The following is a 252574-nucleotide window of genomic DNA, read 5'->3' as shown; positions in this document are numbered from 1 at the left end:
AGACAGATGTTTCCTTTGCTGAGTTTTGCAGGATTGGTGCTAACACTTGTCCGATTGATTGAAATTGTTTGTTGATCAGATCAGCAGGTTAATAATTTACTGTTTCCAGGATGTCACACACATGTCAGGGTGAGTATGCAAAGTTAAATGTCAGGATCATTCTCGGTGAGTCATTCAACCAAAGAAATGACCATTGTTTCACTGACCGTGGCGTCACAGTGATGAACATCACGGGTGCACCCTGCTCCCTTCCCAATCCATGTTATCAGCCACATGCACCCAAATCAATCTAGAAACATAGAATCTCTACATGCAGAAGGAGGCCATTCGGCCCATCGAGTCTGCACTGACTCTCCGACAGAGTATCTTACCCAGATCCAGTTCCCATAGCCCCACATATTTATTCTTCAAATCCCCCTGACATCTTTGGAGACTAAGGGGCAACTTAGCATGGTCAATGCACCTAACCTGTACATGTTTGGAGACTAATGGGCAATTTAACATGGCCATCCACCTAACCTGCGCATCTTTGGACTGTGGGAGGAAACCAGAGCACCCGGAGGAAACCCACGCAGACACGGGCGAAAACATGCAGATGCCACACAGATTGTAACTCAAGGCTGGAATTCGACCTGTGTCCGTGGCGCAATGAGGCAGCAGTGCTAAACACCGCGCCATGACGTTGACTCATCAGATGCACTCCCTGCTTCCTTCGTCTGCCCTCTCTTTTTCCAGGCAAATATTTTCCCTGCATTTCAATCAAGGAACCTTACAGCATGGCAGGAGCCCATTCAGCCCATTGTGCCTGCCCTGGCCCTTTGAGAGAGTTGCCCAGTTGGTTGTCACTGCCCTTCTCCCACAGCCTCGTCAAGCACTTCCCCTCCAAGTACGTATCCAACCCCTTTTTGAAAATTGCAAATGAATTTGTTTCCTTTGAAGGTAGCAAATTCTAGATTGCAACGACACACAATGTCAAAAAAAAAAATCTTCTCTGGGATGGGATTTTCTCATCCCATCTGTCCTGGAGCAGGAAAATCCCGCCCGTGTCTCCTGCTCTGCCCAAGACTGCAAGGAAATGCAAAAGGTTGTGGATGTCACCCAATCCATCACGCAAACCAGCCTCCCATCCATCGACTCTGTCCACACTGCCCACTGCCTCGGCAAAGCAGCCAGCATAATTAAAGAGCCCATGCACTCTAGACTCTTCCATCTCCTTCCTTCAGGGAAAAAGGTACACTAGATTCTGCACTCTCATTTCCTTCGCTATGAACGGTATGCTCCGTCTGTATAGCGTGCAAGAAACAATACTTTTCACTATATGTTAATACACGTGACAACAATAAATCAGATTAAATCAAATCTTCCGTCAGGCAAAAGATACAAAAGTCTGAGGTCACATACCAACTGACTCAAGAACAGCTTCTTCCCTGCTGTCATCAGACTTTTGAATGGACCTACCTCGCATTAAGTTGATTTTTCTCTACACCCTAGCTGTGACTGTGACACTACATTCTGCACTCTCTCCTCTATGAACGGTATGCTTTGTCTGTATAGCGCACAAGAAACAATATTTTTCACTGTATGTTAATACGTGTAACAATAATAAATCAAATCGAATCAAATCATCCCAGATTCTCCCCAGACGCTTGAAGTCTTTCTCAACATTTTTTTAAAAAATGGTTAATTTTGTTTGTTGGCTCTCTGCTGTGCCCCACGTATGAGTAACTCAACAGATAAGGCCATAAATTCTGTGGTTAAGCAGTTGACCCTCCCTGCAGCCCCTCCTACTGAGAGTTGGCTGTGAAGCAACACAGCTCTCCAAAGAGAAACTCTTTTTTGAACAAGGTTTCCATTTCACCTTCAGCGATACAACCTCGGCAAAGAGAATTGTTCATCGGCTTGGAGTCTCCCCCCCCCCCCCAACCTTGCACTTGCTTAAGTGCCTCAGTTGATGTGACAGGGGCTGGCCAAGGCTCCCCGTGTTAGCATGGTCGAGTCTAAAGCTTGTACCAAAACACTAACCCTTGCACATCGTACTGGCCTGATACATAGAAAAATATTGCACAAGGATGTTAAAAAGGAGTGAAGATAAATGGGGAGGGGCAGGGGGAGAATTCTTAGCTTAATCCGTGAACTTGACTGGTAAGAGTGTTCACGGAAATAAAAAGTAAAGTTTATTTATTAATGTCACAAGTAGGCTTACAGTAACACTATAATGAAGTTACTGTGAAAACCCCCGAGTCACCACACTCCGGCTTCTGTTTGGGAATAGAATCATGGAATCACTGCAGTGCAGATGGAGGCCATTCGACCCACTGAGTCTGCACCAACCACAACCCCACTCTATCCTCGTAGCCCCAAGTATTTATCCTATTAGTCCCCCTAAGTGACAATTTAGCATGGCCAATCAACCTAATCCGTACATCTTTGAACTGTGAGAAGAAACCGGAGAGCCTGGAGGAAACCCATTCAGACACAGGGAGTACGTGCAAACTCCACGCAGACAGTGACCCAAGCTGGGGATTGAGCCCGGGTCCCCGGCGCTATAAGGCAGCAGTGTTCACCACTGTGCCACCTCCCCAAAAGAAGTTACACAGAACATAGAACAATGCAACACAGGAACACGCCCTTTGGCCCACAATGTTCTGCTGAACATAATGCCAAATTAAACTAATCCCTTCTGACTGTCCTTGGTCCATTCCCTCCATTCCTCGCACATTCCTGTGCTTATCTAAAAGCCCCTCAAACGCCCTCTTGTATCTGCCTCCACTACTACTCCTGGCAGCGCATTCCAGACACCTTCACTCTTTATGTAAATACTTCCCCTCTCACCTTAAGTGCATGCCCCCAAGTATTAGACATTTCAACACTGGGAAAAAGATTCTGACTGTCAACCCTAGCTGCGCCTCTCATAATTTTAAAGACTTCTATCAGGTCTCCCCTCAGCCTCCAACACTCCAGAGAAAACAAACCTAGTTTGTCCAGCCTCTCCTTATAACTCATACCCTCTACCCAGGCATGTCCTGGTAAACCTCTTCTGCACCCTCTCCAAATCCCCCACCTCCTTCCTGTAATAAGGCAATCAGAATTGAACACAATACTCTTAGACACACATTTTGCCATTGATATGAATCCCATTCCTTTATTTTCCATTCTTCCTTCCTCACCAACACCATTCTGCTGCCACTTTTTTCTTTACTTTCCTAAGGAACCTGGATTTTGTTGACAAGATCATTATCATAAGAACATAAGAACATAAGAAATAGGAGCAGGAGTAGGCCATCTAGCCCTTCGAGCCTGCCCCGCCAGCTACCCATCCCTAATCGCCTTTGAACTGAGTGTCTCACTCGGCCATTTCAGAGGGGCAGTTGAGAGTCAACCACATTGCTGTGTCTCTGGAGTCACGTGTAAGTCAGACTGGTAAGGACGGCAGATTTCCCTCCCTAAGGGAGACATTAAGAGACATGGATAGTCAGAAGCTTTTTCCCAGGGTGGAAGAGTCAATCACTAAGGGGTGTAGGCTTAAGGTGCAGGGGGCAGGTTTAAAGGAGATGTTCAAGGCAAGTTTTTTACATAGAGGGTGGTGGGTACCTGCAACTTGCTGCCAGGTGAAGTAGTGGAAGCAGATACAATAGTAACTTTTAAGAGGCGCCTTGACAAATACATGAATAGGATGGGAATGGAGGGATACTGTCCCTGGAATCAGGGGGCTTTAGTTCAATTGGGCAGCGTGGTCAGTACAGGCCTGTTCCTGTGATTTTCTTTGTTCTTTGTTATTAGTGAACCAGATGGGTTTTTACAACAATCAATGATAGTTTCATGGCCATCATTACTGAGGCTAGTTTTCAATGTAGTTTTTTTTTATCAATTGAATTTAAATTCTACCAGCTGCCATGATGGGATCTGAACCCGTATCTCCAAAGGCCTTGTCCCTCTGGATTACAAGTCCAATGTTAGACCACCCTCTCCCATTATCAAGTCCCCCTCACTGCAACAAGGAGACTGGGTTAAGCCAGGATATTCTAGACTCCTGGCCATCCAGTTCAACTTAGCCAATCCTCTAGAGCAAAGCTCCATGGCTCTTTGAGTTTCCTTAAGGACTCCCAATCTTCATTAGCTTGATGTATTTTGATGCTAACAAAATGGTTTATTTTGCTTTTTACCGACATTTTTCTTAACATTGTAGATGTAAGTAACAGAGTACAGGAATGAGATAGAGAATCTGGTGAACTGGTCTGGCAACAATAATCTCTCCTTCAATGTCAACAAAATGAAGGAGATTGTCATCGACTTCAGGAAGCATAAAGGAGAACGTGTCCCTGTCTACATCAACGGGAACGAAGTAGAAATGGTCGAGAGCTTTTAGTTTTTAGGTGCCCAGATCAGCAACAACCTATTTTGGTTCCTCCTTCCCAACACTATAGTTAAGAAAGCCCATCAAAGCCCCTACTTTCTCAGAAGACTAAGGAAATTTGGCATCTCAGTTACAACTCTCACCAATGCTTACAGATGCACCATAGAAAGCATTCTTTCTGGTTGTATCACAGCTTGGTACGGCTCCTACTCTGCCCAAAACTGCAAGGGATTACAAAAGGTCATGAATGTAGCCCAATCCATCATGCAAACTGACCTCCCATCCATTGACTCTGTCTACATTTCCCACTACTTCAGCAAAGCAGCCAGCATAATTAAGGACCCCATGCACCCCAGACAGTCTCTCTTCCACCTTCTTCCTTCAGGAAAAAGATACACATCTGAGGTCACATACCAAATGACTCGAGAACAGCTTCTTCCCTGCTGCTGTCAGACTTTTCAATGGACCTACCTCGCATTAAGTTGATCTTTCTTTACACCCTAGCTATGACTGTAACCGGGTGTTCCAGTTTCCTCCCACAGTCTGAAAGATGTGCTGGTTAGATTGATTGAACATGCTAAATTGCCCCTTGGTGTTCAAAGATGTGCAGGTTAGGTGGATTGGCCATGCTAAATTGCCCCTTAGTGTCCATCTTTGGACAATAAGAGGCAATCTTTGAACATGCAAACTCCATACAGACAGTGACCTGAGGCCAGAACTGAACCTGGGTCCTTGGCGCTGTGAGGTAGCAGTGCTAACCACTGGGTCACCTCTGTCAACATTAAGGTCTAAAGGAGGTATTATAGTGCTGTAAGGGTAAGATCATAGAATGTGTTAATAGGAGAGTAAAGGTCACTGCTCAGTGGGAGCAAAATGAAAGAACAAGTGACAGATGGTCCGGTGGGAGAGGGGGCGGGGATGTGCATGTGAATCTTCAAATCTGTCCATTCCTGGAACTCAATCCTCTTGTGTTCCTTCAAGTAAAAGACTCCATCATGAATGTGGCGATATAACAGGCTGTTCAGAGGTCGCCCCTTTGGGACTTATGATTATGGTCCATCCAATATGCTTGGTTCACAGGGAATATCATAGAAATATAGAAGATAGGAGCAGGAGGAGACCATGTGGCCCTTCAAGCCTGCTTCTCCATTCATCATAATCATGGCTGATCGTCCAACTCAATAGCCTAATCCTACTTTCTCTCCATAACCTTTGGTCCCATTCGTCCCAAGTGCTATATCCAGTTGCCTCTTGAATACATCCAATGTTTTGGCATCAACTACTTCCTGTGATAATGAATTCCACGGGCTCACCACACTTTGGGTGAAGAAATATCTCCTCACCTCAGTCCTAAATGGTCTACCCTGAATCCTCAGACTGTGACCCCCTGGTTCTGGACTCCCTCACCATCGAGAACATCCTCCCTGCATCTCCCCTGTCTAGTCCTGTTAGAACTTTATTAGTTTCTATGAGATTCCCCCTCATTTGTCTGAACTCCAGTGAAAACAATCTGAACATAAATGTGGAGATGCCAGCATTGGACTGGGTGGGCACAGTAAGACGTCTGAAACACCAGGTTAAAGTCCAATAGGTTTATTTGGTAGCACCAGCTTTCAGAGCGCTGCTCCTTCATCAGGCAAGTGCAGGATTTGATTCACAAACAGGACATATATAGACACAAACTCAATTACAGGATAATGCGAGCCTTAACAGGTTCTCAGGAGAACAGCGACCACAACATCACACAACCCTGCCACAGCAGGCTCTGCAAAACATACCGGATCATCGATATGGATGCCATCATCTCATGTGAGAACACCATCCACCAGGTACACAGTACATACTCTTGCGACTCAGCCACTTTTCTCTACCTGATACGCTGCAGGAAAGGATGTCCCGAGGCATGGTACATTGGGGAGACCATGCAGACGCTATGACAACAGATGAATGAACACCGCTCAACAATCACCAGGCAGGAGTGTTCTCTTCCAGTCAGGGAACACTTCAGGGGTTACAGGCATTCAGCCTCTGATCTTCAGGTAAGCATTCTCCAAGGCGGCCTTCAAGACACACAACAATGCAGAGTTGCTGAGCAGAAATTGATAGCCAAGTTCCAAACGCAAGAGGACGGCTTCAACCAGGATATTGCATTCATGTCACACGATCTGTAATCCCCACGACTTGCCTGGGCTTGCAAAATCTCGCTAACTGTCCTGGCTGGAGACAATTCACATCTCTTTAACCTGTGATTAACCCTCTCTCCACTCACACTGTCTGTACCTGTAAAGACTTGATTATTTGTAAAGATTTGCATTCCGATCATTATCTTGTAATTGAGTTTGTGTCTTTATATGCCCTGTTTGTGAATCAAGTCCTTCACTCAACTGATGAAGGAGTCGCACTCCGAAACCTGTTGGACATTAATCTGATGTTGTCAGACTACTTACCAACCCTAACCTAGTCAATCTCTCCTCAAAAATCAGTCCCACCATCCCTGGAATCAGCCTGGTAAACCTTCGCTGCGCTCTCTTGAGAGCAAGAACAACTTTCCTCAGAAAAGGAGACCAAAAACGTATACAATACTCTAGGTGTAGCCTCACCAAGGCTCTGTATAATGGCAACAACACATTCCCGCTCCTGTACTCGAAACCTCTCGCAATGAAGGCCAACATGCCAGAGGGCCTTGTGTAAGTGGATTTACTTCTCAAGGGCTCTTGTTGCAGCGAACAGGGTAACATTGCCAGCAGCACAAGCTGGGTCAAGGCTGGAGGTGGGAGAGGAGTAGGGTGGTGGGGAGGCTAGACCTGGGAAGAATGGCCAAGGGAGGAAACCGGAGCACTCGGAGGAAACCCACGCTGACACGGGGAGGACATGCAAGCTCCACACAGAAAGTGACCTGAGCCGGGGATTGAGCCCAGGTCCCCAAGGCAGAAGTGCTAACCTCTGTGCCATTGTGCCACATTGCTGCAGGTCTGGAGTCACCAGACCAGGTAAAGTTGGCAGTTCTCCTTCCCTAAAGGGACGTTAGTGAAGCAGTTGGGCTTTTACAACAACCGATATTGGTTTCATGGTTACTGTTACTGAGACTGGCTTTGGATGGCAGACCCTTTAAGTAACACAGTTGCTCAATCTTGGGTTGGTGGCAACTAAATGCAGAGAGTAGAAATGTGAAGGCTAAGTATGCAAGCATGAAATCAACCAGATGAATGGTTTAATCTCACAATCTGACTAGTGGGAAGCATCCAGCAAATACGTGATACACAAAAATAGGTATCTCAGTTGGTGAACAGCATAACATGGGCTGCAGCAGACTGGCTAGAAATACTGCTCCCGATCAGAGAACTTTAGTGAAAGAGTAAAACTACCCCTACACTACCCCTATCAAACACTCCCAGGACAGGTACAGCACGTGGTTAGATACAGAGTAAGGCTCCCTATACACTGTCTCCCATCACACACTCCCAGGACAGGTACAGCACGGGGTTAGATACAGAGTAAAGTTCCCTCTTCTCTGTCCACATCAAACACTCCCAGGATAGGTACAGCATAGGGTTAGATACAGAGTAAAGCTCCCTCTACACTGTCCACATCAAACGCTCCCAGGACAGGTACAGCACGGGGTTAGATACAGAGTAAAGCTCCCTCTACACTGTCCCCATCAAACACTCCCAGGACAGGTACAGCACGGGGTTAGATACAGAGTAAAGTTCCCTCTTCTCTGTCCACATCAAACACTGTAAAAAGTCTGACAACACCAGGTTTTAGTCCAACCTATTTATTTGATAATATACTCGCAAGCTTGCGAGTATATTATCAAATAAATAGGTTGGACTAAAACCTGGTGTTGTCAGACTTTTTACTGTGTTTACGCCAGTCCAACGCCGGCATACCCACATCATGACATCAAACACTCCCAGGATAGGTACAGCATAGGGTTAGATACAGAGTAAAGCTCCCTCTACACTGTCCACATCAAACGCTCCCAGGACAGGTACAGCACCGGGGTTAGATACAGAGTAAAGCTCCGTCTACACTGTCCCCCCATCAAACACTCCCAGGACAGGTACAGCACAGGGTTAGATACAGAGTAAAGCTCCCTCTACACTGTCCACATCAAACGCTCCCAGGACAGGTACAGCACGGGGTTAGATACAGAGTAAAGCTCCCTCTACACTGTCCACATCAAACGCTCCCAGGACAGGTACAGCACCGGGGTTAGATACAGAGTAAAGCTCCGTCTACTACTCTTGTGTGGGTGAGGGTAAGAATTCTGAATGTGTTTGCTTTCTGGGAATTTTACACCTTTGTTATCTCTGAGCTTACATTAACACTGCAATGAAGTTACTGTGAAAATCCCCTAGTCGCCAATTTCAACGCCTGTTCGGATACACTGAGTGAGTATTTAGCACGGCCAATGCATGTAACCAGCACGTCTTTCGGACTGTGGGAGGAAATTGGAGCACCCAGAGGAAACCCATGCAGACACGGGGAGAATGTGCATCTCCACACAGACAGTGACCCAAGCCGGGAATCGAACCCAGGTCCCTGGCACTGTGAGGCAGCAGCACTAACCACCGTGCCGCCCACAACTGATCTTTGATCACTGCTGCTGGCAATTTCTTTCTCTCTAAATATTTGAACTCAGTTAATCCCCTCACTGATCAGGACCATCTCCTGATCCCAAGGGAACGCTCTGTTTATTTCCATTGAATATTCCCACTGGGAGTGTGAGTCCTTGCCTTGGTGACTGCCCTCAGCCTTCCTGTTGTGCCGGAGTCTGGAATTTGAGATGGGAAGGGGCGTGGGAGACAGGGGGCGGGGGGAGTGGGGAGGGTTGGTGTTTATCCACCTGGCAGCCAGATGTGGCGGCGGCCGGCAGCTGCAGACACCGGCGGGGCCACCGTCTGAGTAGGAAGGATGCTCCATGCCTTCTGTCCCTTTCCACGGAGCCTTGCAGACCTGGATTCAGTGCGGGAGGAGAGGCGGCGAGACCAGGAATCTGGCAGCCAGCAGGGACTGAATGCCGCCTGTGTGCGATCTCGACGCTAACATTCCTTCAGGAAGAAAGCTGCACTGTTTATCGCCAGCTTCCCAGATCAGCCCAGACTCTGTGCGGAATCTTAAACCCAAAAAAAGGCACGTGTTGTGGCTTCTAGAATGCCCTCTCTAATTCACCAGGAATTTGGTTTATTTCCTTCCTGCCTCCGGTCTGAGGGGTTAACTCACTGACGACCCTCTCCTGCATTGTTCCCAAGGCTGTAGGGGCATCAGGTGTGAGGTACGTCTTTTCTGGGGGCTGGAGAGAACAACCCCAAAAATAAAATACTGACTGACGCTCACTGGCTTGGGAATAGAATGAGATCATCGAATTGTAGAAAACCCTGCAGTGTACAAGAAGGCCATTCGGCACAATCCCACCCTATCCTCGTAACCCCACGTATTTACCCTAGTTAAACCCCCCCTCCAAAACTAGGGTCAATTTCGCACGTCCAATCAACCTAACCCGCACATCTTTGGGCTGTGGGAGGAAACCAGAGCACCCAGAGGAAACCCCCCACGCAGACATGGGGAGAACGTGCATGTGGGGCAGCGACCCAATCCGGGAATTGAACCTGGGTCCCCCGGCACTGTGAGGCAGCAGTGCTAACCACTATGCACCTCCCCCCCCCACCCCCCCGCCCCACCACCCCCAGCACCAACTGGTGCTTACTGGCTTGAGAAGGGACAGCATGGTGGCACTGTGGTAAGCATTACTGCCTCACAGCGCTAGGGACCCAGGTTCAATTCCCAGTTTGGGTCATAAGGAGTTTGCACATTCTCCCCATGTCTGTATGGGTTTTCTCTGGGTGCTCCGGTTTCCTCCCACAATCCAAAGATGTATGAGTCAGGTGGATTGGCCAAGCTAAATTGACCCTTAGTGTTAGAGGACAAGCTAGGATAAATGCTTGGGGTTATGGGGATAGGGCCGGGGTGGGATTGTGTTCGGTGCGGACATGATGGCTGAATTAGGAACAGGAATAGGCCACTCGGCCCTCGGAGCTGCTCCCCCATTCAATCAGCTCATGTTCTGACTGTGAATCCTATTCCATTTTTCAGACTGCTTCCCCATCCTCACACCATCCCCCATAACCCTTGCATTTAAGCAAGTGGAGATGCTGGCGTTGGACTGGGGTGGGCACAGTAAGAAGTCTCACAACACTGGGTTAGAATCCAACAGCTTTCCCTGGAATCATGAGCTTTCAGAGCTCCAAAATCTCCGAAGATTTGAAAGTTGGTGATACCAGATAAAGCTGTTGGACTTTAACCTGGTGTTGTGAGACTTCTTATCTTGCATTTCAGAAATATGTCTAACTCCACCTTAAATAAAGTAAAGCTTATTTATTCATCACTAGCAGGGCTTAAATTAACACTGCAATGAAGTTACTGTGAAACTCCCCTAGTCACCACACTCTGGTGCATGTTCGGGTAAATGTACGTAGCCAGCACATCTTTAAGTTTGTGGGAGAAAACCGGAGCACTCGGAGGAAACCCACGCAGATGCAAGGAGAACATGCAGACTCCACAGAGACAGACACTTCAGCCGGGAATCGAACCCAGGTCCCTGGCACTGTGAGGCTATGATGTGTAGATGCTGGTGTTGGACTGGGGTGGGCACAGTAAGAAGTCTCATAACACCAGGTTAAAATCCAACAGGTTTATTTGGCTTTCAAAGTCTCAGGCTCCTTCATCAAGTAAGTGAGGACTTATGTTCTCAAACAGGTCATTTTCAGACACAAACTCAATTTACAAGATAATGGTTGGAATGCGAGTCTTTACAGGTAATCAAGTCTTAAAGGTACAGACAATGTGAGTGGAGAGAGGGCCAAGCACAGGTTAAAGAGGTGAGTGTTGTCTCCAGCCAGGACAGTGAGAGAGATTTTGCAAGCCCAGGCAAGTCGTGGGGGTTACAGATAGAGTGACATGAACCCAAGATCCTGGTTGAGGCCGTCCTCATGTGTATGGGTTGAATTGAGTTTGCGTCTGTACATGACCTGTTTGTGAACACAAGTCTTCATTCACCTGATGAAGGAGCCTGGGACTCCGAAAGCTAGTGCTGCCAAATAAACCTGTTGGACTTTAACCTGGAGTTGTGAGACTTACTGTGCTGTGAGGCAGCAGCGCTAACCATTGGGCCATTGTGCTGCCCACATATATATCAGACTCACATATATATCAGAATATATCAGACTTTTGAATGGTCCTAGCACACATTAAGTTGATCTTTCACTGCACCCTGGCTATGGGGCACAGCCTCAAGATAAAGGGGGGGCGGTTCAGAACGGAGTTGAGGAGGAACTTCTTCACTCAAAGGGTGGTGAATCTCTGGAATTCTCTGCCCGTTGAAGTGGTGGAGGCTGCCTCGCTAAATATTTTTAAGAAGCGGGTTGATGGGTTTTTGATAAGAGAGGGGATTAAGGGTTATGGGGAGAGGGCGGGAAAGTGGAACTGAGCCACGACAGATCAGCCATGATCTTATTGAATGGCGGGGCAGGCTCGAAGGGCCAGATGGCCTACTCCTGCTCCTATTTCTTATGTTCTTATGTTCTTATGTTCTTATGATTGGGGTACACTACATTCTGCACTCTCTTCTTTCCTTCTCCCCTATGCACTCTATGAACAGTATGTTAAAGTTTATTTATTCATGTCACAAGTAGGCTTACATTATCACTGCAATGAAGTTACTGTGAAAATCCCCTAGTTGCCACATTCTGGTGCCTGTTCGGGTATGTCAGGGATCCTTGGGTACCAGGAATTTTAGACACACTTAGTGGACTCTTAATACAAACAGCACCGGAAAATCTCAGCCGTTCTGGCAGCATCTGTAAGGGGAGGAAGGAGCTGATGTTTTGAGTCCAGATGATCCTTTGGACTTGAAACGTCAGCTGTTTTCTCTCCTTACAGATACTGCCAGACCTGCTGAGATTTTCCAGCATTTTCTCTTTTGGTTTCACTGAACCAGTATGCCTTTTGGACTGTGGGAGGAAACTGGAGCACCCATGCAGACACGGGGAGAATGTGCAGACTCCACACAGCCAGTAACCCGAGCAGGGAATCGAACCTGGGTCCTTGGCACTGTGAGGCAGCAGTGCTAACCACTGTGCTACTGTACTGCCCTACAATGCTTTGTCTGTCTAGCGTGCAGGAAACAATATTTTTCACTGTATCCCAATAGATGAGACAATAATATATCAACTCAATTCAGTATTCAATGACCCATCTCCCATTGCTCTCTAAGGGTCAGCTTTCCACGGACCCTGAGAGGGAAGGAATTCCTCATCTCTGTCCTCAACTGAGTTTCAAAATCTCTGCCCCTGAGTTTAAGAATCACTTCATTGGCAAATGAGTTTGAGCTGAGGTAGAGTGTACATGGGGAGCAGTGGCCGTGGCTCAGTGCAGAGAACACCCTCCACTGATATCAGAAGGTTGTGAGTTCAAGGCCCAGCCAGGTCACCTGAGTGTGAGCTGAGGGCTTAAATAAATCTCCTCATGCTGCATTGAGGGAGCACTGCATTGTCAGAGGTGCTGTCTTTCAGAAGAGATACTAATTGAGGATTCCCCGCTGATTCCTTGGGTGGAAGAGGGGAGGCAAACTGGTTTGAAGCAGAAAAGTGGACTTCATGAAATCCTTACATTGCACAAGAAGGCCATTTGGCCTATCAAGCCTGCACCAACAACAATCCCACCCAGGCCCTGTGCCCATAACCCCACATATTTACCCTGCTAATCCCCCGTGACACTAAGGGTCAATTTAGCATGGCCAATCAACCTAACCCGCACATCTCTGGAGTGTGGGAGGAAACCCACGCAGACACAGGGAGAACGTGCGGACTTCACACAGCCAGTGACCCGAGGCTGGAATTGAACCCAGGTCCCTGGCACTGTGAAGCAGCAGTGCTAACCACTGTGCTACCATGCGACTTCTTCTTTCCAATATCTGGACCCATTCCTCAAACAGCGAACGGGGTTCTCCAATCTCATCTGTGGGTGGACCCATCATGAACGAGAATGGAAAATTTGGCATTCCAGTTAAAACTCCATTCAATGCCAGTGGCAGTGGAAAATCCCAGCCACGTGGGAGGGTGGAAGGGTCCAGGCAGCAGTTCTGAAGCAGATTATTGTCCAGTCATTGTGTCATGTTGCTGTTTGTGGGATCTTGCTGTGCACAAATTGGCTGTGTATTTGCCACATTACAACAGTGGCCACATTACTCCTGATCTCTCCCCCCACCCCCTGCAGGAGTGTGATGGAATACTCCCCATTGGATGGATGGGTGCAGCTCCAACAACACTCAAAAAGCTCGACACCATCCGGGACAAAGCAGCTTAATTGGCACCTCATCCACTCCCTCCATCACCAGCGTACACTGGCAGCAGTGTGTACCATCCACAAGATGCACTGCAACAATTCATTTTCTTTTTATTTATTAATTCTATGTGAAGTGGGCATTGCTGTCTGGACCAGCATTTATCGTGCATTTCAAAGGGCATTTGAGACTCAAGTACATTGGTGTGGGCCCGGAGTCACATGTAGGCCAGACCGGGTAAGGATAGCAGAACCACATGGGCCTGGATAGAGTGGACCGTGGAGAGGATGTTTCCACTAGTCAGAAAAACTAGAACCAGAGGACACAACCTCAGGCTCAAGGGACAGTCCTTTAAAACAGAGATGAGGAGGAATTTCTTCAGCGGTGAATTTGTGGAACTCTTTGCCACAGAAAGCTACAGAGGCCAGGTCATTGAGTGTCTTTAAGACAGAGATAGGTAGGTTCTTGACTAATAAGGGGATCAGGGGAAAAGGCAGGAGAATGGGGATGAGAAAAATATCAGCCATGATTGAATGGCAGAGCAGACTCAATGGGCCGAGTGGCCTCATTCTGTTCCTCTGTTTTATGGCCTTGTGATCTTTTACAACAATTGACAATGGTTTCAGCAACATTGGAGTTTAAATTGCACTTTTATATTGAATTCAAATTCCATGTGTTGTGGCGGGATTCGAACCCGGGTCCAATATGGTAACATTATGACAAAAGTAAAATACTGCAGAAGCTGGAATCTGAAACAAAAACAGAAAATGCTGGAAAATCTCAGCTGGCCTGACAGAGTCTGTGGGGAGAGAATAGAGCCAGTGTTTCGAGACTGGATGACCCTTCGTCACAGCACTGATCTGTTGCCTATCTCTGATTCACTTCACTATTGGCAATGACTTCAGTGGGGCAGACCCTTTCATAGAAGGAAATAATGCATTTCATACAATCCTTATAGTGCAGAAGGAGGCCATTCTGCCCATCATGTCTGCACTGACAACAACCTCACCCAAGTCCTGTTCCCTTAACCCCACATATTTACCCTGCTATTCCACCTGACACTCGGGTGAATTTAGCAATGGCTAATCAATCTAACCCACACATCTTTGGACTCACGGAATCCCTACAGTACAGAACGAGGCCATTCGGCACATCAGCCACAATCCCACCCAGGCCCTATTCTCGCAATCGCTCATATTTAACCAACAAATTCCCCTGACACTAGGGTCAATTTAGCATGTCATGGTGTGGATGTGCCGGCGTTGGACTGGGGTAAACACAGTAAAAAGTCTGACAACACCAGGTTTTAGTCCAACTGATTTATTTGATAGTAAACTCACAAGCTTTCGAGGTTTCCCTCTTCGTCAGGTGAATGGAGAGTTCTGGCCTCAGACAGAGCATATAAAGCACAGACATTGTCTACCTGATACGTTGCAAGAAAGGATGTCCCGAAGCATGGTACACTGGGGAGACCATGCAGACGCTACGACAACGGATGAATGAACATCGCTCGACAATCACCACGCAAGACTGTTCCCTTCCTGTTGGCGAACACTTCAGTGGTCACGGGCATTCAGCCTCTGACCTTCGGGTAAGCGTTCTCCAAGGCGGCCTTCACGACACACGACAGCGCAGAGTCGCTGAGCAGAGACTGATAGCCAAGTTCTACACACATGAAGACAGTCTCAACAGGGATCTTGGGTTCATGTCGCACTATCTGTAACCCCCATGACTTGCCTGGGTTTGCAAGACCTCACTCACTGTACTGTCTGGAGACAATACACATCTCTGTAACCTGTGATCAGTGCTCCTTCCACTCACATTGTCGGCCACTTTAGGACTTGAACAGCAGGTTAGGTGTAAAGATTCGCATTCTAATCAGTAATCCGTAAACTGTCTGTGCTTTATATGCTCTGTCCGAGGCCAGAACTCTCCATTCACCTGACGCAGACGGAAACCTCGAAAGCTTGTGAGTTTACTATCAAATAAATCGGTTGGACTAAAACCTGGTGTTGTCAGACTTTTTACCCAATTTAGCATGGCCAGGGTTCCTAACCTGCACATCTTTGGACTGTGGGAGGAAACAGGAGCACTCGGAGAAGACCCACGCAGACATGGGGAGAATGTGCAAACTCCACACAGACAGTGACCCGAGGCTAGAATTGAACCTGGTACCCTGATGCTGTGAGGCAGCAGTGCTAACCACTGTGCCACCGTGCAGCCCCTCTAGTGACTTTCAAGGATACCCCCGCTAAATCTCTCTGATTCTCTTTCCTCCTACAAGACCTCTTTGGCCAAATGCTGCGGGCAGTTGTCCTTGTGCCTTCTTACATTGGTTGGCATTCCTGTCGTGTGCTGGGACACTCAGGGTTGCCATTCCAAGGCAATTTAATTCATGGCAAGTTCGACACTCCAGGTCCAATCAGGGAGGCAGGGAGGTCAATGGTTCCCTGCAGCACTGTGGACCTGTCACAGGTATCTGGTTGTAGTGTCTACCAAGCAATGGCGATGGCATTCCAAGTGCCCATTCCCAACTCTGTCACCCTGACGAAGCTCCAACGAGGTTGGTAGATGCAAAGTGATCGGGGAAACTGGGGAGGAGGGTGGGGTGTGGAAATGGAAATTGCAGTGAAACAGAAGGTCTAGGTGGAACGCTGTTGGTGCAATGTGTAACCTCAGGCATTGAGAATGTCTGAAGGTAAACAGCAGGAGTCGGGAGGGTCCAGGGTAACCATATCCCTCTACGTGCTTCCCACAATCATCTCTTTCACTCGTTCATGGGTTCTGCTTATTTGTCCTCAAGTCTGAGTTACTGGTTTAAAAATAGCCCCTTTTGATTTGAATTCATAAAACGAGGATGTTTTTTTCTCTGCCACGCTTACACAGAAATCGTTTATCTCTTCTGCACAGTTTCCAAAAATAGGGCAGTTAGTGATTCCTGAGAGCAACCGGATGGGACCCAACGCAGGGCGACATTCCTTGGGGATAAGTTTTATGTCCCTTTTGATAAACAAATTTAAAAATACCTGTCTGTGCTTTTAGTTTCTATTCACTCATGGGATGTGGTCATTGTCGGCAAAGCCAGCATTCACTACACCCTTGGTAAAAGTAAAGTCTATTTATCTGTTACAAGTAAGGCTTACATTAACACTGCAATGAAGTTAGTGTGAAACTCCCCTAGTCGCCACATTCCTGCACCCTGTTTGGATCAATGCACCCTAACCAGCAAGTCTTTCAGACTGTGGGAGGAAACCGGAGCACCCGGAAGAAACCCATGCAGACACAGGGAGAACGTGCAGGCTCCGCGCAGACAGTGACCCAAGTTGGGAATTGAACCCGGATCCCTGTGAGCCAGCAGCGTTAACCACTGTGCCACCGTGCCACCCCAAGTGATGGTGAGCAGCTTTCAATAGTACGTCATAATCTGCACCCTCTCCTTTTCCTCTCCCCTGTGTACTCTATAAACGGGATGCTTTGTCTGTATAGTGTGCAAGAAATAATACTTTTCACTGTATCCCAATACACAGTGGATACATTCTCCCTATGTCTGCGTGGGTTTCCTCCGGGTGCTCCAGTTTTCTCCCAAAGTCCAAAAGATTTAGGGCTGTTTAGGACTGAGATGAGGAGAAATTTTTTCACTCAGAGGGTGGTGACCTTGTGGAATTCTCTTCTGCAGAAAGCTATGGGGGCCAAGGCACCAAATATGTTTTGATTTGGTTTATTATTGTCACATGTATTAGTATACAGTGAAAAGCATTGTTTCTTGCTGTACAGACAAAGCATGCCGTCATTGAGAAGGAAAGGAGAGGAAGCAGAATGTAGTGTTACAGCCATAGGTAGGGTGTAGAGAAAGATCAACTTAGTACAAGGTCAATTCAAAAGTCTGACGGCAGCAGGGAAGAATCTGTTCTTGAGTCAGTTGTTTTGTGACCTTAGACTTTTGGATCTTTTTCCTTATGGAAGAAGGCGAAAGAGAGTATGTCTGGGGTGCATGGGGTCCTTGATTATGCTGGATTAAGGACATAATTTTCCAAGGCAGTGGGAAGTGTAGTCGGAGTCAATGGATGGAAGGCTGGTTTGAGTGATGGACTGGGCTTCGTTCACGGCCCTTTGCAGTTTCTCGCGGTCTTGGGCAAAGCAGGAGCCATGTCAAGCTGTGATACAAATGGAAAGAATGCCTTCTCTGGTGCATCTGTAAATGTTGCTGAGAGCCACAGTGGGCATATCAAATTTCCTTAGTCTTCTGAGAAAGCAGAGGCGTTGGTGGACTTCCTTAACTACATGTCGGCATAGAGGCCATGATGTGAAGATGCCAACGTTGGACTGGGGTGGGCTCAGTAAGAAGTCTCACAAAAGCATGTTAAAGTCAACAGGTTTATTTGGTAGCACGAGCTTTTGTAGCGCTGCTGCTTCATCAGGTGAGTGTGTTGGCGTTGAGGGAACAGGACATATTGTTGGTGATCTGGACACTGAAAAAATTGAAGCTCCCGACCATTTGTAAATATATAGATAAATAGATATATACATGGACATATAGATAGATTTCTAGGCTCTAAAGGGATTAAGGGATATGGGAACAATGCTGGAGTATGGCGTTGGGACAGAGGGTTAGCCATGATCATGTTGAATAGTGGAGCAGGCTCAGTGGGCCGAATGGCCTACTCCTGCTCCTATTTCCTATGTTTCTGTGTTTGTAACTGCTCTACCCCTGAGCATCCACCATTGGTCATCCAACACATCCAATCACACGGGACACTATCTTCCTATGGCCAATTGGAAAAGCAACAGACTCATTATAAGCTGATTGGGCGATTGTTGACTGCCAATCAAACAGCCTTTTCTCCAAGTTCCAGGGCATTAAAAAGCAACATTGTTCGAAGAAGATAAAAACACGCACGTTTCTTTCAATAGTCCTTTGATTTGTCTCCATGTCTTGCTTGGGCAGTTGGTGACACAGTGGTTAGCGCTGCTGCCTCACAGTGCTAGGGACCCAGGTTCGATTCCTGGCTTGGGTCACTGTTTGTGTGGAGTTTGCATATTATCCTCGTGTCTGCGTGGGTTTCCTCTGGGTGCTCCAGTTTCCTCCCACAATTTGCAAGACTTGCTGATTAGGGTGCATTGGCCATGCTAAATTCTCCCTTGGTGTACCCGAACAGGCGCTGGACTGTGGCGACTAGGGGATTTTCACAGAAACTTCATTGCAGTGTTAATGTAAGCCAACTTGTCAGAACTAATAAATAAACTTTAAACTTCAAAAGGAAGATGGTTGTGGTGGTTGGAGATCTAGCATCTCAGCTCCAGAACATCGCTCCAGAAGTTCCTCAGAGGAATGTCTTGGTGACACTAATAAATAAACTTAAACTTTAAACAAAATGGTTAACCTTTCAGCCCTGGGGACTCCAGGGCAGTCCTGGAGGAGTTGGTAATACCAGATCCTGTCGCTATGCCTAGCTCAGAGACACAGTGATGAAATGTTGCCTTCATCTCATGGGTTAGACACATCCAACACTGTGTGTTTTAGTTTCCTGTCACCGTCCAACGATGTGCTGGTTAGGTGGATTGGCCATGCTAAATGGCTCCTTAGTGTCCAAAGATGTGTAGGGTAGGTGGATTGGCCATGCTAAATTGCCCCTTAGTGTCCAAAGATGTGCAGGTTAGGTGGATTGGCCATGCTAAATTGCCCCTTAGTATCCAAAGATGTGCAGGTTAGGGGGATTGGTCATGATTTGCATACAAGATGATCAAAGGATTGGATAAGGTGGACAGTGAGAGCCTTTTACCTCGGATGGTGATGGCTAACATGAGGGGACATAGCTTTAAATTAAGGGGTGGCAATTATAGGACGGATGTCAGAGGTAGGTTCTTTACTCAGAGGGTAGTAAGATCGTGGAATGCCCTGCCTGCAGCAGTTGTGGACTCGCCAACTTTAAGGGCGTTCAAATGGTCAGTGGATAGGCATATGGATAACATTGGAATAGTTTAGGATAGAGGGTCATTAGATTGGTTCCACTGGTCGGCGCAACATCGAGGGCCGAAGGGCCTGTACTGCGCTGTAATGTTCTATGTTCTATGATAAATTGCCCCTTAATGTCCAAAGGTGCGCATGTTATGTGGATTGGCCATGCTAAATGCCCCTTAGTGTCCAAAGATGTGCAGGTTAGGTGGATTGGCCTTGCTAAATTGCCCCTTAGTGTCCAAAGATGTGTGGGTTAGGTGTCAGAGGGAATTAGTGGGGTAAATATGTGCGGTTACAGAGATAGGGCCTAAGTGGGATCATTGTCCGTGCATGCTCGATGGGCCGAATGGCCTCCTTCTGCACTCTAGGAGTTCTATGAGAGAAAGGATTGGCCATGCTAAATTGCTCCTTAGTGTCCAAAGATGTGCAGGTTGGATAGATTGGCCATACTTAATTGCCCCTTACTGCCCAAAGATGTATAGGTTAGGTGGATTAGCCATTCTAAATTGCCTGTTAGTATTAGGGAGATAAATAGTTGGGGTTACGCAGGTAGGGCCTGGGTGGGATTGTTGCTGGCACAGGCTTGATGGGCCGAATGACCTCCTTCTCAATAAAATGGCTGCAGCACCTTCAAAGAGTTGGCCGTCCATTTGGTCATCCAGCCCTTAAGAATGGCAGGTTCTTTTGCTGGAAGCCGCTGAGGGGGTACAAGCCCCAGTGAGGGTAAACACTGAGTGTCACTGCCACTACCTCTCCCCCACCCTCACACTGCACTATCTCAGCAGGGTCAAAGGTTCAAACCACTGTTTGTTATCTCCATCTACCTTGTCCATGAATACTAGCTTCAGGTATTCTGGAATTTCAGCACTGGACAATGAGACACACCTTCCTTCCGGTGAGAGAGGGAGAGGCTGGCGTGAAATGTATTTAGTTCTTTCCAACAGGAAATGTTCCAGAGAAATGAGCTGGCAACAGTTTGCAAATTAAATATTCATCAGCACTGACAGAATGAGCAGATAATGAAGAAATCATACACTGGAATTTTACTGCCCCGCCCTCCATGGGAATCAGAGTGGGTGAGGGGCGGACAATTGGAAAGTCTGTTGACCTCAGGCGGGATTTTATGGGTGTGGGACAAGTGAGGCCGTAAAGATGCTCCCAGGGAGTTTTACAACACAGAAAGAGGCCTTTCGGCCCATCTTTTCTGGACTGGCCATCAAGCAACTGTCTATTCTAATCCCATTTCCCAACATTTCGTCCGTGGTCGTGTGTGCTATGGCATTTCAAGTGCTCATTTGAATGCTTCTTAAATGTTTAGAAGGGTAGGGTTTCTATGTTTCACTGTAGGGTTTTTATGATTTCTATGATTTGAAGTCTCACAATACCAGGTTAAAGTCCAACAGGTTTATTTAGAATCGCAAGCTTTCGGAGCGCTGCTTCTTCATCATGTGAGTGGAGGTAGCTTCACAAACACGGCTTATGTAGGCAAAGACACAATTGCAAGATCATTACAGATTGGAATGTAAAGAACATGCAATTATCTTGCAATTGTGTTTTCATCTATATATATGTACATATATATATATAATAGCGTGTTTGCGAACCTATCTCTCCACTCACCTGATGAAAGGGCAATGCTCCGGAAGTTCGTTATTCCAAATGAACCTGTTGGTCTTTAACTTGGTGTTGTGAGATCTTTAACTGTGTCCACCCCAGTCCAACACCAGTATCTCCACATTCTTAAATGTTATGAGGGTTCCATCTCCACCAGCCTTTCAGGCAGTGAGTTTCAAACACCCACCCACCCTCTGCGTGAAAAATGGTTTTCCTCAAATCCCTCTAAATCTCCTGCCCTTTAGCTTAAATCTATGCTCTCTGGTTACTGACCCCTCTACAAGGGGGAGAAGTTTTTTCCTATTTACCCTATCCTTGTCAATCATTCAGGTCCCCCTTCTTGGCCTTCTCTGCTCTCAGGAGACAATCCCAGCCTAACCAGCCTCTCACCATAGCTGCAGCCAAGGCCAGTGGAGGACTAGAGGATGGCTGATATGGTTCCACTTTTCAAGAAAAAGTCAAGTTTATTTATTAGTCATAAGGTTTACATTAACACTGCAATGAAGTTACAATTCCCCTAGTCACCACACTCCAGCGTCTGTTCAGGTCAATGCACCCTAACTAGCATGTCTTTTGGACTGTGGGAGGAAATCCAGAGTAGCCGGAGGAAACCCATGCAGACACAGGGAGAATGTGCAGACTGCTCACAGCTGGGAATCGAACCAGGTCCCTGGCACTGTGAGGGAGCAGTGCTAACTACTGTGCCATTTACCACCGATGTACCGAGAAGGGTGGTGGAGTGAGTCTCATATCAGTGATAGCAAAATTCTGAAGAAGAGGATTAATATCCACTTGGAAAGTCATGGATTAATTGGGGATTGTTGTATGAGGAACAGTTGAGGACTCTGGGTCTATACTCGTTGGAGTTTAGAAGGATGAGGGGGAGATCTTATTGAAACTTACAGGATACTGCAAGGTCTGGATAGAGCGGATGCAGAGAGGATGTTTCTACTGTAGGAAAAGCTAGAATCAGAGGGCACAACCTCAGGCTAAAGGGACAATCCTTTAAAACAGAGATGAGGAGAAATTTCTTCAGCCAAAGAGTGGTGAATTTGTGGAACTCATTGCCGCAGAAGGCTGTGGAGGCCAGGTCATTGAGTGTCTTTAAGGCAGAGACAGATAGGTTCTTGATTAATGAGGGGATCAGGGGTTATGGGGACCCAGTCTCAGGTCACTGCCTGTGTGGAGTTTGCACGTTCTCCCAGTGTCTGCGTGGGTTTCCTCCGGGTGCTCCCACAGTCCAAAGGTGTGTGGGTTAGGTAAATTAGCCATGCTAAAATGTCCCTTAGTGTCGAAAGATGTGCGGGTTGGGTGGATTGGCCATACAAAATTGCCCCTTAGTGTCCAAAGATATGTGGATTAGGTGGATTGGCCATGCTAAATTGCCCTTAGTGTCGGGAGGACTAGCTAGGGTAAATGCATGGCATTATGGGGATAGGGCCTGGGTGGGATTGTGATTGGTGCAGGCTCGATGGGCTGAATGGATTCTATGATTCTATCCTAACAGCCTTGTGGTCATTTTCATTGATACCAAGCTTCAGGCTTCAGAGGGTTTTTTTTGAAAGGTTGAATTCGGCCGAGACTTGAACTCGCATTCTTTGCGCAAGTCAACGAACATCAACTTCCACTACATTGTTAGATACAGGGGTAAGGGGCAGGGTGGGACACCATAAATCTTGTTGAGTGAAACTAGGCATTTAGGATGAAAGAATAAATAAGGAGAAAAGTTTGAGAAGTTGGGCACGTTTAGGCATTGTTCCTTTGAGTGATTTCATCAGCCTTGCTGTGTGTGGATGTGTCACATAGTGAGAGGGCATGAGGTTTTATTCGCCAGGCTAGGTTGGCAAGCTGCCAATCACTGAAGTATGAGTCACTTCACAGAGATCTCATGAAACAATGGGTCACTTCAAAAGCACCCTGCCCCAAAGCAATGACATGGTACTTGACATGATGTCAAACAAGGAGAGATAGTCAGCGTAACTCGATCATTCTCCCTATTCTTCACCCTTCCCCGCGCTCCCGTCATCTCCAGCTCGCCAACTTACTCACTACAATAAAAGCAACATACTTCTGGCAGCTGAAACAAAAACAGAAAACGCTGGAAATATCTCAGCAGGTCTGACAGCATCTGTGGGGAGAGAATAGCTCCAACATTTCGAGTCTGCATGACTCTTCGTCAGAACTCCACATTATACTTCACTGTGATCTTAATCCTGCTCCAGATCGGGAGTACATTCCATCAGAGTAACCTATTCCCCTCTGGATTTAATTTGACAATAGTTATAATGGAATAACAGAATCTCTACAGTGCAGAAGAAAGCCATTCAGCCCATCAAATCGATACTGACTCTCCGACAGAGCATCTTATCCAGGCCCAACCCCGCTCTATCCACATAGCCCCACATATTTACCCCACTAATCCCACTAACCTACATACTAAGTACACACTGGGGTAGCACAGTGGTTACAACTGCTGCCTCACAGCATCAGGAACTAGGGTTCGATTCCTGGCTTGGGTCACTGTCTGTGTGGAGGTTGCACGTTCTCCCCGTGTCTGCGTGGGTTTCCTCTAGTTTCCTCCCATAGTCCATAGATGTGCAGGTTAGGTGGATTGGCCATGTTGAATTGTCCCTCAGTGCCAGGAGGATTAGCTAGGGTAAATGCATGGGTTACGGGGATAGGGTCTGAGTGAGATTGTTGTCGGTGCAGGCTCGATGGACCAAATGGCCTCCTTCTGCACTGTAGGGATTCTATAATTCTATGACTAAGGGGCAATTTAGTTTGGCCGGTCCATCTAACCTACACCTCTTTCGACACAATGGGGCAATTTAGCATGGCCAATCACCTAACCTGCACATCTTTGGACACTGATGGGCAATTTAGCATGGCCAATCCACCTAACCTGCACATCTTTGGACACTGATGGGCAATTTAGCATGGCCAATCCACCTAACGGACATAAAAGCAAATTACTGCAGATGCTGGAATCTGAAACCAAAAGAGAAAATGCTGGAAATTTTCAGCAGATCTAGCAGTATCTGTAAGGGGAGAAAAGAGCTGATGTTTCGAGTCCACATGACCCTTTGTCAAAGCTCGCCTAACCTGCACATCTTTGGACTGTGGGAGAAAACTGAAGCACCGGGAGGAAACCCATGCAGACACAGGGAGAACATGCAGTCTCCACACAGAGGGTGACCCGAGGTCAGAATTGAAACCAGGTCTCTGGCGCTGTGAGACGGCAGCGTTAACTCTGCCACCGTGACGAAAAATATTTGTTGGAGCCTATCCTACGCGAGTTCCTTTTGTTCCGCAGCTGCCCTGCATTTACCCTCTTCTCAGTTGCATCCTGTTCAAATCTATAATGTTTCTGGTTCCAACGGCTATGGCTTATCTTTTCACATCAGAGGTTTCACTGGAATGGTATGGTGGCACAGTGGTTGGCACCGCTGCCTCATAGCGCCAGGGACCCGGTTCAATTCCCGGCTTGGGTCTGTGTGGAGTCTGCGCTTTCTCCCCATGTCTGCGTGGGTTTCCTTCGCATGTTCCGGTTTCCACCCACAGTCTGAAAGACATGCTGGTTAGGCGCATTGGCAATGATAAATTCTCCCTCAGTGTCCCCAAACAGGTGCCGGACTGTGACGACTAGGGGAATTTCACAGTAACCTCATTGTAGTGTCAATGTCAGTGACACTAATAAATCAATAAATATAGATGTATTTCTCAGTTGTGTTCGAGACTAGATTCTGTACATAGATTGGACACAAAACCTTCAGAAGGTCATGCCGTGGACGGGAACCACTGGGTGGATTTTACAACCCCTCCCACCCAACCTTATTTTCCAGTCCTGCCGAAGGCAATGGATGTTTGAACGGCTCACCTCATTTTGCCCCCATTGTTTTCAGTCCCTACCCCAAATCCCATTCCCTAGTTACAGATGCAATCCCTCTCCCTGGCATCAGCCTGAGATTAAATCCCCAAAGAAGGTCCCATTTTTTTGTGCCATAGCTGAGCATCTCCCCCCACACACAATATCTCCTCCGCAACGTTGTGACGATGATGGCCATTTCTTGGCTCATCTGCTGTTGACAACCTCATTCGTGCCTTCAATACGCTCATTTGACTGTAACTCTTGGTTCCTCTTCCACATTCTGTCGCCCACAAATTTGAGGTCATTCAAAACTCTACTTCCATTCCCCCCATGTCTCAACCCCCCACTCCCCACTCCCCTATCGCCCTGTGCTCGCTGTCTGACAATCACCCCCCCAACCCCAATTCAACTAATTTATTGATCTTTAAGTTCTCACCCTTGCTTTTAAATCCTTTCACGCAGCACTGCCCCTCCCTATCTCCACAACCCTCCAAGATATCAGCGCTCCTCTAGTTCCGGCCTCTGCCCTGCCCAAGACCGCAAGGAACTACAAAAGGTCGTTAATGTGGCCCAATCCATCACACAAACCAGTCTCCCATCCACTGACTGTGTCTACACTTCCTGCTGCCTTGGCAAAGCAACCAGCATAATTAAGGACCCCACGCACCCCGGACATTCTCTCTTCTACGTTCTTCTGTCGGGAAAAAGATACAAAAGTCTGAGGACATGTACCAACCGACTCAAGAACAGCTTCTTCCTTGCTGCTGTCAGACTTTTGAATGGATTTACCTCGCATTAAGTTGATCCTTCTCTACACCCTAGCTATGACTGTAACATTACATTCTGCACCCTCTCCTTTCCTTCTCTATGAACGGTATGTATTGTCTGTATGGTGCGCAAGAGACAATACTTTTCACTGTACACTAATACATGTGACAATAATAAATCAAATCAAATCTTGGAAGCATAGAATCCCCGCAGTACAGAAGGGGGCCATTTGGGATTTTACCAGTACACACATCCCTATCCCGGGGGCGGGTGAGGCTTTGTCAACAGCATTCTCCGATGTTCCTCGGGCAGGATTGCCCGAATCTCGGGCGGACATGCCGGTAAAATTCTTCCCATTCAGTCTGCACCGGCCACAACCCCACCCAGGCCCTATCTCCATAACCCCACTTATTTATCCTAGCTAGTCCCCCTCGAAGGAGAATTCAGCATGGCCAATCAACTTAACCTGCACATCTTGTGGGAGGAAACTGGAGCACCCAGAGGAAACCCACACAGCCACAAGGAGAATGTGCAAACTCTGCACAGAGAGTGACGCAAGCCAGAATCGAACCTGGGTCCCTGGTGCTGTAAGGCAGCAGTGCTAACCACTGTACCACCATGCCACTCTTGAACACTCCTGATTTTAATCATTCCAGCATTGGTGGCCATGCCTTCAGCTGCCTGGGCCCCAAGCTCTAGAATTCTTGTCTCTCTATCTCACTTTCCTCCTTAAGATGGTCTTTAAAACCTCCATTTTATTAGCGTTTCACCACTTTGCCTGAGATCTTCTTATGTGGCTTGGTGTTGTACTTTGATTTATAGCAGTTCTGTTATAAAGAAGAAGTGTTATACTTCTTGGAAGAGTTTTTTTATTTCATAGGTGCTTTATAAGACAATAAGACCATGAAACATAGGAGCAGGATTAGGCCATTCAGCCCATCGAGTCTGCTCCGCCACTCGACCACGGCAGATATTTTTCTCATCCCTATTTTTCTGCCTTTTTCCCATAACACCTGATCCCCTTATTAATCAAGAACCTATCTATCTCTGTCTTAAAGACACTCAATGACCTGGCCTCCACAGCCTTCTGAGGAGTTCCACAGATTTACCATTCTCTGGCTGAAGAAATTCCCTCTCATCTCTGTTTTAAAGGAATGTCCCTTTAGCCTGAGGATATGCCCTCTGATTCTAGTTTTTCCTACTAGTGGAGACATCGTCTCCATGTCAGCTCTATCCAGGCCTAGCAGTATCCTGTAAGTTTCAATAAGATCCCCCCCATCCTTCTAAACTTCAATGGGTACAGATCCAGAGTCCTCACCATTCCTCATATGACAACCTCTTCATTCTGGGGATCATTCCTGTGAACCTTTTCTGGTCTCCCTTCAAGGCCAGCACATCCTTCCTTAGATACGGGGCCCAAAACTGCTTACAGTACTCCAGATGGGGTCTGACCACAGCACTATACTGCCTCAGAAGTTCGTTCCTGCTCCCTTAAATATAATTTGATTTGATTTATTATTGTCACATTAGTATACAGTGAAAAGTGTACTGTGTTTCTTGCGCACTGCACAGACAAACATACCGTTCATAGAGAAGGAACCGAGAGAGTGCAGAATGTGATGTTCGTCATAGCTTGGGTGTACAAAAAGATGCAAGGTAAGTCCATTCAAAAATCTGATGGCAGCAGTGAAGAAGCTGTTCTTGAGTCAATTAGTACATGACCTCAGACTTTTGTATCTTTTTCCCGAAGAAAGAAGGTGGAAGGCAGAATGTCCAGGGTGCGTGGGGTCCTTAATTATGCTGGCTGCTTTGCCGCGATAGTGGGAAGTGTAGGCAGCGTCAATGGATGGGAGGCTGGTTTGCGTGATGGATTTGGCTACATTCACGACCTTTTGTAGTTTTTCGCGGTCTTGGGCAGAGCAGGAGCCGTACCAAGCTGTGATACAAGCCGAAAGAATGCTTTCTTTGGAAATTTGAGGTCATTCAAAACTCTACTTCCATCCCTCCTCGTATCTCAACTCACAGCAAGCCCCACTCTCCTATCACCCTGTGCTCGCTGACCGACAATCGCCACCCCCCCAACCCCAAGTCAAGTAATTTATTGATCTTTAAGTTCTCACCCTTGCTTTGAAATCCCTTCATGCAGTCTTGGCCCTCCCTATCTCCTCAACCCTCCAAGATATCAGCGCTCCTCTAATTCTGGTCTCTGCTCTGCCCAAGACCGCAAGGAACTACAAAAGGTCATGAATGTGGCCCAATCCATCACGCAAATCAACCTTTCACCCACTGACTCTGTCTGCACTTCCCGCTGCCGCGGGTCATACCAAGCTGTGATACAAAAAGAATCTTTCTATGGTGCATCTGTAAAAGTTATGTCGTAGCTGACATAAGTTGCTGTTGTTGCTGAATGTGCAATGTTCTATCTTTGTTTTGGGCATCAATGGGGAGAGAAAGAATTTGTTACTAACTGTTCATTGCTCCTATGTTACTCCGACGAAGTAGAAAGGGTTGAGAGTCTAGGGCGGTGGATAGAGGAGAGTCGGTGGATGTGGTCTTTCTAGATTTTCAGAAGGCGTTTGACAAAGTACCTCACAAGAGGTTATTGCAGAAGGTCGAGGGACGTGGAGTTGGGGGTAGGGTGTTAGCGTGGTTAGAGGATTGGTTGTCAAATAGGAGGCAGAGAGTGGGGGTCAACGGGTGCTATTCGGATTGGCGGATGGTGACTAGTGGAGTGCCCCAGGGGTCGGTGCTGGGGCCTCAGCTTTTTACCATTTATATAGATGATCTGGAGGAGGGAGCCGAGTGTAGGGTGTCGAAATTTGCTGATGACACCAAGATTGGGGGAACGGCAAATTGTGCGGAGGGTGTGGAGAGTCTGCAGAAGGATCTAGATAGGCTGGGCGAATGGGCCAGGAAATGGCAAATGGAATTTAATGTTGGCAAGTGTGAGGTGGTCCACTTTGGTAGGAAGAATGGTAGGAAGGACTATTACTTACGGGGCGAAAAACTGCAGCAGGCGACGGTGCAGAGGGACCTCGGGGTCCTTGTGCATGAGTCGCAAAAACCCAGCTTGCAGGTGCAGCAGGTGGTCAGGAAGGCGAATGGGATGCTGGCCTTCATAGCGAGGGGGATTGAATATAAAAGTAGGGAGGTCTTGCTGCAGCTGTATAGGGCATTGGTGAGGCCGCAACTGGAGTACTGTGTGCAGTTTTGGGCGCCGCACCTGCACAAAGATATTTTGGCCTTGGAGGATGTGCAGAGGAGGTTTACTAGGCTGATACCGGAGTTGAGGGGGTTGAGCTATGAGGAGAGGCTGAATAAACTGGGCTTGTACTCGTTAGAGTTTAGAAGAATGAGGGGAGATCTCATTGAGACGTATAAGATGATGAATGGGATGGATAGGATAGAGGTGGAGAGACTCTTCCCGCTCAAAAAAGACAGTAGGACTAGGGGGCACAGCCTCAAGATAAAAGGGGGGCGGTTTAGAACGGAGTTGAGGAGGAACTTCTTCACTCAAAGGGTGGTGAATCTCTGGAATTCTCTGCCCGTTGAAGTGGTGGAGGCTGCCTCGCTAAATATTTTTAAGACGCGGGTTGATGGGTTTTTGATAAGAGAGGGGATTAAGGGTTATGGGGAGAAAGCGGGAAAGTGGAACTGAGACACGACAGATCAGCCATGATCTTATTGAATGGCGGGGCAGGCTCGAAGGGCTAGATGGCCTACTTCTGCTCCTATTTCTTGTGTTCTTATGAGCTTCAAATTTTTAGGTGTCCAGATCACCAACAACCTGTCCTGGTCCCCCCATGCTGACACTATAATTAAGAAAGCCTACCAATGCCTCTACTTTCTCAGAAGACTACGGAAATTTGGCATGTCAGCTGCAACTCTCACCAACTTTTACAGATGCACCATAGAAAGCATTCTTCCTGGTTGTATCACAGCTTGATATGGTTCCTGCTCTGCCGAAGACCGCAAGGATCTGTAAAAGGTCGTGAATGTAGCCCAATCCATCATCCAAACCAGCCTCCCATTCATTGACTCTGTCTACACTTCCCGCTGCCTCAGCAAAGCAGCCGGCACAATTAAGGACCCCACACACCCCGGACATTCTCTCTTCCATCTTTTTCCGTTGGGAAAAAAGATGCAAAAGTCTGAGGACACATACCAACTGACTCAAGAACAGCTTCCTCTCTGCTGCTGTCAGACTTTTGAATGGACCTACCTTGCAATAAGTCTCCACACCCTAGCTATAACTGTAACACTACATTCTGCACTCTCTCCTTTCCTTCTCTATGAATGGCATGCTTTGTTTCTATAGCATGCAAGAAACAATACTAATAATACTAATATACTAATACATGTGACAATAATGAATCAAAATCAAATCAAATCAAAAAAGTATTAGCATCTACTTGGCTCTTTTTGAATGGACACACTGTGCAGTGTGCGACAGGGCCCGAACCTGCCAACTTTTTCCACTTATATCTCTGCCTTGTGAATGCGTATCATTGTGAGCTCTCCCTGAGGAACTGCAGAGGTTTCATCAGCCACGCGTTGTGTGGCAAAACCCTCTTTCCCGTTAATTCCAACCTCGTTCTCCTCACCCGGATGGGAAGCTATTTATCCCTTCGACATGCATATTCAGTAGGGCTTCCTTATTAACCATTGACATTCTCCCGGGTGGTCGGGCCCCAGCTGAGTGTGTGGGGGGGTGGGGGGAGTTCCAAAACTTCAGGCCATGAATGTAAGATCGTGACAAGTAAATCCAGCAAAGAATTCAGGAGAAACTTCTTTCCCCAGAAGTTGAATGTTGGCCATCAAATGGCGCAACTCACTATCATAGAGGGCAGTGGCATAAAGGGCTTAAGTGGAAGCTAGATATGCATCATGTGGGTGTTCAGGGCTGAAGGGGTTACATAGAAACATAGAAGATAGGAGCAGGACAAGGCCATTCAGCTCTTCGAACCTGCTCCGCCATTCATCATGATCGTGGCTGATTGTCCAACTCAATAGCCTAATCCTACATTTTCCTAATCCTACAATAAAAGGAGTAGGGGGTGTGAGTAAGGTTGGTGGCATTCTGGCAAATAGGGTACAGGTGAAGGCTGGGATGAAGGCACTTTATCTGAATGCACGAAGCATTCGGAATAAAGTGAATGAGCTGGTGGCGCAGATCAGCACAAATGGATATGATCTGGTGGCCATTACAGAGACGTGGCTGCAAGGTGACAGGGACTGGGAGCTGAATGTCCAGGGGTATCAAGTGTTTAGGAAGGATAGGCAGGAGGAAAAAGGGGGGGCGCGTAGATCTGCTGATTAAGGATAGCATCAGGGTGGTACCAAGGGATGGTATAGGAGCCAAAGAGCAGAAAGTGGAATCGTTGTGGGTGGAGATTAGGAACAGCAAAGGGAGGAAGACGCTGGTGGGTGTCGTCTATAGGCCCCCAAATAATGATCTGGAGGTGGGGTGGGCTGTTAACACGCAAATAAATGCAGCGTGCAGGAATGGAACGGCGATAATTATGGGGGATTTCAATCCACATATTGATTGGTCGACCCATGTTGGACGCGGTGGGCTTGAGGAAGAGTTCTTGGAATGCTGCCGGGATAGTTTCCTTGAACAGTGTGTGTTGGAGCCGACGAGGGAGCGAGCTATCTTGGATCTGGTGTTATGTAATGAGGCGGGTAGAATTAGGGACCTTGTGGTGAAGGATCCTCTTGGGAAGAGTGATCATTGTATGGTGGAGTTTCTGATGCAGATGGAGGAGGAGAAAGTGGGTTCCCGGACACGCGTCCTTTGTTTGAACAGAGGGGAGTACGATAGGATGAGAGAAGAATTGACGAATGTTGATTGGGGGAGCGCGTTGGAAGGTAGGTCTGCTGAGGAACAGTGGAGGATCTTTAAGGAGATCTTTCTTGGTGCTCAGCAGAAATTTATTCCGATGGTTAAAAAGGATCATAGGAGGAGAGATAATCAGCCGTGGATAACGAAGGAGGTAAAGGAAAGTGTTAAATTAAAAGCGGATGCGTTTAGAGTAGCTAAGAGTAGTGGGCGAGAAGAGGATTGGGAGGGGTTTAAATATCAACAAAGAATGACAAAGAAGTTGATAAAGAAGGGTAGGATAAACTATGAAGCTGGGCTAGCGCTTAATATAAAAAAGGATAGCAAGAGTTTTCATAAATATATAAAAAGGAAGAGGCTGACGAGGGTGAACGTTGGACACTTAGAGGATGAGAGGGAGGACTTAGTGGTAGGGGATGGGGAAATGGCTGAGGCCTTGAATAACTTTTTTGTTTCGGTCTTCACAGAGGAGGACGTGAATAATTTGCCGGGTGTTAGTGATGGAAAGATGGTAGGAGTGGAGGGTCTCAATGATATTATTGTTACTAGAGAGGCAGTGCTCGACAGACTGGAGGGACTGATTGTGGACAAGTCCCCAGGACCGGATGGAATGCATCCAAGGGTTCTGAAAGAAATGGCGGAGGCGATAGTGGATGCCTTGGTGATTATTTTCCAAACATCGCTGGATTCCGGGGAAGTGCCGGAAGATTGGAAAACGGCTAATGTTACGCCGTTGTTTAAGAAGGGTGGCAGGCAAAAGGCAGGGAATTATAGGCCGGTTAGTTTAACATCTGTTGTAGGTAAAATGTTAGAATCCGTGATCAAGGAGAAAATGGCGAGGCATCTTGAGGAGAATTGTTTGATAGAGCAGACGCAGCACAGTTTCGTTAAGGGGAAGTCGTGTCTGACAAATTTATTGGAGTTCTATGAGGATGTGTCTAGGGCGGTGGATAGAGGAGAGCCGGTAGATGTGGTGTTTCTTGATTTTCAGAAGGCGTTTGACAAGGTGCCTCACAAGAGGTTATTACAGAAGGTCAGGGGGCATGGAGTTGGGGGTAGGGTGTTAGCGTGGATAGAGGATTGGCTGTCAAATAGGAGGCAGAGAGTGGGGGTCAATGGGTGCTATTCGGATTGGCGGTTGGTGACTAGTGGAGTGTCCCAGGGGTCGGTGCTGCGGCCTCAGCTATTTACCATTTATATAGATGACCTGGAGGAGGGAACCGAGTGTATGGTGTCAAAATTTGCTGATGACACCAAGATTGGTGGAACGGCAAATTGTGCAGAGGGTGTGGAGAGTCTGCAGAAGGATCTAGATAGGCTGGGCGAATGGGCCAGGAACTGGCAAATGGAATTTAATGTTGGCAAATGTGAGGTTGTCCATTTTGGTAGGAATAATGGTAGGAAGGACTATTACTTACGTGGCGAAAAACTGCAGCATGCGACGGTGCAGAGGGACCTCGGGGTCCTTGTGCATGAGTCGCAAAAACCCAGCCTACAGGTGCAGCAGGTGGTCAGGAAGGCGAATGGGATGCTAGCCTTCATAGCGAGGGGGATTGAATATAAAAGTAGGGAGGTCTTGCTGCAGCTGTATAGGGCACTGGTGAGGCCGCAGCTGGAGTACTGTGTGCAGTTTTGGTCGCCACACTTACGCAAGGATACTTTGGCCTTGGAGGGAGTGCAGAGGAGGTTTACTAGGCTGATATCGGAGTTGAGGGGGTTGAACTATGAGGAGAGGCTGAATAAACTAGGCTTGTACTCATTAGAGTTTAGAAGAATGAGGGGAGATGTCATTGAGACATATAAGGTGATGAATGGGATGGATAGGATAGAGGTGGAGAGGCTCTTCCCGCTCAGAAAGGACAGTAGGACTAGAGGGCACAGCCTCAAGATAAAGAGGGGGCGGTTTAGAACGGAGTTGAGGAGGAACTTCTTCACTCAAAGGGTGGTGAATCTCTGGAATTCTCTGCCTGTTGAAGTGGTGGAGGCTGCCTCACTAAATATTTTTAAGACGCGTGTTGATAGGTTTTTGATAGGCAAGGGGATTAAGGGTTATGGGGAGAGGGCAGGAATGTGGAACTGAGACACGACAGATCAACCATGATCTTATTGAATGGCGGGGCAGGCTCGAGGGGCTAGATGGCCTACTCCTGCTCCTATTTCTTATGTTCTTATGTTCCCCGTAAACTTTGATCCCATTTGCCCCAAGTGCTATATCCAGCCACCTCTTGAATGCATTCAAAGTTTTGCCATCAACTACTTCCTGTGGTAATGAATTCCACAGGCTCACCACTCTTGGGTGAAGAAATGTCTCCTCAAATCCATCCTAAATGGTCTGCCCTGAATTCTCAGACTGTGACCCCTGGTTCTGGACTCCCCCACCATTGGGAACATTCTCCCTGCATCTACCCTGTCTAGTCCTGTTAGAATTTTATAAGTCTTTGTAAGATACCCACCTCATTCAACTGAACTCCAGAGAAAACAATCCTAACTCAGTAAATCTCTCCTCATACATCAGTCCTGCCATCCCTGGAATCAGCCTGGTAAACCCTCGCTGCACTCCCTCAATAGCAAGACCATCCTTCCTCAGAAAAGGAGACCAAAACTGCACGCAATACTCTAGGTGTGGCCTCACCAAGGCCCTGTATAGTTGCAACAACACATCCCTGCCTCTGTACTCGAAACCTCTCGCAATGGAGGCCAACATGCCATTTGCCTTCTTTACCGCCTGCTGTACCTGCTTGCTTACCATCAATGACTGTTTTAGCTGACATAAATTACTGTTGTTGCTGGATGTGCATTGTTCTAGCTTTCTTTTGGGCATCAATGGGGGGAGGAAGAATTTGTTACTAACTCTTCATTGCTCCTAAGTTGCTCCAACAAAGTGAAAAGGGTCGAGAGCTTCAAGTTTTTAGGTAACCTTCAAGGACACCCAGATCCCACTGCACACTCCCCTCTCCCAATTTACAGCCATTCAGGTATTAATCTGTCTTCTTGTTTTTGAATAACCTCACATTTATCCAAATTATATTGTATCTGCCACTGATTTGCCCACTCACCTGACCTGTCCAGATCATGCTAAAGGAAATCTGCATCCTCATCACAGTTCACCCTCCCACCCAACTTGGTATCATCTGCAAACTTTGAGATGTTACATTTTGTTCCCTCATCCAAATCATTAATATATGTGGATAGTTGGGGTCCCAGTACTGATCCCTATGGCACCCCACTAGTTACTGCCTGCCAGTTTGAAAAGCACCCATTAATTCTTACTTTTTGTTTCCTCTTTGCCAATCAGTTTCCACCCATGTCAATACACTTCCCCAATCCCATGCTCTTTAATCTTGCACGATAATCTCTTATGCGGGACTTTGTCAAACACTTTCTGAAAGTCCAAATTTACCATATTGACTGGCTCCCCCTTGTCAGCTCTACTAGTTACATCTTCAAAGAATTCCAACAGATTTATCAAGCATTATTTTCCCCTTCATAAATCCATGCTGACTCTGTCTGATCCTGCCATTGCTTTCTAAATGTTCTGCTATAAAATCCTTGATAATGGATTTGAGAATTTTCCCCTCTACCAAAGTTTAGCTTACTGGTTCTATAATTCCCTGTTTTCTCTCTACCTCCCTTTCTGAATATTGGAGTGACTTGCGCTACCCTCCAATCTGCAGGGACCGTTCCAGAGTCTATAGAATCCTGGAAGGTAACCACCAATGCATCCAATATTTCTAGAGCCACTTCCTTAAGTACTTTGGGATGTAAGTTCAGGCTCTGGGGATTTATCAAACTTCAATCCCATCAATTTTCCCAGCACCATTTCTCTACTAATATTGATCTCCTTCAGTTCTTCCCACTCACTAAATCTTGCATTCTCCAACATTTGGTTTCTGTCCTCTTTTGTGAAGACAGGACCAAAGTATGTATTCAGTTGCTTGGCCATTTCTTTATCTGCTACCTTGAATGCAGTTCTGGAGTATGTGTTAATGTATGGGATTGCAGAAACAGTACACCTACATGATAATAAATGAAAGAGTCAAGTGAATACAAAGTTAGAAGCAGCAAGCCCATGGCTCAGATAAATACCTTTACTCCTGGATATCATAGAATCAGTAAGAAGTCTCACAGGTTAAAGTCCAACAGGTTTATCTGGTAGCAAAATCCACTAGCTTTCAGAGTGTCGCTCTTTCGTCAGGTAAGTGGGAGTTCTGTTCACAAACAGGGCATATGAAGACACAAACTCAATTTACAAAATAATGGTTGGAATGCGAGTCTTTACAGGTAATCAAGTTTTAAAGGTACAGACAATGTGAGTGGAGAGAGCGTTTAGCACAGGTTAAAGAGATGTGTATTGCCTCCAGACAGGACAGTTAATGAGATTTTGCAAGTCCAGGCAGGTTGTGGGGATTACAGATAATGTGACATGAACCAAGATCCCAGTTGAGGCCATTCTCATGTGTGTGGAAGTTGGCTATCAGTGAACAGAACTCCCACTTACCTGACAAAGGAGTAGTGCTCTGAAAGCTAGTGGATTTTGCTACCAAATAAATCTGTTGGACTTTAACCTGGTATTGTGAGACTTCTTACTGTGTTTACCCCAGTCCAACGCCTGCATCTCCACATCATATCATAGAATCATACAGTGCAGATGAGGCCCTGTGGCCCATTGAGTCTGCACCAACATATGAGAATCACCTGAACTCCCACATACCAATTTACCAGCACTTGGCCCATAGCCCTGAATGTTATTTTGTGCCAAGTACTCATCCAGGTAATTTTTAAAGGATGCGAGGCCTCCCAGGCAGTGCATTCCAGACCCTCACCACCCTCTGAGTACAAATGTTTTCCTCACATCTCCCCCAAACCTCCTGCCCCTCACCTTGAACCTATGGTCAAGGGCAAAGTCAAAGTTTATTAAAGCTTATTTATTTGTCACAAGTTGGCTGACATTAACACTGCAATGAAGTTACTGTAAAAATCCCCTAGCGCCACATTCCAGTGCCTGTTTGGGTACACTGAGGGAGAATTTATCATGGCCAATGCATCTAATTTGCACATGGGAGGAAACTGGACCATCCAATTCAATCAGTGGTCATCACCCTACCAGAAGGATGTGGAGGCTTTGGAAAGGGTACAGAAAAGATTTACCAGGATGTTGCCTGGTATGGAGGGCATTAGCTATAAGGAGAAGATGGAGAAACTTGGTTTGTTCTCACTGGAGTGACAGGGGTTGAGGGGAGACCTAATAAAAGTCTACAAGATTTTGAGATGCATGGACAGAGTGGATAGTCCTTCCAGGGTAGAAGAGTCAGTTACTAATGGGGACAGGTTTAAGGTGTGAGGGGCAAGGTTTAAAGGAGATGTACGAGGCAGATTTTTTACACAGAGAGTAATGGGTGCCTGGAACTTGTTGCCGGGGGAGGTAGTGGAAGCGGATACAGTAGTGACTTTCAAGGGGTGTCTTGACAAATACATGAATGGGATGGGGATGGAGGGATATGGTAGGGGGTTTTAGTTAAGTCAGGCAGCATGGGCAGTTCAGGCTTGGAGGGCCGAAGGGTCTGTTCCTGTGCGAAATTTTCTTTGTTCAATGAATTTTTATTGAATGGTGGGGCAAGTTCAAGGGGTTACTCTGCCTATTTCTTTTGCTGTTATTGCACAGGAGGAGGGGTGAAACAACAACAGGTAGTATAAGGGGTATCAGAGTTCGTTCCATCTCTGGAGCCTCCAGTCTGACACAGCCTGCCATCACGTTACTGCTGCCCCTTCGAATAAAGGAATGACCCTTTAATCCAGTGGCCATCTTACATCTTGTCGACGCTGTTTACCTTTGTGGCTGTGCCAGTAATAATCACCTGACTCAATGATTCAGCACCAACGTGCCCTTCCCTCTTCCTGTCTGACTATCAGCTCCAAAAATAACAAATGTTCACTAGCAGCATGTGTTCTATTTTTACAAGATGCTATCGACAGTAACCACAAGCTGACCTACTCTTTCCGAACACCGAGTGCCTGTGTGTGTGACTTTCTATCACGTATCTTTCCTAACTGCAACTTAAGGACGAGGGTCATCCTATATGTCTGACTGTCTACATTTCGCAAAAGCATCACGCGACTGAGCTCTTTTTTCATTCATCCGTGGGACATGGGCGTCACTGGCTGGGCCAGCATTTATTGCCCATCCCTAGTTGCCATTGGAGGGCAGTTGAGAGTCAACCACATTGCTTCTGGCTCTGGAGTCACACGTAGGCCAGACTGGGTAAGGGCGGCAGATTTCCTTCCCTAAAGGGACATCAGTGAACCAGATGGGTTTTTCCAACAATCGACAATGGTTTCAGACGGGATTTTATGGTTTCGGAACAAGCGAGGATGTAAAATTCCGTCCTTAGAGTCATAGAGCAATACAGCATTGAAATGGGTCATTCGGCCCAACCAGTCCACGCCAACCATGGAGCCCTCCCAGCTAGTCCCAATTGCCCATGTTTGGCCCATATCCCTCTAATCCTTTCCTACCCATGAACTTATTCAAATGTTTTTTAACTGTTGCCATTGTACCCGCCTTTGCCACTTTCTCTGGCAGCTCATTCCATATCCTCACCACTCTCTGATGAAGACGTTGCCCCTCAGGTCCCTTTTAAATCTTACCCCCTCTCATCTGTAACCAATGTCCTTTAGTTTTCAACTTCCCTACCCTGGGAAAAAGACTATGCGTGTTCATCCTATCTTTGCCCCTTGTGATTTTGTATGCCTCAATAATGTCGCCCCTCATGATTTTATGCGCCTCAATAAGGTCGTCCTCTTTCAGGATGTGGGAATTGCCATGAGCTCTGTCCCCTCCTGGTCACTCAGGTGCTAATCCAGGGCCCAGTGACAACCTAGAGGCCACCTATTGTTTCTCAGGTTAGTGATGCATTGTCCAGCCGCCAACCTTTCACCTCTTGAAGGCAGGGGCAATGGAGTTTTTTTACTTGCCTCCTGTCAGCTCAAGCCTGTATATTGTCCATGTTTTGTTGCTGTTATGGAGGGGGTTCCAGGATTTTGATCCAGTGACAGTGAAGGAATGATCAGTATGTTCCCAAATCAGGATTGAGTAGCTTGGAGGGGGAGCATCCAAGCGTTCCTACGTGTCTGCTGCCCTTGTCCTTGTAGATGGTAGAGTTGTGGGTTTGGAAGGTGCTGTCGAAGGAGCCTTGGTGAGTTGCTGCAGTGTATCTGCTTCTTCGTGGTGTAACGTAGGTGCAATTCAGGGTGCGGAAACTATCCCCGTTTTGTGTAACCCATTGAAAGATGTGGGTTCCATGAGGTCAGTTTGTTCATTAAATAAATCAGGATGAGATTTCCACAGGGATCTCCCATTGACTGCAGTCACATGGCACCAAATTCACCAGGATTTCTTCCATTTTCTGCTGAGGTTACGACAGGAAAATCCTGCAGAAATCCCTCGTGATCAGGTGATTCCCTCAGCAGAGTACACTTCCTGTCAAGCCTTGGCACTTCATGCATGGAAAGTCTACATCTCTGACAAGGCCCAGGTGAAGTGAGTGTTGGGGAATAATGTTCTTTCTAGACTTTGAGAACTTTTGATTTGATTCGTTTGAAGGTGTTAAGATAGGGGAACTGTTGATGGCGCAGAGGCACAGTAGTTAGCACTGCTGCCTCACAATGCCAGGGACCTGGATTCGATTCTGGCTTTGGGGTGACTGCGTGGAGTTTGCGAGTTCTGCCCGTCTCTGCGTGGGTTTCCTCCAGGAGCTCCAATTTCCTTCCCAGTCCGGAGATGTATAGGTTAGGTGGATTGGCCATGCTAAATCTCCCCTTAATGTCAAAAGATGTGTAGGTTAGGGGGTTTGGCCATGTTAAATTGTCCCTTAATGTCCAAAGATGTGCAGGTTAGGTGGATTGGCCATGCTAAATTGTCCCTTAATGTCCATAGATGTGCGGGTTAGGTGGCTTGGCCATGCTAAATTGCCCCTTAGTGTCCAAGAATGTGCAGGTTAGGTGGACTAACAGTGGTAAATGCATGGGGTTACAAGGATAGGGTGGGGGTGTGGGCGTGGGTAAAAAGCTCTTTTTGCGAGTTGGTGCAGACTCAATAGGCCAAATGACCTCCTTATGCACAGTAGGGGTTCTATGGATTGTCTAAAAGTTAGAGTCAGATGTTTCAGAATTCTACAGAATAAAGTTATGCCGAAAGTTGACCGGAAACACTGCGGATTCAGCCTGACCTGATTGTTTCCAGCCTTCCTTTCAGGAGTTAAGTTCTGAAAACAGCTACACACCAATGTTAGGAAGCTCGTTGCCTCAAACGGCAATCAATGCTGGGTCAATTATTAATTTTGAACCCAAGGTTGATAGGCTTCTGTTGACCAAACAGATTAAAGAATATGTGGAGCAAAGGTGTGGACATGGAGTTAGATCACAGAGCAGCCATTGAATGGGCAGGTCAGTCTCAGGGGGCTGAATGGCCTCTTTCGCTTCTGATGTTCCTGTGGAAATAACGGCAAATAAAAGGATGTGATGCAGGTTCATGAGGATTTAATTGGAGCAACCAAAGGAACTGTGATGGGTTTTGAAGGGGACAGAATTGAAAAACAAGGAGGTTATGCTTCTTGCACTCTTTCAGGCAGTGAGCTCCAGATTAGGGTTGCCAACTGTGATGCAATGTATTCCTGGAGGCAATCATCACATAACTTGACCCCCACCCTCCAACCATTAGTCAGGCAACACATCCTTGTGATGTACGGCCTTCCTACACCAATTCAGAAAGCACGGTGGTACAGTGGTTAGCACTGCTGCCTCACAGCCCCAGGGATCCGGGTTCAGTTCCGGTCTCGGGTCACTGGCTGTGTGGAGTTTGCATGTTCTCCCTGTGTCTGCTTGGGTCCCCTCTGGGTACTCCGGTTTCCTCCCACACTCTAAAAATGTGCAGGTTAAGTTGATTGGCCATGCTAAATCATAGAATCCTACAGCGCAGAAGGAGGCCATTCAGTCCATCAAGTCTGCACCAACAACAATCCCACCCAGGCCCTATCCCCATAATCCCTTGCATTCACCCTAGCTAGTCCCCCTGATACTAAGGGGTAATTTAGCATGGCCAATCCATCTAACCTGCACATCTTTGGACTGTGAGAGGAACCCGGAGCACCCAGAGGAAATCCACGCAGCCATGGATGGGGAGAACGTGCAAACTCCACACAGACAATGACCCAAGCCAGGAATCAAACTTATGTCCTTGGCACTGTGAGGCAGCAGTGCTAACCACTGTGCCGCTATGCCACCCAGAAAATTGATTCTAGTGTCAGGGGAATTAGCTGGGCTAAATATGTGGGGCTATGGGAATAGGGCCTGGGTAGAATTGTGGTCAATGCTGACTCAATGGGCTGAGTGGCCTCCTTCTGTACTCAAGGGATTCTATGAAATACTTATTACCCAATTGTTTGACTGTTAGCCAATCAGTCATTTCCCCCATTTTCAATATTTTTATGTCCGGCAAAGAGAAATATTCAGAGGAAACTAAAACAAAAAATTATCTAATTTTAAAGTTCCGATGATTTTTCTCCAGAGCAGCATGCAGCAGAGTCCCAGAGATTAATCTTCGATTTCTGGAGACAAGCAGGGGTTAGGGAGAGGCTGATATGCAGCATAAGCGCTAGCACAGATCTCGTTGGGGCCAAATGGCCTCTTTCTGTGCTGCTTTGGTGGGTGGCACAGTGGGCAATACAAATTTTGCCTTTGATCTTGACGTTGATCGTGGCTGAAGTTGAGTAAGGGACGGCACGGTGGCACAGTGGTTAGCACTGCTGCCTCAACAGTGCCGATGACCCGGGTTCCATTCCTAGCTTGGGTCACTGTCTGTGTGGAGTTTGCACATTTTCCTGTGTCTACGTGGGTTTTCTCCAGGTGCTCCAGTTTCCTCCCACACTCCGATAGACATGTAGGTTATGTGGATTGTAATTTGATCCTTATTGTCAAGGGGGTTAGCAGGTTAAATACATGAGGTTACAGGGATAGGACCTGGGTGGGATTGTTGTCAGTGCAGACTTGATGAGCTGAATGGTCTCCTTCTGCACTGTAGGGATTCCTTGACTCAATGAGTATAGAATCCCTACAGTGCAGAAGGAGGCCATTCAGCCCATCAAGTCTGCACCGACCAATATCCCATGCAGACTCTATTCCTGCAACCTCACATATTTACCCTAGCTAGCTGCCTGACACTAGGGTCAATTTAGCATGGCCAGTCCACCTAACCTGTACATCTTTGGACTGTGGGAGGAAACCAGAAGCAACAAGGGAAGAATGTGCAGACTCCACATAGACTGTGACCCAAGCCAGGAATCAAACCTGGGTCCCTGGCGCTGTGAGGCAACAGTGCTAACCACTGCGCCATCATGAATATTTTGTGAATTAAGAACCACCCAAGTGCCATGTTGTCTACTTCGAAATCAGTAGTGGGATTGGGGGAGAGTGATCCAGATCTGATACGAAGCTTAATGTTTATTTAACAGTCACAAATAAGGCTTACGTTAACACTGCAATGAAGTTGCTGTGAAATTCCCCTAGTCGCCACAGTCTGGCACCTGTTTGGGTCAATGCACCCTAACCAGCACGTCTTTCGGACTGTAGGAGGAAACCGAAGCACCTGGACAAAACCCATACAGACACAGGGAGAATGTGCAGACTCCACACAGACAGTGACCCAAGCCAGGAATCGAACCCGGGTCCCTGGTGCTGTGAGGTAGCAGTGCTAACCCACTGTGTCACCGTGCCACCCCAATATTGTGTCAATAGAGAGGACTTGCAGGCACTTGCAGAGCCTCCAACCCTTGGTAACACTGTACTGTACAGGTAAATGGGATTAGGCTCACGAGAGTGAGTAACCTTGATTTCACAAGGATAGGATCAGTCCTGCAAAGGGTTAAGGCTAGGGACCCCAAGCATTTGCAACGCTGGGATTTCCTTCAAGCTTTCTTCCTCAAAACATCCGCTATGTGAATGAATTAGCCGGTTTGTGCAGTGTGGCTTCCTTGCTGCTAAAGTAAGCATTGGAAGTTTTCTGCCCCCGAGCCACCCCAGCTTCTGGATTGAGGTGGGAAACACACTGCCCTTTGTGCAGGAGGAGCACAGGGAAGTGTCAGCACTGGCCGCAGCGAAGCTTCCCCTTCCTTCAGAATAAAGATGGTTCTGTCTCCCCAGCCTGACTCCACTTCCCGCAACAGACACAGTTGGCAAATCACTTCAGGGAGGGGGGAGGAGAGAGGGGGGTGGCGGCGGTGGGTAAATAGGGAGCCTACATGGGAACCAGGGAAGTCACGGTGCCGATGTGGTCAGGAGGCCAAGGATCGGTTCCGTCAGAAAGGTGCAAACTCCAGACAGAAGCAAAATACTGCGCGGATGCTGGGAACCTGCAATAAAAACAGACAATGCTGGATAAACGCAGCAAGTCTGGCTGTGTCTGTGAAGAAACAGACTTAATGTTTCAGATCTGTATGACCTTTTTTCCAGAACAGAATCACAGAATCTCTACAGAAGGAGGCCATTCAGCCTGAGTCTGCACCAACTCTCCAAAAGGGCATTATACCTCAGCTCTCCACTCTGCCCTATCCCCGTAACCCTGTGCATTTACCATGGCCAATCCACCTAACCTACATCTCTTTGGACAGTGGGAGGAAACCAGAGCACATGCACACACGCACGCACACTTACACACACACAAACACTGGCAGACACACACACTATCACAAACACACTCACAAACACACACGCATGTACAGTTGCAGACACATACATAATCACAAACACACATTTACACACACACACTCACAAACACACATTCACACACATGTACACTTGCAGACACACACACACTCACAAACACATATACAAACAAACGCACACACATACACACACTCACAAACACACACACACATACACAGAAACAAACACATAAACACACACTCATACACAGACTCAAACGCACACACACACATACACATAAATACACACACACATACACTTGCAGACACATACACTATCACAAACATACTCACAAATACACACACACGTACACTTGCAGACACATACACTATCACAAACACATTCACAAACACACACACACATGTACACTTGCAGACACATACATAATCATAAACACACACACACACACGACACACACACGCGTACAGGCTCACACACACAGGCACATACAAATGCACACATACACTCAAACACATGCAACTACACACATACACACACAGACACAAATACACACACACAAATACACACATATACACTCAGAAACACATGCAAATATACACACACATAAACACATTCACACAAATACATAGACACAAACACACACACACATGCGCACGCACGCACACTTACACACAAACACTCACAGACACACGCACTATCACAAACACACTCACAAACACACACACACATACACTTGCAGACATATACATAATCACAAACACACATTTACACACACACTCATAAACACACATTCACACACATGTACACTTGCAGACACACACACACATATACAAACAAACACTCACACACATACACATGCTCACAAACACACTCACAAACACACACACATTCACACCCACACATACACATAAATACACCCACACATACACTCGCAGACACATATACTATCACAAACACACTCACAAACACACACACGTACACTTGCAGACACATACATAATCATAAACACACACTCACACACACAACACACACACACACACATACAGGCTCACACACACAGGCACATACAAATGCACACATACACTCAAAAACACATGCAACTACACATACACACACAGACACAAATACACACATAAACACTCAGAAACACATGCAAATATACACACACACACACAAACACATTCACACAAATACACAAACACACACACACACACACACACACACACACACGTGCGGTAATGTTTTCTCAGGGAGTGCTCCTTCGCACACTATCCAACTGCAAAATGAGAAGGGTCAGTGAGAATTCACAACTCCTCCACAGTAACTCCTTAATGAACTCATCCTGCTCCATCCTCCCCAAACCTGGACAGGAACCCGGAAAAGCTCTCAGAAGAACTGCAGTGCAGGTGCCAGTTTTAACAGCCCTGCCCTGAATTCCAGAGAGCTGCTTTTGTCATAATTCTTTGCAAGCGTGGTCACTTTACCACACGGACATACAGATTAGGAGCAGGAGTCAGCCACTTGGCACTCCATGTCTGCCCCTTCCATTCAATAAGATCACGGCTGAAGTAAATTTCACTGCAACTTCACATTCCCAGCGATCCCCAGTAACCTTTCCCCGCTTTGCTTATCAAGAATCCATGCTGAATCTGCCTCAGTCACCCTTTGAGCGAGAGAATTCCAAAATCTCAAATCCTCTGGGAGGGAGAAATGTTTCCATCCTAAATGGGTGATCTCTTCCTTCTGAACTGTGACCTTTAGTACTAGGTTCTCCCACAACAGGAAAACCTCCACTCCACATCCACCCTGTCAGGACCCCCAGGCCTACCTACCCTGGATCTTAGAATGATAGAATCCCTACAGTGTAGAAGAAGGCCATTCGGCCCATTAAGTCTGCACCAACCACAATCCCACACAGGCCCCTTTCCCGTAACCCCACATATTTACCCTGCTAGTCCCCCTGACACTAGGGTCAATTTAGCATGGCCGATCAACCTACCTGCACATATTTGGACAATGGGAGGAAACCACAGCACCCTGGGGAAACCCACGCAGACACGGGGAGAACGTGCATATTCCACACACACAGTGACCTGAGGCCGGAATTGAACCCGGGTCCCTGGTGCTGTGAGGCAGCAGTGCTAACCCACTATGCCACCAGATCTTATATGTTTCAATCAAGCAACATAGGGGCAGCACGTGATGTAGTGGTTAGCACTGCTGTCTCACAGCGCCAGGATGCCAGGTTCGAATCCAAGCTTGGGTCACTACCTGTGTAGAGTCTGCACATTCTCCCTGTGTCTGTGTGGGTTTCCTCCGGGTGCTCCGGTTTCCTCCCACATTCCAAAGATGAGCGGGTTAGGTGGATTGGCCGTGCTAATTTGCCCCTTTGTGTCGGGGGGGGGGCTAACTAAGGTAAATGCATGGGGTTAGGGGGATAGGGCTTGGGTGGGATTGCGGTTGCTGCAGACTCAATGGGCCGAATGGCCTCCTTCTGCACTGTAGAAATTCTATGAGTTGTCTCTTATTCCTGTAAACTCCAGCAGAAAGCAGCCAAACTTGTTCAACATTTCCTCAGAAGACAACCCACCCATTCCAGGTATTAATCAAGTAAACCTTCTCTGAACTGCATCCAATAGATTTAATCCTTAAATAAGGAGATCAGTATTCTACACAGAACTCCAGATATGGTCTCACCAAGGCACTGTGTAATTAACATAAAGGCTCCCAGATAAAAGTAAAATGCTGCGAATGCTGGAATCTGAATGAAAAACAGAAAAAAACCTGGAAAACGGCAGCAGGAGGATGTAAAGATACTTCAGTGCGACTTAGAGAATCATAGAATCCCTACAGTGCAGAAGGAGACCATTCGGCCCATCGAGTCTGCACCAACAACAATCCCATCCAGTTCCTACCCCACAACCCAACATATTTACCCTCCTAATCCCCCTGACAATAAGGGGCAATTTAACATGGTCAATTCACTAACCCGCACATCTTTGGACTGTGGGAGGAAACTGGAGCACCCGGAGGAAACCCACACAGACACGGGGGGGATGTGCAAACTCCATACAGGCTGGAGTTGAACCCTGGTCCTTGGCGCCGTGAGACAGTAGCGCTAACCACTGAGCCACCGTGTCGCCCAGGAAGCTGAGTGAATGGTAAATGCATGACTGATGCATTTGCCATTAAGATCCAGTGGCACAATGATAATTGTGAGGTTATCCACATTGGCAGCTAACGCAGGAAGGCAGATTATAATATGAATGGCTATAAATTGAAAAAGGGGAATGTAGAATGAGACCTGGCTGTCCTGGGAAGCATGGTGGCACAGTAGTTATCACTTCTGCCTCACAGCGCCAGGGACCCGGGTTTGAGGCCCAGCTTGGTTCACTGTCTGTGTGGAATCTGCACATTCTCCCCGAGTCTGCGTGGGTTTCCTCTGGGTGCTCCAGTTTCCTCCCACAGTCTGAAAGACGTGCTGGTTAGGGTGCATCGACCTGAACAGGTGCTGGAGTGTGGCAACTCAGGGAATTTCACAGTAACTTCATTGCAGCGTTAATGTAAGCCTTACTTGTGACTAATAAATCAACTTTAACTCATACACCAATCACTGAAGATAAACACACAGGTGCAACAGGCAATGAAAAATGGAAATGGTATGTTGGCCTTCATTGCGAAAGGTTTTGAGTACAGGAGCAAGGATGTGTTGTTGCAATTATACAGGGCCTTGGTGAGGCCACTCCTAGAGTATTGTGTGTAGTTATGATCTCCTTATCTGAGGAAGGATGTTCTTGTTCTAGAGAAACTGCAGCGAAGGTATATCAGACTGATGGCTGGGATGGTGAGACTGACCTATGAGGAGAGATTGAGTTGGTTAGGATTATATTCACTGGAGTTCAGAATGAGAGGGGATCTCATAGAAAGCTAGAAAATTCTAATAGGGATAGACAGGGTAGAAGCAGGAATGATGTTCCAGTGGTGGAGGAGTCCAGAAGTAGGGGTCACAGTTCAAAAAAACGGTATAAACCTTTTAAGACAGAGATTAGGAGGAATTTCTTCACTCAGAGAATGGTAAACCTGTGGAATTCACTATTACAGGAAACAATTGAGGCCAAAGCATTGCATTTTTCAAAAAGGAGGAGCAAGAAGGAGGTGTAGACGAGATTCACTAGGTTGATTCCAAAGTTGAGAGGGTTGGCTTATAAGGAGAGACCAAGTAGACTAGGACTATACTCATTGGAATTCAGAAGAATGAGGGGAGATCTAATAGAAACATGGAAGATTATGAAGGGAATAGAAGATAGAAGGAGGGAAGTTGTTTCCACTGGGCAAGTGAAACTAGAACTAGGGAGCATGGCTCAAAATAAGAGGGAGCAGATTTAGGACTGGATTGAGGAGGAACTTTTTCACCCAAATCTATGGAATTCTCTGCCCAGTGAAGCAGTTGAGGCTGTCTCATTGAATGCTTTTAAGGCAAAGATAATAGATTTTTGAACAGTAAAGGAATTAAGGGTTATGGTGAGTGGGTGGGTAAGTGGAGCTGAGTCCACGAAAAGATCAGCCATGATCTTATTGAATGGCAGAGCAAGCTCAAGGGGCTAAATGGCCGACTCCTGCTCCTAGTTCTAATTGAGGAGTTCGATAGAGTTCTTGGAGCAAAGATGGTCAAAATGTAAGGCAGAATTAGTTTTTTGAGTTGGATGATCAGCCAGGATCATAATGAAAGGTGAAGCAGGCTAGAAAGGCTGAATGTCCCACTCCTGCTCTCTATGTTCCTAAGACAGAAATGATAGGATAGTGACCTTTTGTGGCTTTGACCTGACAGCAATGTGTTTCCAGTGTAGCAACTCATTCTGATCCACGAAGCGAAAGGAAGGCAAACATAAGTCAGAGCAAAACCCTGGACTCTCGCTGTGCATCACAGAATAAGCAGAATAGGAGATCTATGGAAAGCTTTAATGTAAATCCGAGTGCAGACGGTGACTTAAATACCTGCTCGGCAGAGTATAAATGATACCTTTTAATATGTTATTCAGTCACTAGCACCAGTTTATTGAAATGAGTGCGGTACTTTTGGCAGGGGGTTTGAGGTTAATGATTAAGTGGTAGGTGAGACAGTCTTTCGGCTCGTATTGATTATTCATTTCCTGGATGGGTTCATAGGTCTGGCCGCACGCGAGGGTTCAACTGCGTTTGGAGCGCCACAAGACCTGCCCAAGGCCTGCTCCACCCTGAACCAGGCTGGGACAACCGTTCTCTTTATTCATACACAACAGTGCCATTGTTGGCAAGGCCAGCATATACTGTCCTTGGTAAAAAGAGGAGGGTGGCTTGTTAGGTCATGTCAGAGTCAGCCACGTTGCTGTGGGTCTGGAGTCTCAAGTAGGCCAGACCGGGTAAGGATGGAAAATTTCCTTCCCTCAAGAACATGAGTGAAGCAGACCATTTATTCCAAAAAGTTTCACTTCGCTTTTTAATTCCACATTTATTTACTTTTTTGAATTTCCATTCCTCAGTTGCCACGGTGAGATTTGAACTCACATCTCCCGATAATGAGTCTAGGTTCCTGCATTACTACAAAGACCCAGGTTCATGCTCTGGGAGATACAGGTTCAAATCCCCCCAAGATAGTTTTTTAAAAATATATTCATTCATGGGATATGGGCGTCACTGTCTGGCCAGTATTTATTGCCCATCAGTGGCACACTCGCAGTGCTAGGGACCAGGGTTCGATTCCTGGCTTGGGTCACTGTCTGTGTGGAGTTTGCACATTTTCCCCATGTCTGCATGGGTTTCCACCAAGTGCTCTGGTTTCCTGCCACAGTCCAAAGATGTGCAGGTTAGGTGGATTGGCCATACTAAATTGTCCCTTAGTGTTAGAGGGACTAGCTAGGATAAATGCATGGGGTTTTGAGGATGGGGCCTGGGTGGGGTTGTGATTGGTGCAGACTCGATGGGCCAAACTATTCCTAGTTGCCTGAGGGCAGTTGAGAGTCAACCACATTGCTGTGGCTCTGGAGTCACATGTAGGCCAGACAGGGTTAGGACGGCAGGTTTCCTTCCCTAAAGGGCACTAGTGAACCAGATGGGTTTTTCCGACAATGGTTTCATGGTCATCAGTAGTTTCTTAATTCCAGATTTTTAAAAAAAATTCAATTCAAATTCTACCACCTGCTGTGGTGGAATTCAAACACAGATCCACTGGAACATTAGCTGAGGATCTAATCTAGCAATAATACCACTAAGCCATGGCCTCCCCTGAAGTTGGCGGAATTTAAATTCAATTAATAACAACTCGAATTGGAAACTAGTCTGAATAATGGCGACTCTGAAACTAACATCGCTTGTTGTAAGATCCCACTGATTCACTAGGGGTGGCAATGGCCTAGCGATTTTATCACAAGACTATAATACAGAAGTTCAGCTGATATTCTGGGGGACCCGGGTTCAAATCCCACCACTTCATATGGTGGAATTTGAATTCAATAAAAAGAAAATCTGGCATTAAGAATCTATTGCTGAAAATTATTAGAAAAGTTTGTGCAGGTTTTAGGTGGATTAGCCATGCTAAATTGCCCGTAAGTATCCAAAGATATGTAAAAAGTTGTTATTTATTAGTCACAAGTAAGGCTTACATTAACACTGCAATGAAGTTACTGTGAAATTCCCCTATTCGCCACACTCTGGCGCCTGTTCGGGTCAATGCACCCTAACCAGATGTCTTTTGGGAGGAAACCGGAGCACCTGGAGGAAACGCATGCAGACATGGGGAGAACGTACAAACTTCACGCAGACAGTGACCCAAGGTGGGAATCAAACCCGGGTCCCTGACACTGTGAGGCAGCAGTGCTAAGCACCATGCCGCCAATGAATTAGATGGATTAGCCACGATAAATGTACGGGGTTAGGACGGGAGTGTGGCTCTGGTTGGGATGCTCCTTTGGAGAGTCAGTGCAGACTTGATGGGCTGAATGGCCCCCTTTTGCACTGGCTATAAAGAGCTTTGCGATATCCTACATAAATTCAGGTAGTGCAAGAGGAACCTACTGAATGGATGGGGGGTGCTCAAAGAGATTTTATCGAGTTGACAGTAGATTCAGGGCTAACTATGCCCAGTCACTGTAGGGAACAATTGAAACAGAGTCAAATGCCATTCTGACCATCATTAGGATATGTTTGAAGCTAGCATGGTGAAGCTGTTCACCAGTCTTCTGACTAGGCAGCACTCTGATCCTTGTGCCCATTCAACCATGCAGAAAAGTGTAGTGTAAGGTTCTGGCACGTAAAGAGTTAACATGGAACTGAGTGCTGAACAGACCACAAAGTGATGTAAGAGAACACATGGTCTACACCTAGTGTACTGTTGGACAGAGACGTGTGTAGAAGCAAGCATGGAGACAACTCCAGTTCCACTGACATATCCAAGGAGGCATCTGAAAGAATGGAACTGAGGCCATACATCCGGAAGATAAAGGCCCTGCACCAGCCTCCTCCCGCTGTGCAACAAGCCACTCTCTCTCCCTCCATCAGACAATGTGGTCATTTCTCAGAACTTGGGAGCCTCCACTTAGCAAAGGCAGGCATTGACGATGAAATGGGACATTGTCCCCAGTTAGCGCAACCTTCAAGCCAGAGCAAAGCTGACAAAATCTCAAAGCTGGCACCAAGCTCACGGTCCACAGGGTTGCAGTAACACCTGCCTTCCTGTGTACATCAGAGACATAGACAACGTACAGCAAACACTGTATATCCCTGCACAAATATCACCATCAAAATCCTGCAAATTCAGTGGCAGAGTAGGCACTCCAATATCTGTATCCCCCCCTCAGGCCATCATAATGTTTAAAGTTTATTCATTGGTGTCACAAGTTGGCTTACATTAACACCGTCACAGCTAGGGTGCAAAGAAAGATCAGCTTAATATATAAAGTTTATTTATTATTTATTAGTCACAAGTAGGCTTACATTAACACTGCAATGAAGTTATTGTGAAAATGCCCGAGTTGCCACACTCTGGTGCCTGTTCAGGTACTGTTGGGAGCAGCACGGTAGCACAGTGGTTAGCACTGTGGCCTCATAGCGCCAGGGACCTGTGTTCGATTCCCTGCTTGGGTCATCGACTGTGTGCACGTTCTCCCCGTGCATTGACCCAAACAGGCGCTGGAGAGTTGCGACTAGGGGAATTTCACAGTAACTTCACTGCGGTGTTAATATAAGCCTTATTTGTGACTAATAAATGAACTTTAACTGAGGGAGGATTTAGCACGGCCAATGCACCGAATCAGCACGTCTTTCAGATTGCGGGAGGAAACTGGAGCACCTGGAGGAAACCCACGCAGGCACAGGGAGAACGTGCAGAATCCACACAGACAGTGACCCAAGCCAGGCATCGAACCCAGATCCCTGGTGTTGTGAGGAAGCAGTGCTAACCACTGTGCCACCGTACCACCCATATTCCCATTATTGAGTTAACCAGCTATGTTGGATGGGCCACATTGACCACATGCCCAAATCAAGAGCCCCAAAGCAACCTCTCTACTTCAGGCTTTGTCACGGCGAGTGGTTACCAAGAGGACCGAGGAAGCGATGCAGTGACGCCCCGAAAGCCCCCTCCTGAAAAAAACTGATTGGTGGGAATCTCTTGGTCGAGCGCCCCTCCCCCCAAACTGGAGGAGAAACATCCCAAAGTCTCCGAAGGGTCGGGTGCAGTTCAAGTGAGATCAGAGGAAAGGGTGAACCAAAATCGGAGTGTCCCACGCACCTGCCTCATCAAACATTACCTGCCCCACCTGTGGCAGAGTGCGCAAATCTGGCTTTGGACTTCTTAGTTACCTCAGGACCCAAAGCCCCAAGTCACCCTTTGTTCCAGTGGACTGTCTAAGAAGAAGTAAATATTTCTGATGGTTAATAATTACTTCCTGTTGAATGAAGTCGGTATACAGGTGCAGCACGCAACAAAAAAGACAAATGCGATTTATTGCAAAAGGGCTGGAGTACGGAAGTAGAGAAGTGCTGTTGACATTGTGTAGGGTGTTGGTGAGACCACCACCAGAATTTTACCACCTCGTCCACCCGTAAGATCCCATCTGAGGCAAAAGGAGAATGCTGTTCTACAAGCCCTGCCCACCCCGCGTGGCTGATAAAATTCCCACCTACATCTGGAGTATTGTGTCCAGTTTTCATCCCTTTATTTGAGGATGGATGTGGTGGCATTGGAGGCAGTTCAGAGGAAGTTCACTAGATTGATTCCGGGGATGAAAGGGTTGACGTATGAGGAGAGATTAAACAGTTTGGGTTATATTCGCTGGAGTTTAGAAGGACGAGAGGGACTCTGACCGAGGTAGGTAAAATTCTAAAAGGGATTGATATAGTCAGTGTAGACCAAATGCTTACTCTTGTGGAGCAATCTTGAACATGAGGTCGCAGGTATAGGTCGAGAGGCGGTAGATTTAAAACTGAGATGAGGAGAGACTACTTCTCGCAGAGGGTGGTGAGTTTGTGGAACTCGCTGCCCTATAGAGCGCTGGAGTCTGAATCATTGAATGGAAGGAAGGAATCAAGAAGGAAATAGATATATTTCTAATTAAAAAAAAGGGATAAGGGAATATGGGGGACAGGTGGGGAGGTGGATTTGAGACCAGGGAGAGATCAGCCATGATCTGATTGAATGGTGGAGCAGGCTCAAAGGGCTGAATTTGCCTACTTCATGTTCCTAACTACCTCAGCGTACGAACACACTAATAGTAAACTATCCTTGACACCTTATAATGAAAAGGGCCACATGACTAATCTGCAATCCGCACAGACTGAGGTACAAGAGGAGATTAATCTCCTGCCTGCTGCAACACTAGCGGATGCCTAGAGGAGCCATCTTCCCCTTGGCTGTACCAATGATCATTGCCCAGGCTTGACACTAGTTAAGTTGGGCAGCATTACAGATCAGTGACTGTGACAGGCCCGGGGGCTGAGATCAGTGTAGACAATGCCAAAGAACAATCAGGAACTTTTTGCTTTAAATATTTCACTCCAGTTTCCTGTTCGACCAGCTCAGTTATATGTTGACTTCTCAGTCATGTTCATTGCAGAGACAGCTGAATTTTGGTTACACAAGGGATCCATTGCACCAAAGATGTGCACGTGTCCCAGTGGACCATGAATGAGCGGGTGTCCCACTAAACCAGAAATGTATATTTCTCCTTGGGCAGCACAGTGGCACAGCGGTTAGCACTGCTGCCTCATAGCGCCAGGCACCCGGGTTCGATCCAAGCCTCATGTCACTGTGTGGAGTCTGCACCTTCTCCCTGTGTCTGCATGGGTTTCCCCCAGGTGCTCCCGTTTCCTCCCAGAGACTGAAGGACGTGCTGGTTAGGTGATAAATTCTCCCTCAGTGTACATGAACAGGCGCCAGAGTGTGGCGATTTTCACAGTAACTTCATTGCAGTGTTAATGTAAGCCTACTTGTGATACGAATAAATAAACTTTAAAAACTTTTGTACCAGGGATGCAACAGATGCATGGGCACCTCTGTATACAAGTAATGCAGGGGTGCCCCATTACACCATGAATGCACAGCTGCCTCAGTATAGCAGGGAGACACTGGTGAACCTTATTGCCCAGGGTTGCTGGGCTCAAACTATCTCACTTGACCCATTTGTTGCATGCATGTGGGTGGACATCATTGCAAGGACTGATGGCCTGGCTGACCTTTCACACAGTGACCCACACTCAGAATGACCCCCAGGGCTGGGCTGGGGCAATAAGGAAAAGGCATAACAGCACTTGAACTTTCAAGGGCTAGTTGGATACTATGATGACGGTGGATGGCAGGGACAGGGCAGCGGGGCATCAAGCAGCTGGCAAAGGACAAAGCAGATGTGTCTGATATGTCCTCCTCCCACCTGACCATACCTTTGCGATTTTGATTGCAAAGGTAACATTATATCCATTTTGCTAGGGCACGATCTTGCAAACTATTCACGGCACACTACTGCTACAGTGAGGTTGGAGAATTTGGCACCCATCCAAATTTCCATTCATAGAATCCCTACAGTACAGAAGGAGGCCATTCAGCCCATCAAGTCTGCACTGACCACAATCCCACGCTCTTTTACCGTCACCCCATATATACCCTGTTAATCCCCTTGACACTTGGGTCAATGCAGTACAGCCAATCTGTTAAAGCGTAACCAGTGACAATTTTGTGTTGGATGTAATGTGACCAATGGGATCAAGATGTAAGGATCAGCTGACCCACTAAACCACAGAACCAATTACAGAGGGATGTAATAGTCAGCTGACTAGATGATACACTATAAATAAAGAACTATGTAGAATTGTGGGGAGCTTGGATTGGTACAGGGTGAGGCCCCAAATTTGGAATAATGAAGTTTCTTAATTAAACCCTTTCTTTGATTTATAAGTTGGAATTGGTATTGTTGTATTTTCATTAGCTGCATTTTGAAGAGTTCCTTCTGAAAAAACACTATCTACCTAACCTGCACATCTTTGGAGAATGGGAGGAAACTGGAGGAAACCCACACAGACATGGGGAGAACGTACAGACTCCACACAGACAGTGATCCAAAGCCTGGAATCGAACCCAAGGTCCCTGTTGCTGTGAGGCAGCCACTAAGCCATCATGCCACCCCTATCCCGCTGGCATGAACGGTGGTCACATTCCGGCCAAAGGAAGGGATTTTCCACCCAACCCTGTAACCCGTGGCATGCTTTGCAGTGACGGAAGCAGCCCCGTCATTGGATCTTCCAGTCCTGCTGCTGTCAACAGGTTTTCCCGTTTCCTTCATAACATCTTTCGCCAGGAAAAAGGGGGAGGGGGTGTTTGCCATTGGAGGAACTGGAAGATCCTACCAGCAGGAATGGTCAGAAAATTTCGGCTTAAATAGCAATCACATTTTAGGAGGAAAATGGGGCCCAATTTGGCCAAACATTTACATTCTATAGACCATATTTAGAGTATGTTACTAAGGAATGGTGGCCTCTTTGCTGCTTGAAGGAAGTCCATCATTGATGCTCTCTCACCGTAGCCTACCAGGTGGTAAAGAATGTGATTGTTCTGCTGTAGTGAAGTACGCACCACTGACTGTTGTGTTCGAGGCCACTGGCCTTATTTCAAAGCTAGCTCTGAACTGACAGGTGGCCATTGTACCTCCATGTTGGGAATTGTTTTATTTGGTCCTCTCTCGGCCATATTTCAGTCCGGTGCCCCCTGTGGTGACAGCTGGCCATTGTTTCCCCAGTGCCAAGGATTGCGATGCAGTCAGTGGACAGACTGCATGGATTCTGTCCACTGCTCTAAGCCTTCAGAAGGTGTTTCAATCGCCTTCTGTGTCGAAAGCTATTTGTAAAGGATAGTCATGAGGAATGACAAAAGACTTTACTGCACATTTGACCCCTTGCCAGTGTTAATGCCCCGCCACCCATCTCCTTCCACCCATTGTCATCGAACCCCATCAACACATCTCCTCTTGCTTTCTCCCTGATGCATTCGCGTAGCTCCCCTTTTAAAATGTCCACCTCAACCATTCGTGGAATCATAGAGGGCAAAGGAGGCCATTTGGTCCATTAAGTCTGCACTGACCACAATCCCACCCTGGCCCTATTCCTATAACCCCATGCATTTACCCTAGCTCGTCCCCCTGACACAAAGGGGCAATTTAACTTGGCCAATCAACCTAACCTCTCCATCTTTGGAGAGTGGGAGGAAAGTGGAGCACCCAGAGGAAACCCACGCAGATATGGGGAGAATATTCCAAAGATGTGCGGTGGATTGGCCATACTAAATTAAGCCAAGAGTCAGAGGGATTAGCAGGCTATATATGAGGGGACCCGGGAATAGGGCCTGAGTGGTATTATGATTGATGCATAGTTTTGTAGGTGCAGAGGAGATGTCAGGAGTAAGTTTTTCACTCAGGGGATGGTGAGTGAATGGAATCAGTGGTGGTAGAGGTGAACTCGCTGGGGTCTTTTAAGAGACTTCTGGATGAGTACATGGGATTTAATAGGATTGAGACTTATAGATAGGCCTGGTAGGTATGGATATGATCGGCGCAACTTGTGGGCCGAAGGGCCTGTTTGTGCTGTAGTATTCTATGTTTTATTCATTTGTGGCACATGGGCGTCACTGGTTGGCCAGCATTTACTGCCCATCCCTAGTTGCCCTTGGAGGGCAATTAAGAATTAACCACATCGCTGTGGCTCTGGACTCGCATGTAGGCCAGACCGGGTAAGGATGGCAGATTTCCTTCCCTAAAGGGATGTTAGTGAACCAGATGGGTTTTTCTGACAATCAACAATGGCTTCACAGTCATCAGTAGATTCTTAATTCCAGATTTTTTAAAAATTGAATTCAAATTGCACCATCTGCAGGATTCAAACCCAGGTCCCCAAAACATTAGCTGAGTTTCTGGATTAATAGTCTAGTGATAATACCTTAAGGCCAAGGCCTCCCCATAATACTTGATGGGCCAAATGGCCTTCTTCTGTATTGGAGGGATTCTATGATTCTGTGAATGTGCAGACTCCACACAGACAGTGACCCGAGGCCAGAAGCAAACCCGAGTCCCTGGCACTGAGAGGCAGCAGTGCTTGCCACTGTGCCACCCATTGAAGTTCTACATTCCTGGCAGGAACGCATGGAATTCTCGGTAATCAGAAACAGCGGGAGGAGAAGCAGTGTAAGATTCTTTGCGTTGCTTATTGACTTGATAACAAGATCAAGGCACAGCACCTTGCATACAGCACAGAGAATTGGAAATGGAATGCCTTACCACATGACCCTATTGAGGAAGGAACTGTCGTCATGTGGTTTAAGAGGGATTTAGATAAGGATCTGAGGAATGTAAACAATTACATAGAAAAGGACAGGCAGTTCCAGTTGAACAGCTAGAGGCAACTCGGGTTCGATGCGCTCATTGGCCCCTCTCTACACTTTCCTTCCTACTATCCCATCAGTCTTCCCAAGCAATACAAGTCAATTGGGAGGTTTCCCCTTGACTGCCATAGGCAATGGAATAAGATGTATTGCAGTTTGGTATGGCCCCTGATCTGACCAAGGCTGCAAGGAATTACAAAGGGTTGTGAACACAATCCAGCCCAACATGCAAACCTGTCTCCCATCCACTGACTCCGTCTACGCTTCCCGCTGCCTTGGAAAAGCAGCCAGCATAATCAAGGATCCCATGCACCCTGAATATACTCTCTTCCACCTTCTCCCATTGGGAAAAAGATACAAAAATCTGAGATCACGTACCAGCCAACTCAAGAACAGCTTCTTCCCTGCTGCCATCAGACATGAACCTACCATATGTTAAGTTGATCTTTCTCTACATCCTACGTGTGACTGTAACACTACATTCTACACCCTCTCCTTTCCTTCTCTACGAACAGTATGCTTTGTCTGTATAGTACACAAGAAACAACACTTTTCACTGTACACTAATACATGTGACAAATAATACATCAAATCAGAAGATGCAGGAATGCGGCCTCAAACCCTTCCTCTTCCAGTGGACTGTGACAATCCTCAGACTATTCAACTGGAGTAGTCAGCACATATCTAATATGGCTTCAGTTTTCCCAACTAGATATTGGCCTAACATCATTTACTGATTGCTAAGGGGTGACAGTGGCATAGAGGTATTGTCAACAGACTCATAATCGAGAGTTCCAGGGTAAAGTCCTGAGGACCTGGGTTCATAATCTCACCATGGGAGATAGTGAGATTTGACTTCAATGGAAATCCAGAATTAAAAGGCTAATGATCCCAACTGTGGTAAACCCCTAACACCCTTTAGGGAGAGAAAATCTGTCTTCCTAGGCTGGTCTAGCTCACATGTGGTTGCCTCTTAAATAGGGAAGGGCAGTAAATCCTGGTCCAGTTACTGACATGAATGAATTAAAAATATATAGCATTAGGTTGACAATCCACCCCTATATGACTGTGCCACCCTGTTACTGGGCTAGTAATCCAAAACTCAGGCGAGGTGGCAGGGCAGGGTGGTACGGTGGTTATCACTGCTGCCTCACAGCGCCAATTGCCAGTTGGGGTCACTGTCTGTGCACTCTCCCCTTGTCTGCGTGGGTTTCCTCCAGGTGCTCCAGTTTCCTCCCACAGTCCGAAAGACGTGCTGGTTCGGTGCATTGGCCGTGCTAAATTCTCCCTCAGTGTACCCAAACAGGCGCTGGAGTGTGGAGACTGGGGGATTGTCACAGTAATTGCATTGCAGTGATAATGTAAGCCTACTTCTGACTAATAAATTAACTTTAAAACTTTAAAACCCAGGAGCCACAGGTTCAAATCCCACCACTGGTGGAATTTAAGTTCAATTAATAAGATGTGGAATTGATCAAACTACCATCGATTGTTGTAAAACCTCTTCTAATGTTTGAAGGAAATCGGCCATCCTTATCAGGTCTGGCCTACATGTTATGCCTCAGCAATATAGCTGATTCCTAAATGCCCTCTGAAATTCAATTGCAATTGTGTCTTTGCTTATATATGGAGTGATTCTGAAACCAACCTTCTCCACTCACCTCATGAAGGAGCAGTGCTCCGAAAGCTCGTGATTCCAAACAAACCTGTTGGAACTGGTGTTTTGAGCCTTCTTACCATGCCCATCCCAGTTGGCATCTCCACATCATGCCCCTTGGAATTGCCCTGGCGAGCTGCTCAGTTCAAGGGGCAGTTAGGGATAGGAGTCAATGTTGGTCTCACCAGCAACGCCCACATGCCATGAAAGAATAAAAGAACAAATAGCACCATGTACACCGGGAGTGGCCGCCCTGTCATGGAGAAGAGGATTAGTGGCAAACAGCGGAAACCATGGCAACGCAATAGAAGGCAGCAGGAAGGCCTAGCCATGCCTTGCTGTCCAATGACTGAAGGACCCAGCAGTCTGCAAACAAACAACATGGTGAATATGAATGCCCCATCAATCGCCCCCTGCAGTGACTGACAAGTTGTTGTTTGCAGTGTCTGTTTGACTTGCCTGCAGGGTTGGCCTTCAGTGAAGGTACTATTATTGGGTCTACTATTGGGAAAGGGTTTGAGTGATTGTACTTAAATCCCTACAGTGCAGAAGGGGACCATTCAGCCCATCAAGTCTGTATCGATCACAATCCCACCCAGGCCCCTATTTCTGTGACATTTACCCTGCTGATCCCCGACACTGGAGTTTATTTCTATTTATTGTTCATTAAATGCACCTTCTCAATCAGAACTCCCCGAAGGCAACAAATTGGCCGGTTGATTGCATTCTGTTTCCCCCTGACTTATCTAGAATAGAATCATAGAATTCCTATAGAGCAGAAGGAGGCCATTTCCGCGATGCCGGCAAGAAAACAGATCAGCTCAGAACACATGGCAGCGTGAAGGTTGTCAGGATTCACCTGAACAATACCCTGGCACTGCCTCCAGAGTTCAGGATGGAGGGTTCCCGCAATCCCATACTCTGGAACACCACAGCAGTGGGTTGGAGGAACATCTGCAGGGGGATAGGGAAGTGCGGAGTTTCCAGATTGGGTGCCTTGGTCTATAATAATCTTACTGAGGCCAGTCTTCCATCACCATCACACTCAAGCTGCTCAGTGGCTATAGAGCGCTGGTCAGCCCTAATATATGTGGTCTGAGTGGAGCCAGCTAGTTTTAAACTCTTCCTCCTCCACCACTGCTCCCTCCTATTGGGCAAACCTCCACTCACCTAAGGGGGGGAACTCAAAATTTAAGAGGCCCCAAGAGGAGATCCACTCCTCCCCATAGTCATCATAATAAGGTCCATCTTCCAGCCTCGGAGTGCTACCAGGGAATCCACCTCCACCTACTTCCTTCAACAGTGGGTCACCCATTTCAATATGGCACCTGGTTTGCATGGCAGATGTACCACATCAGTCCTGCCCCATCACAGAATATAGCGCAAAGCACCCGGGTGCTGATTTAATGAGGTCAGTGCCAGAAGATTTGGCGGAGTTTTCCAGGAGGCCTCCGCAGCGGGAAACACTCCTCAATCTTTTTCCTCGTTCGTGGGATATGGGTGTCGCTGGCCAGGCCAGCATTTATTGCCCATCCCTAGTTGCCCTTGGAGGGCAGTTGAGAGTCAATCACTTTGTGGCTCTGGAGTCAAACGGAGGCCAAACCAGGTGAGGACGGCAGATTTCCTTCCCTAAATGAACCAGATGGGTTTTTCTGACAATCGACAATGGTTTCATGGCCAGCAGTAGATTCTTAATGCCAAATATTTTTTATTGAATTCAAATTGCACCAGCTGCCGTGGTGGGATTCGAACCCGGGGTCTCCAGAACATTAGCTGACATTCTGGATTAATAGTCTACCGATAATCCCACTGAGCCATTGCTTCATCTTGCCCCCCCCACTATGGGACTTTTAGTGCCAAAATGGGAGAATTATGCCTTCATTCCTTCTCACGCCACCATCGGGGAACCCATGATGGGATGGTGGGAAGGGGATGATTGGGAGAGGGGTTAACTTTGGGGGACTAGAAGATTCCGCCAGCGAGAAGGTCAGGAGAATTCAGCCCTGTGAGTTATTTCAAAAGGAGGTCTATTGTTTGTAAAGGAGGAATATAAAAGGGTGCAAAGGAGTGCAGCGACTGGGTGGGAGATTAAAGTGCGGGGAGTGAGCAGGAGAGAGGGATTAGACTGGGTGGGCGATTAAAGTTACCTGCGCTTATATCATGTTCTAGATCCTAACCCTTGCTGACAGAGGGTTGTAAACCCAAAGATGTGCAGGATCAATGGATTGGCCATGCTAAATTGAGCCTTAGCACCAGGAAGGTTAGTAGGATAAATACATGAGTTTATGGGAATAGGGCCTGGTTGGGATTGTTGTCGGTGCAGTTTTGATGGGCCAAATGGCCTCTTTCTGTTCTGTTGGTATTCTATGATTCTGTGAATCTAGGTTCTCAATCCTTGTCTAGACCACAACCCACACTAAAATCTGGTGCTAAATTCTAATCCACGCACTGTCTTGGAGTTCTGGATTCTAACCCTAACCAATGTAGACCTGAACTCATAGGGGAGTTTAAAATTAGAGGGTGTCATTTAAGGTGAGAGGGAAGAGGTACAAAAGAGTCCAGAGGGGCAATTATTTCAAACAGAGGACGATGACTGTCTGGAATAAACTGCCTGAGGTAGTAACGGAGGCAGATACAATTTTGTCTTTTAAAAAGCATTTAGACAGCTACATGGGTAAGATGGGTATCGAGGGATTTGAGCCAAATTCGGGCAATTGGGACTAGCTTAGGGACTAGCTTAAAAAGAGGAGAGGCATGGACAAGTTGGGCCAAAGGGCCTGTTTCCTGTTGCAAATCTCTATGACTCATAATAAAATTGCGTTGCAGATCCTAAATGACACTAAAGTAGGGTGATTGGCAAGAACTCACCTTTCAGAGCTCTAACCCAAAGATAAAGTCAAAATACTGTGGACGCTGTTTGCCACTAATTCTATTCTCCATGTTCAGAGGGTCACGGCCTATGTACATAGTGTTATCTGTTCTTTATTCTTTCATGGCGTGTGAGCATCGCTGGCAAGGCCAGCACTGACTCCCATCCCTAACTGCCCCTTGAACTGAGTGGTCTCTCCAGGGCAATTTCAGAGAGCACGATGCAGAGGTGTCGGCATTGGACTGAGGTGGGTTGTAATTGATAGGAATGGCAGACAAAAAGAGAAAGGGGGTGAGAAAGTCTGAAAATGGTGCTAAGAGCATCCATTAAGAGATCCTTAAGAGCGCTAACCCATTCTAGTTTCGATTCCCTGCACTGCTGTTTCCCACACAGGTGCGTGCGTTTTTGAGTACTTGGTATCTTTCTACAATTGTTTGCTAATGTTGTGGCTTGTGCTTGCGTGTCACCTACATCCTGGAGGCGTATATATCTGACTGCTGTGTGTGCATTGTCCTTGCCTGCAGCTTTTTCAGAAGGTGCTTTCTGTTATAAACTCATAAAATAGATTCACATTCAACAGTTTATTCTGCACTGGTGATCAATGATTAACCTCTTTGTAGTGTATTCCATTTTTAAATGTTGTTTTAATCAGGGAAAATTAAAATGTTCATACTGAATAGTCCAGCTAGATAAGCTGTTAGCTGGCAAGTCCACGGTTGGCAAGTGGGAGGCTTTTAAGGGCAAACTGAAAATGTTGCAGGAAAGGCATGTTCCGGTTAAGTGGAAGGATGGGAAAGGTAGGATTAGAGAGCCGTGGATTACAGGGGGAATCGAAGACTTGGTAAGGAAGAAGAGGGAGGCGTATGTTAGGTCGAAACAACTGGGTACGGAGAGTGCGCTGGAGGAATATAGAGAGAGTAGGAGGGAGCTAAAAAGGGGAGTTAGAAGGGCGAAGAGAGGGCATGAAATGGCTTTGGCTGATAGGATTAAGGAAAATCCAAAGGCATTTTATTCCTATATTAGGAGCAAGAGAGTAGTTAGAGGGAAAATTGGTCCTCTTAGGGACAAAAGTGGGGAGTTATGTATTGAGTCAGAGGGAATGGGGGAGATCCTGAATGAATACTTTGCGTCGGTATTCACGAAGGAGAGGGGTTCGGTGTCGTGCAGTGTCTTGGAGGGAGCTGTGGATCAGTGGCAGGAAATATCTATTACGAGGGAGGAAGTGCTAGGGCTTTTAGGTAGCGTAAGGACGGATAAAGCTCCAGGGCCTGATGATATTTATCCCACGCTGCTTAGGGAGGTGAAAGATGAAATTGCTGGGCCTCTGGCGCAAATCTTTGTCTCTTCTTTGGACACAGGTGAGGTCCCAGAAGACTGGAGGGTAGCAAATGTGGTACCGCTGTTTCAAAAAGGTAGTAGGGATAACCCTGGAAATTATAGACCGGTGAGTTTGACATCGGTGGTAGGGAAATTAATGGAAAAAATACTTAGGGGTAGGATGTATGAGCATTTGGAGCGTTGCGATCTGATTAGAGATACGTAACATGGCTTTGTTAGAGGGAGGTCTTGCCTTACGAATCTGGTAGAATTCTTTGAGGAGGTGACAAAAACGGTTGACGATGGGAGAGCCGTTGATGTCATCTATATGGATTTCAGTAAGGCGTTTGACAAAGTCCCTCATGGTAGGCTGGTAGAAAAGGTTAAGGCGCATGGGATACAAGGACAGGTAGCTAGGTGGATTGAGAACTGGCTGGGCAATAGGAGACAGAGGGTAGTTGTTGAGGGGACCTTTTTGGGCTGGAGGCCAGAGACCAGTGGTGTGCCGCAGGGCTCAGTACTGGGACCTCTCCTCTTTGTAGTATACATAAACGACTTGGAAGAGAGCGTACGTGGTGTGATCAGCAAGTTTGCGGATGACACCAAGATGGCAGGGTTGGCGGATACTGAGGTGGAATGTCAGGTGATACAGCAGGATATAGATAGGTTGGTACATTGGGCAGATAGGTGGCAGATGGAATTTAATCCTGACAAATGCGAGGTGATGCATTTTGGAAGGAATAATGCAGAGAGGAGCTACGTGATAAAAGGTAGACCGATTAGGAGTATAGAAATACAGAGGGACCTGGGAGTGCAGGTTCACAAGCCTATGAAGGTTGCGACACAAGTGGAGAAGGTTGTGAGGAAAGCTTATGGAATGCTAGCCTTTATAGGAAGGGGTATAGAGTATAGGAGCTGCCATCTAATGCTTCAGTTGTACAGAACGTTGGTTAGACCGCATTTGGAGTACTGCGTCCAGTTCTGGTCACCTTACTACCGGAAGGACGTGGAGACTCTGGAGAGGGTGCAGAGGAGGTTTACCAGGATGTTGTCTGGCATGGAAGGACTGAGTTACAAGGAAAGGTTGGAGAAACTGGGACTTTTCTCCTTGGAAAGACGGAGATTGAGGGGAGACATGATAGAGGTATATAAGATACTGAAGGGAATAGATAGAGTCAATAGTGAGAGGCTGCTCCCTAGACTGGGTACAATTACGAGAGGTCATGATCTAAGGGTGAGGGGGGAGAAGTATAATTTGGATGTGAGAGGAAGGTTCTTCACGCAGAGGGTCGTGGTGGTATGGAACGCGCTACCAAGTAGGGTGGTGGAGGCAGGAACGTTGGACTTGTTTAAGGTTTACTTAGATAGACACATGAGCGAAACAAGGATGGAGGGTTATAGTAGAGGGTATTAAATAGGGTCAGAGCCTAGGGAGACACTGGAAATGCAGACTTATATGTTAATGTTTTTGTCTTTTTATTCCGCAGGTGGAGGTCCACCTTGTTGTCAAATAAGGGGCATGCACACGGTGGGTCGTGCGTGGGCTGCTCTTGGAGGTTCCGGGAGTGGCCTAGTACTTTGTGTCGGTGTGTGTGCTTGATCCTGGACCGATAGACGGGCGCCGCAACAGCTCAGTGACTATCACTGCTAGCTGTGCAGATACATGGATTTGGGCCTGTGTCTGTGGGAGTTTGCGCATTCTCCCCGTGGTTGCGTAGGTTTCCTCCGGGCGCTCCAGTTTCCTCCCACACCCCAAAGATGTGCTCTTAGGCTGATTGGTTTACTAAATTGACACTATTCTCCCCTGAATCTGGCTAAGTTAGGGGTTCCACTCGCAGACACGCAGGGCAGGGTAGGTGTAGGAGGATGCGGCGGCGCGGGCTCGTTGGGCCGAAGGGCCTGTTTCCCGTGCTGGGTTGTTCTTTGTTTGTTTGTTTGTTTATAAATCATAAATCTGTTGTGAGGCCATTCAGCCCCTCTAATATTCAGATTGGTTAGAGTTGACTGGCATTTCAACTCCATTTAGCTGCCTTTGCTTCATACCCATGGTGGCATAATAGCAACTTGATAATGTCACTACTAGACTAGTGGTCCAGAGATTCAATGCTCTGGGCTCACATTCCCCTCCCAACACGTCTCCACCCACACCTCAAACCAGATGGAAAAATTCATATTCAAATTATATATCTGGAATTTAAAGCCTGTCTCACAGTGAAAACAATCATCGATTGTTGGAAAAACCCATCTGGTTTCACTCATGCTCCTTTTGGGGAAGGAAATCTGCCGTCCTTACCCGGTCTGGCCTACATGTGACTCCGGACCCATAGCGAAGTGGCTGACTCTTAACTCCCCCTCTGAAATGGCCAAGCGGCTTCAAGGGTTGGGCAACAAATGCCCACATACATTCTCACCTTCTCACCTGACAAAAAAAAATCCCATCTGCCTTGTAGACACCAATTGTTCCAGAATTCAGGGCTTTTGGGAGGCCACCCCCGACACAATGCTTCATCCTGGAAACAATTGAAGGACGAATTGAGTTTATAAACAGAAGAAAAACTGGGAGGTGGATAGAATGAGACATGGACTGAATGAGGATTGAAGACAGAGAAAAAGCACAATGATGTCAATGGCCCCACTAAGACCACAAGACACAGGAGCAGAATTAGGCCACTTGGCCCATCGAGTCTGCTCCATCATTCAATCGTGGCTGATATTTTTGTCATCCCTATTCTCCTGCCTTTTCCCCATAACCCCTGATCCCCTTATTAATCAAGAACCTATTTATCTTTGTCTTAAAGACACTCAATGACCTGGCCCTCACAGCCTTCTGCAGCAAAGAGTTCCACAGGTTCACCACTCTCTGGCTGAAGAAATTCCTCCTCATCTCTGTTTTAATGGATTGTCCCTTCAGCCTGAGGTGCTGTCCTCTGGTTCTAGTTTCTCCTACTAGTGGAAACATCCTCTTCACGTCCAATCTATTCAGACCTCGCTGTATCCTGTAAATTTCAATAAGATCCCCCCTCATCCTTCTAAACTCCAATGAGTAGAACTGTACACAGTATTCAAGTGTGGTAAGGCCACACTTGGAATATTGTGTACAGTTCTGGTCACCCTATTATAGAAAGAATATTACTGAACTAGAAAGAGTGCAGAAAAGATTTACTAGGATGCTATCGGGACTTGATTGTTTGAGTTATAAGGAGAGGCTGGATAGACTGAGACTTTTTTCTCTGCAGTTTAGGAGGCTGAAGGGCGATCTTATAGGGTTTTTAAAATAATGAGGGGTATAGATCAGCTATATATCAATATCTTTTCCCAAAGCAAGGAGAGTCTAAAATGAAAGGGCATAGGTTTAAGATGAGAGGAGAGAGATACAAAAGGGTCCAGGGGGCAATTTTTTCACACAGAGGGTGGTGACTGTCTGGAACAAGCTGCCAGAGGTAGTAGTAGAGGCAGGTACAATTTTGTCTTTTAAAAAGCATTTAGATAGTTACTAAGGGTAAGGTGAGTACAGAGGGATATGGGAAATTTGCGGGCAAATGGGACTAGTTTAGAGGTAAAAAAAAAGGGCAACATGGACAAGTTGGGCCAAAGGGCCTGTTTCCATGCTGTAAACCTCTATGACTCTTTGAGTACAGACCCAGAGTCCTCAACCAAACCTCATACACCAGCTCTTCATTCCAATTTGTTGTCACTACAGTCTTCACTACGGCTGGAGTGACAATGAACGAACCACCTATCTTCTCTTAGCGAATCCATTTAACATATTAAACAGCTCGATTAGATCCTACCCTCTCCCGACCTTGAGTAGAAACTGCAGAATTTAACAGCACAGAGATCTGAGAGAGTTCTTCACTCAGTCCTATTCCCCTGCTCTTTACTGAATACACAATCCACTTCCCTGTTAAACCTCTCCTGGAGTCCGTGACTCATTCCTCACACTATTTTTAAAGGGCATTCTATATCCTGCATGAGAAAAATATCTTGCTTCTCCTATTAGTTACAGGACATTTGGCCCATCGAGTTTGCTCTGCCACTCAATGAGATCATGGCTGATCTGAAACAATAATCCTTAACTCCACTTTCCTGCCTTATCCCCGATTCCCTTATTGATTAAAAATCTGTCTCAGCCTCGAATCTTGCTGAGTCCCTTCAGAATCTTGTCCATTCCAATCAGATTGCCTCTCATTCTCCCAGTTTGTTCTGGTTCACATCGAGGTCAGAACAGCGGATTTCCACCATCAAAGTACATCAGTGAGTCAAAGGGGTTTCTACCATCATCCAGCCCCCTTTGTTTTCATTCTATTTTATCTAAATTTTTATTGTTCTCTACCTTTTGTTTCTTTATTGTCTCTCTTCATTTCCCCCATCACTCTTTCCCCTTACTTCATCCCCCTTCCCTTACCTTTTCTTCCCCCGCTTCCCCTTTTCTACATTCTATCTCTGTCCCATTTCCAGCCCCCCCCCCACCAAATATCCTCATCCATCACAGTTTACAGTTTCTCTGCCGTTTGGCCATTCACACCTTTTATTCTCTCTGTGGGCTGCCATTAGCAGTGTTTCCCTGGCTTCTGTGGCTATGACTCCTCTTTCATTCCCTCACTCTACAGTATAAATACCTCCCACTTTCTATATCTTTTAGCTTTGACAGAGGGTCATCTGACTCCAAATGTCAGCTCTTTTCTCTCTTTACAGATGCTGCCAAACCTGTTGAGATTTTCCAGCATCCGCAAAAATGTGCTTTTATCATCCAGCTGTGATGGGATTTGAACTCACACTCGCCAGCACTCTAATCCCTAACCTCCAGGTCACTAACATAACCATTAACCTATCCAGGTTGAGTAGGTTCCCGCAGAGGCATCAGGGAAGGGGCTGACATAGGGGTATGATGGAACACTCCCCACTGGCTTTGATGAATGTAACAACACTCAAGAAGCTCGACATCATCTAGGACAAAGCAGCCCCATTTGATTTGCACCCCATCCATAAACATCCACTTCATCCATCAGCAGCAGCAGTGTGTACCATCTACAAAATGCACTGCAGCAATTCACCAAAGATCCTTCAACAGCACTTACCATCTAGAAGGACAAGGGCAGCAAATGCATCGGAACGCCACTCCGAGCGACTTGCCAATGACTTGGAAATATGTTGGCCCTTCCTTCACTGTCGCTGGGTCAAAATCCTGGAATTCCCTCCCAGATGGAATTGTGGGTCAACCCACAACACGTGGACTACAATGATTCAAGAAGGCAGCTCACCACCACCTTCTCAAGGGCAACTAGGGATGGGCAATAAATGTTGGCCCAGCCAGCGACGCCCATGTCCCACAATTGAATAAAAAGGTTACAAATTCCATCCTTGATCTTGACATGCTGCACTGAATACATTCTGAAGGGTTGGCTCATTGTACAGCTTTAGATGATAAGAATGCACTAGTGTCCAGAGAAAAATAAGTGTTTTACCTGCCTCTCCTGAAATGAGAGGATTGGCACTGAGTGTTGATCCTAGAGTGAGAGCGTTGGCACTGAGTGTCGATCTGGAGTGAGAGGCTTGGCACTGAGTGCTGATCCCGGAGTGAGAGGGTTCACACTGAGTGCTGATCCCGGAGTGACAGGGTTGGCACTGATGAGTCTGTGTAATGTCGTGGATGGGTCTGCGCACTTCAGTAAATGGGTTAACAAATTGATCTGTGTGCTTTATTGAATGGGTACTCATACTTCAGTAAAAGGGTCTGTGTAATTTAGCAGATTAGTTTGAGTACTGGAATAATTGGGTCTGCGTGCTTCAGTAAATAAGTCTGGGTACATTATTAAATGGGTCGGCATACTTTAGTGAATGGGTCTGCGTATTTTAATGAATAGGTCTCTGTACTTTAGTGAATAGGTCTGCGTATTTTAGTGATTGGGTTTGTGTACTTTAGTGAATCGGTGCATGTATTAATGGATTGGTCCATGCATCTAATGAATGGGTCTGTATATTAGTGAATGGGTTCTTGTGTCCAAGCGATTCTTGTTTACTCTCACTCTCCCAACAGGAAGTTTCAGTTAATGATTGATGGACTGCGAGGTGCAGTAACAGGTGTGGGACAAGGGCACACAGTGATACTGAGATAAGGCTCAGTGAGGCATTTACACAAAAATTCATTCTGTGATAGCCAATAGCCATGAGACAGACTGTGTCTTGCTACCTGCTGCCTCTCCCAGCAAGCACATGGACAGATATATCATCGCTAGCAGAGAAACCACAGCAACCCTATAGTGCAGAAGGGGCCATTTGGCCCATCGAGACTGCACCGACCATAATCCCACCTAGGCCCTATCCCCATGACTCCACATATTCACCCCGCTAATCCCTCTAACCTACTCATCCCAGGACACTAAGGGGCAATTTAGCACGGCCAATGCACCCTAGCCAGCATATCTTTGGACCGTGGGAGAAAACCGGAGCACCCAGAGGAAACCCACACAGACACAGGGAGAATGTGCAAAGTCCACACAGACCCAAGCTGAGAATCGAACCCGGGTCCCTGGCACTGTGAGGCAGCAGTGCTAATCACTGTTCTGCCGTGCCACAGGGAGTCAGGAGCCCAAACCGTCCCACAAATAGCTTGGCTCGGCTCCCGCACTGCAGGATGAATGCAGAGAGAAAGACTGCAGAAAGGATAAGAGACAGAGAGACAGCAGGAGGCTAATGCACTGGGAGAAACTGCAGGGAAACAAGCCAGGAGAGGAAGTTCCTTTCTCTGACTGGCCTCTCAAAGTCACACAATGGGAAGGGTACTTCAATGCAATCTTCTTATTGTTCGAGGACTTGGTTATTTCTAAAACTTTGCATAGATCTCAAATATCCGGTACTAAATCCTGGAGCTGTCTAAAATAAACAATCAGAATAGAAGGCTTCGTGGAAATGTGGGCTGGCCTCATGAAGGAGTGGTGAGGTGTGTCAGACAGGAATGAATCACTCAACAGCACACTACAATGGGTTACGTTCAGTACAAGGGTTCAGGCATATCCAGAAACTACAGAGGAAAATATTAGTGTGGGCAGAAATTCCACAGGCCGACTGAGGGTCAGGTGTGCCTACACATGACCACAAAAAACGCCACTGTGCACACACACTCACTGTGCACACACACCGCCTCACACACACACTGTCTCACACACACTCATTGTGCACACACACCGTCTCTCACACACACTCACTGTGCATATACAGTCTCACAAATATGCACTGTGCACACAGACTGCCACACACGCAAACACACACACAGACACACACACACTCATTGCATACACACTGTCTCACACACACACACACACATTCACTGCATGCGCACACACTGTCTCTCACACACACACTGTCACACACACATGCTGTGCACACACACTGTCACACACACACTCATTGTGCACACACACACACACACTCACTGTGCGCATACACTGTCTCACATACACGCAATGTGCACAGACTGCCACACACACGCACACAGACACACACTCATTGCACACACTGTCACACACACACTGTCACACACACACACACTCACTTTGCACACACAGTCACACAAACTCAATGTGCACACACACACTCACTGTGTGCACACTGCCACACACACTGCCCCCCCGACATACACGCACACTGTGCGCACACACTGTCTCACATACACACACACACTCACTGTGCACATTCAGTCTCACAAATACGCACTGTGCATACAGACTGCCACACACACAAACACACACACAGACAGACACACACTCATTGCACACACACACATTCACAGCACGCACACAGCTTGTCTCTCACTCACACTGTCACACACTGCCACACACACTCACTGTGCACATACACTGTCTCACATACACGCACTGTGCAGACTGCCACACACACTCATTGCACACACTGTCACACACATACACCACGTGCACACACTGTCACACACACACACACACTCACTTTGCACACACACTCACACAAACTCAATGTGCACACACTGTCACACACACACACTCACTGTGTGCACGCTGCCACACACACTGCCCCCCCCACACATACACACTCACTGTGCGCACACAGTCTCACATACACACACACACTCACTGTGCACATACACTGTCGCACATACACTCACTGTGCACACACACTGTTTCACACACACACGTACAAACACACTGCCCCACACACACACACGGACACTGGATTTTTTCCAGGCATTTCAGACTCAGCTGTGGACGTGTGTTTAACAGAGCCACGAGCAGATGTGTGGTGCCTTGCCTCTGAACAGACAGAGGCTGTGTGAATGAGTAGGTGCATCTGTCCCGGCTGTGTGTGTGTACGTGTGTGTGTCTTGCCCAGAATCCGAGACAGCTCGCTAGAATGTCCAAACAGAGATGTGCAGAAATAGTCTGAGCCTGTGTGTGTGCGGAATGGGGCAGGTTCTGAAGGAAAAACAAGAGAAAATGTTACATTACAGTGACTAAATTCATCTTGGGCCAGTCAGACTTCCTCTTGCACCTAAATAATCACACACAGCACTGTGCACCTCAACCCTGCCCACAGGCTCTGGTCAATGCACCCATTCATCAGGCTTCCTGTAGCAGTCCCAGCCACCCAGCCCCGGTGAGTACACTCTGTGCAAAAACTATCTACAGCAACACTTGCTTATTTATTTTATCAAAGTTCCTGTGGACCGGTCACCAGAATGAACCTCATTTCTAATTACAGACCAACGGAAAGCGGAGCGAGTGCAGGGCAGGTCGTCTCAAAGGGAAGGGAGAAAGCAGGTTAATAGTTCAGGTGGCGGGAGCCTTTCCCCGGAGCACAGCTCCAACCCGCAGAGCTAGGGGAATGATGGTGGCAACATAGAATTAGAATATCTACAGTGCAGGAGGAAGGAGTCCATTTCGCCCATCGAGTCGGCACTCACTCAGCATCTGACTCTAGATCATATCTTCCCGCCCGTCTGATTTCTGTAACCCCTACTCCCGCTGAGCTGCGCATCTTTGGATACTAAGGGGCAATTTAGCATGGCCAATCCACCCAACCTACATATCTTTGGATACTCAGGGACAATTTAGCATGGCCAATTCAACTAACCTACACACCTTTGGACACTAAGGGCAATTTAGCATGGCCAATCCACCTAATCTACATATCTTTGGGCACTAAGGAGCAATTTAGCATGGCCAATCCCCCTAACCTACACATCTTTAGACTGTGGGAGGAAACAGGAGCATCTGGAGGAAACCCACGCAGACAAGGGGAGAACATGCAGATCCCACACAGACAGTGATCTGAGGCCGGAATTGAACCCATGTCCTTGGCGCTGTGAGGCAGCAGTACTAACCACTGTGTCACCGTCACTGGAGTTAATGATGAAACTAATATCAGAGGGACAGGGTACGAGTCCCACCAGAACTATTTAATAAATGAATAAAAATCTGAATGGTGCTGCGATTCTGTGAAAGGAACTTGGACCTGTATTCCTTCTGATGTCATTTCGAAACAAAATGTGTCAGGGTCGCTAATATCCCTACAGGGAAGGAAATCTGCCGCCCTTACACAGGCTGGCCTACTCCAGAGCCACAGCAATGGGGTTGACTCTGAAACGGCTGGACAAGCCACTCCACTCAAAGGCAGTTCCATACCAGCTCAGCACGGCCCACACAGCCTGGGAAAGAACCCAGGGCAAAACCTGTGGAAACTTCTCTTTCCGCTATACCCCCTTGGGGGCCTGGCAAGATGAGTGAGACCACGGGCAAAGATATCAGGGCCACCTCCCCACCCCTGGGATATTACAGTCCCATTCAACAGAGAGGTAAATGGCCCACCAGGAATGCTGGGGGGGTGGGGGGGGGGGAGCGGTGGGAGAGTGGGGGAGGTGGAGTGGACTGGATCTTTCCCTGGTCCAGCTGTTAGTCAGGTGATTGAGGGTTAGAGCAGAAAGAGGATTGTTACACAGAGAGTCTCACAGGGACTGTCACACACAGACCAACACAGAGAGAGTGTTACACAGAGACATGGGGACTGTCACACACTGACCAACACAGAGTGTTTCACAGAGTCACAGGGTGCACCACACACAGATCAACGCAGAGTGTTACACAGAGAGACTCACAGGGTCTGTCACACACTAACCAACATAGAGAGTGTGTTACACAGAGAGAGTCACAAAGTACGTCTCACACACAGACCAACACAGACAGGGCATTACAGAGAGAGAGTGTTACACAGAGAGAGTTACAGGGACCGTCACACACTGACCAACACAGAGAGACAGTGTTACACAGAGAGAGTCACAGGATCTGTCACACACTAACAGGACATGGGAACATTATTGCACCATGTTACACAGTGATGATCAGGGTAAAGTGTGTTACACAGTGAGTGTGCCACTGGGAGTGCATAACCAGATCCATCACACAGACAGATCCCTAAAGGTCCAGATCCCTTCTGTGAGGAAGTGGGGCCTGTTACACACTGACCAGGAATGCAGGGAGTGTTTAACACCAGGCTGGAATGCCTGGGTGGGGATCTAGGTCACCTCTGGGGTAATGCAGGGAGTGTTGGAACACCGGGTGGGAACATAAGCTGCTCCCCCAGATATTTCCCTTCCTGTCTCAAGGCCCTCTTGGGTGATTGCAGGATAAAGATTTAAAGAGAGCGTGTCCTATTCTAACTGCTGGCTGATGTTAAAAATCAAAGTAAAGTTTATTTGTTTGTCACAAGTAAGGGTACATTAACACTTCAATGAAGTTATATTGAAATTTCCCTAGTCACCACATTCTGGCATCTGTTTGGTTCAATGCACCCTAACCAGCAGTGTGGAAGGAAACCGGAGGAAACCCACGCAGACACGGGGAGAGCATGCAGACTCCACACACAGTGACCCAAGCTAGGAATTGAACCCAGTTCCCTGGTGCTGTGAGACAGCAGTGCTAATCACTGTGTGACCGTGCTGCCCTAATTAGCCACGCAATTGAGTTGTGGAGCTCCTGAAACAATTCCCAAAGCAGCAGATGCCCTATCGGTGTCTGAGGGGACATGTCCAGTTAATTCCTGTGCACACAATGTGATCTCTCACAGACAGTATGGGATCCTGCATATGGGATCCTCTTTGTGCTTTGTGGTGTGACTCTGCCACCTACTGGTGTAACAGCAGCAGCAGCCGTCACATCTCTACTCTCAAGCAATGATAGACTGCCCTCTGCTGTCACAGTCTGGAATTTGACTGAGGCAAATGCTGCAACTGCAAGGCTAATTTCCACGTTGCTGCGTTCAGTGTAAATAAAAGTTGGGAGAGATGGAAAGTGAGCTATCACACCCGGGTCAAAATTACCCCCAATAAATATTACTAAAAACCCTCATTCCTTCCGACTCCAGTCCCAAGTTTTTGATTTGATTTATTATTGTCACATGTATTAGTATAAAGTGAAAAATATTGTTTCTTGCACGCTAAACAGACAGATCACACCATTCATAGAAAAGGAAACAAGAGAGTGCAGCATAGAATCATCATAAAATTCCTGTAGTGCAGAAGAAGGCCATTCAGCCCATCAAGAATGCACCAACCACAATCCCACCCAGGCCCTATCCCCATGCATTTACCCTAGTCCCTCCTGACACTAAGGAGCAATTTAGCATGGCCAATCCACCTAGCCCGCACATCTTTGGGCTCTGATAGGAAACTGGAGCATCCACAGGAATCCCACACAGACTTGGGGGGAATGTGCAGATACCACACAGAGACCCAAGCCAGGAATCGAACCTAGGTCTCCAGCTCAGTGAGGCAGCAGTGCTAACCACTATGCCACCCCATACTGCACATAGCATTACAATCATAACTAGGGTGTAGAGAAAGATTTAAATGCAAGGTGGATCCTCTCAAAAGTCTGATGGCAGCAGGGAAGAAGCTGTTCTTATGTCTAATGTTCTTATGTTCTTGAGTCGGTTGATACATGACCTCAGACTTTTGTATTTTGTGTTTTAGATTCTGCAGCCAGGGGAAGCAATCTCTCAGTATCTAGCCGATCAAGCTGCTTCTGAAAGGGGCATATTTCAATGAAATCACAGAATAATAGAATCCTGACACTGCAGAAGGGGGTTTTAGTTCAGTTGGGCAGCATGGTCGGTGCAGGCTTGGAGGGCCGAAGAGCCTGTTCCTGTGCTGCAATTTTCTTTGTTCAGAAGGAAGGCATTCGGTCCATTGAGCCTGCACCGACAACAATCCCAACCAGGCCCTATCTCCATAACCCCACATATTTGCCCCACTAATCCCTCTAACCTATGCTCCTGGGACACTAAGTCCAAACTTAGCATGGCTAATCAACCAGAGCACCCGGAGGAAACCCATGCAGACACAGGAAGAATATGCAAACTCCACATAGACAGTGACCCAAGACCAGAATTGAACCCAGGTCCCTGTCACTGTGAGACAGCAGTGCTAACCACTGTGCCACCATGCCGCCCATTCTTGTAAACGCTGGGACATATTAGCCCAGTTTACTCAGCCTCTCATTGCAGGACAGCCCTTTGATGCCAGAGACAAATCCAGTGAACCTTCACATTGTGAAGCCTGCCTCTCCCCTCACCTGATGAAGGAGCAGCGCTCCAAAAGCTCGTGATTTCAAATAAACCTGTTGGACTTTAATCTGGTGTTATGAGACTTCTTACTGAGCCCACCTCAGTCCAACGCCAGCATCTCCACATAATGGTCCCTTAAGAAGGTGGTGGTGAGCTGCTTTCTTGAACCGCTGCAGTTCCTGTGGTGTAGGTACACCCACAGTGCTGTTAGGGAGTGAATCCCAGGATTTTGACGCTGTGACAGTGAAGGAATGGTAGTGAGTGGCTCAGAGGAAAATTCGAAGATGGTGGTGTTCCTGTGACTACTGCCCCTTGTCCTTCTAATTGGTAGTGGTTCTGTGCTTCCATCCTGCCTTCATACTCAGTGCTTTCTCCCGCATACTCCACTCATTGTCTTTCTTGCCTGTGCACTCCACTCCCTCATACTCAATACTCTCTCCCTCCCCCACCTGCTATAGTTAAGAAAGCCCACCAATGCCTCTACTTTCTCAGGAGGCTAGCGAAAATTGGCATGTCCGCTACAACTCTCACCAATTTTTACAGATGCACCATAGAAAGCATTCTTTTCAGATGTATCACAGGTTGGTATGGCTCCTGCTCTGGCCAAGACTGCAAGAAACTAGAGTGTTGTGAACAAAGCCCAGTCCATCATGCAAACCAGCCTCCCATCCACTGATTCTGTCTATACTTCCCACTGCCTTGGGAGAGCAGCTGGCATAATTAAGACCGCACACACCCCGGATATTCCCTCTTCCATCTTCTTTCCAGAGGAAAAAGATACAAAAGTCTGAGGTCACATGCCAACTGACTCAAGAACAGCTTCTTCCCTGCTGCCATCAGACTTTTGAATGAACCTACCATATATTACGGGGTGGCACAGTAGAACAGTGATTAGCACTGCTGCCTCACAGCTCCAGGGACCTGGACTTGATTCTCGCTTGGATCACTATCTGTACAGAGTTTGCACGTTCTCCCCGTGTCTGCATGGGTTTCCACCAGAGCTTTCCTCTGAAAGACATGCTGATTAGGCGCATTGGCTATGCTGAATTCTCCCTCAGTGTACCCGAACAGGTGTCGGCATGTGGTAACTAGGGGATTTTCACAGTAACTCAATTGCAGAGTTAATGTAAGCCTTACTTGTGACTAATAAATAAACTTTATATATTAAGCCGATCTTTCTTTGCACCCTAGTTATGTTGGTAGCACTATATTTTCTGCCCTCTCCTTTCCTTCCCTTCTCCCCTATGTGCTCTATGAACGGTATGCTTTGTCTGTATACCTTTCACTGTATGCCACAACACGGTGGCACCATGATTGGCACTGCTGCTTCATGGTGCAAGGGACCTGGGTTTGATTTCTGTCTTGGGTCACTGTCTGTGTGGAGTCTGCATGCTTAACCTGTGTCTGCATGGCTTTCCTCCAGGTGCTCCAGTTTCCTCCCACAGTCCAAAGATGTGCAGGTTAAGTTGACTGGCCATGCTAAATTGTTCTTTGGTGTCCAAAGATGTGCGGGTTAGGTAGATTGGCCATGCTAAATTGTCCCTTAGTGTCAGGGTGACTAGCTAGTAAAAATGTATGCAGTTACGGGGATAGGGCCTGGGTGGGATTGTGGTCAATGCAGACCCAATGGGCTGAATGGTCCCTTTCTGCATTGTAGGATTTTATGATTCTATGTGACAATAATAAATCAATCACAATGCTCTCTCACTCAATGCTCTCTTCCTCGCCTGTGCACAATGCTCTCTCACACTCAGTGCTCTCTCCCTCACACTGTGCCCCCTCTCTCTTGCCTGTGCACAATGCTCTCTCACACTCAAAGCTCTCTCGCTCACACTCCGCCCCTTCTCTCTCTCTCTCTCTCGCCTGTGCACAACGCTCCCTCACACTCAATCCCCCCCCTTTCTCTCTCTCTCCCTCTCTCATCAGCCCCCACTGCTCCCTCACACTCTGCACTCTTGCTGCCACCTACTCGTTTCACCTTGTTGCTTCTCTGGTGCTTGTCCGTTCACTGGTCTGGGTTTTGGGGTTCGAGTAGAGCCACAGCCTGTGCATGAGCAAAAGCAAAATGCCCACAGTTGTTGGAAATGTGAGATAGCTACAGAAAAAAGCAGCAAATATTCAGCAGCGCCGAGGAGTGTCTGTGGAGAGAGAAACAGAGTAAATGCTTCAGACCAATGACCTCTCATTTGTTAATGCTTGGATTTTTCACAAGAAAAAAACATCTTTATTATCATCTACATATCTATATTAAAAGCATATACAGATTTAGCTTGGTTTTGAATTTGGGCAGAAGAGCAAACAGCTAGTATCACACCTCTATATAGAACAACAAATTCAAATATTGGTCTGGGCGAATTCCGCTTGAGTTAGTTATCGTCCTCTTCCTCCTCCTCTTCCTCCTCCTCCTCTTCTTCTGCCTCCTCCGCTGCTGCCAGTCGCTCCTCCATTGCGGCCCGCAGTGCCTGCTCCTCCTCCACTGTTGGGTCATCCACCTCGGTGGTGTCCGGACCGCTGGTAAACTCCGACTGCACTGGTGGGGCTGCGGGGGGGCTGTAGTTCTCGGGGCTGTATTTGTGGCCCCAGCCAATATAAATATTCTCAAATTTCCTGTCGAACAGAGAAACAATTCAGTCGAAGGCCAGTTCCCGCCCGGCGGAGTTCTAGCCCAAGTGATCGGGTGGGCCAGCCTAGTTCATTTGTATAATCTGTAGCATGTCACCTTTCTCAGCCCTGCCACTGTGGGGAGATGCCAATGAAAATAGCAGTCATTTCCTTCAACAAGGAAGAACTGTCTCTAACCAGTACCAATCCACCCCTGGCTAAAGAGGAATGTAAATATCTGACCTTCATGCTGCTATTAACACCTGCCTTAGTCTTTAGCACTACCATTAACACTCCTCTTGTTTTGTGACATCTGTCCAGTCTCTCCTTGACTCTCACCTATTCCTGACTTTCTATTTTGCTCCACCCTCCTTAAACAATACAAAATCCATCACATTTCTATCTCTCTTCAGCTCTGAAGAAGAGTCATGCAGGCTCAAAATCACAGAATACTACCATGCAAAAGAGGTCCTTTGGCCCACTGAATCTGTACCGATGCATGAAATGCCCTGATCTACCCACCTAATTTCACTTGCCAGCATTTGGCCCATAGCCCTGAATGTTATGATGTGCCAAGTGCTCATCCAGGTACTTTTGAAAGGACGTGAGACATCCCGCCTCCACTACCCTCCTAGGCAGCGCATTCCAGACCCTCAGCAACCTCTGAGTAAAAAGGTTTTCCTCAAATCCCCCTCTAAACCTCGCACGCCTCACTTATGTCCCCTCGTAACTGACCCTTCTTATCCATCCTGTCCTTGCCCCTCACAATCTGGAACACCTCAATCAGGTCGTCCCTCAGTCCTCTTTGCTCCAGCAAAAGTAACCCAACCTATCCAACTTAAATGTTTCATCCCAGGCAGCGTCTTGATGAATCTCCTCTGCACCCCCTCCAATGTGTTCACGTCTTTTCTATATTGGCGACCAGAACTGCACACAGTACTCCAGCAAAGTTCTATACAGCTCCATCGTGACCTCACTGCTTTTGTAATCTAGACCCTGATCAATGAAGGCGAGTGCGCTATATGCCTTTTCACCACCCTATTAACTGGCCTTCCAGCCATCAGAGATTTACAGACAAACGCGCCAAGGTCCCTTTATTAACTCTGCTTCTCTCTCCACAAATGCTGCCAGACCTGCTGGGTTTCTCCAGCACTTTCTGTGTTTTTTATTTCAGATTCCCAGCATTGGCAGTGTTTTGCTTTTAAATGCTGAGTGGTCAGGTCAACACATTCAATACCAGAAATCCTCACCTGCTAAAATAGTGGGATACTCACTTTCCAATTGCAAAGGTGTATGCCCCTGGCCAGAGGTTGGACCGGATCATAGCGATGGCATACTGGGGGATCATGATTGTCGAAGACTTGGCTGACCAGGGGGGGATATTGTTGACCTCTGAAACAATGAGAAATATTTTGGTTACTGACCCTCCATTGCGCAGGAAGGAACACAATGGAAATGTTCTTCCTGCTTCTCTCTTAGAATCATAGACTCCCTACAGTGCAGAAGGAGGCCGACTGACCCATTGAGTTTGAACCAAGTAACCGCCAAGTAACTCTTACCTAGGCCCACCTCATCCTCATAACCCCACATTTACACCATGAACACTCCTAACCTACACAGCTTGAGAAATTTAAGGGGCAATTTAGCTTGGCCAATCCACCTAACCTGCACATCTTTGGACACTAAGGGGCAATTTAGCATGGCCTATCCACCTAACCTGGAAATTTTGGGACTGTGGGAGGGAACTGGAACACCCGGAGGAAACCTACACAGACACGGGGAGAAGGTGCAGACTCCACACAAGACAATCATGCAAGGCTGGAACTGAACCCGGCTCTCTGGCGCAGTGAGGCAGCAGTGCTAACCACTGTGCCGCCAACCATGCTTTTTGGCATTGGCTCCATGTGAGGGTGGGATTCAATGAGAGATATCCCCACGATGACAGGGCTATCCCTTGAGGAAAGGCTGAGCCTGTGTCCACTGGACATGTGGAAGGTGATCTTATTGGAATATATAAGATCCTGAGGAGACTTGACAGGATTGACGTTGGAGGGGTATTTACTGGTTTGGGAAAGCCTAGAGCCAGGGCATACAGTTTAAAAATAAGGGGGCTCCCATTTATGACGGAGACGAGGTGAAATTCTCTCTCTTGGAAGGTTGTGTGCCTTTGGTACTTTCTTGCCTGGAGAGCAGTGGAGACAGGGCCGATAAATACATTGCAGCCCAGTTATAACGCGATGGTTGGGGTCCATAAAATGTTATCATGAAAAAAGCGGGGTCACGCTAAATTGGGGTGCTATAGTTACGTTACAGACAATCTCGGCATCTGTCAGAGCTCTGTTTGTTTATACAATCACTACATTAACTTTTACAAACCTTTTGATTGGCAGGTCCAGGCTAGTTTAAAACAGGCAGTGGGGATGTTCATTTACACAAACACTTTCATAGTCCATTAACTCCGAAGTACTTCCTCTTTTCAACAGCTGTCTAATGTAGTTGTTTTCTAAGTGAGAACCCCTTTTATCTGAACTGGGCAAGGGGGGAAGCAAGTGTTTTCTGTCCACAATTTCTTTCCAAGACAGATTATTTTCACTTTAGAAACAGTTTGCAGTAACCAAAAACTTTTTAGTTGAAGAGCAAAAAAAAGGGTCCAATGACTCACCACGTTATTGGCACTAATTCGGGCCATGTAAAATCAGGGTTTCACTGTATCTTTAAGGCAAATAGGTAAGATTATTGGTTAACAAAATTTTCTAAGGTTATTGGGGGTGGGGGTTGGGGAGAATGGGTGGAAGCAGGAATGTGGAGTTGAGACCACAATCATTTCAGCCATGATCTTATTGAATGGTGGAGCAGGCTTGAGGGTTTGAGTGGCATTTTTGATTTGATTTATTATTGAAAAGTATTGTTTCTTGAGCGCTATACAGAGCACACCATTCAGAGAGAAGAAATGAGAGAGTGCAGAATGTGGTGTTACAATCATAGCTAGGGTGTAGAGAAAGATCAACTTAATGCGAGATAGGTCCATTCAAAAGTCTACCAGCAGCAGGGAAGAAGCTGTTCTTGAGTCAGTCAGTGCGTGACCTCAGACTTTTGTATCTTTTTCCCGACGGGAGAAGGTGGAAGAGAGAATGTCCGGGGTGCGCTGGGTCCTTAATTATGCCGGTTGCTTTGCCAAGGCAGCGGGCAGTGTAGACAGAGTCAATGGCTGGAATTATGGAGGCATACTCTTGCTCCTAATTTGTATGTGTGTGTAGTGGCTGTGTCAGGCAGGTAAGGGTGAGGAACGTGGAGAGAGAATGGGTAAGTGGGGTTAGGCGTTCTGGTGAAAAGGTGGGTTTGAGGGATCTGGTGAGAAGGTGGGTAAGGTGCGATTGATGGTTATGTGGAACAGGTAAGTGGGATTTTTTAAAAGTTCATTCACGGAATGTGGGCATCACTGGCTAGGATGGTCAAAGACTTGGCTGCCCAGAGGGGGGGATATGGTTGACCTCTAAAACAATGAGAAAGATTTTGGTTACCCAACATTTATTGCCCATTCCTAATTTCCCTTGAGAAGGTAGTAATGAGCTGCCTTCTTGAACCACTGCAGTCTGCATGATGTAGGTACACCCACAATGCTGCTTGGAGGAAATACCAGGATTTTGACCCAGCAGAAGTGCAGGAACAACGATATATTTCCAAGTCAGGATGGTGAGTAGCTTGCAGGGGAATTACAGTTGCTGGTGTTCCCATGATCTGCTGTCCTTGTCCTTCTAGATGGTACTAATCATGGGTTTGGAAGGATCTGGCAACACGGTGGCACAGTGGTTAGCACAGCTACCTCACAGCACTAGAGACCCGGGTTCGATTCCTAGCTTGGGTCACTGTGCGGAGTCTGCATGTTCTCCCTGTGTCTGTGTGGGTTTCCTCCGGGTGCTCTGGTTTCCTCCTACAGTCTGAAAGACATGCTGGTTAGGCGCACTGACCTGAACAGGCGCTGGAGTGTTGGGACTATGGGATTTTCACAGTAACTTCATTGCAATGTTAATATGAGCCTTACTTGTGACTAATAAATAAACTTTACTTTTAAAACTCTTTGTCTGAGGAGCCTTGGTGAGTTCCTGAAGTGCATCTTGTAGATGATACACACTGCTGCTACTGTAAGTCGGTGGTGGAGGGAATGGATGTTTGTGGATGTGGTGCCAATCAAGCGGGGCTGCTTTGTCCTGGATGGTGTCGAGCTTCTTGAGTGTTGTTGGAGCTGCACCCATCCAGCCAAGTGGGGAGTATTCCATCACACTCCTGACTTGTGCCTTATAGACGGTGAACAGGCTTTGGGGAGTCAGGAGGTGAGTTAGTGGCCGCAGGATTCTCAATATCTGACCTACTCTTGCAACCATGTTATTTATAGGAATGGTCCCAGTTCAGTTCCTGGTCAACAGTAACCCTCAGGATTGAGGGATATGGTGAGAAGTTGGAAGATGGTGTCAAAAGACATGGGGAGCAGGTAGGTAGGTGGGATTGAAGTAGATGGGGAGAAGGTGTTAGATGAGTTGAGGGAGATGGGGAGAAGGTGTTAGATGAGTTGAGGGATATGGGGAGGTGTTAGATGGGTTGAGGGATATGGGGAGAAGGTGTTAGATGAGTTGAGGGATATGGGGAGGTGTTAGATGAGTTGAGGGATATGGGGAGAAGGTGTTAGATGAGTTGAGGGATATGGGGAGAAGGTGTTAGATGGGTTGAGAGATATGGGGAGAAGGTATTAGATGAGTTGAGGGATATGGGGAGGTGTTAGATGAGTTGAGGGATATGGGGAGAAGGTGTTAGATGAGTTGAGGGATATGGGGAGAAGGTGTTAGATGGGTTGAGGGATATGGGGAGGTGTTGTTAGATGAGTTGAGGGACATGGGGAAAAGGTGTTATATGGGTTGAGGGACATGGGGAGAAGGTGGTTAATGGTCAAACAGTTATGTGGTGTACACAATAAATGGGGATATACTAAAAGGGGTAGATGAAGTGAGAGATCCTGGCGTACAAATACACAGGTCCCTAAAGGCAGCAGTTCAAGTAGACAAGGTTATAAAGAAGGCATGTATAATATTCTCCTTCATTGGTAGAGATATAGGTGACAAAAGTGAGGGTATAATGTTGGAATTGTATGTAACACTGGTGAGGCCACAAGTGGAGTTTTGTGTGCAGTTCTGGTCAAATTTCAGGAAGGGAGTAATTGCTCTGGAGAGAGTACAGAAGAGGTTTACAAGAATGTTACCAGGGCTAGAAAAGTGTAGCTACGAGGAGAGATTGGATAGGTTGGGATTATTTTCCTTGGAACAAAAAAAAAGAAATAGCTGTACAGAGGTGTATAAATGATGAGGGGAAGAGATAGAGCAGACAGAATAAAATTGTTTCCCTTGATGGAGAATTCGAGAACCAGGGGACATAGATTCGAGATGTGGCAGTCGGTGTAGAGGGGACTTGGGAAAGACCTTTTTTATGCAGAAGGTGGTGGGTGTCTGGAATTCGCTGCCTGAGTTGGTGGAAGAAGAAGAGACCCTAAACTCTCTTAATAAGTACCAGAATCTGCACCTTATGTGCTTTAAAGCTACAGGGCTATCTATGGGCTGGGTGCAGGAAGGTGAGATTCGAAAGAGCACCTGGGTGTCTTTGGGCTGGCATGGACAAGATGACCTCCTTCTGTGCTGTAACTTTTCTATGGTTCTATGGGTTGAGGAATATGGAGAGGAGGTGTTTTATTTTATTTATTAGTCACAAATAAGCTTGCACTAACACTGCAAGTTACTGAAAATCCCCTAGTTGCCACACTCCAGCTCCTGTTCGGGTACATTGAGGGAAAATTTAGCATGACCAACGCACTTAAACAGCATGTCTTTCGGACTGTGGGAGGAAACCGGAGGACCCGGGAGGAAATCCAAGTGGGGAGAACATGCAAACTCCACACAGACAGTGGCCCAAGCCAGGAATCAAACCCAGGTCCTTGGTGCTGTGAGGCAGCATGTGAACCACTGAGGGATATGGGCACAAGATGGATAGATGGATTCGGAGAGGAGATGGATAGATGGGGTTGAGGGAAATGAGGAAAAGGTAGATAGATGGGATTGAGGGATATGGGGGGAGGGTGGGTAATTGGATTAAGGGATATAGGGAGGGGATGAATAAATGGGATGAGGGATATGGGGAGGAGGTGGATAGATGGGTTGAGGGATATGAGGAGGGGTGGATAGGTGGGTTGAGGGATATGGGGGGGTGGATAGATGTGTTGAGGAAGAAGGAGAGGGACTGGGGAGATGTGTTGAGGGATATGGGGAGGAGGTGGATAGGTGGGTTGAGATGAGGAGAGGAGATGAGATTAAGGTACAATTAGAAAAAGGACAAGGACTGGATCTATGGAAATAGAATTAGTTTAATGTGGCTTCTTTCTAAAGTTTCTGAGTCATTTGGGCCTTCAGAGAGAGTGAATGTACATGTTAGGGAATATGGGGTTATGGGGAGCAGGTGGGTAAGTGGAACTGAACCACTTTCAGATCAGCCTTGCTCTTATTGAATGGCGGGGTAGGCTCGAGGGGCTAGATGGCCTACTCCTGCTCCTATTTGTTATGTTCTCATGTTCTTATGTTACAACAAGAAACAAAAGGAACATTGCACAAAAACTGAGATACTCTTTGTGGTGTGTGGAGCAGGGGGCTTATTCCAAAGATGTGTGTACTACCTGCATCCTCCGACAGGGGAGTGAGGAGGGGCGGTCCCACCTCTGGTTCAGGTTCATCTGGTGCCTGCTGCTCCTCTTCCTCCTCCTCCTCCTCATAATCCTCTTCCTTTTTCTGAACAGGATTAAACCAGGTAGAGCGGCCCTGCATCAGACCAAAAACATTTCACTGTAGAAGCCAAACCTCTGGAACAGGGTTCAACCAGCTTTGACTCACATAAAGGCTGTCAGCACCCAACAAAACTTGACATCGAGCCACATAAGTAGATATTCGGAAAGATGGCCATAATCCTGGTCAAAGAAGTGGGTTTGAGAAAGTACATTAGGGGAAACCATAGAATCCTACAGTGCAGAAGGAGGCCATTCAGTCCATTGAGTCTGCACCAACTACAATCACATCCAGAGACCCCACCCCCACAACCTCACGGGTTCAACCTTGCTAGTTCCCTGACACTAAAGGGCAATTTATCATAGCCAATCCACCTAACCTGCACATCTTTAGACTGTGGGAGGAAATCGGATCACCCGGAGGAAACCCAAGCAGACACAGGGAGAACGTGCAGACTCTGCATAGACAGTGACCCAAGGCAGGAATCGAACCTGAGTCCCTGGCGCTGTGAGGCAGTGATGCTAACCACTGTACCACTATGTCACTCATGGAGGATGGAGCCAAAGATTTCGGGAGGGAATTCCAGAGTCTAGAGCCTAAGACTGTGAAAGATGTGGAATTGGAAATCAGGAATGCCGAAGAGGCTAGAATATTTTAAAAATTAATTCTGAGACGTGGGTGTCACTGGCTTGCCAGCATTTGTTGCCTATCCCCAGTTGCTCTTGAACTGAGTGGCTTGCTGGGCCATTTCAGAGGCGCAGTTGAGAGTCAATCACTTTGTGGCTTTGGAGTCACATGTAGGCCAGACCGGGTAAGGATGGCAGATTTCCTTCCCTAAAGGACATTATTGAACCAGATGGGTTTTTCTGACAATCGACAATGGTTTCATGGTCATCAGTAGATTCTTGATTCCAGATATTTTGAGTGAATTCAAATTCCACCATCTGTCGTGGCGGGTTTCGAACCCAGGTCCCCAGAACGTTAGCTAAATTTCTGGATTAATAGTCTAGTGATAATACCACTAGGCCATCGCCTCCTCTAGGAGGAACACATAGATCCCAGAAGGTTGTCGGGCTTAAGCAGCTTGCAGAACCGGGATGGGGGGCGGTGGTGGTAAGGCAATGCAGAATGGTGTCATCAGCCAAGCATTCAATGGTTCGCCATGTCATCAAGGATCTAAGTGGCTGACATATGAAAATATTGGCAGGGCATTTTCAATATAGCAATGAATCCCCACAGCGTCTCACTAACTCTGTTACTTGCTCGAACTTTTAGAGTCATAGTCATAGAGGTTTACAGCATGGAAACAGGTCCTTCAGCCCAACTTATCCATGCCACCCAGTTTTTACCATTAAGCTAGTCCCAATTACTCGTATTTGGCCCATATCCCTCTCAACCCATCTTACCATGTGACTGTCTAAATGTTTTTTAAAAGACAAAGTTGTACCCGTCTCTATTACTATCTCTGGCAACTTGTTCCAAGCACTCATCACCATCTGAGTGAAAAAAATTGCCCCTCTGGACACTTTTGCATCTCTCCCCTCTCACCTTAAATCTATGCCCTCTAATTTTAAACTCCCCTACCTTTGGGAAAAGATTTGACTATTTACCTTATCTCTGCCCCTCATTATTTCATAGACCTCTATAAGATCAACCCTAATGCTCCTACGCTCCAGGGAAAAAGTGCCAGTCTATCCAGCCTCTCCTTATAACGCAAACCGTCAAGTCCGGGGGCATCTTGGTAAGTCTTTTCTGCACTATTTCTAGTTTAATAACATTCTTTCTATAATAGGGTGACCAGAATTGTACACAGCATTCCAAGTTGGCCCTACCACTGTCCTGTAAACTTCAACAAGACATCCCAATTCCTGTGTTCGAGGTTATGAGGGGCGTGGCCAGAGTGGATAGTCTGAAGTTTTTCCCCAAGGTGGAAGAGCCAATTCCTAGGAGGCATAGGTTTAAGGTGCAAGGGGCAAGGTTTAAAGGAGATGTATGAGGCAAGTTTTTTTCACAAAGAGGGTGGTGGGTGCCTGGAACTTGCTGCCGGGGTAGGTAGTGGAAGCAAATATGATAGTGACTTTAAAGGAGTGTCTTGGTAAATATATGACTAGGATGGGATTAGATGGGTATGATCCCCGAAAGGGTAGGGGTTTTAGTTCAGACGGGCAGCATGGTCGGTGCAGGCTTGGAAGGCCGAAGGGCCTGTTCCTGTGCTGTAATTTTCTTTGTTCTTTGTTTTAAGTATTAATATTGGACAGGGTTATTGAAGGGCAAAATTAATGGCCCTTAATTTTGAGTTCCTGGTGACTTCAGCCTACAATCCTTTTGATCATCACTGAATCTGTCAGATTGTGGGCCTCCACCACTAAGCCTAATCCACCGCAGGGTCCCACTTTGGACATTATCAATAACTCAGAATATTTTGCCATCACATTCAAGTCAATGCCCACCCTCTCATGTGCGGAGATGTTGGCACAGTGGCAGATCACTGGAGCAGATATCCCCAGAGACACAGGTTCAAATCCCACTATGGCACCTGGTGGAAATTAAATTCAATTAACGAAAATCTGAAGGGTATAATGTTAATGATGACCTTGGCAACTACCAATGTCAAAAACTCAGCTGGTCCACTACTTTTAGGGAAGGAAATCTTCCATCCTTACCTAGTCTGGCCTACATGTGACTTTTAGAGTCAAAGAGGCTTACAGTATGGAAACAGGCCCTTTGGCCCAACTTGTCCACTGCCCTCTGAAATGGCTGAGCAAGATACTCAGTTCAAGGGACAACTAAGGATGGGTGACAACTGCTGGCCTTGCTACTGATGCCCATATCCCATGAAACAATAAGTTTTAAAGGTGGGAGAGTTTTCCAGACCACTTCATATTGTCCCCTTTCAAATACATATTTAAATCTTTTACTGTGCTTTCACCATCTTTTTCAGCAGTGCGTTCCATCTGCTCTCTCTTTTGACGATTATCTTAATACTGTATCCTCTGGGTTATTGACCCTACTGCCAGTGGGAACAGGTCCTTCTCATTCACTCTGCCAAAAGCACACTTAAAACGACTGAGAATGATTTGCAAAAGAAGCAAATGTGATGTGAGAAGTAGCTTTTTCACACAGCCAGCAGTTGGGGTCTGGGACACACTGCCTGGACATGTGATGGGGGCAGGTTCAATCGAGGCACTCAAGAGGGCGATAGATGATTATCGGAATAGAAACAATGTGCAGGGGTAGCTGCTGGATCAAAATAAGAAGGTCAACTCTGGAGGTGCAAAAGGCACACTTACCTGTGGGAGGATATGTTGTGTGTGATGGACCCAATTGGCCATGCTGTCCAGCAGCTCTGATGTGGCAATTCCTTCAAATTCAGTATTCTCCTCGTAGTTCTCCCTCACTGACCCTTCCTCCTCTTCCTCCTCCTCCTCTCCAAACTGATAGAACCCCAGCGGGCTGATCTGCGTGCCAGCGGATATCCGGGCAATCTGTGCCCTCAGGTAATTCATCTCGGTGCCAGGGAACGGCGGGTAGCTGATGACGGGAGCCTCCAGGTTGCCGGTGAAGAACTTTTTGATCTTTCTGGCTGTGGTAATCTGTGCTGGTGTAACCGGAGGCAGCTTCACCCATGGCTTAGCCGGCTCACTGCAGACAAAGTAGGTATACCGGTTAGTCCCGGAGCGGTTTTCCTCTTTTGGGATGACTGGCGGGGGTTTGTATGTGGACACTGGAGGCTTATCTTCGACCTCTTCAGTCTCTTCCTCCTCGGTTTGCCCAAACTCATCTTTTTCGTCCTCCTTTGCCTCCGCATCTTCCTCTTCCCCCATTTCCTCCGTGTCCTCCTCCCCATCACGAAAATCCACCTCAGCCACAATATAATTTCCACTGATTCCCAAGATCTTCCCCCAGAACCGGCACTTCTGCAGGGGATTTGTTTCTACTAGTTGCTTCAGTGCCAGGAAGATGCGGTATGTCTCATCACTACTGAGGCCAATTCCCGTGTTTTGAAAATAATAAGCCATCTCCATGACATTCGGGAGAGGTGAATCTACCTGCCAGAAAAAAAGAGAAGGACATTAAAGAGAATGATACTGATCCTGCCCATTGTGCCTGCAGCGGCTCTCCAAATGAGCATCATGGCTTAGTGTCATTCTCCTGCCTAGGGCAGCACAGTGGCACAGCGGTTAACACTGCTGCCTCACAGTGCCAGGGACCTGGGCTCAATTCCGACCTCGGGTCACCGTCTGCTTGGAGTCTGCACATTCTGCCCTGTGTCTGTGTGGGTTTCCTCCGGGTGCTCCGGTTTCCTCCCACGGTCTGAGAGATATGCTGGTTAGGGTGCATTGACCCAAACAGGCACCGGAGGCACCGACTAGGGGAATTTCATATTAACTTCATTGCAGTGTTAATATAAACCTTACTTGTGACGAATAAATTAACTTTACTTTCTTCGATGTTTATGCAGATAAAAGTTATCTTGGCTAATTCACATTGACAGCTCCTGGGATAATCTACCCCAACGGAGGTGAACCTTCTCACTTTTGTTTCCCATTTTTTTCCATTTCTCACTTCTGGGGCTGTGTAAGTTCAGACTCCATTCCCCCATCTGCTTTAACTCATTGTTTATAGAGCATGGCCCTTTGACTTATTATTGTCACATGTATTGGTATACAGTGAAAAGTATTGTTTCTTACACACTATACAGACAAAGCATACTGTTCATAGAGAAGGAAACAAGAGGGTGCAGAATGTAGTGTTACAGTCATAGCTAGGGTGTAGAGAAAGATCAACTTAATGCAAGGTAGATCCATTCAAAAGTCTGACAGCAGCAGGGAAGAAGCTGTTCTTGAGTCAAAGAGCAAAGAACAAAGAACAAAGAACAACACAGCACGGGAAACAGGCCCTTCGGCCCAACGAGCCCGTGCCGCCATCTTAACAATGTGTTTTTCCTCCTCCACTCTTGACCCATGTCTATGCTTATGGTACCCCCATTGGAAACCAGATTAAGGGGAGAATAATTTAGGGACAATTTGTTACACCAATCAGCCTAAGAGCACATCTTTGGGGTGTGAGAGGAAACCAGAGCACCCGGAGGAAACCCACGCAATCACAGGGAGAATGCACAAACTCCCACAGACACTGGCCCAAATCCATGTATCTGCACAGCAAACAGTGATAGTCACTGAGATGTCGTGGTGCTCATCTGCTGGTCCAGTTTTAAGCGTACACAAACGACGTGAAGTACTAGGCTATCTCGAAACATCCAAGAGCAGCCCACACACGACCCACCGTGTGTATGCCCCTCGTTAGACAACAAGGTTGAGTAGTATGTGACCTCAGACTTTTATATCTTTTTCCTCCGGGTGCTCCAGTTTCCTCCCACAGTCCAAAGTTTGAGGGTTAGGTGAATTGGCCATGCTAAATTGCCCCTTAGTGTCCCAAAGATGTGAAGGTTAGATATGACCATGTCAAATTGTCCTTAGTGTCCAAAGACATGTAGGTTAGGCTAATTTGGCCATGCTAAAAAATTGTCACTTAGTGTCCAAAGATGTGCAGGTTAGGTGAATTGGCTGTGCTAAATTGCCCTTTGGTGTCAGGGGGATTAGCTGGATAAACGGGGGCTCCAGGAATAGGGTCTGGCTGGAATTGTGGTCAATGAAGACACAAAAGGCCGAATGGCCTCCTTCTGCACAAGATTCTATGATTTCTCCCATACCCCTGCACATTGTTTCTATTCCGATAATCATCTAGCACCCTCTTGACTGCCTCAATTGAACCTGCCCCCATCACATGTCCAGGCATTGTGTCCCAGACCCCAAATGCTGGCTGTGTGAAAAGAAGCTACTTCTCATGTCACATTTGCTTCTTTTGCAAATCATTCTCAGTCGTTTTAAGTGTGCTTTTGGCAGAGTGAATGAGAAGGACCTGTTTCCACTGGCAGTAGGGTCAGTAACCCAGAGGATACAGTATTAAGATAATCGTCAAAAGACAGCAGATGGAACGCACTGCTGAAAAAGATGGTGAAAGCACAGTAAAAGATTTCAATATGTATTCGAAAGGGGACAATATGAAGTGATCTGGAAAACGGGACTAATTGAATGATTCTTTCAAGGAGCCAGGACAGTTACAATGAACCAAATCATAGAATCCCTACAGTGCAGAAGATAGTCATTCAGCCCATCGAGTCAGCACTGACCACAAGCCCACTCAGGTGCTATCCCTGTAACCCCACATATTTACCTTGTTAATCCCCCTGGCATTGAGGGGCAATTTAGCATGGCCAATCCACCTAACCTGCACATCTTTAGAGAGTAGGAGGAAACTGCAGCAAACCCACACAGACACAGGGAGAATGTGTAAACTCCACACAGAGCAGGAATCGAATTTGGGTTCCTGGTGCTGTGAAGCAGCAGCGCTAACCACTGTGCCATCGTACTACCCTGAATGGCCTCTTTCCATGTTCTATAATCTTATGATTAGCATCAAATTATATTTACTATAAGAATGAGAATCAAAATGCCACAATTTGGGGCTTTGGATGCAGGAAAGAACTTTTTGTTAGCCCTGTTTAATTTCCTCTATTTTAATTTTCCTCTATTTCCACTATTTTGTGCCAAGAATGGGCAAAATGCCCCCAATCCCACTCTGGATATGCTTAGTCAGAATGTTAGCAGCCTACGTGAGTACAATATGACCAGGTACAAATCTTCCCTGCATGCATTAATTAGCTGGGCTCACTTGGATAGTGATCAGCATTTGGCCAAGGAACTGAGGACAATTACAGTCCTCACCCCAATGGACATCAGCCGATTCAAAGCAAAAAAGGAATCATTCTATCCCATGCCTTGAACAGATGGGCCATCAGGTCACTGACTTTGAGATTTTGATACACTGTTCCACCCAACCAGTTCTCTGTGCATTTCCGCTCTGCACATTTCTGCTCTGCACACTGAACTTGATGATTTATTTATCTATTTACTTATTTATTAGTCACAAGTAAGGCTTACATTAACACTGCAATGAAGTTACTGTGAAAATCCCCTGATCACCAACTTGTGTTCGGGTACACCGAGGGAGAATTTAGCACCTAACCAGCACATCTTTCATACTGCGGGAGGTAACTGGAGCATCCGGAGGAAATCCATGCAGACACGGGGAGAACATGCAGACTCCACACAGACAGGAATCAAAGCTGGTTTCCTGGTGCTGTGAGGCAGCAGTGCTAACCACTGTGCCATCGTGCTGGCCCACAATGGTGTAGAGGACCTTACACTGGTGAAGTGCTAAGCTTCTGAAAACAGTATTTACCATTTCCTCCTCGTGATCTCCTGCCCCCTCTTCTGTTTCAATTGCCTTTGCAAAGAGAGATTTCTGAACCTCAGCCAAACTGTATGCCGTGGAAGTCTCATACTCATCGCGAAGTGTGTCCATCTTCTTGTTGAATTGTGCCTGCTTCACCTTTTTGCTGATGTCTTCAAAGATGTCCACAGCATTGTCAGGCCGTTCATCCAACAGCTTGGTCAGTACCTGTGACAGATGATCATAGCTAGAAGGGCAGAGAACAGAAAGGTTGAAAGGACAGTCATAGAATCCCTGCAGTGCAGGAGGAGGCCATTCGGCACATCGAGCCGGCACCGATAACAATCCCATCCTATCTCAGTAATCCCACTAATCCCACATATTTACCCTGTTAATTCCCCTGACACCATGGGACAATTTAACATGGCCAATCAACCTAACCCACACATCTTTGGAGTGAAAGGGGGAACCGGAGCACTCGGGGGAAACCGGAGCACTCAGAGGAAACCCTTGTAGACATGGGGCGAATGTGCAGCCTCTGGGCAGCATGGTGGCACAGTGGTTAGCACTGTTATCTCACAGCACCAGGGTCCCGGGTTCGATTCCCAGCTTGGGTTACTGTCAGTGTGGAGTTTGCACATTCTCCCTGTGTTTGCGAGGGTTTCCTCCAGGTGCTCCAGTTTCCTCCCACCGTCTAAAGATGTGCAGATTAGGTGGATTGGCTATGCTAAATTGCCTTTAGTGTTGGGGGGTCTAGCTAGGATAAATGCATGGGATAATGGGGATAGGGGTGGGATTGTGGTTGGTGCAGACTCGATGGGCTGAATGGCTACGATTCTACACAGATAGTAACCTGAGGTTGGAATCAAATCAGGCTCCCTTGCGCTGTGAGGCAGCAATGCTAACCACTATGACATTATGCCATTGTGCTGAATTGTTCTGTGTCTCCCTCTTACAGAATGCCCTTCTCCTCAACCTCCTCAATCATTTACAAATATATCCTCTTCCCATTTGCTTTTCTTCTTGCACCTTAATCTCACAGCAGATTCTCAGGGTGGTGTTGACTCTCACTGAAGTCAACTCAGTGGTCTTTCCTTGCATGAGTCCTCCCACTGAGTTAGGGCAGCAGGATATGGGACCAAAAGGGTTATCAAGGCCTAAGGTGATCTCAAATGGAGGAACCACAGATACGGGATTGGGTGAAAGACATGATGACAGGAAGTTATGAGGCTGTGGGATTTGCTTCTGGGCTGAAGCAGAAACTGTGTCAACGTTAGACTGGGTGGGTGGGCAAAGGGAAACAGCCTGACGGGAGTTGGGAATAAGGTGATGAGGGCCACTTGTTCGCATGGCCAATAAGTGGACCAGATGGGCTGAATGACTATTTCAATATTGGAGCCTCTTTTACAGATGCACCATAGAAAGCATTCTTTCTGCTTGTAACACAACTTGATTTGGCTCCTGTTCTGCCCAAGGCCGCAAGGAACTACAAAAAGTCATGAATGTAGCTCAATCCATCATGCAAACCAGCTTCCCATTCATTCACTCTGTCTACGCTTCCTGCTGCCTTGGCAAAGCAGCCAGCAAATTAAGGACGCCATGCACCCCAGACATTCTCTCTTCCGCCTTCTTCCTTTGGGAAAAAGATACAAAAGTCTGAGGTCACATACTAGCCGACTCAAAAATCGCTTCCCCCCTGCTGCCATCAGAGTTTTGAATGGATCTACCTTGCATTAAGTTGATCTTTCTCTACACCCTAGCTATGACTGTAACACTACATTCTGCACTCTCTCCTTTCCTTCTCTATGAACAGTATGCTTTCTTTGTATAGTGCACAAGAAACAATACTTTTCACTGTATGTAAATACATGTGACAATAATAAATTAAATCCAATCAAATTGCAATCTATCTAGTTTGGTGATGCAGTATGCATTTAAGAGATCTACAGAAAACAACTGATTTTTTTTATTCATTCATGGGATATGGGCATCAGTGGCTGGGCCAGCATTTATTGCCCATCCCTAGTTGCCCGAGGGCAGTTGAGAGTCAGCCACATTGCTGTGGCTCTGGAGTCACATGTAGGCCAGACCAGGTAAAGATGGCAGATTTATTTTCCTAGAAGGACTTTAGAAAACCAGATGGGAATCAGTAGATTTTTAATTCAAGATTTTCTTTTATTGAACTCAAGTTCCACCATCTGCTGTGGTGGGATTTGAACCCAGGTCCCCACAACATTAGCTGAGTTTCTGGATTAACAATCTGGCGAGAATACCACTAGGCCATCACCTCCCCATAAACTGATTTTTATATAATGCTTTTAAAAGAACAAAATGTTCTAAGGTTGTCCACACAAACATCACAAAGTAAAATTTCACACCAGGCCACTTAAAGCAATATTAGGACAGATGTCCCAAAGCTCGGTCAACGGGTTAGGTTCGCAATTGAGTCTGAAAGGAAAAAAGACCTTTAGAGAAGGAATTCCAGAGTTTAGAGCCCAGGCAGCTGAAGACATGGGTGGCAGTGGTGGATCCAATAAAATCAGGGATGCACAAGAGGCCATGAATGACATGCTGGGGCAACTTAGAGGCCTCGAGATTAGACAGGTAGGAAAGGGTGAGGCCATGAAGCAATTTGAAAGCAAGGATAGCAATTTTAAATTCAAGGCATTGCTTAAACAGGTGCTTACATAGGTCAGTGAGAACAGGGACGGATCAGGAATTGGTGCGATTGGTACAGGGAGGGGAGTTTTGGTTAATTTCAAGTCCTGGGGATTTGTCAGATTTTAGACCTTTAAGTTTTAAGTTTTTCTTTCCTGCTAGTAATTACTTTAAGTTCCTCGATCATTAAACCTTTAAATACATTCTATTTATAGTATGTAATACGTGCCTTCTACTGTGACAGAAACCAAGTATTTGTTTAATGTCTCTGTCTCTCAAGGACCAGCACTTACTTTAGCTACTCTCTTCCTTTCTATATACTTGGAAAAAACCTTACAATCTGTTTTGATGTTCCCAGCTAGATTACTCTAATAATCTATTTATTCCTTATCGACGTTTTGATGGTCTTTTGTTGGTTTCTAAAACGGCCTCAAGCTTCGGGCTTATTATTGATCTTTGTAACATGGTAGGTGTTATGGTTCAGGTCATAAACTCCAAAGTGTTTGATGGAACACACCTGATCATAAGTTTTACATCTTGAATTTGGCTCGGGTGGGCATGAGATGTTTCACTTCAGATGTGGTTCAAGTGACCCACTAGACAGCTTTTATCAAACAGAGTTTATTTAAGAATACAGTTAATATGTATAGTAAGGAAACTAGTTAGAACTTCATCAATTACAAACATGAAACAAAACAAGCACTATAATGTGTAACTCCTAATAAATATACCTAATGTGTTCCAATCAAACAAATCCCATCGACAGAAGACCCTTTTCACAGGCTTAACACAGCAAAGACTAATGGTCACATGATACTAGACTTGAGACCTTTGAATGAATTATGTAAGTATGTAATTCTCTAGATAGACTCAGAACGGATTGAAATCAGAATAGCTCCCCCAAAAATCTAGGGATACAAGGCAAGCCACCAACAGACGATTCTCCTCTTCAGAAAAGCAAAACTTTGCTTTCATCTAATCAGCAGGATTTCAGGGAGAGACTTCTTTTCAGTTTGAGGCCCCTTCTAAAACTAGAATTCCAACCTGCAGTTCCAAACTGAAAACAGCCAACCAGTTTTTCATCAAACAATGCAGAGTCCTAAACATGCTGGAAACCTCTATGACTCTAATAGCTGGAACACATACATCTATCACATCTTGATTTAAAATGTTGTGTGCTAGGAAAGCTTAAGCTGTCTAGGTGGGTGTCCATTATGGGGAATCCATGGGATCATTCCTCCTAGTCTACGTGGAAGGGTTTTTGAACAATTACAAGAAAGACACCCTAGTATATTCCAGATAGAGGCATGAGCACGTAATTACTTTTGGTGGCCAGGTCTGGATGCTTGGATTGAAGAAAGAGTGGGACAATCCAGTGCATAAAGAAGAAATACACATTTACATCCTTGGGAGCGGCTTAAAATGCCATGGTAACAATTACATGTAGATTCTGCTGGTCCATTTGAGGGTTACATGTTCTTAGTTACAATTGATGCATACTCTAAGTGGCGAGAAGTCATAAGAATGTCTACATCTGAACAAACCATTGAACAACTTGACAATTTTTGCACAATTTGATAAACCAGTACCGATGGTTAGTGATAATACTTCACAGTTTACTTCACAAGAGTTTGAGGATTATCTCAAAGTAAACAGTATTCAGCATATTTTTTTGATTTGATTTATTGTCACATGTATTAGTATACCTGTATTAGTATACAGTGAAAAGTATTGTTTCTTACAAGCTATACAAAGCATACTGTTCTAAGAGAAGGAAACGAGAGTGCAAAATATAGTATTGCAGTCACAGCTAGGGTGTAGAGAAAGATCAGCTTGAGGTAGGTCCTTTCAAAAGTCTGACGGCAGCAGGGAAGAAGCTGTTCTTGAGTCAGTTGGTACATGACCTCAGACTTTTGTATCTTCTTCCTGACGTATAAAATCCTATTATCCATCAACCAATGGATTAGCTGAAAGATTTGTACGATCCTTCTTTAAAAGCTTCAGGAGAGCGAGACTTATCATCATATCGTGTGAATCGTAAAATCGTAGATTTTTTTGCATCTTATTGAAACTGTAATAACTCCATGGAGTTATTACATGTCTCCAGTCGCTCCCTGCTGAATGCAGGCTGGGAGTCTGACCCACCTGCTTTAACCATCGTTTAGTATTCATTAAGTACCTCTTTTGCCTACCCAGCAAGTAAAAAAACTCAAATTAACTTAGGGACAAATTAAAAGGGGCAGTCCCCCAAAAAGGAAGAGGGGACGGCCCGAACAGAAACCAAAGTCAAAAGGAAACTTAAAACATTAAATCAAAATGTGATGGTCGGGGTCTATAATACACCCCAGCTCCTGCGGTGCCCAACAGGCATAGAAGGCGTCAACTGCGCCTGTGGACACTGCATGTTCCCTCTCCAGGGACACCTCAAATAATTCATACTCTAACAAGCCAACCTCATTAGCCTGGCTGTCGTCATCGCAGAAACACTACTCATGTCACTACCTGCATTACTGCTCTTCAAGGGAGAGCTGAGAATGATGTTCGATTTGTTACTGCTTCCAGAGGTAGCAGAGAGTCAACAACAATCTCAAGTTACTAGATGAGAACCAAGATCCGTAGTTTTAGCAAAAAAATAAGGTCCAATTTCTTATGTGGTTCAAACCAAAGTTGCACTAGTTTGGCGAGCTGACCAATTGTTATCATCTCAAACTGATTTCTTAATCATCTCCAGAAGTACTAACTTTTTTAGCTCCTAATGCTGTGAATTCTACTGTAGAAGACTTTGCATCTGAGTTGCTTGATGATTGTCTCTATATTAATATACCAAGTGAGAATGATGCAAAATTAGTTCCAAGAGAAGAAGCGTTTACTGAAATTCCAAATCATACTCTTAGGGTCAAGGACAGTCAAACTCCAGGACGTCAATTAACATCAGAAGAACAGACATCCTCCTGAACAATTTTGTTGTTCCGATTTGATTGATTATTGTCACATGTATTTACAGTGAAAAGTATTGCTTCTTGCACACTATACAGATAAAGCATACAGTTCACAGAAAAGAAAATGAGAGAGCAGAATGTAGTGTTACAGTCATAGCGAGGGTGGAGAGAAAGATCAGCTTAATGCAAGGTAGATCCATTCAAAAGTCTGACGGCAGCAGGGAAGAAGCTGTTCTTGAGTCGGTTGGTATGTGGCCTCAGACTTTTGTATCTTATTCCCGACAGAAGGTGGTGGAAGAGAGAATGTCCAGGGTGTGTGGAGTCCCTGATTATGCTGGCAGCTTTGCTGAGGCAGCAGGCTGTGTAGACAGAGTGAATGGATGGGAGGCTGGTTTGCATGATAGATTGGGCTACATTCACCTTTTGTAGACTGTGTGTAATGATTAATGGTGTACTGTGCCTCGAGTATTATTGACCCTATGTATAACATTGTAGTAATTTGTCATTGTAATGACCAGAGAAGTAAAAGGGGGAGGGATGTTATATATTTAAAAGGGTTGTAGAGTGCTTAAAGTGCTGATTACATGATTTGATGGCGATGGCTTGAGGGTGTTACCACAGGCGACTGTTTTCTTTACAGTTTATACAGGGAATGGGTCTTAGAATTAATCTGTTGTTCATTTAAATGGAAGCTTTTGTTTTTAACATTATACTCCTGCTTTTGTGCATGTTTTTTCATGGGGTCCAAACTCCATCATGAGGGCTCATTAATGGAACATAGGAGTTAAGAGTAGAAGGGGGCAAATTCAGCCCTTTGAGCCTGCTCCGCCATTCAATCAGATCATGGCTGATCTCTCCCTGGTCTTGAACCTACCTCCCCACCTGTTCCCCTTATCCCATTATTTTTTTACCAGAAGTATCTTTATCTCCTTCTTGAAACCATTCAATGCACTATGGGGCAGCAAGTTCCACAAATTCACCACCCTCTGTGAGAAGTAGTTCCTCCTCATCTCAGTTTTAAATCTACCGCTCGCAACAATTCACTAATGTCCGTTAGGGAAGGAAATCTGCCGTCCTTACCTGGTCTGGCCTACATGCGAATCCAGAGCCACAGCAATGTGGTTGACTCTCAACTGCCCTCTGAACAAGGACAATTCAGGATAGGCAATAAATGTTGGCTGGCCATGTCCCACAAATGAATATAAAAAACGTGCATACCTGTGTCCTCTTGTTCTAGTTCAGCAGAACTAGAGGGCACAGCCTCAAAATAAGGGGGGCGTGCAGTTTAGATCAGAGCTGAGGAGGAACTTCTTCACTCAAAGGGTCATGAGTCTTTGGAATTCTCTGCCCATTGAAGTGGTGGAGGCTACCTCGCTGAATATATTTAAGTCACGGTAGGTAGATTTCTGATAGACAAGGGAATTAAGGGTTATGGGGAGAAAGCGGGAACATAAGAAATAGGAGCACGAGTAGGCCATCCAGCCCCTTGAGCCTGCCCCGCCATTCAATAAGATCATGGCTGATCTGAAGTGGATCAGTTCCACTTTCCTGCTCTCGCCCCATAACCCTTAATTCCCTTGTCTGTCAAAAACTTATCTACCCGTGACTTAAATATATTTAACGAGGTAGCCTCCACCACTTCAACGGGCAGAGAATTCCAGAGATTCACCACCCTTTGAGCGAAGAAGCTCCTCCTCAACTCCGATTTAAACTGCCTCCTCCTTATCTGGAGGCTGTGCCCTCTAGTCCTGCTATCCTTTCTAAGCGGGAAGAATCTCTCTACCTCTACCCTATCCATCCCTTTCATTATCTTATACACCTCTATAAGATCCCCCCTCATCCTTCTAAAATCCAACGAGTACAGACCCAGTCTATTTAGTCTCTCTTCATAGTCCAACCCCCTCATCTCCGGTATCAGCCTAGTGAACCTCCTCTGCACTCCCTCCAAGGCCAAAATATCCTTGCGCAAGTGTGGCGACCAAAACTGCACACAGTACTCCAGCTGCGGCCTCACCAGTGCCCTGTACAGTTGCAGCAAGACCTCCCTGCTTTTATATTCTAACCCCCTCGCTATAAAGGCCAGCATACCATTTGCCTTCTTGATCACCTGCTGCACCTGCAGACTGGGTTTTTGCGATCATGCACAAGGAGTCCCAGGTCCCTCTGCACCGTAGCATGCTGCAGCTTTTCACCCTTTAAATAGTAATCCCTCTAGTGAATCCCTCTAGGGAAAGTGGAACTGATCCACTTCAGATCAGCCATGATCTTGTTGAAAGGCGGGGCAGGCTCGAAGGGCTAGATGGCCTACTCCTGCTCCTATTTCTTATGTTCTTAGATTGCCCCATAAGAGGAATCATTTGGTCTACATTTACTTCATCAACCCCTTTTAAAATGTTATATAACTTGATCAGATCCCCTCTCGTCCTTCTAAATTCCAGCAAGTGTAAGCCCAAACTGTCTCCTCATACGTCAACCCCCTCATCCATGGAATCAATATGGTGAACCTCCTCCGCCCACATCCTTCCAAAACTGGACACAATACTCCAGTTGCGGTAACACCAACACACCATTTCCACCCAGATCGATTCAACTGGTACACTGTGGGAGGATTACCGTGGCCAGCGCACCTAAACAGCAGGTCTTTTGGACTGTGGGAGAAAACTGGAGGAACCCACGCAGTCACAGGGAGAACACGCAGACTCCGCACAGACAGTGGCCCACGCCAGGAATCAAACCTGGGTCCCTGGTGTCATGCGGCAGCAGTGTTAACCACTGTACTACCGTGCTGCAAATTTGCTGTAGTTATGAATAAAATACTTTTCATAGAGGTTTACAGCATGGAAACAGGCCCTTTGGCCCAACTTGTCCATGTCACCCCTTTTTTTAAAGCACTGAGCAAGTCCTAATTACCCATGTTTGGCCCATATCCTGCTATACCCATCATAGATCACAGAAACCCTAAATTTGAATCTGCACCAACCGCAATCCCACCCAAGCCCTACCCCCATAACCCCATTCTGCTAACGCCCCTAACACTTGGATCAATTTAGCATAGCCAAGCCATCTAATCAGCACGTCTTTTGGGCTGTGGGAGGAAACTGGAGCACCCGGAGGAAGACCATGCAGACACGGGGAGAACGTACAAACTCCCACAGTTAGTGACCCGTATGACAGTGACAGTAGCCGTGAGTTGAACACAGGTCCCTGGTGCTGTGAGGCAGCAGTGCCATTGGGCCGCCCCCATAGCATTTTGACAATAGTAAGCACATAGCATAGTAAACATACCGCATTTTGACAAAGGTGTAGGGAGGGAATAAGACCATAAGACATAGGAGCAGAATTAGGCCACTCGACCCATCAAGTCTGCTCTGCCATTCAATCATGGCTGATATTTTTCTCATCCCCATTCTCCTGCTTTTTTCCCCATAACCCCTGATCCTCTTATTAATCAAGAACCTATCTATCTCTGTCTTAAAAACACTCAATGACCTGGCCTCCACAGCCTTCTGCGGCAAAGAGTTCCATAGATTCACCACTCTCTGGCTGAAGAAATCCCTCCTCATCTCCCTTTTAAAGGATTGGCCCTTTAGCCTGAGGTTGTGCCCTCAGATGCCAGTTGCTGGTGAGGCAAGACGAGGGTTTCTTCTGGATGCTCCGGTTTCCTCCTACAGTCTGGAAGACATGCTGGTTAGGGTGCATTGACCCGAACAGATGCCACAGTGTGGCAATGAGGGGAATTTCACAGTAACTTCATTGCAGTGTTAGCGGGCAGCGTCGGAGCGGGCAGCAGAGTGAGAGGGAAGCAGAGTGAGCTACTAGGGCTTAGGATCAAAGGGCTTTGGAGAAAAGGGCCAGGTAAGTTCGCATTGAAATTGTTCAATATTACTACAGGGAATAATGGAGGGGCCTGTGATGTGCTGTTTCTGTATGATGTGAGAGCTGGTGGAGCCCAGGGTCCTTCCATGTGACCATGTGTGCAGTAAGTGCTGGTTGCTGGAGGAGCTCCAGCTCAAGGTAGATGACCTGGCCTCTGAGCTACAGACACTGAGGCTCATCAGGGGGAGAGAGGGTGCCATTGACAATGGGGTGCAAGAGACATCCACCCCCCCAGACTGGCTAACTCTAAGGGTCAGGAACAGGAGGGGGCTGCTGAGAGGAGGAAGGAGGGTGGGGACCGGAGGAAGGAGGGTGGGGACCAAATGCCTCAGCCTCTCAATCTGCATAACAGGTTTGAGGTTCTTACTTCCAGTGTGGACAAGAACGAGGGCTGTGAGCTTGGTGAGCAAACTGCACACGGTACAGTGATGCAGACACAGGACATAGACAAAGAGAAGGTGAAAAGGAACGTAGTAGTAATTGGGGATAGTGTGGTTAAGGGTATTGACACTGTCCTTTGTCACAATGACAAAGCGCACAGAAGGGTGGGTTGTCTGCCTGGTGCTCGGGTCCAGGATGTCGCATCTGGGCTGCAGAGGAACCTGGAGTGGGAGGGTGAGAATCCGGTTGTTGTAGTACATGTGGGTGCCAACGACGTAGGCAAAATGTGAACTGAGGATCTGGGGAGGGAGTATGAAAAGCTGGGAATGGAATTAAAAAGTAGAACCGACAGGGTGGTTATCTCTGGACTACTGCCTGAACCGAGTGCAGACAGGCGTAAGGTTGATAAGATTAAGGAAGTGAATGGGTGGCTCAGGGATTGGTGTGGGAGGAATGGGTTTGAATTTATGGGGCATTGGCATAAGTATTGGGGTAGGTGGGACCTGTTCAGGTGGGATGGGGTTGGTCTGAACCATGCTGGGACCAGAGTCCTGGCGAATCGTGTAAATAGGACTGTAGATAGGGCTTTAAACTAATTGGGGGGGGGGGGGGGGGGGGGTGTGTGTGCGCGAGGGTAGGTGACATTACGGGGTCTAAAGTAAAGGAGAAGGTACAGGTAAGGGAAGAGGCCAAGGATGTCCCAATAATAAAGGGAGTAGGGGGCGTGAGTATGGTTGGTGGCGTTCTGGCAAATAGGGCACAGGTGAAGGCTGGGATGAAGGCACTTTATCTGAATGCACGAAGCATTCGGAATAGAGTGGATGAGCTGGTGGTGCAGATCAGCACAAATGGATATGATCTGGTGGCCATTACAGAGACATGGCTGCAAGGTGACAGGGACTGGGAGCTGAATGTCCAGGGGTATCAAGTGTTTAGGAAGGATAGGCAGGAGGCAAAAGGGGGGGGGGGTGTGCGTAGCTCTGCTGATTAAGGATAGCATCAGGGTGGTAGTAAGGGATGATATAGGAACCAAAGAGCAGAAAGTGGAATCGTTGTGGGTGGAGATTAGGAACAGCAAAGGGAGGAAGACGCTGGTGGGTGTCGTCTATAGGCCCCCGAATAATGATCTGGAGGTGGGGCGGGCTGTTAACGCGTAAATAAATGCAGCGTGCAGGAATGGAACGGCGATAATTATGGGGGATTTCAATCTACATATTGATTGGTCCACCCATGTTGGACGCGGTGGGCTTGAGGAGGAGTTCTTGGAATGCTGCTGGGATAGTTTCCTTGAACAGTGTGTGTTGGAGCCGACGAGGGAGCGAGCTATCTTGGATCTGGTGTTATGTAATGAGCCGTGTAGAATTAGGAACCTTGTGGTGAAGGATCCTCTTGGGAAGAGTGATCATTGTATGGTGGAGTTTCTGATGCAGATGGAGGAGGAGAAAGTGGGTTCCCGGACATGCGTCCTTTGTTTGAACAGAGGGGAGTACGGTAGGATGAGAGAGGAATTGGCGAATATTGATTGGGGGAGCGCGTTGGAAGGTAGGTCTGCTGAGGAACAGTGGAGGATCTTTAAGGAGATCTTTCTTGGTGCTCAGCAGAAATTTATTCCGATCGTTAAAAAGGATCGTAGGAGGAGAGATAATCAGCCGTGGATAACGAAGGAGGTAAAGGAAAGTGTTAAATTAAAAGCGGATGTGTTTAGAGTAGCTAAGAGTAGTGGGCGAGAAGAGGATTGGGAGAGGTTTAAATGTCAACAAAGAATGACAAAGAAGTTGATAAAGAAGGGTAGGAGAAACTATGAAGCTGGGCTAGTGCTTAATATAAAAAAGGATAGCAAGAGTTTTTATAAATATATAAAAAGGAAGAGGCTGGCTAGGGTGAACGTTGGACCTTTAGAGGATGAGGGCGGGGGGGGCTTAGTGGTAGGGGATGGGGAAATGGCTGAGGCCTTGAATAACTTTTTTGTTTCGGTCTTCACGGAGGAGGACGTGAATAATTTGCCGGGTGTTAGCAATGGAAAGATGGTAGGAGTGGAAGGCCCGAATGATATTATTGTTACTAGAGAGGCAGTGCTCGACAGACTGGAGGGACTGATTGTGGACAAGTCCCCAGGACCGGATGGAATGCATCCAAGGGTTCTGAAAGAAATGGTGGAGGTGATAGTGGATGCCTTGGTGATTATTTTCCAAACGTCGCTGGATTCCGGGGAAGTGCCGGAAGATTGGAAAACGGCTAATGTTACGCCGTTGTTTAAGAAGGGTGGCAGGCAAAAGGCAGGGAATTATAGGCCGGTTAGTTTAACGTCTGTTGTAGGTAAAATGTTAGAATTCATGATCAAGGAGAAAATAGCGAGGCATCTTGAGGAGAATTGTTTGATAGAGCAGACGCAGCACAGTTTCGTTAAGGGGAAGTCGTGTCTGACGAATTTATTGGAGTTCTATGAGGATGTGTCTAGGGCGGTGGATAGAGGAGAGCCGGTGGATGTGGTGTTTCTTGATTTTCAGAAGGCGTTTGACAAGGTGCCTCACAAGAGGTTATTACAGAAGGTCAGGGGGCATGGAGTTGGGGGGTAGGGTGTTAGCGTGGATAGAGGATTGGCTGTCAAATAGGAGGCAGAGAGTGGGGGTCAATGGGTGCTATTCGGATTGGCGGTTGGTGACTAGTGGAGTGCCCCAGGGGTCGGTGCTGGGGCCTCAGCTATTCACCATTTATATAGATGATCTGGAGGAGGGAACCGAGTGTATGGTGTTGAAATTTGCTGATGACACCAAGATTGGTGGAACGGCAAATTGCGCGGAGGGTGTGGAGAGTCTGCAGAAGGATCTAGATCGGCTGGGCGAATGGGCCAGGAACTGGCAAATGGAATTTAATGTTGGCAAATGTGAGGTTGTCCACTTTGGTAGGAATAATGGTAGGAAGGACTATTACTTACATGGCGGAAAACTGCAGCAGGCGACGGTGCAGAGGGACCTCGGGGTCCTTGTGCATGAGTCGCAAAAACCCAGCCTGCAGGTGCAGCAGGTGGTCAGGAAGGCGAATGGGATGCTGGCCTTCATAGCGAGGGGGATTGAATATAAAAGTAGGGAGGTCTTGCTGCAGCTGTATAGGGCACTGGTGAGGCTGCAGTTTTGGTTGTCGCACTTACGCAAGGATATTTTGGCCTTGGAGGGAGTGCAGAGGAGGTTTACTAGGCTGATACCGGAGTTGAGGGGGTTGAACTATGAGGAGAGGCTGAATAAACTAGGCTTGTACTCGTTAGAGTTTAGAAGAATGAGGGGAGATCTCATTGAGACATATAAGATGACGAATGGGATGGATAGGATAGAGGCGGAGAGGCTCTTCCCGCTCAGAAAGGACAGGACTAGAGGGCACAGCCTCAAGATAAAGGGGGGGGGGGGGGGGGCGCGGTTTAGAACGGAGTTGAGGAGGAACTTCTTCACTCAAAGGGTGGTGAATCTCTGGAATTCTCTGCCCGTTGAAGTGGTGGAGGCTGCCTCGCTAAATATTTTTAAGACGCGGGTTGATGGGTTTTTGATAAGAGAGGGGTTTAAGGGTTATGGGGAGAGGGCGGGAATGTGGAACTGAGACACGACAGATCAGCCATGATCTTATTGAAGGGCGGGGCAGGCTCGAGGGGCTAGATGGCCGACTCCTGCTCCTATTTCTTATGTTCTTAATATCAGCCTTACTTGTGACTAATAAATAAACCCAAAACTTTACTTCTCGAAAGATGACAAGCTTGTTAGTCCGAAAACATTAACGAGTTGTGTTTAGGTTTACATACTCACACGTTGAGGTTGGTTATGGTGCTTTTCTGCAGTAAATAAGCCTTTGCATTCTGGATCATGATTTCATCTGCAGAAGTCAGAGTATTCTGGTCTTCCCCCTGCGCTAACATCTCCTGGCTGCTCATGCTGCTGGCAACATCACTCTGATGGGCTTTAAACTCAGAGTCTGAATGGACTATCGGAGACTCGCTATCCCGAAGCTCTGACATGGTCTTTCCCCCTCTGCTCACTTTCTACCTTCTCTCTGCTCTGGGGCAGACACTCCTGCTCTTGGCTTCTCCCTCTCTTCCCCCTTTTCACTCTCTTTTTCCTCTTTTCAAACTCACTCACACCCTCTCTCCCCTCTTTTCAACTCACTCACACTCTCCCTCTCTCTTCCCTGCCCGGCCTGGGGCCTCTCCCGTCTCCAAGGAGACGGTCGCCAGCAGCAGCAGCCGGTCGCTAGGCAAAAAACGCGCCACGCGCCTGCGTCACCGGCCCGCCACAGCGTGCGTCCCACGTCATCAACACTCCCGGAACTGGGCATCGAGTGTGGGACAAGCGGACACCTGGCGGGGACGGGGGGGCTACGGTAACAAATTAGACGTTAATTGCTCACTCTCAAAGGAAATATGATGGGTTGAAATTCATTTTCTAGTCTCCCAACGCTTTCCTCACTGCCCCTGTCCCCCCTCACTGTACATTTCTCACTGCCCCCGGCCCCCTCCGCCCCCACAGAGTGTGGGAGAAGCGGGCACCGGGCGGGGGGGAGAGGAACAAGGGCCGGTTTGTGGGGTGGGTGGTGGGAAGGTGGCGGAGGGGGCCGGGGGCAGTGAGAAATGGACTGAGAGGGGACAGGGGCAATGAGGAAAGCGTTGGGAGACTAGAAAATGCATTTCAACCCATCATATTTCCTTTGAGACTGAGCAATTAACGTCTATTTTGTTACTGAGCACTGACCCAAAAATGACCAACAGGTCTCAGATAAATCTCAAACTGATTTTTCAATGCATCAAAACAAGAGCTGGAAGCATCAAACTGTTCAGCTGCTGGGCAGTCACACTGCATTTCACAGCAGCAGAAACTATGACTGATTTACCCCTCGACAGGACACGATAGCAGGACTCAATGCAGAGGGAAGGGGCAGAAGGACAGCAACGAGGGGTCAGAGGGAAAGCGGGGAAACAGAAGGGGAAAGCAGAGGGTGAGGATGGTTAACCCCATCTGATGAGGAATGCAGCCTCGCCATTGTGACTTACAAGCCCACACCACAAATGTTTAAATTCAGACTCCAAGTACAATTTGAAAGTTCTAACACACCGCAATGTTTTATTCTTTCAACATTCTTACTGCTTCAGATGTAACGGTTGACAGCACACTGGCTCTCACTACGCACGCGCACACATTTGAGACTCAAACAGCCATGGCACCCCAATAGGCTATATTTTTAAATAAAAAAGACATGGTTTTCACTCGAGTTTAAAAAGAACCTAGACCCTCCTCTAACCTTTTAGGGTCGGACCATTAACAGGTTTGGACTAAATGGGTTACAAATGCACAAGGTAAAACTGGGTGCAGACTGGACATGGCACCAAGTGACCAGGCAAAGCACAACAGGAGGAAATTGGAAATGGTTGCTGAGTGTGCTTAATCCAGAATCAATCCCGATTCCCGAGATGTGACCCTGCATCCCGCGCCGGTGTACACCTGTGGAGAGCTGGTTCAGTGGGATCACCAGCATTGAGTCTATTGGAGTCCCCTGGGAATGGCTGACATTTCCAATAGGGCCTGTGCTCAGTCTCAAAGGATGCCTACAGTCAGCTGGGTGGCAGCAGTCAAAAGGTTGTCGGTTCAAGTCCGGACATACCGAACCCTTAAATCAGAACTGAGGCAAGCGGGTGCCGCACTGTTGAGGAAGCCTGCCCAGCCGATATGAGCAATCGCATACCACCCATAGGGGAACAGGACCGGAAGATGACCTTCATCAACCAACCAAAACTGACATTTGGACCTTGCTCCATTTTTAAAAAATTGAATCCATGGATTAAAGACGGGATAGAATCAGAATCCTACAGTGCACAAGGAGGCCATTGGGCTCATTCTAGCTAGTCCCCTGACACTAAGGACCAATTTAACATGGCCAATCCATCTAACCTGCACATCTTTGGAGTGTGGGAGGAAACCGGAGCACCCAAAGGAAACCCAGGCAGACACAGTGAAGGAAGGTTCCACTGAGTCCACAGGTTCCACTCTGCCCCAAAGTATGTGCCTTTTCAGCCAGTATTTTTGTTTGCTGAGGTGAGATGAGCCAACTACGTTAACACAAATGGTGGAAATTGCTGCTCAAGTCCTTTAGCTGCTTTTCCTCAGAGCAGATTTGCGTTTGGTGATGAGCTGCTCATCTCCAGTTGTCTGCTCCTCTGCGTCCTCGCCAACCTTCTCCTCTCCTTCTGTGCCTTGCTCCATCGGCTCCTCCGACAGGTTGGCCGCCTGATCGCTGACGGGCACCAGCTTGTCAGCCGGCACGGGCTCGTCACGGACCAGGATCACCTGCTCGGTGATGTCCCCGTGGTCTCGAGCCACCAGGTGTCCCACTTCGTGGAGGACCGGCTGCTGACTGCTGCGATCCCCTGTGGCCGAATCCTGTTTCGGAAACAAAGAGCAGCGTCACCGAGTTGCGAAGGTCACCTCCAAGCTCCCGATTGAAACTCAGTGCCATGTCACCCCCCCTACCGAGCAGGTCCCAGGCAATGCCCCTTCTCCCACCCATCGTCCAGCCAGGGTGGGCTTGTTCCCAGCCACTATCTCCAGCGAGCACAGGCCACTCCCATCCCCAGCTAGCACAGCCCACCCCATCTCCAGTGAGTACAGCCCACTCGCACCCCCAGCGAGCACAGCCCAACCCATCGCCAGTGAGCAGCTCCCACACCAGTGCCTGGAAATATCCCAGTTCCTGTATGAGCAGCCAGAAGTTAGAACATAAAATCCTAGAAACCTTACGGTGCCATAAAGCAGGCCATTCAGCCCATCGAGTCTGCACTGACTCGCCAACAGAACATCCCACCCACCCCCTATCACTGTAACCCCACATATTTATCCCACTCATCCCCTAACTTACATATCTTGGAATACGAAGGTGCAATTTAGCACGGTCAATCCATCTAACCCGCACATCTTTGGAATGTGGAAGAAACTGGAGCACCCGGAGGAAACCCATGCAGACACAGGGGAGAATGTGCAAACTCCACACAGTCATCTAAGGCTGGAATCGAACCTGGGTCCCTGGCACTGCGTGGCAGCGATGCTAACCACTGTGCCAGCAAGATTCAGCTGAGACAACACAAGGAAGCATGCAGTATTTCCTGCAGGTGAGCTAACATAGACTGTGCTGCTCCTTCATAACCCTGGAATCAAGCCCTACGCTGCCTGCCTATCACACTGCATAGGAACTACAGTCTACCCTTCACATACAGTATCCATGACGACCATCCCTTGAGCCTCATCCAAAGCCATCGGTCCCTCCTCCTCATCCTTCACATTGATGATGATGGTCGGGTTCTCGCTCTCTCTGCCAACAGCCGAATCTGGAACACTGCTGCTGACTTCCATCGGCTCATCCTTCGGGATTGCTGCAGAGGTCGTGGTCAGTTGACTTGGGACTGCCTGGCTGAGCGGGGCCGAAACAGCCTGAGTGGGAGATTTGGAGGCACCCTCGCTTGAGGGGGGCGTAACTGTCTGGGTAGGAGACTTGGAGGCAGCCTGACTGGGGAGTCCTGGGATAGTCAGGCTGGGAAGGGCTGGCACAGTCTGGAGGGAGGGAGCCGGGACAGTCTGAAGTGAGGGGGTTGGGACCGTCTGGAGTGGGGGTGCTGGGACAGTCTGGAGAGGTGGGGGCAGGACGGTCTGGAGTGCAGGAGCTGGGACAGTCTGGAGAGGTGGAGCTGGGACAGTTTGCAGAGGAGGGGCCGGGACAGTTTGGAGAGATGGAGTTGGGACAGTCTGGAGTGCGGGGGTTGGGACAGTTTGCAAAGGTGGAGCTGAGACAGTCTGGAGTGGGGGGGCTGGGACAGTCTGGAGAGGTGGGGTCGGGACCGTCTGGAGAAGTGGAGCTGGGACAGTCTGGAGAGGTGGGGTCGGGACTGTCTGGAGAAGTGGAGCTGGGACAGTCTGGAGTGGGGAAGCCGAGACAGGCTGGAGAGATGGAGTCGGGACAGTCTGGAGGGGGTGCAACTGGGCCAGCTGTTGTTGCTGTTTGAGTTTTTGTTCCTCCTCCAGTTTTCTCTTCAAGGCTTTCTCTTGTGCCAGCCGCATGGTAATCAGATCCTTCTGTGTATGAGCAATGGTCAGATGCTGCACTTCATCCTGTAACACACAAGATAAAAGCCCGAGATCAGGACAGTAATGAATCAATTGGCTGTTAACGGGGATGTGGAAAATTTCACTATTTTATTTCCCAGCGACAAACACTTCAGGTCTTTTTCAATTCAATTCATAACTTGTGGTGGGGTCTGAACTCCGCCGCTGGGTCACTATAAGGGAAGTGATGGCCTAGTGGTAGGATTGCTTGACTATTAATCCAGAAACTCAGCTAATGTTCTGGGGACCCGGGTTTGAATCCCACGACAGTAGATGGTGGAATGTGAACTCAATAAAAAATATCTGGAATTAAGAATCTACTGATGACCATGAAACCATTATCGGAAAAACCCATCTGGTTCACTAATGTCCTTTAGGGAAGGAAATCAGCCATCCTTACCCGGTCTGGCCTACGTGTGACTCCACAGCCACAGCAATGTGGTTGACTCTCAAATGCCCTCAGACAACTAGGGGGTGGGCAACAAGTGCTGGCCCAGCCAGTGATGCCCATGTCCTATGAATGAATAAAAAAAAACTATACACCTTTTCCTGGTTCAACGTGTAGCACGTTGCGTCAGATGGTTTTGGGTTCAAGATCCATTCAAGACTACAGCAGTGTGGTACTGAGGGAGTGCTGCATTGCCAGAGGCACTGTCCGTCAAAGGAGACATTACAGATAGACACATTTGTGTACGAAGACTGCATTTCATAATTCACTCGCTAATAATCATATTTGGCTGTCTTGAGAAAATAATATTGGCACAACCAAAACTTCTTTTTCAACACCCAGAGTGGAATGTTCTGGCTTTTCTCTCACTGTGAAATCTAACTGCCCCTCATAGCCAGAGCATGAAATATCACAGGCCCTCACACATTTTGGACGAAAACTCTCAATTTCACACAGTAAAAAATGTTACTGCCCCTTGTATGCTATGCTGAGCGTGAAATGTATTGCCAGAATCATTAAATACCTATTTAGAATTAGGTGGAATTAAAAAGAACAACAGAAACAGCTGACCCTGTAAACATCAGGAATGACTGCACACAGGACAAACAGAGGGAAGTCTCAAACTCCAGTTCTTTCCATGCAAGAGTGTGAGACATAGGAGCAGAATTAGCTCACTCGGCCCATCTGCTCCACCATTCAGTCATGGATGTTTCTCAACCTCATTCTCCTGCCTTTTCTCCATAATCTCTGATCGCCTTATTGATCAAGAACCTATCTCTGTCTTAAAGACACCCCTTGATCTGGCCTCCACGTGCATGGATCTTTGAGTAGGTGGGCTTGTGGCCCAGTGGTAGCATCTCTGTCAGGAGCGCCGGGTTCGAGTTACATCCCAGACTTGGAAGGTGCGTCCATAATGCAACCAAAGAGAGAGAGCATCAACCTATAAATCCTTCAAATACACGATGTGGAGTTGCCAGCGTTGGACTGGGTTGAGCACAGTAAGAAGTCTCACAACACCAGATTAAAGTCCAACAGGTTTATTTGGAATCACGAGCTTTCGGAGCACTGCTTCTTCATCAGGTGAGTTTAATATACGACAACGGTAAACAGGACAGATTCCCGGTCAACAGGGTCACAGAAAGAAAATCTGCCACCATTATCCATAGTTCTGGACTACAACATATATGGTCGCCCAAACAAATTGTGGACTCGTTGCAGGTGTGGGGATCGAAACAGTGGTTGACTCAGATTTCAAAGTTTCAAAGTTTATTTATTAGTGTCACAAATAGGTTTACATTAACACTGCAATGAAGTTACTGTGAAAATCCCCTAGTCACCACACTCTGACGCCTGTTCGGGTACACTTAGGAAGAATGCACCTAACCAGCACATCTTTGGGACTATGGGAGGAAACCAGAGCAGCCGGAGGAAACCCATGTAGACATGGGGAGAATGTGCAGACTCCACACAAGTTCCAAGCTGGGAATCGAACCCAGGTCCCTGGTGCTGAGAGGCAGCAGTGCCAACCACTGTGCCACCCTGGACGGCTGTGTGGATTTGATTAGTGGGAACAGCATGGGATTCAATCCCTATTCCAGTGAGGATCGATTCAGGACTGACCTCCTTGCCCTACCTATGGACACTGATAACAGTAGACTTGCAACACAACTTTCTACTCAGCCCATCTCCACAATCACCCTTTCAATGCATCCACGCACTGATATTCAATTTCTAACTACTGACTTGGCAGTTAGCACTGCTGTATTAGGGTTTGATTCCTGGCTTGTGTGACTGCACGGAGTTTGCACAATCTCCCCGTGTTGCTACAGGTTTCCTCCGGTTTCCTCCCACATCGGAAAGATGTGCTGGTTAGGGTACATTGGCCGTGCTAAATTCTCCCTCAGCGTACCTAAATAGGCGCTGGAGTGTGACAACTAGGGGATTTTCACAATAACTTCACTGCAGTGAAGCCTGCTTGCAACTAATAAATAAATATTCTTTAATTTCTACTTATATTGACTCTCAGCCATCTTGGTTGAAACTTTGGAAGTTTGGGAACTGTGGAAAACCTAGCTGTGACTGTAACATTACATTCTGCATTCTCTTCTTCTCTGAACGATATGCTTTGTCTGTATAGCATTCAAGAAACAATACTTTTCATTGTTTACTAATATATGTGACAAATAAATCAAATCAAAAAAGTGATAAATCCTGATCGAACAGCGTATTAGTATCAATGGGTCTTGACAAAGTCAGGATTATTCATCCAGTTTCATTTAATTATTTTAGGGAATTCAGGCCTGGATAATGTAACAGCTATTCCTCAGGAAGAATGTGTCCAGCACCTACCTCGTTCATTGGCTTAGACTCCATAGTCTCTGCATCTGGCTTCGAATTGGCCTCCAGCACCATCATTATCGACTTCGGAATGTGGTTTTGCTGGAATACAGGAAGTATAAGAGGAGTGAAAGGTGGCTTCTTCAACAGCAGCAGACTGGATAACCAATAGCCACTGCCAGCGAAACCTGGGGCTTGTCCCCACAAGCTGATCAATTCAAACTAGCAGCAGTGATACCACTGGGCCATGCTTCTACCTACATCCATGTCATTGAATACTTAGACGCACTCCCCTCCCTCCCTGCCATATTTGCTGAATTTGTATCTATAACCAAGCTTGTTAATTCAAACAGCACAGAAACAGGCCCTTCGCCACTGCCCCCCCCCCACCAAGCCCATGCTGATAACCCTAACAATCAATCAATCCACAACTGAATTCAAACATGATGTAGAGATGCTGACGTGGGCTGGGGTGGGTTCAGTAAGAAATCCCACAACACCAGGTTAAAGTCCAACAGGGTTATTGAGTCTGTGTCTATATTTGCCCTGTTTATGAACCCAACTCTCCACTCATCTGATGAAGGGGCACCTGGTGTTGTAAGAAGCCAAACATAACATGATGTAAACTAGAGTGCTTTGGGGACCCAAGTCCAAAATCACCCTCTCACTTCCAAGTACACTAAACCCCATGTAAGTCACATCTCAAATTATTCATTGGCTGAACACTGAAATAGTAATAGCATATTTTAGGAATACAGGAAGAGGAATTATACCCTGCACGGTAAAGAGCAGAGAGAGAGATGTAGGAAAGCAGATACAATGATTTTTAAAGCAAGGAGTAAAACCAGCCTCCCATCCATTGACATTTCCCGCTGCCTCGGAAAGGCAGCCAACATAATTAAAGTCTCTATGCACCCCAGATATTCTCTCTTCCACCTTCTTCCATTGGGAAAAAGACACAAAAGTCTGAGGTCACGTGCCAACCGCCTCAAGAGCAAATTCTTCGTGGTAAATGTGACTTTGGGAGAGCACTAAATATGAAATCAAGGAAGCTATACTGAATGTGTACAACGGTATCGTGGTTCAATTATTGCTGATCTAGATTTCACATTTCAGAAAGGATTTTTGGATGAAAAATAGTGTTTTCTATCACACTTGAAAGAGACAAGTCTTGGTTGTGGGGGGTATAAGAATTTTACGATAGTCATGCATTGAGGGGAGAGCATGTTTGGCAGACCACTCACATAGCATCACATTCTGAAGATTACAGGTCAAAAAACATCCTGTTTTTCCAGAGGATTGTCCAAATTTGAAATGCTTTGGCACAAGTGCTGAATTCCACCTTTTAAAAAAGGAATTATATTTTCTTCATATTCAAATTCTAAGGAAAAGGGCATGGAAGCCAGATTTTTAGGCTATTAGTTCCAGGTGACAAGCAAACACAATATGAATGTGATCGGCTAACTGTTGCAACTTCTATGACCTAATTCACGCTGCAATGGAGAGTAGGCACTGGTCCCCCAGTCAGCATTGCCAAAGGCAAGTGCACAATGCAAACATCTTCGAGAGGGTGCAGAGGCAATTAACCAGAATGGTTCCAGAGAGGGAACTTTTAGCTGTAATGTTAGGTTGAGAAAGCTGGAGTTGTTCTCCTTGGAGCAAAGGAAGTTGAGAGGAGATCCAATCGAGATGTTACGAGATTATGGCAGTTATATGTAAGCTAGGTAAGAAAAGTATTCCGTTATTTGATGGGATAAGGACTGGGCAGCACGGTGGTACAGTGGTTAGCCCTGCTGCCTCACAGCGACAGAACCCAGGTTCGATTCCTGGCTTGGGTCATCGTCTGTGTGGAGTCTGCATGTTCTCCCCGTGTCTGTGTGGGTTTCCTCCCACAATCTGAAAGACGTGCTGTTTAAGTGCATTGATTCGAACAGGCACCAGAATGTTGCGATAGGGGAATTTCACAGTAACTTTGTTGCAGTGTTAATGTAAGCCTTACTTGTGACTAATAAATATAACTACTTTAATTTTACCTCAAAGGGCTAGGTAGTGACAGATTTAAGGTCTTTTGCAAGAAGTACAGGCATGAGAAACTTTTTTTTAAAAACGCAGCAAAGTTTGTAATGACATGGAAGTTGACGTCTACAAGGGTGATGGAACAGAAAGGATCAATGATATCAAAAATAAATTGGATGGTCACTTGAGGGGGAAGAAGTCTACAGGACACTGGGAATGGAGTGGGGAAAATGGGATTGGCTGGATTCTATACAGAGAGCTGGCACAGACTTTGGCAGGCTAATTGGCTTCCTTTTGTATTGCAATGATGCTATAGCCTTCCAATGGGCATGGAGGGCGACATTCCAAGATGTCACTGTTGCATGGATAGGAGAAACCGAATGGTTAAAGGACAGGTGAGAAACTTTAATAAAGTGGGGGAAGAACGCACATTCCACCTACAGCAACTACGTACCTGGTGGGGCGTGAAAGATCGCACATGCGTCAAGAGTGGTTCACGGAGCTCCGGACACTTCTCAAAAACACTGGCGAGTTGAGTGGGTGGGAGTTGCAGCAGGACCTGGAACGACTGTGGTTTTGTTCGCTGGCAGCACTTAATAAAACCTTCCCAAACCTTGGGATATTTCCAAACCTGCAGCAGCACAATCAAGAGGAACCACATTACAGAGGAAATTCGGCATGTCAGCTACGACTCTAACCGACTTTTACAGAGGCACCATAGAAAGCATTCTTTCTGGTTGTATCACAGCTTGCAATGGCTCCTGCTCTGCCCAAGAAACTACAAAAGTTTGTGCATGTAGCTAAGCATCACACAAACCAGCCTCCCATCCATTGACTCTGTCTACACTTCCTGCTGCCTCAGCAAAGCAGCCAGCATAATTAAGAACCCTACGCACCCCGGACACTCTCTCTTCCACCTTCTTCTGTCAGGAAAAAGGTACAAAAGTCTGAGGTCACGTACCAACTGACTCAACAGCTTCTTCCCTGCTGCAGTCAGACTTTTGAATGGAGTTGCCTCGCATTAAATTGATCTTTCTCTACACCCTAGCTATGACTGTAACACTACATTCTGCACCCTCTCCTTTCCTTCTCTATGAACAGTAATGTTTTGTCTGTATAGTGCGCAAGAAACAATACTTGTCACTGTATACTAATACATGTGACAATAATAAATCAAATCGAAACAAATCAGAGCAGTCCATGAAGAGATCGTATCAGCAACTATAACTGTAGTTTGGTAAATTGTACCAAAATAACAGCCAGCTCATCAATGAGCCAGAAGTTATCAGGTCCCACAAACCCACCCCATCAAATACTTCAAGGCAACATAGGTTGGACACAGAGCACATCTTCCACGTACTTCCCCACTGCCAGATGTACAGCACAGATAGATGCAAGTAAGGCCATCTTTACCCGAGTTATCAAGCATTCCCAGGGCACATTAACTAAAACCAGAGATGATTGAGAGAGTACTAGCCACTGTTTATGCACTGGAGCCGAGTCTCCAAAAAGATCAACCATGATCTTATTGAATGGCGGAGCAGGATCAAGAGGCCAGGTGGCCTATTCCTGCTCCTAGTTCTTATGTTCATACAGTCCCCAAGCTGGGACTCGCTGACAATTCCTACCTAGATGTCACTGCACCATCCTAACTGGGAAATATACTGACGTTTCTTCACTGCTGCTGGGTCAGACTCCTGGAACTCCCTAGCTAACACTGTGGGAGTTACTTCACTACACTGACAGTAAATGTTCATGGGCGGTGTAGTGGTTAGCATTGCTGCCTCAGCACTAGAGATCTGGGTTCAATTCCAGCCTTGGATGGCTGTTTGGAATCTACATGTTCTCCCCACATCTGGGTCAATTTGCTCCAAGTGCTCCAGATGTGCGGGTTAGCTCAACTGGCTATAGTAAATTGCCCCTTTGTTTCCCAAGATGAGTAGGTTAGGGGGAAAAGCCATGGGATAGGGTGGGGAGTTGGGTGTGGGCAAGAGTCAGTGCAGGCTCAATGGGCTGAGTGACCTTTTCTGCACTATAAGGATACAATACTACCAAGAATACCCACTAGCATCTTCGAAAGGACAATGGAATATTGGACCTGCCAGTGATTCTCATGCCCTGAGACTTAGCTAAATAAGGTTTCGTATGGTGACATCTAAAGTTGTAAGGGACAGTTAATTCTTAAGTCAATCTCAGTCCAGGACCACACTGCTGTGACTGGGACTGATTTTGCACACACAACATACTCTGATGTAACTATCCTCCACACACTGCAATTTTCAGGAAGTGATGTTTTATCTGGAGACTTTGCTGTAAATTGGTATTGGGACAGCATGGTAGCACAGTAGTTAGCACTGCTCCCTCACAGCGCCAGAGAACCAGGTTCGATTCCCGGCTTAGGTCAGTGTCTGTGTGGCATTTGCATGTTCTCCTCATGTCTGTGTGGGTTTCCTCCGGGTGCTCTGGTTTCCTCCCACAGTCCAAGGGTGTGCAGATTAGGTGAATTGGTCATGATAAATTCTTCCACAGTGTACCCGAACAGGCACCGGACTGTGGCAACTAGGGGATTTCCACAATAACTTCATTGCAGTGTGAATGTAAGCCTTACTTGTGACTAATAAATAAACTTTGTAATTTGAGCCACAAGTTCTTTGCTGTAGTTCAAAAAGGCTCTCTCTAAATAGATCCTGCTTTGTTGTGGTCTGTAGCAACTCTATTTAAAATGACTGCTTGTTGAGTTACCTGTCCAAGTCCAGCCCCCAGCTCCAAATCACTGCTTGTTATACCCGCTGCATTTAGAAACAAAAATATTCAGCATCCTTGCTACACACCTGCCTCTCCTCCTCGTTACCTGTTTCATTATGAGTCGAGACAGGATGTTCATGACAAAACCACCCAGCCGTGGATACATAGTAAGTGACTGAATCACTGTCCGCATCAGCAACATGGGAAGTGGACTCTGTTCCATCAGCTGTTGCATCACAACAGCCAGGACCTCCGACGTGTACACATTCCTCTCTGCGAAGCACAGGTTTGTCGCTAAAACAAAAGTCAGAACCAGTCAGATCAACTTCAAGGAACTAACATTTCAACAAGACACATTCATTTCGCACCAAGTTTAGTTTTCAGTTTAAGTTTATTTATCGGCTTACATTAACACTACAATGAAGCTACTATGAAATTCCCCAAGTTCAGTGTTAGAATGCAACCGATGACAACTTTGCAGTGGATGTAATGTGACCAATGGTAACAAGCTGTAAGGGTCAGCTGACACTGTAAACCATGGAACCAATCATGGAATGATGTGATGGCCAGCTGACTCACTGTAGTTAGCACTGCTGCCTCACAATGCCAGGACCTAGGTTCAATTCCTGGCTTGGGTCACTATGTGTGCGGAGTCTGCACGTTCTCTCCGCGTCTGCATGGGTTTCCTCTGGGTGCTCTGGTTTCCTCCCACACTCCAAAGATGTGTGGATTAGGTTGATTGGCCATGCTAAGAAATTGCCCCTTAGTGTCAGGCGGATTAGTAGGGTAAATATGTCGAATTACAGAAATATGGCCTGGGCGGGGTGGATTGTGGTCCATGACTCAATGGGCCAAATGGCCTCATTCTGCATAGGGATTGTATGATTCTGTTCTATGAAGAACCTCTTGGGAATTGTGGGGAGTTTGGAGTGGCCCAGGGAGAGGCCCCAAGTTTGGAGTAATGAAGCTTCTTTATCAAACCCTTTCTTTGATTTATAAGTTGGAGTAAGTTTTGTTATATTTTTACTGTCTGCATTTGGGGAACTCCTTCCGAAGAAACATTCAGGTACGCAGAGGGAGAATTTAGCATGGTCAATGCACCTAACTAGTATGTCTTGGGACACTAAGTGGCCAATCCAGTGAATTCACACATCCTTCGGACTGTGAGAAGAAGCCAGGGCACCTGGAGGAAACCCACGCAGACAAGGGGAGAATGTGCAGAGTTTGCACAGTCACCCAAGCCAAAGATCAAACCCTTGTCCCTGCTGCTGTGAGGCAGCAGTACATTTGACATTGGAAAGGATCCCAAAGTGCTTCACAGTATTTGAGGCCAAACCAAGGTATTACCATTAAGTGCCCGGTTAAAGATTTTAAGGAGTACCTTAAAGGAAGACAGATCCATAAAGATTCGTGGAGTCAGTTCAAGAACTTCAGCATGCTGCTGAGGGCATACATTTTATCAACGTAATGGTAATTCATTGAAAAGCTCTGTAACACTCAGAGACGACGCGACAAACCATTAAATAAAGTTAAGCCCCATGAAAGGAGTAGATCTCATTAGCTCATGATGGGCTAAATGCATTCCTCCCAATTCCATGATCCTCAGTGTACTGTCTCCCCCGACCCCTCCCAATCCATCTCACAAGCCAGCCACCTCCCCACCCCACCCACAAAGAAGTGGTCATTTGCTTAAGCTACATAGACATAATTTGTTCGACTGTTTGGTCACCTGGTCAGCAACGCAGTACTCCCAAGAACAATCCTTCTCATTTTCAACCTATGCTGAAGATATCAGGTTGCACATCTTTGTGTGGAATTCAAGGCCTGCCCATCTCCTTCCCAAGTTCTTTTTTCCCCCTTCCCTGTTATGACAATATGCTGCTTTTAAAAAATGTATATTAGTCATATTTCTGTGCAGTTAGCTGGCTCTTCCATTTTTATCGGAGCCATTCTGCCTACAAGCAGTATCCTGTATTATTACTGCAGCAGCATAATTGCTTAATCTGAACAAATGCCATTCTTGGCTTTTTCCCCCTGGAATTTTGCAGACTGGGACTTGATTGGGATGATTGACAGTACAGTCACACGGCTGGGTACAATTAGGTTTACACAATGCTATGGAATTGGGAGAGCAGTGTCTCTCTTCGCCCCTGAAGTTGGAGACGGAAATCTGCCAGGAGATAAGTTTTTTTTGGAGATTCTGCTGTTTGAGAAGAACATCTTTCTCTGAGTTACTGCTTGGAACTGCAGGGAGAGAGACACAGGTATTCCCTTTCTGCTTCTGCAGTCTGGAGACTGGAAGCTGCCAGAGAGTTCTGAGGTTTTGCCGTTTTGAGCCTGTATCCTTCTCTCTGGATTTTTGCCCAGAAATGCTAAAAGGCTGAAAATCCAATATCACATGGGCATACTTGCCTTTGCGCTAACTAATTCAGAAAAAGGGTACATGTCTATGGGACATTGTTTTAAATTGGAACAACAAAGATAGCTAGCGATCAAGAATTATATTTTGCAATGTTGTAATAAATCCATGGAGGCAAAGGCCCCATCACAAAAAGTTCCTTTATTTACAAGACATACTATACAATAGCGTGTTCCCTGCTCAGCAATCAGAGACTGACACAGCTGCTTTAAATAGGGAACATAAAGCTCCCTGATAGGACCATCAATTAGGACCCAATCAGGAACGTCTTTTAATGTCCAACCAAGTAAACAAAATCAAATTAACTTGGGGACAACTCAAAAGGGTCAGCTCCCTAAAAGGAGGGGAACCGCCCAAAACAAAAGACCAAGTGGAAAAGAAACTTAAAACATCAAATTATAATGCGATTAAAGGGGTCAATAATACACCCCAGTCCCTGTGATGCCCAGTGGGCAAGGACTCAATCAGGGAGTTCATACTCTAGCAGGCCAATCTCACTTGCCTGACTGAAGTCATCACACATGTTTAAGCATTTTAATTGATAAAAGTTATGCTAATTCTTTGTTATATTCTGTGTTCTTAAATAAAGTTTATTTTGATAAAAGCTTTCCAGTGGGTCACTTGAATCATACCTAGAGTGGAATACCTTCTGCTCACCCTATTGCCAAAATCTAAGCTGAGTTGAGCTCTATATAACTGCATGATGTGCCTTGGAGTTTCTGCTCTGGGCCTTAAGGGTTCCTTCCTCCTTCTTGGGATCTCCCTTCCTACAACCCAGACATTGAAAAGCCAATCTGACTGCTACCCCCAATCCTATTTTGCCCCCAAATTGGCAATATCTAAACCAAGGACTTTGGATCACCTTCCTTCCTGGGTGCTGTGTGATGCGTGAGCGGTGGGGATTGCAGAGTGTGGAAGCAGCCTGGTTATTGTAGACATCAGTTACCTTTAATTATCGATTTCATATCGCATTTGGTCGAATCAATGTTGTGCAGGGCTATCAACAGGTCACCTGGGGTCAGAGGTGAAATTGCCGCCGACACCCCCTCACCTGCTGGAAGAAAGGAAATGTCCCATTGCACGTATGCCCAGATTTTGAAATACTCCAATAACAAGAATCCCTCCCCCACCTCAATCAGTAACACCCCATCATCTCCACCAGCTAAGTCCATCCTCTTGCCCCCACCTGCAAAACCTTCATTTTTTTTTATTTATTCGTGGGACATGGGTGTTGCTGGTTGAGCCCATCCCTCGTTTTCCGAGGGCAGTCCAGAGTCAACCACATTGCCATGGCTCTGCAGTCACATGTAGACCAGACCAGGTAAAGATGGCAGACTTCCTTCCCTAAAGGACAGGTGGGTTTTTCCAACAATGGTTTCATAGTCATCAGTAGATTCTTAATTCCAGACTTTTTTTATTGACTTCAATTTCCATCAGCTGCCGTGGTGAGATTCGAACCTGGGTCCCAGAACATTAGCTGACTTTCTGGATCAATGGTCTAACGATAATAGCACTACACCACCGTCTTACATTGCAGTGATTTACTGACCAAATACCCACCCCACTCATGTAATATCCCACATAGATACTGGGGAGCAATATATTCCCACCCCCATTATTTTTCAAGTGTGTAGGTGACCAATTTAAAATTGTTCCTTGTTGAACATAAGATAACTTTTAAGGACAGACTTGTTAACAATCTTCTGGGGACAGTAAAGTTTAATATTCCAGACTGTTCCCCAGTAAATCCCACACTGATACAGATCCTTGCCTGTATGATTTCCACTGTTACACAGTATCCACATGCCCCCAACACATCATCATTTCCATTGTAAATGGCACAATGACCCACCGTGCGTGGTGCCCAACAGCCGGTTAAAGACTTCCTTCACCACGATGGGATTGAGTTTAATCAGTTTGGGCAGTGCCTGGATTACCTCTTTCTGCGGAACAGAATCAAGATGCTAATTACCTTGAAGTTTAAACATTAAAGCAGAATCACACACTGGCAGAAAGTTTACACTCCAGCCCAGTTCTCTATCGGTTTTATAAAAAGAGGGAACTCCTACTGTTCTTTTGAAAGGTTGCGGGTGGAGTTAACTTCTGCTTCATAGCTTAGTGGCTATACACATCATCCAGTGTGGTGCTTCACCACATAAACCAAGGGGCTTCCCATTTTATCAAATCACTAAATTCCAGTCACAGTAGCAATAGCAGGCCCCGCTACAGTTTCACCATGCCCTCAGGTTAAGGAGTTGGGTCTAATCAACCAGGGCTCCTTCCCCTGATCAGCACCAGGTGTCTGCTGTTTGAAAGGTACATGCGAGGACAGAATCAGACTGAAAGTGAGATTCTCTGCCTCTGTCTCCCCCAGTCAGCTCTGCTGTCGATGTTATTCTGCACAACATACCAGCCAAAGGAGCTAAGTAGGCCCTCTCACAGCAGTCAGGGGCTGGAATTTCAGCCAGCCCGACATATACCTACTCAAGAACAGGAATCATCCCCCCAATCACACTTTTTCCAAGTCTGGAAATTATCTCTCCTCACAACCCCCCAGGGATGGAAACTGCCCCCCAGCCCCTAACCCAAGCACTGCACCCCAGCTCCCCACAACCACTCATCCCAGGCAAGTATGTCACCCCCTACCCAACATTTCATTTCCCTCCCCCTCCACCCCAACTGTACCCCCCTCAAGTAAACCACCCCTCCTTCCCGCAATGCGGCAACATCGGGAAGCAAGTATTATCACTTCAATGCCGTGGTACAGTACCTTCTCAAGGCCGTTCAGCACTGGGATCAAGAAGCGAACATCTGGGACCCTCTTGTGGTAGAGATCACGGACTCGTTTGACCAACTCAGGTGACGGAGGAACTGGAAATACACAGGGCCATCAGTTTACAAAAAGGCATGATTCTTAAAGCAGAATTTTAGCAGAAGGGCGCAAGAGGACAAGGTAAAGAGTTCCTTTGTCAGAATCCTGTGGCGCACTCAGGTACATTGACAGATGGGGTTTTGGGACCAGTGGTGGTGTTTACTCAGAATGAGGCTTCACATTCCTATCAGGGATGGAATTCAAAAATCTACTCGTGAGATCAGTATAGAAAAATGATCACAGAGTTTGCCAGTTTGTCATGAAAATCCAAAAGGTCCACTGATGACCTTCAGTTAAAAACTCATTTATTAGTCACAAGTAAGGCTTACATTAACACTGCACTGAAGTAACTTGAAATCCTCCTAGTCGCCACACTCCGGCATTTGTTCAGATCAACGTACCTAACCAGCACGCCTTTCGGGCTGTGGGAGGAAACCGGAGCACCTAGAGGAAACCCACGTAGACACAGACAGAACATGCAAATTCGGGAATAGAACCCGGGTCCCTGGCGCTGTGAGGCAGCAGTTCTAAACACTATTACTGTGCCGCCCCAGAGAGGAAATCTACTCCACTACATTGGTCTGGCCTCAGTGTGGCTCCAGCCCCGCATTATATAACTGGCTTTAGTGCCCTCAGAGGATTAGGACTAAGCAATGGTTCAGCCACATCCTCAGCATAAATAAAGATATCCACACCACTCATCTGGGTGCTGAAACGTCCTTTTCTTCCCAAGACTGGTGGAACTACTGATGGGGACAAGGATTGGGGTTTGCTTTATAGCAACATTCCTCCCAACTCCATTCTTCTCAATAACAGCAAACTAGGCTTGAGTTCCCTGGAAGGTTAAATCTATATACAAGTCTGGGGCTACAGGTCATATCCAACTCTCTCCAACTTTTAGAGATGCATCATAAAAAGCATTCTTTCTGATTGTATCACAACTTGGTGTGGCTCCTGCTCTGCCCAAGACCGCAAAAAGCTACAAAAGGTCATGAATGTAGCCCAATCCATCACGCAAACCAGGCTGCCATCCATTGACTCTACCAGGCAGATTTTCAGTCCTCTATAGCTCAAAATGCTCCCTGCACAGACAGGAGTTGAGAGAGTGTTTTGTCAGTATACTGTTAAAACCCTGGAGAGAAAGAGCCAAGTCCTGCAGTCGAATTAATTAAATCAAAAGAGGTGGAGAACAATACAAAACTCTATGGTTACCTTTGTCCGTTAAGATGTGTAGACAACGAGTCACAAGGGTTTCGGCTCCTTTTGGACAGTTCTCCACTAGCAGGAGAAGCTCAGGCGAGTTCATCCCCATCCCTCGGATCTGAAGCAATGCAAAGCATGTTACAGCGCAAAAAACACACCATGCACACACGGTCTTCACAAGCCTCTCTCTCGCTCTGCGTCACACCATCAGCTGCACCAAATGACTGTCAATAATCCCAGGCAACAGGAGGCAAGGATTGAGACACTCAGGGAAGGACCTGGGGAAACCTTCAGGACAGCCATGTAATAAGCCATTGGGTCAAACTGACAGCGCTGTGGGTATACCTACACCACATGGACTGCCGCGGTTCAAAGTGAAGGCTCACTAATACGATACTAATTTTGGACTATGGAAACATAAGCCAGCCAGGTCCGTTGCCATAGAAGACAGGTCTGAATAATTAACAAATATTTCTCATTTAAAACATGTGTTTTGAATTTACAAGATGGACGTGCTTTGCTTTTGGTAACATTTTGTGAAACTTCAGTCAGTGACAAAATACAGCAGGCCTTGGCGGGAGAGATCGAAGAGTCATAGAATCCCTACAGTGCAGAAAAAAGCCATTCAGCCTATTGACCATAATCCCACCCAGTTCCTATTCCCTAGAATCCCACATATTTATCCCACTGATCTCCCTGACACTAGCATGGCCAATCGACCTAACCCGCACATCCCTGGACTGTGGGAGGAAACAGGAGCACCTGAGGAAACCCATGCAGACACGGGGAGAATGTGCAGACTCCACAGAGTGACCCAAGGCCGGAATTGAACATGGGACCCTGGTGTGTGAGATTGCGGTGCTAACCACTGTACCACCATGTTATAAGAAACAATAAATCTACTGAAAGCAGTAACGCTGTCAAGCAATGGTCAGGAACAAGATGGCTGCCAATGCTAGACTAATGAGTAGGGTCGTCCAACTCCGAATGATAATGCAGGCGAAGACATGAAGAATGTCTCAGGGTCGGATGAGAGTCATGTGGGTTCAATTCGGTGGGAATCATTTCACTGTCCAGCGTCCCATATTGCTGGGCAAAAGAGGGGAGGTAATGACCGTAATTTATGACAAATGAAATCCCATGAGGTAAGGATGTGTATTGTTATTGGCTGGAGCTAATAACAGGACAATTATTGACTGATTTGTATGAATGTTTGCTGGATAATGCCGACAGGAAAGGTGGGTAATGTAACTTGGTTGATGACACTGCCTTCACAGGGGTTTTGTTTTCCAGACTGAAATCCGGCTACCCGCATTCTTTACCTCGAGTGCTGGGCTTCCTTGTATCATTCTCTCATTCGACCTAAAAGCAAATTACTGCGGATGCTGGGATCTGAAAGCTAAAGAGAAAAAATGCTGGAAAATCTCAGCAGGTCTGGCAGCATCTGTAAGGACAGAAATGAGCTGACGTTTCGAGTCCAGATGACTCAGCTTTAACAAAGGATCGTCTGGACTCAAAATGTCAGCTCTTTCCCTTCTTTAGAGATGCTGCCAGACCTGCTGAAATTTTCCAGCATTTTCTCTTTTGGCTGCCATTCAATCATTTGGCTAAATCAGTACACTGCATTTTGAGTCGTTGTAATTAGCTTAAGTCTGAGCAAATATATAGCCTCGAAAGGAAAATCCCACCCCACCACCATTTACAGTGCCATAAAGGCTTTACAGCCTTCTGAGTGACAGAAAAGGTCTTAGTTTACTGTACAGTCCGAGAGATGGCATCCCAGTCAGTGCAGCGTCCCCTCAGAACAGCACTGGGAATATCGACCTAGGCTACACGTTGAAGCCTCTGGAACGGGGAATTGAACCAGCAATCTTCTAACTCACAGACAAGAGTTTTTCCCACTGAACGGCAGACATCTCGAGGGGTGTGTGTGTGCGCGCGCGCTTCATGTACTTACCGGCTGCTCGATGACACGCAACACAGTGCGCTTAATATCAGCGATGGCCTCTGTGTAGACGGCAGCAAGCTCATGAATGAGTTTGTGGTTCTGGGGAAGTAGAGCAAGGTACAGGTACAGACACTGCTTCACCGTCTCCTCCGTCCAAGGGGCTGCCACCTCTGTCAATCAAAGAATTCACAAAGAAATTCAACAATGAAGAGTTCCTGATCCTGATTAGATGTACTCCCAACCCAAGCAACTGATCCAGACCTTGCTGCGCATGCCTTCAACCCAGATAGCTGATCCACACACGATATCCAGACACCCCCATTCAGCCAGCTGACCTAATAAGAACATAATAGGAGCAGGAGTAGGCCATCTAGCCCTTCGAGTCTGCCCTGCCATTCAATAAGATCATGGCTGATCTGAAGTGGATCAGTTCCACTTTCCCGCTTTCTCCCCATAACCTTTAATTCCCCTGTCTATCAGAAACCTATCTACCCGTGACTTAAATATATTCAGCGAGGTAGCCTCCACCACTTCAACGGGAAGAGAATTCCAGAGATTCACCACCCTTTGAGTGAAGAAGTTCCGACGCTGCGACCCAGTTAGTGCACCAGCTCCTCCCACTTACGACACCCCACAATGTAGTTAAATCAAACCCAGTCGAGTTTGCCAAAACCCCACCCATAAGTTGGGGAAAGCCACATTTTCAAAGGTACCATCAAAAGAATGATGCACAAGACCATAAGATGTAGGAGCAGAATTAGGCCACTCGGCTCATCAAGTCTGCTCCGCCATTTAATCATGGCTGATTATTTTCTCATTCCTATTCTTCTGCCTTTTCTCCATAACCCCGATCCCCTTATTAATCAAGAACCTATCTATCTCTGTCTTAAAGACACTCAATGACCTGGCCTCCACAGCCTTTAGCGGAAAAGAGTTCCGCAGATTCACCACTCTCTGGCTGAAGAAATTCCTCCTCATCTCCGTTTTAAAGGGTCGTCCCTTTAGCCTGAGGTTGTCTCCTCTGGTTCGAGTTTTTCCTACTAGTGGAAACGTCCTCTCCACGTCCACTCTATCCAGTCCTCGCAGTATCTGTAAGTTTCAATAAGATTTCCCCCTCATTCTTCTAAACTCCAATGAGTACAGACCCAAAAGTCCTCAACTGTTTCGCATACAAGTTCATTTCAGGGATCATGCTTGTGAACCTCCTCTAGACCCTTTCCAAGGCTGGCACATCCTTCCTTAGTTACGGAGCCCAAAACTGCTCACAACACTTAATAAATGGAGTCTGACCAGAGTCTTTTACAGCCTCAGAAGTACATCCCTGCTCTTGTATTCTAGCTCTCTTGAAATGAACGCTAACAGTGCATTTGCCTTCCTAACTGCCGACTGAACCTGCACATTAACCTCAAGAGACTCTTGAACAAAGACCGTTTGTGCTTCTGATTTCCTAAACCTTTCCCCATTTAGCTGCATGCAGAGAGCCAATCAACATCCTGTCCATGTACACAGCATACTCAGACGCTTGCATCACACCGCCTGGCAAATCGCCCACCATACAATGGGCACAACCCCAGACAGCCTCACCCAGCTACCCAACATTCAGAAGGGCGCACATCTGCCTAGCTTGTGCGTACCTGTGTCTTTGTCAGCACCAAAGAGGATGGAGGGTGGGTTGGGATGAACCAGTAGCTGCAAGTAATTCAGAGCAAACTTCTCAATGTAGTCACGAAGCTGCTCCTTGTCGTACATTCTTTTAACAAACATCAGCGCCTGCGAGCGGACCTGCAGATGACAAACCAGAAGCTGAGAATCTTCGTAGGAAAGCTTAAAGTTTTTTTTATTCGTGTCACAAGTAGGCTTACATCAACACTGCACTGGCTGAAGAAATTCCCCCTCACCTCTGTTCTAAAGGATCGTCCCTTTAGCCTGACATTGGGCCCTCTGGTTCTAGTTTTTCCTATTAGTGGAAACATCCTCTCCACGTCCACTCTATCCAGGTCATGCAGTAGCCTGTGAGTTTCAATAAGATCCCCCTCATCCTTCTAAACTCTGAGTACGGACCCAGAGTCTTCGACCGTTCCTCATCCGACAAGCTCTTTATTCCAGGGATTATTCTTGTGAACGTCCTCTGGAATCTCTCCAAGGTCAGCACATCCTCCCTTAGATACGGGGCCCAAAACTGCTCACAATACTCCAAATGAGGTCTGACCAGAGCCTTATACAGCCTCGGAAGGACTGTGAAAATCCCCTCCGGCACTGTTTAGTTACAATGAAGGAGAATTTAGCATGGCTAATTCCCCTAACTATATGTCTTTCGGATTGTGGGAGAAAACAGGAGCAGCCGGAGGAAACCGGAGCAGACACGGGGAGAATGTGCAGACTCTGCAGACAGCGACCCAAGCCGGGAATTGAACCCGGGGCCCTAGCACTGTGAGGCTGCAGTGCTAACCACCGTCTGCCCACATAGTGACCAAGTGACCATTTCAGATACCCGCAGCTTGCATGCAGTACTTCCCAATGAGAAAATGAATTTCCCGCTGTAATAGAGAGTCCTACAGATCAGAAGTGTCCCAACTCAGATCAGGGCTCCCGATGGTGGGGGAGTCCAGAACCAGGGCTCACAGTGTGAAGATTTGGAGATGAGGGACATTTCTTCACTCAAATAATGGTGAGCCTGTGGAATTCATTTCCACAGGAAGTAGTTGATGCTAAAACATTGAATGTATTCAAGAGGTGGCTGGGAAGAGCACTTGGGGCAAATGGGACGAAAGGTTGGGACGGCAGGATGGCACAGCGGTTGGCACTGCTGCCTCACGGCACCTGGGACCTGGATTCAATTCCCAGCTTGGGTCACTGTCTGTGTGGAGTTTGCACATTCTCCCTGTGTATGCGTGGGTTTCCTTCAGGTGCTCCGGTTTTCTCCCACACTGCAAACATGTGCAGTTTAGGTGGATTGGCCACACTAAATTGCCCCTTACCATCAGGGGGACTAGATAGGGTAAAATGCATGAGGTTATGGAGATAGGGCCTGGGTGGGATTGTGGTCGGTGCAGACTCAGTGGGCCAAGTGCCCTCCTGTTGCACTGTAGGATTTGATAACCGATAAGGTTATGGGGAGAAAGCAGAATTAAACTATTGAGTTGGACGATCAGCCATGATTCTGATGAATGGTGGAGCAGGCTTGAAGGGCTGTGTGGCCTCCTCCTATCTTCTATATTTCTATGTAAGTGCCACCAACAACAGACAGAGCAAAGGGATAATCTTGGAGAAAAGCTGCGGAACTGGGAGAGCAGGATGATGATTGGGGTGCGAAGGAATGAGGGATAACAGACATGGAGATATGGTTTGGAAGGGAAAGGACTGTGGTGCAGGGAGATTGCTGCATTTTGCATCTTCACCTTATCCTTCTCGTGAGAGCTCAAATCAAGCAGCACATGAAGATACTGGAGCTGTTTGGAGGGTCGTTTGAAGATCAGATCCCTGAGAGTGGACATTCCCAGGTAGATGCGAGTCTGCGGGAAAGACAAGAGACCAATGTCAAAGCTTTCAATTTAATATAGCAACAGAACTTCACTGAACCACAGTTTCTGTACAGCGCAGAAGGCCATTTGGCCCATCGAGTCTACACCAACAACAGTCCCACCCAAGCCCTATCCCCATAATCCCACCCTTTACCCTGCTAATTCCCAACACTAAGGGCAATCTGCCCAAATAGCACATCTTTCAGACTGTGGGAGGAAACCAGAGCACGTGGAGGAAATCCTGCAGACACGGGGAGAATGTGCAGACTCCACTCAGACAGTGACCCAAGCCAGGAATCAAACCCGGGTCCCTGGCGCTGTGAGGCAGCAGAGCTAACCACTGTGCCACCCAATGCTGGAGGTTTGGAAGCACCTCTGGAGAAAGAAACGGAGTTAACATTTTGACTCTCTGTGACTTTCCCTCAGAGTTTAAAGTTTATTTACTAGTGTCACAAATAGGCTTACATTAATACTGCAATGAAGTTACTGTGAAAATCCATTAGTTGCCACACTCCCTGTTTGGGTACACTGAGGGAGAATTTAGCCTGGCCAGCGCACTTAACCTGCACGTCTTTCGGACTGTGGGAGGAAACCGGAGAAAACCCACACACACATGGGGAGAATGTGCAAGCTCCACACAGACAATGACCCAATCCAGAAATCGAACCCAGGTCCTTGATGCTGTGAAGCAGCAGTGCTCACCATTGTGCTACCGTGTTGCCCCAATCTATAGTGCAGAAGGGGGCCACTTGGGCCACTGAGCCTGCCCTGATAACAATCCCACCCAGGTCTATCCCCGTAACCCCATGTATTAACAATCTGAATTCCCTGACACTAAGGGGCAATTTAGCATGGCCAATCAACCTAACCCACCCAAGCCGGAAATCATACCCAGGTCCCTGGTTCTGTGAGGCAGCAGTGATAATCACTGTGCTCAGTTGAAGAGAACGAGAAATATGGTGGAGTTTATACTCTTCAATGTCAGAGCTTTTAATATGATTGAAGGATAAATGAGGTCGGAAATTGGATGGAATGGATCCGTGGCAGCATTGTGATACGTACCTCATCCTCGCAATATCTGCGGATCACCTCCAATGCACTGTCAGTTATAGAGGGAGCTTCCAGGACCAGCTTGGTGAACAGCCTAATAAAGAAAGATGCACAGTTACCAAAAATAACACCGATAAATTACAGCAAACAAATACCCCACTTGCAGGAACTGTGAAGCATGCGCTGATCCTTGCTGCTTTCAGTGTATGCTGACTCACTCATAGCACAACAACAAACTGATGCGAATAATCAGATAAAAATATCTTGTATTTGGAAAGCCATTATCAGAGTAACCTGGCACCAACTTCATGGGAACATTATCCCACAAAACTGGTTGGGTGAGAACAATAAGGCTATAGACAAAATTTAACACAATGAGGAGGATTTTAAAATCAAGTTGTTGGCCTGCAGAGGGGTGATGCTGGCATGAGTTACAAGTTGTGATACGGGCAGCAGTTTCCTTTTCTGATGAGCTTAACTTTGCAGAGGTGGGAGGCCAGCCAGTTGAGCTGAAGGGAAATGAGGTACACCCCAACTTCCTAACCACCAAAAATCAGCATTTTTCTATTTCCAAGTGGATGGCATGGTGGTACAGTGATTAGCACTGCTGCCTCACAGTGCCAGGGACCAGGGTTCGATTCCCAGTTTGGGTCACTGCCTGTGCACGGTCTCCCCACGTTTGTGTGGGTTTCCTCCGGTTTCTTCCCACTGTCCAAAAGATGCGCTGGTTAGGAACATTGGCCATGCTAAATCCTCCTTCAGTGTCCCTGAACAGGGGCCAGAGTGTGGCGACTAGGGATTTTCACAGTAACTTCATTGCAGTGTTAATGTAAGCCGACTTGTGACTAGTAAATAAACTTTAACTTTATTACCCAAGCCAGCATTCCCAATTCATTTGGACAATGGACTCTTACCCATTTAAAAGTGCTCCCAAAAGTTTACGGGACATGAGCAGAGGTGCACCCGTGAGCTATGCACACCACAAAGGTCACAGAACCCACCCCTAACCAATGGAATGTATGTTTGTGGATAGTAATGGAGTAGGATTGAACTGTGAAGCACTCCCCAACCAAATAACCTGCTGTTGAGGTTTGCCCAAGACTGGTCAGCTTGGCCTGACATTACAGAACCCTGCCTCAGTCAGAGTCAGAACTCGAGGGGAGCACAGAAATCTGCAAAAGCAACAAAGGAGTTATCAGCCGGAGGCGAGGAGAGTGGATTCCACCAACGTAAGTTACAGACCCGTCCTTTTGATCTGGTTTCTCCTGCAACCCCGACAGTAGGCTGGTCAGACACTCGTCATAATTCTTCAGGCTGCCGCTGGGCCACTGGCCAAGATACAAGTTGTACTCCTGGTACAGCCAGGCAAAGGCAAGGTCGACACGGCTCCGGATATCCTCCAGGATAAAGTCCATCATCTTGCCTTTCAGCTTCCCGTCAAACTGAGTCACAAGGCGTGCCAGAATCTTCACACGAATCTGGATATGGAAAATTAAACAGTAAACACAATGCAACATGAACAGCAGTGCATCTGCTCAGGGGGAGTGCAATTCATTGGCAAACTGAGTATTTCTAACTCTGCTAATCTTCTCTGTATCATTCCAACTTTAGTACAGGTAATGATTGCTATAACCCATCACTCCCAATGTTGCAAATTACCAACCATATCGTTGCCATTCGTGAAGCTCAACGCAAACTGGAGGAACAGCATCTTACCTTCCAGTGAGGCACGTTACAGCCCTCAGGCCTCAACATCAAGGGACGAAATAGGAAGTGTCAAGAGCTTCAAGATTTTAGGTGTTCAGATCAATAACAACCTGCCCTTGTCCCCCATGCTGACATTATAGTTAAGAAAGCCCACCCACGTCTCTACTTTCTCAGAAGACTAATTTGGTATGTCTGCTACAACTCGCACCAACTTTTACAGATGCACCATAGGAAGCATCCTTTCTGGTTGTATCAGAGCTTGGTATGGCTCCTGCTTTGCCCAAGTCCGCAAGGAACTAAAAAAGGTTGTGAACATAGCCAATCAATCACATCAACCAGTCTCCCATCCATTAACTCTGTCTACACTTCCCGCTGCCTTAGCAAAGCAGCCAGCATAATTAAGGACCCCATGAACCCTGGACATTCTCTCTTCCACCTTTTCCTGTCAGGGAGAAGGTACAAAAGTCTGAGGTCACGTACCGACTCAAGAACAACTTCTTCCACGCTGCTGACAGACTTTTGAATGGATTTACCTTATATTAAGTTGATCTTTCTCTACCCTAGCTATGACTATAACACTACATTCTGCACTCATTTTCTTCTCTTAGAATGATATGTTTTGTTAACTTAGCATGCAAAAAACAATACTTTTCACTCTATGTTAATACGTGTGACAAAAATTAAATCAAATGTAACAACTTCAGATGATTAGCTCTACCACACCTCGACCCCTTCATTTTCATTTCATTTACTTACTGATCTCTACCTTTTACTACTTAGTGTCTTCCTTCATTTTTCTCCTCCCCCCTCAGTCGTTCCCCCTACTTTATCCTCCCTTTCTCTAAATGTTATCTCTCTCCCACCCAGGTGCTCCGGTTTCCTCCCACAGTCCAAAGATGCGCAGGTTAGGTGCACTGACCATGTTAAATTGACCCTTGGTGTCAGGGGATTAGCAGGGGAATTATGTGGGGTTACGGGAAAAGGGCCTGGGAGAGATTGTGGTCAGTGCAGACTCGATGGGCCAAATAGCCTCCTTCTACAATTCTATGAAATTCTTGGGAGCTGAGAAGAATGAGAAATGATTTCACTGAAAGATATAAAACTCTTTGCGGGTTTGGCAGATGAATGTCTAGAGGCCGTTTCCATTGGCTGGCAAAATCGAAACCCAGGGACAGTCTCAGCATAAAGGAGTGACCATTTTTGACTGAGGTGAGGACAAACATCTTCATTCAGAGGGCTGTGAATCTTTGCAATTTTCTAAGGTAGAGATGTTAAAGTTTATTTATGAGTCACAAATAGGCTTACATTAACACTGCAATGAAGTGCACTCTAACCAGCACATCTTTAAGACTGTGGGAGGAAACCAGAGCATCTGGAGGAAACCCATGCAGATGTGGGAAGAATGTGCAAACTCCACATAGACAGTGATGCAAGTCAGGAATTGAATCTGGGTCCCTGGCGCTGTGAGGCAGCATTGTTAACCACTGTGCCACCATGCCATCTACTTCTTTAAAAAAGTTAATTCACTTGTTCAGTTGTTGTGTATTGGGAGCAAGAGATTTTTGGATGCTATGAGGAAAGTGGAGTTAATGTGGAAATGCAGCCAATTTATTGACTTGCACAATGGGCTCAAAGAGGGCTGTACAGTCTACTCCTGCTCCTATTCCTGACCTCCCCCCACCCCCTCGCCGTCACCCCGGCCACGCAAAGAAGCAGAGAGAAATACACAATACCGGCCCTGCTCCGCCTCTTGCCACCGCTTTCTCTGCTTTGAGGATGCGCTGCACGGCTCCCAGCTTCAGCTTGTCAATCTTATCCACCGGCAGCTGCTGAACAACATCGCCCAGTCGGAAAACCTTCTTCCGTCCACTCTGCCCTGGCCTGAAAAACAACACATATCCAATCAGCTGAGAAAACGAGGCAACATGCCCAGGGGTTACAAATCGGTACAGCTTCTCTTCCACCTTCTTCCATCAGGAAAAAGGTACAAATGTCTGAGGTCACGTACCAACTGATTCAAGAACAGCTTCATCCCTGCTGCTGTCAGATTTTTGAATAGACTTACTTTGCATTAAGCTGAAATTTCTCTACACCCTAGCTATGACTGTAACACTACATTCTGTTTGCTCTTGTTTCCTTTTCTATGAACAGTACGTTTTTGTCTGCATAGCACGCAAGAAACAGTACTTTTCACTGCATGTTAATACGTGACAATAATAAATCAAATCAAACCTTCAGAGAGATCTCTGCACCTCGTGTATGGACCTCTTTAATATTCTCCGTGTGTCAGTTTCCACCTTGGATGGCTGCGCCTTCAGCCACCTAGGCTCTAAGTTCTGGTACTTCAGCCGTTAACTTCTCACCTCTCCAATTTGCTCTCACCTCTTGGGCCAAGGCTTTAGTCATTTATCTATCTTGTCTGCATTTCAAATGGTGTCTGATGACATTCTGCTGAAGCACCAATGGAATACTCCCTTACATTAGAAGGTACTGTATGGATGTGTAAAAGTTTTTGGGCTTATCTGTAGGACATATCCCAATTCATACTTTGGCTCCTGTACAAGGCGGTCGGTCGAGTGCCCACTTCTTAGACTGGTGTACCAACTACCTACCTTGACTGACTTGATTGCAAAATGGGTTCCGCTCGACGCTTTGCTTGTATCTCCCCTTCCTTTGTGGGTTGTGTAAAAGGTGCTCCGACCACTGAGATAGCTTGGCCTTGCCTCAGTGCGGAGTACCGCCGCTTGATAACCAGACCCTCACTTTTAACTTCTTTCCCGTGTTTCACTTCCTCATCTGACTGGAGCTTTATCTGGTCAACCCCTGAGGGAAAGGCAAGCAGACAATAAAGACAAATGCAAATCCACCCAAAATGAATCCAGTCAGCACTGCCACAAACATCTGGCAAGTTTACACCACTCGCCTTGATTTCTGCACAGAACCCAGAGGCCAGAACAGTGGTTAGCACTGCTGCCTCACAGCACCAGGGACCAGAGGCTCGATTCCCGGCTTGGGTCACTGTCTGTATTGAGTTTGCATGTTCTCCCCATGTCTGCGTGGGTTTCCTCTGGATGCTCCAGTTTCCTCCCACACTCCAATAAAAAAATGTGCAGGTTATGTGAATTGGCTGTGCTCCCGGAGGTTATGTGAATTGGTGTAGTCCCGGAGGATTGGAGGATAGCGAATGTTGTCCCATTGTTTAAGAAGGGGAACAGAGACTTTGCCGGGAATTATAGACCGGTGAGTCTTACTTCTGTTGTGGGCAAGGTTTTAGAAAAAATTATTAGGGATAGGATTTATAGTTATTTGGAGTGTAATGAATTGATTAGAAATAGTCAGCATGGTTTTGTAGGGGGTAGGTCGTGCCTTACTAACCTTATTGAGTTTTTTGAGAAGGTGACCAAAGAGGTGGATGGGGGCAAGGCAGTTGACGTGGTATACATGGATTTTAGTAAGGCGTTCGATAAGGTTCACCATGGTAGGCTTCTGCAGAAAATGCAGATGTATGGGATTGTGGGTAATCTAGGAAGTTGGATCAGGAATTGGCTATCAGATAGGAGACAGAGGGTGGTGGTGGATGGTAAATATTCATCATGGAGTACAGTTACGAGTGGTGTGCCTCAGGGATCTGTTTTGGGGCCACTGTTGTTTGTAATTTTTATTAATGATCTGGATGAGGGTATAGTTGGGTGGATTAGTAAATTTGCTGATGACACCAAAGTTGGAGGTGTGGTAGATTGTGAGGAAGGGTGTCATAGTCTGCAGGGAGACTTAGATAGGTTGCAGAGCTGGGCCGAGAGGTGGCGGATGGAATTTAATGCGGAGAAGTGTGAGGTAATTCACTTTGGTAGGAGCAACAGATGTGTCGAGTATAGGGCTAACGGGAGGACTTTGAATAGTGTGGATGAACAGAGGGATCTAGGTGTGTGTGTACATAGATCCCTGAAAGTTGGGAATCAAGTAGATAAGGTTGTTAAGAAGGCGTACGGTGTCTTGGCGTTTATTGGTAGGGGGATTGAATTTAGGAGTCGCAGTGTAATGTTGCAACTGTACACTACTCTAGTGCGGCCGCACTTGGAGTACTGTGTGCAGTTCTGGTCCCCGCATTACAAGAAGGATGTGGAGGCGTTGGAGAGGGTGCAGAGGAGGTTTACTAGGATGTTGCCTGGTATGGTGGGGAGGTCCTATGAGGAGAGACTGAGGGATTTAGGGTTGTTTTCGTTGGAAAGAAGGCGGCTAAGAGGGGATCTTATTGAAACATATAAGATGATTAGAGGTTTAGATAGGGTGGATAGTGATAGCCTTTTTCCTCGGATGGAGAAAGCTAGCACGAGGGGGCATGGCTTTAAATTAAGGGGGGGTAGCTACAGGACGGATGTCAGGGGTAGGTTCTTTACCCAGCGGGTGGTGAGGGATTGGAATGCCCTGCCTGCTGCAGTTGTAAATGCGTCTAGTTTGGGGGCGTTTAAGAGATCTCTGGATAGGTTTATGGACGAAAAGGGATTGGTATAGGCTAGTGGGTCATAGTTTTTGTAACTGGTCGGCGCAACATCGTGGGCCGAAGGGCCTGTTCTGCGCTGTAATGTTCTATGTTCTATGTAATTCTCCCTAAGTGTAAATGAATGGGAGCCAGAATGTGGCGACTTGGGGATTTTCATAGTAACTTCAGTGCAGTGTTAACGTAAGCCGACTTGTGACTAATAAGTGAATAAAAAATAAATAAAAACAGAGGTTGCACTCCAATGATAGAGTTTGCCACGTTGTCAGAGTGGAGACATTGCTCTCGGGTGGACTTTACATATCCCACAACCTCAAGAGCAGGACGATTCTCCCTGGTGTCCTGTACAATATTGATCTCTCAAGAACAACATCACTGAAAGCACGTTACCTGGTCCCAGGCCTGCCGATGTCATCTGCGTGGCCATGAGTCGGGCTAAGTGTTTAATCTGCGCGTCTGTCCCTGCTGACTCCACTGGTGTGTAGGTGGCCTGGAAGGAGGCTGGCATCACGTCTGGCAGGTACACCATGCTGATCAAAACCTGAGACACACAGAGAGGGGAAGCTTACCAGCACATGATCCCACACTACATGCAACTGTCAATGCGGTTGGTTGGTCAAGCGTCTGAAACACCTGCAGCCCCACAAGGAGATTCCAATAGAAATAGGCCATTCGGTCCAACCAGTCAGTGCTGGTGTTACCACCTACATGAGTAGTACGGCCAGTCAAATGTTCTTGCTCCATCCTCAATCCCTTCCACCTGGATTTAAACAGCCCCTTTAAAATCCCTACTGAAGTGCTCGAATCACCAACTTGAGAAGCACATTCGTAGCAATGCAATGGTGTATGGAAACATTTCTCACCATTTTCCCCCCCCAGACCTCTTCCATTCCATTTTATCACAGAATCCCTATGGTGCAGGAAGAGGCCATTAGGCCCATCGGGTTTGCACTGACTTTACGAAAGAGCATCTTACTCACTGGGCAGCGCTTACTGGGCAATCCTAAGTGTTCAAATAGCTACACTAGCAACGAATTTAACATAACCAGTCCAGCTCGTAACGTGGCTCATTTACGCCCGTTAGGAGCAGCACACCGTCTCCCACTCCCTCGCTCTGTCTTTCCCTCCCAAGTGGGGAAAGAATGAAGATGTGGAACTTCTCTCACTGTGGATTGAGCACATGTATGTTCCAAGATGGCGCCGACACATGGCGACTCTTTGCGTGCTATGACTTGTATGGCTAGCTTGCAAAACAATAATTTTCACTGTATCTCAGTACGTGACAATAAATCAAGTACATTTGAATACAGAGGCCCTGTCCTTTGCAAACAAAAGGAATGTCTTGAAGCCTTGCACCTTTTGAATTACTTAGGAACCTATAGTTCCTCGTCACGTTATCACAAATTCTCAACCAGAGCCAACCAATTAGCACACTTTGTCCTATGGTACAAGTTGCCGTGAACATTAGAAATTTGGTGTTGTGTTTGTCCTGATGAGTAGAAGACAAAAAACCTCTGTGACTTAAATATTTAACAATTTAATTCTTCAAGATTTCAAAATGAACTCCCAAAGATTTTAAAACTAGCTTGGTCTCCCTTTGTGAAAATACTGCACTGGTCACTCGCTAGTCTCAACCACTAGACAGACCCCAAAATATATTGCCCGGGGGTTCCACTATTTTTTTGTAATTCATTCTCGGGATTTGACTTTCTGGGCCAGCATTTATTGTCCATCTCTAATTGCTTTGAACTGAGTGGCATGCTAGACCATTTCAGAGGGCAATTAGGAGTCAACTATTCCTTCCCTAAAAGGAAGCGGCACAGGGCGGCACGGTGGTTAGCACTGCTACCCATCAGCTTCAGGGATCGATTCCCAGCTTGGGTCACTCTGTTTGGAGTTTGCACATTCTCCCCGTGTCTGCGTGAGTTTCCTTCTACAGTCCAAAAGACGTGCTGGTTAGATGGATCGGCCAAGCTAAATTCTCCCTCAAACAGGCAGCGGAGTGTGGCAACTAGGGGATTTTCACAGTATCTTCATTGCAGTGTTAATGTAAGCCTACTTGTGACTAACAAACGAATTAATGATTAATACACCAGATGGGTTTTTACACCAATCAGCGCAACATGCCACGATCACCATGACCTGTTTTCAACTGCAGATTTTATAAACAGAATTTGAATTCCACTAACTGCTGCGTTGGGATTTGAACCCATGTCCCCAAAGAATCATCAGGGCCTCTGGATTATTAGTCCAGTGACAGCATCCCCTTACCGGGTGATATAATAAAGAGACTAGGATAAGCCAGGAAATTGTCGGCTCCTGGATGTGCAGTTTAGTTCAGTCTTCTGAAGCAAGGCTCCAGACAAGTTGTTACTACAATCTGCAACAGTGAACATTAATACTTTTAATTCCAGATTCAAATTTCACACGGTGGGATTGGAACCACATTCCAGAGCATTACCCTGGGTCTCTGTGTTACCATGCCATTGCCTCCCTCCAATTCTCTCAGGATCCTTATGTGTAACCTATCAAGTCCCGGAATGGTCCTCCAGCTGAACTAATTTCTCTTGCTGTTTTAGTTTATTAAAAACATCTCCCTTCTCACTTTTAGCCAATTCAGGGTCTACCTCCTCCCTACCTCCTCCTCTTTGGCACACATGGTTGGGAGACTGTAATGGTGAGAGGATCTCAGGGACACAGAAAGAGGATGAAGCCATGAGCCCCCCCGAGTCAATGGCATTATGGCTTATCCGAGACCTACACCCACTTGTGCCCCACTTCTCTTAATGCCTTTGCTTAACTAGAATGCAACAATCTCAGCTTTCAAACCAAACTGCCACTTACACAGGAGTTCAAACACCCCTCCCCATCTTAGTATGTAGACATGTATTTTAAATTCAATCTTGAAGGGCAGCACAGTGGCAAGCACTGCTGCCCCTCAGCGCCAGGAACCTGGGTTCAATTCTCAGCTTGGGTCACTGCCTGTGTGGAATCTATACATTCTCCCCGTGTCTGTGTTGGTTTCCCCCAGGTGCTTCAGTTTCCAAAGTTGTGTGGGATAGGTGAATTGCCCCTGCTAAATTGCCCCTTAGTATCGGGGACTAGCTAGGGTAAATTCATGGGGTTACGAGGGTAGGGCCTGGAGGGATTATGGGTGGTGCAGACCCAATGGACTCCTTCTGTACTGTAGGATTCTATGAAGGATTCAGACTATGCTCCCTAGTTCTAGACTTGCCAGCTAGCAGAAATAGTTTCGAACTACTCACAACATCTCAAAACCTTTGATCAAATCACACCTAAATTACAAAGTACGCAACTCACATTTAGGTAACCTCTTTTTTAAGTTTCATCCCTGGTAGCAAAATTGACAACAAAAACCAGAATGGGAACCTAGAACATGGGGACAGCCTCCGGCTGAGGGGATGAACATTTTGGAGAGATTCCTTCGCTTAAAGTCTTCTGGAATTTTCAATCCCAGAGGGTAGTGCATGCACCATCATTGAATATATTTAAGGCTTGGATATATTTTTGGTGTCCAAGATTAGCTGTGAGCGTGGGCCAGTCTTCTTATTTCTCACGTTTGAATATCTTTCTTCCTCTGTGGCCATTCAGATATTTGAACAGTGTAAAAGTTCTGAGCCTCAAAATATGAATCATATACCATTCCATGTTGGCAATTAGGATTAGCTTAGGGGTTTCAAAAAAAAAGACAGCATGGACAAGTTGGGCCTAAGAGCCTGTTTCCATATTGTAAACCTCTATGACTCGAAGCGACAAATACAGGACACCGTTTCCGACAAGACAAGGTTTGCAAGAAGCTTAACTTATTCAATGCTCCACGGTTTCTAGCAAACTGGGGCAAGCAGAGTTTCAGCTGCCACGGTCTGGTTAATCCAGAACTCAGTAAGAAGTCTCACAACACCAGGCAATTGGGAACTCCCACTCACCTGATGAAGTAGCAGTGCTCTGAAAGCTAGTGGCACTTGCTACCAAGTAAACCTGTTGGACTTTAACCTGGTGTTGTGAGACTTCTAACTGTGTTTACCTGAGTCCAAAACCGGCATCTCCACATCATAATCCAGAACTCACCAGATTTGCCACATTCTCCGGTAAGAGCAGGGGCATCAGAAACTGGGCTGTGACATCGATGGCAGACTGCGTGTTCTGAGATGAAGATGGTTTAGACGTGGAAGGTGCCGCTTGTTCAATATCCTTGTCTTCGTCATCCTCGCCCATTTGCTCTGTCAGGGAAAACAGACAATCGGTCAACAGAATGAGACAGAGAATCTGGTGAACTGGTGCAGCAACAATAATCTTTCCCTCAATGTTAACAAAATGAAGGCGACTTTCATCGACTTCAGAAAGCATAGAGGAGAACATGCACCTGTTTACATCAATGGGGACGAAGCAGGAAGGGTCAAGCGCTTCAAGATTTTAGGTGTTCAGATCACCAACAACCTGTCCTGGTTCCCCCCCATGCCGACACTATAGTTATGAAAGCACATCAATGCCTCTACTTTCTCAGAAGACTAAAGAATTTGACATGTCAGCTACAACTCTCACCAACTTTTACAAATGCATCATAGAAAGCATTCTTTCTGGTTTATCACAGCTTGGTATGGCTCCTGCTCTGCACAAGACTGCAAGGAACTATAATAGATTGTGAATGTAGCCCAACCCAACTCGCAAACGAGCCTCCCACCAATTGACTCTGTCTACATGTCCTGCTGCATTGGCAAAGCGCCAGCATAATCAAGGATCCCCCACGCATCCCAGACATTCTCTCTCCTGCCTTTCTCTGTCAGGAAAAAGACACAGAAGTCTGAGGTCATGTACCAACCGATTCAAGAATAGCTTCTTCCCTGCTGCATCAGACTTTGAACGGACCTATCTCACACTAAGTTGATCTTTCTCTGCACCTTAGCAATGACATTCTGCACTCTTTCCTTCTCAATGAATGGTATGTTCTTTTGCGTAACGTGCAAGAAACAATACTTTTCACTGTATGCTAATACATGTGACAATAATAAATCAAATCAAAGACACAGTTTAGCTGTCCGGACAAAAACCAATAGTCAACCGTGGCTCAGTGGGTAGCATTCTCCACCTGTGAGACTGCAGGTTGTGGGTTCATTTCCCACTCCAGAGGCTCAAGCACATAATCTGGACACCAGTGTTCCAACGAAGCTCAGGATAACATTGAGGTACGGCACCGTATACAAAGAACAAAAAACAAAGAACAACCCAGCACGGGAAACAGGCCCTTTGGCCCAACGAGCCCACGCTGCCGCATCTTCCTACACCTACCCTGCTCTGTGTGTATGTGAGTGGAACCCCTAACGTAGCCAGATTCAGGGGAGAATAGTGTCAATTTGGTACACCAATCAGCCTAAGAGCACACCTTTGGGGTGTGGGAGGAAACCGGAGCGCCCGGAGGAAACCCACGCAACCACAGGGAGAATGCGCAAACTCCCACAGACACAGGCCCAAATCCATGTATCTGCACAGCTAGCAGTGATAGTCACTGAGCTGTTGTGGTGCCCGTCTGCTGGTCCAGGATTAAGCACACACAACGACACGAAGTACTAGGCCACTCCCAGAACCTCCAAGAGCAGCCCATGAACGACCCACCGTGTGCATGCCCCTCGTTTGACAACAAGGTGGACCGACACCTGTGGAATAAAAGACAAAACGTTCACGTGATACTACATTTCCGGTGTCGTCCCTAGGCTCTGACCCTATTTAATACCCTCTACTATAACCTTCCATCCTCATGTGCCTATCTAAGTAAACCTTAAACAAGTCAAATGTGCCTGCCTCCACCACCCTACCCGGTAGCCCCCACGACCCTCTGCGTGAAAAACCTTCCTCTCGTATCCAAATTATACTTCTCCCCCCTCACCCTTAGATCGTGACCTCTCGTAATTGTCCCCAATCTAGGGAAAAGCCTACCACTGTTGACTCTATCTATTCCCTTCAGTATTTTATACGCCTCTATCATATCCCCCCTTAATCTCCGTCTTTCTAAGAAGAGCCCCAGTTTCTCCAACCTTTCCTCGTAACTCAGTCCTTCCATGCCAGGCAACATCCTGGTAAACCTCCTCTGCACCCTCTCCAGGGTCTCTATGTCCTTCCAGTAGTAAGGTGACCAGAACTGGTCCAAATGCGGTCTAACCAACGTTCTGTACAACTGAAGCATTAGACGGCAGCTCCTATACTCTATACCCCTTCCTATAAAGGCTAGCATTCCATAAGCTTTCTTCACAACCTTCTCTACTTGTGTCGACACCTTCAGAGACTTGTGCACCTGCACTCCCAGGTCCCTCTGTATTTCTATACTCTTAATCGGTCTACCTTTTATCACGTAACTCATCCCTGCATTATTCCTTCCAAAATGCATCACCTCGCATTTGTCAGGATTAAATTCCATCTGCCATCTATCTGCCCAATATACCAACCTATCTATATCCTGCTGTGTCACCTGACAGTCCTCCTCAGTATCTGCCAATCCTGCCATCTTGGTGTCATCCGCAAACTTGCTGATCACAACACATACGCCCTCTTCCAAGTCGTTTACATATACTACAAAGAGGAGAGGTCCCAGTACTGAGCCCTGCGGCACACCACTGGTGACTGACCTTCAGCCAGAAAAGGACCCTTCGACTACTACTCTCTGTCTCCTATTGCCCAGCCAGTTTTCGATCCACCTAGCTACCTGTCCTTGTATCCCACGTCCCTTAACCTTTACTACCAGCCTACCATGAGGGATTTTGTCAAACGCCTTACTGAAATCCATATAGATGACATCAACGGCTCACCCATCGTCAACCACTGTTGTTACCTCCTCGAAGAATTCTACCAGATTCGTGAGGCAAGACCTCCCCCAAACAAAGCCATGTTGCGTATCCTTAATCAGATCGCAACGCTCCAAATGCTCATACATCCTATCCCTAAGAATTTTTTCCAATAATTTTCCTACCACCGATGTCAAACTCACTGGTCTATAATTACCAGGGTTATCCCTACTACCCTTTTTAAAACAGCGGTACCACATTAGCTACCCTCCAGTCTTCTGGGACCTCACCTGTGTCCAAAGAAGAGACAAAGATTTGCGCCAGAGGCCCAGCAATTTCATCTTTCACCTCCCTAAGCAGCCTGGGATAAATACCATCAGGCCCCGGAGCTTTATCCGTTTTTATGCGACCTAAAATCCTTAGCACTTCCTCCCTCGTAATGGATATTTCCTTCCACTGATCTACAGCTCCCTCCAAGACATTACAAGACACCAAACCCCTCTCCTTCGTGAATACCGACGCAAAGTATTCATTCAGGATCTCCCCCATTCCCTCAGACTCGATACATAGCTCCCCTCCTTTGTCCCTAAGAGGACCAATTTTCCCTCTAACCACTCTCTTGCTCCTAACATAAGAGTAAAATGCTTTTCGATTTTCCTTAATCCTATCAGCCAAAGCCATTTCATGCCCTCCTTTCACCCTTCTAACTCCCCTTTTTAGCTCCCTCCTACTCTCTCTATATTCCTCCAGTGCACTCTCCGTTCCCAGTTGTTTCAACCTAACATATGCCTCCCTCTTCTTCCTGACCAAGTCTTCGATACGCCCTGTAATCCACGGCTCTCTAATCCTGCCTTTCCCACCCTTCCTCTTTGCCGGCACATGCCTTTTCTGCAACATTATCAGTTTGCCCTTAAAAGCCTCCCACTTACCAACCGTGGACTTGCCAGCTAACAACCTCTCCCAATCAGTGTCCTTCAGCTCCCTCCTAATCCGGCTATAGCTCGCCTTCCCCCAGTTCAGCACCCTCCCCTTCGGACGGCACTCATGCCTTTCTATTTTTATCCTGAACTAGACTGACTTGTGGTCACTGTTAGCCACAAGTTTGCCTACCTCAACCACCTGCCCCGGCTCATTTCCCAACACTAAATCCAGTATAGCCCCCTCCCTAGTCGGGCTAGTTACGTACTGCTCCAGGGACCCTTCCAACACACATTTTACAAACTCCTCTCCCTCTGTACCCCCAGCTCTAGGCACCTTCCAATCCACTCCAGGAAAATTAAAGTCACCCACTACAACCACCTTATTCTTTCTGCACCTATCTAAAATGCCTCTGCAAATACCTTCCTCCACTGACCTCGGGCTGTTGAGTGGCCTTAGTATACCCCTAGCATCGTGATCTCTCCCTTTTTATTCCTCAACTCCACCCACAGCGACTCAATCCCTAACTCCACCATATTGTCCTCCCTCTGCACTGCTGTGATGTGCTCCTTTACTAACAACGCCACCCCACGACCTCTCTTCAACCCTCCTCTGTCACACCTAAAACACTTATACCCAGGAACATTCAGCTGCCAGTCCTGACCTTCACGCAACCATGTCTCCGTTACTGCCACCACATCTAACTTCCTCACAAACATCAAGGCCCTGAGCTCATCTGTCTTACCCGTCACACTCCTCGCATTGAAACAGACGCAGTCCAACCTCCTTCTCCCTGATAATTTTCCTTTCACCCAAACCTACCCTATCACCCTATCTTCCAATTAGCATTTAAAATCGAATTTGACAATTTCAGACTGTAATCTTTGTCTCTATTTTGTTTCCCTTGGTCTTTGCAGAACAGAATTCCTACAGTGCAGACGTAGGCCATTCAGCCCATCGCACCTGCATCGACAATAATCATGCACAGACCCTATCCATGTAATCTCACGTGTTTATCTTATTAATCCCCCTGACACTCAGGGGCAATTCAGCATGGCCAATTGGGCAGCATGGCAGCACAGTGGTTAGCACTGGGGGCCTGGGTTCAGTTTCAACTTTAGTTGACTGTAAGCGTGGATTTCCTCCCACAGCCCAAAGATAAAGTAGAAGTTTATTTATTAGCCACAAGTGGGCATACATTAACACAGCATTGAATTTACTGTGAAATTCCCCAGTCGACACACCCCAGCACCTGTTCGGGTACACTGAGGGAGAATTAAGCACAGTCAATGCGCCTAATCCCAGTACCAGTCTTTCGAGTGTGGGAGGAAATCCATGCAGATATAGAGAGAATGTGCAAACTCCGCAGTGACCCAAGTCGGGAACTGAACCCAGGTCCCTGGCACTGTGAGGCAGTAGTGCTAACCACTGTGCTACTCATTTAGTTTTACTCCAATGTTGGTTTCCGCAGAGCAGCTGTCCATTACTCTGCCATTCACATCTCATTCGAACTCATTACTCGTTTCTTTACTTGTCCCACTTTCACTCTTTGACCCCGAACTAGCAACTCTTTCGCCACTTAAATCTCTCCTATCTGCCACAGATCTTGTCTTTCCCACCCGTTCACTTGCTTAAAGTCTTTTTGATCTCTAACATTCCCCAGATCTGGCAAGAGGTCTGAAACATTAACATATGTTTTCCTCTCTTCACACATACTGCTGAGCATTCTCAGTTTTTATTTCAGCTTTGCATCATCTGCAGCTTTTTGCTTTTGGGTTGGACTCAAGAAAGCCTAGGGTTAGGTTAGAAGTGAAAAATTCAAAATAGTAAAGTGCTGGAAAGACTCAGCAGGTCTGGCAGCATTTGTAGACAGAGAAACATAGCAGATAAGAGTAGCAAGAGGCCATTCAGCCCATTGAGCCTGCTCCACCATTCATTACAATCATGGCTGATCATCCAACTCAATAGCCTAATCCTGCTTTCTCCCCATAACCTTTGATCTCATTTGACCAAGTGCTACATCCGTCCGCCTCTTGAATACATTCAACATTTTGGCATCAACAGTTAACATTTTGAATCTGATATGGAACATATTCAAATCCTGCTCCACTCGAAACTGTTCCTTGCTCTGCAGATGCTGCCTGACCTGCTGAGTATTTCCAGCCCTTTGGTTTTATTTCAGATTCCCATGCTGGAAGAGCCGCAGGACTTGGTTTTTAAACTGCAAAATTAAGCTCAGATCTCGAATGTGATGGGTTAAAAGAGACATTACACCTTCAAAATCCTCAACGCAATGAGGAACATGCTGATCTGATTTTGGGTTGTTTTGGTTGGCACTGCTGCCTCACAGTGCCAGGGACCTGGTTTGAGTGGAGTTCGCACATTCTCCCTGTCTCTGCGTGGGTTTTCACCAGGTGCTTTGGTTTCTTCCCACAGTCCAAATATGAGCAGGTTGGGCAGATTGGCCATGCTAAATTGCCCCTTACTATCCAAGGGTGTGCAGGTTAGGTGGATTGGCCATGCTAAATTGCCCCTTCGTGTCAGGGGGATTAGCAAGGTGGGGTTACCAGGGTAGGGTCTGGGTGGGATTGTTGTCAGTATGGGCTCGATGGGCTGAATAGCCTCCTTCTGCACTGTGGGGATTCTATAGCTGAAAATGCCACAGCAGGAATGAGCCTGCAATTACAGGATACACCAATGATGGGAAGTGGTCCCCTTCTACTCCATGACTGGGTTATTAAAACCAGCGCAAAGTATTCTGTTATCAAAACAGTCCGCTCTTACCGATTTTGATTTTCTTCATGCCCTGGTCAACCTCCTCTCGGTGCCGCTTCCTCACATCCTTCAGGTTCGGCATGTTGCGGGCAATCTCCTGTTGCTGTGTGCCGAGGTCCAAGAGCAGGGTGGTGATCTGGGCGTGGAACTCAAAGGAGGATGGGTGCTTCAGCACGCTTAGAAGGTGCAGCTTCAAATTCTTCCGCACGCTACTGACCTGGGACTTGGCCAACGTCGGGGGCAGATTCGCTGAAATCAAAAGCACAATGTGAAAAGGATGGCGGCTACTCAGGCTGACAAGCTGCTCCTCACAACCTGAACTGCGCGCGCCAGATAATCTTTCTGCCACTGCACTTGCTCACTGTCCAGGCCAGGGGTTCTCAAAACAATTTTGGATGAAAGATCTCTTTGCAAATGCGTAAGTGCGCCCAAATACTCAGTGACAATGCTGAATGTAAAGTCTTTCCTTTCAAATAAAACAATTATTTACCCACAAGGACTCCACTGTGGCAGAGTGGGTGAACCTGCTGCCTCACAGCATCAGGGACCCGGGTTTGATTCCCAGCTTAGTTCACTGTCTGTGCAGAGTCTGCACGGGTTTCTTCTGGGTGCTCCAGTTTCCTCCCACAGTCTGAAAGATGTGCTGGTTAGGGTGCATTGGCCCAAACAAGCACCAGAGTGTGGCGACTAGGGGAATTTCACAGTAACTTCATTGCAGTGTTAAAGTAAGTCTTACTGTGACTAGTAAATAAACTTTAAGATGGGTGTGCCTGCTTCTCATTGCAGTCGATCTATGCCTTGCAGGAGGTATCGAGACGGGAGGAGCTCAAGGAGGACATAACACTGAAGGGAACAGGAAAACAAAAGCTCAGGGGAGCAGCAGCACCCCCAGATTGGGGCAGGGGGTAAATCTGGAGCTCCGGGGAAGTGGACAGCAGGAGACCTGGGGAAACAGGAGCCCCAGGCAGCGAGATAAATCTAGAGCTCCAGGCAGAGGGGCAAACTCTTATGAACAGGAGTTCTGGTGGAGGGAGGCGGGGTGTTTGTCCCAAGGAAGAGTAAGAATCAGACAGAGTAGACTCAGACAGAATGTTCCCGATGGTGAAGGAGCCCAGAACTAGGGGGTCATAGTTTGAGGATAAGGGGTAAACCTTTTTAGGACTGTGAGTAATTTCTTCACCCAGTGGGTGGCGAATGTGTGGAATTCACTATCACAGAACACAACTGAGACCAAAACATTGGTGAGATTTCAAGCAGAAGTTAGATATAGCTCTTGGAGTTAAAATGATCAAGAGATATGGGAGAAAAGCAGGATCATGGTATTGAATTTGATCAGCCATGATCAAAATGAATGGCAGAACAGGCTTGAAAAGCTACTCCTGCTCCTGTTTTCCATGCATGTTTGCATGTGACATTCAGCCAAGGCCCTGATGGCATTGCATAATAGGACATATGACACAATCTGAACAAGGGCAGGAAGGGTTCTCCCCATGTGTCCTCACCAATGTTAATCCCTCAGTGAACATTGCTTAAAAGTAAACAATCTAGTTGTTACTAACTGCTGTTTGAGAGAGACTGTCGAATAAAAATTGGCCTCCATGTTGCTGACAGTACAAATGTCTATAAAATTGTGCAGGTTAGGTGGATTGGCCATGCTAAATTGATTCTTAGTGCCCCGGGATGTGTAGGTTAGAATATTTAGCCATGGTAAATGTATGGGGTTACAGGAATAGGGAATGGGAGGGGGCCTGGGTAAGATACTCTGTCAGAGTCAGAGCAGGTTTGATGGGCCAAATGGCCTCCTTCTGCACTGCAAGGATTTGATGATTTCAAAGTAGTCCATTGACTATAAGGTGCCTTGGGATGTCCTAAGATTGTGTGTTGTGGAAAAGTAAATGATAAAGGTTGAAATTTTAATATAATTATGTAGTGGAGTTTCATAGAATCCCTACAGTGCAGGAGGAGGCCACTCAGCTCACTGAGCTTGTGTTGACAACAATCCCACCTAAGCCCTATGTATTTATCTTGCCAAGCCCCCTGACACTTGGGTCAATTTAGCATGCCCAATCAATCTAACCCGCACATCTTTGGGGTGTGGGAGGAAACACACGCAGACATGGGGAGAATGCGCAAACTCCACAGACAGTAACCCAAGGCTGGAATCGAACCCGGGTCCCTGGCACTGAGAGGCAGGAGTGCTAACCACTGTGCCATAGTGCTTAGTTAATAAGAAAGTAATATAAAATGGTTACAGATCACTTTGCTACAGAAAACCAGCTTGCCACTTTGTTACAAAGGATAGTATAGAACAGAATTCATGTAACTTAGGCAGCAGAATTTCCAGCTGCACTTCACAACTCGCAAAGATGGCTTTAGTAATAATGAGTCAAACAGCAAGAAGCATTAGAGATAAGGGGGTAGTGATACCAAGATGAGTTGGAAGTATCTGCAGCAAATGCAAGGGTAAATAGGTGACTCGAACAAACGTACCTGTTTTTGTAAAACCTGCAAATATTATTAGATTGAAATTTAAACAATGTCTGCACATGGAATGAATGGAAGTATGGAATGAATGTGCAAAGTTTATTTATTGTCACAAGTTGGCTTACATTAACAAGGCAAGAAGTTACTGTGAAAATTCTGTAGTTGCCAAGCTCCAGCACCTGTTGGGCTACACTGAGGGAGAATTTAGCATGGCCAATGCATGGACTTCGGGAGGAAACCGGAGCACCCGGAGAATGTGCAGACTCTGCACAGCAACCCAAGCACAGAATCAAACCCAGGTCCATGGCGCTGTGAGGCAGCAGTGCTAACCACTGTGTGGTTTAGCTGTAAACAACAGAATCTGCCTCAGAGGCCTTTCTCTGAAGTAGTACTCCCTCTACCTATGCTCGAATAAACAACTGTAACCTGCTGAGTCTCAAGTAGCATGAAAGAAATCAGCAATAACACGTGAAAGTCCTGATAGAACAGCGAGTCTTTCTTTCTGTCCATGTCCTCACCATGAAGGGTCTCGTATGCCTGGATGACCTCTGACATGTACATTGGCCGTTGTCTAGCAATGGTTGCCAAGGAGCCCAGTGCAGCAGTCAGGTTGATACTGGAAATGGCGGGATGTACCATGAACTTCAGGAGTTGATCCAGCGCTATTTTGCCCTCTTCCTGAAGACTGCCTGGAAAAGATGATGACAAATCATCAGTAATACTATCACCCTTAGCAAAAAAGCTCCAGGATTGAGAGGCTCGAGATACCACAGAATTGTTACAGCACAGAAGGAGGCAATGTTAAATCTCTCTTATTCACAGATCAAAAGAGCAATCTATGGCCTGCCATTCCTTAACATATTATCCACATATTATGGTTTATTCCAGAAAACACTGGTGCAGACTTTCTTTTCCTACCACCACATTGATGTAAACTGGTCCTTGTATAAGCTTAAGAATAATTGCCTGATCTTGTAAAATCCTTACAGTGCAGAAAGAGGCCATTTGGCCCATTGACTCTGCACCAACAACAAATCCACCCAGGCCCTTTCCCGTGATCCCATATAATTACCCTGCTAATGCCCCCAAAACTAGGGTCAATTTAGCATGGCCAACAATCTAACTCGCACATATGTACCCCGCTCATCCCTCTAAGCTATGCATCCCAGGACATTAAGTCTCAATTTAGCATGGCCAATGCACCCTAACCCCACATCTTTGGACTGTGGGAGGAAACCGGAGCACCCAGAAGATACCCATGCAGACACGGGGAGAAAGTGCATACTCCACATTGACAGTCATCCAAGCCAGGAATTGAACCTGGGTCCCTGATGCTGTGAGGCGGCAATGCTAACCACTGCGCCACCGTGCCATCCAAATTTTCCCAATTAGTACCAACTATTCTCATTTACAATCAGAACATATACTTCGCTGCGACAGAACTGTCTCATTAGCAGACGATTCAGCCCATCTTGGCTGCACCAGCTCTCCAAATGAGCAAGTCACCGATGCCACTCCCCTCCCTTCTCCCTGCACATCATGTGCGTGTTTTTTTAAAAACAAATTTGCAACTCAAAGTTGAAATCTAGTGCAGAACACCAGAGCATTCGTCCTCTGTAAATGGTGGATGCTGCAGTCCCCTGCTCCGAATGCCTTCCACCCTCCACAGAATCCTGTCTCTCGGGGAGCTAATTTTATCTGCCCAAGACAGGGTTATTTCAGCAAGTAGTCTAATATAGGGAGAGAACACAGATGGGCAGTACGGCGGCACAGTGGTTAGCACTGTTGCCTCACAGCACCAGGGACCCAGATTCAATTCCAACCTTGGGTCACTGTCTGTGTGGAGTTTGCACGTTCTACCCGTGTCTGCGTGGGTTTCCTCCAGGTGCTCCGGTTTCCTCCCACATCTGAACATGTGCAGGTTAGGTGGATTGGCTGTGCTAAATTGCACCTTAGTGTCCAATGATGTGCAAGTTAGGAGACTGGCCATGCTAAATTGCCCCTTAGCATCCCTAGATTAGGTTAGGTGGGGGCATGGCCATGCTAAATTGCCCCTTAGTGTCAGAGAGCAGGGTAAATGCATGGGGCTGTGGGGATAGGGCCTGGTGGGTTTGTGGTCGGTGCAAAGTTGATGGGCCAAATGGCCTTGCACTGTAAGGATTCTATGATTCTAAGCAAGAGAACTGACAAAAAGAACTGGGCTAGTGTGATGGTGGGGGGAAATAGGGGACTACGGTAGGATTTTTAAATAATGCAACAATTTATGGCCTTCAATGCAATGTTTGCAAACTGGGTGAGGCAGATTGAACAGTTACTGCTGGGGAAAGACCAGGGGGGTGGAGGGAATTAGTGGGACAGGCCTGCACTAACAACAATCCCACCCAGGCCCTATCCACATAACCCCCACTTATACTTACCCTGTTAATCCCCTGACACTAAAGGGCAATTTAGCACAGCTAATGCCCCTAACCTGCACATCTTTGGGGCATGGGAAGAAACCAGAGCACCTGGAGGAAACCCACGCAGACACGGGGCGAACACACAAATCCACACAGTCACCAAAGGCTGGAATCGAATCTGGGTATTTGACGCTGTGACGCAGCAGTGCTAACAACTGTGCCTTTAATGATGTTCATAAATAGACACCTTGTTTCAACTTTCTCATGTTGGTTTGACTTTATGTCATTGTGCCAGTGATGGTCATGCATGTTCATTGACATTCAGATGCATTTTTATAATACTAGGTACCTTTGTTTTTCCAAACTCTTCCTTAAAGTTGGAGTTTCTGTGCCCCTAATAATAGCAGACAATGTAAATGTCGTCTACAACTGGTTGAGTGGGTTATTTTGGTAAAAATAGATTATAGGAACCAATCCCACATTTATCATATTGTTCTGGAAAAATGAGTTCCAAGTTACAACACAGTTCTCAGGAACTAAATCATAGAATCCCTACAGTGCATAAGGCCGTTCAACCTTTTGAATCTGGAACGACAATCCCATCCAAGTCCTATTCCTGTAACCCAACATGTTTACCCCGCTAATCCCTCTAACTTATGCATCCTGGGACACTGAGTAGCAATTTAGCATGGGCAATGCACCCCAACCCACATATCTTTGGAGGGTAGAGGAAACTGGAACACCTGGGGGGAACCCATGCGGTCATGGGGAGAACGTTCAGACTCCACACGCAGATAGCCCCAAGCCGGGAATCAAACCTGGGTCTCTGGCGCTGTAAGGCAGCAGTGCTAAGCACTGTGCCACCATGCCGCCCCTGCCGTCCTCAGACTAATTGAGCCATTAAGTCAAATTTTATTTATTAGTCACAAGTAAGGCTTACATCAAGACTGCAATGAAGTTACTGTGAAATTCCCCTAGTCGCCACAGTACGGCACCTGTTCGGGTCAATGCACCCTAACCAGCATGCTTTTTAGACTATGGGAGGAAACCTGTGCACCTAGAGGAAACCCACATAAACACGGGGAAAATGTGCAGACAGAATGTCCACACAGACAATGATCCAAGGCCGGAATCGAACCCAGGTCCCTGGTGCTGTGAGGCAGTGATGTTAACCGTGCCACCCATGAGGCATTACTCTGAGGACTGCCTGCAGCCATCAAGAAATCAAACTGGGATTTCAGCTGAAATTGCCATACTCAGGTGGCAATGAGAACGTGAAACCCGCTACCTCTAAGAACAGCTGAGGTGGGCAGTTCAGAGGCATTTGAGAAGCTAGATAAGCCAATTAGGGGAAGGGACTAAAGGGTTATATGGACAGAGTTAGTCAAAGGAGGATAGGATTCTCAAAGGAGCGTAAGTGCAGCACGGAATCAAGTGGCAACTTCTGTACGCAAAGTCCCACATTATCCACCCAAAGCCCATTGGTACTCACTCCAATTCTAAACCATGCGTTACCCATCAGGCTGCCAACACTCCACTATGCTCAACTGGACAGTATACTGAGGAGAATAGACAATCAAATATCCATCCTTTGGAGCTGATCTCACATCCAAGCCAACAATTGGAGTAGACGCTTTGGATCTATGGCAAGATCATTAGCCTAACTCTTGACTGGTTGCTTTTGAAGCAGTAACAAGTGGTTCTGCGGGATACCCACTGGCATTGATATACGAGTGATCCTTCACAATGCGATCCAGGCTAATGTCGTTCTCCTGCCGCTTGGGGATATCCGAATCCGGGGTGCGAGGCGACAACGTGATAATCAGACTCTCGATGAACTTGATGGCGTGAGTTCGGATCCCATCGTTATCAGAGTCCAGCATCAGCACTATTTCATCCTGCATGCTACTCACCATGTCCCAGCATGCCTCCTGCATTTCACTGATGACCCTTGACTTCACCACCCACTGAGGAGAGAAAAGAACCACAGGTTAAAACATCTGCAGAAACAAAAATACACAGGAGGGGCAGCATGGTGGCACAGCGGTTAGCATTGCTGCCTCACAGCACCAGGGGCCCGAGGTGATTACCAGCTTGTGTCACTGTCTGTGTGGAGTCTGCATGGGTTTCCTCCAGGTGCTTTGGTTTCAACAAAGAACAAAGAAAATTCCAGCACAGGAGGCCCTTTGACCCTCCAAACCTGCACCAACCATTCTGCCCAACTAAAATAAAACCCTGTTCCGGGGACCATATCTCTCCATTCCCATCCTATTCATGTATTTGTCTCAAAAGCCACTATCATATCTGCTTCCACTACTTCCCACGGGCAGTGGGCTCCAGTCACCCACCACCTTTTGTGTAAAAAATCTGCCTCGTACATCTCTTTTAAACCTTGCCCCTCTCACCTTAAACTTGTACCCTCTTAGTAATTGACTCTTCCACCCCAGGAAAAAGCTTCTATCCACTCTGTCCATGCCCCCATAATCCTCCCAGAGTCTGAAATTCGTGCTGATTGCGTGTATTGGCCGTGCCAAACTCTCCCACAGTGTACCCGCACAGGCACCAGAATGCGGCGACTACAGGATTTTCACAGTAACTTTGGTGTGAATGCAAGCCTACACGTGACACTAATAAACAAACTGAACTATAAACCTGCACATGTGGCGTGCTACACTCAGGGAATCTGGGTTGCTCTGGTAAGCTGTACTTTTACGTGCACGTGGTAGCCTGGAACTATCAATTGTGATGACAGAGGGTTTGATATTCTTTCCATCACATGGCTGACCAGGATTCTCTCCCCTTCTCACCTACAGCCATTGGCATTGTTCGAAAGATTTGCACGTTGATGTTCAACCCTATTGTGGATGTACCTTCCTTGGCTATCAGGTCCCCACCTCGAAGTTGGAGCTTCTGGTTCAGAGGTAGGAGCGCTGACCCAGTGGGCCACAAGGCATCCTATTCAGATCTCTGGAACTTTAGCAATTTTTACGACAGCTTTTAACGTGCTAGAATGCCCAAGAGGTTGTCAAACAAACTTTCACACCAAGCCACAAGAGGCTGAGAGGACAGGAGTGGAGAGATGTCAAACCTTGGGGAAGGAATTCCAGAACTTCAGGCCTTGGCAGCCAAAGGCATAAATGCCGTTGGTGGAACAAGGGAAAACAACTGGGGAAAATAATCAATAAAAACAGCCACAGAGATGTTTACCTTATGTAACAACTCTTACTAACATGGCTTTTGTTGAAACAGGCGCAGTACATGGCTAAAGGGAGACACCTTTGTCCTACACAATGGTGAGATATTTTCTCGCAAATGTCTGAGGTTATTTGTTCAGTTAAACAACTAGATAGGTAAAAGGGCAAGTACGCAAATAAAGGAAGAACACAGCTACAGAGGATGGACAAGCACCGGGTTCAGGGTGAGGGGGCCTCAGCGAGACAGCACAGCAGCTGGGAAATGCCAGGGCAAGTGAGTGTTCGAAAACGAAGTGGGTGAGTGAGACAGAATGTGGGATCGAGAGCGAGTGACAGAAAAATTGTGTGGAGGTGTGTTTGACACTGGGGTGAGTGAGAAACAATGCGTGGAGGAGACAGAGTTTGCCTTATGTCCAATCTCAGTTTTCTTTACTCACTCTCAGCACCATATACACGCACGCAGCTACTCACACTCATCCACCCATATACACTAACTCTCCTTCACTCTGGGGTCAATTTTTATTTAACTAGCTAATATTGCGGTCATTTGCTCGGCTATGAGGGCACAGTGATTAGCACAACTGTCTCACAGCATCGGGGACCCGGATTCCCAGCTTGGGTCACCTTCTTTGGGACTTTAACTTTACGAATATTGATTGGAGTTGCTATAGTTCTAGCTCGCTAGAGGGGTCAGTGTTTGTACAAAGCGTGCAGGAAGGTTTTTTGTCTCAGTATGTTGACAGGCCAACTAGAGGTGAGGCTATATTGGATTTGGTGCTGGGAAATGAGCCAGACCACGTGCTAGACTTGGAAGTTGGTGTGCATTTTGGTGATAGTGACCACAATTCGGTTACGTTCACCTTAGTGATGGGAAGAGATAGGCATGAACCTCGGGTCAGCAATTTTAGCTGGGGTAAGGGCGATTATGAGGCTATCAGGAGTGAATTAGGAAGCATGGATTGGATTAGGGGATTACAGGGACTGGGAACGTCTGAAATGTGGAGTTTTTTCAAGGAGCAGCTACTGCGAGTCCTTGATAGGTATGTCCCTGTCAGGCATGGTGGATTTGGTAGATCTAGGGAACCGTGGTGCACTAAAAGAGTTGAGTCGATGGTTAAAAAGAAAAAGGAGGCTTATGTTCGGATGAGATTGGAGGGCTCAGATAGTGCACTAGAAAGCTTTAGATTGGCTAGGAGGGAGTTGAAGAGTGAGTTGAGAAGGGCTAAAAGAGGACATGAGAAGACTTTGGCTGATAGGATTAAGGAGAATCCTAAGGCGTTCTATAGGTATGTCAAGAACAGAAGGTTGGTCAGGGCAAGATTAGGGCCAGTTACAGACAGCAGGGGGAAGTTGTGTGTGGAACCGGAGGAGATTGGAGAAGTATTGAACCAATATTTCTCTTCGGTGTTCACGCAGGGGGACATGAATATAGCTGAGGAGGACATTGGGTTGCAGGGGTGTAAAATAGACAGTATTACGGTTGATAAAGGGGATGTGCTGGAAATTCTTGAGGGGCTGAAAATAGATAAGTCCCCTGGTCCAGATGGGATCTACCCTAGGATTCTCTGGGAGGCTAGAGAGGTGATTGCAGAGTCTCTGGCTCAGATCTTCAGGTCGTCATTGGTCTCTGGTGTAGTCCCGGAGGATTGGAGGATAGCGAATGTTGTCCCATTGTTTAAGAAGGGGAACAGAGACTTTGCCGGGAATTATAGACCGGTGAGTCTTACTTCTGTTGTGGGCAAGGTTTTAGAAAAAATTATTAGGGATAGGATTTATAGTTATTTGGAGTGTAATGAATTGATTAGAAATAGTCAGCATGGTTTTGTAGCGGGTAGGTCGTGCCTTACTAACCTTATTGAGTTTTTTGAGAAGGTGACCAAAGAGGTGGATGGGGGCAAGGCTGTTGACGTGGTATACATGGATTTTAGTAAGGCGTTCGATAAGGTTCACCATGGTAGGCTTCTGCAGAAAATGCAGATGTATGGGATTGTGGGTAATCTAGGAAGTTGGATCAGGAATTGGCTATCAGATAGGAGACAGAGGGTGGTGGTGGATGGTAAATATTCATCATGGAGTACAGTTACGAGTGGTGTGCCTCAGGGATCTGTTTTGGGGCCACTGTTGTTTGTAATTTTTATTAATGATCTGGATGAGGGTATAGTTGGGTGGATTAGTAAATTTGCTGATGACACCAAAATTGGAGGTGTGGTAGATTGTGAGGAAGGGTGTCATAGTCTGCAGGGAGACTTAGATAGGTTGCAGAGCTGGGCCGAGAGGTGGCGGATGGAATTTAATGCGGAGAAGTGTGAGGTAATTCACTTTGGTAGGAGCAACAGATGTGTCGAGTATAGGGCTAACGGGAGGACTTTGAATAGTGTGGATGAACAGAGGGATCTAGGTGTGTGTGTACATAGATCCCTGAAAGTTGGGAATCAAGTAGATAAGGTTGTTAAGAAGGCGTACGGTGTCTTGGCGTTTATTGGTAGGGGGATTGAATTTAGGAGTCGCAGTGTAATGTTGCAACTGTACACTACTCTAGTGCGGCCGCACTTGGAGTACTGTGTGCAGTTCTGGTCCCCGCATTACAAGAAGGATGTGGAGGCGTTGGAGAGGGTGCAGAGGAGGTTTACTAGGATGTTGCCTGGTATGGTGGGGAGGTCCTATGAGGAGAGACTGAGGGATTTAGGGTTGTTTTCGTTGGAAAGAAGGCGGCTAAGAGGGGATCTTATTGAAACATATAAGATGATTAGAGGTTTAGATAGGGTGGATAGTGATAGCCTTTTTCCTCGGATGGAGAAAGCTAGCACGAGGGGGCATGGCTTTAAATTAAGGGGGGGTAGCTACAGGACGGATGTCAGGGGTAGGTTCTTTACCCAGCGGGTGGTGAGGGATTGGAATGCCCTGCCTGCTGCAGTTGTAAATGCGTCTAGTTTGGGGGCGTTTAAGAGATCTCTGGATAGGTTTATGGACGAAAAGGGATTGGTATAGGCTAGTGGGTCATTGTTTTTGTAACTGGTCGGCGCAACATCGTGGGCCGAAGGGCCTGTTCTGCGCTGTAATGTTCTATGTTCTATGTTCTCTGTGGAGTTTGCACATTCTCCCCGAATCTGCATGGGCTTCCTCCAGGTGCTCCGGTTTCCTCCCACAGTCCAAAGACGTACAGGTTAATTGCCCCTTAGTGTCTGTGATGTGTAGGTTAGAGGGATTAGCGGAGTAAATGTGTGGGGTTACAGGAAAAGGCTAGGTTGGATTGTGATTGGTGCAGACTTGATGGACCGAATGGTCTCTTTCTGTACTGGAGGGATTCTATGATTATTTCTTGCCTTAAAACTTCAACTTTTTTTTGGAATTCACTTCATTATTGCTTCAATCATTAAATTACATTGCTCATCAGCCCACTGAGTGAAAATATATGGAAATACAGCCCCCCTCGAGTGAAAAGGTTGGGCATGCCTGGTGTAGACGCTTCCCAAATTCAAACTGGCGCTGAACTGTGGGATGTTAAACAGAAATTTGTTTGTTCTCACAAACATCGGAGGTTGAGGGAGGCCTGATAGAAGTCTACAACGTTACGAAGGGCGCAGACAGAGTGGATAGTCAGAAGCTTTTCCCCAGGGTGGAAGAGTCAATTATTAGGGGGCATAAATTTGATTTGATTTATTATTCACATGTATTAGTATACAGTGAAAAGAATTGTTTCTTGCACACTATACAAAGCACACTATACTATTCATAGAAAAGGAATCAAGAGAGTACAGAATGTCATGTTCCCCTCATAAGAACACAAGAAATAGGAGCAGGAGTAGGCCATCTAGCCCTTTGAGCCTGCCCCACCATTCAATAAGATCATGGCTGATCTGAAGTGGATCAGTTCCACTTTCTCCCCATAACCCTTAATTCCCCTGTCTATCAGAAACCTATCTACCCGTGACTTAAATATATTTAGCAAGGTAGCCTCCACCACTTCAATGGGCAGAGAATTCCTGAGATTCACCACCCTTTGAGTGAAGAAGTTCCTCCTCAACTCCAATCTAAACTGCCCCCCCCCGCCCCCGTAGCTAGGACGCAGAGAAAGATCAACTTAGAGCAAGGCAGGCTCATTCAAAAATCTGACAGCAGCAGGGAAGAAGCTGTTCTCGAGTCGGTTGGTACGTGACCTCAGACTTTTGTAACCTTTTCCCGGTAGATAAAGGCTTAAGGTGTGAGGGGCAAAGTTTAAAGGAGATGTACGAGGCAATTTTCCTTTTATTTTACACAGAGGATGGCAGGTGTCTGGAACTCGTTGCTGGGGAGGTACTGGAGGAAGATACAAAAATGACTTTTAAGGGGCATTTTGACAAATACACGGATAGGATGGGAATAGGGGGATATAGTCCCCGGAAGGTAGAGGGTTTTAGTTCAGATGGGCAGCATGGATTGGCACAGGCTTGGAAGACCAATGGCCTGTTCCTGTGCTGTAATTTTCTTTGCACTACGCACTTGCGCATTGAGAATTTCACACCACCTACCTGGAGAGCCACCTTGTACAGCTGGGTCATGGTCAGGATAACCTTCTTCACCACGTTAACATTCTCGTCCTTCAGCAGCATGTTGAGGTTTGCGATTAGTTTTGGCAGCAGCTCGTTATCCCGCTTACTGGGGGAGGGAGAGAAATTAAGGAACAGAAATGGTGTTGGGATTGACAGAAAACAGAGTTTCAGAAAGGAAAAAAAGGCAACCAAAAAAGAAATACGAACCTTGCCTCCTCCATGAATCCAATCACAAACTTACGCACGTCAACGGATTTATCTGATTGAAATGCAATGATTTCCTGCAAAGAAAAAGACTGGTCAGTTTCTGGCATTTACCACACTTCAAAACAATTCGATTGGTTGCAAAGTGTTTCAGGACAACCGAGTGTCATGAAAGACACTCGGGAAATATGAGTCTTTGTTTCTGTCCAAACAGCAGTCTGTAGGAGGACAGGATTTCGCCGTCGACCATGACTGAGTGGGTAGAACACTCTGAGTTGATGGGCTACTTCCTGACACTTTTGCACAAAGTCCAGGCTGAAACACACAGTGCGGCACTAAGGCAATTCCAATGAAACGAGACCCTCAGCACCAGCTCCCCTCCCCCACTTCCTTGTCTCCATTCACGGGCTGTAAAGAACCCTGGGGCTTCTTGGGGTAATGAGAGGCACTATTTAAATTCAAGTCCCACATTCAAAACCAGCTCTTCCTATTGGCTCACAGTTTAAGCCAACTACACACCCAATCCCCGCAAGGTCAGAATGTCACACAGCATCTTGAATCCCTACAGCGCAGGAGGCTACTATTCGGCACTGACCACAATGATACCCAGCCTCTTGCCCCGTAACTCCATGCATTTACCCTAGCTAGTCCTCCTGACACTAAAGGTCAATTTAGCATGGCCAATCCACCTAACCCGGACGTCTTTGAACTGCGGCAGGAAACCGGAGCTTCCGCAGGAAGAATGGGGAGAATGTGCAGACTCCACTCAGATAGCGACCCTGGGTCCCTGGCGCTGAGGGACAGCGGTGCTAACCATTGTGCTGCCCCAAAGGATGGTTCCTTTGATAATCAGGATGAATTCAAAACAGGTACCAGATATGGATGTGCACAATGAATTCAACTCCCACTGTGCTCATCGGCTAGGGATGTCTATTTTACTGATGGCTATGTTCAAAGATCACGGCTGTTCATGCAGTGTCGAGCCTGCTCTATGTTAGAACGACAACTTTATATTGGATGTAATGCGACCGATGGTAATAAGCTATAGGGAACCAATTACACAATGATGTGATGGTCAGCTGACTCACTATAAATAAGAACCTGTTGGGAATTGTGGGAAGCTTGGAGTGGCCCAGGACGAGGCCCCAACTTTGGAATAATAAAGTTTCTTTTTTAAACTCTTTGATTTATAAATTGGAGTAGGTTTTGTTATGTTTTTATTGTCTGTATTTGGAGAGTTCCTTCTGAAGGAACACTCTACAGTTTACTCACATCCAGAAAGTTGTCGAGGAGTGTGGGATCCTTGTTCAAAATCAGCTCCTGAACCTGTGGAAGAAACAAATATACATGGGAATAAAATAGAGAATCTGCAGTGCTGTCTGCATGCAGTGGAGGACAGAGGTCAATGGGGATAATCCCTAACCGAGTTATTGAATCCATTTCACTTTGAGCACTGTGAACTATGCTGTCTCCAGCAGGCTAGAGGGAGATGGTGACATAGTGGGAATATCACTAGACCTAGTAATCCAGATGTCAGGCTAAAGCTCTAAGTACAAGGGTTCAAATTGCATCACAGCAGCTAGTGGAATTTAAACTCCAGCAGGCAATGGCCTAGTAGTATCATCCAGAAACTCAGCTAATGTTCTGGGGACCCGGGTTCGAATCACTATGGCAGACGGTGCAATTTGAATTCAAGTAAAACAAAAAATCTGGGATTAAGAATCTACTGATGACCACAAAACCATTGTCGGAAAAACCCACCTCTTTCTCCAATGTCCTTTTAGGGAAGGAAATCTGCTGTCCTTACCTGGTCTGGCCTACATGTGACTCCAGAGCCGCAGCAATGTGGTTGACTTTCAACTGCCCTTAAGCAGCTGGGGATGGACAATAAATGCTGGCCAGACACCCACGTCCCACAAATGAATAAAATGTAAATAAATAAAATCTGGAGTTGAGAGCTAGTCTCAGGAATGGTGAGCATGAAAACCCATCTTGTTCATTTATGCCCATGAGGGATGGAAATCTGCCGTGCTCATGGTCTGGCCCATATGTGACTCAAAGCCCACAACAATGTTGTTGGCTCTTAACTGCCTCTCTAAAATAGCCTAACAAAAGCTGGTAAGACCATAAAGACATAAGAGCAAAATTAGGCCACAATATTCCAAATGGCGTCTCCCCAGAGCCTTATAAGGCCTCAGAAGTACATCCCTGCTCTTGCATTCTAGCCCTTTCGACATGAATGCTCACATTGTGTTTGTCTTTCTAACTGTTGACTGAACCTGCACTTTAACCTGAAGAGAATTTTGAACAAAGACATCCAAGTCCCTTTGTATTTTTGATTTCCTAAGCATTTTCCTATTTCGAAAATAGTCTATGCCTCCATTCCTCTTTCCAAAGTGCATAACCTCACACTTTTCCACATTGCATTCCATCTGCCACTTCTTTGCCCACTCTCTTAACCTGTCCAAGTCCTTCTGAAGCCTCCCTGCTTCCTCTCCTGTCCCCCTACATATCTTTGTATCATCTGCAAACTTAGCAACAGTGTTTTCAGTTCCTTCCTCCAAATGGTTAATGGATAGTGGTCCCAGCACTGACCCCTCAGGCACACCACTAGTCACCGGCTGCCATCCTGAAAAAGCCCCCTTTAATCACCTCGTCCTGCCTTCTGCCAGTCAGCCACTAAGTTTAACGGCAGGTAGCAAAGGGCAACAAATGCTGGTCTTGCTCTGCAATACTCACATCGTTGCAAAGAATTTTATGAAAGGATGGTAGAAAAACATTCACCAGAATTATTCCAGAACATACAAGGCAAACTCGAGTAAACACGGGTTATCTCTACAGAAAAGACAACAAGAAACTAGCCTAGTGGATATTTAAAGTGTTGTTGAAAAAGCCATATTGTCAAAGCTTTTCATCTTGCACTCATCAGAATAGATTCACAAGAAAACCAAGAGTAAAGAAGACAATTTATGATTGATTGACAAGTGGTCAGGGAGAACACACGAGGGAACAGTTAACTGCTAAGCTTTTATTCAAAATCAAGTCAGGTCGACTCTTGATTGTTCAAGGCATTGCATGGGACATGAACCTTCTTTTATTCATTCATAGGACATGGGCTTCGCTGGCTCGCCAACATTTATCACCCATCCCTCATTGCCCTTGGAGGGCAGTTGAGAATCTGTTGTGACTCTGGAGTCACGTGTTGGCCAGATCAGGCAATGATGGCAGATTTTTTTTTCCCTAAAGGGCATTAGTGACCCAGAAGGGTTTTTCCAGTAATGGTTTCACGGTCATCCCAGGTCTCCAGAACATTAGCTGAGTTTCTGGATAAATAGCCAAATAATAAACCCAATTGGCCGTACTCCCAGGGAGTGCAAGTCCTTCACGCTTTTGATTTATTGAAAAAAAGGGCGCAATACGCGGACCTGCCCCTTCTGCCTTCAAAAGGGAGGGCCTTGCGAACATGAATAGAAGCTCAAAGGGTAGAAATCCTCAGCCCCACCATTTGCATGACACACGTGAGATTGGCTCCCACCCAAGTTGCCATAAGTGCAGGCAACAGCAATGTAGTTTTACTAGTCAGATTTATGTTACTGCTCCAACATACAAAAGCATGCTTGGATTTTCGACACATGGAGCTGAAAACAGAGGAACCAACTAAACATGGAGCCTGACATGAGACTGGTGAATTCCCGCTGGGAAGCGAACATCAAGTTGCTGCCTCATCAAAAGCAGCCACTCTTCCCATTCGTTTGAATTAGTTTTTGTTTGCGATGGCAGGCAGTGGGGCAGGTCCCATCAAAGTGGGAAAAAAAAACTTTTAAGAACCATCGTCACAAAGCACATCGGCCAACTAACTGCAAGCAACACTACAGGCGCTCCATAGGGTTCAAGTAAAAGTCTGTGGGGCACCTCAGCTGCGCAGTCTCCCTGCATTACTGACCTGTTTGAGAACGCTGATCTTGTTATCAGTGGCAATGAGTGCCGCCTGATTCAACAGGTCCACCACCTGAAACATAAAGTGAACCAGTTATTCTGCAGTCAGTCTCTGTGTGTTTGGTGTTGTGAGACTTCTTAGCCAGTCTCTGTAACAACCCTCTAGTCTATTTGGGTAGATAGCAGATGTACTTAAAAGTTCAAGTTTATTTACTAGTCACAAGTAAGGCTTACATTCACACTGCAATGAAGTTAATGTGAAATTCCCTTAGTCGCCACACTTCAACGCCTGTTTGGGTCAATACACCCTAACCAGCACGTCTTTCAGCAGGTGGAAACCCATGCAGACACAGGGAGAATGTGCAAACTCCACACAGACAGTGACCCAAGCTGGGAATCAAACCCAGATCCCTGACACAGAGGCAGCAGTGCTAACCACTGTGCCACCCAGCTTAGACACTGGGACTAATATAATTTAATTTTTAAAATAATTGACTAAAATTAACTATTTCCTCTGGTGTTCTTCAATCTTCCCTGCCTCCATCAAGCAAGGTCTGGATTTTAAAATTCTCATCCTTGTTTTCAAATCCCTCCTTAGCCTCACCCCATCTCTGTCATCTCCTCCAGTCCCACAACCCTCCAAGGTCTCTGTGCTCCTCTAATTCTGGCCCCGTATGCACCCCAAATCTGAATTACCCTGCTGGTGGTGGCTTGCCATCAGCTGTCTGGCCCTAAGCAACGGAAATTCCTCCTTATACTTTTCCGCCCCTCCCTACCTTGCTTTCCTCCTTTAAGGTGCTCCTTGAAACCTACATTTTAACCAAGCCTTTCATCATCTGACCTCATTCGGCCCATCAAGTCTGCACTGACCACAGTCCCACCCAGGTCCTATTCCTGTAACCCCCCATATTTACCCTGCTAATTGTCCAACACTACGGTCAATTTAGCACGGCCAATTCACCTAACCCGCACATCTTTGAAACTGGAACACCCAGAGGAAACCCACGCAGCTACAGAAAGGATGTGCAGACTCCACACAGAGTGACCCAAGGAATTGAACCCGGGTCCTTGGCATTCTGAGAGAGCAGTGCTAACCACTGTGCCACCTTAATATTGCCATATGTGGCTCACTGACAAATTTTGTTTTATAACATTCCTGTGAATCCCTCTGGGACATTTTATGTTCAAGGTGCTCTATAAATGCAAGTTGTGGATCCAGAATAAGAGTGTGCGAATGTCAACATGTGTATACTTGGAGCAAAATTGGATTTTTTTTCCAGACACAAGGAACCTGAAATTCCTTTCCTCAAAATTGTGGATGCTGAATATCAATCAGGATGCTCAAGATTGTGATGGGTAGGTTTTTGTTAGGGCAAAGCATTAACATTTAGAAGGAAGCGAAGTAAATGAGTTTGGACACAGAACTGCAATCAAACTGAAAACAGCAGCAGGCCAGAGGGGGCTGACAATGGCTAGTACTGCTCCCTCACAGCGCCAGGGACCTGGGTTTGATCCCTGGCTTTGGGTCACTGTCTGTGGACTTCAAACATTCTCCCTGTGTCTGCATGGGTTTCCTCCAGGTGCTCTGGTTTCCTCTCTCAGTCTGAGACACGTGCTGGTTAGGTGCATTGGCCATCCTAAATTCTCCCTCAGTGTACCCAAATAAGCGACTAGGAGGTTTTTACAGTAACTTCATTATAAGCCTACTTATGAGTAATGAATAAACTTTAACATCTGATTCCTATCTGTCCTTCCTCGCACACACCCTCCCCTCTCCATCTGCCCACAGGTTGACCCCATCACTTCCCTTGCACTCCTCCCCCTCTATCTAACCATTTTGTTATCCCTCCCCATTCTCATCCACCCCCTATCTCTGACTCTATGCTTATTCCCCTGATGTGGGTATGCCGGCGTTGGACTGGCGTAAACACAGTAAAAAGTCTGACAACACCAGGTTTTAGTCCAACCGAGTTATTTGATAATAGATTCACAAGCTTTCGGGGTTAGTCCCTTCGTCAGGTGAATGGAGAGTTCTAGCCTCAGACAGAGCATATAAAGCACAGACAGTTTAGAGATTACTGATTAGAATGCGAATCCTTACACCTAACTTGCTGTTCAAGACCTGAAGTGGCTGACAACGTGAGTGGAAGGAGCACTGATCACAGGTTAAAGAGATGTGTATTGTCTCCAGACAGTACAGTAAGTGAGGTTTTGCAAACCCAGGCAAGTCACGGGGGTTACAGATAGTGCGACATGAACCCAAGATCCCTGTTGAGACCTTCGGGTAAGCGTTCTCCAAGGCGGCCTTCACGACACACAACAGCGCAGAGTTGCTGAGCAGAGACTGATAACCAAGTTCTGCACACATGAGGACAGTCTCAACAGGGATCCTGGGTTCATGTCGCACTATCTGTAACCCCCGTGACTTGCCTGGGTTTGCAAAACCTCACTTACTGTACTGTCTGGAGACAATACACATCTCTTTAACCTGTGATCAGTGCTCCTTCCACTCACATTGTCAGCCACTTCAGGTCTTGAACAGCAGGTTAGGTGTAAGGATTCGCATTCTAATCAGTAATCTCAAAACTGTCTGTGCTTTATATGCTCTGTCTGAGGCCAGAACTCTCCATTCACCTGACGAAGGGACTAACCCCGAAAACTTGTGAATCTATTATCAAATAACTCGGTTGGACGAAAACCTGGTGTTGTCAGACTTTTTACTGTATTTCCCTGATCCCATTCACTCCAACCCCAGCCTTTTTTCAACCCCTTGCCTCCAGATCATTCCTCTCATCCCACTCTACAACCTCGTTATTTCAGACCCCTTTCTCCCTGTCTTCTCAAATGCTTGCCCATCCCCGTTTTTTCTCTCTTCCCTCAAGCACTTTTCCTGTACAACAGCCTCTTCTCTGGCCATATTCCTTTCACCTTTTCTGCCCAACAGCTCTAAGCCCATTCCTCTCTCTCTGCCAACCTTAAGCACCAACACCCCTCTCTCAACCACGAACACCCATAGACTATCACCACCCTTCCCAAGCACTCCATTGCCCGCACACTCTATCCCATCCCTCACACATCTCCATCCCATCTCCTCTACCCACAACCCCCTCCTCTCTTATCTTGATTCTTCTCTCCATCCATTTCTCACCATCATTCCACAGCCACAGTGCACAATCCCTCACCCACCCCCACCCTGTCCCTCAGCTTACTCACTCCAACGGTACACCGCAACACCGAAGCACTGTCCCACCCACCCCTCATATCCCTCGCCCGCCCCCCCCCACACACACACATCCCTCGCCCCCCCCCACACACACACATCCCTCGCCCCCCCCACACACACACACACATCCCTCGCCCCCCCCACACACACACACACATCCCTCGCCCCCCCCACACACACACACATCCCTCGCCCCCCCCACACACACACATCCCTCGCGCCCCCCCCCCACACACACATCCCTCGCCCCCCCCACACACACACATCCCTCGCCCTCCCCCCACACACACACATCCCTCGCCCTCCCCCCACACACACACATCCCTCGCCCCCCCCACACACACATCCCTCGCCCCCCCCACACACACACACATCCCTCGCCCCCCCCCACACACACACACATCCCTCCCCCCCCCCACACACACACACATCCCTCCCCCCCCCCACACACACACACATCCCTCCCCCCCCCACACACACACACATCCCTCCCCCCCCCACACACACACACATCCCTCCCCCCCCCCACACACACACACATCCCTCCCCCCCCCCACACACACACACATCCCTCCCCCCCCCCACACACACACACATCCCTCCCCCCCCCCACACACACACACATCCCTCCCCCCCCCCACACACACACACATCCCTCGCCCCCCCCCACACACACACACATCCCTCCCCCCCCCCACACACACACACACATCCCTCCCCCCCCCCACACACACACACACATCCCTCCCCCCCCCCACACACACACACATCCCTCCCCCCCCCCACACACACACACACCCCTCCCCCCCCCACACACACACACATCCCTCGCCCCCCCCCACACACACACACATCCCTCGCCCCCCCCCACACACACACACATCCCTCGCCCCCCCCCACACACACACACACATCCCTCGCCCCCCCCCACACACACACACATCCCTCGCCCCCCCCCCACACACACACACATCCCTCGCCCCCCCCCACACACACACACATCCCTCGCCCCCCCCCCACACACACACATCCCTCGCCCCCCCCCCACACACACACATCCCTCGCCCCCCCCCACAGACACACATCCCTCGCCCCCCCCCACACACACACATCCCTCGCCCCCCCATTCCTCATCCCGTCACACCTCACCCCCTTACACCCCACTCTGCTCCATCCCCATCTCTCACCCGCTCGCTGGTTGTCAGACTCTCTATCGCGTTGTTCTCCTCCTCATTGAAGTACTGGGTAGCGAGGCAGCGACGGGAGGAGCCACTCTCCGCTGCCGGTGGATTCGCCGCCATCTCGGAGCCTGAGTCCCGAGGCCGCCGCTCCCGCGCATGTGCAACGGACCGGGAGCGCTGTCAGCCACTGCGCATGGTGCGGGTTCGAGGGCGCTAGGGCACCCACTGCACTGCGCATGTGCGGCGGCTGGCCACTCTGTCCCACTGCGCATGTGCAACGGCCTGGGCACTCTGTCCTACTGCGCATGTGCATTGGGCACGTTACTGTGTCCCACGTGAGGGCGCGCGATCCGAAACTACAACTCCCAGCAGCGTTTGCGCCAGCGCCTTTTCAACAAACTTTCTACTCAGATTGATCCTGACTGGAAACGTTGGTTCTATTTTCCCTCCACAGACACTGGCAAACATGCTGAGATTTCCCACCATTTTCTGTCTTTATTCCTTTAAGAGAGGACCACCTGTTTTAAAAAATATTTTTTCATGGGATGCTGGCCCCTAATCCTTAGTTTAAAATTTATTTATTATTATCACAAGTTAGCCTTACATTAACGCTGCAATGAAGTTACTGTGAAAATCCCCTGGTCAGAAGTCTCACAATACAGGGCTAAAGTCCAACAGGTTTATTTGGAATCATAAACTTTCAGTGCGCTGCTCCTTCACCAGGTGAGTGGAGAGGTAGGTTTGCAAACACTGCAACTTCTGACATTCCCTCCAACTATCCACAACACCTCCAACCTTTGTGTCATCGGTAAGCTTACCAACCCATCCCTCCACTCCCTCATTCCAGGTCTTTTATAAAAATCACAAAGAGCAAGGGTCCCAGAACAGATCCCTGGGGCACTCCACTGGTGCCGGACCTCCATGCAGAAAAAGACCTATCTACAACCACTCTTTGCCTTCTGTGGGCAAGCCAGTTCTGGATCCACAAAGCAATGTCCTCTTGGATCCCATGCCCCCTCACTTTCTCAATAAGCCTTGCCTGGGGGACCTTATCAAACGCCTTGCTGAAGTCCACATAAACCACATCTACTGCTTTTCCTTTGTCAATGTGTTTAGTCACATCTTCAAAAAACTCAACCAGGCTCATAAGGCACGATCTGCCTTTGACAAAGCCGTACTGATGACTTTTGATCCTATGATACCTCTCCAAATGTTCATAAATCCTGCCTCTCAGGATCTTCTCCATCAACTTACAGCCAACACATTGTACCTGCCAGCATGATGGTATTTCATTTGTACATAAAACCTGGGCATTAACTCCCTTCTAGGCTAAAACTACTTCCCTGTTGCCTGGTTATGGTAGGCGCTATCATAGGGGTCAAAGTGGAAGTTCCCACTGACTTGCTGACAAACAGAATAGGGATGTTCCTGCATCCAGGGTCATATCTATTCTGTGTCTGGGCAGTGACTGAACCTATTCATTATTGTTGCAAAATGTGTTCCCACAGAAGACTCTTCCAGATATGAATTCTGCTTGCTAATGGGTTCCCAGGCCTTTGGATCTCAACTATTTGCCTTTCCCATCATGCCTTTCAGTAACTTGCTTTGGCCAAAGTGAGCAATCCTTCAAATCCTTCAAAGTGAGTAAAATCCTTCAGATACCTTTAAAATATAAGCTGATGAGTCTTAAAATTATAGTTACTTGTCTAATTCTCCTATTGCATTTACATGTGTGTAAGTTATCATTTAACTCTTTATTGTCTAAAAACTAAGAAAAATGTAAAATAATCACTTTCATAGTACCTTGATTTGATTTCTTTTGAGATTTGATTTTTATGATTTTAAAAGTTTATCTATTAGTAAAAAGTAAGGCTTATATTAACACTGCAATGAGGTTACTCTGAAATTCACCTACTCCCCACACTCTGGCATCTATTCAGGACTTAACCAGCATGTTGTTCAGACTGTCGGAGGAAACCAAAAGAAACCCACATAGACACGGGGGGGGAATGTGCGGACTCCACACAGACAGTGACCCGAGGCTGGAATTGAACCTGTGTCCCTGACGCTGTGAGGCAGCAGTGCTAACTATTGTGCCACCGTGCCACTCATATTGTCACCTATTGAGATACAGTCAAAAGTATTGTTTCTCGCACACTATACAGACAAAACATACTGTTCATAGAGTACATAGGGCTTTTTAATTTAATTTATTATTGTCATGTATTAGCATACAGTATTGTTTCTTGAGTGCTATACAGACTAAGCATACCATTCATAGAGAAGGAAACGAGAGAGTGCAGAATGTAGAATTATAGACTTCTGTAGTGCAAAAGGAGGACATTCAGCCCATTGAGTCTGCACCAACCACAATCCCACCCCAGGCCCCATTCCCATAACCCCACGCAATTACCGTAGTTGGTTCCCCCCGACACTCAGGGGCAATTTAGCATGGCCAATGTACTTAACCCACACACCTTTGGGTTGTGGGAGGAATGTAGTCATGATGTGGGCATGCCGGTGTTGGACTAGCGTAAACACAGTAAAAAGTCTGACAACACCAGGTTTTAGAACCTGGTGTTGTCAGACTTTTTATTGTGGGAGGAAATCAGAGCACTCGGAGGAAATCCACCCAGACATGGGGAGAAGGTGCAAACTCTACACAGACAGTGAGTTGAGGTTGGAATTGAACCTGGGTTCCTGGCACTGTGAGGCAGCAGTGCTGCCCCAGCATAGAACGAGAGTAAAAGATAGAATTAGAAGGTATGGTTGGGCACAGCTTGCAAGAAGTCGCCTCGCTCTGGAGCCACCTTGAAAGGATGTGGATGTGCCGGCGTTGGACTGGGGTAAACACAGTAAAAAGTCTGACAACATCAGGTTTAAGTCCAACCGATTTATTTGATAGTAAACTCACAAGCTTTCGGGGTTTGTCCCTTTGTCAGGTGAATGGAGAGTTCTGGACTCAGACAGAGCATATAAAGCACGGACAGATTACTGATTAGTAACCCAAGATGCCTGTTGAGACTGTCCTCGTGTGCGGAACCTGGCTATCAGTCTCTGCTCAGCGACTCTGTGCTGTCGTGTGTCGTGATCTTGGGTTCATGTCGCACTATCTGTAACCCCCGTGACTTGCCTGGGTTTGCAAAACCTCACTAACCGTACTGTCTGGAGACAATACACACCTCTTTAACCTGTGATCAGTGCTCCTTCCACTCACATTGTCGGCCACTTTAGGACTTGAACAGCAGTTTAGGTGTAAAGATTTGCATTCTAATCAGTAATCTGTAAACTGTCTGTGCTTTATCTGCTCTGTCTGAGGCCAGAACTTTCCATTCACCTGACGAAGGGACAAACCCCGAAAGCTTGTGAGTTTACTGTCCAATAAATCGGTTGGACTTAAACCTGGTGTTGTCAGACTTTTTACTGTGCCACCTTGAAAGGCAGAAAGAAAGGAGAAGGCACAGAATGTCAAGGGTGATGGTTAGATTCTTTCTTGTTGGAGATGGTTCATTGCCTGCCACTTTTGTAGTGTGAATGTCACTTGCCACTTACCAGTCTAATTCTTGAATGTTCTGCTGTATTTGAACATGGACTGCTTCAGCAGCTGAGGAATCACGAATGGTGCTAAACGTTGTGCAATCATCAGCAAACATCCGCACCTCTATCCTTGTGTTGAAAGGAAGGTCATGAATGAACCAGCTGAAGGTGGTGGGAGTTTAGGGTGGTACAGCAGCACGTTGGTTCGCACAACTGCATCACAGCGCCAGGACCTGGGTTCGATTCCTGGCTTGGTCTGTGCGGAGTTTGCACATTCTCCCCATGTCCGCATGGGTTTCCTCCGGATGCCTGGTTTCCTCCCACATTCTGAAAGACATGCTGGTTAGGGTGCATTGACCCCAACAGGCGCTGAACTGTGGCGACTAGGGGAATTTCACAGTAACTTCATTGCAGTGTTAATGTAAGCCTTACTTGTGACTAATTAATCAAATTTAACTTTAGGATGCTACTCTGAGGGACTTCAACAGTGATGTCCTGGTACTGAGATGATAGACCTCCTGAAATTTTGTGCCAGGAATGAATCCAACCAGTTGAAAGTTTTTTCCCTGAATCCATTGATTCCAGTTTTACTTGGGCTCTTTGATGCCACACTCGGCCAGATGCTGCCCTGATGATCTGGCAGGGGTGAAACCATGATGAGGCAGGGGATGAGGCTGGTCCATTTCACTCCAGGTGTGCTGACAGCATGATGGTATTTTATTTGTCCATAAAATCTGGATGTTAACTCCCTGCTTGGTTTAAGTTACTTCCCTGTTGCCTGGTTGTGGTAGACGCTATGGTAGGCGTCAAAGTTGAGGTTCCCACTGGTTCACTCCCAAACTGAACAGACTTGCATCCAGGGTCATATCTATTCTGTGTCTGGGCAGTGACTGAGCCGAAGCTCCCTGCAATTGTGGTTTGCCGAAGGTAAGGTAGAGTAAAGGATCAGGGCAGCCAATGAGGTAAAACTCAGTCCAAAAGAGAAAATGCTGGAAAATCTCAGCAGATCTGGCAGCATCTGTAAGGAGAGAAAAGCGCTGACGTTTTGAGTACAGACGACCCTTTGTTAAAACTAAAAGGCAGAGAAAGTGGGAGATATTTATACTGCAGGGAAGGGAATGAAAGATGCGTCATAGCCACAGAAACCAGGGAAAAAGGCTGCTAATTGCAGCCCATAGACAGAATAAAGGGTGTGAATGGCCAAATGGCAGAGAAGCTAAAAAGAAGATGTTGGGGGAGGGGAAGAAGGAAAATGGATAGGAAAGAAATAAGATTTAGAAAAGAGGTACCATAGAGGGAGAAAAGGTAAGGGAACGGGCATGACCTAGGGGGGAAGAGTGGGAAGAAAAATAAAGAAAGACAATAAAGAAATAAAAATAGAATGAAAACAGAGGTGTGTATGTGGGGCAGAGCAAATCATCTGAAGTTGTTGAATTTGCTGTTGACACTGGAAGTCTGTAAAGTGCCGAGCCGGAAGATGAGATGCTGTTCCTCCAGTTTGCGTTGAGCTTCACTGGAACATTGCAGCAGGCCAAGGACAGACATGTGGTCGTGGGAGCGGGATCGTGTGTTAAAATGGCAAGCAGCCAGAAGGTAAAGGCAAAGCGATCACCCAGTCTACGCTTGGTCTCTGCGACATAGAGAGACGTTGGGAGAGACATTGCTCCACATTGGGAGCAGCGAATACAATACACCAAATTGAAAGCAGTGCAAGCGAAACGCTGCTTAACCCGGAATGAATGTTTTGGACCTTGGATGGTAAGCATAGAAGAGATAAAGGGACAGGTGTTACACCTTCTGCGATCGCGTGGGAAGGCGCCATGAGTGACAGGAGAGGTGTTGGGTATAATGGAGTAATGGACTAGGTTATTCCGGAGAGAACGGTGTCTGTGGAATGCTGACAGATGGAGCGAAGGGAAGATGTGTTTGGTGGTGGCATCACACTGCAGCTGGTGGAAATAGTGGATGATTATGCTTTGCATGCGGCGACTAGTGGGGTGAAATGTGAGAACAAGGAGGACTCTTCTTGTTCTGGGAGGGAGGGAAGAGGGTGAGGGTCATAGCACGGGAGATGGACCTCACGCTGTTGAGGGCCCTGTCAACAAATGTACGGTTGAGGAAAAAGGAGCAGATATTAGAAGCAATACTTTGGGAAGTGACATCATTGGAACAAATGCAACGGAGGTGAAGGAGCCAAGCGAAAGGGATGATCAAAATGAGTGGTGGAGCAGGCTCAAAGGGCTGAATGGCCTACTCCTACTTTCTATGTTCCTACAGATCCTGTATCAGTAATTAACAAAATCTCCACTCACAGGATTCCCTGCTTCAATCATTTATTTCACCAGAATTGCAAAGTACATTTCAGACAAATTAAAAGGCAAAACAGCAACAAAACGTAGATATGAGAGACATAAGAACGTAAGAAATAGGAGCAGGAGTAGGCCATCTAGCCCCTAGAGCCTGCCCCGCCATTCAATAAGATCATGGCTGATCTGTCGTGGCTCAGTTCCACATTCCCGCCCTCTCCCCATAACCCTTAATCCCCTCTCTTATCAAAAACCCATCAACCTGCGTCTTAAAAATATTTAGCGAGGTAGCCTCCACCACTTCAACGGGCAGAGAATTCCAGAGATTCACCACCCTTTGAGTGAAGAAGTTCCTCCTCAACTCCGTTCTAAACCGCCCCCCCTCTATCTTGAGGCTGTGCCCCCTAGTCCTATTATCCTTTCTGAGCGGGAAGAGTCTCTCCACCTCTACCCTATCCATCCCATTCATCATCTTATACGTCTCAATGAGATCTCCCCTCATTCTTCTAAACTCTAACGAGTACAAGCCTAGTTTATTCAGCCTCTCCTCATAGCTCAACCCCCTGAGGAATTAGAAATTAGTGAGATGGTGCGAGAGAAATCCCATCAATCACACCCGGAATATTCGATTGGAGAGATGCTTGTCAGTGTGACTCTCACTCACATCACCAGCGCTTCATTGCAAGCTGGAGTTAAGGTCAATCTTGCACAGCTTTTGGTTATAATCCTCATTCTTTTTGTTGTATGTGTTGCTCTACTTTTTGAGGCACAGGGCAATTGCTACATCACAGCTGCACCCCTTACTGCATTTTAAATCTGTCAGTAAATTATTAGCTGAAAAGAGTCAATGACAAACACTCAGTGTAATGTATGCACTACTGAATACATACATATGTAAACTCAAATATACGCACATTAATGTACACACTAATGTTAACAGTGGGTTTAAAAGCTGTGAGAATACACAATGTTGTAAGAATCATTATTCTTGCAGGTTCCTTAATGTGATGGGTGATCCATAATGGTTGAGGGATTAATAAGGTTATTGAGGCTTCCAAATATACAACTAATGTCATGAGGGGTTCCCTAACATGGTGATTTCTACGGGTGAAATTAACAGATCAGAGTCACACCACAGTCAGAAGCAGGAAGCCATCTGAAACCTTGATATCACCATGAAAGTTCCCCTCCTGAAATCTGGGAACTTGTGCTTTGTACGGACTCGATGGTTCAGATACCCACTGACCTGTCCCAGTGTACAACAGAGTACTGAATCCTGGGATTAAATGAGAAAATTCCAAGTCGTTTAAAGGAAGAAATCTTGTCAATTGCATTTAGGATTTCAGTTAACTATGATGGGGCGGATGGTGGCACAGTGGGTTAGCACTGCTGCCTCACAGCGCCAGGGACGTGGGTTCGATTCCCAGCTTGGGTCAGTGTCTCTATGGAGTCTGCACGTCCTCTCCGTGTCTGCATGGGTTTCCTCCGGATGCTCCAGTTTCCCCCCACAGTCTGAAAGACGTGTTGGTTCAGGTGCATTGACCTGAACAGGCACTGGGGTGTGGTGACTAGGAGAATTTCACAGTAACTTCATTGCAGTGTTCATGTAAGCCTTACTTGTGACTAATAAATAAACTTGAACTTTAAAATTAATTTGTAGCTTCTTTTAGTAAGTAGTAAGCATGCAAGTTGATTTATCAGTGAATTAATTGGGTGACTGATTCCTTCGGTCTTTGAAATTTCAGCTAGACTTTTTTGCTAATGCACAAAGTAGCACCAAGGTCAGTTTGCTGGAGTACAGATCCAACAGAGTACTGAAATGGGGAATATGGGGAGTGAGGGAATTTGGCACAGTGTTGTGAGCAGTGTTGGTCTTGACTGTTACAGAACCATGAGTGGTCAAGAGGAGTTGGTAAGACACAGCAAGAATAGAGAGTGAAAGTCCTTAATGAGATGAGGCATTAATTAGATAAGCAGGTAGGTGATTGTTTTGTGAGTTGTTTTCTAAAGTAATGATTTAAACTACTATTGGTATTAATGGAATGTTAATCATATTAAGATACACAAATGAAGAACATTATTTAGTTAAGTATTGTGAGCAAATATAAATAGGAGACTGGGTGCGTCATCACTCCCAGGAACAATATTTTAGTTTAGTTAGTTACTTTTGACATTTTGTTTTTGGCACGTAGCCCCACCAAAGGCTGTCACTGCCCCTCATTGGTGTTTAATTTACTGATTTTCATTTTATTTGAAAGAGTATAAATAGGGGCCAGGATGCATCTTCATCCCTGGGAATGATATTTTGCATTACTTAGTTAAGTTTTCTTCTGAAGTTTTGGTTTAGTTACAGTATCTACCAGGGGCTGTCCCTCACTCTCATTTTGTTGTTCATTTTTGGTTAATTGTTTTATTAAAAAAATATAAATAAGGGAAAGCTGGTAGGGACAGCATGGTTGCACAGTGATTAGCACTGCTGCCTCTCAGTGCCAGGGACCTGGGTTCGATACCCGGCTTGATTCACTGTCTGTGTGGAGTCTACATGTTCTCACCGTGTCTGCATGGGTTTCCTCTGGGTGCTCCAGTTTTCTCCCACAGTCCAAAGATGTGCGGGTTAGATGGATTGCCCATGCTAAATTCTTAGTGTCAGGGGGATTAGCTAGGTTAAGTACTTGGGGCTATGGGGATAGGGCACAAGTGGGATTGTGGTTGGTGCAGGGTTGACGGGCTGAATGGCCTCCTTCTGCACTGTAGGGATTCTATGATTCTATTCTATGAGTCTATGATTGAATGATACTTCTAAGCTGGAAATTTTAATTAGTTAAATAAAATATATTGCAAGGCAATGTATCCATAGTAATCACATCTCAGTAAGTGTCTGCAGCTTGAGGAACTGTGTGTGGCTCTGAGTGAATGAACTGGACTCTGAGCTTTGACCAAGGCTATGAGGGTGGCAAGGTGACACAGCGGTTAGCATTGCTGCCACACAGTGCTAGGGAACAGTGTTCAATTCTTGGCTTTGGTCACTGTCTGTGCGGAGTTTATAGATTCTCCCAGTATCTGCGTGGATCTCCTGTGCTCCTGTTTCCTCCCACAGTCCAAAGATATGCAGGTTATGTTGATTGGCCATGCTAAATTGCCCCTTAATGTCAATGGGATTCAGACTGTTAATAGATGGTGTCACAGGGATAAGGCCTGGGTACCATTGAACAGTCTCGATGGGCCAAATGACCACCTTCTGCACTGTAGGTTGGGGCGGCATGGTAGCACAATGGTTAGCACTGTTGCCTCTCAGCACCAAGGACCGGAGTTCTATTCCTGGCTTGGGTCACAGTCTGTGTGGACTCTGTGCATTCTCCCTGTGTCAGCGTGGGTTTCCTCTGGGTGCTCTGGTTTCCTCCCACAGTCTGAAAAGACATTCTGATTCGGTGCATTGATGTGAACATGTGGCTACTAGGGGAATTTCGCCGTCCCTTCATTGCAGTGTTAATGTAAGCCTCTCTCAATCTCCATTTCTCCTCCTGTTGCTATTTCCCTGCCTTCTCCTCACAACTCTGCTGCTGCTGCACATTCCTTCTTTCAAATAACCAGCTCTTCAATACCCTCATTCAACCTGCCTCTACCACCCTCTCACTCCATATATTCCACATCCTAACCAATCATTACACCAAATCCTTTTCTCATATCGCTTTTGCTTCTTTTGCAAATTCATTTAAATCTCCACCCTTTCATTTTCCATCCATTCACCACTGCACATCTGCAAAGCGTTGATTTTTCTGGAAAGTGTAGGTTGGAGGGATTAGTGGGGCATGTATTTGCGGGAATGAGGCCTGGGTTGGATGCCCTGTCAGAGAGTCAGTGAAGCCTCAATGGGCTGAATGGCCTTCTTCTACACTATAGGGATTCTATGTTTTGTTCTATAGAAATTTGGCATGTCAGCTACGACTCTCACCAACCTTTACAGATGCAGCATAGAAAGCATTCTTTCTGGTTGTGTTATAGCTTGGTATGGGCTCCTGCTCTGCCCAAGACCGCAAGAAACTACAAAAGGTCGTGAATGTAGCACATTCCATCACACAAACCAATCTCCAATCCATTGACTCTGTCTAAACAGCCAGCATAATTAATGTCCCCACGCACCCCAGACATTCTCTCTTCCATCTTGTTCTGTCAGGAAGAAGATACAAAAGCCTGAGGTCACATACCAACCGACTCAATAGCGGTTTCTTCCCTGCTGCTATCAGACTTTTGAATTGACATACCTAAGTTGATCTTTCTCTATACCCTATCTATGACTGGAACTCGACATTCTGCACTCTTCTCTTTCCTTCTCTATGAACAGTATGCCTTGTCTGTAGGAGCAAAATCTTTCACTGTATCCCAATACATGTGACAGTAATAAATAAAATCAAATGTTCTAAGTATGTTTTTCTCCTCCTGTTGGCTCACTCAGCACCTGCCACAGTGCCAGTCTGGCAGCTATGTTCTTCAGGCCTAGCCAGCAGTGGTGATACTATCAAGCCACTCTTGGTGATGGGAATTAAGGTCCCCCCCGCCAAAGTACATTCTGTACCCTTGCCATCCTGAGTGTTTCCTGCAAATACGGTGTCAATCGCTGAGGGGGAACAGTGTGTGGTAATCGCAGGAAGTTCCCTTGCCCATGTTTAACCTGATGCCATGAGTCTTCGTAGGGTCTGGAATCAGTAGAGGACTCCCAGGACAACTCCCACACAACTGTGTACCACTGTGCTGCCACCTCTGCTCATTCTGTCCTGCCCGTGTACCCCAGTGAGAGTCAATGGAAATGCCTGCACCTACAAGAACTGTTCATCTTCCTGGGAACCATTCTATAAAGATCGAAAGATATGGGGGAAAAGGCAGCATCAGGATCTTAGATGATCAGCCATGATCAAAATGCTTGGTGGAGCAAGCTCAAAGGGCCGAATGGCCTACTCCTACTTCTACTTTCAATGTTCCTACGATTTCTGTATCAGTAATTAACAAACACTCCACTCACAGGATTCCATCCTTCAATCAGTGTACGTTATTTTGCCAGAATTTGGAAGTAAATGTCAAATGAATTAAGAGGTAAAACAGCAACAAAATGTAGATATGAGAGACATTCGGTGAGGAATTAGAAATCAGTGAGAGGGTGAAACAGAAATCCCATCAAACACACCCGGACTATTTGGTTGGAGAGACACTTGTCAGTGTGACTCTCACTCACATCACCATCGCTTCATTGCAAGCTGGAGTTAGGGACGGACTTGCACAACTTTTGGTTCTTATCCTCAAACTTTTTGTTGTATGCGTTGCGATATTTTTTGAGGCACAGGGCAATTGCTACATCACAGCTGCACACCTTACTGCATTTTAAATCTGTCAGTAAATTATTAGCTGAGAAAGAGAAGATAACAAACATACTCAGTGTAGTGTATGCACTACTGTATACATTGATAAGTCCACTCAAATATACACACATTAATGTACACACTAATGTTGACGGTGGGTTTAAAAGCTGTGGGAATTCACAATGTTGTAAGAACCACTATTCTTACAGGTTCCTTAATGTGGTGGATGATCCATAACGGTTGAGAGTTCAATAATGTTATTGAATCTTCCAAATATATGGGGCAACTAATGTCGAGAGGGGTTCCTTAACATGGTGATTTCTACGGGTGAAATTAACAGATCAGAGTCACATCACAGTGAGAAGCAGCAAACCATCTGAAACCTTGATATCACCATGAATGTTCCCCTCCTGAAATCTGGGAACTTGTGCTTTGTACGGATCGGACAGTTCAGATACCCACTGACCTGTCGCAGTGTACAACAGAGTACTGACCTCTCAAATTAGGTGAGAACATAGAATAGTACAGGACAGTACAGGCCCCTCGGCCCTCGATGTTGTGCCGAGCTATGTGCGAACCCAAGATCAAGCTATCCCACTCCCTATCATTCTGGTGTGCTCCATGTGCCTATCCAATAACCGCTTGAATGTTCCTAAAGTGTCCAACTCTACTATCACAGCAGGCAGTGCATTCGACACTCCAACCACTCTCTGAGTAACGAATCTAACTCAGACTTCCCTCCTATATCTCCCACCATGAAGCTTATAGTTATGCCCTCTAGTAACAGCTACATCCACCCAAGGAAATAGTCTATGAACATCCACTCTATCTAACCCCCTCATCATCTTTTAAACTTCTATTAAGTCACCTCTCATCCTCCTCTGCTCTAAAGAGAAAAGCCCCAGCTCCCTCAACCTTTCCTCATAAGACCTACCCTCCAAACCAGGCAGCATCCAGGTAAATCTCCTCTGCACTCTCTCCAATGCTTCCGCATCCTTATAGTGAGGTGACCAGAACTGCACACAATATTCCAAATGTGATCTCACCAAGGTCCTGTATAGTTGCAGCATAACCCCATGACTCTTAAACTTAAACCCCCTGTTATAAGCTTCTTCACAGCTCTATCCCCTTGAGTGGCAACCTTCAGAGATCTGTGGATATGAACCCCAAGCTCTTTCTGTTCCTTCACATTCCTTAGAACTCTGCCATTGACCCTGTAATCCACATTCAAGTTTGTCCTACCAGAATGAATCACCTCACACTTATCAGGATTAAACTCCATCTGCCACTTTTCGGCACAGCTCTGCATCCTATCTAAGTCTATTTGCATCCTACAAGAGCCCTCCACCTCATCCACTACTCCACCAATCTTGGTGTCATCAGCAAATTTACTAACCCACCCTTCAGCCCCTCCTCCAAGTCATTGATAAAAATCATTAATAGCAGAGGACCCAGCACTGATCCCTGTGGTACACCGCTGTCAACTGGCGTCCAGTCTGAAAATTTTCCCTCCACTTCCACCTTCAGTCTTCTATGAGACAGCCAGTTACTTCTCCAATCAGCCAAATTTCCTTCAGTCCCACATCTCCTTACTTTCTTCATGAGCCTACCATGGGGAACCTTATCAAACGCCTTAATAAAATATTTGTATATGACATCAACTGCTCTACCTTCATCTACACACTTAGTTACCTCCTCAAAGAATTCAATCAAATTTGTGAGGCAAGACTTACCCCTCACGCAAGCATGCTGACTATCCTAGATTAAGCTGCATCTTTCCAAATTGTCATAAATCCAATGCCTCAGAACCCTTTTCATTAACTTACCGACCACCAAAGTAAGACTAACTGGGCTATAATTACCAGGATCATTCCCATTTCCTTTCTTGAAGAGAGAAAATTCCAAGTCTTTTAAAGGAAGAAATCTTGTCAAGTGTTGCATTTAGGATTTCAGTTAACTGTGATGGGGGCAGATGGTGGCACAGTGGGTTAGCACTGCTGCCTCACAGTGCCAGTGAACCGGGTTCAATTCCCAGCTTGGGTCAGTGTCTGTGTGGAGTCTGCACATTCTCCCTGTGTCTGCATGGGTTCCCACCGGATGCTCCCGTTTCCTCCCACAGACTGAAAGATGTTCTGGTTAGGACGTGTTGACCCGAACAGGTGCTGTATTGTGGCAACTAGGGGAATTTCACAGTAACTTCATTGCAGTGTTAATATAAGCCATACTTGTGACTAATAAATAAACTTTGAACAGTGATTAGCACTGCTGCCTCACAGCGCCAGGGAACCGGATTCGATTCCCAGCTTGTGTCAGTGTCTGTTTGGAGTCTGCACATTCTCCCTGTGTCTGCGTGGATTTCCTCCAGATGCTCTGAAACCAGAGCATTCCTCCCACAGTCTGAAAGATGTGCTGGTTAGGGTGCGTTGACCCAAACTGGTGCCAGGGTGTGGCAACTTAGGGAATTTCACAGTAACTTCATTGCCGTGTTAATGTAAGCCTTAGTTGTAACTAATAAATGAACTTTACTTTTCACTTTTTAAAGTTCTATAATTTTGTGGTGAAGTCCATTCCTGCCGTCCGCCTGTCTGCACCAGCTCTCCCAATCCCTATTTCTCCTCCTGCTGCTATTCCCCTGCCTTCTCCTCACAACTCTGCTGCTGCACATTCCTTCTTTCAAATAACCAGCTCTTCAATACCCCCATTCAACCTGCCTCCGCCACCCTCTCACTCCATGCATTCCACATCCGAACCATTCATTATGCCAAAATCCTTTTCTCATATCGCTTTTGCTTCTTTTGTGAATTCATTTCAATCTCCACCCTCTCATTTTCCATCCATTCACCACTGCACGTCCGCAAAGCGTTGATTTTTCTGCAAAGTGCAGGTTTGAGGGATTAGTGGGGCATGTAGTTACGAGAATGAGCCCTAGGTTGGATGCCCTGTCAGAGAGATGGTGCAGCCGCGATGGGCTGAATGGCCTCCTTCTGCACTGTCGGGATTCTATGTTTTGTTGTATGGAAATTTGGCATGTCAGCTACGGCTCTCACCAACTTTTACAGATGCAGCATAGAAAGCATTCTTTCTGGTTGTATCACAGCTTGGTATGGCTCCTGCTCTGCCCAAGAATGCAAAGAACTACAAAAGATTGTGAATGTAGCGCATTCCATCATGCAAATGAGCCTCCCATCCACTGAGCCTGTCTAAAGCAGCCAGCATAATTAAGGACCCCGGGCATTCTCTCTTCCGTTGGGAAAAAGATACAAAAGTCTGAGGTCACGTACCAACCGAGTCAAGAATACCTTCTTCCCTGCTGCTGCCATAAGACTTTTGAATGGACCTACCTCGCCTTAGGTTGATTTCTCTTTACACCCTAGCTATGACTGTAACACTGCATTCTGCACTCTCTCTTTTCCCACTCTATGAATGGTATGCTTTGTGTGCAAGAAACAAAACTTTTCGCTGGAAACCAATACATGTGATAATAAATCAAATCAGATGTTCTAAGTATGTTTTTTCCTTCTTGTTGGCTCACTCAGCACCTGCCGCAGTGCCAGTCCAGCAGCTATGTTCTTCAGGGCCCAGCCAGCTCACAGTGTAGTGGTATTACCAAGCCACTCTTGGTGATGGGCATTGAAGTCTCTCCCCCCACCAACACAGTACATTCTATATCCTTGCATTGGCCGTGCTTCCTCCAGGTGGTGTTCAGTATGAAGGAGTACGGTGTCATCTGCTGAGGGGGGTGGACAGTGTGTGGTAATCAGCAGGAGGTTTCCTTACCCATGTTTATCCTGATGCCATGACCCTTCATAGGGTCCAGAATCAATAGGACTCCCAGGACAACTCCCACACAACTATGTACCACTGTGCTGCCACCTCTGCTCATTCTGTCCTGCCCGTGTACCCCAATGAGAGTCAATGGGAATGCCTGCACCTACTAGAATTGTTCATCTCCCTGGGAACCATTCTATAGGGATTGGAGGATATGGAGCAAGGGGGTGGGGGGGGTAATCAGGATATTGAATTAGATAATCAGCCATGATCAAAATGAGTGGTGGAGCAGGCTCAAAGGGCCGAATGGCCTACTCCTGCTTCTACTTTCTATGTTGCTATGATTTCTGTGTCAGTAATTAAGAAACACTCCACTCACAGGATTGCATTCTTCAATCAGTGTATTTTATTTTGCCAGAATTGCAGAGTACATTTCAAATGAATTAAGAGGTAAAACAGCAATGAAACATAGATATGAAAGACACTCGGTGAGAAATTAGAAATCAGAGACAGTGAGAGAGAAATCCCATCAATCATGTGTGGAATATTTAATTGGAGAGACGCTTGTAGTCACATCACTTTCCTTGTATATGTAAGCTGGAGTTGTGATGGTCTTGCACAGCTTTTGGTTATAACCCTCAAAGTTTTTGTTGTATGTGCTGCTATACCTTTTGAAGCACAGGGCAATTGCAACATCACAGCCGCACACCTTATTACCGCATTTTAAATCTGTCAGCCAATTATTAGCTGAAAAAGAGGAGATAACAAACATACTCAGTGTAACATATGCACTACTGTATACATAGCTAAGTCCACTCAAATATACACACATTAATGTACACGCTAATGTTGACAGCGGGTTTAAAAGCTGTGAGAATTCGCAATGTTGTAAGAAGCATTATTCTTGTAGGTTCCTTTATGTTGTGGGTGATCCATAATGGCTGAGGGATCGATAATATTATTGAGGCTTCCATATGTATGGGGCAACTAATCTCATGACAGGGTTCCCCAACGTTGTCATTTCTACGGGTGAAATTAATCGATCAGAGGGTTAGCACGGGTTCAATTCCCGGCTTGGGTCACTGTCTGTGTGGAGTCTGCACGTTCTCCCATGCCTATGTGGGTTTCCTCCAAGTGGTCCAGTTTCCTCCCACTGTCCGAAAGGCGTGCTGGTTAGATACATTGGCCATAGTCAGTGTACTCAAACAGGCACCGGAATATGGCAACAAGGGGATTTTCACAGTAACTTCATTGCACTGTTAACATAAACCTACTTATGACATGAATAAATAAACTGTGGAAATGGAGATGAGGAGGAATTTCTTCTCTGAGGGTTGGTAAGATTGGGGGAGGTGAGAAACCAGGTGTGAATCTGATTTTTCATCTCCCACTTAACACCTCACCAAATGATAGGCAGGACAGGTTGTAAGTTCGCACCCTTCAGAACAAATATACACTTGAAAAGGCAAATCACTTATAAGATAAGCAAAAGTATATCTGTCCTTCCCATGTATCACTCAGGAAGTCTATATGCCACTTTGTGGAAAGCAGACTTCCTCGCTTTAGTTTGGATAATAGGCAAATTTGAAACTCCATAAGACATAGGAGCAAAATTAGGCCACTCGGCCCATTGAGTCTCCACCATTCAATCATGGCTGAGATATTTCTCATTCCCATTCTTCTACCTTTTCCCCATAACCCCTGATCCCCTTATTAATCAAGAACCTATCTATCTCTGTCTTAAAGACACTCAATGACCTGGCCTCCACAGCCTTCTGCGGCAAAGAGTTCCACAGATTCACCACCCTCTGACTGAAGAAATCCGTCCTCATCTCTGTTTTCCAGGATCGTCCCTTTAGCCTGAGGTTGTGTCCTCTGGTTCTAGTTTCTTCGACTAGTGGAAACATCCACTCCATGTACACTCTATCCAGGCCTCGCAGTATCCTGTGCTTTTCATAAGATCCCTTCTAAACTCCAGTGAGTACAGACCCAGAATCCTCAACTGTTCCTCAGAGCTTTGCCTGGTCGATCGAGGGGGCAAAGTACGTGTTGACTGGATAGTGGTAGAATTCCACATTACAGTGGAACTCCCTAAGCTCAAAATAGATTTTGTTTGTGGTGTTTTACTTACAGCACTTGGGAATCCCATTCTCACAGTTTGTAGTGTACAGTGTTAGCTTCGGATCGCATCCCATTTTATCAGCTTCTTTATAACAGTTATCGTGTTCTTGACAGCATCTGAGCGGGTTGACATACAGGAGACATCATTTCAGATGTAAGTTTATCATGAGGAGACTGGATCTCAGTAAGGGGCTCAGTATTTCCAACCTAAACACAGACAGAGTTACCAACTGAAAATGATTTTTTTGCCCCCCCCCCAAAAAAAACTTTATTCACCTAAAATCTGAAAGACACATTAGAAGAAATTTTCAGGTACTGGCTTTTTGAGGTATTAAAGCTCAATCCTCAGGTACATTATTGCAAGTTAGTGAGATTGGTGCACTTTAAGGACATGGTCTTTTCCAATTCCATTACATTGCATTTGTTCACTGGGGGAGGTGATGGCCTGGTGGTATTATGGCTAGACTATTAATCCAGAAACTCAGCTAATGATCTGGGGACCTGGGTTCGAATCTCGCCACAGAGATGGTGAAATTTTAATTCAATAAAAAAAATCTGGAATTAAGAATTTACTCATAACCATGAAACCATTGTCAATTGTCAGAAAAACCCATCTGGTTCATTAATGCCCCTTTAGGGAATAAATCTGCTGTCCTCACTGAGTCTGGCCAGTGGTGGTTGCCCATGACAAACATGAAGTTTGCCTACAGCAAACATGGAGGTTGCCCACGACAAACATAACACAAGAACATAAGAAATAGGAGCAGGAGTAGGCCATCTAGCCCCTCGAGCCTGCCCCGCCATTCAATAAGATCATGGCCGATCTGTCGTGTGGAACTGAACATGGAGGCTGCACACAGCAAACATGGAGGTTGCCCATGACAAACATGGAGGCTGCCCACAGCAAACATGAAGTTTTTGGTGTTTTACATTTGCAATCCAAGTTTGAAGCCTATTTTAACATGTTGCTTTTGTATTTTGATATTAGAAGATTACTGAAGTTTCTAAGGGACAGCAGACATCCAGTTACATTGGGTTATTTATTAAGGTGACCAGGTTTTCAAAAGTCTAAACCCAGACACACCGAAGATTCTTCAGCTCTGAGACGATGATCATGTTGAGTGACCAACAGCAGCAGTCTGAGGGAAGAGGTAGCTGAGAATAGGAGGTCATTTGTTGAAATCTGTGATTGGTTAAGTCTTGAAGCAGAGGTTATAAGCAACAGAATTTTATTTCAGTGGATCAAATCTTCCGAGGAGTGGTGATCACCAATCATCGGATTGCTATCCACTTGACTTACCTTCTCATCCGGAGCTCCAAACTGGGAGTCCAGAGAAATGTGAAGTGCCCATTCCTCATAGAGGCTCGGGGTATTTTGCGGGGGGTGGGGGAGGGGGTGGTGTGGTAGAGAGGAATCAAATTTTGATTTCATTTGATTTATTTTTTATTGTCACATTTTTATCATACAGTGAAAAGTATTGTTTCTTGCATGCTGTACAGCCAAAACATACTGTTCATAGAGAAGGAAAGGAGAGAGTGCAGAATGTAATGTTACAATCACAGCTACGGCGTAGAGAAAGATGAGCTTTGTGCGAAATAGGTGGAATCATTGTGGGTGGAGATAAGGAATAATAAGGGGAGGAAGACACTGGTGGGTGTGGTCTATAGGCCCCCAAATAATAACTTTGAGGTGGGGCAGGCTACAAACAGGCAAATAATTGATGCGTGCAGAAACGGAACGGCAATAATTATGGGGGATTTTAATCTGCATATTGATTGGATGACCCAAGTCGGATGCGGTGGGCTTGAGGAAGAGTTCTTGGAATGCTGTCGGGATAGTTTCCTTGAACAGTATGTGACGGAACCTACGAGGGAACGAGCTATCTTAGATCTGGTGTTATGTAACGAGGCAGGTAGAATTAGGAATCTTCTTGTGAGGGATCCTCTTGGGACGAGTGATCATGGTATGGTTGAATTTTTGATGCAGATGGAGGATGAGAAAGTAGGGTCCCGAACCTGTGACCTCTGTTGGAACAGAGGGGAGTATGATAAGATGAGGGCGGAATTAGCGAATGTAGATTGGGGGCGCAGATTAGTTGGTAGGACAGCTGAGGAACTGTGGAGGATTTTTAAGGAGATCTTTCTTGGTACTTAGCAGAAATATATTCCGATGGTAAAGAAGGACTGTAAGAAAAGGGATAACCAGCCATGGTTATCGAAGGAAATAAAGGAGAGTATTAAATTGAAAGCTGATGCGTTCAGAATGGCTAAAAACAGTGGGTGATTAGAAGATTGGGAAAGATTTAAAAATCAACAAAGAATGACTAAGAAGGTGATAAAGAAAGAAAAGGTAGACTATGAAGCTAAACTAGCACTAAATATAAAAAAAAGACAGTAAAAGTTTTTACAAATATATAAAGAAGAGGAGGCTGGCTAGAGTGAATGTTGGACCCTTAGAGGATGAGAGCGGGGATTTAGCGGTGGGCGATGAGGAAATGGCTGAGGCTTTAAATAAATTTTTTGCCTCAGTCTTCATGGAGGAGGACACAAATAGTTTGCCAGATATTAAAGATAGAAGGATGGTAGGAGTTGAGGGCCTAAATGCGATTACTGTCACCAGAGAGGTAGTCCTTGATAGACTAATGGGAACTGAAGGTGGACAAGTCCCCAGGACTGGTTGGAATGCATCCCAGGGTTCTGAAAGAAATGGCAGAGGTGATAGTGGATGCCTTAGTAATTATTTATCAAAATTCGCTGGACTCTGGAGAAATGCCGGAAGATTGGAAAACGGCTAATGTTACGCCGCTGTTTAAAAAAGGTAGCAGACAAAAGGCAGGGAATTATAGGCCGGTTAGTTTAACGTCTGTAGTTGGAAAAATACTAGAATCCGTCATCAAAGAAGAAATAGCGAGGCACCTAGAAGAGAATGGTTTGATCGAGCAGACGCAGCACGGATTTGTTAAGGAGACGTCGTGTTTGACAAATTTATTGGATTTCTATGAGGATGTGACTAGTGCGGTAGACAGAGGGGAACCGGTGGATGTGGTGTTTTTAGATTTCTAAAAGGCGTTTGATATTGGCCTTGGAGGGAGTGCAGAGGAGGTTCACTTGGCTGATACCAGAGATGAGGGGGTTGGACTAAATAGACTAGGTCTGTACTCGTTGGAGTTTAGAAGGATGAGGCGGGATCTTATAGAGACGTATAAGATAATGAAGGGGCTGGATAAGGTAGAGGTAGAGAGATTCTTCCCGCTTAGAAAGGATAGCAGGACTAGAGGGCACAGCCTCAAGATAAGGGGGGGACAGTTTAGATCAGAGTTGAGGAGGAACTTCTTCACTCAAAGGGTGGTGAATCTCAGGAATTCTCTGCCCGTTGAAGTGGTGGAGACTACCTCGCTGAATATATTTAAGTCACGGGTAGATAGGTTTCTGATAGGGGAATTAAGGGTTATGGGGAGAAAGTGGGAGAGTGGAACTGATCCACTTCAGATCAGCCATGATCTTATTGAAGGGCAGGGCGGGCTCAAAGGGCTAGGTGGCCTACTCCTGCTCCGATTTCTTATGTTCTTATGACAGGTACAGCATGGGGTTAGATACAGAGGAAAGCACCCTCTACACTGTCCCCATCAAATACTGCCAGGACAGGTATTCACATTTCCTCTTAACTTCTTTCTCATTGACAGTTTATCTGTTCTGAATCGTGCCCAGTTTTTGGGCGTTGCTTCATTTGCTATTGCCCGCACTCCTCCAGCACATCCCTGAGGCCCCCAGTTGATCACTTACCTCCAAGCACGATGGGAAGGATCACAATGAGTTTAGGGGACTCCATGATTTCTCAATTCCTTCCAGAGATGCATGTTTGTCACCTCGGGGCTCTGTCTCTTTTATTCTGCTCCGGGTGCGGTTACAACCCACATTTGTGCAGCAAACGCAAATAGGCTTCCAACCCCATTGGGCACACATTTCAATTCTCACCGTGACCCAAGGAGGGAGATGTTTGAAGAAGCTGTTGTCATTGGGTGGTGCAGATGGGCTTGGTTTCATCAACCAAGTGATGACATCTGGAAAAGTTCACCAAACAGGTTGATAAGAGGTCAGAGTCATTCAGCTGCCAATCCACCACAATTCCCACTTGAAATCATAATAGTCAGATTAATGATATCCTGACATTAATTACCAAGTAAATTTACTGACTGGGATGGAAAATTCTACACGCCGCAATTGTTAAGGGCAGCTCCCTAATTCACAGAGTTAATATAAATGTGGATAGGTGTTGCATGTTCTCTACTTTAGAACAAGCTGTGATGCACCACGTGGTTAAATATTCTGCCAAAACTTGCATTTCAGACTCACATGTAACCAATAATTCCAATGATGCACAGGCCAGTAACAGCCAGGAGGAGGAAGCACTTTATTAAACAGTACCCCCGTGAGAGTCTGCACCTTCAGGAACTGTATCCCACTGAGAGTCAGCACCTTCAGGAACTGCATCCCAGTGAGAGTCAGCACCTTCAGGAACTGTATCCCTGGGACAGTCAGCAACTTCAGGGACTGTATCCAAGTGTGAGACAGTACCTTCAGGAACTCTATCCCAATGAGAATCAGCACCTTCAGGAACCGTTTCCAAGTGAGAGTCAGTACCTTCAGGAACTGTACCCCAGTAAGAGACAGTATCTTCAGAAAGAGTATCCCAGTGAGAGTCAGCGCCTACAGGAACTGTATCCCAGTGAGATACAGCACCTTCAGGAACTGTACCCCAGTGAGAGTCAGCACCTTCAGGAACTGTACCCCAGTAAGAGACAGTATCGTCAGAAAGAGTATCCCAGTGAGAGTCAGTGCCTTCAGGAACTGTATCCCAGTGAGATACAGCACCTTCAGGAACTGTACCCCAGTGAGAGTCAGCACCTTTAGGAGCTGTATCCCAGTGAGAGTCAGCACCTTCAGGAACTGTACCCCATGAGAGTCAGCACCTTTAGGAGCTGTATCCCAGTGAGAGTCATCACCTTCAGGAACTGTCCCCCAGTGAGAGCCAGCACCTTTAGGAACTGTGTCCAAATAAGATTCAGCACCTTCAGAAGTGTCCCCCAGTGAGAGACAGCACCTTCAGGAACTATGTCCAATGAAAGTCAGCACCTTCAGGAACTGTACCCCAGTGAGAGTCAGCACCTTCAGGAACAGTATCCTGGTGAGTGTCAGCGCCTTCAGGAACTGTACCCAGTGGGAGGCAGCACCTTCAGGAACTGTACCTCAGTGCGAGTCAGCACCTTCAGGAACAGTATCCTGGTGAGTGTCAGCTCCTTCAGGAACTGTATCCCAGTGGGAGACAGCACCTTCAGGAACTGTATCCCACTGAGAATCAGCACCTTCAGAAACTGTATCCCAGTGAGAGACTGTTGTGATGATCCCGTTCTTTTGATATATTTCACGTTTCGTGAAATGTTTTCAAGTTCAGTGCATTTTACAGGAAATCTCCACATGTCTGTGGGTTTCCTCTGGGTGCTCCGGTTTCCACCCAAAGTCCAAGTATCCCGCTGCCCGTGTGTATGAGCTACCATGTGCCACCGTAATATGTGCCACTAAGAGGGGGAAATCACACCCATTTTTCCTGGCCTATCAGTTGCTGCCTGTGTTCCTGAAGGGGTCCATGTGTATAGAGAATGGCTTTCTGTCTCCAAGACACTCTTGTTTGCTCTCATTTTTGCCAGAAAATGTTTGAGGGAATGATTGATGGGTTGTGAGTTGTGGTATGAGGTGTGGCACCCGGGCCATACAGGATACTGAGGTAAGACTTTGTGATACATTTACACAGAAATTCATTCTGAGATTACCAATCGCCACGAGATCACCTGCGTCTTGTGACCATTTGGCTCTCTCTCAGACAGAAGTAAGACAGAGAGCAAGGGAAGCCCAGCTTAAACTGCATTTATTTTAATGCAAGAGGCCTGATGGGAAAGGCAGATGAACTCAGGGCATTGATGGGGACATGGGACTGGAATATTATAGCAATTACTGAAACATGGCTAAGGGAGGGATAGGACTGGCAGCTTAATGTTCAGGGTACAGATGCTATAGGAAAGATAGAACAGGAGGTAAGAGAGGAAGGGGAGTTGCACTTTTGATTAGGGAAAGCATCACAGACGGATTGAGAGGGGATATATCCGAGGGTTTGGCCACTGAGTCTATATGCGTAGAACTGAGAAATAAGAAGGGGGAAATTATTTGATAGGGTTGTACTATAGGCCCCCAAATAGTCAACGGGAAATTGAGGAGCAAACATGTGAGGAGATTACAGATAGCGCCAAAAAAAAGGGTGGTAATAGTCATAGATTTCAATTTTCCCAACATTGACTGGAACAGCCATAGTATTACTGGGTTGCATGGAGAGAAATTTTGTTAAGTGTATCCAGGAGGAATTTCTCATTCAGTCTGTGGATCGCCTGACTAGAGAAGGGGCAAAACTTGACCTCCTCTTGGGAAATAAGGAAGGACAGATGTCGAAGTGTTAGTGGGGCATCACTTTGGGACCAGTGACCATAATTCTATTAGTCTTAAGACAGCTATGGAGAACAATAGGTCTGGCCCAAAAGTTAGTATTTTAAATTGGGGCAAGGCCAATTTTGATGCAATCAGGCAGGAACTTTCAAAAGTTAATTGCGGGGTCTGTGGGAAGGAAAAGTGACGTGGTAAGTGGCATGCTTTCAAAAGTGTGTTAACCAGGGTTCAGGGTAAACACATTCCTCTCAGAGTGAAGGGCAAGGCTGGCAGAAGTCAGGGACCCTGGATGACTCGGGATATTGAGGCCCTGGTCAAGAAGAAGAAAGAGGCACATGACATGCATAGGTAGCTGGGATCAAGTGAATCTTTTGAAGAGTATAGGGGAAAAGGAGTAGAGTTGAGAAAGAAATCAGGAGGACAAAAGGGGACACAAAATTGTTTTGGCAGATAAGGGAACGGAGAATCCAAAGAGCTTTTACAAATACATAAAGGGCAAAAGAGGAATCAAGGGAGAGAGTAGAGCCTCTTAAGGATCAACACAGTAATCTGTGTGCAGATCCATAAGAGATGTGTGAGATCTTAAATGAATATTTCTCATCAATATTTACTGTTAAGAAAAGCATGGATGTTCGGGAACTTGGGGAATTAAATAGTAATGTCTTGAGGAGTGTACATATTACAGAGAAGGAGGTGCTGGAAGTCTTAAAGCGCATCAAGGTAGATAAATCCCCGAGACCTGATGAAGTGTATCCCAGGATGTTGTGGGAAGTGAGGGAGGAAATTGTGGGTCCCCTAGCCGAGATATTTGAATCATCGAGAGTCACAGGTGAGGTGCCTGAAGATTGGAGAGTGGCAAATGTTGTGCCTTTGTTTAAAAAGAGCTGCAGGGAAAAGCCTGGGAACTACAGGCCAGCCAGTTAGCCTCACATCTGTGGTGGGTAAATTGTTGAAAGATATTTTGGGAGACAGGATCTACAGGCATTTAGGGATGTAAGGACTGATTAGGGACAGTCAGCATGGCTTTGTGAGTGGAAAGTCATGTCTCAAAAATTTATTTGAGTTTTTTGAAGGGGTAACCAAGAAGGTAGATTAGGGCAGTGCAGTTGATGTTGTCTACATGGACTTTAGCAAGGCCTTTGACAAGGTACTGCATGGTAGGTTGTTGCATAAAGTTAAATATCACGGGATCCAGGGTGAGGTATCTAAATGGACACAAAATTGGCTTCTTGACAGAAGCCAGAGGGTGGTTCTAGAGAGTTATTTTTCAAACTGGAGGTCTGTGACTAGAGGTGTGCCTCAGGGATCAGTGCTGGGCCCACTGTTACTTGTCATTTATATTAATGATTTGGATGAGAATGTAGGTGGCATTGTTATTAAGTTTGCAGATGACACCAAGACTGGTGGCTTAGTGGACAGTGAGGAATGTTATCTCCAGTTGCAGCAAGATCTTAATCAATTGGACCAGTGGGTAGACGAATGGCAGATAGAGTTTAATTGAGACAAATGTGAGGTGATGCATTTTGGTAGACTGAACCAAGGGAAGGACTTATTTAGTTAATGGTATGGCACTGGGGAGAGTTACAGAACAAAGAGATTTAGGGGTACATGTTCATAGTTCCTTCAAAGTGGAGTCACAGGTGGACAGAGTGGTGAAGAAGGCATTCGGCATGCTTGGCTTCATTGGTCAGAACATTGAATACAGGAGTTGGTACGTCTTGTTGAAGTTGTACAAGACATTGGTAAGCCCACAGTTGGAATACTGTGTGTAATTCTGGTCACCCTATTATAGAAAGGATATTATTAAACTAGAAAGAGTGCAGAAAAGATTTACGAGGATGCTACTGGGACTTAATGGATTGAGTTATAAGGAGAGGCTGAATAGACTGGGATTTTTGTGTCTGGAGCGCAGGAGACTGAGGGATGACCTTATAGAGGCCTATAAAATAATGAGGGTATAGACAAGGTAGATAGTCAATATCTTTTCCCAAAGGTAGGGGAGTCTAAACATAGAGAGCATAGGTTTAAGGTGAGAGGGGAAAGATACAAAAATGTCCAGGGGGGCAATTTTTTCACACAGAAGGTGGTGAGTATTTGGAACAAGCTGCCAGAGATAGTAGTGGAGGCAGATACAATTTTGTCTTTTAAAGAGCATTTAGATAATTACATGGGTACAATGGGTATAGAGGGATATGGGCCAAATGTGAGCAATTGGGCTTAGCTTAGCAGTTTTAAAAAAGAAATAAGGGCAGCATGGACAAGATGGGCCGAAGGGGCAGTTTCCATGCTGTAAACCTCTATGACTCTATAACTGTATCCCAGTGAGAGTCAGCACCTTCAGGAGCTGCACTCCAGTTAGAGTCAGCATCTTCAGGAACTGTATCCCAGTGAGAGTCAGCACCTTCAGGAACTGTATCCCAATGAGAGTCAGCACCTTCAGGAACTGTATCCCAGTGAGAGTCAGCACCTTCAGGAACTGTATCCCAGCGAGAGTCAACACCTTCAGGAACTGTATCCCAGTGAGAGTCAGCACCTTCAGGAAACTGTATCCCAGTGAGAGTCAACACCTTCAGGAACTGTATCCCAGTGAGAGTCAACACCTTCAGGAACTGTATCCCAGTGAGAGTCAGCACCTTCAGGAAACTGTATCCCAGTGAGAGTCAGCACCTTCAGGAACTGTATCCCAGTGAGAGTCAGCACCTTCAGGAACTGTATCCCAGTGAGAGTCAGCACAGTCAGGAAGTTGACCCCAGTGAGAGTCAGTAACTTTAGGAACTGTTCCCCAATGTGTATGCACTTGAGTGCATGCGTGCGTGCGTATGAGTGGGGTCATATGTGTTTTGTTGTGACTTGACTAACTGACTTACGTACTGTCAATTCTAGTTTATTCATAACGACTGCAGCAAATTTATGTCACGGTGGCACAGTGGTTAGCACTGCTGCTTCAGAGCACAGGGACCAGGGCTCAGTACCCGGTTTGGGTCACTGTCAGTGTGGAGTCTACACGTTCTCCCCATGTCTGTGTGGGTTTCCTCTGGGTGCTCCAGTTTCCTCCCACAGTCTGAAAGACATGTTGTTTAGGTGCATTGGCCATGTTAAATTCTCCCTCAGTGTACCCGAACATGTGTGTGGCAACTAGGGGATTTTCACAGTAACTTCATTATTCGTATCACAAGGCTACTTGTAACACTAATTACTTAACTTTAAACTTCATAGGTTAATTGATTAAATAGCTTTATAACTGCAAATTATTACTAAGTGATATTTCTTAACTGGACACCTAAATTTGTGAAACAAAATACATTGCAAGGCAGGTATTTGATTCACAGCAACCATATGTGCATGAAGTATCTGCACGAGGAACTGCGTGTCCAATGAATAAGCTGGACTCCGGGTTTTAGACAGGGCAGCAGCATCAGGGACAGATAATGTTCCCCCAGATAGAAATAAGTGGGTCCGATCTGATCAACATTGCAGAGGTGCAGTTGTAAAATAACTCAGGCTAGGAACTGAATGTTCAAAGGCAATTGACATTTGGAAGCAGAGGAAGAAAGTAAAAGGAAATGGGGTAGATCTGTTCATAAGCGATGTGATCAACATGGCAGTGAGTGAGAAATGATCTTGGCTCAGAAGAATGTAAACACTTCTAGTTAAGCAAGGAGAGAGAGCAAAAGTAGAAAGCTATCGGCCAGTTCACCTGACATCTGTCACTGAAAAGAAGCTGGAGCAGGTTGTGTCCATACTCATTTGAGTTGAGAAGAGAAGGAATACAGTTCGGGAAGGTGCTGACTCTCAACGGGATACAGTTCCTGAAGGTGCTGACTCTCACTGGGATACAGTTCCTGAAGGTGCTGACTCTCACTGGGATACAGTTCCTGAAGGTGCTGACTCTCACTAGGACACAGTTCCTGAAGGTGCTGACTCTCACTGGGATACAGTCCTTGAAAGTGCTGACTCTCACTGGGATCAGTTCCTGACCATGCTGACTCTCACTAGGATACGGTTCCTGAAGGTGCTGACTCTCACTGGGATACAGTTCCTGAAGGTGCTGACTCTCACTGGGACACAGTTCCTGAAGGTGTTGACTCTCACTGGGACACAGTTCCTGAAGGTGGTGGTTCTCACTGGGATACAGTTCCTGAAGGTGCTGCCTCTCAATGGGAAAAGTTCCTGAAGGTGCTGATTCTCACTGGGATACAGTTCCTGAAGGTGCTGTTTCTCATTGGGATACAGTTCCTGATGGTGCTGACTCTCACTAGGACACACTTCCTGCAGGTGATGATTTTCACTGGGATACAGTTCCTGAAGGTGCTGACTCTCACTGGGATACAGTTCATGAAGGTGCTGACTCTCACTGGGATACAGTTCCTGTAGGTGCTGACTCCCACTGGGATACAGTTCTTGAAGGTACTGACTCCCACTGGGATACAGTTCATGAAGGTGCTGACTTTCAGTGGATATAGTTCCTGAAGGTGCTGACTCTCACTGGGATACAGATCCTGAAGGTGCTGACTCTCATTGGGATACAGTTCATGAAGATGCTGACTCTCACTGGGATATAATTCCTGAAGGTGCTGACTCTCACTGGATACAGTTCCTGAAGGTGCTGACTCTCATTGGGATACAGTTCCTGAAGGTGCTGACTCTCACTCGGATACAGTTCCTGAAGGTGCTGTCTCTCACTGGGACACAGTTCCTGAAGGTGCTGACTCTCACTGGGACACAGTTTCTGCAGGTGATGATTTTCACTGGGATACAGTTCCTGAAGGTGCTGACTCTCACTGGGATACAGTTCCTGAAGGTGCTGACTCTCACTGGGATACAGTTCATGAAGGTGCTGAATCTCACTGGGGTGCAGTTCCTGGAGGTGCTGACTCTCAGTGGGATACAGTTCTTGAAGGTGCTGACTCTCACTGGGATGTAGTTCCTGAAGGTGCTGACTCTCACTGGGGGACAATTGCTTAAAGTGCTGACAATACTGTTTAACCAGATGCATTAGAGTCCCCCTTGTTTACCTGTGAGTCTGCAGTGAAGGCTTTGGAAGGATATTTAACCATGTGGTGCATCATGGCTTATTCCATAGTTGAGGAAAAGTAAGAACCCTGCATATATGTCCACAGTAATATCAACTCAGTGAATTGGGGAGCTGTCATTAACACCCAGGATGTGAAGAGATTTTTGCTTTGATTTTGTTATTGTCATGTGTATTGGTATACAGTAAAAAGTATTGTTTCTTATGTGCAATTCAGACAAGGCATACCATTCATAGAGAAGCAAAAGAAAGAGTGCAGAATGTAGTGTTACAGTCATGGCTAGGGTGTTGAGAAAGAGCAACTTAGTACAGGGTAGCTTCATTCAAAACTTTGACAGCAGCAGGGAAGAAGTTGTTCTTGAGTTGGTTGGTACATGACCTCAGAGTTTTGTATCTTTTTCCTGATGGAAGAAGATGGAAGACAGAATGTCCAGAGTGCGTGAGATCACTGATTATGCTGGCTGCTTTTCCGAGGCAGCGGGAACTGTAGACAGAGTCAATGGATGGGAGGCTGGTTTGCTACAGAAGGTTAGAGTGCACGGAGTTGGGGGTAAGGTGTTAGCGTGGATAGAGGATTGGCTGTCTAATAGGAAGCAGAGAGCTGGTATCAATGGGTGCTATTCTCATTGACGGTTGGTGACTAGTGGAGTGCCGCAGGGATCGGTGCTGGGGCCTCAACTGTTTACCATTTATATAGACGATCTGGAGGAGGGGGCTGAGTGTAGGGTGACGAAATTTGCTGATGACACGAAGAAGAGGAAAAGCAAATTGTGCGGAGGGTGTGGAAAGTCTGCAGAGGGATCTGGATAGGCTGAGCGAGTGGGCGAGGACCTGGCAGTTGGAGTACAATGTTGGCAAGTGTGAGGTTATCCACTTTGGCAGAAATAATAGTAGGAGGGATTACTATTTAAAAGGCAAAAAGCTGCAGCATGCTATGGTGCAGAGGGACCTGGGGGTCCTTGTGCATGAGTCGCAAAAACCCAGTCTGCAGGTGCAGCAGGTGATCAAGAAGGCGAATGGAATGTTGGCCTTTATAGCGAGGGGGATAGAATATAAAAACAGGGAGGTCTTGCTGCAACTATACAGGGTACTGGTGAGGCTGCAGCTGGAGTACTGTGTGCAGTTTTGGTCGCCGCACTTGAGGAAGGATATATTGGCCTTGGAGGGAGTGCAGAGGAGGTTCACTAGGCTGATACTGGAGATGAGGGGGTTGGACAATGAAGAGAGACTAAATAGACTGGGTCTGTTCTCGTTCGAGTTTAGAAGGATGAGGGGGGATCTTATGGAGACCTATAGGATAATGAAGGGGATGGATATGGTAGAGGTAGAGAGATTCTTCCCACTTAGAAAGGATAGCAGAACTAGAGGGCACAGCCTCAAGATAAGTCGGGGGGTGCAGTTTAGATCAGAGTTGAGGAGGAACTTCTTCACTCAAAGGGTGGTGAATCTCTGGAATTCTCTGCCCGTTGAAGTGGTGGAGGCTACCTCGCTGAATATATTTAAGTCACGGGTAGGTAGGTTTTTGATAGACAAGGGAATTAAGGGTTATGGAGAGAGAGCGGGAAAGTGGAACTGATCCACTTCAGATCAGCCATGATCTTATTAAATGGCAGGGCAGGCTCGAAGGGCTAGATGGCCTACTCCTACTCCTATTTCTTATGTTCTTATGGTTTGCGTGAGGGATTGGGCTACATTCACGACCCTTTGTTGTTCCTTGCAGTTTTGGGCAGAGCAGAAACTATACCAAGCTGTGATACAACCAGAAAGAATTCTGTCTACGGTGCATCTGTAAAAGTTGGTGCAACTTGTCGCGGACATGCCAAATTCCCTGAACGTTCTTAGGAAGAGCATTGGTGAGCTTTCTTAACTATCGTGTCAAGATGGAGGACCAGGACAGATTGTTGTTGATCTGAACACCTAAAAACTTGAAGCTGTCAACCATTTCTACTTCGTCCCCGTTGATGTAGACAGGGGCATGTTCACCTTTATGCTTCCTAAAGTCGATGACAGTCTGCTTTGTTTTGTTGACATTGAGGGAGAGGTTATTGTCGTTTCACCAGATTCCCAATCTCATTTGTGTACTCGACAACCCGGTCAGTAAATTTGCTCTCTGATAAGTATCAGGATATCATTGATCTGACTATTGTGATTAACTAAATAAGACTGAGAATTGCGGTGAACAATAAGTACACTTTTACTTTCCAGATGTCTTCAATGCCGAGTAAGTTAGTCAATGAAACCAAGTGCATCTGCACCACCCAATGACAACAGCTTCTTCAAACATCTCCTTCCTTGGATCATGGTGAGGATTGGAATGAGTGCCCAATGGGGTTGGAAGCCTATTTGCATTTGCTAAGTAAATATGGGTTGTAACCGCCCCAGGAGTAGAATAAAAGAGTAAAAAGTCTGACAACGCCAGGTTTTAGTAGAATAAAAGAGACAGAGCCCCAAGGAGACAAACATCCATCTCCAGAAGGAATTGAGAAGTCATGGAGTCCCCAAAACTCATTGTGATCCTCCTCATCGTGTTCGGAGGTCAGTGACCACCTGGAGACCTCAGGGATGTGCTGGACGAGTGCGGGTCATAGCAAATGAAGCAACGCCCAAAAACGGCATGATTTGGAACAGACAAACTGTCAATGACAAAGAAGAAAGAAAGAAGTGTTTCTGTCTTGGGAGTTTTTGATGTGGACAGCGTAAAGGGAGATTTATTCTGTATCTAACCCCGTACTGTACATGTCCTGGGAGCGTTTGCTGGGGACTGTGTTGAGGGACCTTTACTCGATCTAACCCCGTGCCGTACCTGTCCTGGGAATGTGTAATGGGGATTCTGTTGAGGGAGCTGTACTCTGTATCTAATTCCATGCTGTTTCCTGTCCTGGGATTGTTTGATGGGGACAGTGTAGAGGGAGCTTTACTCTGAATCTACCCCCATGCTCTACCTGTACTGCGAGTGATTGATGAGGGAACAGTGTATAGGGTTCTTTACTCTGTATCTAACCCTGTGCTGTACCTGTCCCACGAGTGTGTGACGGGGACTGTGTAGAGGGAGCTTTACTCTGTATCTAACCCCATGCTGTGCCTGTTCTGGGAGTGTTTGATGGGGGACAGTGTAGAGGGAGCTTTACTCTATGCAGTGCCCTGTCCTGGGATTGTTTGATGTTGGGATTGTGAAATTCTGTAGCATAGGGAATGCTCGGTGTGATTATTATTGATGGCTTTAAGGGGAAGCTCGGTAAGTACATGAGGGAGAAAGGAATGGCGGTTGGGTTGGATGAAGATGGATGGGAGGAGCCTGGTGTGGAACAGACACAGCCGTGGATTGTTGGGCCGAATGGCCTGTTTGTGAGACACAATTTCCGTTAAATTCACAAATATTCTTCTGCAGGTTGTTCTTGTTTTTGCAATCCGCGTGTTGTTAAATTGTCTTCCTGCTGGCTCTAATTCCAAGCTTTCTGACACAGTGATTTATTCTGTAGCAATGTGCATCCCTGCACAGGGCACCTCCATTATGCGGAGAAACTCACACAATTTAGGACGTATTATTGATTGCAAAAAAACGAACTTCAAAACAACGGATCTCCTTCAGTATGGCTGCGTCTGTAGACTCGGAGTGAATGTCAACCAGCCAGTGGATGCAATTGATAGGTAAAAAGAGAGCATTCCAGTGTAAAAAAACACTCTCTGTGAAGCCAAGATGTGAATGTTTGCGCTGATTGAGAAACGGCAATGTCTTGCTGTTGGGCAAAGCAGAGTGAAGACATTCCTTCGAAAGGCAAAACATGCTTCTGCGTAATCCTTCCCACTGCTTCCAGGCAGAGTAACTGCTTCAGTGATGAAAGATTTTTAATGTGTGATCGCTGTGGTACAGTCAAAGCCAATTTAGACACAGCTTGTGCTTTGCACCCCCTCCCCTTTCACCCGCCCCTTGTGTGTCAGCAAACCCCATTCATGCCCCTCTCTGGCTGTGATGCATCCTCCCAATCAGAATCTCCTGCAGTGGATACACTGGGCCCCCCCCCCCCAACAAGAAACATTTCCCCCCAGCAAGGGCAAACTTTTCTGTCTCCTGATTGGTTCACCATTCAGTGCCCTGATTGGCCATTCCAACCTAGTGGCACCATTGGCTCATCAGGCATCCCACAGAGGTGGTTAACAGGTGAGACACTGGTTTGGAGGAGTTATGAAGAAATTGTTTAGTGAGTTCCTGGGAGTAATTTATAGGGAGCTACTGGGAGTAATTTATAGGGAGCTACTGGGGGTAATTTATAGGGAGTTACTGGGGGTAATACATAGGGAGTTACTGGAGAAATTTTACAGGCAGTTAATATGGGTAGTTTTCAGGGAGTTTCTGGGGTATTTTGTAGCTAGTTACTGGGGGTAATTTAGGGTTAAAGAGGTAGTTTTTAGGGGCTTATTGGGGTAATCTATCCACACTGTCTCTGCCCCTCATAATTTTGTACACCTCCATCACATCTTCCCTCAGTCTCCATCTTTCCAGTTAAATGAATCATAGTTTATTCAACCACTGCTCGCAGTCAGCACCACCATGACCAGGCAACATCCCGGTGGACCTTCTTTGCCTTCTCTCCCAAAGCTTCCATGTCCTTCCTTGTCATGTTTGTCTTGAGCTGGATGCGATGTTCTTTCACAAAATATTGATTAGATGATGTCGATGCGAAGAATAATTGTCCATATTCATCGACTATTCATGATACCACCTCCCAGCTCCAAACATCCCTCCTCCATGCTGCCATTGGTCATTCTCAGGGTGCCCCGCCTTTCCAGACCAATTGGAAAGTGAACAGACTCTTTGTCATCTGATTGGATGCTTTTTTGAGAAACAGTTTCTCCCTCCCGCCCCCCACTTTATCCCCAATAAACAAATGTGTTGAAACAAAAGAGGAAAACCCCCCTGCAGCAATGACCTTACTCCCTCAGTTCAAGGGAATGTGTTCCCTGAGGATTAACCTTTCATTCCTGAAACTCCAAGGACAACCCAATCTGAGGCTGAGTTGGAATTATTCAGCCTCTGACTGAGTTTCAGTCTCGCCAAGAGAAAACTTCAATCTGAAATGTTATCTCCTGTTTGTCAACCTGTTTAGATGCTGCCAAGTACATGATGACTGTTATGATGAAGCCATGAAAATGGAGTGCTTTCTGGAGGTTACAGCATACTATTTTAACTGCAATAACGGAGTCCCGAAGTGCAGTAAGTAAAAACCCAAATAAAACCTGTTCCGTCCTTGGGAATTTCCCCTGACTCCCTGACCCCCTCTCTTCTCTCAACAGGTCAACATCAGCAATGTACAACAGCAGCTTTTATCTGATCCCATTAGAGTCATGAAACATCTAAAGCCGGCTTCAGATGATCAAAAGCTTTGGTCAAAGACGGTTCAAGGAATGTCTGAATCCAGGCAGAAAAGTGGAGGGAGGGAATTCCAGAGCTTGGGAGTGATTGAAATCAGGAATACACAAGGGAGCAGAATTAGTGGAGCACTGAGATCGGGAAGAGTGAAGGGGCTGGGGAATATTGCAAAGATAGCGATGGGCATGGCCACTGGAGCATTGGGAACAAGATTTTAAAATCAAGGGTTCACTTGGCAAGGCACCATTGCAAGTCGACAGGTTCAAACCTGCTCTGGTTTGCTCTAAGTCCATGGCTGATCTCGTTATGACCTTAACTCCACGTTGCTGCCTGTCCCCACAACGAGGGGTCCCAGGCTCCACTGCTCCCTGGGGTGAAGCATTCTAAATACTAACCACCCACTGAAGAAATAACTTTCTCCTCCTCTCCTTCTTCACGGAGAGAAATATGTTTCAGTAAGATCACCTCTCATTCTTCTCAACTCCAATGAGTATGGACACAACCTGCTCCAGCTTCCTTTCAGTGACAGATGACAGGTGAACTTGCCGATAGCTTCCTACTTTTACTCTCTTTCCTCACTTAATGAGAAGAGGAGAATTTAGCATGACCAATCCACCTAACCAGCACGTCTTTTGGACTGTGGGAGGAAACCAGAGCACCCGGAAGAAACCCACACAGACACCAGGAGAATGTACAAACTCCACACAGACAGTGACCTAAGCCGGGAATTGAATATGGTCTGTGACGCTGTGAAGCAGCAGTGCTAACTACTGTGCCACCGTGCCATAAATTTGCTGCAATTGTTATGAATGAAATAGAATTGATAGAATCCAAGCCAGTTGGAAAAGTCAGAACAAAACACATATGACCCCACTCTTATGCATGCCCTCACATGCTCACACAGACTGGGATATAGTTCCTGAAGATGCTGACTCTCACTGGGATACAGTTCCTGAAAGTGCTGACTCGCACTCGGGTACAGTTCCTGAATGTGGTACCTTGCAGTGGGATACAGTTCCGAACGATTCTGACTCTCACTGGGCTACAGGTCCTGAACATGCTGTCTCTCACTGGGTTACAGTTCCTGAAGGTGCTGACTCCCACGGGGATACAGTTCCTGAAGGTGCTGACTCTCACTGGGATATAGTTCCTGAAGTTGCTGACTCTCACTGGGATACAGTCCCTGAAGGTGCTGTCTCTCACTGGGATACAGTTCCTGAAGGTGCTGACTCTCACTGGGTTACAGTTCCTGAAGCTGCTGACTCTCACTTGGATCCAGTTCCTGAAGGTGCTGACTCTCACTGGGATACAGTTCCTGAAGGTGCTGACTCTCACTGGGTTACAGTTCCTGAAGCTGCTGACTCTCACTTGGATCCAGTTCCTGAAGGTGCTGACTCTGACTGGGATACAGTTCCTGAAGGTGCTGACTCTCACTGGGATACAGTTCCTGAAGGTGCTGACTCTCACTGGGATACAGTTCCTGAAGGTGCTGACTCTCAGTGGGATACAGTTCCTGAAGGTGCTGACTCTCACTGGGATATACAGATGGTTTGCTGCTTCTCACTGTGATGTGATTCTGATCTGTTAATTTCACCTGTCAAAATCAACATGTTAGGGAACCTCCATCGACATTTGTTGCCTCAGTAACGTTATCGATCCCTCAACCATCATGGATCACCCACAACATTAAAGAACCTGCAAGAATAATGGTTCCTGCAACATTGCAAATTCTCATATCTTTAAGCACACCCACAACATGAGTGTGTACATTAATGCGTGTACATTTGGGCATATATTTGTAATGACAGTGCATATTTCACACTGTGTATATTTAGTAACTCTCCTTTCTTTTGCAGGGAATGATGTTTTCACAAAGCAAAAATGCTTAAATAAGGCGTGTGACTGTGATATTGCAGCTGCAAGCTGCTTCAAGAAGAATGAGAACATCTTCAACCGAAAGTTTGTGGGCTATGACCAAAATCAATGCAAGGCCATCTGATAACTCCAGCTTGCAATGAAGCGATGGTGATGTGACTGAGAGTCACACTGACAAGCGTCTCTCCAATTGAATATTCCGGGTGTGATTGATGGGATTTCTCTGTCACCGTCTCACTGATTTCTAATTCCTCACCGAGTGTCTCTCATATCTACATTTTGTTGCTGTTTTACCTTTTAATCTGTTTGAAATGTACTTTGTAATTCTGACAAAATAAAACACACTGATTGGTCCTCACTGGGGTCCACTTGAAAAAATGATGACTCTCACTTGGATGCAGTTCCTGAAGGTGCTGATTCTCACTGGGATACAGTTCCTGAAGGTGCTGACTCTCACTAGGACACAGTTCCTGAAGGTGCTGACTCTCACTGGGATACAGTTCACACCTCTTTAACCTATGATTATCCATCTCTCCACTCACACTATCTGTACCTGTAAAGACTTGTTTACCTGTCAAGACTCTCATTTCAACCATAATCTTGCAATTGTGTCTCTCTCTGGATATGCCATGTTTATGAAACCTGCCTCTCCACTCAACTGATGAAGGAGAAGCGCTCCAAAAGCTCGTGATTCCAAATAAACCTGTTGGACTTTAACCAGGTGTTGTGAGACTTCTTCCTGAGCTCACCCCAGTCTAATGCGACATCTCAATATCAGAGTGGACAAAGTCTTGTCTTACATTGCTATAGAATTTAACGCTTCACAATAACTTGGCACTGGAGCTTGCATGAATGAGGGTTTTTTGTAATATTTACTGGAGTTAGTTTTGACCCAGGTGTGATAGCCCACTTTACATCTCTCCCAGCTTTTATTTACACTGATCGCAGCAATGTGGAAATTAGCCTCGCAGTTGCAGCATTTGCCTCAGTCAAGTCGGCAGTTCCCGACTGTGACAGCAGGAGGCGGTCTATCATCATTTGGGAACAGAGATGTGATGGCCGCTGCTGCTGCTGTTACACCAGCAGGAGGCAGAGTCACACCACAAAGTACAAAGAGGGCAGCAGCGTCCCATACTGTCTGTGAGAGATCACATTGTGTGCACAGGAATTAACAGGACATGTCCCCTGTATCAATAATGAATTAACACTCCCACTCAGCATTGCATGCTTCAATCAGTGTATTTTATTTCACCAGGATTATAAAGAATATTTTTACACAGAAACTAAAGCAGGAGGAGGCCATTCGGCCCTTCCAGCTGCTCCGCCATTTATTCTGATCATGGCTGATCATCAAATTCAATATCCTGATCCCTCCTTCCCACCCCTTTAATTCCAAGAGCGAAATCTAATTTCTTTTTGGAATCACACAACGTTTTGGCCTCAACTACTTTCTGTGGGAGTGAATTCCACACATTCACCACCCTCTGGGTGAAGAAATTTCTCTTCACCTCAGTCCTAAAGGTTTTATCCCCTATCCTCAAACTACGACCCCTAGTTCTGGACTCCTCCACCATCGGGAACATTCTTTCTGAATCTGCCCTGGCTAACCCTGTTAGAATTTTATAAGTTTCTATGAGATAAGAAATAGGAGCAGGAGTAGGCCATCTGGCCCTTCAAGCCTGCCCCGCCATTCAATAAGATCATGGCTGATCTGTCATGGCTCAGTTCCACTTTCCGGCCCTCTCCCCATAACCCTTAATCCCCTCTCTTATCAAAAACCCATCAACCCGCTTCTTGAAAATATTTAGCGAGGCAGCCTCCACCACTTCAATGGGTAGAGAATTCCAGAGATTCACCACCCTTTGAGTGAAGAAGTTCCTCCTCAACTCCGTTCTAAAACGCCCCCCCTTTATCTTGAGGCTGTGCCCCCTAGTCCTACTGTCTTTTTTCAGTGGGAAGAGTCTCTCCACCTCTATCCTATCCATCCCATTCATCATCTTATACGTCTCAATGAGATCTCCCCTCATTCTTCTAAACTCCAACGAGTACAAGCCTAGTTTATTCAGCCTCTCCTCATAGTTCAACCCCCTCAACTCCGGTATCAGCCTAGTAAACCTCCTCTGCACTCCCTCCAAGGCCAAAATATCTTTGCGCAGGTGCGGCGCCCAAAACTGCACACAGTACTCCAGCTGCGGCCTCACCAATGCCCTATACAGCTGCAGCAAGACCTCCCTACTTTTATATTCAATCCCCTTCGCTGAACTCCAGTGGATATAATCCAAACTGACTTAGTCCCTCCTCTTATGACAGACCTGCCATCCCAGTAATCAGCCTGGTAAACCTTCGCTGCATCAGTAATTAACAAATGCTACAACTCCCAGCATTGCATTCTTCAATTAGTGCATTTTCTTTCACCAGAATTGCTAAGTACATTTCAATCAAATTAAAAGGTAAAACGGCAACAAAACGTAGACATGAGAGACACTTGGTGAGGAATTAGAAATCAGTGAGACGGTGAGAGAGAAATCCCATCAATCACACCCGGAATATTCAATTGGAGAGACGCTTGTCAGTGTGACTCCCAGTCCCATCACCATCGCTTCATTGCAAGCTGGAGTTATCAGATGGCCTTGCAGTGACTTCGGTCATAGCCCACAAACTTGTGGTTGAAGTTGTTTTCATTCTTTTTGAAGCGGATTGCAGCTGTAACATCACGGTCGCACACCTTCTTGGAGCATTTTTGCTTTGCCATCAAATCATTGTCTGCAAAAGAAAGGAGAGTAACCAAATATACGCAGTGTGAAATATGCACTGTGATGTACAGATATACACCCGAATGTACACACATTAATGTACACACTCATGTCGTGGATGAGTTTAAAGATGTGAGAATTTGCAATGTTGCAGGAATCATTATTCTTGCAGGTTTCTTAATGTTGTGGGTGATCCATAATGGTTGAGGGATCAGTAATGTTATTCAGGCTTCCAAATATATGGGGTAAGAAATGTTGTGGTTTTTCTGTGACATGTTGATTTCTACAGATGAAATTAACAGATCAGAATCACATCTCAGTGAGAAGCAGCAAACCATCTGTGTATCCCTGTGAGAGTCAGCACCTTCAGGAACTGTATCCCAGTGAGAGTCAGCACCTTCAGGAACTGTATCCCAGTGAGAGTCAGCACCTTCAGGAACTGTATCCCAGTGAGAGTCAGCACCTTTAAGAACTGTACCCCAGTGAGAGTCAGCACTTCAGGAACTGTATCCCAGTGAGAGTCAGCACCTTCAGGAACTGTATCCCAGTGAGAGTCAGCACCTTCACGAACTGTATCCCAGTGAGAGTCAGCACCTTCAGGAACTGTATCCCAGTGAGAGTCAGCACTTTGAGTATTTGTCCACCAGGGAGAGTCAGTATCTTCAGGAACTGTACCCCAGTGTGCCTGAGCGCGTGTGTTCATGCATAAGAGTGGGGTCATACGTGTCTTGCTTCTGACATCACCAGCTGGCTTGGAGTCTGTCAATTATTTTATTAATAACTACTGCAGCATATTTGTGGCACGGTGACACAGTGGTTAGCACTGTTGTTTCACAGCACAAGGACCGTGGTTCAATTCCCAGCCTGGGTTACTGTGTGGAGTTCTCCCCATGTCTGCATGGGTTTGCTCCGGGTGCTCCAGTTTCCCCCCACACTCGGAAAGACATGCTGGTTAGGTGCATTGGCCATTCTAAATTCTTCCTCAGGGATGTGGCAACCAAGGGATTTTGAAGTAACTTCACTGCAGTGTCAACGTAAGCCTACTTCTGACACTACTAAGTAAATTTTAACTCTTACAGATTAACCAATTAAATAGCTTAATAACTGCAAATCATACTGAGTGATATTTCTTAACTGGAAACCTAAATTGGTGAAACAAAATACATTGCAAGGCAGGTATCTGATTCACAGCAACCACATCTGCATGAAGTATCTACAGCTCAAGGAACTGCGTGTTCGAGTGAATGAGCTGGACTCCGGGTTTTTTTCAGGGCAACAGCATCAGGGACAGATAATGTTCCCCCAGATAGAAATCAGTGGGTCTGATCTGATCAACATTGCAAAGATGCAGTTGTAAAGTGACTCAGGCTGACAACTGAATGTTCAAAGGCAATTGACATTTTGGAAGCAGAGGAACAAAGTAAAAGGAAATGGGGTGGATCTGTTGATAAAAGAGGAGATCAACACGGCAGTGACTGAGAAATGATCTTGGCTGAGAAGAACGTAAACACTTCTAGTTAAGCACGGAGAGAGAGCTAAAGTAGGAAGCTATCGGCCAGTTCACCTGACATCTGTCACTGAAAAGAAGCTGGAGCAGATTGTGTCCATACTCATTGGAGTTGAGAAGAGTGAGAGGTGATCTTACTGAAACGTATGAAATTCTGTACTGGCTTGTCAGGGGTAGATGCTGAGAGGCTGTTTCCCCTCCTGGGGGTGATCTGGAACTAGATGACACAGTTTCAAAGTAAAGGGTCTCTCCATGGAGAAGGAGAGGAGGAGAAAGTTATTTCTTCAGTGGGTGGTAAGTATTTAGAATGCTTCACACCAGGGAGCAGTGGAGTCTGGGACCCCTGGTTACGGGGACAGGCAGCAACGTGAAGTTAAGGTCGCAATGAGATTGGCCATGAACTTAAAGCAAACCAGAGCAGGTTTGAACTCATCGACCTGCAATGGCGCCTGGCCAAGGGAATTTGATTTTAAAATCTTGTTTCCAATGCTTCTGTGGCCGTGCTCATCGCTATCTTTGCAATCTTCCCCAACCCCATCACCCTTCTTGATCTCAGAACTCCACCAGTTCTGCTCCCTTGTGTATTCCTGATTTCAATTGCTCCCAAGATCTGGAATTCCCTCTCTCTACCTTTCCGTCTGGATTGAGACATTCCTTAAACCCTCTTTAACCAAAGCTTTTGATCATCTGAAGCCGACTTTAGATGTTTCATGACTCCAATGGGATCAGATAAAAGCTGTTACTTTACATTGCTGATGTTGACCTGTTGAGGGGAGGGAGGGGACAAGTAGTTACAGGAAATTTCCAATGACGGAATAGATTTTATTTGGGTTTTTACTCACTTGACTTGGGGATTCCTTTATTGCAGTGAAAATGGTACGGTGCGATCTTCACAAAGCTCCCCATTTTCCTGGCTTCATCGGAACAGTTATCGTGCACTTGGCACCATCTAAACAGGTGGACAAACAGGAGATAACATTTCAGATTGAAGTTTTCCCTTGGTGAGACTGAAACTCAGTCAGAGGCTGAATAATTCCATCCCAGCCTCAGATCAGGTTGTCCTTGGAGTTTTCAGGAATGAAAGGTTAATCCTCAGGGAACACATTCCCTTGAACTGAGGGAATAAGGTCATTGCTGCAGGGGGGTTTTCCTCTTCTGTCTCAAGACATTTATTTATTAAAGTGGGGGGTGCGAGGGAGAAACTGTTTCTCAAAAAAAGCATCCAATCAGATGACAAAGAGTCTGTTCACTTTCCAATTGGTCTGGAAAGGTGGGGCACCCCGAGAATGGACCAATGGCAGCATGGAGGAGGGATGTTTGGAGCCAGGAGTTGGTATCATGAATAGTCGATGAATATGGACAATTATTCTTTGCATCTACTTCATCAAACCGATATTTTGTGAAAGAACATCACATCCAACTCAAGACAAACATGACAAGGAAGGACATGGAAGCTTTGGGAGAGAGGGCAAAGAAGGTTCACCAGGATGTTGCCTGGTTTCCAGGGTGTTGACGATGAGGAGAGGTTGAATAAACTAGGATCCATTTAACTGGAAAGATGGAGACTGAGGGTAGAACTGATCGAGGTCTACAAAATTATGAGGGGCAGAGACAGAGTGGAAAGTCAGAGGCTTTTTATAGATTATCCCCAGTAACCCCCTACAAATGCCCCAGTAACTTGCTATAAATTCCCCCCGTAGCTATCTACAAAATACCCCACTAACTTCCTGAAAATAACCCACATTCTCTCTGTATAAAATTTCTCCACAAACTCCCTGTAAAGTTACCCCCAGTAACTCACGATAAAATTTCTTAAGTAACTCCCTATAAATTACTCCCAGTAACTCCCTGTAAATTACCCCCAGTAACTCGCTATACAATTTCTCCAGTAACTCCCTATAAATTACTCTCAGTAACTCCAAATAAATTACTCCCAGTAACTCCCTGTAAATTACCCCCAGTAACTCGCTATACAATTTCTCCAGTAACTCCTCCAAACCAGTGCCTCACCTGTTAACCACCTCTATGGGATGCCTGATGAGCCAATGGTGCCACTGGGTTGGAATGGCCAATCAGGGCACTGAATGGTGAACCAATCAGGAGAGAGAAAAGTTTGACCTTGCCGGGGGAAATGTTTCTTGTTGGAGTGGTGGGGGGGGGTCCCAATGTATCCACTGCAGGAGATTCTGATTGAGAGGGTGCACCACAGCCAGAGAGGGGCTTGAATAGGGTTTGCTGACACATAAGGCGTGGGTTAAAGGGGAGGGGGTGCGGAAGTGAGGCAGTGGGAAGGATTACACAGAAGCAAGTTCTGTCTTTCTAACGAATGTCTTCACTCTGCTTTGCCCCACAGCAAGACATTGCTGTTTCTCAATCAGCGCAAACACTCACATTTTGGCTTCATGGAGAATGTTTTTTTCACACAGGAATGCTCTCATTTTACCTGTCAATTGCATCCACTGGCTGGCTGCCATTCCCTCTGAGTCCACAGAAACAGCCATTGTGAAGGAGGTGCCTTTTATTGAACTTTGTTTTGGTGCAATCAAGAACACTTATGAAGTTCATTAAACTTCCCCGGTCAATGGGGGCATCCTGTGCGGGGATCCACATTGCTACAAGAGGACAACAGAATAAATCACTGTGTCAGAAAGCCCGGAATCAGAGCCAGCAGGAAGACAATTTAACGACATGTGGATTGCAAAACCCAGAACAACCTGCAGAAGAATATTTGTGAATTTAACGGAAAATGTGTCTCAGAAACAGGCCATTCAGCCCAACAATCCATGGCTGTGTCTGTCCCACACCAGGCTCCTCCCATCAATCTTCATCCGACCCAACCAGCAAAGCTTTCCATTCCTTACTCCCTCTTACCGAGCTCCCACTTAAAGACACCAATAATATTCACACTGAGCATTCCCTATGTTAGAGAATTTCACAATCTCAACATCAAACTCTCCCAGGACAGGTGCAGAATGGGATTAGATACAGAGTAAAGCTCCCTCAGCACTGTCCCCATCAAACACTGCCAGGACAGGTATGGCATGGGTTTAGACACAGAGTAAAGCTTCCTCTACACTATCCCCCATCAAACACTCCCAGGACAGGTATGGCACAGGGTTAGATACAGGATAAAGCTCCTTCTACACAGTCCCCATCAAACATTCCCAGGACAGATATTCACATTTCCTTTTACCTTCTTTGTCATTGACAGTTTATCTGTTCTAAATCATGCCCAGTTTTTGGGTGTTCCTTCATTTGATATTACCGCACTCCTCCTGCACATCCTTGAGGTCTCCGGTTGATCACTTACCTTCAAACACGATGAGGAGGATCACAAGGAGTTTCGGGGACTCCATGACTTCTCGATTCTGTCCACAGATGGATGTTTGTCTCCTCGGGACTCTGTCTCTTTTATTCTGCTCCAGGGGCGGTTACAACCCATATTTGCTTAGCAAATGCAGGTAGGCTTCCAACCCCATTGGGCATTCATTCCAATTCTCACCATGATCCAAGGAGGGAGATGTTTGAAGAAGCTTTATCATTGGGTGGTGTCAATGCACTTGGTTTCATTGACCAAGTTACTTGGCATTGAAGATATCTGGAAAGTAAAAGTGTACAGATTGTTCACCACAATTCCCAGTCTAATTTATTAAATCACAACAGTCAGATCAATGATCTCCTGATACTCATCAGTGAGCAAATTTATTGACCAGGTTGTCGAGTAAACAAATGAGATTGAGAATCTGGTGAACCCGTGCAATGACAATAACCTCTCCCTCAATGTCAACAAAACAAAGCAGACTGTCATCGACTTCAGGAAGCGTAAACAAGAAAATGCCCCTGTCTACATCAACGAGGTTGAGAGCTGCAAGATTTTAGTTGTTCAGATCAACGACAATCTGTCCTGGTCCTCCCATGCTGACACGATAGTTAAGAGAATCCACCAACGCCTCTATTTTGTCAGAGGTCTCAGAAAATTTGGAATGTCCACGACGACTCTCACCAACTTTTACAGATGCACCATAGGAAGAATTCTTTCTGGTTGTATCACAGCTCGGTATGGCTCCTGCTCTGCCCAAAACTGCAAGAAACAACAAAGGGCCGTGAATGTAGCCCAATCCATCACACAAACCAGCCTCCCATCCATTGACTCTGTCTACACTTCCCGCTGCCTCGGCAAAGCAGCCAGCATAATCAGTGACCTCACCTCACCCTGGACATTTTCTCTTCCAGCTTCTTCCATCAGGAAAAAGGTACAAAATTCTGAGGTCACGTACTAACTGACTCAAGAACAGCTTCTCGCCTGCTGCTGTCAGACTTTTGAATGAAGCTACCCTGTATTAAGTTGGTCTTTCTCTACACCCTAGCTATGACTGTAACACTACATTCTACACTCTCTTTTCCTTCTCTATGAGTGTTATGCCTTGTCTGCATACTGCATAAGAAACAATGCTTTTCACTGTATACTAATACACGCGACAATAACAAAATCAAATCAAAAATCTCTTCAGATCCCAACCGTGAATGACAACTCCCGAATTCACTGAGTTAATATGACTGCAAAAATAAATGCAGGGATGTTGCTTTATGTCAACTTTGGAATAAGCTGTGATGCACCACATGGTTAAATATCCTTCTAAATCTTGCATTGCAGACTCACAGATAAAGAAGAGGGACTCCAGTGTGTCAGAGGCTGGTAACAGCCATCTGGTTAAACAGTATTGTCAGCACTTTAAGCAATTGCCCTCCCAGTGAGAGTCAGCACCTTGAGGAACTTTATTCCAGTGAGAGACAGCACCTTGAGGAACTGACCCCCAGTGAGAGTCAGTACCTTCAGGAACTGTATCCCAGTGAGAGTCAGTACCTTCAGGAACTGTATCCCAGTGAGAGTCAGCACCTTCAGGAACTGTATCCCAGTGAGAGTCAGCACCTTCAGGAATTGTATCCCAGTGAGAGTCAGCACCTTCAGGAACTATATCCAGCTGAGAGTCAGTACCGTCAGGAACTGTATCCCAGTCAGAATCAGCACCAAACTAAGGTTCTATAAAACTGCGACATGACTTGCCAATTTTTATACTCAATACCCCGGCCAATGAAGGCAAGCGTGCCGTATGCCTTCTTGACGAGCTTCTCCACCTGCCACTTTCAGTGACCTGTGTACCTGTGCACCCAGATCTCTGCCTGTCAATACTCTTAAGGGTTCTGCCATTTACTGTATATTTCCTATATATTTTAGACCTTCCAAAACACATTACCTCATATGTTCTTTCAATGACAAAAACAAATTCACTCAGTAGTCCAGTGTCATATGCAAATCATTAGTAGTCAGCACAAATTATAAGCAATGATTCCACACAGTGGATATAATGTTCCTAACACTTTGCAAGGGTGCAAAATACTGTTAAAGCAGCTTTAAAGTAGAAAATTGGAAGATTGGGAGGAGCACTGATTTTTTTCTCTGCTGGAACAAACATTTTATGATCATTGCTATCCTCCCAAATCCCACAAAGTAAATTTATATGACAAAAGGAGCAAATTAGCATGTTTGTCTACAAGAACATATGTTTCTCTAATTTGCATTTGCAAACCTTCCCACTGCCTACAGGCAGAGTAACTGCTTCAATAATGAAAGATTTTTAAAGTGTGATCACTGTGGTAAGGTCAAAGCCAATTTAGACACAGCTTGTGCTCCGCACCCCCTCCCCTTTCACCCACCCCTTATGTGTCAGCAAACCCCATTCAAGCCCCTGTCTGGCTGGGCTGCACCCTCCCAATCAGAATCTCCTGCAGTGGATACACTGGGACCCCCCCCCCAACCCCTCAAAAAGAAACATCCCTCCCCCCCCCCACCCCGGCAAGGGCAAACTTTTCTCTCTCCTGACTGGTTCATCATTCAGTGCCCTGATTGGCCATTCCATCCCAGTGGCACCATTGGCTCATCAGGCGTCCCATAGAGGTGGTTAACAGGTGAGGCACTGGTTTGGAGGAGTTACTGGAGAAATTGTATAGCGAGTTACTGGGGATAATTTATAGGGAGTTACTGGGGGTAATTTATAGGGATTTACTGGGGGTATTTTATATGAGTTACTGTTGGTAATTTATAGGGAGTTACTGGGGGTAATTGATCAGGAGTTAATGGGGGTAATTTATAGGGAGTTACTGGGAGAAATTTATAGGAAGTTACTGGGGAGTAATTTATAGCGAGTTACTGGGGGTAATTTATAGGGAGTTACTGGGGGTAATTTACAGGCAGTTACTGGGAGTAATTTATAGGGAGTTACTGGGGGTAATTTACAGGCAGTTACTGGGGTTAATTTATAGGGACTTACTGGGGGTAATTTATAGTGACATTTTACTGGTGACATTTTATTGGGAGTTATTGGAGAACTTTTATAGGTTGTTACTAAAGTTAATTTATAGGGAGTTCCTGGAAAATTTTTATAGGGACTTATGGAAGAAATTTTGTAGGGTGTTAATGTGGGTAATTTTCAGGGAGTTACTGGGGTATTTTATAGATAGTTACTGGGGTAATTTATGGGGGGTTACAGGGGTAATTTATTAAAAGCGCCTGACTATCCACTCTGTCTCTGCCCCTTGTAATTTTGTAGATCTCTATCAGGTCTCCCCTCAGTCTCCATCTTTCTAGTTAAGTGGATCCTAGTTTATTCAACTTCTCATCGTCAACACCCTCGAGACCAGGCAACATCGTGGTGAACCTTCTTTGCCGTCTCTCCCAGAGCTTCCATGTCCTTCCTTGTCATGTTTGCCTTGAGTGGGATGCGATGTTCTTTCGCAAAATATTAATTTGATGATCCAGATGCCACCTTCAGGAACTGTATCCCAGTGAGAGTCAGCACTTTGTCAAGTTGACCCCAATGAGAATCTGTACCTTCAGTAATTAATACTCCCAGTAATTCCCTCATAGATGAGGAATGTGTGAGAAATATTGTCTGAAAGGAACTTTACTGCGGGATAGTCTGGTGGGTTTTGGGGGAGGTGTTAATCTCGCTGCGTTATAGCTTTAGGTGCGTGTGAGTGGGAGAGAGCTGAACGTGTGTGCTGTGGAACTCACAATGACATCTGAGAATGTGTCAATTCGATGGACAGACCGTGACTGCGTATTTTTGGGCGGGTTTATGTGAATTGAAATGGTGCTCCTCATTCTCCGATCTTTGCACATTCTGTTTTGTCTCTCTGCCTTCAGTGGAATTGCCTACACCTGCTGGAATTGTTCATCTCCCCTCGGCTCCCTGACCGTCCAGAATGGTTCCTGTATCAGTAATTAACAAACGCTGCAACTCCCAGCATTGCATGCTTCAATCAGTGTGTTTTATTTCACCAGAATTGCAAAGTACATTTCAAATAAATTAAAAGGTAAAACAGCAACAAAACGTCGATATGAGAGACATTCGGTGAGGAATTAGAAATCAGTGAGACGGTGAGAGAGAAATCCCATCAATCACACCCGGAATATTCAATTGGAGAGACGCTTGTCAGTGTGACTCTCAGTCCCATCACCATCGTCTCATTGCAAGCTGGAGTTATCAGATGGTCCTGCAATGATTTCGGTTATGTTTCACAAACTTTCGGTTGAAGATGTTCTCATTGTCTTTAAAGCATATCGCAGCTGTAACATCACAGTCACACAACTTCCTAGGGCATTTTTGCTTTGCTGTCAAGTCATTGTCTGCAAAAGAAAGGAGAGTTACCAAATATACAGTGTGAAATATGCACTATCATGTAAAGACGTACACCCGAATGTACACATATTAATGTATACACCCATGCTGTGGGGGAGTTTAAAGATGTGAGAATTTGCAATGCTGCAGCAATCATTATTCTTGCAGGTCCCTTAATGTTGTGGGTGATCCATAATGGTTGAGGGATCGATAATGTTATTGAGGCTTCCAGATATATGGGGTAATAAATGTCATGGGAAGTTCCCTAACATGGTGATTCCTACAGGTGAAATAAACAGATCAGAATCACATCACAGTGAGAAGCAGCAAACCATCTGTACATCCCAGTGAGAATCAGCACCTTCAGGAACTGTATCCCAGTGAGAGTCAGCACCTTCAGGAACTGTATCCCAGTGAGAGTCAGCACCTTCAGGAACTGTATCCCAGTGAGAGTCAGCACCTTCAGGAACTGTATCCCAGTGAGAGTCAGCACCTTCAGGAACTGTATCCCAGTGAGAGTCAGCACCTTCAGGAACTGTATCCCAGTGTGTGTGAACGCGTGAGTGCGTGCGTAAGAGTGGGGTCATATTTGTCTTGGTTCTGACTTCACCAGCTGGCTTGGATTCTTTCAATTCTATTTTATTCAGTTAATTTGTGGCACGGTGGCGCAGTGGTAAGTGCCGCTGCTTCACAGCACAGGGACCATGGTTCAATTCCCAGCTTGCGCCACTGTCTGTGGAGTCTGCACATTCTCGCCTTATTTGTATGTGTTTCTTCCGGGTGCTCCTGTTTCCTCCCACAATCCCCGAAAGATGTGCTGGTTAGGGTGCATTGGCCGTGCTAAATTCTCCCTCGGTGTCACCCAAACAGGCGCCGGAGTGAGGCAATGAGCGGGATTTTCACAGTAACTTCATTGCAATGTAAACCTACTTGTGACACTAATAAAAAACTTTAAACTTGAGAGCTTAACTGATTAACAGCTTAACAACTGCAAATCATTACTGAGTGACAATTCTAAACTGGGAACCTAAATTAATTAACAAAATACACTGCAAAAGAGGTCATAGAGTCATAGAGGTTTACGGCATGGGAACAGGAACTTTGGCCCAACTTGTCCATACCCCACTTGTTTTTTAAAAGCTAGAAGCTAGTCCTAATTGCCCCCTTTTGGCCCATATCCCTCCATACCCATTTTACACATGTAACTGTCTAAATGCTTTTTAGAGACAAAATTGTATCCGCTTCTACTACTATCTCTGCAGCTTGTTCCAGACACTCAACACCCTGTGTAAGAAAAAAATTGCCCCTCAGAATTGCTTTGATATCTCTCCCCTCTCACCTTCAACCTGTGCCCTCTAGATTTAGACTCCCCTACGTTTGAGAAAAGATATTGACTATCTAGCTGATCTGCGCCCCTGATTATTTTATAGACCTCTATAAAATTACCCCTCAGCCTTCTACACTCCAGAGAAAAAAGTCCCAGTCTATCAAGTCTCCACTTATAACTTAAACCATCAAGACCCAGAAGCATAAGAACATAAGAAATAGGAGCAGGAGTAGGCCATCTAACCCTTCGAGCCTGCCCCGTCATTGCTGATCTGAAGTGGATCAGTTCCACTTTCCCGCTTTCTCCCTATAACCCTTAATTCCCTTGTCTACCAGAAACCTATCTACCCATGACTTAAATATATTCAGCGAGGTAGCCTCCATCACTTCAATGGGCAGAGAATTCCAGAGACTCACCACCCTTTGAGTGAAGAAGTTCCTCCTCAATTCTGATCTAAACTGCCCCCTCCCCCTATTTTGAGGCTGTGCCCTCTAGTTCTACTATCCTTTCTAAGCAGGAAGAATCTCTCTACCTCTACCCTATCTAGCCTCTTCATTATCTTATATGTCTCTATAAGATCCCCCCTCAGCCTTCTAAACTCCAACGAGTACAGACCCAGTCTATTCAATCTCTCCTCATAGGCTAACCCCCTCATCTCCGGTATCAGCCTAGTGAACCTTCTCTGCACTCCCTCCAAGGCCAATATATCCTTTCGCAAATGCGGTGACCAAAACTGCACACAGTACTCCAGCTGTGGCCTCACCAGTACCCTGTACAGTTGCAGCAAGACCTCCCTGCTTTTATATTCTATCCCCCTCGCTATAAAGGCCAGCATCCCATTTGCCTTCTTGATCACTTGCTGCACCTGCAGACTGGGTTTTTGCAATTCATGCACAAGGACCCCTAGGTCCCTCTGCACCATAGCATGCTGTAGCTTTTCGCCCTTTAAATAATAATCCCTCCTACTGTTATTTCTACCAAAGTGGATGACCTCACATTTGCTAACGTTATACTTCATCTGCCAGGTCCTCGCCAACTCACTCAGCCTATCCAGATCTCTGTGCAGACTTTCCGTGCCTTCCACACAATTTGCTTTTCCACTCATCTACGTGTCATCAGCAAATTTCGTTACCCTACACTCAGCCCCCTCCTCCAGATTGTCTATGTAAATGGTAAACAGTTGAGGCCCCAGCACCGATCCCTGCGGCACTCCACTAGTCACCAACTGCCAACCAGAAAAGCACCCATTGATTCCAACTGTCTGCTTCCTATTAGACAACCAATCCTCTATCCACGCTAACACCTTACCCCCAACTCCGTGCACCCTAACCTTGTGAGGCACCTTATCAAACGCCTTCTGGAAATCTAAAAACACCACATCCACTGGTCCCCCTTTGTCTACCACACGAGTCACGTCCTCATAGAAATCCAATAAATTCGTCAAACACGACTTCCCCTTCACGAATCCGTGCTGTGTCTGCTTGATCAAACTGTTCTTTTCTAGGTGTCTCGCTATTTCTTCTTTGATGACGGATTCTAGCATTTTTCCAACTACGGACGTTAAACTAACCGGCCTATAATTCCCTGCCTTTTGTCTGCTACCTTTTTTAAACAGCAGCATAACATTAGCCGTTTTCCAATCTTCCGGCACTTCCCCAGAGTCCAGCGAATTTTGATAAATAGTTATTAAGGCATCCACTATCACCTCTGCCATTTCTTTCAGAACCCTGGGATGCATTCCATTGGGTCCCAGGGACTTGTCTACCTTAATTGCATTAAGGACCTCATCTCCTACCATCCTTCTATCTTTAACATTCGGCAAGCTATTTATGTCCTCCTCCGTGAAGACCGATACAAAAAACTTATTTAAAGCCTCAGCCATGTCCTTGTTACCCACCACTAAATCTCCCCTCTCGTCCTCCAAGGGTCCAACATTCACTCTAGCCAGTCTCTTCTTCTTTATATATTTGTAAAAACTTTCACTGTCATTTTTTATATTTAGAGCTAGTTTAGCTTACTCTATCTTTCCTTTCTTTATCGCTTTCTTAGTCATTCTTTGTTGTTTTTTAAATCTTTCCCAATCTTCTAACCACCCACTATTTTTAGCCACTCTGAACGCATCACCTTTTAATTTAATACTCTCCTTTATTTCCTTCGATAACCACGGCTGGTTATCTCTTCTCTTACAGTCCTTCTTTACCATCAGAATATATTTCTGCTGAGTACTGAAAAAGATCCCCTTAAAAATCCTCCACTGTTCCTCAGCCATCCTACCAACCAATCTGCGCCCCCAATCTACATTCGCCAATTCCGCCCTCATCTTATCATATTCCCCTCTGTTCAAACAGAGGACACAGGTTCGGGACCCTACTTTCCCATCCTCAATCTGCATCAGAAATTCAACCATACTATGATCACTCGTCCCAAGAGGACCCCTCACAAGAAGATCCCTAATTCTACCTGCCTCGTTACACAGTACCAGATCTAAGATAGCTCGCTCCCTCAAAGGTTCCGTTACATACTGTTCAAGGAAACTATCCCGACAGCATCCTAGTAAATCTCTTTGGCACTCTTTCTAATTTCGTAATATCCTTTCTATAATAGAATGACCAGAACTGTACACAGTTTTCCAAGTGTGGCAAGGTGTCTGATTCACGTCTGAATGAAATACCTACAGCTCGAGGAACTACGTGTCTGAGTGAAAGCGGACCAAATCGCCTGTGGACGTAAAAATGAGACATCAATAAACAGACAACAGCCTACACAGACATTAGTGGAAGATCTCCAATAGCTCCAACGTAAGAGATTAGTGAGTCTTAAAATTTGTTGGACGACCGATAGGAATCTGTTAATTCCCAGGAACGTCCTGAGGCTCTTGATCTTCAACTAGAACATGCTTTTGTATCCCCCCAACTCCAGTCTGCTCATGTGCTTATCTAGGTAAGTCTTAAACAACCCTAGCGTGTCTGCCTCCACCACCCTACTTGGTAGTGCATTCCAGGCCCCCACAACCCTCTGTGTGAAAAACATCCCTCTAACATGTGAATTATACCTCGCCCCTCACATTGAGCCCATGACCCCTCGTGATTTTCGCATCCAACCTGCGAAAAAGCTTCCCACTGTTCACTCTATCTATACCCTTCATAATCTTATAGATTTCTATTAGGTCTCCCCTCATTCTCTGTCTTTCCAGGGAGAACAACCCCAATTTGCCCAATCTCTCCTCATAGCTGAGACTCTCCATACCTGTTAGCATCCTAGTAAACCTCCTCTTCACTCTCTCCAAGGCCTCCACGTCCTTCCGGTAGTGCGGCGACCAGAACTGGACACAGTACTCCAAATGTGGTCTAACCAACGTTCGATACAACTGCAACATTAGTCGCCAGCTTTTATACTCTATACCCCTTCCTATAAAGGCAAGCATACCATATGCCTTCTTCACCACCTTCTCCACCTGTGCTGCCACCTTCAAGGACTTGTGAACTTGCACACCTAGGTCCCTCTGTGTTTCTGTACTCTGAATGACCCTACCATTTATTATATAACTCCCCCCAACATTATTTCTTCCAAAATGCATCACCTCACATTTATCTGGATTAAATTTCATCTGCCATTTCACCGCCCAATTTACCAGCCTATCTATATCCTGCTGTATTGTCCGACACTGTTCATCACTATCAGCAAGTCCAGCCATCTTAGTGTCAGCCGCAAACTTGCTGAATGTTCAAAGCCAATTGACATTTTGAAAGCAGAGGAAGAAAGTAAAAGGAAATAGGGTGGATCGGTTCATAAAAGATGAGATCAACACGGCAGTGAGCGAGAGATGATCTTGGCTCAGAAGAATGTAAACACTTCTAGTTAAGCACGGAGAGAGAGCAGAAGTAGGAAGATATTGGCCAGTTGTGTCCATACTCATTGCGGTTGAGAAGAGTGAGAGGTGATCTTACTGAAACATATGAAATTCTGTACTGGCTTGTCAGGGGTAGATGCTGAAAGGCTGCTTCCCCTCCTGGGGTGGGATCTGGAACTAGAAGATACAGTTTCAAACTAAAGGGACTCTCCATGAAGAAGGAGAGGAGGAGAAAGTTATTTCTTCAGTGGGTGGTTAGCATTTAGAATGCTTCACCCCAGGGATCAGTGGAGCCTGGGACCCCTGGTTATGGGGACAGGCAGCAATGTGGAATTAAGATCGCAATGAGATCAGCCGTGAACTTAGAGCAAAGCAGAGCAGGTTTGAACCTGTCAATCTGCGATGGCACCTGGTCAAGCGAACTCTTGATTTTAAAATCTTGTTTCCAATGCTTCTGTGGCCATGCCCATCACTATCTTTGCAATCTTCCCCAGTCCCATCAGCCTTCCTGATCTCAGCACTCCATTAATTCTGCTCCCTTGTGTATTCCTGATTTCAATCGCTCCCAAGCTTTGGAATTCCCTCCCTCCACCTTTCCGCCTGGATTGAGACATTCCTTAAACCCTCTTTGACCAAAACTTTTGGTCATCTGAAGCCGACTTTAGATGTTTCATGACTCTAATGGGATCAGATAAAAGCTGCTGTTGTACATTGCTGAGGCTGCCTCGCTAAATATTTTTAAGAAGCAGGTTGATGGGTTTTTGATAAGAGAGGGGATTAAGGGTTATGGGGAGAGGGCGGGAAAGTGGAACTGAGCCACGACAGATCAGCCATGATCTTATTGAATGGCGGGGCAGGCTCGAAGGGCCAGATGGCCTACTCCTGCTCCTATTTCTTATGTTCTTATATTCTGATGTTGACCTGTTGAGGGAAGGGAGGAGACAGGGAGTCAGGGGAAATTCCCCAGGAAGGAATTGATTTTATTTGGGTTTTTACTCACCGCACATGGGGACTCCGTAATTGCAGGTAAAACGGTACGGTGCATACCGCACAAAGCACCCCATTTTCATGGCTTCATCATAACATTCATCGTGCACGTGGCAGCATCTAAAGAGGTGGACAAACAGGAGATAACATTTCAGATTGAAGTTTTCCCTTGGTGAGACTGAAACTCAGTCAGAGGCTGAATAATTCCAACCCAGCCTCAGATCGGGTTGTCCTTGGAGTTTTCAGGAATGAAAGGTTAATCCTCAGGGAACACATTCCCTCGAACTGAGGGAGTAAGGTCATTGCTGCAGGGGGGTTTTCCTCTTTTGTTTCAACACATTTGTTTATTGGGGATAAAGTGGGGGGTGGGAGGGAGAAACTGTTTCTCAAAAAAGCATCCAGTCAGATGACAAAGAGTCTGCTCACTTTCCAATTGGTCTGGAAAGGTGGTGCATCCCGAGAATGGACCAATGGCAGCATGGAGGAGGGATGTTTGGAGCTGGGAGATGGTATCGTGAAAAGTCGATGAATATGGACAATTATTCTTCACATCTACATCATCTAACCGATATTTTGTGAAAGAACATCTCATCCAGCTCAACACAAACCTGACAAGGAAGGACATGGAAGCTTTGGGAGAGAGGGTAAAGAAGGTTCACCAGGATGTTGCCTGGTCTCCAGGGAGTTGATGAGGAGAGGTTGAATAAACTAGGATCCAATTAACTGGAAAGATGGAGACTGAGGGTAGAACTGATCGAGGTCTACAAAATTATGAGGGGCAGAGACAGAGTGGAAAGTCAGAGGCTTTTTATAAATTACCCCTAGTAACTCGATGTAAATTACCCCCAGTAACTCCTTATAAATTACCCCAGTAACATCTTGTAAATTACCCCACTAACCTCCTCTTTATTATCCCCAGTAACTATCTATAAATTACTTCAGTAACCCCCTAAAAATTGCCCCCACTATGCCCCATAAATTACCCCCAGTAACTCCCTATAAATTATCCCCAGTAACTCCCTATAAATTACCCCCAGTAACTCCCTATAAATTACCCCCAATAACTCCCTATAAATTATAAATCCGTTTCTCAATCAGCACAAACATTCATATCTTGGCTTCATGGAGAGTATTTTTTTTGACACAGGGGTGCTCTTGTTTTACCTGTCAATTGCATCCACTGGCTGCTTCCCATTGCCTCCGAGTCTACAGGCACAGCCATAGTTAACGAAGTGCCCTATTTTGAATGTCGTTTTGGTGCAATCAAGAATATGTTTGAAATTCCATAAAAGTTTCTGCAAAGTGGAGGCGTCCTGTGCAGGGATCCACATTGCTACAAGAGGACAACAGAATAAATCACTGTATCAGAAAGCCTGGAATCAGAGCCAGCAGGAAGACAATTTAACAACACGCAGATTGCAAAAACAAGAACAACCTGCAGAAGTATATTTCTGAATTTAACGGAAATTTTCTGTCAGAAACAGGCCATTCGGCCCAACAATCCATGGCTGTGTCTGTTCCACACCAGGCTCCTCCTATCCATCTTCATCTAAACCAACCAGCAAAGCTTTCCACTTCCTTTCTCCCTCATGTAGTTACCGAGCTTGCCCTTAAAGACATCAATAATATTCACACCAAACATTTCCTATGCTAGAGAATTTCACAATCCCAACATCAAACAATCCCAGGACAGGTACAGCACAGGGTTAGATACAGAGTAAAGCTCCCTCTACACTGTCCCCATCAAACACTCCCCAGGACAGGTACAGCACGGGTTCGATACAGAGCAAATCTCCCTCCACACTGTCCCCATCAAACACTCCCAGGACAGGTATAGCATGGGGTTAGATACAGAATAAAGCTCCTTTTACACTGTCCCCATCAAACACTCCCAGGACAGGTACGGCATGGGGTTAGATACAAGATAAAGCTCCCTCTACACAGTCCCCATCAAACATTCCCAGGACAGGTACAGCACGGGTTAGATACAGAGTATAGCTCCCTCTAAACCTGGTGTTGTCAGACTTTTTACTTTCAAACACTCCCAGGACTGGTGCAGCATGGGGTTAGATACAGAATAAAGCTCCCTTTACACAGTCCCCACCAAACATGGCCAGGACTGGTACAGCATGGGGTTAGATACAGAGTAAAGGTCCCTCTATACTGTCCCCCATCAAACAATCCCAGGACAGGTGCAGCACAGGGTTAGATACAGAATAAAGCTCCCTCTACGCTGTCCCCCATCAAACACTCCCAGGACAGGTACAGCATGGGATTGGATACAGAGTAAAGCTCCCTCTAAACTGTCCCCCATCAAACAATCCCAGGACAGGTACAGCACAGAGGTAGATACAGAGTAAAGCTCCCTCTACACTGTCCCCAATCAAACACTCCCAGGACAGGTACAGCACGGGATTGGATACAGAGTAAATTTCCCTCTACACTGTCCCCATCAAACACTCCCAGGACAGGTACAGCATAGGGCTAGATACAGAGTAAAGCTCCCTCCACACTGTCCCCCATCAAACACTCCCAGGACAGGTGCAGCATGGGATTAGATACAGAGTAAAGCTTCCTCTACACTGTCCCCATCAAACACTCCCAGGACAGGTACAGCACGGGGTTAGATACAGAGTAAAGCTCCCACTACACTGTCCCCATCAAACACTCCCAGGATAGATACATCACAGGGTTAGATACAGAGAAAACTCCCTCGACACTGTCCCCATCAAACACTCCCAGGACAGGTACAACACGGCGTTAGATACAGAGTAAAATGCCCTCTACACTGACCCCATCAAACTCTCCTAGGACAGGTATTCACATTTCCTTTAACCTTCTTTGTCATTGACAGTTTATCTGTGCTGAATCATGCCCAATTTTTGGACGTTGCTTCCTTTGCTATTATCCACACTCCTCCAGCACATCCCTGAGGTCTCCAGTTGATCACTTACCTCCGAGCACGATGAGGAGGATCACAATGAGTTTCGGGGACTCCATGACTTCTCGATTCCTTCCAGAGATGGATGATTGTCTCCTCGGGGCTCTGTCTCTTGTATTCTGCTCTGGGGGCGGTTACAATCCGTATTTGTTCAGCAAATGCAAATATTCTTCCAACCCCATCGGGCACTCATTCCAATTCTCACTGTGATCCATGGTAGGAGCTGTTTGAAGAAGCTGTTGTCATTGGGTGATGCAGATGCGCTTGGTTTCATTGACTAACTTACTTGGCATTGAAGATATCTGGAAAGTAAAACAGTACAGATTGTTCACCACAATTCCCAGTCTAGTTTATTTAATCGCAACAGTCAGATCAATGATCTCCTGATACTTCTCAGTGAGTAAATTTACTGTGTTGTCGAGCACAGAAGTGACAAAGAGAATCAGGTGAATCGGTGCAAGACAATAACCCCTCTCTCAATGTCAACAAAACAAAGATGATTGTCATCAACTTCAGGAAGCATAAAGACGAACATGCCCCTGTCTACAATGAGGACGAAGTAGAAATGGTCGAGAGCTTCAGGTTTTTAGATATTCAGATCACTGATAACCTGTCCTGGTCCCCCCATGCCAACGCTATTGTTAAGAAAGCTCACCAACGCCACTACTTTCTCAGAAGACTAAGAAAATCTGGCATGTCTGTTACAACTCTAACCAACTTTTACAGATGCACCATAGAAAGTATTCTTTCTGGTTGTATCACAGCTCGGTATGGCTCCTGCTCTGTCCAAAACTGCAAGAAACAACAAAGGGTCGTGAATGTAGCCCAATCCATCACGCAAGCCAGCCTCCCATCCATTGACTCTGTCTACACTTCCCGCTGCCTTGGAAAAGCAGCCAGCATAATCAGTGACCTCACGTACACTGGACATTCTCTCTTCCATTTTCTTCCATCGGGAAAAAGATACAAAGGTCTGAGGTCACGTGTCAACTGAGTCAGGAACAGCTTCTTGCCTGCTGCTGTAAGACTTTTGAATGAAGCTACCCTGCTCTAAATTGATCTTTCTCTACGCCCTAGCTAAGACTGTAACACTACATTCTTCACTCTCTCTTTTCCTTCTCTAGGAACAGTATGCCTTGTCTGCAATATGCGCAAAAACATCGCTTTTCACTGTGTACCAATACACATGACAATAACAAAATCAAATCAAAAACCTCTTCACATCCCAAATGTTAATGACAACTCCCTAATTCAATGAGTTAATATTAATTCGGACACATATGCAGGGATGTTGCTTTTTTGTCAACTTTGGAATAAGCTGTGATGCACCACATGGTTAAATATCCTGCCAAAACTTGCATTGCAGACTCACAGGTAAACAAGGGGGACTCCAATGCGTCAGAGGATGGTAACAGCAATCTGGTTAATCAGTACCGTCAGCACTTTCAGTAATTGTCCCCCGGTGAGAGCCAGCACCGTCAGGAACTGTATTCAGATGAGAGTCAGCACCGTTAGGAACTGTATTCAGGTAAGAGTCAGCACCTTCAGGAATTGTAAGATAGTGATCGTGAGATTCAACACTTTGTCTGTGTGGGCCCCAATGAGGATCTGTACCTTCAGTAACTAATACATCCCCTCACGGATGAGGCATTGTCTGCAAGGAGCTTTACCGCGGGATAGTTTGGTGGGTTTTTGGGGAGGTGTTAATCTCGCTGCGTTATAGCTTTAGGTATGTGTGAGTGGGAGAGAGCTAAAGGTGTGTGCTGTGTAATTCACAATGACATCTGAGAATGTGTTAATTCGATGGACAAACCGTGACTGGGTATTTTTGGGCGGGTTTATGAGAATTGAAATGGTGATGATGATCCACATTGCTCCTCATTCTCCGATCTTTGCAGATTCTGTTTTGTCTCTCTGCCTTCAGTGGAATTGCCTGCACCTGCTGGAATTGTTCATCTCTCCTCGGCACCCTGACCGTCCAGAATGGTTCTTGTATCAGTAATTAACAAACGCTACAACTCCCAGCATTGCATGCTTCAATCAGTGTGTTTTATTTCACCAGAATTGCAAAGTACATTTCAAACAAATGAAAAGGTAAAACAGCAACGAAACGTAGATATGAGAGACACTCGGTGAAGAATTAGAAATCAGTGAGACGGTGAGAGAGAAATCCCATCAATCACATCCGGAATATTCAATTAGAGAGACGTTCGTCAGTGTGACTCCCAGTCCCATCACCATCGCTTCATTGCAGGCTGGAGTTATCAGATGGTCTTGCATTGCTTTCGGTCATAGCCCACAAACTTTTTGTTAAATGTGTTCTCATTCTTTTTGATGCAGATTGCAGCTGCGACATCACAGTCACACAACTTCTGACAGGATTTTTGCTCTGCTGTCAAATCATTCTCTGCAAAAGAAAGGAGAGTAACAAAATATACACAGTGTGAAATATGCACTGTCATGTACAGATATACACCCGAATGTACACGCATTCATGTTGTGGATGAGTTTGAAGATGTGAGAATTTGCAATGTTGCAGGAATCATTATTCCTGCAGGTTCCTTAATGTTGTGGGTAATCTATAATGGTTCAGGGGTTGATAATATATAGGGCAACAAAAGTCAGTGATTTCTTTGGCTGAAATTAACAGACCAGAATCACATCATAGGGAGAAGCAGCAAACCGTCTGTGTATCCCAGTGAGAGTCAGCACCTTCAGGAACTGTATCCCAGTGCCTGTGAGCATGTGACTGCGTGCGTAAGAGTGGGGTTATACGTGCCTTCATTCTGACTTCACCAATTGGCTTGGATTCTATCAATACTATTTTATTCATAACAATTGCAGCAAATTTGTAGCATGGTGGCACAATGGTTAGCACTGCCTCTTCACAGCACAGGGACCATGGTTCAATTTCTAGCTTGGGTCACTGTCTGTGTGGAGTCTGCACGTTCTTCCCTGTGTCTGCGTAGGTTTGTTCCGAAAGCTCCAGTTTCCTCCCACAGTCCAAAAGACATGCTGGTTAGGTGCATTGGCCATTCTAAATTCTCCCTCAGTGTACCCGAATAGAGCTGTGGCAACAGGGCGAGTTTCACAGTAACTTCACTGCAGTGTCAATATAAGCCTACTTGTGACACTACTAAGTAAACTTTAAACTTTATAGCTGAACTGATTAAACAGCTTAATAATGACAATCATTACTGAGTGATATTTCTTAACTGGAAACCTAAATTGGTGAAACAAAATTCATTGCAAGGCAGGTATCTGATTCACAGCAACCACATCTGCATGAAGTATCTACAGCTCGAGGAACTGCGTGTTCGAGTGAATGAGCTGGACTCCGGGTTTTGGACAGGGCAACAGCATCAGGGACAGATAATGTTCCCCCAGATAGAAATCAGTGGGTCCGATCTGATCAACATTGCAGAGATGCAGTTGTAAAGTGACTCATGCTGGCAACTGAATGTTCAAAGGCAATTGACATTTTGGAAGCAGAGGAAGAAAGTAAAAGGAAATGGGGTGGACCTGTTCATAAAAGATGAGATCAACACGGCAGTGAGTGAGAAATGATCTTGGCTCAGAAGAATGTAAACATTTCCAGTTAAGCAAGGAGTGAGAACGAAGCTATCAGCCAATTCACCTGACATCTGTCACTGAAAAGAAGCTGGAGCAGGTTGTGTCCACACTCATTAGAGTTGAGAAGAGTGAGAGGCGATCTTACTGAAACATATGAAATTCTGTACTGGCTTGTCAGGGGTAGATGCTGAGAGGCTGTTTCCCCTCCTGGGGGCATCTGCAACTAGATGACACAGTTTCAGAGTAACGGGTCTCTCCATGAAGAAGGAGAGGAGGAGAAATTTATTTCTTCAGTGGGTGGTTAGTACAGAGAATGCTTCAGTGGAGCCTGGGACCCCTGGTTATGGGGACAGGCAGCAATGTGGAGTTAAGGTCGCAATGAGATCAGCCGTGAACTTAGAGCAAAGCAGAGCAGGTTTGAACCCGTCGATCTGCAATAGCGCCTGGCCAAGCGACCTCTTGATTTTAAGATCTTGTTCCCAATGCTTCAGTGGCTGTGCCCATCGCTATCTTTGCAATCTTCCCCAGCCCCATCACCCTTCCCGACCTCAGTACTCCAATAATTCTGATCCCTTGTGTATTCCTGATTTCAATCGCTCCCAAGCTTTGGAATTCCCTCGCTCCACCTTTCCGCCTGGATTGAGACATTCCTTAAACCTTCTTTGACCGAAGCTTTTGGTCATCTGAAGCCAATTTTGGATGTTTCATGACTCTAATGGGATCAGATAAAAGTTACTGTTGTACATTGCTGATGTTGACTTGTTGGAGGAAGGGAGGGGACAGGGAGTCAGAGGAAATTCCCAGGGTTGAAATGGATTTTATTTGGGTTTTTACTCACCACACGTGGGGACTCCATTATTGCAGGTAGAATTGTACATTGGAGTACTCACACGGCACCCCAATTTCTTGGCTTCATCGTAACAGTCATTGTGCACTTGGCAGCATCTAAACATGTGGACAAACAGAAGATAACATTTCAGATTGAAGTTTTCTCTTGTCGAGACTGAAACTCAGTCAGAGGCTGAATAATTCCAACCCAGCCTCAGATCAGGTTGCCCTTGGAGTTTTCAGGAATAAAAGGTTAATCCTCAATGAACTCATTCCCTCAAACTGAGGGAATAAGGTCATTGCTGCATGGGGGTTTTCCTCTTTTGTTTCAACACATTTGTTTATTGGGGATAAAGTGGGGGGTGGGAGGCAGAAACCGTTTCTCAAAAAAGCATCCAATCAGATGACAAAGAGTCTGTTCACCTTCCAATTGGTTTGGAAAGGTGGGGCACCCCAAGAATGGACCAATAGCAGCATGGAGGAGGGATTTTTGGAGCTGGGAGGTGGTATCGTGAATAGTCGATGAATATGGACAATTATTCTTCGCATCGACATCATCAAACCGATATTTTGTGAAAGAACATCGCATCCAGCTCAAGACAAACATGACAAGGAAGGACATGGAAGCTTTGGGAGAGAGGACAAAGAAGGTTCACCAGGATGTTGCCTGGTCTCAAGGGTGTTGATGATGAGGAGAGGTTGAATAAACGAGGATCCATTTAACTGGAAAGATGGAGACTGAGAGGAGACCTGAACGAGGTCTACAAAATTATCAGGGAATGAGACAGATTGGATAATCAGAGGCTTTTAATAAATTACCCCCATTAACCCCCTAAAAACTACCTCAGTAACCTCCGATAAATTATCCCAGTAACATCTTGTAAATTACTCCACTAACCTCCTCTTAATTATCCCCAGTAGCTATCTATAAGTTACTTCAGTAACCCCCTAAAAATTGCCCCTACTGATGCCCCATAAATTTCTCCAGTAACTCTCTATAAATTACCCCCAGTAACTCCCTATAAATTACCCCCAGTAACTTGCTATAAATTATAAATCTGTTTCTCAACCAGCGCAAACATTCACAACTTGGCTTCATGGAGAATGTTTTTTTACACAGGAATGCTCTAATTTTACCTGTCAATTGCATCCACTGACTAGTTGCCTTTCCCTCCGAGTCTACAATAACAGCCATAGTTAAGGTAGTGCCATATGTTGAACTTTGTTTTGGTGCAATCAAGAAAATGTTTGAAGTTCCTTAAATTCTGCTCAATGGCAGCGCTCGGTGCAGGGATCCACATTGCTACAAGAGGACAACAGAAGAAATCACTGTATCAGAAAGCCCGGAATCAGAGCCAGCAGGAAGACAATTTAACAACACGCGGATTGCAAAACCCAGAACAACCTGCAGAAGAATATTTATGATTTTAACAGAAATTGTGTCTCAGAAACAGGCCATTCAGCCCAACAATCCATGGCTGTGTCTGTTCCACACCAGCATCCTCCCATCCATCTTCTTCCAGACCAACCAGCAAAGCTTTCCATTCCTTTCTCCCTCATGTACTTACCGAGTTTTCCCTTAAAGCCATCAATAATATTCATGCCAAACATTCCCTATGTTAGAGAATTTCACAATCCCAACATCAAACAATCCCAAGTAAGGCACAGCACAGGGTACAGTATAGGGTAAAGCTGTCTCTCAACACTATGCCTCATCAAACTCTCCCAGGACAGATTCAGCACAGGGTTAGATACAGAGTAAAGCTCCCTCTACACAGTCCCCATCACACACTCCCAGCACAGATTCAGCACAGGGTTAGATACAGAGTAAAGCTCCCTCTACACAGTCCCCATCACACACTCCCAGCACAGATTCAGCACAGGGTTAGATACAGAGTAAAGCTCCCTTTATACAGTCCCCATCACACACTCCCAGCACAGGTTCAGCACGGGGTTAGATACAGAGTATAGCCCCCTCTTCACTGTCCCCCACCAAACATTCCCATAACAGGTACAGCAGGGGGTTAAATACAGAGTAAAGCTCCCTCTTCACTGTCCTCCACCAAACATTCCCATAACAGGTACAGCACGGGGTTAGATACAGAGTAAAGCTCCCTCTACACTGTCCCCACCAAATACTCCCAGGACAGGTATTCACATTTCAATTAACCTTCTTTCTCATTGACAGTTTATCTGTTCTGAATCATGCCCAATTTTTGGGCGTTGCTTCATTTGATATTACCCACACTCCTCCAGCACATCCCTGAGGTCTCCAGTTGATCACTTACCTCCGAGCACGATGAGGAGGATCACAAGGAGTTTCAGGGACTCCATGACTTCTCGATTCCTTCCAGAGATGGATGTTTGTCTCCTCGGGGCTCTGTCTCTTGTATTCTGCTCTGGGGGCGGTTACAATCCGTATTTGTTCAGCAAATGCAAATAGGCTTCCAACCCCATTGGGCACTCATTCCAATTCTCACTGTGATCAAAAGAAAGGAGCTGTTTGGAGAAGCTATTGTCATTGGGTGGTGCAGATGCGCTTGGTTTCATTGATGAACTTACTTGGCATTGAAGACATCTGGAAAGTAAAACAGTACAGATTGTTCACCACAATTCCCAGTCTAGTTTATTTAATCGCAACAGTCAGATCAATGATCTCCTGATACTTGTCAGTGAGCAAATTTACTGTGTTGTCGAGCACAGAAGTGACAATAGACAATCTGGTGAATCGATGCAACGACAATAACCCCTTCCTCAATGTCAACAAAACAAAGAAGATTGTCATCGACTTCAAGAAGCATAAAGACGAACATGCCCCTGTCTACAACGGGGATGAAGTAGAAACGGTCGAGAGCTTCATGTTTTTAGATGTTCAGATCACTAACAACCTGTCCTGGTCCCCACATGCCGACACTATTGTTAAGAAAGCTCACCAACGCCACTACTTTCTCAGAAGACTAAGAAAATCTGGCATGTCTGTTACAACTCTAACCAACTTTTACAGATGCACCATAGAAAGCATTCTTTCTGGTTGTATCACAGCTCAGTATGGCTCCTGCTCTGTCCAAAACTGCAAGAAACAACAAAGGGTTGTGAATGTAGCCCAATCCATCACGCAAACCAGCCTCCCATCCATTGACTCTGTCTACACTTCCCACTGCCTTGGAAAAGCAGCCAGCATAATCAGTGAACTCACGATCATTGGACATTCTCTCTTCCATTTTCTTCCATCGGGAAAAAGATACAAAAGTCTGAGGTCACGTATCAACTGAATCAGGAACAGCTTCTTGCCTGCTGCTGTAAGACTTCTGAATGACTCTAAATTGATCTTTTCCTACACCCTAACTAAGACTGTAACACTACATTCTTCACTCCCTCCTTTCCTTCTCTATGAACAGTATGCCTTGTCTGCAATATGCGCAAAAAACAATGCTTTTCACTGTATACCAATACACATGACAATAACAAAATCAAATCAAAAACCTCTTCACATCCCAAATGTTAATGACAACTCCCTAATTCATTCAGTTAATATTACTGTGGACATATATGTAGGATGTTAGTGAACCAGATGGTTTTTTCTGACAATGGTTTCATGGTCATCAGTAGCTTCTTAATTTCAGATATTTTTTATCGAATTCAAATCACACCAGCTGCAGCCGCAGGATTTGAACCCAGGTGTCCAAGAGCATCAGCTGAACCTCTGGATTAATAGTCTAGTGATAATACCATTCAGCCATCACCTCATCAAGGAGCTTATGGGCTGCCAAATAGTATGGAGAGGACAAGTGAACAGTCCAAATATTGACAAATGGAGTGCAATGTTCAGAATATGAGCTTGTCCATGTTGGCAGGAAGAATGGAAAGGCAGAACATTATTTCGATGGGGAGTGACTACAGAACGCTGCAGTACAGAGAGATCTGGGCATTCTTGTACTCGTGTCACAAAAATTTAGAATGCAGATAGACCAAGCATTAGGAAAGCCAATGGAGTGTTGCCTAGCCAGCTAAATTGAACTGCCAAATGTGGTTAAGGGATCAACCAATAGAGGTTCTGTGGCAGACATTTAAAGGGGTATTTCAGGATGCACAAAATAGACACACTGACAAAGAGAAAGTCCAACAGAATAGCCCACCATCCGTGGTCAACTACAATAGTTAAAGATAGCATCAGATTTAAAGAAGAAACATATAATGGTGTAAAGATGGGTGGCAAGTTAACAGAATGAAAAGAATATAAAGAACAGCAAAGACTGGATGGATTTAGGAAAGGGAAATCATGCTGGATGAATGTATCGGAATTCTTTGAGGATGTAATTGGTTGAGTTGACCGAGGAAAACCAGTGGCTGTGGTTCATTTCGACTTTCAAAAGGCTATCATTTGATGATTACTCTTGATCAACATGAATGGTGCAGCAGGCTCGAAGGGCCGAATGCCCTCCTCCTGTTTCTAGTTTCTATGTTTCTGTTATTGAGAAAAGGATGAACAAGGAGGGGAAAAGTTTGAGGACTGAAAGTTAGTAATATAAAGACGGATAGTCATAGTTTCCGCTGATATTTCAATAAAAGAGTTAACAAAGTGAGGATTGGCCGGATTGAAATTGTCTTGGGAACTGATGATGGAATCACGCATAGTCTTCACTATGGAGGACACAAATAGCATCTCAGCAATAGTGTTTTATTTCACCAGAATTGGAAACTACATTTTGAATTTATTGAAGGTAAAACAGCAGCAAAACGTGGATGTGAGAGACACTCGGTGAGGAATTAGAAATCAGTGAAGCCGTGAGAGAGAAATCTCATCAATCACACCCGGAATATTCGATTGGAGAGAGGCTTGTCAGTGTGACTCTCAGTCCCATCACCATCGCTTCATTGCAAGCTGGAGCTAGGGACGCTGTTACACAGGGTTTCAATATGACCCACAACTTGGTGTTGAATTTGTCACTTTGTTTCCTGAAGCTCAGGGCAGATTCCATATCGCAAGTGCACACTTTCCTCCCACATTGTAAACTTGTCAGCTACAAAAGAGGACAGAGCAACTCAATATACGCTGTTTAAACTACACGCTGTGAAGTGTACATGGATACATGCACTCGAATGTATGCACAGTAATGTACACACTAATGTCATGGGGACCGGGGAGGTTAAAAATTTGAAGATCTGCAATGCTTTAAACATCTTTATTAATGTTGTCCCCTTGATGTTGTGGGTGTTCTACAGCGGTTGGGGGCCCAATAATGTTCTTAAAGCTTCCTAATATACAGTCACCCGACATCGTACAATGATGTGCGAGAGGCCATTCTCAAATTCCAGTACTGGCAGTTAAAGGTGTGTAAATCATACTGTTAAATCATACAAATACAGAGCAATATTGAAATCAGTGCATTGAGCATTTATGATGGGGGAGAACCACTTCCCCATTTCTGATCATTTGTTTAATTGGCTGATTCCTGTTTCATCAAAATAGGAGACAGTGGGAACACTGGAGTGTGAGAGATACATGAGCTTCTGTCTGAGCCCAGAGTACTGGTGCGCACTAGTGTGAGAGCCCAGCGTCCTGGTGCACACTAGTGCGTGAATGCAGTGTCCTGGTGCGCACTTGTGTGTAAACTCTGAGTCCTGGTGTGTACTAGCGTGTGAGCTCTGAGTCCTGGTGCGTACTAGTGTGTGAATGCTGTATTCTGGTGCGCACTAGTGTGTGAACCCTGAGTCCTGGCGCGCACTAGTGTGTGAGCCCAATGTCTTGGTGTGCCCTAGTGTGAGCCTAGCGTCCTGGTGCACACTAGTGTGTGAACCCAGTGTCCTGCTGCACACTAGTGTGTGAGCCCACTGTCTTAGTGTACACTTGTGTGTGAGCCTGTGTCCTGGTGCACACACGCGTGTGAGCACTATGTCCTGGTGCACGCTAGTGTGTGAACCCAGTGTCCTTCTGCACAATAGTGTGTGAGCCCAGTGTCCTGGTGCACACAAGTGTGAGAGCACTATGTCCTGGTGGATAGTGTTGTGTGCACTTCTCCTGACCCTTGATCTGCATGTGGAGTTTTTGCCCACTCTAATATTCGCCACTCTGCTTCACACTGGTTCCAGGATGAGCCTGAACCTGTGCACCCAACATCACTCATTGCAGTGTGTTGTTGAGTGACTGCCTCCTGTCTGACACATGTCAACCATCCCTCATGAGGCCCCCATTACATCCTGAGAACTGTTGACTTGTTGCTGTTCCAAGAATACTGGATATTTGTTCACCAGTCAATGTTTCTGAAAAAAGCAAGCTGTCCAGAAATGTCAAGGTTATATTGAAATAGTTTTGACACTGCTCCAATGTGTGACTGAGAGAGATTATTCTCTCCTCATCTGCTGACTTGTTTGCCTGCAGAATCTCCCAGTGCGTTCACTTCTCAATTAAAACGAGAGTCTTTATACGAGGAATTCTATACTGCCCTTCATCGACAGGTGAGTGCAAGGGAGGGACAAGTATGTGGACAGATTGCAACTTAACTGAGATCGGTGATATGAATGAAGGTTTATTCCTGGTGCATCCCGGCCTTGCTGTGAGTGACAGCTCTATCCCTGGACTCTCCCAACAGCTCCATCACACGTTCCTTGAATGCAGTGAGGATAGGCAGGTCAGAGAACCCACCCCACCTCCGGCCTTCAACCTTCTCCTGTAGTGATGGGCCATTTTCTCCTTCGTGAATAGAAGAGGGGATCCAAAGCCGGATGGCTGGAAGGGCAGTGGGTTTCGGGGAGGGAAGGGGCCGATCGGGTTGCATCTGCTGGAAGGCAGGGGTTGTGAAGCTGGGTGCAAGAGGGGTGGGAGGTGGGTGTTCGGGCACGGGGGCTGTGGGAGACCGGGGTGGGTGGGGGCGTCAGGGAATGGATTAACGTGGACATTCCGGGCACGACAGACTGGATTGATGTCAGGACGGAGACTCACCCTTGCTGCCCCAGCGAGGTCATTCATTTACTTAGAAATATTTTGGGAAAATCCTGACTCTCACTGGGATACAGTTCCTGAAGATGCTGAGTCTCACTGGGATACAGTTCGTGAAGGTGCTGACTCTCACTGTGATACAGTTCGTGAAGGTGCTGACTCTCACTGTGATACAGTTCCTGAAGGTGCTGACTCTCAGTGGGATACAGTTCCTGAAGGTGCTGACTCTCAGTGGGATACAGTTCCTGAAGATGCTGACTCTCAGTGGGATACAGTTCCTGAAGATGCTGACTCTCACTGGGATACAGTTCCTGAAGGTGCTGACTCTCACTGGGATACAGGTCCTGAAGGTGCTGATTCTCACTGGGATACAGGTCCACTAGGGGGTGGTTTGTCGAAATCTCGACTTCCCAGTTTGACTTGAACACAAACACACATTAACTATTTTAAAATAGAAAGTAAGCTGGTGTTCCCTTCTGGGGGGATTTTACTCGAAGCAGCTCCCATTCTGATTGAGTTGGCACAGATCACGGTATCACAGACCCCTCACTCCAGCCAGTGTTCTCTGCGCCCACTTCACCTGGCCTTTGTGTCACCCATTTGACCTCTTAATTCCAGCTCAGTCTGGGTGTCTGAGATATTTGTTGGATACAAACCACTCGTTTGCCCATCAACCGACTATCACAGCAACTCAATCAGTGAAGGGTGAATTATTGTGTCACACCCCGTTACTTCCCAGGACTGGACAGGAACATAAAGTACAAAACTCATAACAAATGTCGCAAACAGTCCACACCCAAGACTGGAAGCGTTGATATCCTTGGCATGGGGGCATGACACGTGCCTGAAAGTATTTCTGTGCAGTTGAGACAATAGAAAATATCACAAGAAAATAGAGTCTTAATGTCCAATTTCCTCCACCGGTGAGGCTGACCATTCCTTTACCTCGGGGCCTGGAACCCTCCTGCAATGAGATGCCTGGGTCCATGTCTGTCTTTCCTACACCTTGATCGCAGTGCTGGTGATCAGCAAGACTTGAGAGACCACCCCCTCCCCCCCCGCCCCACCCCCAAATCTTGGGCGAAGATTGTTCTCTCTTTGAAACACCTCCCCAAAACAAAGTGGCCCCCGTTCTGAGTTGTGGTACCTCCCTTCTGCAGGGTCAGATTCCTTTACCTGGGAATGGAAAGTAGAAACACATCTTTGTTAACGCAATGCAATATTTCAGCATTTCCTCTTCCATTCTGTGAGTATCCATCTGCTTAACTGTCAGTGGTGCAGAAAAAAAAGCAAACGTTGGGGGCTGGTCCCATGGCGATTTTGTGTGATGATAAGCCCAGTTCTTCTGTTTGTTGCTGACCGCATTACCATTAATGCTCGGGGTGACAGTTCAACCCATTTTAGTCTGGTTTCAGCACACAGTTTTGCCAGCTTGTTCTTCCATTACATCTCTCCACCAGTCCAGCTGACTGTGGATGATAACTGCAGTGAAAATACTGATTGATTTGCAATGCTCGGCACATTTCTTTCAGAACTGTCCCCGTGAAGTGTGATCCAATATCTCTGGAAAGCTGTATGGGTGTGCCAAATCATGGCACAATTTCCTTAAGCAAATATTTAGTGACAGTAGTTGCGTTCTTTTTTTACAGGGAAAGGCTTCAATCTATTTAGAAAATGCATCTACAATTACTAATATATAATTAAATCCAGGGGTAATTCAATAAAATCCATTTGCAGATTTACAAAGAGTCCTGTTGGATTTGGGTGGGAGGCAGACTGTACCTTTTCCTGGATTGATGGTTTGACAGGTAACACATCTTTCACTAATTTGTTTTGCAATTACCTGATGCATACCATAGTTTTTTTTAAAATAGAGTCTGCCCCTTTCCCATCTCCAACAGCTGACCTTTTTTTATTTTGGGGTCTCTCTTCAAAAAGCATTCTTCTAAAGACAGGTTATTCTATCCAGGTTAAATGTCCCATGAGGTGGGAAAGATTGATTCTTCTCTTTGCTCCATTCTATCCATTTTTTGCAGGTCACAGACTGATGACTGACTGCGATTTTTAAGTGTCGATAGTAGTCATGATGTGGATATGCCAGCGTTGGACTGGGGTAAACACAGTAAAAAGTCTGACAACACCAGGTTTCAGTCCAACCGATTTATTTGATAGTAAATTCACTAGCTTTCGGGTTAGCCCCTTCGTCAGATGAATGGAGAGTTCTGGCCTCAGACACAGCATATAAAGCACAGACAGTTTACAGATTACTGATTAGAATGCGAATCTTTACACCTAACCTGCTGTTCAAGTCTTAAAGTGGCTAACAGTGTGTGTGGAAGGAGCACTGATCACAGGTTAAAGAGATGTGTATTGTCTCCAGACAGTACAGTGAGTGAGGGTTTGCAAACCCAGGCAAGTCACGGGGGTTACAAATAGTGCGACATGAACCCAAGATCCCTGTTAAGACCGTCCTCATGTGTGCGGAACTTGGCTATCAGTCTCTGCTCAGCGACTCTGCACTGTCATGTGTCGTGAAGGCTGCCTTGGAGAATGCTTACCCAAAGGTCGGAGGCTGAATGACCATGACCACTGAAGTGTTCACCAACAGGAAGGGAACAGTCTTGCCTGGTGATTGTCAAGCGATGTTCATTCATCCGTTGTCGTAGCGTCTGCATGGTCTCCCCAATGTACCATGCTTCGAGACATCCTTTCCCGCAACGTATCAGGTAGACAATGTTGGCCGAGTTGCAAGAGTATTTACCGTGTACCTGGTGGATAGTATTCTCACGTGTGATGATGGCATCCATGTCGATGATCCGGCATGTCTTGCAGAGGTTGCTGTGGCAGGGTTGTGTGGTATTGTGGTCACTGTTCTCCTGAAGGCTGGGTAGTTTGTTGCGAACAATGGTCTGTTTGAGGTTGCGTGGTTGTCTGAAGGCAAGAAGGGGGGGTGTGGGGATGGATCCGACCAAAGAACACACTCGTCAGCTCAACAATCTGATCAAGACCTTTGATCCGGACCTTCAGAGCACCCTCCGTGCTCTCATTCCACGTACTCCCCGCATTGGAGATCTCTACTGCCTCCCAAAGATACACAAGACAAACACACCTGGTCGTCCCATCGTATCGGGCAATGGGACCCTGTGTGAGAACCTCTCCGGCTACGTCGAGGGCATCCTGAAACCCATTGTACAAAGAACCCCCAGCTTTTGTCGCGACACTACGGATTTCCTACAGAAACTCAGCACACATGGAGCAGTTGAACCAGGGACACTCCTCGTCACAATGGATGTCTCGGCTCTCTACACCAACATCCCCCACAACGATAGCATTGCTGCGACTGCCTCAGTACTCAATGCTGACAACTGCCAGTTTCCAGATGCAATTTTACAACTCATCCGCTTTATCCTGGACCATAATGTCTTCATCTTCATCAACCAGTTTTTCATCCAGACACACGGAACAGCCATGGGGACCAAATTTGCACCTCAATATGTCAACATCTTCATGCATAGGTTCGAACAAGACTTCTTCACTGCACAGAATCTTCAACCGATGCTATACACTAGATACATCAATGACATTTTCTTCCTTTGGCTTCATGGTGAACAATCACTGAAACAACTATATGATGATATCAACAAGTTCCACCCCACCATCAGACTCACCATGGACTATTCCCCAGAATCAGTTGCATTCTTGGACACACACATCTCCATCAAGGACAGTCACGTCAGCACCTCACTGTACCGCAAGCCCACAGACAATCTCTCAATGCTCCACTTCTCCAGCTTCCACCTTAAACATGTTAAAGAAGCCATCCCCTATGGACAAGCCCTCCGTATACACAGGATTTGCTCAGATGAGGAGGATCGTGACAGACACCTCCAGACGCTGAAAGATGCCCTCATAAGAACAGGATATGGCGCTCGACTCATAGATCGACAGTTCCGGTGCGCCACAGCGAAAAACCGCACCAACCTCCTTAGAAGACAAACACAGGGCACAGTGGACAGAGTACCCTTCGTCGTCCAGTACTTCCCCAGAGCGGAGAAGCTACGACATCTTCTCCGGAGTCTTCAACATATCATTGATGAAGACGAACATCTCGCCAGGGCCATCGCCACACCCCCCTTCTTGCCTTCAGACAACCACGCAACCTCAAACAGACCATTGTTCACAGTAAACTACCTAGCCTTCAGGAGAACAGTGACCACAATACCACACAACCCTGCCACAGCAACCTCTGCAAGACACGCCAGATCATCGACATGGATGCCATCATCACACGTGAGAATACCATCCACCAGGTACACGGTAAATACTCTTGCAACTCGGCCAACATTGTCTACCTGATACGTTGCAGGAAAGGATGTCCCGAAGCATGGTACATTGGGAAGACCATGCAGACGCTACGACAACGGATGAATGAACATCGCTTGACAATCACCAGGCAAGACTGTTCCCTTCCTGTTGGTGAACACTTCAGTGGTCATGGTCATTCAGCCTCCGACCTTCGGGTAAGCATTCTCCAAGGCAGCCTTCACGACACACGACAGCGCAGAGTCGCTGAGCAGAGACTGATAGCCAAGTCCCGCACACATGAGGACGGTCTTAACAGGGATCTTGGGTTCATGTCGCACTATCTGTAACCCCCGTGACTTGCCTGGGTTTGCAAACCCTCACTCACTGTACTGTCTGGAGACAATACACATCTCTTTAACCTGTGATCAGTGCTCCTTCCACACACACTGTTAGCCACTTTAAGACTTAAACAGCAGGTTAGGTGTAAAGATTCGCATTCTAATCAGTAATCTGTAAACTGTCTGTGCTTTATATGCTGTGTCTGAGGCCAGAACTCTCCATTCACCTGACGAAGGGGCTAACCCGAAAGCTAGTGAATTTACTATCAAATAAATCGGTTGGACTGAAACCTGATGTTGTCAGATTTTTTACTGCGATTTTTAAAACAGAAAGTAAGCTGGTGTTCCCTTCTGGGGGGATTTTACTCGAACCAGCTCCCATTCTGATTGAGTTGGCACAGATTGCGGTATCACAGTCCCCTCGCTCCAGCCGGTGTTCTCTGCGCTCACTTCACCTGGCCTTTGTGTGATCCATTTGGGCTCTTAATTCCGGCTCAGCCTGGGTGTCTGAGATATTTATTGGACACAAACCACTTGTTTCTTGGTCAACCGATTCTCAGAGCAACTCAATCAGTGAAGAGTGATTTATTGTTCACGCCCTGTTACTTCCCAGGGCTCAACAGGAACATAAAGTGCAAAACTCACGACAAATATCACAAACTTATACTTTAACTAAACATATAAACAATTCTCTGTCTGCGTTGTTCGCCACTACAGACAAAGCCCTTATCTCAAACTCTGACAGTGCACTTATTCTCACTTCTGATCCTATCACACAAGGATCCGTCCTATCACACCGTGAACCTGTCTGTCGCTTTTACCTTTCTCGCCCCATCAAACAAGGGCTTGTTCCTCTCCCAGAGGGAACAGGGACTCTTTCTCTCATGACTTCTTTCCTTTAGCCTCACGTAGACAATCTGCCCGGTCTGTTCAGGAGTGGAATTTCTGTCCCTCTTTGTCTTCAAGCTACAAAAAAGGAAGTGATTTAAAAAGTTAACTCATTTCTGAAATACACCCGCCGGGACAAACAGACTGCACTGTGAACCATCCAAGGGAGGGTCTCTTTCGTGACTAAAGTATCACTATTTTTATACTGGCTGTTTAGACTCATTCCCTGGAGAGCCACTGTGCTTCTGTCTGTTTACTCAGCAGCTCGGAGCAAGCGACCTCGGGGGAACCTCCAAGGAGTACTGTCGAAATCTCAGCTTCCAAGTTTGACTTTAACACAAACACACATCAACACAAGATACTCAACGAACAGCTTGTCTTTATTTTACTTGCTAGCAAAGGGGGAGGGGGCCAGTTCTCGACACAATGGGTCAAGGCACCACTCCACCGGGTGAAGAAAATCATCCTGGGTTAAACAATTCTGCAGCTCACAGCCAGTTGGACACAATCCAATCAGAAGTGTTACAAATGATGTATTGGTCCAATAGAAATAAATACTGAACCACCCTGACCTATGAGATCACAATACCTCGTGAGAAACCCCAATATATTATCCCAAAGCTTATCCTCCAGTCTCTTAGTCAGACATCATGTCTCCATTTTGACATGCTGGTTAGGTGCATTGGCCATGCTAAATTCTCCCTCCGTGTACCCGAACAGCGATGTGGCAACTGGGGCATTTTCACACTAACTTCACTGCAGTGTCGATGTAAGCCTACTTGTGACAGTAATAAGTAAACTTTGACCTTTGCAGCTTAACCGATTAAACAGCTAAATAACTGCAAATCATTACTAAGTGATATTTCTTGACTGGAAATCTAAATTGGTGAAACAAAATACATTGCAAGGCAGGTATCTGATTCACAGCAACCACATGTGCATGAAGTATCTACAGCTCGAGGAACTGCGTGTCCGAATGAATGAGCTGGACTCCGGGTTTTGGACAGGGCAACAGCATCAGGGACAGATAATGTTCCCCCAGATAGAAATCAGTGGGTCCGATCTGATCAACATTGCAGAGATGCAGTTGTAAAGTGACTCAGGCTGGCAACTGAATGTTCAAAGGCAATTGACATTTTGGAAGCAGAGGAAGAAAGTAAAAGGAAATGGGATGGATCTGTTCATGAAAGATAAGATCAACACGGCAGTGAGTGAGAAATGATCTTGGCTCAGAAGAATGTCAACATTTCCAGTTAAGCACGGAGAGAGAGCGAAATAGGGAGCTATCGGCCAGTTCTCCTGACGTCTGTCACTAAAACAAATCTGGAGCAGGTTGTGTCCATACTCATTGGAGTTGAGAAGAGTGAGAGGTGATCTTACTGAAACATATGAAATTCTGTACTGGCTTGTCAGGGGTAGATGCTGAGAGACTGTTTCCCCTCCTGGGGGCGATCTGGAACTAGATGATACAGGTTCAAAGTAAAGGGTCTCCCCATGAAGAAGGAGAGGAGGAGAAAGTTATTTCTTCAGTGGGTGATTAGTATTTAGGATGCTTCACCCCAGGGAGCAGTGGAGCCTGGGACCCCTGATTATGGGGACAGGCAGCAATGTGGAGTTAAGGTTGTAATGAGATCAGCCATGAACTTAGAGCAAACCAGAGCAGGTTTGAACCCGTCGACCTGCAATGGCACCTGGCCAAGGGAACTCTTGATTTTAAAATCTTGTTTCCAATCCTTCTGTAGGTGTGCCCTTTGCTATCTTTGCAATCTTCCCCAGCCCCATTACCCTTCCCAATCTCAGAACTCCACTAGTTCTGCTTCCTTGTTTATTACTGATTCCAGTCGCTCCCAAGCTCTGGAATCCCTCCCTCCAACTTTCCGCCTGGATTGAGACATTCCTTAAACCCTCTTTGACCAAAACTTTTGGTCATCTGAAGCCAACTTTGGATGTTTCATGACTCTAATGGGAACAGATAAAAGCTGCTGTTGTACATTGCTGATGTTGACCTGTTGAGGGAAGGGAGGGGACAGGGAGTCAGAGGAAATTCCCCAGGAAGGGATAGATTTTATTTGGGTTTTTACTCACTGCAACTGGGGATTCCATTATTGCACGTAAAAGGATACGGTCTGATCTTCGCAGAGCACCCCATTTTCTTGGCTTCATCGTAACAGTCATCACGCACTTGGCAGCATCTAAACAGGTTGACAAACAGGAGATAACATTTCAGATTGAAGTTTTCGCTCGGAGAGACTGAAACTCAGTCAGAGGCTGAATAATTCCAACCCAGCCTCATAGATCATAGAACCCGACAGGGCAGAAAGAGGCCCTACGGCCCATCAAGTCTGCACCAAACACAATCCCACCCAGGCCCTACCCCCATATCCCTACATATTATACCCACTAATCCATGCATCCCTGGACATTAAAGGGCAATTTCTTAGCATGGCCAATCAACTTAACCTGCACATCTTTGGATTGTGGGAGGAAATCCTTTTACCCGGAGCAAACCCATGCAGACATGAGGAGAACATGCAAACTCCACACAGACAGTGACCCGAGCTGGGAATCAAACACAGGACCCTGGAGCTGTGAAGCAGCAGTGCTAATCGCTGTGGTACTGTGCTGCCCAAATTTACAGGGAGTTACTGGGGGTAATTTATAGGGAGTTACTGGGGGTAATTTATAGGGAGTTACTGGAGGTAATTTATAGGAGTTACTGGGGGTGATTTATAGGGAGTTACTGGGGGTGATTTATAGGGATTTACTGGGGGTAAGTTATCGGGATTTACTAGGGGTAATTTATCAGGATTTACTGGGGATAATTTATAGGGAGTTACTGGGGGTAATTTGTACAGAGTTACTGGAGGGAATTTATAGGGAGTTACTGGGGGTAATTTATAGGGAGTTACTGGGGGTAATTTATAGGAAGTTACTGGGGGTAATTTATAGGGAGTTACTGGGGGTAATTTACAGGGAGTTACTGGGGGTAATTTACAGGGAGTTACTGGAGGTAACAACTCTCAAATCGGGTTGTCCTTTGAGTTTTCAGGAATGAAAGGTTAATCCTCAAGGAACACATTCCCTCGAACTGAGGGAATAAGGTCATTGTTGGAGGGGGTTTTCCTCTTTCGTTTCAACACATTTGTTTATTGGGGATAAAGTGGGGGGTGGCAGGGAGAAACCCTGGTGGGAGAAAAAAGCATCCAATCAGAGGACAAAAAGTCTGTTCACTTTCCAATTGGTCTGGAATGGCAGAGCACCCTGAGAATGGACCAATGGCAGCATGGAGGAGGGAGCCGGGAGGTGGTATCATGAGTAGTCGATGAATATGGACAATTATCCTTCAAATCGACATCATCAAACCGATATTTTGTAAAAGAACACCACATCCAGTTCAAGACAAACATGACAAGGAAGGACATGGAAGCTTTGGGAGAGACGGTAAAGAAGGTTCACCAGGATGTTGCCTGGTCTCGAGGGTATTGACGATGAGTCAAGGTTGAATAAACTAGGATCCATTTAACTGGAAAGATGGAGACTGAGGGGAGACCTGATCGAGGTCTACAAAATTATGAGGGGCAGAGACAGAGTGGATAGTCAGAGGCTTTTCAGAAATTACCCCCAGTAACTCCCTATAAATTACCCCCACTAACTCCCTGTAAATTACCCCCAGTAAATCCCAATAAATTACCCCCAGTAACTTCCTATAAATTACCCCCAGTAACTCCTGATAAATTCCCTCCAGTAACTCTGTACACATTACCCCCAGTAACTCCCTATAAATTATCCCCAGTAATTCCCTATAAATTACCCCCAGTAACTCCCTATAAATTACCCCCAGTAAATCCTGATAAATTACCCCTAGTCAATCCCGATAACTTACCCCTAGTCAATCCCGGTAATTTACCCCCAGTAACTCCCTATAAATTACCCCCAGTAACTCCCTATAAATCACCCCCAGTAACTCCCTATAAATCACCCCCAGTAACTCCCTATAAATCACCCCCAGTAACTCCCGATAAATTACCTCCAGTAACTCCCGATAAATTACCCCCAGTAACTCCCTATAAATCACCCCCAGTAACTCCCTATAAATTACCCCCAGTAACTCCCTGTAACTTACTCCCAGTAAATCACGATAAATTACCCCCAGTAACTCCCTATAAATTACCCCCAGTAACTCCCTATAAATTACCCCCAGTAACTCCCTGTAAATTACTCCCAGTAAATCACGATAAATTACCTCCAGTAAATCCTGATAAATTACCCCCAGTAACTCCCCATAAATTACCCCCAGTAACTCCCTATAAATTACCCCCAGTAACTCCCCATAAATTACCCCCAGTAACTCCCTGTAAATTACCCCCAGTAACTCCCTGTAAATTACCCCCAGTAAATCCCGATAAATTACCCCCAGTAAATCCTGATAAATTACCCCCTGTAACTCCCTCTAAATTACCCCAGTAACTCCCTATAAATTACCCCCAGTAACCCCCTATAAATTACCCCCAGGAACGCGCTATAAATTACCCCCAGGTAATTACCCCCAGCTATACAATTTCTCCAGTAACTCCTCCAAACCAGTGTCTCACCTGTTAACCACCTCTATGGGACGCCTGATGAGCCAATGGTGCCACTGGGTTGGAATGGCCAATCAGGGCACTGAATGGTGAACCAATCAGGAGAGAGAAAAGTTTGCCCTTGCCGGGGGGGAATGTTTCTTGTTTGGGGGGGGGGGGGGGGGTCCCAGTGTATCCACTGCGGGAGATTCTGATTGGGAGGGTGCAGCCCAGCCAGAGAGGGGCTTGAATGGGGTTTGCTGACACATAAGGGGTGGGTTAAAGGGGAGGGGGTGCGGAGCACAAGCTGTGTCTAAACTGGCTTTGAACTTACCACAGTGATCACACTTTAAAAATCTTTCATCATTGAAGCAGTTACTCTCCCTGGAGGCAGTGGGAAGGATTACACGGAAGCAAGTTCTGACTTTCTAACGAATGTCTTCACTCTGCTTTGCCCCAGAGCAAGACATTGGAATTGCTTGATAGAGCAGACGCAGCACGGTTTCGTTAAGGGGAAGTCGTGTCTGACAAATTTATTGGAGTTCTATGAGGATGTGTCTAGGGCGGTGGATAGAGGAGAGCCGGTGGATGTGGTCTTTCTTGATTTTCAGAAGGCGTTTGACAAGGTACCTCACAAGGGGTTATTGCAGAAGGTAAGGGGGCATGGAGTTGGGGGTAGGGTGTTAGCGTGGATAGAGGATTATTTGTCAAATAGGAGGCAGAGAGTGGGGGTTAATGGGTGCTATTCGGATTGGCGGTTGGTGACTAGTGGAGTGCCCCAGGGGTCGGTGCTGGGGCCTCAGCTATTTACCATTTATATAGATGATCTGGAGGAGGGAACTGAGTGTATGGTGTCGAAATTTGCTGATGACACCAAGATTCGTGGAACGGCAAATTGCGCGGAGGGTGTGGAGAGTCTGCAGAAGGATCTAGATAGGCTGGGCGAATGGGCCAAGAACTGGCAAATGGAATTTAATGTTGGCAAGTGCGAGGTGGTCCACTTTGGTAGGAATAATGGTAGGAAGGACTATTACTTACGTGGCGAAAAACTGCAGCAGGTGACGGTGCAGAGGGACCTTGGGGTCCTTGTGCATGAGTTGCAAAAACCCAGCCTGCAGGTGCAGCAGGTGGTCAGGAAGGCGAATGGGATGCTGGCCTTCATAGCGAGGGGGATTGAATATAAAAGTAGGGAGGTCTTGCTGCAGCTGTATAGGGCATTGGTGAGGCCGCAGCTGGAGTACTGTGTGCAGTTTTGGGCGCCGCACTTACGCAAGGATATTTTGGCCTTGGAGGGAGTGCAGAGGAGGTTTACTAGGCTGATGCCGGAGTTGAGGGGGTTGAGCTATGAGGAGAGGCTGAATAAACTAGGCTTGTACTCGTTAGAGTTTAGAAGAATGAGGGGAGATCTCATTGAGACATATAAGATGATGAATGGGATGGATAGGATAGAGGCGGAGAGACTCTTCCCGCTCAGAAAGGATAGTAGGACTAGGGGGCACAGCCTCAAGATAAAAGGGGGGCGGTTTAGAACGGAGTTGAGGAGGAACTTCTTCACTCAAAGGGTGGTGAATCTCTGGAATTCTCTGCCCGTTGAAGTGGTGGAGGCTACCTCGCTAAATATTTTTAAGACGCGGGTTGATGGGTTTTTGATAAGAGAGGGGATTAAGGGTTATGGGGGGAGGGCGGGAATGTGGAACTGAGTCACGACAGATCAGCCATGATCTTATTGAATGGCGGGACAGGCTCGAAGGGCTAGATGGCCTACTCCTGCTCCTATTTCTTATGTTCTTATGTAATCAAAGAACAAAGAAAATTACAGGAACAGGCTGTTCGGCCCTCCAAGGCTGCACTGACCATGCTGCCCGACTTAACTAAAACCCCCTACCCTTCCGGGGACCATATCCCCCTATTCCCATCCTATTTATGTACGTGTCAAGATGCACCTTAAAAGTCACTACCTTTTCCCCTTCCACTGCCTTCCCCGGCAACGAGTTCCACGCACCCACTACTCCCCATGTAAAAAAATCTACCTCGTATATCTCCTTTAAACCTTGCCCCTTGCACCTTAATCCTGTGCCTCCTAGTAATTGACTCTTCCACCCTGGGAAAAAGCTTCTGACTATCCACTCTGTCCATGCCTCTCTAATCTTGTGGCCTTCTATCAGTCCACGCCTCAACCTCCGTTGTTACAGCGAGAACAAACCAAGTTTCTCCAACCTCTCCTCATAGCTAATGCCCTCCATACCAGGCAACATCCTGGTAAATCTTTTCTGTACCCTCCCCAAAACCTCCACATCTTTCTGGTAGTGTGGCGACCAGAATTGAACACTATATTCCCAGTACGGCCAAACTACGGTTCTATAAAACTGCAACATGACTTGCCAATTTTTAAACTCAATACCCCGGCCGATGAAGGCAAGTGTGCTGTATGCCTTCTTGACTACCTTCTCCACCTGCATTGCCACTTTCAGTGACCTGTGTACCTGTGCACCTAGATCCCTTTGCCTATCAATACTCTTAAGGGTTCTGCCATTGACTGTATATTTCCATTCTGTCTTCGACCTTCCAAAACGTTCATAGAGAAGGAGAAGAAAGAATGCAGAACGTAGTGTTACAGTCATAGCTAGGGTGCAAAGAAAGATCAACTTATTATGGGATAGCTTCATTCAAAAGTCTGACAGCAGCAGGCAAGAAGCTGTTCTTGAGTCAGTGACCTCAGATTTTGTATCTTCTTCCCGTTGGAAGGGAGTGGAAGAGAGAATGCCCAGGGTGCGTGAGGTCACTGATTACACTGGCTGCTTTTCCAAGGCAGTGGGAAGTGTAGATAGAGTCAATGGATGGGAGACTGGTTTGCGTGATGGATTGGGCTATATTAACGATCGTTTGTTGTTTCCTGCGGTTTTGGGCAGAGCAGGAGCCATACTGAGCTGTGACACAACCAGAAAGAATGCTTTCTATGGTGCATCTGTAAAAGTTGGTGAGAGTCATCGTGGACATTCCAAATTTCCTGAGTCTTCGAAGAAAATAGAGGCATTGGTGCACTCTCTTAACTATGTCAGCATGGGAGGACCAGGACAGATTGTGCTTGATCTAAACATCTAAAATCTTGAAGATCTCAACCATTTCTACATCGTCCCCGTTGATGTAGACAGGGGCATGTTTGTCTTTATGCTTCCTGAAGTCGATGACAGTCTGCTTTGTTTTGTTGACATTGAGGGAGAGGTTATTGTCATTGTACTCGACAACCCAGTCAGTAAATTTGCTCTCTGATAAGTATCAGGATATCATTGATCTGACTGTTGCAATTAAATAAATTAGATTGGGAATTGTGGTGAACAATCTGTACACTTTTACTTTCCAGATATCTTCAATGCCAAGTAAGTTAGTCAATGAAACCAAGCGCATCGGCACCACCCAATGACAACAGCTTCTTCAAACATCTCCCTCCTTGGGTCATGGTGAGAATTGGAATGAGTGCCCAATGGGGTTGGAAGTCTATTTGCATCTGGGAAGCAAATATGGGTTGTAACCGCCCCCGGAGCAGAATACAAGAGACAGAGTCCCGAGGAGACAATCATCCATCTCTGGAAGGAATTGAGAAGTCATGGAGTCCCTGAAACTCATTGTGATCCTTTTCATCGTGCTCGGAGGTAAGTGATCAACTGGAGACCTCAGGGATGTGCTGGAGAAGTGCGGTTAATAGCAAATGAAGGAACACTCAAAAACTGGGCATGATTCAGAACAGATAAACTGTCAATGACAAAGAAGGTTAAAGGAAATGTGAATACTTGTCCTGGGAGAGTTTGATGGGGACAGTGTAGAAGGAGCTTTACTCTGTATCTAACCCTGTGCTGTACCTGTCCTGGGAGTGTTTGATGAGGGACATTGTAGAGAGAGCTTTACTCTATGCAGTACCCTGTGCTGTGCCCATCCTGGGATTGTTTGATGTTGGGATTGTGAAATTCTCTAGCATAGGGAATGCTCGGTGTGAATATTATTGATGTCTTTAAGGGGAAACTTGGTAAGTACTTGAGGGAGAAAGGAATGGAAAGCTTTGCAGGTTGGGTTGGATGAAGATGGATGGGAGGAGCCTGGTGTGGGACAGACACAGCCATGGATTGTTGGGCCGAATGGCCTGTTTCAGAGACACAATTTCTGTTAAATTCACAAATATTCTTGTGCAGGTTGATCTGGTTTTTGCAATCCACGTGTTGTTAAATTGTCTTCCTGCTGGCTCTGAATCTGGGCTTTCTGATACAGTGATATATTCTGTTGTCCTCTTGTAGCAATGTGGATCCCTGCACAGGGCACCGCCATTGAGTGGGGAAACACAATGAACTTCATAAGTGTTATTGATTGCATCAAAACAAAGTTCATTATAAGGCAACTCATTCACTATGTCTGTTTCTGTGGACTCGGAAGGAATGGCAGCCAGCCAGTGGATGCAATTGACAGGTAAAATGAGAGCATTCCTGTGTAAAAAACACACTCTCCATGAAGCCAAGATGTGAATGTTTGCGCTGATTGAGAAACAGTAATGTCTTGCTCTGGGGCAAAGCAGAGTGAAGACATTCATTAGAAAGACAGAACTTGCTTCCGTGTAATCCTTCCCACTGCCTCCAGGCAGAGTAACTGCTTCAATGATGAAAGATTTTTAAAGTGTGATCACTGTGGTAAGGTCAAAGCTAATTTAGACACAGCTTGTGCTCTGCACCCCCTCCCCTTTCAACTACCCCTTATGTGTCAGCAAACCCCATTCTGATCTTGGCTGAGAAGAATGTAAACACTTCTCGTTAAGCAAGGAGAGAGAACAAAATTAGGAAGCTATCGGCCAGTTCACCTGACATCTGTCACTGAAAAGAAGCTGGAACAGGTTGTGTCCATACTCACTGGAGTTGAGAAGAGTGAGAGGTGATCTTACTGAAACATATGAAATTCTGTACTGGCTTGTCAGGGGTAGATGCTGAGAGGCTGTTTCCCCTCCTGGGGGGGCATCTGCAACTAGATGACACAGTTTCAGGGTAAAGGGTCTCTCCGTGAAGAAGGAGAGGAGGAGAAAGTTATTTCTTCAGTGGGTGGTTAGTATTTAGAATGCTTCATCCCAGGGAGCAGTGGAACCTGGGATCCCTGGTTATGGGGACAGGTAGCAACATGGAGTTAAGGTCGCAATGAGATCAGCCATGAACTTAGAGCAAACCAGAGCAGGTTTGAACGCCTTGACCTGCACTGGTACCCGGCAAAGCAAACTCTTGATTTTAATATTTTGTTCCCAGTGCTCCAGTGGCCGTGCCCATCGCTATCTTTGCAATCTTCCCCAGCCCCATCACCCTTACTGATCTCAGCGTTCCACAAATTCTGCTCCCTTGTGCATTCC

The 252574-nt window shown here is 46.3% G+C and overlaps 6 protein-coding genes across 9 annotated transcripts; 1 reads left to right on the top strand and 5 right to left on the bottom strand.

Annotated features, from left to right (window-relative positions):
• Nucleotides 1–77867: 77867 nt before the first annotated feature.
• Nucleotides 77868–106538, bottom strand: rsph4a (radial spoke head component 4A). 3 transcript variants are annotated; one of them, XR_013889949.1, is made up of 7 exons: nucleotides 106143–106538; nucleotides 92507–92744; nucleotides 88492–89250; nucleotides 85096–85237; nucleotides 79661–79778; nucleotides 78100–78392; nucleotides 77868–77923 (listed from the first exon to the last, which is right to left on the bottom strand). XR_013889949.1 is itself a non-coding variant. In XM_080218229.1 (6 exons), exons 1-6 carry the CDS (start codon nucleotides 106349–106351, stop codon nucleotides 78152–78154), a joined length of 1707 nt encoding a protein of 568 aa, XP_080074355.1. In that variant the 5' UTR covers nucleotides 106352–106538; the 3' UTR covers nucleotides 78029–78151. The 3 variants fall into 3 exon arrangements, 2 of the variants coding, with proteins under 2 accessions (XP_080074355.1, XP_080074356.1); XM_080218229.1 differs by lacking the exon at nucleotides 77868–77923 and having other exon boundaries at nucleotides 78029–78392; XM_080218230.1 differs by lacking the exons at nucleotides 77868–77923; nucleotides 106143–106538 and adding an exon at nucleotides 99313–99406 and having other exon boundaries at nucleotides 78029–78392.
• Nucleotides 106539–107422: 884 nt separating this feature from the next.
• On the bottom strand, nucleotides 107423–169037 carry sympk (symplekin). Of its 2 annotated transcripts, none has more exons than XM_080218163.1 (26): nucleotides 168885–169037; nucleotides 164482–164547; nucleotides 161811–161864; nucleotides 160542–160615; nucleotides 160314–160440; nucleotides 154329–154578; nucleotides 150731–150901; nucleotides 147738–147977; nucleotides 141331–141482; nucleotides 137632–137782; nucleotides 135356–135566; nucleotides 134477–134624; nucleotides 132279–132514; nucleotides 131049–131130; nucleotides 129864–129977; nucleotides 128100–128247; nucleotides 126475–126635; nucleotides 124527–124635; nucleotides 123213–123313; nucleotides 122295–122385; nucleotides 121389–121496; nucleotides 118130–118317; nucleotides 115733–115909; nucleotides 113275–113364; nucleotides 109593–110483; nucleotides 107423–108764 (listed from the first exon to the last, which is right to left on the bottom strand). In XM_080218163.1, exons 1-26 carry the CDS (start codon nucleotides 168996–168998, stop codon nucleotides 108474–108476), a joined length of 4545 nt encoding a protein of 1514 aa, XP_080074289.1. In that variant the 5' UTR covers nucleotides 168999–169037; the 3' UTR covers nucleotides 107423–108473. The 2 variants fall into 2 exon arrangements, with proteins under 2 accessions (XP_080074289.1, XP_080074290.1); XM_080218164.1 differs by having other exon boundaries at nucleotides 121389–121493.
• Nucleotides 169038–175848: 6811 nt separating this feature from the next.
• Nucleotides 175849–212344, bottom strand: LOC145362134 (basic phospholipase A2 4-like). Its single transcript, XM_080218191.1, has 5 exons — nucleotides 212299–212344; nucleotides 211432–211600; nucleotides 185972–186078; nucleotides 184420–184587; nucleotides 175849–175997 (listed from the first exon to the last, which is right to left on the bottom strand). The coding sequence occupies exons 1-5, from the start codon at nucleotides 212342–212344 to the stop codon at nucleotides 175849–175851; spliced, it is 639 nt and encodes a 212-aa protein (XP_080074317.1).
• LOC145362135 (basic phospholipase A2-like) lies at nucleotides 199975–204852 on the top strand. The gene is made up of 4 exons (XM_080218192.1): nucleotides 199975–200020; nucleotides 200965–201133; nucleotides 202591–202697; nucleotides 204710–204852. Exons 1-4 carry the CDS (start codon nucleotides 199975–199977, stop codon nucleotides 204850–204852), a joined length of 465 nt encoding a protein of 154 aa, XP_080074318.1.
• Nucleotides 212345–216532: 4188 nt separating the features above from the next.
• LOC145362133 (basic phospholipase A2 PA-9C-like) lies at nucleotides 216533–225831 on the bottom strand. Its single transcript, XM_080218190.1, has 4 exons — nucleotides 225786–225831; nucleotides 223996–224164; nucleotides 222845–222951; nucleotides 216533–216675 (listed from the first exon to the last, which is right to left on the bottom strand). The coding sequence occupies exons 1-4, from the start codon at nucleotides 225829–225831 to the stop codon at nucleotides 216533–216535; spliced, it is 465 nt and encodes a 154-aa protein (XP_080074316.1).
• Nucleotides 225832–226014: 183 nt separating this feature from the next.
• On the bottom strand, nucleotides 226015–232542 carry LOC145362131 (basic phospholipase A2 notexin-like). The gene is given in 6 exon segments (XM_080218189.1): nucleotides 226015–226074; nucleotides 227207–227257; nucleotides 228073–228179; nucleotides 230184–230290; nucleotides 231311–231476; nucleotides 232462–232542. Coding segments are annotated over 6 exon segments (537 nt in total). The 5' UTR covers nucleotides 232508–232542.
• Nucleotides 232543–252574: the final 20032 nt, after the last annotated feature.

The sequence above is a fragment of the Carcharhinus amblyrhynchos genome, unplaced genomic scaffold, assembly GCF_965287045.1.
Source record: "Carcharhinus amblyrhynchos unplaced genomic scaffold, sCarAmb.v2.hapA scaffold_37, whole genome shotgun sequence".
Taxonomy (NCBI): Eukaryota; Metazoa; Chordata; class Chondrichthyes; order Carcharhiniformes; family Carcharhinidae; genus Carcharhinus; species Carcharhinus amblyrhynchos.
The sequence above is the reverse complement of the archived record's forward strand: the minus strand, read 5'-3'. Positions and strand labels throughout refer to the sequence as shown.

Excerpts from the sequence above, each read along its gene's own strand:
- rsph4a (XM_080218229.1), bottom strand. The coding sequence starts at position 106,351 with ATGTCAGAGCTTCGGGATAGCGAGTCTCCGATAGTCCATTCAGACTCT. Across the intron at positions 89,251-92,506 it reads GAGATCACGAGGAGGAAATG|GTAGATTCACCTCTCCCGAA; the intron begins GTAAATACTGTT and ends TTTTTCTGGCAG. Across the intron at positions 78,393-79,660 it reads TACACCTTTGCAATTGGAAA|GAAATTTGAGAATATTTATA; the intron begins GTGAGTATCCCA and ends TCTGTTCGACAG.
- sympk (XM_080218163.1), bottom strand. The coding sequence starts at position 168,998 with ATGGCGGCGAATCCACCGGCAGCGGAGAGTGGCTCCTCCCGTCGCTGC. Across the intron at positions 147,978-150,730 it reads GGCATACGAGACCCTTCATG|CGAATCTGCCCCCGACGTTG; the intron begins GTGAGGACATGG and ends TTTTGATTTCAG. Across the intron at positions 141,483-147,737 it reads CATGAAGAAAATCAAAATCG|AGCAAATGGGCGAGGATGAC; the intron begins GTAAGAGCGGAC and ends TTTCCCTGACAG.
- LOC145362135 (XM_080218192.1), top strand. The coding sequence starts at position 199,975 with ATGGAGTCCCCAAAACTCATTGTGATCCTCCTCATCGTGTTCGGAG. Across the intron at positions 200,021-200,964 it reads CCTCCTCATCGTGTTCGGAG|CAATGTGCATCCCTGCACAG; the intron begins GTCAGTGACCAC and ends TTTATTCTGTAG. Across the intron at positions 201,134-202,590 it reads CCAGTGGATGCAATTGATAG|ATGCTGCCAAGTACATGATG; the intron begins GTAAAAAGAGAG and ends CAACCTGTTTAG.
- LOC145362134 (XM_080218191.1), bottom strand. The coding sequence starts at position 212,344 with ATGGAGTCCCCGAAACTCCTTGTGATCCTCCTCATCGTGTTTGAAG. Across the intron at positions 186,079-211,431 it reads CCAGTGGATGCAATTGACAG|ATGCTGTCAAGAACACGATA; the intron begins GTAAAATGAGAG and ends CAACCCGCTCAG. Across the intron at positions 184,588-185,971 it reads GAATGGGATTCCCAAGTGCT|CTAATAATTGGCTGACAGAT; the intron begins GTAAGTAAAACA and ends CCTCTTTTTCAG.
- LOC145362133 (XM_080218190.1), bottom strand. The coding sequence starts at position 225,831 with ATGGAGTCCCCGAAACTCATTGTGATCCTCCTCATCGTGCTCGGAG. Across the intron at positions 224,165-225,785 it reads CCTCCTCATCGTGCTCGGAG|CAATGTGGATCCCTGCACAG; the intron begins GTAAGTGATCAA and ends GTCCTCTTGTAG. Across the intron at positions 216,676-222,844 it reads TTACGGAGTCCCCATGTGCG|ACAATGACTTGACAGCAAAG; the intron begins GTGAGTAAAAAC and ends TTTCTTTTGCAG.